General features: G+C 39.4%; 3 protein-coding genes, 1 long non-coding RNA gene and 1 pseudogene across 18 annotated transcripts; 1 reads left to right on the forward strand and 4 right to left on the reverse strand.

Annotated features, from left to right (window-relative positions):
- Positions 1-28,918: 28,918 nt before the first annotated feature.
- Positions 28,919-29,741, reverse strand: LOC506251 (60S ribosomal protein L8 pseudogene; annotated as a pseudogene).
- A 21,041-nt stretch (positions 29,742-50,782) lies between these two features.
- LOC112449037 (uncharacterized) lies at positions 50,783-51,999 on the reverse strand. The gene is made up of 2 exons (XR_003037493.2): positions 51,557-51,999; positions 50,783-50,850 (listed from the first exon to the last, which is right to left on the reverse strand). It is a non-coding gene; the product is annotated as an uncharacterized lncRNA (long non-coding RNA).
- A 64-nt stretch (positions 52,000-52,063) lies between these two features.
- Positions 52,064-172,432, forward strand: RB1 (RB transcriptional corepressor 1). 3 transcript variants are annotated; one of them, NM_001076907.1, is given in 27 exon segments: positions 52,064-52,376; positions 55,131-55,257; positions 77,532-77,647; positions 79,984-80,103; positions 89,121-89,159; positions 90,165-90,232; positions 92,475-92,585; positions 94,963-95,105; positions 97,568-97,645; positions 100,097-100,206; positions 101,170-101,247; positions 103,610-103,697; positions 109,521-109,637; positions 111,069-111,125; positions 111,209-111,240; positions 111,327-111,403; positions 112,383-112,579; positions 154,273-154,391; positions 157,532-157,677; positions 159,141-159,286; positions 159,915-160,019; positions 160,487-160,600; positions 160,698-160,861; positions 163,128-163,158; positions 165,762-165,904; positions 166,422-166,471; positions 169,897-172,432. In NM_001076907.1, coding segments are annotated over 27 exon segments (2,787 nt in total). In that variant the 5' UTR covers positions 52,064-52,239; the 3' UTR covers positions 169,971-172,432.
- LPAR6 (lysophosphatidic acid receptor 6) lies at positions 137,538-139,389 on the reverse strand. The gene has a single exon (NM_001101284.1). It carries the CDS (start codon positions 138,858-138,860, stop codon positions 137,835-137,837), a length of 1,026 nt encoding a protein of 341 aa, NP_001094754.1. The 5' UTR covers positions 138,861-139,389; the 3' UTR covers positions 137,538-137,834.
- A 2,741-nt stretch (positions 172,433-175,173) lies between the features above and the next one.
- On the reverse strand, positions 175,174-217,690 carry RCBTB2 (RCC1 and BTB domain containing protein 2). Of its 13 annotated transcripts, none has more exons than XM_059892027.1 (15): positions 217,579-217,690; positions 205,099-205,176; positions 203,944-204,026; positions 203,583-203,633; positions 197,474-197,629; positions 197,095-197,245; positions 195,900-196,066; positions 195,204-195,362; positions 194,968-195,075; positions 193,830-193,972; positions 188,416-188,606; positions 187,779-187,905; positions 186,015-186,154; positions 181,750-181,880; positions 175,174-176,432 (listed from the first exon to the last, which is right to left on the reverse strand). In XM_059892027.1, exons 4-15 carry the CDS (start codon positions 203,631-203,633, stop codon positions 176,292-176,294), a joined length of 1,665 nt encoding a protein of 554 aa, XP_059748010.1. In that variant the 5' UTR covers positions 203,944-204,026; positions 205,099-205,176; positions 217,579-217,690; the 3' UTR covers positions 175,174-176,291. The 13 variants fall into 13 exon arrangements, with proteins under 13 accessions (XP_059748010.1, XP_005213677.1, XP_005213674.3 ...); XM_005213620.5 differs by lacking the exon at positions 203,944-204,026 and adding an exon at positions 205,833-205,925; XM_005213617.5 differs by lacking the exon at positions 203,944-204,026 and adding an exon at positions 205,833-205,925 and having other exon boundaries at positions 217,222-217,632.
- Positions 217,691-288,358: the final 70,668 nt, after the last annotated feature.

Below are 288,358 nucleotides of genomic sequence, written 5' to 3' on the forward strand. Positions count from 1 at the left end.
TGTTTTTAGAAGCCCAACCCAGAAACCCCATCCTTTCCCCAGTCACCAAGTCCTTCACCTCCCAGCATCTTCATGGTTTTTGCAGAGATGGCTTAATATCCACTTCACCCCCGCAATCTATTCTTCATACTGCAGCCACAACAATCTCTTCAAGACGCAAATTTGATGTGTGTGTATGTGTGTTTTAATAATAATACACGTGGCTTTAAAACATGTTCAAGGCTTTCCCTAGCTCTTAGAATAAAGGACAGATTCCTTACTGCTGCATAATACAGTGCTATCCCACCTCTGCAACCTCGTCTTCATCAAACTCCCCTTTTGCTCTTTGGAGTCTCTCACACTGGCTTCCTTACAGTGTAAATGCTGTTTTTCCTCCCTTGAAAATTATTCCTATTCATTCTTCACCATGCCCTGTAGTTGACTTCTAGTCAATCTGGAGAATCTAGTTCCCTTTCTCAAAAGAGACCTGAAACGTTAGGAAAAGTTTCACGACTTCATAGTATCACGTATTTCTCCTTTATGGTACTATGATTGAAAGTTTGTTTTGTTATTCTTGCTTATTTCCCCCACTGGACTCGTCAGTATCTTAACAGGCCGCTGGCATATAGTTGGAGCTCTTAATTACTTACTCAGTGAATCAGTCATTCCTCCCTGTTCCACCTTCATTCCCTTGTCTTGCCCACCATCACCTTTACTACGTAATAACGTTGCCCACCCAGTTGTCTAGCTGTCACTTCCAAAATCTAAGTTGGCTTTCTCCAATCTATCCATTCTGGATCTGAATGAGTTGGGTTAAACGTAAGTCTGATCGTGTCTTTTTTTTTTTGTTAAATTTTATGATGGTGTTTTGCTACACTTAGGAGAAAGGTCGAAATCTTCCAAGCCCTAACATTCTGCACTCACTAGATTTGTCTGCACCACTTTTCTGTGTTCATGCTAACCTGTTCTGGCTTTTGTATAATCTGGTGCCCCTGCCTAAAACAATTTTCTCTCTCCCTAAACCCCTCCTGATCCCCACAAACAAAACATTTAATTTCTATTCATCCTTTATATCTCAATTTTAAAATTTCCTCAGGAAAAGTCACTATAACTCTTTAATTCTAATATTAATAACTTCTGTATTTATCATCTATTTCCCTGAAACCTTCTAGTAGACTATCAGCAAAGCTTACCACTGTGTCCTCTCTGCTTGGCAGGTAATAGGTCTTAACACTGAATGAAGGAATAAAGTAACTTCCTGATCAGTTGTATCTAGAAAACAAAAAGTTTTAACATCAATTTTATTATAACCAAAGTATTTGGGGCAGATAATCTTCATTCGAATGGACAGTTCAATTAATATTTATTGAATGAATGAGCAACATTTTGTGGGTTCAACTAATTCAGCTGCTGAGGATTTTACTTGCTGTTTCATCCTGGTAGGCTCATCATGTAAAGACATAACCTTGTTCTAAGTAAAATGCTCTGTGATAACCGTATTCAAGTTTTTGTATGACAGACGTGGATAACTGATATTATATGTCCCCCAAATGTTTCCCCTAAACCAAGCTTATATCTTTTTCTGTGTCATGTGATTCCACTGAATTTGGGATCAGACGCTCTTCCACATTCAAAAGGATACCAACTTTGTTTTAAGCCCCAGTGTTTACTGAAAGGGGTGATGCTAAGTTTAAAAACAGAGCAGGACTATTTGGTTGTCTTAAGGCTATGGATGCTACTTGTACTTCCTGAGTGGAGCCAAGGATGCTAAATGTGTTAAAAGCTGGGAGTCCTGAACAAAGTACTGTGTGTGTGTGCGTGCTCAGTCATGTCCGACTCTGTGACGCCACGGACTGTCGCCCGCCAGACTCCTCTGTCTGTGGGATTCCCCAGGCAAGAATACTAGAGTGGGTTGCCATTTCCTCCTCTAGTCGGTCTTCCCAATTTAGGGACTGAACCTGGATCTCTTACTGTCTCCTGCATTGGCAGGCAGATTCTTTACCAGCTGAGCCACCATGAAAGCCCTAACAAAGTACTTCCTGCCTAATTTTGTCAATTACAGCGCTGCTGGGAAGCACAGGAAGGAGTTGCAGAAGAGGTACCTAAATGCCAGAGATGAAGTTATCGATTAAGTCCCAACTAAGCAGACCCAGGCATGGTTTTCTATGTGGGTGTGAATATGGCAGCTTCTTAGAACTTTTTTTCTTTTAAGGCTTTTTTTTTTTTTTTTTTAATGGACCATTTTTAAAGCCTTTATTGTATTTGTTACAATACTGTTTCCATGTTTTGGTTCTTTGGCTGAGAGGCATGTGGGATCTAAGCTCCTCTGACCAGGGATCCAGCCTGTACCCCTGCATTGAAAGTCAAAGTCTTAACCACTGGACCACGAGGGACGTCCCAGAAAGGTTCTTAAATAATTAACCAAATACAAGTTCAGTAGCTGAACTCCACATATATGGTTTTAACCAACTCCAGAGAACATTCCACTTTAGTTAACCCCTAATTATCTGATATCCAACTCCTGTCACAAACCCAGCTGAGGCATGCAGAAAAGTGAGCTTATGAAATCTGAGAATCCTTTATTTCTCAAGAATGAGTCCCTAGATTCTATCCTTGCAGCTAGGTGGCAGTCTAGAAAGCTACCTTGAATGCCTCCTTCAGGTTTCCCATAGAAATTCCTTCATAGTGAAAGTTGCTCAGTGTCCGACTTTTTGCAACCCTATGCACTGTAGTCTGCCAGGCTCTCTTTGCCCGTGGAATCCTCCAGGCAAGAATACTGGAGTGGGTAGCCGTTCCCTTCTCTGGGGGATCTTCCTGACCCAAAAATCGAACCCGTGTCACCCGCATTGCAGGCAGATTCTTTACCACTGAGCCACCAGGGAGGCTCTCCTTCATGGACCCATAACTTAATATTCTCTTCCTTCTGTTGAGGACTCACAGAAATAAAAATGAGCCTGGAATGTTTCTTCAACTTTTATGAAGGTTTTATTGCAAAAAAATTGTAATATATTTTTATCTAAATAGTCTTTTTTGTTTTTTGACTGCACTTTGGCATGCTGGATCTCAGTTCCCGGAGTAGGAATGGAGCTCATACCCTCTGCATTGAAAGTGCTGAGTCTTAACCACTGGACTGCCAGGGAATGCCCCTGGATATTCTTTAAAATGTAGTGATAGGAAAATTTTTTTATTTTATACATGCTGATACTAGATAATAGAGCTAAATAATGCTTCCCTTTTGCTTTGATTGCTGGAAAACTCAGAGCTCCCAGTTTGTGCTCAGTTAGATTAATTGCTTTCTGCCCAGGTTTTTCAGTAGTATATAACCCTTTCAGTAGTTGGCTTATGTCCTGTTGTGTATTCTAGATAGAATTTACATTTAATAAAATGTACATGTATTCAATACAGTGAATTATGACAATTTTCTATGTCTGGGTTAACAATCATCAGAACAACTTCATTACCCCAGAGAGTTTCCTCGTACTCCTTTCCAATCAATTTTTCCTCCATCTGATGCAACTACTTGCTGAATTCTATGACCCTAGATTAGTTTTTGGTTGTTCTTGAAATTTACTTGAGTCATAGAACTTGTAATCGTTTAGTCTGGCTTTTTTCACTCGATATTTTTGACATCCACGTTGTTGCATGAATCAGTGTTTCTTTTTAGTTGCTGAGTAGTTTCTTTTTAATTGCTAGGGGCTTCCCAGGCTGTGCAGTGGTAAAGAATTCACCTGCCAAAGCAGGAGACACGGGTTCAATCCCTGGCTTGGGAAGATCCCCTGGAGGAGGAAGTGGCAACCCACTTCAGTGTTCTTGCCTGGAGAATTCTATGGACAGAGGAGCCTGGCAGGCTACAATCCATGAGGTTGCCAAAGAGTTGGACATGACTTAGCAACTGAACAACAATTCTACTTTTTAATAAATACTATAATTTATCATTTTTCCTGCATATGGAGTTATTTCCAATGCTTGGCTATTACGGATAAAGTTGGAACGAGCATTCATGCATAGTTCTTTGCGGATAGCTCATGTTTTAAAATCTTTGTTTAATGTTTTCATTGTGAAAGTATCTTTATTGTAAACCTCACATCTGGATGGGGAGGGGGAGTGAAAATATAGCAGTCCCAGTATTAGATTTATATCATAAACACTAAAAACAACTTATAAATTTTAGTTTCCGATTGTTTTGAAACTGAAGGCCAAGGCAAGTACATAACTTATCCCTTCAAATAAACATCTGCCATTTGGGAAACTTCTCATTTAAATCCCCCCTAAGCTAAAGGTTGGATAGCATCACCGATTCATGAACTTGGCCCATAGTGAGGGATGGGGAGGCCAGGTGTGCTGCAGTCCATGGGGTTACAAAGAGTCAGACATGATGTAGCAACTAAACAGCACCAAAGCTATAGTTGCTATCTTTTCACATCCTCATTTTATGTGTCCAGTAGGCATACCAGATTCAGCATATTCAAAGGAAAATTTTATCCGCCCCACCCACCTCTGCAAAAAAAAATAATAATCTAGCCCTTCCATATTCTCATGTCAACTCTTTTCTCAATTGCTCAAGCTAAAAATGTGTCTTCATCCTTGATACCTCTCTTTTTCAGAAACCTCACACCTAATCAAGGAGCAAATCTGGCGTGCTCTATCCTCAAAATACAGACTGTCAGGAAGCCAGCCCCTTCTCCCTCTCCCTACTGCTAACATGCTGGTCAGAGCCACCGTCAGCTCTTGCTTGGATCAGTGAAGCAGCCTCCTAAGCAGTCTTGCTGCTTCTGTCTTTGGTCCCTAGAGCCTTTGTCCCTGCCAAACAGGGCAGCTAGAGTGGTCCTTCCCCAGTCTCGCTTAACGTCAGTCACCGCAATCATTTTCATTCAGAATAAAAGTCAAAGTTCTCACCTGTTCTGCAAGGCCAGAAGTAATCCCCTGACCTCCCCTTCACTGGCTCTCTCTCCCCTTTCTCGCTCCTCTCGTCACGAGGCTGCCTCGCCTTTCTTTAAACTACCTGGAGCAATCCTGCCTCAGAACTTTAACACTTGCTATTTCTGGGCCAGGAATTCCACTCCTCCTACCTCCAGCCCCTACATACAGCCCAAGGCTCACTGCCTTACTTTATCCATGTCTTTCCTCAGCGTCACTTCATTGGATAGGTCTGGTCTGAGCACCTTTTCTAAAGTGAATCCCACCTCCACCCTCAACACCAGCAATGTCAATTTGTACTGTGTTCTTAGCCCAACCCAGGCCAGACCACGAAGACTGCTTCCAGTTAAAGGAAGGGCAAAAATGATGACGAGAACTTGACTCAACGCTCTTAAAACAGCCAATAAGTAATGTAAAGAAGAAAGCAGTAAGAAAGTGACTGGGGGGACTTCCCTGGAGCTCCCAGTGCAGGGAGACTGGGTCAGGGAACTAAATCCCTCATGCCACGGCTAAGACCTGGAGCAGCCAAATATAAATATTAAAAAGGAAAATTTATTTTTTAAAAAGTGGTTAGGAACACTCTCTACAGCCTCCCCTGTTTTCTCATGGAAGCTCCTCTGGGATTCTGTGGTCCACTCAGGCCACCTGGAGTGTTGACTCGGGTCGAGGAGCACAGAACTGCGGGCTTTGCCTTCCCCGCCTCCCCTCACCCCCCGGCATCCAGCAGCTGGAAACCACCTGTCTTATCATGCTGCTGCACAGTGAGACCAATCATCAGGGCCTTGTGCGTGGGTGACTTTGTGGCTTTGATAATCTCCTTTTATCTCTGCCTGCACTCCACAGGGTCTAAGAGTTTTCTGGTCTGTCCTCTTAGAAGCCATGAGTTACCATAATGCCTTACTTTTTCCATGATTCTTATTATCACCCGACCTATTATATCTTTATTTTTGTGCATATTTGTTGCTTGTTTCCCCAAGTGAAATGTTACATTCCCTGACAACAGAGACTCGACTCTTTTTGTTCATGCTATATCCCCTCCCCAGTACCTAGAATGGCAGCTGGCACATCGTAAATAATAAAGATTTACTGAATGAATTTTGTTCAGTGCATTTAACATTGTTCTATGTAGTCTCCCCCCAAATTTGGTATCATTGTAAAGACTTTAGCAGCTATTATTGTCAAACCAAACCTCTCTTTTGGCTTTTTTCTTCCCTTTGAGTTTCAGAGTGTCATTTAGGGGTTGGAATGGGCTTCCTTGGTGGTTCAGACGATAAAGAATCTGTCTGCAATGCAGGATACCCAGGTTTGATTCCTGGGTCCTGGAGAAGGGCATGGCAACCCACTCCAGTATTCTTGCCTGGGGAATCCCTTGGACTGAGGAGCCTGGCGGGCTACAGTCCATGGGGTCGCAAGGAGTCGGACATGACTGACCGACTAACACTTTCTTTTCATGACCATGGGAATGCAAGCCACGTACACCTCAGACTTGGCACTGGTTTTGTTGCCATGTTAGGACAGTGAGCTGGATACTGTGTCTTCAGCAGCCAGAGTATAAGAAAATTTATTTTCTTATTTAATGTCTAAAGTTCAAATTGCCTCTAATCTAGGGATCCCTTGAATGTGATAAGGCTGAATCACATTGGACAATAAAAGGCTGAAGTTCAGTCCAATTGACAAGTGAAAGGCCTCTTGGAAGCAACATTCTGAGAAAGGTCCTGCTTATTCAACGCTGAATATTCTGGGGTCTGAATGAGTGTGAGTGGTATGGAGACTCAAAACAGAAACCGTAACTGCTCATCGATTCAGTCCAACATATAATTTTATCAAGGGTCTAGTATAACAGAGACTCCCTTCAAATATGTAATCCTACTTGTGATCTATTTTTTTAAGTCAACAGTGCCTCTATAGTAAACTATTTTTGCTAGATGACCCAGAAAATCCAAATCCCTGGTGGAAAATAAGTACATTCGTGAGCACTCTTGTGTGCAGATTACAGCACTAAGCTCTGACCTAAAGGAGTCTGCAATTTCTGTCTGCCTGGAGGTACTGGTTGAAAGGAGCATGATAAGCTTCCCTCTCTTTCCTTATAAGTCTCATTGTTTCCAGCAGAAGAAAAGATGTTGACTAATAAACTGTTTTATAGATCATCTCTTTTTGTATTTCAGAAACAGCTAAAATTTGTTTTGCAGATTTTGATAGGATTTATGAGAGTGATTGGAGAAGGAAATGGCAACCCACTCCAGTGTTCTTGCCTGGAGAATCCCAGGGACAGGGGAGCCTGGTGGGCTGCCGTCTATGGGGTCGCACAGAGTCGGACACGACTGAAGCGACTTAGCAGCAGCAGCAGCATGAGAGTGATATAATATCACTTCGATGGTGTATCAGCTCAGTTTGGAGCCAAGGGTGGATCTCGTGGCTGGGAGGGTAGTGAATCTTGTATACCTGACTCATCTTCCCCAGATACTCGGAGACCATGGTCAGGAAGATGGTTACTATGGCTTTTGTAAGAAAAGGGCATTCCACACCAAATTCTGGTCAGAAATAATAAATATGGAAAACAGAGTAATCGGCTTTTTAAGAAGCCGTGTACATATAAAAACTGAAAGTGCAAAGTCAAATATTTATGTGGTTTCTGTGAAGGACTTTGCTAAATTAAACAAGTCTGGAATAGATTAACTCTAGGCAGAGGGGTCTGGCCAAGGATTAAGAGTGCTGGCTCTATTTGGTCACAGAGCCACACAAACAAGGCATTGCAGGTGGGGAGAACTTAAACCAGAGCAGAAAAATCACAGGGTGAAAGAGTTCAGACCAGAAAAAAACCCTAAACAAAACATACAATTAAACAAAAACCCATGAGGAAAACACAAGCTAATTGGTAGAAACTTGTTTCAAAGTTGATGACTGTCAATGCAGTTCACTTAGAAAGATGAGCTTGAGACCAGATATGACTTGTTGACCAGTTATTTCACAAAGAATCAATCTTTAGAAAATGGAAGCTCCTTTTCTCTGTAAGTCATACCTTTACCCAGAAGTCACAGGCTTCCTGGAATGACTTTAAAAATCTAAGATCTCTTGGAAATGACTTTGAAACTCAGTTTTCAATATTATTGACCCAGCCAGCCCTTCTTAGACATACGGATTGTATGGCCACATGCTATGTGACTGGACCAGAAGACCAAGCCGAGAGAACAGCAAGGAAAGAGCAGGAACAGAAGAGACATTTTGCTTTTGACCACTACTTTTTTGTCTTTTAAATATCACATACATCTTTGACTTTTTTGGCTGTGCTTGGTCTTAGTTGCAGCACGCAGGATCTTTAATTTTCATTGAGGCATGCGGGATCTTCAGTTGTAGCATGTGGGATCTAGCGCCGTGACCAGGGATTGAACCCGGACCCCCTACATTGGGAATTTGGAGTCTCAGCCACTGGACCACCAGGGAAGTCTTCATCTTTGACTTTTAATTATGAAAAATTTCCAGTACAGATACAAAGATAGAAACAAAAGTATAATAAATTCTCATGAGCTCATCACTGAGCTTTCAGTTCAGTTCAGTTCAGTTGCTCAGTCGTGTCCGACTCTTTGCGACCCCATGAATCGCAGCACGCCAGGCCTCCCTGTCCAGCATCAACTCCCGGAGTTCACCCAAACTCACGTCCATCAAGTCGGTGATGCCATCCAGCCATCTCATCCTCTATTGTCCCCTTCTCCTCCTGCCCCCAATCCCTCCCAGCATCAAAGTCTTTTCCAATGAGTCAACTCTTCGCATAAGGTGGCCAAAGTATTGGTTTAAGCCTCAGCATCAGTCCTCCCAATGAACACCCAGGACTGATCTTTAGGATGGACTGGTTGGATCTCCTTGCAGTTCAAGGGACTTGAAAGAGTCTTCTCCAGCACCACCTGTTAGCAATATTTTCTTTATCATTTCATCTATCCCTCCCTTGTTTTACTTTTATTTCTGTTGGAGTATTTTAGTAAATCTCAAACAAGTATCATTTTACCCATCAATACTATCTTTTTTCTTTTTTTAGCAAAAATCAACATCCTCAACAAAATTAATGTTATTTTTTAATCAACTAATGTATATTTAAATCTGTGGCTTTTGATAGTTGGTTTGTTTGAACTGGGATTTAAGCAAGGTCCATACTTTGCATTTAATTGGTATATCCTTTTTAAAACTTTTTAATTGGAGGATAATTGCTTTATAATGTTGTGCTGGTTTCTGCTGTGCAATAACTGTTATATCCTTTACATCTCTTTTAATATATGATTTCATCTTCCCTTCTCCACTCTCCTAACATTCATTGATTGAAAAGTTGGGTCAAGTGTCCTGTAGTATTTCTTAAATTTTGGACTTCTCTGATTGCATGTCCATGAAATCATTTAAAATTCTCCTGTATCTCTTGTATTTTTTGTAAACTGAGTTAGATTTGGATGAGGAATTAAATTCAGGTTACTTATTTTGGCAAGAGCATTTCATTGGCTGTGCTGTAATCTTCCTATAACATCATGTCAATAGGAAGTGATGATCAGCTTGACTGATGGGTTCAGGTAGATTTTTAATTAAAATCTTGTTTTATTTAAAATTCTTTATTTTAAATAAAACTCTTTTAAAATTCTTAATTATGATATAATACATTCCCTGTGGAACAATTAGAAAATACAGATGGCAATAAATATGAAAATAAAAAGTAAGTGCATTCCCACAATCTAAAGAAGACTACCATTTACATTTGGCATATGTCTTTCTAAGTTTTTTCTGTTTGATCAGTCTTGAAAGTTTTTCCCTTCTTTCCCTATTAGTCTTATGCTGCCTTTTAAAATATCATCCAATAAATTCTTCAGTTAACAAATATTTTGGGATACCTATTATTATTATTGTGAATGATATTAGAAAGAAGAAAGGAAGGCAGGAAGAGTGTAGTCTGAGCACCTGCTATGTAGCAGTGCTTTTACATTATTTTTTTATTGAAGGATAACTGCTTTACAGAATTTTGTTGTTTTCTGTCAAACCCCAGCATGAATCAGCTGCAGGTATACATATATCCCCTCCCTTTTGAACCTCCCTCCCGTCTCCTGCCCCATCCCACCCCTCTAGATTGATACAGAGCCCCTGTTTGAGTTTCCTGAGCCATACAGCAAATTCCCGTTGGCTATCTATTTTACATACGGTAATATAAGTTTCCATGTTATTCTTTCCATACATCTCACCATCTCCTCCCCTCTCCCCATGTCCGTAAGTCTATTCTCTATGCCTGTTTCTCCACTGCTGCCCTGTAAATAAATTCTTCAGTACCATTTTTCTAGATTCCATATATATGCATTAGAATATGATATTTATCCTTCTCTTTCTGATTCACTTCACTCTGTGTAATAGGTTCTAGGTTCATCCACCTCATCAGAACTGACTCAAATGTGTTCCTTTTTATGACTGAGTAATATTCCATTGTGTATATGTACCACAGCTTCTTTCAGAGAAGGAAATGGCAACCCACTCCAGTACTCTTGCCTGGAAAATCCCATGGACAGAGGAGCCTGGTAGGCTACAGTCCGTGGGGTCGCAAAGAGTTGGACATGACTGAGCAACTTCAATTCACTAACTTCACTCACTTCATACTTTCTCACTGGAGAAGGAAATGGCAGCCCACTCCAGTATTCTTGCCTGGAGAATCCTATGGACAGAGGAACCTGGTAGGCCATGGTCCATGGGGTCACAGAGAGTCGGACACGACTAGAGTGACTAAGCAAGCACCACAGCTTCTTTATCCATTCATCTGTTGATGAGCATATAAGTTGCTTCCATATTCTAGCTATTGTAAATAGTGCTGCAATGAACAATGGGATACATGTGTCTTTTTCAATTTTGGTTTCCTCAGGGTATATGCCTAGGAGTAGGGCTGCTGGGTCATATGGTGGTTTTATTCCTAGTTTTTTTAAGGAATCTCCATACCATCTTCCATAGTGGCTGTATCAATTTACATTCCCATCAACAGTGCAAGAGTGTTCCCTTTTCTCCACACCCTCTCCAGCATTTATAGTTTGTAGACTTTTTGATGCTGGCCATTCTGACTGGAGTGAGGTGATATCTCATTGCAGTTTTGATGGGCATTTCTCTAATAATGAGCAATGTTGAGAATCTTTTCATGTGTTTGTTAGTCATCTGTAAGTCTTCTTTGGAGAAATGTCTGTTTAGGTCTTTTCCCCACTTTTCGATTGGGTTGTTTGTTTTTCTGACATTGAGTTGTATGAGCTGCTTGTATATTTTGGAAATTAATCCTTTGTCAGGTGTTTCATTTGCTATTATTTTCTCCCATTCTGAGGGTTGCCTTTTCACCTTACTTATGGTTTCCTTTGCTATGCAAAAGCTTTTAAGTTGAATCAGGTCCCACTTGTTTACTTTTGTGTTCATTTCCATTATTCTAGGAGGTGGGTCATAGAGGATCTTGCTTTGATTTATGTTATTGAGTGTTCTGCCTATGTTTTCCTCTAAGAGTTTTATAGTTTCTGGTCTTTAATCATTTTGAATTTATCTTTGTGTATGGTGTTAGGAAGTGTTCTAATTTCATTCTTTTACACGTAGCTGTCCAGTTTTCCCAGCACCTTTTATTGAAGAGGCTGTCTTTGCCCCATTGTGTATTCTTGCCTCCTTTGTCAAATATAAGGTACCCATAGGTGCATGGGTTTATTTATGGGCTTTCTATCTTGTTCCATTGGTCTATATTTCTGTTTTTGTCCTGGTACCATACTGTCCTGATGACTGTAGCTTTGTAGTATAATCTGAAGTCAGGAAGGTTGATTCCTCCAGCTCCATTCTTCTTCCTCAAGACTGCTTTGTCTATCCAGGGTCTTCTGTGTTTCCATATGAATTGTGAAATTTTTTGTTCTAGTTCTGTGAAAAATGCCATTGGTAATTTGATAGGGATCACATTGAATCTGTAGGTTACATTTGGTAGTATAGTCATTTTCACAATATTGATTCTTCCTACCCAGGAACATGGAATATCCCTCCATCTGTTTATGTCATCTTTGATTTCTTTCATTAGTGTCTTATAATTTTCTGTGTACAGTTCTTTTGTCTCCTTAGGTAAGTTTATTCCGAGATATTTGATTCTTTTTGTTGCAATGAGAATGGGTGAATGGGATTGATTCCTTAATTTTTCTGATTTTTTATTGTTAGTATATAGAAGTGCAAGTGATTTCTGTGTATTGATTTTGTATCCTACAACTTCGCTGAATTCACTGATTAGCTCTAGTAATTTTCTGATACTATCTTTAGGGTTTTCTACGTACGGTATTGTATGGTATCATGTCATCTGCAAACAGTGAGAGCTTTACTTCTTTTTCGATCTGGATTCCTTTTATTTCCTTTTCTTTTCTGATTGCTGTAGCTAGGACTTCCAGAACTATGTTGAATAATAGTGGTGAAGGTGGGCACCCTTGTCTTGTTCCTGATGTTAGAGGGAATGCTTTCATTATTCTCAAACCATTGAGAATAATGTTTGCTGTAGGCTTATTATATATGGTCTTTACTATGTTCAGGTAGGTTCCTTCTATGCCCATTTTTTGAAGAGTTTTAATCATAAATGGGTGCTGAATTTTGTCAAAGGCTTTTTCTGCATCTATGGAGATGATCATATGGTTTTTATTTTTCAATTTGTTGATATGGTGTATCACATTGATTTATTTGCATATACTGAACAATCCTTGCATTACTGGAATAAACCCAACTTGATCATGGTGTATGAGCTTTTTGATGTGTTACTGAATTCTGTTTGCTAAAATTTTGTTGAAGATTTTTGTGTCTATGTTCATCAGTGATACTGGGCTGTAGTTTTCTTTTTTGTGTGTTGTCTTTGGTTTTGGTATCAGGGTGATGGTGGCTTCATAGAATGAGTTTAGAAGTGTTCCTTCCTCTGCAATTTTTTTGAAAGAGTTTTAGAAGGATAGGCATTAGCTCTTCTCTAAATGTTTGATAGAATTCTCCCGTGAAGTCGTCTGGTCCTGGGCTTTTGTTTTTGGGAGATTTTTGATCATAGCTTCAATTTCAGTGCTTGTAACTGGGTTGTTCATAATTTCTGTTTCTTCCTGGTTCAGTCTTGGAAGATTGAACTTTTCTAAGAATCTGTCCAATTCTTCCAGGTTATCCATTTTATTGCCATATGGTTGTTCATAATAGTCTCTAATAATCCTTTATATTTCTGCATTGTCTGTTGTAACCTCTCCTTTTTCATTTCTAATTTTGCTGATTTCATTCTTCTCTCTTTTTTTCCTGATGAGTCTGGCCAAAGGTTTGTCAATTTTGTTTATCTTCTCAAAGAACCACTTTTTTAGTATTATTAATCTTTACTATTGTTTCTTTCATTTCTTTTTCATTTAATTCTGCTCAGATCTTTATGATTTCCTTCCTTCTATCAGTTTTGGGTTGTTTTTTTTTTTTCTTTTTCCAGTTGTTTTAGGTATAAAGTTGGGTTGTCTATTCGATGTTTTTCTTAGGACTGCTTTGTCTATTTAGGTATAAAGTTGGGTTGTCTATTCGATGTCCTCTTAGGACTGCTTTGGTTGCAGCCCATAGATTTTTTTCTTTTTTTTTGAGTTGTCGTGTTCTCAATGTCACTTGTTTCTAGAAATTTTTTTATTTCCCTTTTGATTTCTTCAGTAACCTGTTGGTTATTTAGAAACGTGTTGTTTAATCTCCATGTGTTTGTGATTCTTAAAGATTTTTTCTTGTAATTGATATCTAGTCTCATAGTGTTGTGGTTGGAGAAGATGCTTGATACGATTTCAATTTTCTTAAATTTACTGAGGTTTGATCTATGACCCAAGATACGGTCTATCCTGGAGAATGTTTCATGTGCATTTGAGAATAAGATGTATTCTTCTGCATTTGGATGGAATGCCCTGAAGAAAACAATGAGATCCATCTCATCTAATGTATCATTTAAGACTTGTGTTTTCTTATTAATTTTCTGTTTTGATGATCTGTCCATTGGTGTGAGTGGGGTGTTAAAGTCTCCTACTGTTATTGTGTTACTCTCAATTTTTCCTTTTATGTGTAAGTGTTTGTTTTATGTATTGAGGTGCTCCTGAGTTGGGTGCATAGATATTTACAATTGTCATGTCTTCTTCTTGGATTGATCCCTTGATCATTATGTAGGGTCCTTCCTTATCTCTTGTAATCTTCTTTATTTTAAGGTCTATTTTGTCTGATCTGAGGGTTGCTACTCCAGCTTTCTTTTGCTTCCTATTTTCATGGAATATGTTTTTCCATCCTCTCACTTTCAGTCTATATGTGTCTTGAGGTCTGAAGTGGGTTTCTTGTAGACAGCATATATATGGGTCTTGTTTTTGTACCCATTCAGCCAGTCTGTGTCTTTTGGTTGGAGCATTTAATCCACTTACATTTAAAGTAATTATTGATATATCTGTTCCTATTGCCATTTTCTTAATTGTTTGGGGTTGATTATATAGATCTTTTTTCTTCTGTTGTATTTCTTGACTATATAAGTCCTTTTAACATTTGTTGTAAAGCTGGTTTGTGGTACTGAATTCTCTTAACTTTTGCTTGTCTGAAAAGCTTTTAATTTCTCCATCAATTTTGAATGAGATCCTTGCTGGGTACTGTAACCTTGGTTGTAGATTTTTCCCATGCAGTACTTTAAATATATCCTGCCATTCTCTCTGGCCAGCAGAGTTTCTGCTGAAAGATCAGCTGTTAAGCACATGGGGTTTCCCTCGTATGCTACTTGCTGCTTCTCCCTTGCTGCTTTTAATTTTCTTTCTTTGTGTTTAGTCTTCGTTAGTTTGATTAGTATGTGTCTTGGTATGTTTCTCCTTGGGTTTATCCTGTATGGGAGTCTTTGCACCTCTTGGACTTGATCAACTATTTCCTTTTTCATGTTGGGGAGATTTTCAACTATAATCTCTTCAAAAATTTTCAGATATGCTTTCTTTCTCTCCTCTTGTTCTGACCCCAGTAATTCGAATGTTGGTGCATCTGATTTTGTCCCAGTGGTCTCTGAGACTATCTTCAGTTCTTTTCATTCTTTTTACTTTATTCTGCTCTTCAGAAGTTATTTACACCATTTTATCTTCCAGCTCACTGATTCATTCTTCTGCTTCAGATATTCTGCTATTGATTCCTTCTAGAGTATTTTTAATTTCAGTAATTGTGTTGTCTCTGTATGTTTATTCTTTAATTCTTATAGGTCTTTGTTAATTGATTTTTCATTTTCTGCATTTTGTTTTCAAGGTTTTTGATCATCTTTAGTATCATTATTCTGAATTCTTTTTCAGGTAGTTTCCCTATTTCCTCTTCATTTATTTGGACTTCTCTGTTTCTAGTTTGTTCCTTCATTTGTGTAGTATTTCTCTGCCTTTATTTTTTTTTTAACTTATGTTTGAGGTTTCTTTTTCCCAGGCTTCAAGGTTGAATTCTTTCTTCCTTTTGACTTTTGCCCTCCTAAGGTTGGTCCAGTGGTTTCTGTAAGCTTCGTATAGGGTGAGATTTGTGCTGAGTTTTTCTTTGTTTGTTTTTTCTCTGATGGACAAGACTGAGTGAGGTGGTAATCCTGTATGCTGGTGATTTGGTTTGTATTTTTGTTTTGTTTGTTGTTTAGATGAGGTGTCCTGCATGGGGTGCTACTGGTGGTTGGGTGATGCCAGGTGTTGTATTACAGTGGTTTCCTTTGTGTGAGTTCTCACTATTCGATACTCCCTAGGGTTAGTTCTGGAGAAGGCAATGGCACCCCACTCCAGTACTCTTGCCTGGAAAATCCCATGGATGGAGGATCCTGGTGGGCTACAGTCCATGGGGTCGCACAGAGTCGGACACGACTGAAGCGACTTAGCAGCAGCAGCAGCAGCAGATTGGTCATAACTTTCCTTCCAAGGAGCAAGCGTCTTTTAATTTCATGGCTGCAATCACCATCTGCATTGATAGTGGAGCCCAGAAAAATAAAGTCAGCCACTGTGTCCACTGTTTCCCCATCTCTTTGCCATGAAGTGATGGGACCAGATGCCATGATCTTCGTTTTCTGAATGTTGAGCTTTAAGCCAACTTTTTCACTCTCCTCTTTCACTTTCATCAAGAGGTTCTTTAGTTCTTCTTCACTTTCTGCCATAAGGGTGGTGTCATGGGCATATCTGAGGTTATTGATATTTCTCCCGGCAATCTTGATTCCAGCTTGTGCTTCTTCCAGCCCAGCGTTTCTCATGATGTACTCTGCATAGAAGTTAAATAAGCAGGGTGACAATATACAGCCTTGATGCACTCCTTTTCCTATTTGGAACCAGTCTGTTGTTCCATGTCCAGTTCTAACTGTTGCTTCCTGACCTGCATATAGGTTTCTCAAGAGGCAGGTCAGGTGGTCTGGTATTCCCATCTCTTTCAGAATTTTCCACAGTTTTTAGTGATCCACACAGTCAAAGGCTTTGGCATAGTCAATAAAGCAGAAATAGATGTTTTTCTGGAACTCTCTTGCTTTTTCGATGATCCAGCGGATGTTAGCAATTTGATCTCTGGTTCCTCTGCCTTTTCTAAAACCAGCTTGAACATCTGGAAGTTCACAGTTCACATATTTCTGAAGCCTGGCTTGGCATTAAGTGAGATTAAAACAAATATCCAAAAACGAGAAGCCAAAGATGAACCTAAGACAAATGGCATTTACAAAATCAGGCAAGTTTAAAATAATGGAAAATACACTACATATACATATGTAATGTATATACATATACACCCATGAGCAAAGTAAAAACAGTGCAACAAAAATAAAGTACAGTAGATTGATTCAGCCAACAAAATAAATAAAAAATTATATTTACCAGTTATGAACAAAACTAAAGCACAAAGTGGAAAACAAAACTAAAGCAAGGTGCCAAGTGGAGAATAAAGCAATGAAAACAAAACTAACAAATATGTTGAGAGGAAAGAAAAGAAAGAATAGATATGCAAAGTTAAACAGAGGTAGATGAAGAAGATTTACATACATTAAAGGTTAACTGCAAGGGGAAAATAACAATAGGAAAGGCAAACAAAGGAATAAATGTAGAAAAAGTATACTAGGTTTAAAAATTTTTTAAATTTAAATATCAAAAAGAGGAAAAAAAAAGATGGAAGAAGAAAGAAAAAAGGAAAGAAAAGGAAAACTCCACAGAACTGCGAAAGCCCAATGTAGAGGCAGAGGTTTATAGCAACAATAAAAAGTGTGACTGAATATACACATATACATATACACCCATAAGCAAAATCAAAACAGTCCAACAAAAATAAAGTACTATAGATTGACCCGGCAAACAAAGGAAACCAAAAATTATATCTACTAGAACAAAACTAACTAAGCACAAACTGGAAAACGAAACGAAAGCAAGGTGCCAAGTGGGGAATAAAGCAATGAAAATAAAACTGACTAATACGTTGAGAGGAAAGGAAAGAAAGAAAGCATAGATATGCAAAGTTACATAGAGGTAGATAAAGAAGATTTATATATATTAGATTAACTGCAAGGGGAAAAGAACAGTAGGAAAAACAAACAAAGGGATAAATGTAGAAAAAATAATAATAGGTTTAAAAAATTAAAACTAAAAGAAAGAAAAAAAAACCTCCACAGAGCTGCAAAAGCTCAACGTAGAGGCAGAGGTTTATAACAACAATAAAAACGGTGACTGAAATAAAAAAGCTCAAAAGCTTAATTAGATTTCATAGTTCCAATAAAATCAACAACTACAACAGAGGGGGTAAAAAAAGAAAAAAAAGGAAAAAAAATCCAAAAGAATCTACAGAACAAGTCAAAACATAAGAATAATAAGTGTTTTTCTGGAGTCACTGCTGTCAGAATCTCCCTCACCAGGAGTCACAGTCCACCTCCCTTCCCTATGATGACCGCCAACACTGCGCCCATCTCTGGACCTTCTGTGGGGGCAGCTCAGATTCTCATCTGTTCCTACTCCTATGTGTTCTTGCCTCCAATGTCCACAGCTATCAGAACTAGTGCATTTTCTTTTGTGGGAGCTTTCAATGACATTTTATATATTCTATAGACACAGAGTCTGCCTAGTTGATCATGTGGATTTAATCTGCAGCTTGTACAGCTGGTGGGAAGGTTTTGGGTCTTCTTCCTTAGCCACACTGCTCCTGGGTTTCAATTGTGGTTTTATTTCCACCTCTGGATATGGGCTGTCCACTGGGGTTTGCCCCTGTGAGGGCCAGGTGTGGAGGTGGTGCAGCTGCTTAGGTCGCAGGGGTTCTGGCAGCACCAGATACTCACGGGAGTTGGTGGCCAGGGCAGCAGAAGAAGGGTGCTCTAGAAGGGTATGGCAACCCGTATTGGCCAATACGCTTCAGTATTCTTGCCTGGAGAACCCCTCCCTGACAGAGAAGCCCGGCAGGCCACAGTCTACAGGGTTGCAAAGAGTCAGACACTACCGAAGTGACCCTGTGCGCATAGATCCAAGACTGTTTTTGCCTGTGGCAGCTCTGCCCCAGTGAGAATTGAGCATGAAGGTGGGGCATCTGCTTGACTTGCGTGGACCCTGGTGGCGCCAAGTGTGCAGGGACATGGACTGCCTCCGCCGCAGGAGTTATGGCCCTATCAGAGTCTTTTTTCAAGCCTCTTGTAGTTGGCAATCAGAAGGCTTCTTTCCTCAGTCTTTTTCTGTGCTCCACCTGTTCAGGTACTTAGAGGGCTCCCTTGCCTGGGGTCCTTCTCTATTGTTCAGCAAGTCAGGCACACAGAGGGCACCCCCTGGCTGGGGTCCTACTCTGTAGTTCAGTGCATCAGGCGTTTGATGGGCCAGCCTTTCTTGTTCAGCTGCTGATACTGGCTGTGGGGAGAGAGAGGCTATGGTGATGGCTCCACCCCTTACGCGTGACTCAGCAGTATCGCTTTGCTTCCATGGCTGCACAGCTTTCCTCCACAGGCATTTCCCACCACAGTCTCCTCCCTCACTTCCTTTTGATACGTCTCTCCACAGTCAACAGCAGCCCTCGCCCTGGGATGGCTCCACAATCCCCAAACTCTGCGTCCCTGTCCGGGGTAGGTATGGCTGTGGCAAGGACTGCCTGATTCTCATTCTATTTAGGCTGCCACAGATCAGCTGTTTCACTCAGCCTTAAATGTTTCTCCTCTGACTCAAGTAATTGCCCCAATGTGGGAATCTGACCCCTGCTTCAGTTCTCTGACCCACTGAGAGCAGGTCAAGTCCTATTAACACTCCTATTTCTCCCCCGAGTTCCTTCGTGCTACCGAGTTTTGCGTGGTTCAATATATTCTTTTCCTCTGATCAGGTACTCCTGTCCGCTCTCAGCTGGTGTTCTCTACATTATTTTTTACTTATTGTCACAATGACCTTGTGAAGAGAGGTGTTAATGTTATACTCCCATTTAACTAAAGAGGAGATTGACACTCAGGCTTCCTGTAGTCTTTAACTCTGAGCCCAGACTCTTTAAGTCTTCTGATTCAAATCCAAAGTCCAAACATTCATTTCCTTCCTCAATTTTGTGATACTGATATCAAACAGGGCCATTCTATCTAGTCAGTTAAATATACACTTGATGGGCACAATAAAATATAATCATTGCTTAACATGTTTGAGAGATTTTATCTGATCTTTAGTAAGACAAACCCATTTAGGCATACAGAAACAAAGTGCAGAAAGTTTTCCATTTCTCAGAGATTAGAAAAAAGTTTTACATGTTTTCTGTGTTCTTCATCTTTATTATTTCTCTCTTTTCTTGAGCTTCCCTGGTGGCTCAGATGGTAAAGAGTCTGCCTGCAATGCTGGATATCTGGGTTTGATCCCTGAGTTGGGAAGATCTTTTGGAGAAGGAAATGGCAACCAACTCCAGTATTCTTGCCTGAAGAATGCCATGGACAGAAGAGCCTGGCAAGCCCCAGTCCATGGGGTCGCAAAGAGTTGGACACGACTGAGTGAGTAACACTCATCTTTTCTCATGATAGTCTTTAACTTAAAGTAGGTGAAAAGAATGGAAAAGTGGATAAAAATCTGTGATGGGGGAGACTGGGTTTGGGGTCATCTATAAATCTTGTCATATATAATATATAACCTGTTGCATGGTTTAATTCAAAGCACAGAATTTTAGAACTGGATGGTATTTTAAAGCTGATCTTCTGGAACATTCTTAATATATAACAAAGAGGCTAAAGCTGCAATGGGTTCAGTGACTTTCCTCGGGTCACTCTGTTACAGGGAAGAACTGACTCCTTGTTGAATCTGTTTCTTTTACTTTAACCTTTGCTTCTCCTTGCTTTTGTTTACTAAAAGGACATCGTTAATACATGAAGGCCTGCCTCAGGGAACCCTGCTTCTCTATCTGAATGTTAAACCAAAATGCCTTTGTTCAGGACCCTGTCCACTTCTAGGTGGCTACAGGAAGGACAAAATTAACACATCCCCTCCCCAAGACTAGCCATTTCAGGAGATATTTGTAAGATTAATGCCCCTTTCTACTTTACCTCACCTCTCCCCCTCTCTGTTCTAGGAAGGATGCTGGCATCCAGACCCTGATAAGATGGTTATTTTGAGACCATTAGTCTACCATCTTCTCAGTCAGCTAGCTTTCTGAATAAACTCATATTCCGTGCCTCAGCACCTTGTCTCTTGGATGTTACTGGCCTGTGTGGGGCAAGTAGAGCAAGCTTGGACTTGGCAAACAGTCTCAACTGCTTTGATATCAAGTCATGATTTGAACTCAGATCTTTGGCAGTGATCAAGACCATACCCAAGAAAAAGAAATGCAAAAAGGCAAAATGGTCGATCACCATTATGTGAGTTTAACCCATTTTGAAAATTTTTCTCTCTATGAACTGAAGGAAATGCTTGAACAATCTTTTCCTTACACTTGGGGTGGGCACTGGTTTTACCGGATTCTGAAGTGTCCTACAGTTGCAAAAACATGTGCCAAGAATGGCTTCCTACTATTGTGTAAGCTGAGGACCAGGATACAAAGAAGGACTTCAGACAGGGAGATAAAACATATTTAAATAAGGCTATGATTATATTTTTTTTTCTAGTTTCTTTAATCCTCTGCAGGAAAAGTTTAAATAAATGTGCCTTTTACAGCCATTTTAATTCCCAAATAAAAGTAGAAGAATATAAGTTTGTTTGTAATATTATGTATCATATTCTAGAAATACTGAAATATAGAAAAATATAAAAATGTAAAACTCATTAGGGAAAACTGAAGCAAAAATATTTTATTATGCTATACTTTAAAATGCAAATATGAAAGTTAAAAATAAATGGCAGGAAATAACTAATTGTTCACTCAATAACAAGCTCTTGGGACAATGGTTTGAAGCAGCTAGATGATGTGTTTCATATCCAGTTTCCTACCATTTTGTATAAACATCACCTCTCTGTTTCCTTCATGGATAAATTTAACCTGAAAATCAGTCTTGGCGTCTCCAGCGCTGTCCTGTGTGTAGGGCAATGATCAGTCCACAGGTTTTTGACACTGTGGCTCACATGGTACCGTCAGCTGACAGACGTGCGTTACTTCCCCATTTTCTAATGATATTTCTAGACTGTGAACAGGGACTGGTGGTGCCATGTGGTATATAGCTATTTATTCTGGCTTCTAAGAAATTGGAATGTGGGGAACTATTTAGTTCCACAGCATTTGACAGAAGGGAACAGATTTGCTAGACGAGATTGAAAACAAGCCTGTCATTGTAAGGCTGAGAATAAATTGGCATAAATGTAGTATCCTTCCTATATGTATATCCAGTAGTAAAGAATAATATCAACTACCACCAACATTCAACTCAAAGAAGTATTTTAAAAAAAATACATAATGGGGGAGAAGGAACACTGATGTACCTATCAACTAACTTCAACAATTATTGACTCTTAGCTGATCTATTTTGTCCCCAGCTATTCCCTTGCCTTCACTGTATTAAAGCATATTCCAGACATCAAATTATTTTATCCATAAATATGTTAGCACCTATTTCTACAAGACAGGAACTCTTTTTTTAAAAAGCAACCATAATACTATATCTCATCTAAAAATTGGATAATAAAAATTCATTAAATATACAGTTACTATTGAAATTTTTTTCTTTTTTTGGCTGCACAGCTTGTGAGATCTTTTTCATTACTTTTTTCCCCATTATATTTGTGAGATCTTAGTTCCCCAACCAGGGATGGAACCTGGGACCCCAGCAGTGAAAGAGCTGAGTGCTAACCATTGGACCACCAGGGAATCCCTCCTCCTTTGTTTTAAGTTCATATGTATGGAACAGAATCCAAGTAAGATCCATACATTGCAGTTGGCTGTTTCTTAAATATTTTTTAAATTAAAATTAAAAAATTTTAATTGTGGTAAAATACACAAAACATAAAATTTACCATCTTAACCATTTTTAAATGTGCAGTTCTGTAGTATTAGTGTATTCATCTTGTTATACCACCATCATCACCATCCATCTCCAGAACTCTTTTCATCTTGCATAACTGAAACTCTATGTTCATTACACCAGCACTCCCCACTCCCTATTCCCTTGGTTGGCAACCACCATTCTACTTTCTGTCTCTATGAATTCAACTACTCTAGGTATCTCAAATAAGTGCAATCATACAACATTTGTCTTTTTGTGGCTGGCTTATTGCACTTAATATAATGGTCACAAGGTTCATCCATGTTGTGGTATGTATCAGAATTTTATTCCTTTTCAAGGCTCAATACCATTCTATTGTATGCATATACCACATTTCATCTATCTGTTCATCTGTTGATGAACACTAGGGTTGCTTCCACCTCTTTGCTATTGTGAATAATGCTTCCATGAACACGGGTGGGCAAATATCCTCCAGACCTTGCTTTAAATTCTTTTGGATATATACCCAGAAAAGGAATTATTGGATCTTATGGTAATTCTACTTTTTTTTCTTTTCAGGGACCACCATACCATTTTCCTTAGGGGCCGCACCACTTTACATTCCAGCAATGACGCACAAGGGTTCCAAGTTCTCTACATCTTTGCCAACTCTTGTTATCTTCTGATTTTCTTTCTTTTTTTTTTTTTTAGACTGTAGCCATCCTAATAGGCATGAAGTGGTAACCCATTGTGGTTTTGATCAGTACTTCCATAATAACTAATTGTAAGCATCCTTTCACTTGCTTTTTGGCCTTTTGTACATCTTCTTTGAAGAAATATCTATTCAAGTCCTTTGCCCATTTTTAAAATAGTTTGTTTTTTGTGGTTAAGTTGTAGGAGTTCTTTATATATTCTAAATATTAATCCCTTTTCAGATACATGATTTGCAAATATTTTCCTCCATTGCATACGTTAAATTTTCAATTTAATTGTGTCTTTTGATGGCTTCCCTGGTGGCTCAGCTGGTAAAGAATCCACCTGCAATGCAGGAGACCTGAGTTCAATCCCTGGGTTGGGAAGATCCCTTGGAGAAGGGAAAGGCTACCCACTCCAGGATTCTGGCCTGGAGAATTCCATGGACTGTATAGTCCATGGGTTCGCAAAGAGTCGGACACGACTGAGTGACTTTCACTTTGATGTTGTAGAAGTTTAAAATGTTGATGTATTCCAATTTACTTTCACTTTTGTTGTCTGTGCTTTTGGTATCATATCCAACAAACCATTGCCAAATTCAAGGTCATGAAGCTTTCCCCCTATGTTTTCCTTTAAGAGTTTTTATAGTTTTAGCTCTTACATTTAGGTCTTTCACCCACTTTTAGTTAATCTTTGTATTTGGTGTAAAGTAAGAGTCTTAAAACTCTTTTAATCCATAGATCCTTCACTTTCTTCTTTTGCTATCCTCTGCCTATCGCTTTCATTTCCCCTCCTGCAATTTATTTGTTGAAGAAACTGAGTTGTTTGTCCCACAGGCTGGGTTTTGTTACTAGAACCCTTGTAGTTTCGTTTAACAAGTTTCCCTGTTTCTCTTCACTGCATTTCCCTTAAGTCGGTAGCTCACTCTAAAGATGTGATTTGATTCTGGTTTCTTTCTCTTTTTTTAGCAAGAATACTTCACAGATGATATAAACACATCAGGAGACACATATTATCTGGTGTCCTTTCTGATGTGATGGTAGTCACCACTGAACAATAATTACCAGGATCTATTCATTCATAAAGGGCTTCCCTGATAGCTCAGTTGGTAAAGAATCCCCCTGAGTCAGGAAGATCTCCTGGAGAAGGGAAAGGCTAACCACTCCAGTATTCTGGCCTGGAGAATTCCATGGACTGTAGAGTTCATGGGCTGGCAAAGAGTCAGACACGACTGAGCGACTTTCACTTCCACTCATTCATAAAGGTTACCAAAAAAGTGATATTTTAACTCTCTCACTCCCTTTTCTTATTTATTGGAAAAATTCTGTTTAGAGAAACTTATCATCATCAACTAATTAACTATCTTAGACTTCATAAATAGGATAAATATTTGATTCTTTCCCTTAATTTAACAATTTTCAAAATGAGTTACTTCCTTAGTAACCTCCAATAGTGAAAAATATGTTTTCTTTTTTGTTTTACTATAAGCACATCATGAAAATGAAAGTGAAAATGTTAGTCGCTCAATTATGTCCAACTCTTTGCGACCCCATGGACTGTAGCCCGCCAGGCTCCTCTGTCCATGGAATTCTCCAGGCAAGAATACTGGAGTGGGTTGCCATTTCTTCCTCCAGGGAATCTTCCCAACCCAGGGACTGAATCTGGGTCTCCTGCATTGCAGATGGATTCTTTACCTTCTGAGCCACCAGGGAAGTCCAAGGACACCATGAATTCAATGGGAAAAAAATGGTTGATGTATCTCAATTCATTTTAGTTATTAATTTTATTTGTGCTCAAGTTGTCACATATTTTCAGTGGGAGACTTCTCAATTTGGCTCTTGATTCCTTTTGAAATAGTCATATTAATCTTTGATAGCTTTCTTGCTTTCTGGAACGATAAGCTATTCCAGGCTTCTTTTATTAATATTTTCTTCTCCAGATCAAGAATTGGCCAGTTTCTAAGGATCTCTAATTCGTTTTACTGAGAAATTTGGAGATGAAAATCTAGGGTACAAAACATGCTCATTGCTACTGAATTGGGTATTATTTCTAGCTTGTGGGGTCTTAGTCTCTCAAACAGAGATCAAACCCATGCCCCCTGCAATAGAAGCGCAGAGTCTTAAACACTGGACCACCAGGGAGATCCTTCAAAGTATTTTCTAGTTTTTCTTGTGATTTCCTCTTTTACTGGTAATATAGGAGTACACTGTTAATTTTCACATAATTTTTAGTATCCCAAATTTCTTTCTATATTGATATCTATTTTCATTCCACTGTGGTTAGAAAACATACTTTGTGAGATTTCAATCATTTTAATTTTATTGAGTTTGTATTAAGGCCTAGCAGATATCTGTTCTGGAGAATGTTCTATGTGTACTTAAGAAGAATGTATTTTCTGTTTTTGTTGGGTAGAGTTGATCTATAGATGTGTTAGGACTAGTTGGTTTACAAAGTCCATGAAGTCTTCTATTTTCATGCTGACCTTCAATCTAGTTGTTTTATCCATATAGAAAGGGGATATTGAATTCTCCCACTATTATTTTTGAATTGACTATTTCTCCCTTAAATTCTGCCGGGCTTTGCTTCATGCATTTTGGGGCTTTGTTGTTAGAAGTATACATGTTTAAAATTATTACATCTTCCTAATATATTAACACTTTAATCATCATAAAACTCTTTATCAATAGCAAATAATTTTAAAGTGTCTTTTGTCTGATATTAATATAGCTGCTCCAGCTTTCTTATGCTTATTTACATATCTTTTTTAATACTTTTACTTTCAACTTCTTTGTATCTTGAATCAGAAGTACTTTGTAAATAGTATATAGTTGAATCTTGATTCATGGCCACATCTGCTCAGAGTGAATTTCTTTATACTGAACTGGAGAGGGGTGAAGAGGGGAGTGGGTTGTGACTCAAGTCCCATACACTCTGACTGTTCTTACTGAGGTTTAGTAGATTTTCTTGAGTAAACATTTCATTTGCTGTATGACTTTAGGACAATTTACAGAGATTTTTAATGTTTTTTTTTTAAATATATATATAATTTTTTACCATTGAGGATTGTTTCACTAGAGAGCAGGTCTGTAGAACTCCTCACCCTGACATTCAGATCATCTCCTTATTTAAGTTCTGATTGTAAAAGATTTCAAACATATGAAAAGGAAAGAAAACACTATAATAAACCTTCATAAATTAAATATTCATTTTAAACAATTATGAAACAAGCGATCATGTCTTATCTTTTTCTCCTTCTTCCTATAGATTATTTTGAAGCAAATCTTTAGTATCATATAATTCTTCTATAAACACTGCTTTTTGAAGTTAGTTAGTCTCTTCTCCCACTCTCTCCCTCTCTCTTCTCTCTCTAACACACACACACACCCTTCCCTCTCTCCCTGCTCTGCAGTCCCACCTCTGTCACATATCAAATATCCATACATGTTTGGATTATTTCTGGGATCTCTATTCTGTTTCATTTGTCCTTTTATTCATTCCTGTGCCAATACCACACTGTTATAGTTATTTTAACTTTGTAATCTTTAACACCTAGCAGATGGTGATTGCAGCCATGAAATTAAAAGACGCTTACTCCTTGGAAGGAAAGTTATGACCAACCTAGATAGCATATTCAAAAGCAGAGACATTACTTTGCCAACAAAGGTCTGTCTTGTCAAGGCTATGTTTTTTTCCAGTGGTCATGTATGGATGTGAGAGTTGGACTGTGAAGAAAGCTCAGCACCGAAGAATTGATGCTTTTGAACTGTGGTGTTGGAGAAGACTGTTGAGAGTCCCTTGAACTGCAAAGAGATCCAACCAGTCCATCCTAAAGGAGATCAGTCCTGGGTGTTCATTGGAAGGACTGATGCTGAAGCTGAAACTCCAATACCTTGGCCACCTCATGCGAAGAGTTGACTCATTGGAAAAGACCCTGATGCTGGGAGGGATTGGGGGCAGGAGGAGAAGGGGACGACAAAGGATGAGATGGATGGATCTCATCCAAGTCGGGATCACCGACTTGATGGACATGAGTCGGGGTAAACTCTGGGAGTTGGTGATGGACAGGGAGGCCTGGTGTGCTGCGATTCATGGGGTCGCAAAGAGTCGGACACAACTGAGCGACTGAACTGAACTGAACTGAACACCTAGTAAATCAAGTCTTTCCACAGTTGCCTTCTTCAAAAATATCTGAACATGTCTTGTCCCTTTTCATTTCCATATAAATTTTATAAACAGCTTGTCATATTGCTTTGAAGATTTAGGAAAAATTTGGCTAACTTTTATCAAATTCAAAAACAATAGCATGTATGCTATTATTTTAATACTACTAAGATTATTTTAAATAACAGATGCGTAATCTAAAAATTAAACACATAAATATAGACTTAATAAATGTCCACTACTATATACAGTACATATATATGCTATTTGTTAGACAGTCATTGAAATCAGAATGCACATAGCTGCAAGTCAATCTATGGTCTTTGTGGAAGGGAAAATTGAAAGGTGCTTTATCTCCCTCTAGCCTCTAATTAAAAATCTGCAGGCTAGACATTTGCCAAAAAAAGCAACTAGAATCTTAAAATTTAGCATTGACTTATGGGATAGCTTAGGGCTCCCCAGGTGGCACTAGTGGTAAAGAACCTGCGTGCCAATGCAGAAGACGTAAGATCCACGGGTTCGATCAGGGCATGGCAACCCACTCCAGTACCCTTGCCTGGAGAATCCCATGGACAGAGGAGCCTAGCAGCTATAGTCCGTAGGGTGGCAAAGTCCCACATGACTGAAGCAACTTAGCATGTATGCATGCATGGGATAGCTGAATGAAGGGCCATATAAATACATAAATATAGAAGCTGATTCGGGAGAAGGCAATGGCACCCCACTCCAGTACTCTTGCCTGGAAAATCCCATGGACAGAGGAGCCTGGTGGGCTGCGGTCCATGGGGTCGCTAGGAGTCGGACACGACTGAGCGACTTCACTTTCACTTTTTGCTTTCATGCATTGGAGAAGGAAATGGCAACCCACTCCAGTGTTCTTGCCTGGAGAGTCCCAGGGACAGTGGAGCCGGGTGGGCTGCTGTCTCTGGGGTCTCACAGAGTCGGACACGACTGAAGTGACTTAGCAGAAGCTGATTCAAATGTGGCATGCATGAAGGAGTACAAAAGAACCTTGAAGGAGCCCAGAGAAGGATAGTGGAAATAAGAGTTCATTGCCTTATCTATTCCATCCCCTTTTCTTCGTTTTAAATCTGATTGAGTCCCCAGTAACAAGTGAGATGTTCAGTTCAGTTCAGTGGCTCAGTTGTGTCTGACTCTTTGTGACCCCGTGGACTGCAGCACACCAGGCCTCCCTGCCCATCACCAACTCCCGGAGTTTATCCAAACTCATGTCCATTGAGTTGGTTATGCCATTCAGCCTTCTCATCCTCTGTTGTCCTCTTCTCCTCCTGTCCTCAATCTTTACCAGCATCAAGGTCTTTTCAAATGAGTCAGCTCTTCATATCAGGTGGCCAATGTATTGGAGTTTCGGCTTCAACATCAGTCCTTCCAATGAATATTCAGGACTGATTTCCTTAAGATGGACTCCTTGGATCTCCTTGCAGTCCAAGGGACTCTCAAGAGTCTTCTACAACACCACAGTTCAAAAGCATCAGTTCCTCACCACTCAGCTTTATTTATAGTCCAACTGTCAAATCCATACATGACTACTGGAAAAGGCATAGCTTTGACTAGACAAATCTTTATCGGCAAAATAATGTCTCTGCTTTTTAATATGTGGCCTAGGTTGGTCATAGCTTTTCTTCCAAGGAGCAAGTGTCTTTTAATTTCATGGCTGCAGTCACCATCTGCAGTGATTTTGGAGCCCAGAAAAATAAAGTCTCTCACTGTTTCCATTGTTTCCCCATCTATTTGCCATGAAGTGATGGGACTAGATGCCATGATCTTAGTTTTCTGAATGTTGAGTTTTGTGTGTGTGTGTGTGTGTGTGTGTGTGAAAAGAAACCAGCTTTATTGAGCCACAGCCCTAGTTCTCCTTCTCCTGCACAGTCTTGGTTCCCCGGAGACGGCCAGTCCGGAGGGCAGCAATGAGACCCACTTTCCGGCCAGCAGGGGCATCTCTGCGGATAGTAGAGGGTTTGCCGATGTGCTGGTGGTTGCCACCTCCGAAGGGATGCTCGACAGGGTTCATGGCCACACCCCGCACCAGTGGCCAGCAGTTCCTCTTTGCCTTATACTTGTGGTAGGCATGGCCAGCCTTCAGAATGGGCTTGTCAATGCAGCCACCTCCAGCCACCACACCGACCACAGCTCTGTTGGCAGAGGAGATGACCTTTTTGGAGCCCGAAGGCAGCTTCACTCGCGTCTTCTTTGTCTCAGGGCTGTGGGAGATGACTGTGGCATAGTTTCCGGAGGCTCTTGCCAGCTTGCCTCGGTCACCAGGCTTCTCCTCCAGACAACACACGATGGTGCCCTCAGGCATGGTGCCCACCGGGAGCACGTTGCCGATGTTGAGCTGGGCCTTCTTGCCACAGTACCCAGACTGGCCGGTGTGGATGCCCTCAGCAGCGATGAACAGCTCTGTCCGCTTCTTAAAACGGTACGGATCCCGGAAAACCACTTTGGCAAGGGGTGCTCCGCGGCCCGGGTCGTGGATGACGTCCTTCACGATGCCCTTGATATATCCGTGTCGCTCGGCGAAATCCACGGCGCGTAGGCGCGCAGCGCCTTTTCTGTGCTTCACATGTGCGCGGAACACGGAGCTGGCGCCCTTCCTCTGCCCATGGATCACACGGCCCATGGCGGCGGTCTGCTGCAGAGCGCGGCCCAAAGAGCTGAATGTTGAGTTTTAAGCCAACTTCTTCACTCTCGTCTTTCACTTTCATCAAGAGGCTCCTTAGTTGTTCTTCACTTTCTGCCATAAGGGTGGTGTCATCTGCATATCTGAGGTTATTGATATTTATCCTGGCAATCTTGATTCCAGCTTGTGCTTCCTCCAGCCCAGCGTTTCTCATGATGTACTCTGCATAGAACTTAAATAAGCAGGGTGACAATATACAGCCTTGATGTACTCCTTTCCTGATTTTGGAACCTGTCTGTTGTTCCATGTCCAGTTCTAACTGTTGCTTCCTGACCTGCATACAGATTTCTCTGGAGGCTGGTCAGGTGGTCTGGTATTCCCATCTCTTGAAGAATTTTCCACAGTCTGTTGTGATCCAAACAGTCAAAGGCTTTAGCATAGTCAATAAAGCAGCAGCAGATGTTTTTCTGGAACTCTGTTGCTGCTTCGATGATCCAACAGATGGCAATTTGATCTCTGGTTCCTCTGCCTTTTCTAAAACCAGCTTGAACATCTGGAAGTTTACGGTTCACATATTGTTGAAGCCTGGCTTGGAGAATTTTGAGCATTACTTTACTAGCGTGTGAGATGCGTGCAATTGTGCAATAATTTGAGCATTCTTTGACATTGCCTTTCTTTGGGATTTGAATGAAAACTGACCTTTTCCAGTCCTGTGACCACTGCTGAGTTTTCCAAATTTGCTGGCATATTGAGTGCAGTACTTTCACTGCATCATCTTTTAGGATTTGAAATAGCTGAACTGGAATTCCATCACCTCCACTAACTTTTTTCCTAGTGATGCTTCCTAAGGCCCACTTGACTTCCCATTCCAGCTTTCATTCCAATCCCAAAGAAAGGCAATGCCAAAAAATGTTCAACACACACACACAGAAGTCACTCAGTCGTGTCCAACTCTTTGCGACCCCATGGATTGTAGCCCACCAGGCTCCTCGGTCCATGGGATTTTCCAGGCATGAATACTGGAGTGGGTTGCCGTTTCCTTCTCCAAAAAAATGTTCAAACTACCGCACAATTGCACTCATCTTACACGCTAGCAAAGTAATGCTAGTGTGTGGGATATTAGAAAGGTTTTGATCTCTTGTCTAGATTTTGAGTTTTGTCTAAATACCCACTAAATGGATGTGTTCTATTTTTTAAATTTTTACTCATTTATTACTTATTTGGCTGGGTCAGGTCTTAGTTGCATCATGCGGGATTTTTTGCTGCAGGATCTTCTGGACTCCTTAGGTGTGGAGTGTAGGCTCCAGAGCTCAGGTTCAACAGTTAGGCTTAGTTACTGCACGGCATGTAGGATCTTATTTCTCCAAGCAGGGATGAAACTGTGTCCTCTACATTGCAAGGGGGAGTCTTAATCACTGGACCACCAGGGAGGCCCTGATGTGTTTTATTTTTCAAAATGCCTACTGTTAAAGCGCTTAATTCAGTTGAACTTGGAATGACTATGGAAAATTGGAATAGCTCTGTGTTGATTATTGACCTTTGCCCAGAGCATTCTGCAGTACTTATCTCCTCTGCTTCTTGGACAATAGACTGAACTTGCTACTTGCCTCTGTCTGTGATAGTTGCCTTCCATGCTGCCAGCTCCTGCTTCTTCCTAGGCTTACGCTGCCAACTCCTAGGTTTCTTCCCACTAAAATAATGGAGAAACTAATCACATATCTAGCCACCGTACAGGCTGGAAAAATTCCATGTTGGCACAAAGAAGAGACTTGTCCGCAGGCCCCACAGTTCTGATGCAAGACTTCTTGGCTGTTCTGCCATCAGCCAAACCTTATGTAGAGTCTTGAGCAGTTTGCCACTCCCAGATTCCTTTATTTAGCTGACAGGTGGCCCTGCATCCTACAGCTGCGGTCAAAGTCTCACAATCAGCCTTTTGTTGGAGTGAAATGAAGACTGTTGGTTTCCTATGAAATAACTAGAGTTCCCGATAGAGCCCTTTACATAGGGTTTTCAGGAGTTTAGTGATCCACCAGAGCTGGTAAACATTCCATGCTTCTATTCACCACAGTTCTATAACTTTCATCTCCCGGACACAAAAAGAGATTACCACAGACTTTACTATGTGAGTAGTTTCAAGATTAATTCATGATAGCTGATCCACGTTGTTGTACAGCAGAAACTAAAACAACACTGTAAAACAATTCTTCTCCAATTAAAATAATACTAAAAAAGAAAGGCAAAGGAGTGATTCATGAATCTCACCCACAGCAGTGGCAGCAACTTCCCTAATTGAACCCGGCAATAAAACCAGCTGCAGTGAAAGCCTGACATCAGTTCAAGTTTCCTTTATCCAGATCTCAAGTACTCAAGCCTGACATCCCTACCCCTCCGTCTCTGAGGATTCTTTCCCCTAAATCTGACACCCAAGAGTGAGTGAATGCAGCCCTCATCCACAGGAGGCTCAGTCTGTCTCTATCAAATGGCCCTAGCTCCAAAGGCAGAGCTCCCTGTCTCTCTTACCTCGACCCATTCTGTCTTTGGCACTGTGCTTCCTGCAATCCATTTGCAGAACTCTTGCCCCACACAGATCATCAGAGGTCTGGGTGCACTAGGGGCACTTCACTGTCTTGAAAGACTTGTGGACAAGGACTGACCTGGGGATGGAAGGATCTTCTGAAAGGCTTCTCCTCTTTCATTCAGGCCTTGAGCTTGGAGGCCCAGACAAAAGAACAGTAGGATGCTCTTATCACATCAGGCACTAATGCAATGACTTCCTAAATGACCTCCTCCTGTCTGTTATTTTCCTCTTTTCAAGTCTCCACCCAGCAGTCAGGAAATTTGACTGTGTCCTTCCTTTATTTAAAATCCCTTCCTGTCTCCCACACTGTGGCCTGCAAAGGCCCTGTACACCCGTGCCAACCTCTCCAATTCTATCCCACGCCACCTTCCTCCTGTGCTGTGCTCCAATTTTCTTTTAGTTCTTCATATGCCATGCTCCCTTCTGCCTTGAGGGCTTTCCACATGCCATTCTCTTTGATTCTTTAATTTATTGATTCCCACTCATCTTTCAGAGCTCAGTTCAAATGTGACTTTCTCAGGGAAGCTGCCCTTCAGTCCCCCAATGAATTCCCTCATTTTACCTTTTACCCTACATCCCATTCCTTCCTAGTCTGTAATTATAAATCTGAGTAATTTTTAATGTCTTCCTCCCAATCAGCTGGTAAGATTCATGAAGGCAGAATCTCGGCCTATAAAGGCTCCCCCTCTGAGTATCCACATGGTAGGGGCTTGGTAAATATTTACTGGATGAATAAATTAACAAAAAAAATGTGGGAAAGTTACTCTTGAAGGCCTCACCAGCTGGTGAATACACAGTTCTATCACATTTGTGATGAATCTTTTCTTGCATATGACATGCAGATAGTAGACAGCTGCAGGAGTGGGTGCCTGGCTTCTCCTCTAGTTCTTTCTCTTAAGTCTCTCTCTTTTCCCCTCTGGCCCACTCAAAATACCAAAGCAAGCGTGGACACACACACACACACATGTATTCATACACACAGCTTACAGATGGCAAAGGTAGGTTTAGAACTTTGGCTTCTTGAAATATACAAAAATACTTTTCCCTCCTTATTTCTTTATTTAGTGAGATCTGTTAACTAGCCCCTTCTGTTAAAAAATGTCAATCAAAAAATAACGTAGCCCTTCTTTAAGAGTTGTAAATTTCTCAAAAGTCTAATTCCTAGAGATTCTAATAAAAACTCAGACAACTTGGAACAATCTTCTAAAGGCATGTTTTTCACTCATACCCTTCTCTTGCTATTTAACTTTCACTTATGGATTTTGCTTTATTAAAAGATCATAGGCTGCTTGAGGAGAGAGTTTATAGGTTTTCTTCTTTATATTCTTCCCATACCTGTGCATAAAGAGGGACTTAACAAATTTTTTCTCAATTGCTTTCAGAAAGAGAAGTTAAATTGAAAAGGGAAAGAAAATGAACTAATCCTTAGGAGAAGTTATTACAAAATTGTACATTCTAAAATTATATTTCTTGACATGACAAAGGAAAATGAAGGCTGTAACAAGAAGGTAAACCTGTACTCTAGCTAGTAGAAATAAAAGCCATGCTAACTGTGACTAAATAGAGTAATAAAGTAAATAAAAGTTACTATTCAGAATGGAAAGATGACAGATTCAGGAAGCACCTTTTTAATGGAAAATTTATTTTCGAAAGCTTCTCTGGATTAAAAAGTCCGTGAGGGAGTACTTCCTGGTAGTTAGGACTCTGCGCATCCACTGCAAGGAGTACAAGTCCACCCCTGGGCCGTGAAGTAAGATCCCAGGTGCTGCTCAGGGCAGCTAAAATAAAATAATACAATTTTTAAAAAAATTAACATTAATTTTAAAAAAGTCCCTATGACTTAACCTTCTATTATGGCCAATTTTAACTCATTCTTAAAAGAACCTTGTTTGGCTGCATTGGGTCTTAGTTGTGGCTCATGGGCTGTGCTCTGCCACACGTGGGACCTCCTTCCACATGTAGAATCTTTCAGTGGTGAATGTGGGATCTGGTTCCCTGCCCAGGTTTTGAACCCAGGCCTCTCACACTGGGAGTGCAGCGTCTTAGCCGCTGAACCACCAGGGAAGTCCCAACTCATTTCCCCAGTTAATACTTTTGTACTTGTCTCATGGAATCTTCATAAACCCTGAGAGGACTCAGGGCATAAGCAATTAAGTAGAAGAAGATAATGAATCAGAGAAAAGCTTCAGTTAATGAATCAGAGAAAATTAAAGATCGTTTGGGTTGAGAGGAAAGGGAAAGTCCAGATGGCAAATAGAACAAGAGAAGAACTTGCTCTATGGGTCACTGAAGACAGACTGATCCTGTTCCCAGTGGGGAGGAGCAGAATGACAGAAACATCGGGTAAGTTTATGGGATCCAAGAGGAGAGGCAATCTACATGTGTTCTTAGAAAGAGGCCCAAGGAGACCCAAGATTTCAGAGGCTGAAGGGCTGTGTGACAAGTCTAAAGTGTGGGACAGCTTATAGAGTCCCATCTGATGCAGTGTGGTAGATGGCTGGTTCTGTGGCCTGAGAGTGCCACAGGAGTGGATGGGGTTTCAGGGAGCACCCCAGTTTCCGTGACTCAGCCTGGCACTGAAATGAGTTTTTTTGCACCCTAGAGTCTGTATAGAAGTTAAAAGAATAATTGTCAAACCTGCAGGGGCCTTTTTAATGGGCTCATGGGGATGATGCAGTGATCGCCTTATATGTCCAGTAAACAAAGATGAAACCAGATGATGGATGGCTAAATGGAAGCCAAGCCAAAGATGTCACAACACCCAATGCTTTGACACTCCACATGCACCCCAGAAATTAGATATATGTCTTGGATGTATGTTGACTAAATTTAAATTTTTGCCACTTAGAGGGTGGGGACTCTAAGTAGAAAATAGTTCAGAGGAAAATAAAGTTATTATTTCTAACACAGCTGGGTTTGGGAGCTAAAAGTGAAACCATTACTTTTATTAATAGTATCCCCTAACCTAGTTTTGCAGTTGAGAAGCAGATCTGAGTGAGATGTGGGTCTCTACTGAACTAGCAGGAGAATAAAAGATGTTTGGGGGAAGAAAAAAGGAAATAGGAAAGAAGGGTTGAGAAATCCTCTTTCTAACTGGAAGAGAGAGTCAAGAGGAAAAAGAAAGAAAATAGATGAAAATCCAACATCTCTTTTGTTTTCATTATGATATTCATACTGACTCCATGGGATTTCCTGTTTTTCTAGCATATTCAGGAAGGACACTTTATAGACCACTGAAACTGGAATTTTATCTGAGGTGAGAAAACAAGAATGTTAGACATGAAATCACAATCCAGGTTGAATTTCTGGCTTTGCCATAAATAGATGTGTGACCCTGGACAATCTCTTAACCTCTTCAAATTCAGTTTCAAATCAACTGTAAGTGTTAGTCACTCAGTCTTGTCTGACTCTTTGCAACCCCATGCACTGTAGCCCATTAGGCTCCTCTGTCCATGGCATTCTCCAGGCAAGAATACTATAGTGGGTTGCCATTTCCTTCCCCAGAGGATCTTCCCAACCCAGGGATCAAACCCAGGTCACCTATATCGCAGGCAGTTTTTTGAGCCATCAGGGGAGCCCTCAAATCAACTGTAAAAAGGGTTTAATAAAACACATAGCATTGAATTATTGAGAGAAGTGAATCACTATACATGAAAGAGCTTTGTGGGGCTTCCCTAGTGGTCCAGTGGCTAGGACTCTGCACTACCAAAGCAGGGGGCCCAGGTTCGATCCCTCCAAGGGGAACTAGATCCCACATGCTGCAACCAAGAGTTCAGATGATGCAACTGAAGATCCTGCCTGAAGCAGCTAAGACCTGGGAAAGCAAATAAACAAACAAACACAAATAAAACATTTTTAAAAGAGCTTTGTAAGTGGTAAAAACTGGACCCCATGGGGTATGATTTTGCAGGGGAGGTGACAATGGGGAAAGAAGTGTACAGGTGTAGACGACACATGGGGGTGAACACTGCTATTTTGGAGTCTCTGAACAGATAGTTCAACATGAAGAAATCAGGTTTACTGGAAAAACATGGTCCAGAAGAGGAGAAAAAAGGAGAGGAGTTATATGGGCATCAGAGGCAAACCCAGGTATCCTGACTTGAAGTTCAGTAATTACATCAAACTCTTTACTTAGGAGTACCTGTCAGAGTCTCTTGCCCATTCATTTTAGAGATCTACTGACAGTTAATATATGGTACATTGTCCTATCTTATAGTTTTGAAATAGGACAATCACTTCTCAAGCTTTCAGTGTAAGAAATTTAATAGGAATTGGGGCTTTAGAAACCAAGAGTTAATCTTTTCAACCACTGGAAATCCTTCTTAGTTACAGTCTTTAGCATGAAAGCCCCTGCTATTAGCTCAACTAGTTGTTCTTCCTTTGAGACATCTCTGGAAGCTCAGCACTTATATGTGAAAACTTTTGTTCTTACTCTGAAAGCTGAACATGAGGTTGGATGACATGCCGTAAGTTTAGAAACAGATGCGGTCTTCCTAATTTGGTGCAGTGTTGGAATCCTCTAGTTGCGACATGAGATGAAAATTCCATTCCCCAGATTTCTTTCAAAGTAGCATTTGGTGGGACTGTTTCATTGTGCTACCTAGGGTAGGGAGGACAGCTCAAAAACACATGCTCAGTTGCATATGATGGTTGCTAGACTGTCTTTTAGGGAAGGTAGGCCTTATCAACTAGAGACCCCTAGGTTTCACTGGAAATTGTGATGGGTTTAGGATTGTGAATTTGAGAATAGAAGCCAAGCAGAGGTAAGAAAGAGGAAACATATTTGAAGTGGGAGGGAGAAAGAAATCTTGGATAAAACACTAGAGCCATCAAAAGGATAGGGCAGGACTGGGGAAAGAGTATGCGAGAGAGATCCATTGAAGTGGGGAGCCAAGTGTGGATTTTGGAGAACAGATATATTAAAGGAAATTCCCACCAATGTTTTATTTTGAAAAAGACCAAACTTTTAGAAAAGTTACAAAAATAGTACAATGTAGTATATCCACTGCATTTACATGTATAGAGACAAAGAGTACATTTTATAAATGTATGTATTCACAAATTTTGTATATAGTTAGATAAAAAGTAGATACAGAGTGAAATATATATATATATATATATATGTATATACTTTTCTGAAACATTTGAAAGTTGTAGGTAGACAGCATGAAACTTCACCACGAAATACTTCTGTATGTGTCTCCTAAGAATGAAACCATTCTCCTATATGACCACAGTATAATTTTTCCACTCGGGAATTTAAACTTGATACAATAAAATATCTAATATTCAGTACACACAAACACTTTCCCCATTATCCCAAAAACATCCTTCTAAATCTCCAATATAAAGGGGATTTAAAAACTGTTTGCTGTGTTCAACATAAGTGCCTTCTCCATTTTCCCTATGAAATCACCAAAAACAACCACATTTCTTGTTAATAATTTTATGCCAGTAATTTATTTGGGGGAACATGCAGATGTTGCATATCCAGATTGGCAGGGGATAAAAACAGAAATCACAGCGGGTGCTAGAGAAGAGGCTGGTTGACGCTGACTACAACCGAAGCAACAATTTGGAGGAAAGGAAATGTAACAGACTCAAAACCACTGTTCTATTCCTGGGGTGCTACCCCATTCCTCTGATCCCATGTCTTCTAATCTTCTGTATGTGATCAGTCTCTTACAGTGCTTGTTTCCCAGATCCTATCATGATACAAAACTTCATTCTCATGGCTTTTTTCTTTTTAATAGATTTTAATTTTTAGTGCAATTTTACATTTATAGAAAAATTGAGAAACTAGTACAGAGAGATCCCATATAGCCTTTCACCCCTACACACAGTTTCTCTAATTATTAACATCTTATACTAGTACATTTTTTACAATCAATGAACCAATATTGACAGATTACTGTTAATGAAGTCCGTACTTTATTTAGACTTCTTTGGTTTTTAACCTAACGTCCTTTTTCTATTCTAAGATCCCATCTGGGATATGAAATTACATTTAGTTGTTATTTCTCCTTAAGCTCCTTAGATGATGCCAGATTCTCAGACTTCTCTTGTTTTTGATATCCGTGACAGGTTTTTGCTTCTAGGTCTTTTGATAACTTAATCTCTGTATATAGCTTGGCAGAGCACCACAATAAATATTATATTGAATTAAGTATTACCTTTGATACTGGGTGAAAGTCAGATCCTGTCTGAAGTAACCACATGATAAAGTTATTTCAGGAGACTTGTTTGTGCATAGATCATATTATGAGTACTCATTGATTATATCAGAGAAGGCAATGGCAAACCATTCCAGTACTCTTGCCTAGAAAATCCCATGGATGGAGGAGCCTGGTAGGCTGCAGTCCATGGGGCCGCTGTGAGTCGGACACGACTGAGTGACTTCACTTTCACTTTTCACTTTCACGCATTGTGGAAGGAAATGGCAACCCACTCCAGTGTTCTTGCCTGGAGAATTCCAGGGACAGAGGAGCCTAGTGGGCTACAGTCCATGGGGTCACAAAAAGTTGGACATGACTGAGTGACTAACACTTGAAAAAGAAAAAAAAGTATACTCTGTTTTTTTTCCTTTATTGCACTTACCAAGGAGAAGGCAATGGCAACTCACTCCAGTACTCTTACTCTTACCTGGAGAATCCCATGGATGGAAGAGTGTGGTAGGCAGCAGTCCATGGGGTCACGAAGAGTTGGACACGACTGAGCGACTTCACTTTCACTTTTCGCTTTCACAATTTTCACAAATACATTGTGTGTATCAATACACACAATTTCTTTATCTACATTTGTATGGATGGAAATTTGTTTTTCCTGAATTTTGGCTATTATGAATGAAGTTATGAATATTTGTATATGGGTCTTTTTTGAGGACTTATGATGTTTCTCTTGATTGTAGAATATGTGTGTTTTATGGTGGGTTTCTGTTTAATGTTGTAAGAAAATACCAATCCATCTCCCAAAGTGGTTGTGCCATTTTATAGTCTGTATTAGTTATCTATTAATTGCTTAACAATATTACCATGAACATAACAGCTTAAAGCAAAACACATTTATTATCTCCCAGTTTCTGTGGGTCAGGAATTACAGCTTAGCTGATCGTTTGCAAGGAAAGATGCAATCAAGGTGTTGAACAAGACTAGTTTCTCATATGGTGGCTCAACTGGAAAAGGACCTGCTTCCAGACTCATGTGGTTGTCAGTAGAATTCATGTCCTTTTGGTTGCAGGATCGAGGACTTCATTTTCTTCCTGGCTCTTAGCTGCAGGTTGCCCTCAGTTTCCAGAGGCTGCGTGCAGTTCCTTATGTGGGGTTCCTTAAATGGTCAGCTGCTTCCTCAAGGCCAACTAAGGAGCAAGAGACCTCAGCAAGATGAGTGCTACAATCTTATACTACGTAATCAAGTAATCAAATACATTTAACCACGTCTATCCCATCTCCTCGGAGAAGGCAACGGCACCCCACTCCAGTACTCTTGCCTGGAAAATCCCATGGACGGAGGAGCCTGGTAGGCTGCAGTCCATGGGGTTGCTAAGAGTCAGACACGACAGAGCGACTTCACTTTCACTTTTCACTTTCACGCATTGGAGAAGGAAATGGCAACCCACTCCAGTGTTCTTGCCTGGAGAATCCCAGGGATGGGGGAGCCTGGTGGGCTGCCCTCTATGGGGTCACACAGAGTCGGACACGACTGAAGTGACTTAGCATAGCATAGCATAGCATATCCCATCTCCTTTGCCACATTCTATTGCCATATTCCATTACAAGTTCCACTCACCCTCAAGAGGAGGGGGGGAACACAGGGCAGGGATACTAAGGGGAAGGGATCACAGAGGGCCACCTTAGGAGTGTGTGGACTGCATTCTCCCACCATAAATGAATGAGAGTTTCGGTTGCTTCCTATCTTTGTCAGCATTTGGTGTTGCCTTCTTTTAAATTCGAGGCATTTTAGTTGTTGGAGAGTATGGTTTTGAGTTTCCCTATGGCAACCCACTCCAGTACTCTTGCCTGGAAAATCCCATGGACGGAGGAGCCTGGTAGGCTGCAGTCCATGGGGTCGCTAAGAGTCGGACACGACTGAGAGACTTCACTTTCACTTATCACTTTCATGAATTGGAGAAGGAAATGGCAACCCACTCCAGTGTTCTTGCCTGGAGAATCCCAGGGAGGGGGGAGCCTGGTGGGCTGCCGTCTCTGGGGTCACACAGAGTTGGACGTGACTGAAGCGACTTAGCAGCAGCGGCAATGTCTAATACACTGAACATTTCTCCATGTGCTTATTGAACACTCATATATCTTCCTTTGGCAAATGTCTTTTCAAGTATTTTAAAAGTTTTTAAACATTTAAAAAGTTGGGTTGTTTGTCTTTTTATTGTTGAGTTGGAAGAGTTCTTTATACATTCTGTTCACAAAGATTCTCACAAATAGTACTGAAATCACTGAGCCTTTATATGGAAAAAATGAGCCATCACTCCTACATCACACTATATAAAAATTAAGCTAATTGATATTTAGACTATTATACCCATCAACTACAGAATACACATCTTTTAAAAGACACATAGAAGATTTCCCAAGACAGACCATAGGTTAGGCCATAATACGAGTCTGAATAAATCTCAAATGACTGAAATCAAACAGTATGTTTTTTGGGCTTAGCAGATTCAAATTAGAGATCAATACAAAAAAATCTAGAAAATGCTCAATTATTTTTGTGTACTTGTTTTTATCAATTCCTGTGAAATAAGTGCTATGATCACTAACCACAACTAAGGATTTGTCTATTTCTCCCTTCAGTTCAGTTCAGTTCAGTTCAGTCGTTCAGTCGTGTCCAACTATTTGCGACCCCATGAATCACAGCACGCCAGGCCTCCCTGTCCATCACCAACTCCCGGAGTTTACTCAGACTCATGTCCATCAAGTCGGTGATGCCATCCAGCCATCTCATCTTCTGTCGTCCCCTTCTCCTCCTGCCCCCAATCCCTCCCAGCATCAGGGTCTTTTCCTTAAGTTCTGTCAATTCTTACATCATGAATTTGAAGTTATATTTGACATATGCATATTTAAAAGTATTATATCTTCTTGAATGATTCTTTTATCAATATGAAATATCCTTTTCGTCTCTGGTAAAACTCCTTGTTCTGAAGCCTACTTCCTTTTTTTCCTAATATTTGTTTTTATTTGGCTACACCAAGTCTTAGTTGTGGCACGCAGGATCTTTACTTGCAGTGTGCGAACTCTTAGCTGCAGTGTGTGGGACCTAGTTCCCTGACCAGGGATTGAACCGGGGCCCCCTGCATTAGTAGTGCAGAGTCGTAGCCCCTGGACCATCAGGAAGTCCCAGTCTACTTTTTTTTATATTAAAATAGAAGCTCTAACTTATGATTAATATCTTCATGGCATATTTATGTCCATCACTTTAACCTAGTCGTGTCTTCGTATTTAAAGTAAATCTCTTATATTACTTCCCTTCTGGCTCAGCTGGTAAAGAATCCACCTGCAATGTGGGACACCTGAGTTCGATCCCTGGGTTGGGAAGATCCCCTGGAGACGGGAAAGGCTACCCACTCCAGTATTCTGGCCTGGAGAATTCCATGGACTGTATAGTCCATGGGATTGCAAAGAGTCAGAGACGACTGAGCAACTTTCACTTTCACTTCCTTGTATTAATAAAAAGCATATTGTCATGTCTTGCTTTTGTATCCTGCTTTCTAATTGAAGTGTATTTCTTTTTCAGTTATGTCTTTTTTTCATTTTTTAGAGATTGATTGCTCTGTGATTATAATATGTACTGTGATGAACTAATATTATACAACTTTACATATAATGTAAGAATCTCACAATAATGATTGTATAGATTTGTAAATTAAAATTATAGTTTTTTTGTATCATAGAACACCATACATAGAATTGCACAAGTCTAAACTTATTGTATAAAAATAAAGTGAATGAAGAGAGATAACCTGTGTCTACACATTATTGTTCATCCTACATGTATTAATATATGCACTTTATCGCTTCTTCTATGAACTGGACATTGTGTGAGTGTTTGTGCTCAGTTGCTAAGTCATGTCTGACTTTTGCAATCCCATAGACTGTAGTCTGCCAGGCTCCTCTGTGGGATTTCCCAGGCAAGAATACTGGAGTGGGTTGCCATTTTCTTTTTCAGGGATCAAACCTTTGTTTCCTGCACTGGCAGGTGGATCCTTCATCACTGGGCCACCAGGGAAGCCTGAACTTGACATCACTGTATATTAAACACAACTGGTAATAACTGCTCAGTCTTATGAGAGCATCTTTAAAAAGACAACATAAATGACCCTGATCTCAGAACAAACTTCTGGGAAAAAGAAGACAAAGAATTTATGTTAGGGATTTCCCTGGCAATCCAGTGGTTAACACTCCATACTTCCAAGGCAGGGCACACAGGTTTGCTCACTGGTCAGGGAACTAAGAACCCACATGCCTCTTGGTGTGGTCAAAAGATAAAAAAGAAAAAAGATCTGTTAAATCCCCTTGTTTTTTCCTTTGTTTGATACATAAAATAAATAAGAGATAAAATTTTTCTCCTCAGACATTAAATCTCCCACATTTCTGGGTTATGCATGTCTAGGTGTTGTCTGGTCCCTCAACATCTCATTCCTCATTGCCAACTGAAAAACTCTGGGACCAGAACTTGCTGGGCTGTCCAAAGGTTAAGACCCCACTCTTCCAATGCAGGGTCATGGGTTCCATCCCTGCTCAGGGAACTAAGATCAGGGAGTACAGATGTCATAGATGAGGGGTCAGGGACTATAGATGTCATAGACGAGGCAACTCCCATTTGGCTGAGGACAATCCCCAGTCAACACTCACATTAGCTGGGGGATGAGTGCCAGTAGAAAAAGGAGATTTAAGCAAAGCACCAACAGCATCCATCCACCTCACCCCATGGACTGTAGCCCACCAGGCTCCTCTGTCCTTAGAATTCTCTAGGCAAGGATACTGGAGTGGGTAGCCATTCCCTTCTCCAGAAGATCATCCCAACCCAGGGATCAAACCTGGGTCTCTTGGATTGCAGGCAGATTCTTTACCATCTGAGCCACCAGGGAAGCCCCATTCATCCACCACAAGGGGCTAATTCTATCTCCATTCTTTCTTTCTTATACCCTTATATTTTAGTTGTTGGGGGCCACAGCATCATATATGATCAGTCGGTTTGGTGCTTATACTGTATTTTGCAAGGAGGTTCCTGCAGTCTGGAATGTGCTAAGTCTGGAGTGTTCTGTTAATGCAATAAGATCTATCTAATATAGACGTGTCCCACAGTAAAACCAGAGGGGCCCCTGGTCATGTGTTCATTGTTTCTCTTTTGTCATAAAATGGATTATTTGATCTGAGCCATTATTATGAGAGAAATCATGTCAATATATTGTTGTTCTTCAGTTGCTAAGTTGTGTCTGACCCTGTGACCCCATGAAGTGCAGCATGCCAGGCTCCTCTGACCTCCAGTGTTCCCTGGACTTTGCTTAAATTCCTGTCCACTGGGTCAGTGATACCCGACCATCTCATCCTCTGTCGTCCCTTTCTCCTCCCACCTTCAATCTTTCCCAGCATCAGGGTCTTTTCCAATGAGTCAGTTCTTCACATTAGGTGGCCAAAGAATGGGAATTTCAGCTTCACCATCAGTTCTTCCAATGAATATTCAGGGTTGATTTCCTTTAGGATCAACTGGTCAGTATATTAGGCTTCCATAAATTGAGTTGTGGTGCTGGCAGAGGCACTGAGGGCCAGGAAGGCAAGCTCATAACCACATTAGTCACCGGTTCTGATAAAGATGAATCACTATCTCCTCCTTCTCAGTATAATCAATCTGCCATCAAGTGGCAGACAGTCTTCTCAAAGAGTAATGCCTCATCAAAGGCTCAGTTTTGGTCTCCGAAAATAGCAAGTTGGGAGTTCAGCAATGGCACCAACTAGTAATCTAGCTAGAACAGAATTGGTGAAGAGACCATAGTTTTGGACCCATGCCAAGACTTTCATCCCTGCCACCATGACCTTTCTATCACAGGCTCTTTGTGCTAGCTGATACCACAATTATCTTGTTCACCTGGTGCCTGAGGACCTCTGCTGTGGTAGATGCTCTTTGGTGAAAATGAACATGAGACACAAAGATAGAAATGCTTTATTCTCAGTCCCTTAGATCCATCCACATTCTGTTTTCCAATGACTTAACCACAGAATGTGGTGTTGAGTCAAAACCCCATTGATCCACATTCTAACTGGAGTTTAGCCTGGTGCCAAGTCTTTTAGCTTGGATTCTCTAGAAAATAGAGCCTTAGGGTCATTTGAAAGAAAAAGGAGTGAAGACGGGAGTGGGCAGGAGAGGAGGGGAAACTAATACTGGGTTGCCAAAAAGTTTGTTTGGAAGATCATATGGAAAAACCCAAACAAACTTTTTGGTCAACCCAGTATAATAGTGTAGTACTAAACTGGCTACCCAACTGACTGCTCAGTGTTGTGGACACATGCTAGTCATGGGGATATGCTACTTAGCGGAACAGACATAGATCTACCCTCATGGACAGACCTGGCTTTTGGGGCATGTAGACCATGCAGTTCTGTAACACTCCACGTTAGAAGGGCCTTGAACTTGATTTAAAGCTCTGTTGTCACCATCTTGGAAGTCTCAATAATTTTCGAACAATAGGCTCTACATTTTCATTTGACACCGAGCTCCATGAATTATGTTATCTGATCCTGTTAATATAAATTACAGTTTAGTAGGGGGATTGATCACGTTTTCTCTCCTGAAGAATGTGAATTGGTAGCATGGAGAGAAGGTTCTTGTGGCAGGAGAACAGAACAAAGAGATGAAGAATAGCAGCGTTCACAGTGCCTGCTGCTGGATAGATGACAAAATACATGGATGCAGCAGCAGGGAATCTTTCTTTGGTCTTCTGCTCTTTTTCCCTCTAAACTAATCATCAGTTCAGTTCAGTTCAATTGCTCAGTCGTGTCCAACTCTTTGTGACCCCATGAACCGCAGCACGCCAGGCCTCCCTGTCCATCACCAACTCCCGGAGTTCACCCAAACTCATGTCCATCAAGTTGGTGATGCCATCCAGCCATCTCATCCTCTGTCGTCCCCTTCTCCTCCGGCCCCCAACCTCCCCAGCATCAGGGTCTTTTCCAATGAGTCAACTCTTCGCATGAGGTGGCCAAAGTATTGGAGTTTCAGCTTCAGCATTAGTCCTTCCAATGAACACCCAGGACTGATCTCCTTTAGGACGGACTAGTTGAATCTCCTTGCAGTCCAAGGGACATTCAACAGTCTTCTCCAACACCAAAGTTCAAAAGCATCAATTCTTTGGTGCTCAGCTTTCTTTATAGTCCAACTCTCACATCCATACATGACCACTGGAAAAACTATAGCCTTGACTAGACAGACCTTTGTTGGCAAAGTAATGTCTCTGCTTTTTAATATGCTGTCTAGGTTGGTCATAACTTTCCTTCCAAGGAGTAAGTGTCTTTTAATTTCATGGCTGCAATCACCATCTGCAGTGATTTTGGAGCCCAGAAAAATAAAGTCTGACACTGTGTCCACTGTTTCCCCATCTCTTTGCCATGAAGTGATGGGACCAGATGCCATGATCTTAGTTTTCTGAATGTTGAGCTTTAAGCCAACTTTTTCACTCTCCTCTTTCACTTTCATCAAGAGGTTCTTTAGTTCCTCTTCACTTTCTCCCCTAAGGGTGGTGTCATCTGCATATCTGAGGTTATTGATATTTCTCCCAGCAATCTTGATTCCAGCTTGTGCTTCTTCCAGCCCAGCGTTTCTCATGATGTACTCTGCATATAAGTTAAATAAGCAGGGTGACAATATACAGCCTTGATATACTCCTTTTCCTATTTGGAACCAGTCTGTTGTTCCATGCCCAGTTCTAACTGTTGCTTCCTGACCTGCATACAGGTTTCTCAAGAGGTAGGTCGGGTTATCTGGTATGCTATCTCTTTCAGAATTTCCCACAGTTTATTGTGATCCACACAGTCAAAGGCTTTGGCATAGTCAATAAAGCAGAAATAGATGTTTTTCTGGAACTTCTTGCTTTTTCCATGATCCAGTGGATGTTGGCAATTTGATCTCTGGTTCCTCTGCCTTTTCTAAAACTAGCTTGAACATCAGGAAGTTCACAGTTCACGCATTGCTGAAGCCTGCTTTGGAGAATTTTGAGCATTACTTTACTAGAGTGTGAGATGAGTGCAATTGTGCGGTAGTTTGAGCATTCTTTGGCATTGCCTTTTTAAACCCTGAATAATTCAGGTAAACTGAGTAGGTTTCTATTCCTTGAAATCAGAAAGAATCTAAGCACACACATGTGGGAGGTGACTTAAATCATGGGAATGAAATAGAGCAAGAATAGAAGAGAGATGAAGATCTTCTAGGCCAGTGCTATCTCACAGCACCCATAAAGGAATGAACTTTCTAATTTTAATTTTTTGTGAAACATAAATTTTTGGAAAGTAAAATATGGAAAAGCACTAGAAAAACGAAATGAAACAAAAATGGCACACCAAACACAAGCTCACTCACACTTTCAAGTATTTCAGACATAAAACTGCATTTCGAAAAACAGAATTAAAACAAAAAATAACATAAGATAAAAGGAAAAAACTATAACAACTGCACTTTGTTCACTGAAAGTGTACAGATAGGTGATCAATATAGAGAATAGCTAATACACCCTTAATTTTCCATCACTCCACGGTCTAAACAAAAGGTTGGCAGTGAAGTGACAATTTCCTATATTAAATACTATAACAATATTTAATATTTTACATCTGTTAACATTTAAAGTTTTTAACATGATAATTGGATGTGTTTCTTCCTTGTTAAGTCCTCTAATGTAGCTTGGTTGTTGACAATGCCACTAGCATAATGTATATTTAAATTGTTTCTTTGTTGTTTTTGTTGTTATTTTCCGTTGTTTTTATTTTTATTTTTTGGCCACACTGTGGGGCAGTTGGGATCTTAGTTCCCTGATCAGGGATCAAACTCACACCCACTGCAGTAGAAGTGAGGAGTCTTAACTGCTGGACCACCACAGAAGTCCCTAAACTGTTTCTGTGTTGTATTTAAGAATACTAATAGCAGAGCAATCAGTCTCTTAAAGGTATGTTTAAGGAAATGGAAGAAAAGACTTTACTTTTTTTTTTTTTTCGCCACAAGGCTTGCGGGACATTAGTTCCCCAAGGAGGGATAGAAACTGGGCCCAGGAAGCAACAGTGCTGGGTCCTAACCACTGAGATTTTAAAGGAAATTCAGTAAGCTCAGATATTCATTCTTAACTTTTACTCCAAATGAAGCAAATGATGCTTTATTTTAAAAATTCATTTTCAATTCTTCATCAGTAGCCTGCTCCAAAGATTTATCCTATTACGTTAATAGTTACATTTAAATTATCTTTCAATGAAAGAAAGGAATTCTGGATTCATGAATTCCCTATGTGCGTCTATTTTCATAGAAAATAAAAATCCAAAATGTTTTCTCAAATTCATAGTTTTTTTATGTTTTATGTATAAATGCCACTGAAATTTGATGGCCTTGCTTCATCAGTCAGTTCATAGTTTCAGTACTTGGCTATGAGATATGGCTGTGAACTCAGTAGATGGGGAATTTCACTTCTAAGCAAAGTTAATACAAACACTCAGATATTTAATTCTTTGGAATTACTTCTCTGGTTATTATTCAGTTTACTACTATCATTACTAACCCACTACTGACGTGTCTTTTCTTGACAAGACAGAAAAGGCTTATTTCACCATCTGTAATTTAGGGTTAAAAATAAATGACACAAATTTTACTTCCCAACTTTAGCTGTGAATTTCAAAAACAGGCTTGATTAAAAATGAAAATGGCTGTAAAAATAAAATGACTGTAAAAATAACTAGTTGTAAACGGAAAAATTTACATTTCCACATATTTTTATTCACTTTTGGCTTACAGTTGAGAAACTAACCTTAAAAATTTCACTCTTTCACTAATGTGGTCCTATAGCACGTGACAAGGACACAGACCTACAATTCGTGCTACACACCTACTATTTGTCACACAAGTTGGAGAAATCTGAACCACTCTATACTCTGTTTAACCAGAGGTGTCCAACGATCACATGCTTGGATACTGCTGAAATGTTAAACTCCTATAAACGCTGTGAAACATTTACTCTTTTTTTTCATGTTTATAGAATGCTAATTATATTTTTGTGACCCTCATGGACTGTAGTCCACCAGACTCCTCTTTTCATGGAATTTTCCAGGCAAGAGTACTAGAGTGGGTAGCCTTTCCCTTCTCCAGGGGATCGTCCCAACCCAGGGATCGAACCCAGGTCTCCTGCTTTGCAGGTGGATTCTTTACTGTCTTAGCCAGCAGGGAAGCCTGAAACATTTACTCTTAACTTCTGTCCTTATTTCCTTGTATACTAAACAGAAGTAGTTTGCAGACTGGCACTGGTCCAAGAACCACACTTTAAGCAGCACTGGTAGAAGAACTAGTAGAGGCGTTTATGAAGTAACAGAAGAGAGGAGGGGAACAAGGAGACCACGAATTTGTGGAAGACTATGGAAGCTTTAAGAGGAAGTAGTTCACTGTGTTAACTGCAATAAAGGTCAAGTAGGTTGAGACCAAAAGGAAGCCATGAGTTGACAATTAGGACACTGGTGACCTTTGAGAGAGTGGTTTCAGTGGAGCGCTGGAGGCAACACTAGCAGGCTGAGGAGTTGCAAGAGAAGCGCACACGGGGACTACCCTTTCAAGAAGCTAGATGGGAAAGAAATGGAGACAGTGTGGCAGTTTACAAGGAGGTCGAGGGGCTTTGCTGATGGGCCAATGTGGTTAAGAATCTGCCTTCCAACGCGGGGGACAAGGGTTTGATCCCTGGTCCTGGAACTAAGATCCCGCATGCCACGGGGCAGCTGGCCTGTTGCTGCAACTACTAAGCCCTCCAACTCTAGAGCTGGTGCTCCGCAACCAGAGAAGGCTCACGCACCACAATGAAGAGGCTGTGCACCAGGACAAAGAACCAGCACAGCGAAAAAAAAAAAAAAAGTCAAAGGTAGACTTAGACTACGGAAGGCTTAAAAAAAAAAAAAAAGGTCTGATATCACTGAAGGGGCCTCAAACTGAAGAGAGTTCTGTCTCCAGGTAGAAAATCTAAGACAGAATTTTTTTTTTTTTTTTGGTTTTACAGTAATCTTAAAACTACTATGAAGGTGCAGAAAGATCGGGGGAAACTTCCTTGGAGAATCTGTAGACTTTCTAACACTTCTTTGGCAATGCAACAGAAAGCTGTGGGAGGAATACAGGGATTTTTAATTGACTCAGTTTCTCCTGAGTTTTGTATAAGGACTTTATTTTGGCTACATCAAACAGTGTACATGACCTTAGTTCCCCAACCAAGGCTCAAGCCCGTGCCCCCTGCTTTGGAAGCGCAGAGTCTTATCCACTGGATTTAATGCTCAGAAACTTAACCACTGGGAATTCCCAGGACTTTAAATGTATCCATGGTAAGATACACATCGTTTTGTAAAGTGAGAAATCTCTGAGCTATCATAATTACAGTAAACTCAGGTATTGACAAAATAGGTTTAATAAAGCAAGTCATATCTATATATGAAGAGAGTTTACTTCAGTCCCCAGACTTTCCTCTACTTTGACTCCATCCCGAGTTTTAGCAAAGAAGCATTTACCGTGTGCCCAACACCATGTTAGGTACTAAGGCTACATTAATGACTAGTCTCTATATGGAAGGAGTTCACTGGAGCAAAATTATTGGTTTTGATGCTTTTTGGTGGAAACAACTGAAAAGCCCAGCTCCATCAAGGTCAGCTCCAGGGCCAGTCAAATCAGAGGCTCAGTCACGTCACCAAAGACCCAGATTTTCTGATATTACTACTGAGCTATCTTTAGTATTTCTGCCTCATCCTCAGGTCAGCTTGTCTTAAGTCACTATGGCTGCAGCAATTGCAAGTGACACATTCTCAAAATAGTTAAGGGGTAGAACTATGTCATCTGTATCTCATTTTAGAGGCTCCCAGCTGACTGTCTTTGATCTTGCAAAAACCAAAACTGCATCTTACAAAAACCAAAACTGTACGCTGTGTTCCTTACTACCCTACTTGAATCCTGGGAAAAATGAGTGGAATTACCGCTGTGATGGTATTTGGCCTCTGAAGTTGGGTCTGGGCATGGACCCTAACTCCTGATAAACTTTTGAGTCCACAAGAGAGAGTTTCTGAACTTAGGCAGAACTTGTTGTTGAGTAGGCCAATAACTGCTAACCCCTTTTCACATTCTGGCATACACCATAATATACACAGAAAATGATAATCCATTGTATGGCCCACAGGGATAAACCCAAGAGCTACCACTTGCCTGAAGGCGTTGGCTGCCTCAGCCCTGCTGAGCTGTTCCAAGGATGAGGGAATTCACATCAGAGCACAGCTGTATTTTATTCATAGCACCTCAGTTTCGAAGCTCCGAGCTGGCAACCCATAGCATCTGCCAGTGAGACAAAAGCAGGTACTCAAACTAGGCAATCTATTAGCACAAGTAAATACCAAGAGACAGGAAACAGTTTCTAAGTCAGTGTTTGACCACAGTAATTCCTGCAAACTCTTTTCTGATGTCTTTGTGCCTTGCACATGCTATTTCTCTCCTCTTGGTGTTTTCTTTAACACAACGTAATGGATAAGTAGAGTCAAATATATCTGGGTTCAAAACCTCTACACCCATCGGCTCTGTGTGTGTGTGTGTGTGTAAGTCACTCAGTCGTATCTGATTCTTAGAGACCCCATGGTCTGTAGCCTGTCAGCTCCTCTGTCCATGGAATTCTCCAAGCCAGAATACTGGAGTACTGGGCAAATGAATTAACTCTTTTGAGTCTGTTTTCCCTATCTAAAGTGTAATACGACTACAACTCATTTTAAAGGGCTGTTTCTGAGGATTCGGTAAGATAATGAGGTAAAATGGCCAGAACAATCCCTTGCGCACATAGTAAGTCCTCCTTAGAGGTGAGGTCCGTCTGGCAAACTTCTATTCAAATGCCCCTGTTCCTGTGAAGATGTCCTTTAGACGTTTCGATGGTGCTTCCTGGTTTTACGCTACTATTAAAACCGCGCAGCACCTTGTCATCAGTTCTTTGCCCGCAGCCCCCACCCCTCTTCCCTCAAAGAACTCTCAAAAGGCCAGGTTCGTCGTCCCATACTTGGTCTCCGCTAGTAGTGGGCAATATCCAGCTCCTCATAGGTGTCCCAGAGGGTATTTGTTTTTGTTTTGGCTGACTTCGCTTAACGGATTGAGCGGGAGGAGCGCGGGCGAGCGGGAGGGTGCCGCCCACGGAGGAGAGGGGCGTGCCCGCCCCGGGTGCGCTCGCCCGATACTCCCCGGCGGGGGCCTCGGCTGCAGTCCCGGATCCACCCGGCTATAGCGAGGGAGCCCGCGCGTACCCACCGGGCCGGGCAGCGCCCTTACTCGGCCACCCACGCCCGCAGGGGCGAGTTTCGAGAAGAGGCAGGCTGAGGCGGCGGCAGCGGCTGCTGCCTCCGGGCGGCCGCCTGGGTTGCCGGCCCGGGACTCCCCGCCCGCCCGGCCCGCGCCTCGCCTCGCCTTGCCTCGCCTAGCCCAGCACCCCGGTGCCCTCCCGACGCCGGCGGGCCCGGGAGCCTCGCGGACGTGACGCCGCGGGCGGAAGTGACGTTTTCCCGCGGTTGGCCGCGGCGCTCGGTTGCCGGGCGAGGGAGGGCCGGCCCGGTTTTTTTCTCAGGGGAACGTTCAAATTATTTTTGTAACGGGAGTCGGCCGAGGACGGGGCGTGCCCGAGGTGCGCGCGTCCTCTCCCTTCCCCGGCCCTCCTCCAGCGCCCGCCGGCGCCTGCCCAGCGAGCGCGTCATGCCGCCCAAAACCCCCCGGAGAGCAGCAGCAGCCGCCGCCGCCGCCGCCGCGGAACCCCCGCCGCCGCCCCTGCCGCCGCCCCCTGAGGAGGACCCCGAGCAGGACAGCGGCTCCGAGGACCTGCCTCTGGCCAGGTGAGCGGGCCGAGCCACCGGCGGCGGGCGGCGAACGGGGAGGGCGCCCCGAGGCTGCGTCGGCGGGCGCCGCGGCGTCTAGGCGGGGGCGCGTCCCCGCGGGGCGCCGGTCCGGGCGGGAGGACGGTCCCCCCTCCACCACCCCTCGCGGCGGAGCGCCCGGAGGGAGCTGACAGGGGTCTGGGTGCGGGCGCCGCCAGGGGAGGGCGGCCGGGAGGGGGTCTCGGCTCCAGCTTGACAGGTGTCGGGCGGGTGGGGCTCGGGTCGCTGAGCGAAGTGACAGGTGCCGCCTTTGCTCCGCGAGACGGCCCTGCGCATCCGGCGGGTGATTTCAAGACCCCATCACACGCAAAAGAGAAAAAAAAAGAAAAGAACTAACTGGTGTCTGCTGGACAGGTTTTTCTCCCCGTTGAGATTTGTGGTCCTCCAGTGGTCTTTTGACTTTCTCTTTTGGTCTCTAACGATGCAACAGTTGGAAGTTTTTTTTTTTTTCCACCCCCTCTGGGCGCGCAGCTGTATCTGAAGCCCAGTCCTGGGAGAGACAGCCAGAAAAGCCTTGGATGCGGCGGCAGAGATGCCCGCGGACGTGAAGGGTAGGGTCCTGAGTGTCAGTTATCCCCCAGGAAGCTCGGCTGAGGCGCCTTGTGGCGTTCTCTTAGAAGGGGGTTTTCGGTCTTGAGGATTCACGGCCATCGGTAGTGACTGGTGGAACGTAACTCTTTAGAAAGAACTCGTGCCTGGGCAAAAATATTGTGAGACGTTTAGCCCAAGAGCTTAAAAGTTCCTAAACTTTTCTCTTGTTTTCCAGAACTCTTGTTGCGTATTTTCATTGGCTTCAGCGTGCTTCGTTATTTCTTCCATTTTGCCTTTCGGCTTTGAGCCAGCAAGGATCCTGGTGTCCTTGTTGTTGTTTTTTGTTTGTTTGTTTGTTTGTTTCGTTTGTTGTAGTACAAAACGAGTGTTTTTGTGCTCACGTGGAATTATTTTTCTTCTCGTAAGTGGATTCTAAATTTAAGCAAGTCTACGATAATGCAGTGGAACTTGACAAGGGAGATAATGTATTGCAACATCTTATTTTTCTTGATTGTGATGCTTTATGGTTAGAACCAAAAATTGAACGAGTATAATTATCCATTATTATTGTCAGAGTTGGCCCTGCTTTGAGACTGCACATCAATTACAGTGAAATGGGACTCCTTTCTGTCTCCTTCCCACAGTTCTAGCCCATCAGCAGGTCCTATTTCTTTCACCTCCCCCTGCACTAAGAGAATTCGGGACAAATTGTTAAAGATTGGGAAAAGCTTTTGGAAATGGCTTGTGAAGGGCTATTAGAAATTCATATATGACTGTCTTATCAATTAAAAATCATTCTCACTAGTGGGGGAAAAAAAAAAGAAAGCCCAGCGATGTTCTAGGAGAAGACATTAGTTTCTGATTAAACTCTGATATGTCCAGTATTTTCCAGTTTCCCTTTGGTAAGAGCAGTGAAGTCTACTGCAAAGAACCCTGTTATCCACAGAGCATGGAAGCATTCTTGAATATTGTAGAGTAACCAGAAATGCTGAAGTTCTGACCATCACCTGGGAAAAGAAAGTCTTTTTTCCTTCTATTTTCAAACACTTAATTTTATATACTTTTAAATGACGAAACTATCACAAATTCTTTAAGTCAGAACCACGCAAGATAGTCTGTTCTTGATTATTCTTACCCATAAAATGTGTCCTTATGGGCTATCAAACTACGGGTTAACTACTTAACAGAGATAGAACCACTGCCTGGCAGTCTGAAGCCAAGAATTTTACCTGGGGTGGGTTCAGGGCCCAGTCCAACTGCATTTCCAGTGATGGAGCCCATGTCAACTTTGAGAATTGAAAGTTTACTTAAGGGAAACAGCACACCATCTTCATTCTTGAGATAACCAAAAGTTAATTATGTTTCAGAGAAGGGTTGGCAGTCTGGAATAGTGCTCAAGGGCCAGGATTATAGAGTTAGATTATTGGGTTTCTATCAGGGTTTCTGACATACTGTCTGTGATTTCAAGTGAGTGCTTTAACTTCTCTGATTTGGTATTTATCTGTAAAACAGGGTAAGAGGACTTATCTAATAGGCCGATGTGGGGATTCAATCTACCTTCATCTAAGGTACTTTGTGTGGGATCATAATAAATACTAAAAAATTATAAGCTATTCCTTGTACTACTACTGTTATTATTAGAGGTCAAGTAGACATTAACTGATTGAAAAAGAATTAGCCAAGAAGAATTTTTTGACTGCCTGTCTTGGTTAAGGAAAATCAGGAAGAAAAGGCTGAATTTAATCCTCATCTAAGAACTACTAGTAAGTAGATTAAATAAACCACTGTGAAGGGTAAACTGAATTTTAGCAAAAGTTAGTGATATTAAATTGGTTTTGTAATATTATCTATTGCTTTCCTCTTGCTGTTAACCAACCCAACTTTCCCAAACAGTTTTAGCTCTTGTACTTACTTTAAGCTACTTTGCTGCTCTGAAGTATGTGATTCACCAGACCAGCAAACATTTTTCACTGTGTGGTATTACCATTCTGGAAAGACTGAAAAAGATGAATATATGTTTAAATTCTAAGTGTAATTTTTTTCAAAGATAAATAAGATTCTAAAGTATTTAGTGATGCTGTCTTTCAGGATAGTGCTATTCTGTGCAAACTATTGAAACAAATATTTATCTGATTAATTTGATTGAAATATGTGCCTATTATATATTTTTTCATTTGGTAGGCTTGAGTTTGAAGAAACTGAAGAACCTGATTTTACTGCATTATGTCAGAAATTAAAGCTACCAGATCATGTCAGAGAAAGAGCTTGGTTAACTTGGGAAAAAGTTTCATCTGTGGATGGAGTATTGGTAAGGAATGTCAAAATTTTTTGAAAACATTTTCTTAATTTCAGAAATAATTTTTAATCACCATAGAAAATTTGGAAAGTGGAAAATTTATAAAGCAAAGCTACTAATAATCCTATTACCCAGAGGTAGTTTATTTCTGATAACATTAAAAATTTTTAAAAACCCATCTCTCCATGTAAGCCCCTTACCAAAGTATTTTAAAACAAATCTTAGGTTTTATATTTTATTCATAAATAGTTCACTATGCTATAAAGACTTTTTAAAAAACAAAAAATGACTCATAAAATAATTTTAATATCATAATGCATAATCAGTATTGAAATTTCCTGATTGCCTTATAATTATTTATTTAGAATTCAGAATCTTTGATAATATTTTGATATTCCATTTTTTCTTGAATACATACACATATATATTCAACATCTATGTATATAATAATATCACTAGCAAATAATTATTGACACTTTATATGTACTAGAGAATATTGTAAGCACTTTGCAAGTAACTCATCTGACAAGCCTTTAAGATGTGAAGCATAAAATCCTTATTTTACATGTAAAATGTAAAATCTTCATTTTATAAATGAAGATACTGAAGCTGAGTGAGATTGAGTAACTTAACTAAGGATCTTGACTAATAAGATCTAAAATACAGATTTGGGATCATACATATAGTTATATATGTAATTACATGTAGTTTTTGTAAAATTAAAAAATTTTTTTTTCTTAACATGAGCATTTTATGTTGTTAAATATTTTTTGATATATTTGATAATGTCATTTCCAGTGGTGTTATAATATTTTATCCATTAGATGTATTCTGATTTGTTAGCTTTCTGTTATTTGACATTTCCCCCCCAACTTTTTGGAGCTGTATACACAATGTGATAAACATCCTTATTCATAAGAGTGATACCTGGCACAAATTAAGTCTTCAATTATTTGTTAAATGGATTAATGAACAAATCTCTGATTATTAGGATAAATTCTTACAATTTGAATTACTGAGTCAGAAGCTATGAGCATTTATAAAACTATTGGTAATTTTTGCTAAATTGCACTCTAATCACTTTTAATGAGTTTACGTTTTCATTCAGCATTGTATTAGAGTACACTGCTGACTTGGTTTTTTACTCATCCAATCAACGCAGCAAAATATGTTTATATACATCCCATAAAAATACTATTTATAACTGTTAAAAAAAATCTCTAGTGTTTTAGTCTGTTTGGACTATTAAAATAAATATCTTAGACTGGATAGCTTGTAAACAATAGAAATTTATTTCTCACTGTTCTGGAGCTGGGAAGTCCAAGATCATGGTGCAGGCAGATTCTGGGTCTAGTAAAGGCACACTTCTTTATTCACAGGGAATTCACAGATAGTGCCTTGTCACTGGCCTCAGTTGGCAGAACCGGTGGGAGCTTTTGCTGGCCTCTTTCAGAAGGGCACTGATTCCATTCATGAGGGCCCTTCCCTACTGACCTAATCACTCCTGAAGGCTCTACCTCCTGATATCATCTTGTTGGGCATCAGGTTTTCAGCATCTGAATTTGAGGGGAACACAAGCATTCGGTCTGTCAGTTCAGTCGCTCAGTCGTGTCCGACTCTTTGTGACCCCATAAATTGCAGCACGCGAGACCTCCCTGTCCATCACCAACTCCCGGAGTTCACTCAGACTCATGTCCATCGAGTCAGTGATGCCATCCAGCCATCTCCATCCTCTATCGTCCCCTTCTCCTCCTGCCCCAATCCCTCCCAGCATCAGGGTCTTTTCCAGTGAGTCAACTCTTCGCATGAGGTGGCCAAAGTATTGGAGTTTCAGCTTCAGTATCTGGTAATAAAAAAAAAAGAGAAAACAAACCTCACAATTTCCAAAGATTTGAACATATTCTAGAACTGCATACTAAAAAGGCATTCTTGAAGTATCTTGGATGAATGACTTTGGTATTATCATCCCAAAGCACCTAATATGTATTTCCACTGATTTGGGTACATCATGTACAAAGCCATTTCTTTGCGTGTGCTGTTAAAGAGAGTCATCACTCCTTCACTTCTCTATCTTCCATAAATACTAAGCTTTTACTTTTCAGAAAGTTGAAAAGGGGTAGTTGATTATAGACAGTATTGGTATAGTATTGGTAAGTGCAGATAGTTGCCAAATAAGTGAGTTGTGTTCCAGCTTTCTTGAAAGTGAAAGTCACTCAGTTATATGGAACTCTGATCCGTGGAATTCTCCAGGCCAGAATACTGGAGTGGGTAGTGTTTCCCTTCTCCAGGGGATCTTCCGAACCCAGGTCTCCCACATCACAGGTGGATTGTTAACCAGCTGAGCCACAAGGGAAGCACTGGAGTGGGTAGCCTATCCCTTCTCCAGCAGATCTTCCTGACCCAGGAATCCAGATCTCTTAGTAAGTATAATAATGTAGTTAGATTTGCAGGCTAGTTCACAGGAAACTTTTTTAAAAAGACTGAATTCTAGCAGTAATAGTTTTGGGCTTCGGACCTTCATATATACATATATAAATAAACAAATGTTACTGCTTTTTATCCTACCCTTTTCTTTCTCCTGGCTTTGTCCCTATCTTCCATGGGAACTGGCATAGTTTAAAACTCATCTCCTGATGATGCTCTTGATGGGGACTAAGAGATGAGAAGTCATTCCTGGTTGTGTGCTGAGGAAAATAAGAAAGGAACTTCATGTTACAGTTGGAATTTGGGGCATCTTTTCGTTGGGTATGACAGGATGATGTTGTATTTTTCTGTTACAGTTCACTAGACTCTTCCAAGAAATGTTATTTTCAGTGATAGTTAAGTTTTTGAGAGTTGGCCTGATAATTTAATCTTCATTTATGTGGTAATTTCTAAGGGAGAATGTGACACAGTGAATGCTGAGAAGCCAGAGAGTGACAAAATGAACCTGTTTCTGATGCAGCCATTCTAGTTGTACTTGGCTATCTTCTTTGAAACAAGAAGAATGTGGTAACTCAGGGTAATTTTTGGCAACTGAAAATAGATAATGTTTATTGAAACAAAGGATGGGTTAAGAGCAAGAATTTGTCATGAGACTGGACTAACTCAAGTTTCAAATCTGCCATTTACTGCCTCTGTGATCTTGAAAAGGTACCTAAAATCTCCAAGTCTCAATTATCTTATTTGTAAATGGAACTAACAATAATTTCTGGGTCTTGGAGTTATTTGGTAGATTAAATTCATGCATATAAAGCATTTATTAGTGTAAATGAGTGCTTATATTTGGTCATGACTAATGAGCTACTGCAGAAAATCTTATATTAATATTTTTTAAAAGAATTTAAGGATCAGTTAAAATGGTTTAAGTTTTAAATGGATGTATAGTGATTCTGATGTGGCACTTTCATTAAAATTTACATTTTTAGGTTCTTGAGAGTAAAAAAAAGTTGTTTATACGTGCAGGAAAGCATATATTAATCCTTTTAAAGGAAAGGTTTGTGGTATTTTGTCTAGAAATTTCTCCTTTTTGTATAAATGTTTAGTAAGTGTGTAATATGTGGTTGCTGTCATATGATTAAATTGTGTTCATGCTGCTTAACAGCATATGAATAAAATAAGAAATTGGTCAGATGTCCTTCACATACTGTGACTTATGGTAAATCAGTTGTTGGAATATTGGTTCTCTTTCTGCATCTTGAATGACAGTGTGGCAGAGAAGAAATAAACCTTGGACCTCAGGGCAAAAAACTCTGATTGTAGTTGTAATGTAGCTATATGATTTTAGGCAAATTGGTTAATCCCAGTCTCAGTTTGCTCATCTGAAAAGCAGAAATGACATCTGAATATCATCCTTTTAGGCTTTTGCATAGGGGTGTGTGTGTGTATTTGTATGTTTGTATGTTTATTTGTGTGTGTATATATTCAAGGGCTTTGAAATATATTACCCTTGATAGAAGCATTTTAGAGGTAATTACATTTAGAAAGATAATTGAAGAGAATAGTTTGGAATTAGAGTAAAACTAGGCATTCTATTTAAGCTGTGCTGCAAAAATATGAAGAGGTTTCTTAATAACCTTAGCAGAATATATATTTTAAAATTATGTATAATGAAAATTTTCTTTACCTGTAATTTTTTAGTCCTTATACACCCTATCTACTTGAAGATGGTGCTTATATTCTGATTGCTTGTGGGTTTTGCTGAGCAAAATACATTTAAGAACATGTTTGTGTGTGTGTCGTCAGCCGCGTCTGACTCTCTGCGACCCTGTGGACTGTGAACTGCTAAAGAACATGGACGTGAGTGTTACATTTGTATTACAGATGTAGGATATCTGCAGGTTCTTTTATTTCTGATTCTACTTCTAAGATTAATTTCTAAAGACATTTTATTTTGCAGAGTTTCAGATATTTATATAAGTAGGTTAAAGAAAATAGTATGAACTCTCACGTAACTCTTAACCAGCTTCAGTAGTAAAAGTCATGGCCAAACTCTGTTTCTCCCTGACTCCAGATTATTTTAAAGTAAATCCAAGATATGATATTTCATCTATACATATTTCAGTATGTATGGGGGGGAAAAAAAAGAACTCTTTAAAAAAATGACCACAAGAAATTTCCTGGTGTTCCTCTGATCAGGATTCCACACTTCCACTGCAGGGGTCATGGACTGAATCCCTGATTTGGAAACTAAGATCCTACAAGCTGCACCAGAAGACAATCCCCTCCAAACACAGAAGCACCACAGTTCATCATATCTGATAAAATTAATGAAAATTCCTTAATATCAAATATCCATTGTTTGAATTATCTTGTTTCAGAAATTCTTTTCAGTAAGTTCAGGATTTAAATAAGGCCTACACAGTGTGATTGGTTGATTTGTGTCTTAAATCTCTTTCAGTCTGTAGATTTTGCCTTTTCCTTCCCTCCCCCTTTTCCTTTCTTTTCTTATTCTTTTTTTTCAATGTATTTGTTGAAGAAACTGGAGTTTTTATCCTGTGAGATTTTTTACTGTGTGTATTTTACAGATTGTACCTCCTTCATTGTTTAACATATTTCCTAATTCTCTGTGTTTTCTAGAAATGATTCTAGAGGCCTGATCAGATCCTGGTTTGATATTTTTCAGAAGAAATGCTTCAGAGATGTTGTTGTGTATGCCTATTGGTAGACACATAATGTCTTGTTCTCTCTCTTTTAATGTAAGCTATTATTGATGACCATTGACTGGAGCCATTAGAGGAACTAATCTTTCCCTTTTCAATTATTAGTTGTAATTCTTCTGTAAATAGAAACTTTCCTCCATCAACTGCGTTTATTCTGAAGTATAGATCATTCAGGAAAGATAGGATAAGTACTTTATTCTTTGTGTTTATTGACTAGTTTTCAAACTGATGAGTTGGTCTTATAACATTCCCCAAAAGTGACCAATGATTATAATCATCTTTTCAAGTATTAATATTATCTTATAATACCAATAGACCAGTTTGACTATACATAGACATTTAATAAGATCTTTACTCAAAAATAACATTCAGGTGATCCTTGAATAGTGCTGGGGTTAGGGGCAGCAAACCTCCACACAGTCGACAATCTGTATTACTTATGGTTGACCCTCTGTATACACAGTTTCTTCATATACATGGTTCCTCCATTTCTGTAGTTTCACATCTGAGAGTTTAGCCAATCTCAGCTCATGTAGTACTATAATATTTACTATTGGAAAAAAAATGCCTATAGTGTAGTACTATAGTCTTGCAAAAGAGCTGACTCACTGGAAAAGACCTTGATGCTGAAAAGGATAGAAGGCAAGGGGGGCCGGGCGGCAGCACAGGATGAGACGGTTAGATAGCATCACCAACTCAATGGACATGAATATGAGCAAATTCTAGGAGATAGTGAAGGACAAGGAAGCCTGGCGTGCTGCAGTCTGTGGGGTCGCAAAGAGTTGGACACAACTTAGCGACTAGAAAACAACAGTAGCCTTTACTATTGAAAAAGTATATAACACACAGTTTGCAGCCATATTCTTCAAGAGTCAGCTGTATTTTGTAATTTCAAGAATGAAATGGAAATCAGATCATGTAGTATTTAACCTTAGGGATTGTCTTTTTTTTCCAAGCATCATTCCCTGGAGACACATTGATGTTAAATGTCATTATATTTGTTTGCTAAGGGTGCCATAAAAAATACCACAGACTGAGTGGGTTAGACAACAGAAATGTGTTTTCTCACAGTTCTGGAGGCTGGAAGTCCGAGATAAATTATGGGCAAGTTTGGTTTCTTCTGCGGCCTCCCTCCTTGGTTTGCAGATGGCTGCCTTCTCCTTGTCTTCTGGAATGGTTTTCCTGTGCACAAATCCCTGGTGCCCTTTGGGTGTCCAGACTTCCTGTTCATGTAAGGATGCTAATCAGATTCAATTAGGTTTACATTTCTGTCCTCATTTTAACTTATGTACCACTTGAGACCCTATCTCCAAACACAGTTATGTTCTCAGATACTTAGGGCTCCAGCTTCAACATAGGAATTTTGTGGAGGGAACACAATCCAGCTCATTGAAAATAGTTTGTTTCTTTGTTATTTTTTGGTAGTATTCCATGGTATGGCTGGACCACAGTTTTGTTTAACCATTCACTTATTGAAAGGTGGCTGTGTTGTTTGCAGGTTTTAGCTGCTATGAATGAAGCTTCTATATCTATATCATTTGTTATAGATTTTTATTGTGGACATCAGTTTTCCACTCTTTAAACACCAAGGAGTGTTGTTGTTGGATCCTATTGCAGAGATCCTATGGTAAGAGTATGTTCATTTTTGTAGGAAACCTCCAAAATGTGTCCAGAGTGGTGGTACCATTCAAGAAAGCACTGCTGCTTTGATATTTTTGCGAGCATTTGGTGTTGTCACTGTCTTGCATTTTGGCCATTCTAATAGGTGTGATATCTCACGGTTTTAATTTGTAATTCTCTTAACGGCATATGATGCTGAACATCTTTTCATATGCTTATTTGCCATCTGTACATCTTCTTTGGAGAGGTGTTGACACCTTGTGCCAATTTTTTAATCTGTTGTTTATTTACTCATTGTTGAGTTTTAGGAGGAGTTTGTGTGTTTTAGAAAACAGTCCTCTTTAGATATTCCTTTTGCCAGTATTTTCTCCCATTCTCTGGCTTAACTTCTCATTCTCTTGACAGTGTCTTTCGGCGAGCAGAAATAATTTTAATAAAGTCCAGGTTATAAATTCTTTCTTTTATGAATCATGCCTTTGGTATTGTATCATTATCATTTCCATCACACTTCCTGATTTCAAACTATTACACAGCTGTAGTCATCAGAATAGAATGGGATTTAGCATTCAGACAGACACATAGATCAAGAGAAAAAGAGCCCAGAAATAAACCCCTACACATATATGGTCAGTTAATTTATGATAGAAGAAGCCAAGAATATTCAATGGTGATAAGACCATCTCTTCAGTAAAGGGTTCTGGGAAAACTAGACCAGTGTCTCACACTATAGATAAAAATAAACTCATTGGATTAAGAGACTTGCGCATAAGAAACCATAAACTCCTAGAAGAAAACATAGGTGCAAGCTCCTTGACCACCGTCTTGGTGATGATTTTTTGAATTTGACAGTGATGATTTTTTGAATTTGACACCAAAAGCAGAGCGAACAAAAGCAAAAATAAGTAGAACTACATCAAAATAAAAAGCTTCTGATAGGAAAGGAAACATTGACAAAATGAAAAGGCAACCTACCAATTGGGAGAAAATATTTGCAAATCTTGTATCTAATAAGGAGTTAATATCCAAAATACTTAAAGAACAAATAATCCAGTTTAAAAAAAAAATGGGCTGAGGGACTGAATAGGTATTTTTCCATGGAAGACACACAGATGGCTAACAAGTACATGGTGCTTAACCTCTCAAATCACCAGGGAAATGCACATCAAAACCACAGTAAAATACCACTCCCATCTGTTAGAATGGTTGTTATCAAAAAGACAAGAAGTAACAAGCGTTGGTGACAATATAGAGAAAAGGGAACCGTACATTGTTCCTAAGAATGTATATTGGTGCATCCACTGTGAAAAACCGTACCTGGGGAGGAGAGATCAAGATGGAGTAGACCTTCACTCACCAACACATCAAAACCACAACTACATATAGAGTGGTGCTTGGTAAAATTGATTTGGGAACTAGCCAGATGGCTCTTTCACAACCAAGGCTGTAAAGGAAGAACTACACAAAGGCTGGCAGAAAGGGAGGAGAAGCAGTCTGGTCTGGTTGGGACCTGCACCCGCTAGTGGAGGGTACGGAAGGGGAGGGAGATGGCACAGGCTTGGGGATTTTCCCTGGGGGGGTGAGGGATTTGAGCCACGTATTAGGCAACCTAGCCCACGGGTCCAACCCTGGGAATACGACCCCTTTAGCTGGTTTGGAAACCACTGGGGCTTACCGGAGGGCTCTAAGAAACCAAGACTGGGCCCTTGAAGGACATGCACAGACTTGCCTCCTCCCGGTCACAGCACAGAGTCAGCAGATGGAAAACTTCCTTGGGCTCTGGCCGGCTTACCAGGACCATCCCAGTGTATCCCGCAGCCTGCTCAGGGCTCCTGCTCCAGCGCCTCTTGCCCTGGCGCTGCACCTACTGAGGCGCGGGCTGCTCCTGAGAGTGCGCACACTTGGAGGGCTGCGAGCCTGCTTGCACACTGCTCCTGACTCTGACCAGTGTGGAGGCAGACATTGCCAGCCTGGGTGTCAGAGTGTACACCCTGGAGGAAGCAAAGCCGCATCCCAGGCGGAGAATGTTGTCACTTGGTAGGCCGACCTTGCACACACTTGAGGGGGAGTAAAACTAGCTCTAGGGTGGGGCCTGCCATCGCAGGCTTGTGTGTCTCTGCGCACATCTGGAACGGAGTGAAACCGGGTCAGTGAGCGCGGGCGCCAGCTCAAGTCCTGACCCGGCCTCTAACCAAGGCATGCACGCCCGGGGTTGGGGAGGGAGAGAAACCAGCACAGAAGTTGAGCCCCGTGTCCTCAGCACTGGACGCGCCCCATATCTAGACAGGGACTCCTGTCAGAAACCCACTTTCCTCCTAGCAGAAACCCACTTGCCTCAGTACTCTGGTTCCAGCCGCTGGAGCCCCGCCCCCACCCCTTATAGGGTGGAGACCGCCCTTGAGCAGAGAAGCCCCAGTTCGGACTGCAGCTGCTCCAACTTCAACCCATCAGAATGATGGCTGCCCGCACAGCCCGGGGGACGAGAGCCTGCGCTCGCTCGCTTCTGATCCAGCAGCTCGCAGATCAGAGCCACTGGGCACATGCAGACTTTATTGGGACACCGCTCCGCCCTCTAACCCCCCGCCCCCCCCCCCCCCCCCCGCCCCATGAGGCCATGCCACCAAGACTGGGATAGGTAACTGTTTCACCTAATTTCATGGTGACGGAAAAGGCTGAACAAAGTGAGAAGACTGAGAACTATATTTCAAATGAAAGGGCAAGAAGAAACCCCTGAAAAAAAATCTCTGATGAAACGGAGGTAAATACCTTATAAAGAATCCAATAGTAATAAGAATGCTAACTGAACTGGGAAAAAGAATAGATGAACACAGAATTTTAACAAGGGATTAGAAAACACATTACAAAAGAACCAGTCAGAGCTAGAAAACAGGATAACTGAAATGAAAAACACTAGAGAGAAGAGCAGGTTAGGTGATACAGAAGAATGCATGAGGTATCTGATAGAATAATGGAAATCACCTGGTCCCAACAGCAAAAAGAAAAAAAATTTTTATTGAGAATTGTTTAAGGGACTTTGGGTGCAACATTAGGTGTACTGAAAATCACATTAATAGGGGTTCCAGAAGGAGAAGAGAGGGAGAAAGAGGTAGAAAATTTGTCTCATGAAATTATGGCTGAAAACTTCCCAAACATAGACAGGAAACAGACATCCAGGTGCAGGAAACACAGTCACAGACAGTATGAACCCAGGGCATATCCTCAGTAAAATGGTGAAAGTTAAAGAGAATTCAAAAGGCAGCAAGGAAAAAAGAGGCACATGCGTTTCTATTATAATAATGTGTCTTCTCCTTCACTCTCTTTTTAAAAGTTAATCTGACTGTAGGCTTTTTAAATTTTATTGATCTTTTTAAAGTATCAGCTTTTGATTTCCTTGGTTTTTCTGTTGATTTTCTATTTTCAGTGATTCTTTTGTATTTAGCTGACCTTTTGTATTGAAATGTTTAAATTCCTTTCTTGTTTCCTTTTGTGTATATTCTTTGTTTTCTTTGTCATTACCATGGGGATTACATTTAGCATCTTAAAGTTTTATACTCTAATTTGAATTTTTTCAAGCTTAACTTCAATAATATAGAGAATTATACTTCATTAGCCCTGTCCAAACTCCTTTCAGTTATTGATGTCACAAAAGTATGCCTTTTTATATCCAGAGTCCAAAAACATAAACTAATGATTTTGTAATGCATCAGTCTCTTAAATTATATAGAAACAAAACGTGGAGTTATACACTATTATTGTAATAGTAATATCTTTTCTATCTTTTCTTCGTCAGTTTTTCAGCACTCAACTTTCTTTATAGTTCAACTCTCACATCCGTACATGACCACTGGAAAAACCATAGCCTTGACTAGATGGACCTTTGTTGAAAAAGTAATGTCTTTGCTTTTTAATATGCTATCTAGGTTGGTCTTTTAATTTCATGGCTGCAATCACCATCTGCAGTGATTTTGGAGCCCCCAAAAATAGAGTCAGCCACTGTTTCCACTGTTTCCCCATCTATTTCCCATGAAGTGATGGGACCAGATGCCATGATCTTAGTTTCCTGAATGTTGAACTTTAAGCCAACTTTTTCACTCTCCTCTTTCACTTTCATCAAAAGGCTATTTAGTTCTTCTTCACTTTCTGCCATAGGGTGGTATCATCTGCATATCTGAGGTTATTGATATTTCTCCCGGCAATCTTGATTCCAGCTTGTGCTTCTTCCAGCCCAGCGTTTCTCATGATGTAATCTGCATAAAAGTTAAATAAGCAGGGTGGCAATATACAGCCTTGACGTACTCCTTTTCCTATTTGGAACCAGTCTGTTGTTCCATGTCCAGTTCTAACTGTTGCTTCCTGACCTGCATACAGGTTTCTCAAGAGACAGGTCAGGTGGTGTGGTATTCCCATCTCTTTCAGAATTTTCCACAGTTTATTGTGATCCACACAAAGTCCAAGGCTTTGGCATAGTCAATAAAGCAGAAATAGATGTTTTTCTGGAACTCTCTTGCTTTTTCCATGATCCAGCAGATGTTGGCAATTTGATCTCTGGTTCTTCTGCCTTTTCTAAAACCACCTTGAACATCTGGAAGTTCACGGTTCGCGTATTGCTGAAGCCTGGCTTGAAGAATTTTGAGCATTACTTTACTAGCGTGTGAGATGAGTGCAATTGTGCATTGGTTTGAGCATTCTTTGGCATTGCCTTTCTTTGGAATTGAGATGGATGCCCTTTATTTCTTTTTCTTAGCTGATTGCCCTGGCTAGAACCTCCAATACATTGTTACCTTTTTCCTGATCTTAGTGGGAGAACATTCAGTCTTACTGTTACCTATGATGTAGGCTTTCTGGAGATGCCTTTTGTCAGGTTGAGGAACTTCCCTTTTATTCCAGTTGTGTTGAGTATTTTGTCAAATGGTTTGGGATTTTGTCAAATGATTTTTTTCTGCATCTATTGAGACAACTGTATGTTTTTTCTCCTTATTATAACGTATTATATTCTTCTGAGATTTTAAACCAACATTGTGTTTCTAGGATAAGTTTCACTTGTTTATGGTGCGTAATTATTCTTATATATATATATATTTAAATTTGGTTTCCTTGTATTTTGTTCAGCATTTTTATGCATTTTTTCATAAGAGATTTTGGTCTCTATTTTCTTTCCTTGCAGTGTTTTTGTCTGATTTTAGTGTCAGGGTAGTACTGACTGCTGAAGGAGATGGGAAATGTTTCCTTCGATCTTCAGCTTTTATGGAGCATTTTGGTTAATTGATGGGCTTCCCTGGTGGCTCAGATGGTAAAGTGTCTGTCTGCAGTGCAGGAGACCAGGGTTTGATCCCTGGATTGGGAAGATCCCCTGGAGAAGGAAATGGCAACCCACTCCAGTACTCTTGCCTGGAAAATCCCATGGACGGAGGAGCCTGATAGGCTACAGTCCATGGGGTCACAAAGAGTAGGACATGACTGAGTGACTTCACTTTCACTTGGTGGTGCTGCTGCTGCTAAGTCGCTTCAGTCGTGTCTGACTCTGTGCGACCCCGTAGACGGCAGCCCACCAGGCTCCCCCGTCCCTGGGATTCTCCAGGCGAGAACACTGGAGTGGGTTGCCATTGCCTTCTCCAATGCATGAAAGTGAAAAGTGAAAGTGAAGTCGTTCAGTCGTGTCCGACTCTTCGTGACCCCACGGACTGCAGCCCTCCAGGCTCCTCCATCCATGGGATTTTCCAGGCAAGAGTACTGGAGTGGGGTGCCATTGCCTTCTCTGTTCACTTGGTGAATTGATACTAATTCTGCTTTAAATGTTTGGTAGAATTCATCAATGAAACCAACTGAGCCTCGACTTTCTCGGTGTAGAGATTTTTTAAAATTACTAGTCTAGTCTCTTAACTTTGTTACAGGTCTTTTCAAATTGTCAGTTTCTTTTTGTGATGGTTTGGTCTTCTCTCTCTTTTTAGAAGTTTGTCCATTTAATCTAAATCATCTGATTTGTCAGCATGCAGTGGCTCATAACATTCCTGTTATGATTCGTTTTAAAATTTCTATAAGATTGGTCTTAATATCCTCATGTCATTTCTAATTTTAACTAATTTGAATCATTTTTCTTGATCAATCTAACTAAAAGTTTCTCTTATCTTTTTTTCAAAAAACCAATTTTTGGTTTTATTGATTTTTCTCTACTTTTATACTCTCTAAATTTAATCAAACCATTTATTCCCTCTTCACCATTTAGTGTCTTAAACTTAATATATATGTCAGATAGCATTATTAAAGTTCTACATGAGCTTTCATCATGAACTACTCAGATATATCTAACATGTAATTATTTATAATTGTTATAATAATATATAATTTGACTGCTATTTTTACTGCAGCATATTTTCTTTTTTCTGAGGACCCATGGAAGGAATTTTACTCTCATCTCTGAATGAAGACTAGCGAGGCTTCTTCTGAGAACCAATTTTATTTTATTTTGTGGTCATTATGACTCTTGTAACTGTTTATGGATTTGAATGCCAACTTTCAAGACATAGCATGTAGTTTTTCTCACTAACATCTTTCTTGTCATTTTTTCCCACTTTTCTATATTTCCCTTTCAGTATTTCAAAGAAATATATATTTACATATGAACATGCATATATAAATGTATATTTATATATAAACACACATATATATTCGAAACTCAAATATACTTGTTTTTAAAATTTTTTATAGTATTAAAGTGAGAAGTGAATATCCGTTGCTCTCTTTGTATTCCCACCTCTATAGAAATAACCACTGATAAATTTTTGTTCATTCTGCCCCTCCAACCCTTCCTCATTTCCCCCTTCACACACACACACACACACACACACACACGATTTTTTTTTCCCCACTGAGGTTTTATTATTTATTTACACTTTTTAACCAATTTAAGTAATTATTGATGCTTTTGGAATAGGCAATAGATTCAGATGGTTTAAGATTCAAAAGAAATAAAAATGTAAGCAATGAAAACCTCTGTCATTCTTTCCCCTAAGTTACCCACTTCTCCATAGGCAGCTAATAAAAGTTTCTAGTTTTTGTGTTTTTCTGTACCTTGCTTTTTTCATGTAGTGAAGAGTACCTCTCCTTCTGTGTTTAGCTTAATCTTTTTAGTGGATGTATTTTCCATTGTATGGACGTGTAATTTATTTATATATTCCCCTATTAACATTTAGTTTATTTTTGAACATTTGATACTACAAACTGTTGCAGTGAATAGCTTTATATATACATTTGGTGCACAAAAAAGAGTACTTTTGTAATGTTGATTCCTAGAAGTGAAACCACTGGGTCAGAAGACATTCACACTTACAAAATTTAATAGATTATGTCTTTGCTCATAGGATAAAATCTTTGCTGATATCTCACTTTTCCAATAAGGCCTAGCACTGTTTAATACTGTACCTGTACTCTGCCCTACTTCTCCCTCAGATTTTCTCTTCACCTTTTCCTGCTTTTTTGTTTAATTGAAGTTCACAGTGTTGTGTTGGTTTCTGGTGTACAGCAAAGTGATTCAGTTATGTGTGTGTATATTCTTTTTCAAATTCTTTTCCATTATGGGTTATAACAAGATACTGAATATCTTGTTTCTCCCAAGCTCTTTCCCTTTTGGTAACCCATAAGTTTGTTTTCTCTGTCTGTGAGTCTTTTTCTGTTTTGTCTGTGAGTTCATTTGTATTGTTTTTTAGATTCCACACATAAGTGATATTATATGATATTTGTCTTTGACTTAACTTTGTATGATTAGGTCCGTCCATGTTGCTGCAAATGGCATTAATGATTTCCTTCTTTTATATGACTGAGTGACATTTAGTTGATTATATATACCACATCTTCTTTATTCATTCACCTCTCTTTATTCTTCATGTTAGAAGTAGATACCAGAAGAATGGTAGGTACCAGAAGAACATATCACATACTGTATAGCACCTTTTCCCCATCGGATTGAAATGACTGTGGAGAGTTACAGGCTTCCAGGTTTGCTAGGGTATCTTAAACCTCAATTTAATAGGACTGTTTGTTTTTCTGTACTTTAAACATCTTTATGCCCTATATAATTTAGATAAAACAGGTGTTGTTTTGAAAGAAATGATTATAAATACACTCTCAGTGAATCAATTTTTTTCCTTATGTACATTATAATTTTAGAGGCCTGACATTCATAATTACTGATGTTCAGATTGGTAGTTATTTCTATTACATGTTCAGCTATAAACAAGTAGTCAAGTTTATATGAGACCTAGATATTTAGGAGAGTTTTGAAGTGAGTTATTTTGTCAAAAATGCCTGTTCCTTTTCTGTTTTACGTCCTTTCAGTACGTGCCTTGATTTTTCTCATTCTGCAAACCGTTTTTAAAATAAGTTGAATCAAATTTATATTGCAGTCAGAAACCACCAAACTTTCCCCCACCTTGGATCTCTTTTAGAAAGTGTACCAAACTTTGTTTATTAAATAATAATTTTTCCTAATTTTATTCAAGCCTGACAGCCATTGTTTTTTATCAGTATAAAGGTAAATTGTGTTACCTTGCTGCATTGATTTCTAGCAAAAGTGAAACACTTGCTACTTTAGTTACTGAGGCATTATTGAAAGTAAACATATGGGTTCGCTTAAGTTTTTAAAAATTTAAGCAAATTTGCCAAGGATTATCATTTTATGATTTGAACCCTAGAGACTCCCAGACCACAGGACTTCAGTGATCAATGATCTCTTTCATTTTCCCTTCCAACTGAGATTCTTTTATTCTAATGCCAACTCATTTATTCAGTAGTTGTGTTTTCTTTTTTTCAAATGATATTGGTGGAATGAATGGACATGCTAACTTTGAAAAATACCATTTATACACATAATTAAATCTGAGTTGTAGTAATTGACTCTTTGTTTCTAAGATGGGTAGACACTAGTTAATTAATTAATTAGTAGTTGTTTTAATATGGTGGCTGTTTTCACTGCTCTATGGCTCTGTCTTCTTGGGGATCATTTTTTGGGCCTTTGATGCAATAAAGCAGAGAGCTTGACTAGGAACTAAATTCCAGGTCAGTTATGTTATTACAAGTTTAGGAAGTGAAGACTGTAATTCATTTCTTTGTGTGAATTAATCCTGCTGATCCTCAGTAGCTGATCAATGTGTATGTGATCAGGAGATAAAGAAATTGTGGTAGCACCAATATTCTCACCTTAAAACTTTTTACTCATGATTCAGTTGCTGCTTAGTTCTCTGAGCCTACTAGGGGGAAAAACAAGAAAGTCAAAAAAGTCATTCTATCCTATACTAGGGTATGACTATTGATGCTGCTTTTAAAAAATATATACATTTAATGTCAAGTTAGTGCTGGCCATTGTACTAGGTTCTTGCGGGTTCAGCAGTGTACTTAGTGTGATTATGCCTTCAAAATGCTTACAAAATAGTTGAGATAGGGACAATTGAACAATCTAGTAAACTGAATTGAGTTTAGTTAGGTGCTTAAATAGTCCTAACCACTGAATTCTGTAGAAGTTCTTAGCTCCAAGTACTCATCTCTTGGGCAGAAGACTAGATGAATCTGAATTTGCCAAGAACATATTTTTCTGGGAGTAGAGTCAACTCTCCCCACAAAGGCATTGTGTAACTGGATGGCTAATTCAGTTGGTGTTTACCTCTGCATGTTGAATCAAAAATATGATCGAGCACAAGTAAAGTTAGCTTTTGTATTCTTCTTGGCTGTGCTACTCTTGCCTTCTGGTTCTTATGAGCACATCAAGAATTTCTTTAGCGCTCAACTGCTGTCAGCTAATATTATGCAAGCGAGAGGGAGGATTTTCTGGCATATTAGCATGTTGTTTCTTTTGTTCTTACATATAACCTTGGTAAGGAAATCCCCGAGGGGAAGATATAAAGGAAGCTCTTAGCCCCTCTACTTCTATAATACATTTAACTTGTAACTTTATTGCTAATCACTCATTACAGTCTCATGAATCTGGTGTAAGGATGTATCCTTTTGACCCTGAGATAAAGAGCATGTTTACTATGGCTTATTTCCATCATTTTCATGGTTGATATCTTAAAAAGTAAAGATAAGAGAGAGTAGTGTTTTTAACTTTTAAAATTTCAGGTTAAATTCATGCTAGTTATGTTAACCTACTTTTCAGTAAGATAACCTACTTTTCAGATGTTTCTAAGATGATTTATGTTACCACTTGGGGGAGCTCTTTTATAAGTTAGTGCATTGTAAAAGAGCAAGTGTTGGATTGGCCAAAAACTTTGTTCAGTATTTTCCATAAAATATCATGGAGAAAAAAACTCAACAAACTTTTTGGTTAAGTCATATCACTAACTCAGGGTTACCAGTTGGGTGATTTAAGTAAACTAAACTAAATGATAGCTTAAATGAGTAGTCTCTTAAGTGTTGATTATAGATTATGATTTAAACTGTAGTATATGTAATTAAAGTTTGACTATTTTAAAAAAGATTTTTCTCAAGAATATTCATAATTTTTCCTCTCACCTGTTTTATATAAATTTAGTACTTCTTAATTGACTTATTTTCCCCTCTATTTTATAATTGTAGGTAATTTAGAAAATATATCTAGGATTAATGAAAACCATTTGTAATCCTACCACCTAGAGATAATAGTTAACATTTTGATATATTTTTGCATATCCTTTCTTTTAAATTTTTTCAACAAATTGGAGTCAAAATATACACAGAATTTTGTATTCTGATGTTTTTTTCTCGTAACATGTCTGGTTTTTTTCCCCATGTCCTTATAATCTTTGAAATGTTTTCTAAGAGTTTTATGTAGCTCTTGATACAGCTCTATCATAATTTATTTAACTATTCTATTTAAAGATGTTTGAATGTTTCCCATTATTTTTGCTGTTGTAATTCTTTGAACATTTATCATACTAAATCTTACTCAGTAATTATTTTCATTGGATAAATCCATAGAGATAAAACTGAACTCTTAAGGTTCTTGATGCAAATTAGCAAAATGTCCTTCAATTAACACTCTTCTGAGGTTCTTATATTCCAAATATGTTTATTGGAAATTACTGTCTTTTTCTTTTGTAAAATGCTTTTTCTTATCCTTTCCTCATTTTTTTCTTCTTTCATTTATTTTTTTGTGATTCTTTTGGCTGAGTAAAACTTTCTTTTCCTCTGTTTTAATGGTTTCAAAGGTGCTATTCTGAGCCCGTTACATAATTCTCATCTAAATTTTTGAGGAAACAAATCAGTTACAAATTTTTGGGTTGTAATTGCCGTTGGAAAATAGGGCCTAGATCTTGAGACAGCAGTGAGGGTTGGAAAGCAGGATGAGTCATGTGAAACAGCTGTGTCGAGGAGTTGGGGCTGCTGTAGAAGTGGATGAAGCTGCAGACGGCAGAAGGAAAAAGAAGGTGGTGGGGAAAAGTCTTTGGAATTAGGAAACTCTGAAAAAGTTGACAGAGATAAAAACGAGAATGAGGATGTTGACTGTGTTTGAAAAGCTGAGGAGAAAAGTTTCATTACAGTGGTGTCAGATGTCGTATAGAGGTCTTTGTAGATGAAACCAAAGAAAAGTCTGTTCAGTTTAGAGAGAGCTCTTTCGACACTTAGACAATAGCCTCAGTAGAATAGCGCTTACATAGTAGAAGTATGTGTTCAGTGGGTGCAGTAGATGTGTACTGGGAGAGTGTATCTGGTGAGTGTGCGTGTGAATAGTAAGAGGTTTGTATGTCTGGTTTGAACAGTGGCTTGATAAAGTCCAGGGATAGAAGGATAGCTTTTTTTTTTTTTTTTAAGTGATGTAAGTTTGTTTGTGGGGCTTCCCTGGTAGCTCGGCTGGTAAAGAATCTGACTGCAATGCAGGAGACCTCGGTTCAATTCCTGGGTCGGAAAGATCCCCTGGGGAAGGGATAGGCTACCCACTCCAGTATTCTTGGGTTTCCCTGGTGGCTCAGATGGTAAAGAATCTGCCTGCAATGCAGGAGCGACCTGGGTTGGGAAGATCCCCTGCCTGGAGGAGGGCATGGCAGCCCACTCCAGTATTCTTGCCTGGAGAATTCCCATGGACAGAGGACCCTGGTGGGCTACAGTCCATGGGATCCCAAAAAGTCAGACACAACTGAGTGACTTAGCACACCACAGCACAAGCTGGTTTGTAGCTAAACAGAAGCATGTGTTTAGAAAGACCTGTAAGATAAATTATGTAAGACAGAGGGAGGAATTAATCAAATAGGTCTTGAAGGAGGTGATACAAAGTGGGAAGAAGTGAGGGAGTAGATTTACTGATTTAAGAGTGGAGGAGGATGTTCATTTGTCAAAGTCAGAAGAGAAGAAGGACCTGAAGCTAGATGCAGAGACATTGGGAGTATATGGTAATTAGAAATTATTTGATGTGGAGAAACATGTTGAGGCCTTTGGAATTGTGATTCTCTAACCTTCTCAACAAAATAAAAATGAAGAGTACAGAACAGTAAAATAGTTAAGAGTACAGGACTCTTAGTGGGGTGGTGAGATTAAGGATTTCAATAGTGAAAATGTTAGGAAATCAATGTAGAAATGTAGTAAGGAAATACTCTTAAATAAAGGGAAGAAGACTAATTTGAGTGTTAGGAAACTTGGGTTTTATAGGCCTGTGGCATTGATAGGCTGTGTTGGGCAACTCTCCACGCTCTAATCTTCAGTTTCTTAATCTGCACAATGAGAACTGAATCAAATGTCGTTTTACGGATTTAAAAGTCTTGAATCAAACTGAACTAAAAAAAGAACAAAACGTAATCAAGTCATTGTAGTATTGGTGGAAAGAAAGACAAGTAGGTCAGTGGAACAGAACAGAGAATCAGAAAATAGAATTCACACATACGTGTCAGTGTTTGCACACAGAGGGTAAGGTAGTTCAATGGAGAAAGGAGTTCCTCTCAACAAATGATACTGGAGCAATTCGACATCCATATGCAAAAAATGAACTTTAGTCCCTTTGTTGCACAATCATAAAAATTAATTCAAATGAAGCATAGATATAAACTTCCAGAAGATGACCAAGGAGAAAACCTTTGTGACCTTGGATTAAACAAAGATTTCATGGATAGTACCAGCAAGGGCATGATCTATAAAACAAGGTAATAAATTGAGCTCCATCAAAATTAAAAACTTATGCCCTTTGAAATACACTATTTAAGAAAGTGAAAAGCTACAGATCAGTTGAAGATTTTTGCAAAACACGTACCTGTTAAGGAGTTTGAATCCAACATGTTTAAGTAACTCTTAACAACTTTATAAGACAAACAACTGAAGAGAAAATTGGCAAAAGAAGAGATCCAGATGCTAAGTGAGATTTGAAAAAGTACTCAGTGTTGTTAGTCCTTGGGAAAATGTACCACTACACACCTACTGGGATGACTGGAAAACAGACGAACAGAAACTAAGTGCTGGTGAGGATGTGAAGAAACGTGAACTCTCATTTGTAGCTGGCGGGGGTGCAAAGCCTTACAGCCATGTTGGAAAACAGTTTACCAGTTTCTTACAAACTTAAACTTACATTTAATACAGAACTTAGCATTCCCCAATGAGGTATTCACCCGAGAGAAATGAAAATATGCATCCACTTAAAGATCTGTAGTTGAATATTTAAGGCTAAGGTTAATAGCCTTATTCATAGCAGTGTATTCAGCTATTGGAATCGATAAACAAAGTGTGGTATATTCATACAGTGGAGTGCTACTCAACAAATAAAAGGGATAAATACTAATAGGTACAACAATATGGATGAGTTCTCAGAAGCATTATGCTAAGTGAAAGAAGCCAGACAAAAAAGGCTACAGCCTATATAATTCCATTTGTATGACATTCTAGAGAAGGAACTGAAATCAGATCAGTGATTGCCAGGGACTAGAAGTCAATAAAAATGATTTCTTACACACAAAACTCCAGTATTCCTCAGCATTCCCAGGGATGAATATTTTTGGTGTGGAGAAGATTGGGTTGTGGACAGTTTTTGAGACAGATATGATATAGAGGAATGAGTGCTAGATTCACTGATAATAGTGCTGCTGCTGTTTATTATTGAATGAGTATAATGCCTGGCACTGTGCTGATTACTTAAGAGCATCCTCACTGTTAAATTTTAAAGTGACCCAGATAGGATACTATTATATTTCTATTTTAGTAAAAACTGAGGTTTAATTAGATTTAATCAGTTGCTTACAGTTATACAACTAGAGTATGTGTTCAAAGTCTTGAATGTTTGACACAAAAATTCATGTTTTTAACTTAAATAGAAGTGTAACTCCCAGGGAGACAGGGAATTTTTTTGTTTATTCTGTTTTCATCACTGAATCCCCAAAATGACAAAACTGTGTTAGTTGCATAATAAATATTTCTTTAAAAATTATTCAATTCAGTTCAGTCACTCAGTCGTGTCCCACTCTTTGCAACCCCGTGAACCACAGCATGCCAGGCCTCTCTGTCCATCACCAACTCCTGGAGTTTACCCAAATTCATGTCCATTGAGTCAGTGATCTAAATTATTAGATATGTCCAATTTTAGAAGATACTAAAAAACGAATTGGAAGAGATAAAACTGTATGAAGATAAACATATGATTTTTAAAATTAAGGAAAAGTTTAGAGTTGGATAGTGATCAGCTTTGTATTATCCCTAAAATTTGATAATCTAGAATAATTCTTTTTCCTAAAACTTTTATATAATTGAGATTTCAAAACAATGTAAAATTGTATCACATATTTTTCAGCCCCATTGTACTCTACAATTAAGAGTAAGCAAGTAGTTCCAACTCTTTGATAGAACATTAGATAATTTGTTTTTTTTGTTTTTAATTTAATATAATCTAATTTTACCTATAAAACACATATTTAAATAAAGATATATTTTTAGGGGAAAAAGTATTCTAATGATAATGAAAAAATATTCTAATAATAATGATAGCTGTCATTCATTGAGTACTAATTAAATGACAGGCATTGTGGTAAGGGCTTTATATAAAGTCTCATTTAATTCTTACAAAGTGAGGTAAGTATTATTATTTCCATTTTACAAGGAAGGCAGTTAGAGCACTGAGAGATATAAATTTCATAAGGTTAAAAAAATACTTGAATCAATAGATTGGTAAAAGAACAAGTGAATTAGAGCAAAAGGAGGATAATCAAGTGAGAAAATGGGCTTGTTTTTTTAAAAACAATTTATTTTATGAAGTAAAATCTTTAACCTTGGCTTGGATGATGTTGTGTTATTGAGAACTGAAAATGTTTACCTCAGAGAACTGACTGGCTTCTAGGTTTTTTATAGAAAGTTGTAGTTTAACTTTTTGACTTATCTGGTAATTTTTTTTTGCTTTACAATATAAAATTTAGTTACTAATTTTGTAACTAGTTTGTACTAGCCTAGAATTAAATACTCTCATAAAGACTTGGGAACAAATTTATTTTGTTATGCTCAATAAGAAAAAAGTTGCCTAGTATAGTTTTAACACAGTTTTTGTGTGTAAATGACTTAACGAATTACTTGAACCTTTTTGTTTTGTTTTGTTTGCAGGAAGGTTATGTTCAAAAGAAAAAGGAACTGTGGGGAATCTGTATTTTTATCGCAGCAGTTGACTTAGATGAGATGCCGTTCACTTTCACTGAGCTACAGAAAAACATTGAAACCAGGTAAAATTTCTTGCATTAATATAGGCCTCTGCCATTTAAAAAAAAAAAAAAACTATTCCTGAACTATCATTTTAATAGACTTCAGGGAATTGGTGGGAAATGCCAAAATTAACTAAAACATGGAGAACTTGGGTCAACTAGTGAACTCTCCTACTCTGTTGGGGCCCTTAATGTCTTTATGCTGCACTTTCTTTAAAATGTAGCAGTCTGTGTCCTGGGAAAATCTTCATTGTATCTCTCACTGTGTTAACTTTCTTAATTGTAGCTGTTGATAAAGTGGACAAAATAGGCAGATTTATTAAATAGGCTTTATTATATAGTAAAACCTTTGTAAAAGTAGTATGAGCCCATCTTCAAGGAATTTAGTTGATTTATTAAAGTTTAAAACTTTTAATATAATAGATATTGTAATTATATATGTTTTGAGACTGTGTGTTCAGTTAAGTATCTATTATCATACTTGCCCCTATAATTACTTAATGTCTGTATTGAGTTTATAAGCCTAATGAGAGTTTACTAATTGTTTCCAACAACTCAAGAGAAGCCTTCTGATCATTTCTTCTAGTCATTTCTTTTGCAGTATATTTACAATATCTAACAGCAAATAATTTACCAAAAAGATAGTAGTATGTTTCTTCTTAGATAAAGCCATCTAGAGTTAAACATAATTGGTGTTTTGTGTAAATGAGATAAAATTGTTTCACATTTTAGTAACTTTCTTACTACCTCTAAATAAAATGTGGAAACAAAGACCTTCTAAAGGCAATGGCACCCCACTCCAGTACTCTTGCCTGGAAAATCCCATGGATGGAGGAGCCTGGTGAGCTGCAGTCCATGGGGTCGCTAAGAGTCGGACACGACTGAGCAACTTCACTTTCACTTTTCACTTTCATGCATTGGAGAAGGAAATGGCAGCCCACTCCAGTGTTCTTGCCTGGAGAATCCCAGGGACGGGGGAGCCTGGTGGGCTGCCGTCTATGGGGTCACACAGAGTCGGACGCGACTGAAGTGACTTAGCATAGCATAGCATGTTCATATTTAACTGATTAAATTAGAAGTTGTTTACCTCTCAGAGATTTCAAAGTTTAACTTTATTAAATAAAATCACTAAACCAAAATAGGTTTTATATAGCTGAAAACAATATGAATATAGAGGTAAATTTTTATATCAGCAAATGTTTTAGTTACCTCAGAGGATTGGAAAGAGAATCAATATTTGGGTTAAGATAGACTGGGTATATTTTACAAGATATATGACTTGAAATAGATTGCTTATCCTTATTAAGTCTCGGGTTCCTTTCCTTTCCTGTGAAATAAAAATTATTAGTGTTAGTCACTAATGGGGTCTACTCTTTGCGACCCCATGGACTGTAGCCTGCCAAGCTCCTCTGTCCATGGGATTTCCCAGGCAAGAACACTGGAGTGGATTGCCATTCCCTTCTCCAGGGAATCTTCCCCATCCAGGAGTCAAACCCAGGTCTCCTGCATTGTAGGCCAATTCTTTACCATCTGAGTTTCCAGCTATTTCCTTTTTCCTTCCCCTAAAACCACTGGTGGGGTAAAGAGAGAAGGTGTGTGCATCTGTGGTGAGGGAGAGCCATGGCTCCCTGAGAAGGCTGTTAGAGCCAAAATGGGATGAGGAGGTCATCTCCCAAGGGTGTGGGGGGCTTCTTGACACGGGCTGCTTGGTGTGCAAGGGCAGACGAAGCAGGTGTGTGGACAGCTGGTATAGGGAGTCACAGCACATGTGAGGTAAGAGCTGTCTGGGATGAGCGGTCAGATCCCTACTTGGAGGGGTGAGGGCAGTTCAGGGTGGGGGAGTCAGTCTGAGCAGGAGAGGAGGGTGCCAACATGGAGGAGTGGGTAGCTTGGTCGTTACAGGGGGATTGATTAAATGAGTAAATTAGAGATAAGTGGATCCCAGATTTCTCACTGTCAAAGAAGAGTTATAAATATGTAAAGGAAAACATGGGAATGAAACAGGTAGTTTTTGTGTTAGATAAATGGATGTGAACTTAGGATTTTTAAAACATATAGCTAGATATAGAACTAAATATTTGTATATGTCTGTAATAACCCTTATTTTTTCTGTGTTCTTGTTGATAAATAGATGTAGGCTTAGGTGTATAGATACAGGGATATAGGTTGAGATTAGTTGATATTTTTTCCCTTTAAATTCTAGTAAAATGCAAAAACTAATTCCTTCCAAAGGGTATAATAGTGATTTGGTACAGAGCTAACAGGCCTTTTGAATTGAAATGTCCATGCTTTGAAAATGAAAAAAAAATGAATTTCTAAAATTGTGGATTCACTTTTTTCTATGCTTTCTTTTGCAGTGTCTATAAATTCTTTGATTTACTAAAAGAAATCGATACCAGTACCAAAGTTGATAATGCTATGTCAAGACTGTTGAAGAAGTATAATGTGTTGTGTGCACTCTACAGCAAATTAGAAAGGTAAAGTAAAAATTTTATTAGGATTGCACCCTGCATTTTCATGTCACTGTTCATATTAGATTCCATCTGGGAACTGTTACATACTTAGTAAAGTTGTTAAGTATTGCACCTTAGATTTGTCCCATTAATAGTCTTGACTTTCTTATTTGTCCAGTCATATACATTCTGAATGTTTCTTCCAAAATTATTTGTTTTATTCATGTTTTACTTGTTTTAATGAACTTCGTTCCCACTTTAGCCTTCTCTGCCAGAAGACTTGTAGTTCTGAATGGAAGAGTCATCTAAATTTAAGATTCTTCCTAGTGGTGACCTTACTCCAGAGAGAATGAAGAGACGGAGCCAAAGCAAAGACAACACCCAGTTGTGGATGTGACTGGTGATGGAAGCAAGGTCCTATGCTGTAAAGAGAAATATTGCACAGGAACCTGGAATGTTAGCTGCATGAATCAGTGCAAACTGGAAGTGATCAAACACGAGATGGCAAGAATGAATGTCAACATTTTAGGAATCAGCAAACTAAAATGGACTGGAATGGGTGAATTTAACTCAGATGATCATTATATCTACTCCTGTGGGCCAAGAATCCCTTAGAAGAAATGGAGTAGCCATTGTAGTCAACCAAAGAGTCCGAAATGCAGTACTTGGATGCAATTTCAAAAATGACAGAATGATCTCTGTTTGTTTCCAAGGTAAACCATTCAATATTATGGTAATCCAAGTCTATGCCCTGACCAGTAATGCTGAAGAAGCTGAAGTTGAAAGGTTCTATGGAGACCTATGAGACCTTCTAGAACTAACACCCCAAAAAAATGTCCTTTTCATTATAGGGGACTGGAATGCAAAAGTAGAAAGTCAAGAAACACCTGGAGTAACAGGCAAATTTGGCCTTGGAGTACAGAATGAAGCAGGGCAAAGGCTAATAGAGTTCTGCCAAGAGAATGAACTGGTCATAGCAAACACCCTCTTCCAACAACACAAGAGAAGACTCTACACATGGACATCACCAGATGGTCAACACTGAAATCAGATTGATTATATTCTTTGCAGCCAAAGATGGAGAAGCTCTATACAGTCAGCAAAAACAAGACCGCGAGCTGACTGTGGCTCAGATCATGAACTCCTTATTGCCAAATTCAGACTTAAATTGAAGAAAGTAGGGAAGACCATTGGACCATTCAGGTATGACCTAAATCAAATCCCTTATGATTATACAGTGGAAGTGAGAAATAGATTTAAGGGACTAGATCTGATAGAGTGTCTGATGAACTATGGACAGAGGTTCGTGACATTGTATAGGAGACAGGGAGCAAGACCATCCCCAAGAAAAAGAAATACAAGAAAGCAAAATGGCTGTCTGGGGAGGCCTTACAAATAGCTGTGAAAAGAAGAGAAGTGAAAAGCAAAGGAGAAAAGGAAAGATATACCCATTTGAATGCAGAGTTCCAAAGAATAGCAAGGAGAGATAAGAAAGCCTTCCTCAGTGATTAGTGCAAAGAAATAGTGGAAAACAATAGAATGGGAAAGACTAGAGATCTCTTCAAGAAAATTAAAGATACCAAGGGAACATTTCATGCAAAGATGGGCACAATAAAGGACAGAAATGGTATGGACCAAACAAAAGCAGAAGATATTAAGAGGTGGCAAGAATACACAGAAGAACTGTACAAAAAAGATCTTCATGACCCAGATAATCATGATGGTGTAATCACTCACCTAGAGCCAGACATCCTGGAATGTGAAGTCAAGTGGGCCTTAGGAAGCATCACTACAAACAAAGCTAGTGGAGGTGATGGAATTCTAGTTGAGCTATTTCAAATCCTAAAAGATGATGCTGTGAAAGTGCTGCACTTAGTATGCCAGCAGATTTGGAAAACTCAGCAGTGGCCACAGGACTGGAAAAGGTCAGTTTTCGTTCCAATCCCAAAGAAAGGCAATGCCAAAGAATGCTCAAACTACCGCACAATTGCACTCATCTCACACGCTAGTAAAGTAATGCTCAAAATTCTCCAAGCCAGGCTTCAACAATACGTGAACCGTGAACTTTGAGATGTTCAAGCTAGATCTAGAAAAGGCAGAGGAACCAGAGATCAAATTGCCAACATCCACTGGATCATGGAAAAAGCAAGAGAGTTCCAGAAAAACATCTATTTCTGCTTCATTGACTATGCCAAAGCCTTTGACTATGTGGATCACAACAAACTGTGGAAAATTCCGCAAGAGATGGGAATACCAGACCACCTGACCTGCCTCTTGAGAAACCTATATGCAGGTCAGGAAGCAACAGTTAGAACTGGACATGGAACAACAGACTGGTTCCAAATAGGAAAAGGAGTACGTCAAGGCTGTATATTATCACCCTGCTTATTTAACTTATATGCAGAGTACATCATGAGAAACGCTGGGCTAGATGAAGCACAAGCTGGAATCAAGCTTGCTGGGAGAAATGTCAGTAACCTCGGTTATGCAGATGACACCACCCCTATGGCAGAAAGCGAAGAAGAGCTAAAGATCCTCTTGATGAAGGTGAAAGAGGAGAGTGAAGAAGTTGGCTTAAAGCTCAGCATTCAGAAAACTAAGATCATGGCATCTGGTCCCATCACTTCATGGCAAATAGATGGAGAAACAGTGGAAATAGTGGCAGTCTTTATTTTTGGTGGCTCTAAAATCACTGCAGATGGTGACTGCAGCCATGAAATTAAAAGACGCTTTCTCCTTGGAAGGAAAGTTATGACCAACCTAGACAGCATATTCAAAAGCAGAGACATTACTTTGCCAACAAAGGTCCATCTAGTCAAGGCCCTGGTTTTTCCAGTAGTCAGAGAGTATGTGAGAGTTGGACTATAAACAAAGCTGAGCACCTAAGAATTGATGCTTTTGACCTGTGGTGTTGGAGAAGACTCTTGAGAGTCCCTTGGACTGCAAGGAGATCCAACCAGTCCATCCTAAAGGAGATCAGTCGTGAATATTCATTGGAAGGACTGATGTTGAAGCTGAAACTCCAGTACTTTGGCCATCTGATGTGAAGAGCTGACTTATTTGAAAAGACCCTGATGTAGGGAAAGATTGAAGGCGAGAGGAGAAAGGGATGACAGAGGATCAGATGGTTGGATGGCATCACCGACTCAATGGACATGAGTTTGAGTAAACTCCATGAGTTGGTGATGGACAGGGAGGCCTGGCGTGCTGCAGTCCGTGGGGTCACAAAGAGTCGGACACGACTGAGCAACTGAATTGAACTGAACTGAGTGGTGACCTTACTACCAAGTTGTGACTTGTATATTAATGGTGATTTAGAGGAAGTAGTTTTTTTGGTCAATATCCTTTAAGAAACTTTAGGCTATCAGCTGTTTTAGTGCATATACATTAAGAAACTACACAGGCATTAATGAAATGACTATTGGTAACCACTATGTGTTAGATGCTCGTAATATGAAATCATATGATACTGTGATCATCAAGAAGTTTATAGTAAATAAGTAAATTATGTATTTCAATAAAATTACATGCAGTAATTGTTTGATGTCCTATTGTAGAGGGTTGTTTGTAAGAAGCAGAAATTATGTAGTGGGTAACAATACTGTGTATTTTTAAAGTAATAAGAATAATTATGGGGTGAAAAAACTGTAGAAGAAGGCAATGTCTGAGTAGAGTTTAAAGGATAATTAGAAACTTACCAAGCAAAATATGTGGAGACTGGGACTGAGCATCCTAGGCAGAGTGATCAGCATGTGTACAGAGCCAAAGCAGTACCATAAAGTACTTTGGATATTGCTAATGGCTAAAAGGTAGGAGGGGATGAGACTGATAGTGAGCTTGAACTTTGCCCAGCAGGCGATGGAGTCATTGATTTTAAGCTAGCAAGTGACAGAGTCTAATTTGGCCTGTAAAAAATCACTCAGGCCTTTGTTAAAGGGATTTGGAATTTTTATTGACTAGTTTATGAGATAATTTAATGTTTATTGGTCTTGAAGTGAATCAGGATTTTTTTTTTTTTTCTATCTTACGTGTACCTTCTTCTGAAGAACTGTTGGGAAAATTAGCTGTGATACCAAAAGTGAAAGTCACTCAGTTGTGTCTGACTCATGGACACATAGACAAATAAACAGACCTGCCAAAGCCTGTTTATTTCTGGGTTCAGTATATGTATGTGTATGGCAGTGTGCTGTAGTGATTAGGATAACTTTTAAAAAGCTAAACAGATCTAGATATGATTATTAATTTTGTCATTTACCGACTTTGTAAGCTAGAGAAAGATACTTAACATCTTTAAACCTCAATTTCAATCTGTAAGATAGAGCTAATAATGCTCTCCTCGCAGAGTAATTGTAACAATTAAGTAAGACAGTATTACTTGTTACCTCACCTCCTAGCACATACTAAATGCTTAATAAACAGTAGCTTTTAAAGCTATTACTAACTACATTAGTGCTGTTACCTAGAAATATAAAAATGCAAGCCATATATTTTAAATAGTAGCTGCATGACAAGTATAAACAAGTGAAATTAATTTTAGCATTTTATTTAACTCATATATCCCAAAACATCAAATTTTGATATGTATCATTCATCCATAACTTGTGTACAGGTGTTTATGGCTGTGTTATTTGTATTAGCCAAAAAATGGAAACATCCCAAATATCCATCAGCTGATGAAAGGATAAACAAAATGTGAACTATCCATATTAGAGGGCTTCCCTGGCAGCTCAGATGGTAAAGAATCTGCCTGCAATGCAGGAGACCTGGGTTTGATCCTTGGGCTGGGAAGATCTCCTGGAGAAGGAAATGGCAGTTCACTCCAGTACTCTTGCTTGGAGGAGCCTGGCAGGCTACAGTCCTTGGCATTGCAAAGAGTCAGACACGACTGAGCAACTGACACACATATCCATATGGTAGAATACTGTTCAGCCATAAAAGGGAATAAAGTATTGATATATACTACAGTGTGGATGAACCTTGAAATCATTGAGCTAAGTGAAAGATACCAGATACAAAAGGCCACATACTTTTATTATATGTTATGTCCAGAACAGGCATATCCATGACATGGAAGGTACTATTTCAGTGAGGTCTTTTCTCCCAGTGTGCTACCTCTGATTTGCTCCTCAGTGTAGCCTTGGACAGGTGCACAGTCACTGAGCTGACAGTGGATTTTTTCCCTTTAACCATCTTTCCCCCTGTTGTTAAGCTAACTGCCTCTGTTAATATCACACTTAATTGTTACCTCTCATTTATTGCTGATTACTTTCTTGTTTTTCACAACGCTCTGAGTCACAAATTGCTTCACAGTTTAATCCAATTAAATTTGGCTCCCTTTGCAGGAGTAGTCTTTGATGTCAGGAGAGTTATTCCTAGCTGTTTCTTTCCCTGGTTGTCCTCTCAATGATCTAGGATTTAGCTTTTTGCTCTCATAAGATCTGTTGGTTTTCTCTTTTTTCTGCCTTTACCAAAATCTGCGTTGCCTTCAACTGTGCTGTTATTCTTGAACATCCCCACAGCATTCTGGGTGAAGTTAATTCCCCTAGGGAGAGCTCAAGGCTCTGTGTTCTTGAGACCTGCTTCTCCCCTAGCTGCCACTTCTGTGCTGGTGGTTGGGAGAGCAAGATGACAGTGGTCTCGTCTCTTGCAGGGCTACCTCTGCTTTAAGAGTAGGGCACTGAGGAGAGACACAGTCTTAGCTCTAGTCTTCCCAGATCGCCTCTCTTGTCTGGAATCTCTGTCCCATGAGCCAGCTGAGACAAGACAAATCAGTATTTTGACGTGCTGTGTGCCTGGAATAAAACTTCACCCTATGAGTGGGTGCAAAGTGGAGGACAGGAGCCCCATGCTGCTCAGCTCCTCTTGCCTGGGCTAGACCTTCTGCAACATAGACCTGTGGGAGATGAGAAACACTGATAGCCTGCTCTCCCCAGAGAGAGTTCCAGGCTGAGAGCTGGAGAGAGAGGAGCCCTGTGTCTTGGCTACACCTGTCAGGCATAGAGCTTCCTTATGCTGAACTGGAGAGAAGGAAGAAACGAGTTTTGCATTGAATTCCTCGGACTCATTGTTCTCATCAAGATTTTCTTGAGGATATGTTCCCTTTTTTGTTGTATGCCCTTAGAAAAATTTCCAGAGACTTTAAATGGTTTTTCAGAAATAGTTTTTACCAATTATAACTTTTATTTTAGGGAACAGGTCTGTAAAGATCCTTACTCTACCCACCATTCCAGAAGTCACTGCCCTAAATAAGTAGGTTTCAGTTAAGTAGTACTTTTCAGTTGTGTTATTTCAGCAAGACTTTATTAAATAAGCTTTTATGACCTGGTGTGAGATTGTAACCAGATCAAGTTTCAATTACTGAATGTATACCAAGTTACAAATGCACACATGGAGTCCAGTCATTTTGTAACTAGATATTACAGGAATGTATGAAAGGGCATAAATTGGAAACATCTACTTTAACTTGGTTTTATAATGCTGTACTTAAAAAATGTACCCTTCTTAAAATAGAATGAATAAAGCATTATAAAATTTTTTTTTCTTTTTTTTTTGTGCTTTTTTTTTTATTTTTAAACTTTACATAATTGTATTAGTTTTGCCAAATATCAAAATGAATCCGCCACAGGTATACATGTGTTCCCCATCCTGAACCCTCCTCCCTCCTCCCTCCCCATACCATCCCTCTGGGTCGTCCCAGTGCACTAGCCCCAAGCATCCAGTATCGTGCATCGAACCTGGACTGGCATCTCGTTTCATACATGATATTTTACATGTTTCAATGCCATTCTCTCAAATCTTCCCACCTTCTCCCTCTCCCATAGAGTCCATAAGACTGTTCTATACATCAGTGTCTCTTTTGCTGTCTCGTACACCGGGTTATTGTTACCATCTTTCTAAATTCCATATATATGCGTTAGTATACTGTATTTATGTTTTTCCTTCTGGCTTACTTCACTCTGTATAATAGGCTCCAGTTTCATCCACCTCATTAGGACTGATTCAAATGTATTCTTTTTAATGGCTGAGTAATACTCCATTGTGTATATGTACCACAGCTTTCTTATCCATTCATCTGCTGATGGACATCTAGGTTGCTTCCATGTCCTGGCTATTATAAACAGTGCTACGATGAACATTGGGGTACACGTGTCTCTTTCCCTTCTGGTTTCCTCAGTGTGTATGCCCAGCAGTGGGATTGCTGGGTCATAAGGCAGTTCTATTTCCAGTTTTTTAAGGAATCTCCACACTGTTCTCCATAGTGGCTGTACTAGTTTGCATTCCCACCAACAGTGTAAGAGGGTTCCCTTTTCTCCACACTCTCTCCAGCGTTTATTATTTGTAGACTTTTGGATCGCAGCCATTCTGACTGGTGTGAAATGGTACCTCATAGTGGTTTTGATTTGCATTTCTCTGATAATGAGTGATGTTGAGCATCTTTTCATGTGTTTGTTAGCCATCTGTATGTCTTCTTTGGAGAAATGTCTATTTAGTTCTTTGGCCCATTTTTTGATTGGGTCATTTATTTTTCTGGAGTTGAGCTGTAGGAGTTGCTTGTATATTTTTGAGATTAGTTGTTTGTCAGTTGCTTCATTTGCTATTATTTTCTCCCATTCTGAAGGCTGTCTTTTCACCTTGCTAATAGTTTCCTTTGATGTGCAGAAGCTTTTAAGGTTAATTAGGTCCCATTTGTTTGTTTTTGCTTTCATTTCCAATATTCTGGGAGGTGGGTCATAGAGGATCCTGCTGTGATGTATGTCGGAGAGTGTTTTGCCTATGTTCTCCTCTAGGAGTTTTATAGTTTCTGGTCTTACATTTAGATCTTTAATCCATTTTGAGTTTATTTTTGTGTATGGTGTTAGAAAGTGGTCTAGTTTCATTCTTTTACACGTGGTTGACCAGATTTCCCAGCACCACTTGTTAAAGAGATTGTCTTTAATCCATTGTATATTCTTGCCTCCTTTGTCAAAGATAAGGTGTCCATATGTGCATGGATTTATCTCTGGGCTTTCTATTTTATTCCATTGATCAGTATTTCTGTCTTTGTGCCAGTACCATACTGTCTTGATAACTGTGGCTTTGTAGTAGAGCCTGAAGTCAGGTAGGTTGATTCCTCCAGTTCCATTCTTCTTTCTCAAGATCGCTTTGGCTATTCGAGGTTTTTTGTATTTCCATACAAATTGTGAAATTATTTGTTGTAGCTCTGTGAAGAATACTGTTGGTAGCTTGATAGGGATTGCGTTGAATCTATAAATTGCTTTGGGTAGTATACTCATTTTCACTATATTGATTCTTCCAATCCATGAACATGGTATATTTCTCCATCTATTAGTGTCCTCTTTGATTTCTTTCACCAGTGTTTTATAGTTTTCTATATATAGGTCTTTAGTTTCTTTAGGTAGATATATTCCTAAGTATTTTATTCTTTCCGTTGCAATGGTGAATGGAATTGTTTCCTTAATTTCTCTTTCTGTTTTCTCATTATTAGTGTATAGGAATGCAAGGGATTTCTGTGTGTTGATTTTATATCCTGCAACTTTACTATAGTCATTGATTAGTTCTAGTAATTTTCTGGTGGAATCTTTAGGGTTTTCTATGTAGAGGATCATGTCATCTGCAAATAGTGAGAGTTTTACTTCTTCTTTTCCAATTTGGATTCCTTTTATTTCTTTTTCTGCTCTGATTGCTGTGGCCAAAACTTCCAAAACTATGTTGAATAGTAATGGTGAAAGTGGGCACCCTTGTCTTGTTCCTGACTTTAGAGGAAATGCTTTCAATTTTTCACCATTGAGGATAATGTTTGCTGTGGGTTTGTCATATATAGCTTTTATTATGTTGAGGTATGTTCCTTCTATTCCTGCTTTCTGGAGAGTTTTTATCATAAATGGAATTGAAAAATAAAAACCATATGATTATCTCAATAGATGCAGAGAAAGCCTTTGACAAAATTCAGCATTATAAAATTGACTTCTAAATTATGAAAAAAATTTAAAAGTAACTTTCAAAAAAGCCATGATGTTAACATAATTATTTCTTCCTTTCAGGACATGTGAGCTTATATATTTGACACAACCCAGCAGTTCGTAAGTACCTCAGAGCATGTTATTTTTCACTTTTTGGGTTTTTTAATATATGAAATAATCCCAAACACATTGATAATTTCAGGGTTGGTTTGATTGCTTATTTCACACTACTTCATAAATTAAGGTCATAGATTTAAGCCCTGTGCAGATTATTTATCTTTTCACAAAGAAAGTGGTATGAAATACTGGCCTTTTACTATAAGGGAGAACTAATTGGAAACTAAAGGGAGAAGTTGATTCAGAGCAGTTTTTTTTACCAACTCTGAGAAAAATGCTAATTCGTTGACAGAATCTTTATTGAGAGTGTATTACAGACATTTTATTAACTAAGACTTAAAGCATAATTTTTCTGTAAGAATAAATATGAATGTCTATATTTAAATTTCCAAATAGTCTTTTTAAATGTATGATACATGTTCCAGCAGTATACCATTGTAAGAGCTCTACAGTTTGTTTTTTCAGAAAAAACTGAAAAAAACATAATGAGTAATATATGAGATTTTCTGCCCCAGTGAAATAATGATACTGAAACAATTGATACAAAGAAAAATTGTATATTTATTAATTAACTCTATTAATCTAATTCCACTTGTTAACTCCACCAAGTGAACGATTTAAAGTTTATGAGGGCATAGTGTTAAACTGGTAAACTAGAGTCACCCAGACCTCTATATTTTCTGCTTACATAAAATTGATTTTAATTAGAAAACAGCAGAAAAGAATTAATTGGAAACCAAGTATGTCATATTATACCACTTCCTGTGCATATTTTTAGATTACAATAGAAGGTATTCAGTATTTTCTTTAGAAAAGGTATACTACTCTGTGGGAAAATGTAAGTAACTTGGTAAAAACACAAACTAAATTGAGACAAAATTGAATTCATGTGTAAATTGTGCATTTAAAATGGGCTGTATTCTATTATGCAGTCAACTGTAGTCTGTAATTGTAAAACATGGAGAAAAAGGTATACTTAGAAAACTAATTTTTTTTTCTGTTTACTAGGATATCTACTGAAATAAATTCTATGTTGGTGCTAAAAGTTTCTTGGATCACATTTTTATTAGCTAAAGGTAAAGTCATTGTTACATGATAATGTTTCAAATGTAATAATTGATCCTTCTTTTGAGTAAGCTCAAAATTTTAATTCAGTTCAATGTTGCTCCTCCTTACCTCTAATTCTTGTGATTTTTTTAACTTTTAGCAAATTCATAATTCTGGTACTGGAAGCAACCTTGAAAATGTCTCATTTCACTTCTTTTTCTACTATTTTTTCATTCTTTCCTACTTTCCTATTTTTAAGAATAATGTTACTGTTTTTATAAAAATGATGTGTACTCATGATAAAGAATTCAATAATACAGTGAAATACAAAGAAAAATAGAAAATTTACTGAGAACCCACCTAAAATAATAATCAAAATTATGCATATGCACAAAATACATCTGAAATGACATTCTGATTAAAATAGATGGGTGAATGAGTGCATTCACAAAGAGATATAAATTTCTAAAAATAAGATCATATTGTTGTGCTATTTAAAATGTAAAAATTAATTTTACTCAAATTTTATAGAAGAAAATAAACAGAAATGGAAGGAATTGCTTAAATTTATCTGAATGTTTTATCACTTAAGCAATATTATTTTCTCAAATATTTCTCAAGCATTATGAAAACATTTAAGAGGTTAGAGTCTACTTTATATACCTTTGTGTTATAAGTTAAAGTGATATATATTAGTCTGCTCTGAAGAAAAAGAATCCTCTCCATGTCACCTTCCTGTTTCCTCCTTTCTCCTTTGCTTATTTTTTTATCATCATTACATTATACAAGAGTATATTTATATTCTGTTCTGTAATTATAGTTATCACACTTGTTTTATCTCATTTATGTGTTTAAATCAATTCTAAGCTTTTTGTCACTCCTATATCATAGCTTCTCCATTTCTGAGTTCTTTATTTTGATCTATCCTCAGCTGTCTAGATTTTACCATGGAGTTTTTCAAACAAGCTTTTTGGTACCATGTTTTCTATGTTTGGCCTGTTTATGAATCATGTCCTGAAGATTCTGCTCTTCATTTCAGGGAAATCTTAGCATGCTACATTTTAAGATATTATTCTGTTACATTTTGAGAACATCGACTGTCTTAGCTTAGATTGATTTTGTCCTCCCTATTTATTGTCTTCTCTAATGTTATTTTAACCTTTGGTCTTTTTCTTATGTACTATTTTTATTTCAAACTTTTCTTCTGTTTTGAGCTAAACTATGTTTGTAATTGTTACTTGGTCTTGAGTTTTTCCTTACCTTGTCTAGCTCCTTGTTTTATGTAATTCGTGTTCTTTTGAGTTCTCAGTGCAAGGACTCAGGACATTTTCTTCTGATAGATTGATTATCTTCAAGATGCGGTTCTCTACCCAGTTTTCCCCCTTCTTATATCGTGATTCTATTTTTTAATTTTCTTTTTTATTTTCTCTCTTATGTTTGCGTAACTACTGTGCTTCCCACCCTCTTTCCATCCACCTTGTTGCTAGGACTTTGTTTGGGCCTCTCTGACCTGATGTTCTGTTTTCTTTGATGTAGTGTGAATGCATTTCCCTTAACTCACTTTGCACTTCATCTGTGACTTGTTGTGTTCCCCAAAGAGCTATTGTATGAAAACAGTCTTTTTAAAAAAATTATACTTACTTTTATTCAGAGGATGAGGGAGAAAGTCAGGACCTCATCTGGAATGATATGAGTCATTGTTCTGAGACTTTGGTTAGAATGACCTGTAAAACAGGCACTTGTCCTGTTTGCATAAAAGGAGTGTGTTAGGATTCAGATTGTCCCCTAATTCAGCATGTTATACTGGAGTCTTTATGCTTGTCAGAGTTGCTGTAGCTGTTTACTTCCTCCGTTTTTCCCTCTCTCATCAGTGATACCTATTCCTTCTAAGTAAAAAGAGGGGAAAGATAAGGATGCTCTGAGTCATTATCTCTCAAATTTGGTGTTGTTATTAGCACTTAACCAGTACATATTTTTCTTTTCATTTTGTTAGGTATTGGAAGAGAGATTCTCTGATCTGACCTCACTCTACTATCTTTAGCTAGAGGTCCTTGATATTTTTTACTGCCATATTTTCTATGGCATTTCTTAACATCTTCTAAGTGTATTATAAACAAATTTTTGCACCATACCTAGGGATATAGAAAATGATTTTTAATATGCTCCTAGTGATTGTTGAATCATGAATATATGAATACACTCATGTCCACAATTTTTCCTGACTTAATATCTCAATCTCTACCTTAAAATGTGGACCATTTTTGTTTTCAGGACAAGTATTACAAATGGAAGATGATCTGGTGATCTCATTTCAATTAATGCTGTGTGTCCTTGACTATTTTATCAAACTCTCACCTCCTGCATTGCTCAAAGACCCATACAGTGAGTATTTTAATTTATACCCCTCCTACTTCATCATTCAAAGTTGTTTATTGACTTCTAGATCCAAAACAGTTCTAGAGCCAAAGGAATAATAAAAAAGAAGTCAGACATAGCCTCTGCTCTTAAGTAGCATAAGATATGGAAGAAGAGATTAGACAAGTAAGCAAGTTTTTAGAGTATATGGTTGAAAGTGGTCTGGGCCAAAATACAGAAAATACTATGGGAGTTTAGGAGATGAGAAAGTTTTCCCAGCTGAGAAAGACCAAGGAAGACCATTTCGAAGTGGTGGCATTTGAGTTGAGTGTTGAAGTGGTAGTTAGGGTTTGAGGGTTGTGGTAAGTTCGGGGAGGGCATGCCCAGTAAAGAAAAAATCAATAGGCAAGGAATAGATATGAACTAAACTGTATGGAAAAGGGTGGCCCATCCTACAGGAACAGATTAACTACATTTTTTTTATTGGATGCTATAATGATTATGTGACTGATTTTTGTTTTTTGGCTGTAATTGGTCCACTTCAGAGGGTAATGAGATGGAAAGTGTAGTTAAATAATAACTATTACTGAAATAATTAGATAGCATTAAGCAAAGATAAGTATACTCCTCTTAGAATGAAATTGCTTCTTTTGGTGGCATATAGAGTAGGATTTAAAAAAACACTTCTTATACTACAGAAAAATGTGAACTTAACTTAGGCTTAACTGATTCCTTGCTCCTAAAATGATAAAAGTATTAATAATACTAGAAATAATAGAGGACAGATCAAAACATGTAAGTCTCAAAGTATTGTCGGAGTAATTGAAAAGCTGAAGCCTAACTAATCTACATGAGCAATAACTTCATGGAAAAATGAAGTCTGGAGCAGAATTTTGAAAATGTGTTGAACATGATTTGACAGAAAAGGCAGGTCATTTAGCAGAAACCACATGCTACATGAAAAAAATACAAAATAATATATTCAAAAACTACCCGAATCTTTAAAAATTTCCTTTATATGCCTTTTCCTCACTTTTAAAATATGTTATAACTGTAATAAGTTGATGAAGAATGTAACTTTAGGTTGACAGCTTTTGTGCTTTTGGATAATTCAGTTAATGTTCAGTTAATTCTCCAAGTGCCATGTTAAAGGAGAAACCAGGATAAGGTATCGAATTAACGTCTATGGTAAACTTTTAATTAGCTTTTTATTAAGAATTTCCGTGAACATAATTAAATCATATAATAAGCCCCCATGTATTTATCACCTGCCCTCAGTGTATAACTTGTGATCAACTCATAGTCCTATCTACTGCCCAGTTCTACCGGCAATATTATTTTGAAGCACATTTTTGCATACCATTTCATCCTTATAAATTTCAATATATAGCCCTGAAAGATAAAGTCTTTTTGAAAAGCATAATGACAATACCATTCTCACACCTAAAAACCAGTTTTAATAGTGATTCCTTAATTCCACCAAATATCTAGTAGGTGCCCATGTTTTCAATTGTTTTATAAAAGTAATTAAAAATGTTTGTAGGTTGACTAAATCAGAATCTAAATAACATCTATACTTTGTGATTGATTGATACGACCTTAAGACTTAAAATATTCCTCCTCCATCTATCTTTCTCTTTTTTGTCTTGTAATTTATTTATTAAATAATCAGGTGGTCTTTCCTGTTGACTTTTCCATGGTTTAATTTTTACTGATTGCATCCTATGGTGTAGTCTAACATGTTCCTCTGTCCTCTCAGTTTCTTGCTGGGCCTAGAGGCAGTTAATATTTTTTATACTTAGTCATCTGTAATCTCTTTAATAGCTCAATCCACATTCAGTTTGAATTGAAAATGCTCAAAATAATCCAGGGGATTTTTTTTCTAAAATCACAATTTAGTATCACATTATTGTATTTGTATGCTTATTTTTTTTAAATCATCATCATTTATATGGTATTTGCTAAAATTTTTAAAACTTATTTTTATACTTTACCTCGAAAGTGAATCCATAAATAATGCTTAACATTCTTAAGACTCTTTTAAGATAGGAAACATTTCCGCCCCGCCCCCCCCCCACCAACTGAGTAGAATACACTTAAAATTAGTTTATAAGTTGGCTATTTCCCTTGCCTTTTTCATATTTATCCATGGAGTTTTAGGTTTCTTTTTGGACCAGCTGGGGGCAGAAGAGAATAGGGATGGCAAAAACTATTACCAGTGTATAATTTACAATAGATATTCAGTAAATAGATGAAGCTGTTAGCTTTTTCATGAAGCCTAATAAGTAAAAGTAGCAGAATGTTACCAAGATTATTTCCAACCTTCCAAGTTATAATTAGAATACTTCATTATTTTATACAGTGGAATGTGCAATTGTTCTTATCTAATTTACCATTTTTACAGAAACAGCTGTAATACCTATTAATGGTTCACCTCGAACACCAAGGCGAGGTCAGAACAGGAGTGCACGGATAGCAAAACAACTAGAAAATGATACAAGAATTATTGAAGTTCTCTGTAAAGAACATGAATGTAATATAGATGAGGTAATTTAACTTCATGATTTCTTTAAAATAGTTACGGTAGATTTAGATGTAAGTTCTTCCTAACAATATATAATTCTTTCATGATGAGCTTGCTTTTTTGTAATTAGTGCCAACTCTTTTGCAGTAGCAAAATATTTAGAAAAAGTTTAATTTTCATATTCAGCTACTTTGATTTTAAAGAGAATAATAGCTCCCTCATTCTGGAATCACTGAAATGTACATGATTAAGGCAGTAGTTTTCAAATATATTTGTTCTTTAATTCTTCTGTGGTTATTGATACTCCTAATGTTTTAGAGTAAGCTACTAAGAAAACCCTATTGTTTTGATTTTAGTGATAAGTGATACCAAGATTAAATTTCTGTTTGTTGTTTAGTCGCTAAGTTGTATCCAACTCTTTGCGACCCTGTGGACTGTAGCCCACTAGGCTCCTCTGTCCATGGGATTCTCCAGGCAACAATACTGGAGTGGGTTGCCATTCCCTTCTCCAGGGGATCTTCCCAACTTAGGGATCAAACCTGCGTCTCCTGCACTGGCAGGCAGATTCTTTATTGCTAGCCACCAGGGAAGCCCAAATTTCTGTTCAGTCTTGTATAATTACTCTAAGTATCACACCAGATGCTAATGACTGGAAGAACACCCAGGAATTACTTATCTTGTTAATAAAATCTGGAATGTTAGAACTGGAAGGAGTCTTAGAATTAATGTACTCGGCCTCCTTTTACTAATGAGCAGACAAGCTTCTAGAGACTGATGGCTGATTACTAACAAAGTCTGTGCTTTGGAACATCTGCTACCAGTGCTGCTTTCACTGTGCCATGCTCTTTCTCTCATAGATTGTTACATTGTCCACAATTCACTGTATGAAATGTTGCATCTTTGAAATTTCTCTGTCAACTCTGGGAAAGAATGGGGGTATGATATCAAAATCTAGTTTAATAAGTATTGGAGTGATTTATCAAGTCTGAATTTTGGCACTATGAGTTTTGTTAATTTCATCAAATATATAGATATAGACATGTAGATGTATCAACTTTACCCATATAATATACTCTTTTACTTTTCTAGAATGACATTTTATCTTCACTAATAAGGTGACAAATGTAGTTGAAATTTTTTAACTCCAGTCTGCTGTTTAGTCCTTCAAGATAAAGAATATAAATAAAGACAGCTTTCTAATTCCTGGTGGTTAAATCTCTGGATTTCAAAATTACTTATATAATTGCTTGCCAAAAATCAGGAATAAATCATGTTTTTCCTTTTTATTTTAAATAATTCTTTCATAATTTATGATGTAACAGTGACTTATAAAGTGTAGGTGATCAATAGCTTTAGTAATTTATATTAATTTGATACTTATTAAAATATGTAATAATTTGATACTAATTATATTAATTAATTTGATACTTTATATATTAAAATATGTAATATTATTTGCATATAGCATTTATGATTATATAACTATTGGTTAGTTATATTTATGGCCATATCATTATTGGTTAGTCATACTAATTGGTTAAATAGAACTACCCATCTTATAATTATTCCAGTTAAGTGGGAATTAATTGGAAAACAATACTATTAATAAGTATTATAGAAGCTTAATTCTTATAGCTTATTTGTGAAGTAGAAGATAGGAACGTATTAATAGGCATATATTAAATTATTTCTACAAATGTAGACTCCAAAGTTGGAAAAGGAAGTTACATGAAGAAAAGTAAGTTGCTTACAATTCTGTGATAGTTTGTCAGTATAGAATAGTCAGAGATACAATTCCAAGTTTTCCAAATATGGTCTTTATTATCCTTGTTAAATGTAGGGGGAGTTTTTGTATGAAACTGTGTAAATCCCAAACAAAGCATTTTCATTCAGTTTTGAAGAGAATTGTTAGGTATATGTATGTGAAGTTATTTTCTTATAAAAGCAGGTCCTTTTCCTAAATTTGTGCTAAAATAATTGACTCAATATACATTAAGTTTGATATGTGTATGAAATGGCCCAAAAATACTCTTTGGGGAGAAATCAGAGGCAGTGTAGAGAAGTTAAAGAGCCTTGGCTTTGATGCTGGGCAGATTGGGTTTCAATTCCATCTCTGTCGCTTACTAGCTATGTAACTTTGGTCAAGTTGCTTAATTTTTTTGAGCCTCTGATCTTTTCACCACTTGTTAAATATGGGATTTTGAAGTTGGTTTCAATGGATTTTCTTCTTGTAAATCTCATTTCATTAACAACTCCCCCCTGCACCTCCATTTGAGGACCTGAAATCTGCCTCACATAAATTAAAAAGTGAATAATTGTATTAATTATAAATAAACATCACACTGAGTTGAATGTAACTTATTGATCAAAATGTTAGTTCACTCATTCTAGTATTAATAGTGACAGTCAAAAAACCAGTCAAAAGCAGTTAAAAAACCAGTTTTTTAAAATTTCAATGGTCATGTTGTAACTTTATCTTTTTCAGGTGAAAAATGTTTATTTCAAAAATTTTATACCTTTTATGAATTCTCTTGGAATTGTAGCTTCTAATGGACTTCCAGAGGTAATCTGAAAGAAAACGTAATAAAAAGTTAATATGTTTTGGGACTTTGGGGAGGGAAGAAGAGTTGTCTAAATTTCATAAGGTTACTTTACTATATATTAAATATTTTTCACTCAAGGAAAGAATCTAAGTAGAATTATGGTGACTCAATTTTATATAGTAACAAAAAAACCCTTTGTAATATATGCTCAAACGTATATATATAAACAGCATTTTAACATTTGCACTAGACATTGATTTGTACTGAAAGTTTTCAAAAATCAAAATACAGGCTTTTGAACTTCTAAATGCCTTAAATATTTAAACTAAATTTCTGCAATCTAATTTATTCTGATTTGCTTTATTATGCTTCTTTAAACATAGAAGCCTTGATTAATGCCATCAACATATTGGCATTACTGAATTTTGGAACATCCTTTTGAGTATGTTTTTCTTGGCTGTACCATGCGGCTTGCAGGATCTTAGTTTCCCAACCAGGGATCAGATCTGGGCCCCAGTGGTGAAAGCACCAAGTCTTAACTACTGGACTGCCAGGGAATTTCCTCTTTTGGCTACTTAATTGGAAATAGCTTTGGTTGAAATGACTGTGATTATATTGTAGACATGTTTTAACTTAGTGGTTTGCCATCCATTTCTTTTCCCATTTTGCCTCAAATGTCTTGCTCTTCAGTGAGAACAGAACAGCTGAGAACTTTATGTGGTAACTTGTGGAGAAAAGGATGCCTAAATGATGAAGAGCAAGTTCTCAATGGTGAAGCAGTGTTTTAGACACACCTAGCATCAGTCACCAAGACCAAAAGGCATGAAATCAGAGAGCTAGATTGCTGATTCTGTGACCTGAGTTGGTAGCTAGTCCTTGAGTTAATTCAGCAGTTACTCAGTGAGTGCTTAACCTGTGCCAGGCATCGTGCTACATGTCGTCACTGTAGAGGTTTAACTCACAGTCATCGTCCTTATGATGCTAGTGAATGAGAGAGACATACAGGGAACTTTACTAATAGGAGTCTACAAGAGTTTAATAGATGTGTACACAGGGTGTGGTGACATCTCAGAGGAGGGCTACCTAATTCAAATTGGGCCAGGTAGATTTTGCACAAAATTCTTTGGAGGTGATGTGATTTCTGAGTGGAGTAAGATTTATGAGAAGTAGCATTTCCAGGAGTTGGGAATTATAGATTCCAGGGCACAATGATATGTGATAGTATCGTCTGTTCAATGAACTCCAACTACTCCTTAAAGTTGGGATACGGAGCTGCTGCTGCTGCTAAGTCGCTTCAGTCATGTCCGACTCTGTGCGACCTCATAGACGGCAGCCCACCAGGCTCCCCCGTCCCTGGGATTCTGGCCTGGGTTACAGAGCAGGGACTGGTAAGACATGGTACTAAAGAAGCAAGAAGGGGCTGGATGGTGTATTACTGAGTCCTGTTACTAACTTATATATCAAAAAATACAGTATTTACAACTCTAAAGAATCTTAGGCATTTGTAATTTTTTTCCCTTTGAAAGGATTACAAGGTTAGAAAATTCAAGGTAAACTGTACATTATGTAGCACTAATGGCTACTAGTCAATAACCTGTTGATATTTAGTACCTCGCTGAGACAGGGCAGGAACAATGATTAAACAAATAGAAATGCCTGCTTTGCCTAAAAAGCTTATGCAGGCAAGCACAAAGTTTACATTTAAATGAATTTCTTCCTACTACTCCTTTTAGAATGCAGTTTTAGCACTCTCAGATTAAAAAGTCACAGGAGAAGGCATGTTAAATAATTGTCTATCAGGCACTGGTTTTTATATTATGATTGGAAAATTATGAACCCAGGGCGGATAAAAGAATTATTGATTCTAGCATTTGGAAAAGTGTCTGAGATTGGAAATAAATTGTGCAAGTATGTTAAATAGAAAAAAAAAGTATGTTAATTAGGCTAATTAATTGAGATTATATGCCCAAGATATGTTACTAATGAAAGTGTGAGTAAACCAAAGGATTTAGAAAAGATAGGCAAGATTTGTTAGTGTTTGAAAAATTATTTTATATTGATAAGTGGAGTAGAAGATTAAAAGTGAAAGATGTATAGAATGGAGGATCTTGGCAATTAAGTGGTTACCGCACAGAGTTGGACACGACTGAAGCGACTTAGCAGCAACAGCAGCAGCATATCTATTTTTATCTACATTTCCATCTCAGTATTGTTTTGTAGCGTTGGTGATTCTTGTCTAGATAAAGTATGGGATATTTCCATAAAACAAGATTTAAAATTAGAGTTGAAAAAAGTGTGCAATTTTTGCACTAAAGTACTTCACTTTTAGTTATATGCCTTTGTTTCTATTGCATGTGAAGTCTATGTAATGTAGAACTAGGTGATATTATAGGTACAAAAATTGTTTAAATATGTATGCTGGGATATAATGGCATGAAAAGGATAATTATCAATATTTTTTGGTTTTTGAGGTGGAAAATCTCTCTAAACAATATGAAGAAATTTACCTTAAAAACAAAGATCTAGATGCAAGATTATTTCTGGATCATGATAAAACTCTTCAGGCTGATCCTACAGACAGGTATTTCACATGATATATTAGTATTTGTTGATATGCTGGTTCATTTTTTTAAAAACTTAATAATACCAAAGTATATTCTCTTGAATTGTTGTATAGAATCGTAAAATAGGAATGGTTAAGATAACTGCAGACAAACCTGTAAGATATTATGGGTTCCATTCTACATCATTGCAATAAAGCAAATACCAAAATAAAGCAAAGCACACAAATATTTTTAGTTTCCCAGTGCGTGTAAGAGTTACACTTACATTGTACTATGGTCTGTTAAATGTGCGATAGCATTATGTCCCAAAAAATGATTGTACATACCTTAATTTAAGAACACCGTATTGCTAAAAATGGTAACTATCATCTGACAATGCAGGATTACAAGCTTTCAGTGTTTTAAAAAACCAATTCTGTGAATCACAGTAAAGCGAAGTGCGGTAAAATGAGATATGCTTGTACAAAAATTTTGAATGATTGTATGATTATGTTGTTAAGCATGAAATCATTTAATATTAGCTAAAATATATATATGTATATATAATTTGGAAATTAAACACAGGTAAAATACTTCTAATTTTATTTAAGCCAAAGTAAATTTTGGAAGGCATAATGATTGAAAAACTTGAGCTTTGGTGTTTTTTAATACTGAACAACTTGACTAGTAATATCATCAACATCTAACGTTCTGGAGAAAACAAGCATCTAACTTTCACTTTCAGAAAAATTCTTAATGATTGCACGCCTGTTTGTCCATAAACCTAGTGGAAAGAAACCTAACTTTAAAAAGATGATGAAAAAAAGAGATTTTATTTGTGTAAGCAGCTTTTGGATCATCTATTTCCTTTAACTTCTGTTATTTACTTAACCATTTTGTATGATGTCATGAGGCAACAGAAAGTATTATACTGCTTTTTTGACTCATAAAGCCCAAGTTGTAAATTTTCAGTCTGAATTACTTTGTTTATCACTATTTAGTTTTGAAATGCAAAGAACACCACGAAAAAGTAACCCTGATGAAGAGGTGAATATGATTCTTCCACAGACTCCAGTTAGGTATGACTTTTCTTACTTTTGATTTTCATTATAATTATTTAATCAGTGCTTTATAGTGCTTCAGGTTTAATCATTTGTGAGGGAAAGACATTAAAAATGGTTCTAGTCCTTCTGGGATATATACAGAGCAAATGATAACACTTTTCTCTTTTTTATTTACTAAAATGGAACACATTCTCATTCTAGGTTATACTCCTTAAGGGCAGACAGACCTATGTCTAATAATCATATTGTTGGCAATTAGTAGTACATCTGGCACACAAAGAGCACTCAATATATACCTGTTACATGTATATACAAATATATAATGCAGATGTCTTTCTCTCTGGAATTATTATTTTTCACAGCATCACGTTCTTCCCTTCATAGTGTGTATCACAATTTATAATTATGAATTCATCTGTGTATTTACTTGTTTCTGTCAATACCCATAATAACCTTTAAGTTTATACTGCGATGGAGCATGACTTTTTTGTTCACCATTAAATTAAATAATTAGGACCTAAGATAATACTTGATACATAGTTACCAATCATTAATTTTTTCAAATGACTACATACACGTATACAAATGCATTCTTGTTTGAATACAGTAATAGACTTAGACTTGGCACAGAAGGGACTTTATGAAGTGATGTTTAAACTGAATTTTGAAATGTGTAAGTTTGTGTCACAGAAGACCAACAGCATGTGCAGAGGAATGGACATATGAAACAGCCCAATGTGTCAGGGGAGCTGTAAGCAGCTTTGTACTGACGGACTAAATGGGAAGATGAAATGGCAGAAGAGGAGGTTGGGGACTAGTCATGAAGGGCCTTATTATTATTCCATGCTCAGAAGTTTGGACTTCAGCTTGTGCAGGATATAGTCTGTTGCTATACATGGATTAAGCAGGGGTAGGATAAAGTCAGACTTGGTTTTTGAAAATTTACGTGATAGTCACCTGTGAAGAGAGGGACTGAGGAGGGTGTGGTGAGAAATAGACCTATCAATCTGTCACAGTGGTTCTTAACCATGGATGCAAATTAGATACCCTGAGGAGCTTTTTTCCCCCCAAAGTACATATGCCTTGATCCTGCTGCCATAGACATAGTGAGTCGAAATCCCTGTCAAAATCCTGCATTGCAGTAATTCACTTGAGAGATGCTGAAGATCTAAACCAAAAGATAGGTAGTGGGAATGAAAGAGCAAGAAGAGATTTGATAAATAGTTGATGAATTCAAATTTAGAATATTATTCTTAAGGAATTTATGGGACATGAAGAAGATAATGTAATAAGTAGTAGGACATAAGGATCTTACATAATAGATTGGGGAATCATCAGGAAGAGTTAAAACCAGAAAAACAGATGAGGTTTTCTGAAGTGAGGGTTATAATGACACGGATGGATGACTAAGGACTGAATGCTAAGAGTGCTAGAATTTAAGGACTAGATAGAAGTTAGATTAGAAAGAATGAGGTGTGACTGGGGAGGCCAGAGAGTGGAGCCAAGGAAGCCAAGGCAGTTTCAGAAAAGAGCATGTTTAAGAGTGTGAGATGTCTCAAGAAAATCAAGTATCAGACCGAATAAGAAAGATCTTTTGGTTTTAGCAGTCGGTCATTTATGACTTTAGTCACTGTGGCTTAAGGAATTAGTACAACATGTCATAGAAGCGTTATATTTAAAAGTCGTGGAATTGTAGCTATCAGTTTCGAGAGGCTTGGCTGAGAACCAAACATGGATTATTAAATAATATTTAAGGAACCTTTTGGCCATAAACATTCTACAGCATTCTACAGTGCATACAGAGTAGCAATGTACTTCTACTCCAAAATTGGATTATTAATATTTACCATGTACCCCCCAATACACACAAAATTATAAGAGATTGACTTACATTTACGTTTTAGTAATGATGACTTCTAAAATCATGTATGCCTTCATCTTGAAGATCTCTGTAAAAGAGAGTCACTTGGTTCTTTACTTGAGTTATTAAATATCTTAGTCTTGATTTGACTAGTTTTAATATTTAATTGTAATAATGTTTTGCTTAAAATATTACTATTTTGATGCCCTTTTGTCCTTAAAACAATGTCATTACTTTTATCAATTGTTTTATTGATATATAGTTTTATTAGTAAATAAGCATATGTTTTTTAATTATAAACATATTATGAACATATCAGTTCTTAAAGATCTAACTAAAATGTTAATTCCTTATAAACAACAGTACACTAAGGGATTTGTAAAGTCTTATTTCAGAGAACTTAAAGATTAACAAGAGACAGTGAGATTGAAGATAAGCGTAACTTATGACATAGATACACTTCATTTGTTCTCTTTGTTACTTCATTTCTTAACATTTCTTCATATTTTTTTCTAGAACTGTTATGAATACTATCCAACAATTAATGATGATCTTAAATTCAGCAAGTGATCAACCATCGGAAAATCTGATTTCCTATTTTAATGTAAGCCGTATGTGAAACACTTTATTATGATATCTTGGCAAACAAATTTGAAATTAGAAGTTAAAATACTGTTTTTTTAAACACCCATTTCCCAATAAGTTGTCTATTATCTTATTTCTTGCTTTCCTTTTTAACTCTCCAAATTAGGTATTAGTAGTAGTATTGTTTTATTTGGACAGTGTTATTTTCAGATTTTCTCATGTGCACTGTTTGTCTTGCTCACCATTCTTTCTTGCAGCTTAGACCTCTCTTCCATTTTTATTTTCTTCTTTCTTCAGATACATCATTTTTTTTTTAATTGGAGGATAATTGCTTTACAATGTTATGTTGATTTCTGCCGATCAACAGTGTGAGTCAGTCATAACTATATGTGTATCACCTCCCTCTTGAGCTTCCATGCCCCCATACATCTTTTAATAATTCCTTTAGTGAGAGTTAGTTTGATATGAGTTTACAAGCTTTGTGTTTTATTTCTTGTCTTAAAATATCTTTATCTTAATTTTTGTGAGGCGGTTTACCTGGATCATCTATTTTAGGTTGACCTTTACTTTCCCTTAGTAGTTTGAAGGTATTTACTACTTCCTGACTCTCATTGTTGCTAGTAAGAAGTTTTCTGTCAATTCAAATGTTGTTTCTTTACAGTTAATCTGTCTTTTCCCTCTGGCTGCTGTTAAGATACTTTCTTTGAATGTGACATTAGATAGGATTTAATATTTGTCATATCTCTGCAGTCTTTTTTGTTTAGCCCATTTTCATTTATTTTTACTGTATGGCCCTGTGTGCATTACAGTATATACTCCTGATAGACCCTAAGTTTGATATCTGAAAGGCACCTGCTACCCTCCCTCCCCTTAAAAAAAGGGAGTGAGAAAGAAAGAGAATGAAAGCTAGTGTCTGTATTGCATGCTTGTTCCTTTCCTCCTTTAAAATTAGATGAGGCTTGGGGCTGACTGAAAGGCTCCTCTGTGGAAGCTGGATGAGGCTTGAAGACTTATTAAAGTTTGGCTTATCCAGTAACTGTGTGCTTTGTTTGGTTAACATTCTGTTTAATATCATAAGCTGCCTGTGGTTTTGTCGTTGTCTTCTTGCTTATATTCCCCCCCCAGGGATTAACAAAGTATTTTTCTGTCATCATATTCATAACTGTGTTGGCTCAGAACTGATTTTCTTTGTCCAATTTGCATAAAGTTGTTTTTATTTCTGGGTAATTTGTAGCACAAGAATAGTTCCCAAACATAGGTACTCAGTTACTTAGAACTTTTAGAAGGGATAATGATATAAGTAAAAAGAACGATAATCTCTGTTTCCTTAAATATTGTTTTTGGTATTTCCTCCAACATTTAAAGTATGTAGGACCTCTTTTTTATTTTAAACTATTTCTATTGAGCAGAAAATTCTGTCTCAGAGATATTTTCCAGAACTTAGTTTAAAGTTTAACATTAAATGGAGTGCAACAGTTGGAGTGCCAAGTTTTGCGTGTACTACAAATTGCCTGTCTCAGAGGGGGCATATCTTGAAAATCATTAAGTTTTTCTCTGAATTTGTTTCTTGGTTTCTTCATTTTAAAAATCAGTGCCATTTTTCCTTCCTTGTATAAGTAAAATATTAGAAGCTATAGACATTTTTTCTTACCAATTTTATTGAGATATGACTGACATATTGCTCTGTATAAGTTTACGCATACAGCATAGTGATTTGACTTGCATACATCATGAAATGATGACCTCAATAAGTTTAGTTAACATCCATCATCTCATTTGGATACAGAATAAAAGAAACTGAATAAAATTCTTTTCCTTGTAAAGAGAACTCTTTACAAGGATTTACTGTCTTAACAACTTTCATGTATAACATACAGCAGTGTTAATTATATTTATCATATTGTGTGTTACATCCCTTGTGCTTATTTATCTTATAACTGGAAGTTTGTACCTTTTGTCTGCCTTCATCCAGTTCCCCCTCCCACCATCCCCTGCCTCTAGTAGCTACAAATGTGATCTTTTTTCTATGAGTTTGTTTGTCTTTTGAAGTGTAATTGACCTACAAGACTTGGTTAGTTTCTGGCACATAGTATAGTGATTCAGTATTGCTGTACATCTCAAAATGATCACCACAGTAAATCTAGTTACTTTTTGTCTCCATACAAAGGTATTACATAATTATTGGCTGTATACCGCACACTGTACATTTCATACCCATAACTCATGTATTTTGTAACTCGAAGTTTGTGCCTCTTAATCTTCCTCACGTGTTTCTCTCTTTACCCACGCCCTCCCTTCTGTTTGTTCTCTATGTCTATGATTGTTTTTGTTTTGTTACATTTGTTCATTTGTTTTGTTTTTTAGATTTCATATATAAGTGAAATCATATAATATTTGCTTTCTTTGTCTGATCCACTTCATTTAGCGTAATATTCTCTACATCCATACTTGTTGTCACAAATGACAAGATTTCTTTTTTCTCTATGGCCAAATAATATCCCCTCATAGGGAATGGGTCATTCCTCATAGCTCAGTCGGTAAAGAATCTGCCTGCAATATAGGAGACCTGGGTTTGATTCCTGGGTCAGGAAGATCCCCTGCAGAAGGAAATGGCAACCCACTCTAGTATTCTTGCATGGAGAATCCCATGGACAGAAGAACCTGGCAGGCTACAGTCCATGGGGTTGCAAGAGTTGGACACAACTTAGGGACTAAACTACCACCAAATAATATTCCATTGTGTGTGTGTGTGTGTGTATATATATATATATACACACATATATATACACATACATACATACTTATATGTGCTGTCCTATTCTTAGTTGCTCAGTCATGTCTGACTCTTTGTGACCCCATGGATATAGCCCACCAGACTCCTCTGTCCAAGGGGATTCTCCAGCAGGCAGATTCTTTACAATCTGAGCCACCAGGGAAGTCCAAGAATACTGAAATGGGTAGCCTGTCCCTTCTCCAGGGGATCTTCCCCATCCATAAATTGAACCAGGGTCTCCTGTATTACAGGTGGGTTCTTTTACCAGCCGAACTACCAGGGAAGCCCATACACCTGTATCAGTTCAGTTCAGTTCAGTTCAGTTGCTCAATTGTGTCTGACACTTTGCAACCCCATGGACTGCAGCATGCCAGGCTTCATTGTCCATCACCAACTCCCAGAGCTTACTCAAACTCACGTCCATCAAGTCAGTGATGCCATCCAACCATCTCATCCTCTGTCACCCCCTTCTCCTGCCTTCAATCTTTCCCAGCATCAGGGTCTTTCCATTGAGTCAGTTCTTCACATCAGGTGGCCAAAGTATTGGAGTTCAGCTTCAGCATCAGCCCTTCCAATGAATATTCAGGACTGATTTCCTTTAGGATAGACTGCTTGGATCTCCTTGCAATCCACGGGACTCTCAAGAGTCTTCTCCAACAGCACAGTTTAAAAGCGTCAATTCTTTGGTGCTCAGCTTTCTTTATAGTCCAACTCTCACATCCATGCATGACTACTGGAAAAACCATATTTTTGACTAGATGGACCTTTGTTGGCGAAGTAATATCTCTGCCTTTTTTTTTTAATTTTATTTTATTTTTAAACTTTACATAATTGTATTAGTTTTGCCAAATATCAAAATGACTCCACCACAGGTATACATGTGTTCCCCATCCTGAACCCTCCTCCCTCCTCCCTCCCCATACCATCCCTCTGGGTCGTCCCAAGCTGTCTAGGTTGGTCATAACTTTTCTTCCAAGGAACAAGTGTCTTTTAATTTCATGGCTGTAGTCACCATCTGCAGTGATTTTGGAGCCCCCAAAAATAAAGTCTGCCACCGTTTCTTCTGTTTCCCCATCTATTTCCCATGAAGTGAGGGACCAGATGCCATGATCTTAGTTTTCTGAATGTTGTTTTAAGCCAACTTTTTCACTCTCCTCTTTCACTTTCATCAAGAGTCTCTTTCTTTGCTTTCTGTCATAAGGGTGGTGTCATCTGCATATCTGAGGTTATTGATATTTCTTCCGGCAATCTTGATTCCAGCTTGTGCTTCTTCCAGCCGAGTGTTTCTCATGATGTACTCTGCATATAAGTTAAATAACCAGGGTGACAATATACAGCCTTGATGGACTCCTTTCCCTATTTGGAATACCTGTATACCACATTTTTATCTATTCATCTATTGATGGGCACCTAGGTTGCTTTCATTCTTGGTTATTGTAAATAATGCTTCAGTGAACATAAGGGTGCATAATATTTTTTCAAATTAGTGTTTTCATTTTCTTCATATAAATACCCAGAAGTGAAGTTGCTGGATTTTATGGTATTTCTGTTTTTAATTTTTTGAAGAGTCTCCAAATCGTTTTCTATAGTGGTTGCACCAATTTAGATTCCCACCAGTAGTGTACAAGGGTTACCTTTTCTTTACATCCTCACCAACACTTAATTATTTGTTCTCTTTTCGATAATAACCATTAGACAGGTGTGAGGCGATATCTCATTATGGTTTTGATTTGCATTTCTCTGATGATTAGCCATTTCTCTTTGAGACCCCATGGACTGTAGCCCTCCAGGCTCCTGTGTCCATGATATTCTCCAGGTACAAATACTGGAGTGGGTTACCATGCCCTCCTCCAGGGAATGATTAGAGTTGTTAAGCATATTCTCTTGTGATTGTTGGCCATTTGTATGTCTTCTTTGGAAAGATGTGTATTCAGTTCTCTGCCTCTTTTTTAATCAGCTAGTTTTTTGTTTTGTTTGTTTGATATTGAGTTGTATGAGTTCTTTGTATGTTTGGCTATTAACCCTTTATCAGATATATCATTTGCAAATATCTTCTCTTATCCTGTAGGTGGCCTTTTCTTTTTGTTGATATTTCCTTTACTTTGCAGAAGCTTTTTGCTTTGAAATAGTTCCACTTGTTTATTTTGCTTTTGTTACCTTTTTTTTGGGGAGTCAATACCAAAATATCTCCAAGACTAATGACAGGGAGTTTGCCATCCATGTGTTCTTCCAAGAGTTTCATGGTTTCAGGTCTTATGTTCAAGTCTTTAATCCATTTTGTGTTAATTTTTGTGTGTAGAGTAAGATAGTGGAATTTCAGTTTTTTGAAACTGGTTTTCCAGTTTTAGCAGCACAGTTATTAAAGAAATTGTCCCATTCCTTACTTTATATTTTGTATTATTGAGTCTTTTGTGGTAATTAATTGATCATATGCATAGGTTTATTTTGGAGCTCTATTCTGTTCCACTGATCTATGTTTTTATGCCAAAGCAAACTGTTTTGATTACTCTAGCTTTGCAGTATAGTTTGATGCCTCCAGCTTTGTTCTTCTTTCTCAAGATTGCTTTGACTGTTTGGGGCCTTCTGTGGTTCTACATACAGCTGCTCTACTCTGTTAAATACCTTGAAATTTTGACAGGAATTTTTTGAATCTGTAGATTGCTTTGAGTAGTGTTAATATTTTAACAATATTAATTTCCTTGAGCATGCAGTACTTTCATTTGTGTCTTTTATGATGAGCTGTTTTTCTTTGGTATCAGTTGTAAAATCTATGAGGCTGTTTTTTGATGGCTAAGGGAAGGGCTAACAAATCTTTCCTAACTTGCCAGCAGAAAATTTAGATAATAGGGGTTTTTTAGTTGTAGTCTAGTAGTTTCTGGTCCCTATCATCCCAGAATGGAATGCTTAATATTTCTCATATTTTCAGTAGTTGTATTTACTTATTTATTGTGAAGTGTTTTCACAATATAAAAATTGAAAGTAATAAGTCATGCTGTTATAGAACAGAAGGTGTTAATTCTCTGGTTAGACAGTATCCTCTATCTTAATTTCTATTTTTCCATCTTAAAGAATTGTACAGTGAATCCAAAGGACAGTATCCTGAAAAGAGTGAAGGATATTGGGGACGTCTTTAAAGAGAAATTTGCTAAAGCTGTGGGACAAGGATGTATGGAAATTGGATCACAGGTAACTTCAACTCATTTTGATGAGTACCACTGTATAGTAAATAATTTCAAATGCAATATCTGTCCAAGTTGTGTAAATGCTATCTAATAGTATAAAATTTTGGCAGCTACCAAATCCTAGTCGGCTGTGTATGATGCTATTTGGAAAAAACTTGATGGGCTAGCTCTCCTTACTCTATACAGAAACCAAAAGGAAACATGCAGAAAATTTTGGAAAACTTATGTAAATTTTAGAAAGTACAAGTAAAAAAAAATCAAAATCTTGTTGATATTAAGTTTTTGGTGTATATTCTTTAACTTTTGCACGTATGGAATATTATGTATGCACATACTTATATGAATGGAATATTATACATGCCATTTATTAGTGGTATTATTGAATGATGTTACTTTTACTATTGCTGTTATTATTTCAGAAAATCTAAAACTAATATTTGGCAAGAGAATGGGCTCTGGATCCAAGCCCTGGTTTCATATCTGGCTCTTTCATATATGAGCTGTCAGGTTTCTATATTTGCTTTACTTTGTGGCATTACTGAGGTAATATATAAAATATATTTGAAAACTGTAATCTACTATACACATTTGCTTTAGTGTAGTGAGGTTATATTTTGATACCATCTGTATTTTAAACAATTATATTTAAAAGTTCTTTTGGTCATAATTTGGAATGAAGGATTAAGGTGTATATTTGTGTGTATTTAAAATTGGACTGTTTTTTAAACTAATGGAAACTAGTTATTTGATTAAAACTTTTTGCTGATAAGATCCTTTAGATCGGATTTTTGCCTTTGCCAGCTTTATGGAAAGGTACTATTCTCTTAATCCTGGAGAGCTATCTTAAATACATGTCACAGGAGTGTTATATTCATGTGTAAAATGGTTAGAACAGTACCAGGTTCCCCATTGGCTCAGATGGTAAAGAATCAGTGTGCAATACAATGGACCCAGGTTCAGTCCCTGGCTTGGGAAGATCCCCTGGAGAAGTGAATGGCTACCTGCTCCAGTATTCTGGCCTGGAGAATCCCCTGGACAGAGGAACCTGGTGGGCTACAGTCCATGGGGTGGTAAAGAGTTGGACACGACTGAGCAACTAACACTAACATATAATATATTCTTAGTACATATATATCTGTTATGATGTAGACTGAAGTAGGAATGTAGGAAAACCATATACTGGACCCCTCCTCTTAAAAACTTATCGGGAATGTGAAAACCATCATTTTATATGGGGTCGCAGAGAGTCGGACTCAACTGAGTGACCAACGCTTTCAGTTTCCTCAGTTTTAGACAAGCTAGCTTTTGTGCTCTCTTGGTAGCCATATTTCTGAGAAGGGTCAGAGATGTGTCTCAGGGCAAAACTTTTTAAAAATTAGTAATTGTTATGTTTTCTAAAATAGTGGGATCTGATTTTTTGTTTGTTTGTTTGTAGCGATACAAACTTGGAGTCCGATTGTATTACCGAGTAATGGAATCCATGCTTAAATCAGTAAGTTTAAAAGAATATAATAGAAAAAAAAATTCATTGCTAATGCAAAGAAGGCTTCAGTTAATTTTTTAAATCTGTTTTAGGAAGAAGAACGATTATCCATTCAAAATTTTAGGTAAATTTTTGTTTTAGTAAAACAATTTCTTTTTTTTTTTTTTTATAAAAGTAAATGTTACAAAAATCATTCTTTTTTTCCTTTAGCAAACTCCTGAATGACAACATCTTTCATATGTCTTTGTTGGCATGCGCTCTTGAGGTTGTAATGGCTACCTATAGCAGTAAGTTAAATTTTAGTAAATAAACATTCTAGTTCAATTTAAAGTTTAAAAAAACTTATCTGAGGTGTTATGTGGGTTTTTTTAGGGGGGTCGGAGATGGAGAAGTTAAGGAGAAGAAATGCATATTTTAGATCATTATATACGAAAGAATGTAATTGGTCACCTTAGAACGGCTTGTGAACTTGGATTGTTTCAAATCATCTTGGAAATACTTTCACAAGGTCTCTATTTTGGTCTATACTGAATCCAGGAAATGTACCTATTAACCCCCTTTAAAGACTTAGGAGATTGTAAAATCCCTGAGAAGTACCATTGAGCAGCTTCCACTGATAAGGAAGCACTGCCACATATATATATTCAGTGGTTATGAGACCAAAGGTTGGAACTGAAATCTGCCAGATAAATGGAACAGAGGCACCAATAGGGGTTTTTTAAAATACGATTTTCAACATGTATCATTACTTTGCAAATAATCTTGCGACTGTCAAAAAAGTTTTGTTTGTAAAAAACAAAAGAAAAAAAATTGTCTAAGGATAAAAATATATTACATAACTAATATAACCAAGAAATACACAATTGAAACAGATTTTTCTAACCAAATTATCAAAATCTAAACAATCACTTCCCCTCTTAATCAATGATTAATGAGACAGTTAAAATGGATATGCCAGTGCATTACTGGTTGGATGTTAAACCTGTCCCTGATACAAGTGTAGAATATTTAAACCTTTGAAAATTTGGTATAAGCTATGAGCCTTCTGTCTAAAAGAGACATACATGCATATGCCCTCAGACTTGGGAAGCCTATTTCCTAGGAGTCTGTGGACCCCAGAATAAAAAATTCTGTTTTAAGTAAATTTTTTTTGTTTAGCCTTTCTACTGTGTTTTAATTTTTTGTTTAATAAAACCTTTGAACTGAAAAATAATGTAATTCAAGACTTTCTGTTTCATTCCTAAGTTATTTTTCTTTCATTTTTAGGAAGTATGTCTCAGAGCCTGGATACTGGAACAGATCTATCCTTCCCATGGATTCTGAATGTATTTAACTTAAAAGCTTTTGATTTTTACAAAGTGATTGAAAGTTTCATCAAAGCAGAAGCCAACCTGACCAGAGAAATGATTAAACATTTAGAACGATGTGAACATCGAATCATGGAGTCCCTTGCCTGGCTCTCAGTAAGTAACTAGTTAAAGATATTCATATGCATATGGATAACAGTTATCTGTTAGTGAGATATATTTGTTAAAATTTACCTCGAGCAAATATGCGATTTAATGAATAATATGATTTCCAAGTAGAGCCCAAGAATCAAGTGGAATATTATCAATAGAATGGTGTCTTTGAGCTCTCCAGACTATCTCATATAGGAATTTATTATGAATTGCTTTTCTTTTTTTTGAATTGCTTTTCTTAAAGCTTGGCACTTCAAAACAAAGCAGAATTCTGTAAAGTATTTGGGAACTTTATTTAAAGTAGGAGTGTCATGTTTGAAAATTTAAGTGTCTGGTCTTAAATTTCAACAGAATAATTAAAAAAAAAATTGACAGGCTATTGAGATGATTTAAAAGAACAGATTTTTATTTCAATTTAATTTGCTTTTTTTTTGGTCCCATCGTTAAAGATAATCTAAAATCTACACTGGTGTAGTTATTGCTTATAGCATTGTATGGACAAAAAGAATATTCTAGGTAGTCTGTTTATAGCATATAAGCTATTGATAAAGCTTTATTTAAATAAAGGTTATATCTCCTATATAGTAATAATAAAACATTTATATGAAGTTCTTCTGTTATGCTCTTTAAATCTTCATAGTTGGGCAATACTTTGTTAATCATCAGGTTTGTAGATTGATATACGGTTGGTTTCTTTTGAAACTGTTGCATGCTAAGCTTACATCTTTTCATTTATTTCAGCATATAGAAATGACAGTGAAAAAATTAAGGCCTTAGTTATATTAGAATCTTAATCTTCATGTAAATGTAGTTTTAAATTTTTTTATATTTTAAAAATGTAATGGCTAAGAGATAACTTGTTTCTTCGTGCTTTTCTTGTATTGCTGTATAGACAGAGTGGATAGAAAAGGAGAGAAGTAGGGGAAGTTGATAGACATTGTATTGCTATGATTGAATTGGCTAAGTCTTTTATACAAAAGCTTCTGCTTTGTTAAAAAAAAAAAAAAGGAGTACTTAGGAGAAAACTCTCAGAATCTGGGGGTTCAATGAAAGTAGCAAAAATAAATACATAGATCAATAAACAAAATAAATAGAGTACTTTTCAGAGGATGCCATGCCCGCTTTTCCTAGAAATTGAAATCAAGACATGACTGTATCATCTGAAAGTGACTATTCTTATTTCTTTTAGAGGACTTTATTTCTATCGATACACATCTGCTATATGCCAAGCATTGAGGTAGATATTGTGAGGATATATAAAAGACATGAGCTCTGAAAATTATGGAGGAAGTAGTAGAAATTTACTGTTGAAAATTGCTTGTGTTCAAGCCTGTTTAGTTCAGTTACTGGTATTCTAGGATTCTAAACAATATTCTTTTATTTTTGAGAATTTTTGGAGGAAAAGTAACATGTACAAAGTCTGGTCAAGGGTACAGTTTTTTAATAATAGAGTAGTGTGGACTTCATAAGCCTCTGAATTTAAATTCTAACTTTGCTATTTCTAGGGGATGAGATTATAGGCTACTTTTGGTTGAATTTTCAAAAAATCAATACAGACTGCTGTTTTAATCATAAACAGAACAGAGTGGTGGTGGGTAACTATGAACATAAGTCATGCCACACAACATAATATGTGAGTCTTTCCTGTGAGAATAATTTAACATTTTAGAGAGTAGGCATACTATAGATAAATTTGAGCTTTCACAGACTGTAGGATTTTTTTCTTTATTGAAGTATAACGTATATACAGAAAAGCATATATCACAAGTTGTAGTACAAAGGATTTTTTACAAATAGAATGTACCCACGTTACTAAATATATAGATCAAGAATCAGAGCAATTGAGCACACCTATGATACCAAAATCCAGATCAAGAATCAGAGCAAACCTGCTTGGTTTTTTGATTCTGTATTACAGTCAGAATCTCTCCTTGAACTGAAGATATTTATGAGAACATACTCACAGGGAAACATCAAGTGAGATACTACTTACTTTATTCATTGGTAATTTAATGAAAGAAAGAACATATTGTATTTTTTTTTTTTTTTTTTTACTTTACAATATTGTATTGGTTTTGCCATACATCAACATGAATCCACCATGGGTGTACATGTGTTCCCAATCCTGAACTCCCCTCCCCCTCCCACCTCCCTCCCTGTACCATCCCTCTGGGTCATCCCAGTGGACCAGCCCCAAGCTTCCTGTATCCTACATCAAACATGGACTGGCAATTCGTTTCTTATATGATATTATACATGTTTTAATGCCATTCTCCCAAATCCTCCCCCGACTCCCTCTCCCACAGAGTCCAAAAGACCGTTCTGTACATCTGTGTCTCTTTTGCTGTCTCGCTTACAGGGTTATCGTTACCATCTTTCTAAATTCCATATATACGCGTTAGTATACTGTATTGGTGTTTTTCTTTCTGGCTTACTTCACTCTGTATAATCGGCTCCAGTTTCATCCACCTCATTAGGACTGATTCAAATGTATTCTTTTTAATGGCTGAGTAATACTCCATTGTGTATATGTACCACAGCTTTCTTATCCATTCATCTGCTGATGGACATCTAGGTTGCTTCCATGTCCTGGCTATTATAAACAGTGCTGTGATGAACACTGGGGTACACGTGTCTCTTTCAATTCCGGTTTCCTCGGTGTGTATGCCCAGCAGTGGGATTGCTGGGTCATATGGCAGTTCTGTTTCCAGTTTTTTAAGGAATCTCCACACTGTTCTCCATAGTGGCTGTACTAGTTTGCATTCCCACCGACAGTGTAAGAGGGTTCCCTTTTCTCCACATCCTCTCCAGCATTTATTGCTTGTAGACTTTTGGATCGCAGCCATTCTGACTGGTGTGAAATGGTACCCCATTGTGGTTTTGATTTGCATTTCTGTGATAATGAGTGATGTTGAGCATCTTTTATGTGTTTATTAGTCATCTGTATGTCTTCTTTGGAGAAATGTCTATTTAGTTCTTTGGCCCATTTTTTGATTGGGTCATTTATTTTTCTGGAATTGAGCTGCAGGAGTTGTATTTTGAATGGGGAAAGGGTTGAGTACCTTTACTGCACAGTCTTGAGAAATACTAAATCAAGAACAGAATAACTTTAAGAAGGCATAAGCACACTTCTGTTTTTTTTTAATCCCAGAGAGATTAACAGGTGATATATGAATATAAAATGCTAAACAATCTATTGAAAAACCTAGTGAAATCTTGTCCTCTGGAAATCTGGAAGATTAGTTGTGGTTTAAAATGAACCATGCCTAAGGATTGGACCAAAAGACTTACAGACGTTTAGGCCTCTTAAATCTGTTAAGCAGTTTATCATGCCAGTAGATGATGAGGTGAGATTTGGATATTTTACTTTCAATATATTCAGACTGTGTTGGATTTTTTTTCAGTAAAATCTTTGTCAACCAAAATAGACCAGGTAGTTTATTCTCTAAATGGTCTTTTTTGTGGACTTCTGTGGATTTTTCCTCTTGATCTACCCACTTCTGTGGCTACCTTAATACTGTTTCTCTCACAGCCACCAGAGAAATTTTTTTATAAATGCAGAACAACTCTCATGATGCTAATTCCTCAGATGAAGAATCTTTTGTAGGGGACCTGTGCCTCTGGTAATATGGAGGGAGACCATACCATATGACTCCTCACAAAAAAATACAACTATAAAACCTGTACACACTCAGTTGTGCCTGACTCTTTGAGACCCCATGGACTGTAGCCTACCAGGCTCCTCTGTCCATTAGATTTTCCAGACAAAAATACTGGAGTGGGTTGCCATTTTCTTCTTCAGGGGATCTTCCTGACCCAGGGTTCAAACCCACAGCTTCTGTGTCTCCTGATTTGCAGGCCGATTCTCTTCCACTGAGCTACCAAAGGAATTACCTGAAGTCACTGACCTTTTAGAGCAAACAGCCTAGTTAAGAAATGGAGTAGGGGTGCTGTGGGCCTGGGTAGGAAGCTTTTAGCCTGGGGCTGGGAGGTATAGGGGGAAACAAAATGGCTGCCTGAGGAGGCCTTACAAATAGCTGTGAAAGAAGAGAGGCAAAGCAAAGGAGAAAAGGAAAGATTTATCCATTTGAATGCAGAGTTCCAAAGAATAGCAAGGAGAGATAAGAAAGCCTTCCGCAGCGATCAGTGCAAAGAAATAGAGGAAAACAACAGAATGGGAAAGACTAGAGATCTCTTCAAGAAAATTAGAGATACCAAGGGAACATTTCATGCAAAGATGGGCTCAATAAAGGACAGAAATGGTAGGGACCTAATAGAAGCAGAAGTTATTAAGAAGAGGTGGCAAGAATACACAGAAGAACTGTACAAAAAAGATCTTCACGACCCAGATAATCACAAAGATGTGATCACTCACACTTAGCTAGAGCCGGACATCCTGGAATGTGAAACCAGGTGGGCCTTAGGAAACATCACTATGAACAAAGCTAGTGGAAGTGATGGAATTCCAGTTAAGCTATTTCAAATCCTAAAAGATGATGCTGTGAAAGTGCTGCACGCAATATGTCAGCAAATTTGGAAAACTCAGCAGTGGCCATAGGACTAGAAAAGGTCAGTTTTCATTCCAATCCCAGAGAAAGGCAATGCCAAAGAATGCTCAAACTACCGCACAATTGCACTCACCTCACATGCTGGTAAAGTAATGCTCAAAATTCTCCAAGCCAGGCTTCAGCAATAAGTGACCTGTGAACTTCCAGATGTTCAAGCTGGTTTTAGAAAAGGCAGAGGAACCAGAGATCAAATTGCCAACATCTGCTGGATCATTGAAAAAGCAAGAGAGTTCCAGAAAAACATCTATTTCTGCTTCATTGACTATGCCAAAGCCTTTGACTGTGTGGATCACAACAAACTGTGGAAAATTCTGAAAGAGATGGGAATACCAGACCACCTGACCTGCCTCTTGAGAAACCTGTAAGCAGGTCAGGAAGCAACAGTTAGAACTGGACATGGAACAACAGACTGGTTCCAAATAGGAAAAGGAGTACATCAAGGCTGTATATTGTCACCCTGCTTATTTAACTGATATGCAGAGTACATCATGAAAAATGCTAAGCTGGAGGAAGCACAAGCTGGAATCAAGATTGCCAGGAGGAATATCAATAACCTCAGATATGCAGATGATACCACTCTTATGGCAGAAAGTGAAGAAGAACTAAATAGCCTCTTGATGAAAGTGAAAGACGAGAGTGAAAAAGTTGCCTTAAAGCTCAACATTCAGAAAACTAAGATCATGGCATCCGGTCCCATCACTTCATGGCAAATAGATGGGGAAACAGTGGCTGACTTTATTTTTCTTGGCTCCAAAATCACTGCGGATGGTGATTGCAGCCATGAAATTAAAAGACGCTTACTCCTTGGAAGAAAAGTTAAGACCAACCTAGCCAGCATATTAAAAAGCAGAGACATTACTTTGCCAACAAAAGTCTGTCTAGTCAAGGCTATGGTTTTTCCAGGGGTCATGTATGGATGTGAGAGTCGGACTATAAAGAAAGCTGAGCACTGAAGAATTGATGCTTTTGAACTGTGGTGTTGGAGAAGACTCTTGAGAGTCCCTTGGATTGCAAGGAGATCCAACCAGTCCATTCTAAAGGAGATCAGTCCTGGGTGTTCATTTGAGGGACTGATGCTGAAGCTCCAATACTTTGGCCACCTGATGCGAAGAGCTGACTCATTTGAAAAGACCTTGATGCTGGGAAAGATTGAGGGCAGGAGGAGACGATAGAGGATAAGATGGTTGGATGGCAGCACCGACACAATGGACATAGGTTTGGGTGAACTCCGGGAGTTGGTGATGGACAGGGAGGCCTGGCATGCTGTGGTTCATGGGGTCACAAAGAGTCGGAAAGGACTGAGTGACTGAACTGAACTTAACTGAGTGCCAGTGGGAAAATCTCAGGCTTTTTGACTAGGGAAACCGGAAAATTGAAACAACCATGGACTGTTGGCTGCCAGGCTCCCCTGTCCATGGAATTCTCCCCGCAAAGTTACTGGTGTGGGTTGCCATTCCTTTCTCTGGGGGATCTTCCTGACCCAGACATTGAACCCAGCTCTCCTGAATTGCAGGCAGATTCTTTACTGACTGAGCAACCAGGAAGCCTGTCTCAAAGTGGCTTTAGTGAAAGGCAAAAGATGTGACTTGAAACAGAAGCTGCTGGTGAATAAACAGTTTACAGCTCAAGTTCAGTAAAAATAATCACCTGCTTTAAGACAAAGAAACAAAATATACTCATTTGAGAGAAATAGCAGAATCCAGAATCTTTACAACTTAAACATTTACAGTGTTCAGGATACAGTTCTATAATTACTCAGCATACAAAGAGGGTCAAAGGAATCAAATGTATGTTTTTAGTGTGGGAATTTTAAGTAATTTGATACCTGCAAGGCTCTCTTTTAGAAGCTTTGTCTCTTCCTTTTTTCTTATCAGCAGTTTAAAGTGTGGTCTGTGATCCCCTGGTGATCCCGGAAAACATTTTAGGGGATCTGGAATGTGAAAGCTATTCTCATATTACTGTTAAGATGTTATATCTTTTTTTCACTCTGTTGACATTTATGCCAATGACATTAATTGCAAAACTTTTGGAACCTTTGCACCGGATTAGAGCAGTAGCATCAAAGTGTTTGTGGGTTTTTTTTTTTTTTTCCAGCTTTTTATTTTGTGTTTGGGTATAGCTGATTAACCATGTTGTGGTAGTTTCTGGAGAACAGCGAAGGGGTTCTGGTGATCAGCCACATATATACTTGTATCCATTCTGCCCCAAAGTCCCCTCCCCTCCAGGCTTGTGGTCACTGTATTCTTCACCACCACAAACTCTCAGTTAAAAAGAACAAAGCAAAACATGCCTGTTGTCATTTAAAAACATCAATGATGAGCCAGTTAAAAGTATTTGTTTTATATAATCTCTGTTCTCAAGTACAGTGTGGTTGAAAGCAACTAACAATAAATGTTGCCAATGATAAGTTTTGAGTTCTCAAGGGAAAATTAGAATTTTGATAATCTTGTATTCACTGTAAGCAGAATAGCTTCCCAATACATCAAAGACTTTTCTGTAGTAGTAGTACATGTGATTGTTTAACATTACATAAAGAGATTCATCAGCACTGTAAGATCTATGTAATTCAGTGAACTGTTATTTCCAAATGACCAGTGCATCATGCTATAAAATCATTCATGAGTAAGAAGTTTCTTCAGAGTTTAAGGTCTTTGATAGATAGATCAATGGTTTTTAAGGTCTCAGAATGTGGTTTAATTCATGAATTAAAATTCATGAAACTTAAAAATTCAATGAAAATTAAAATTCATGAATATTGCTTCCAATTTCACATTGCAATTAACCTTTAAGAAACTACTGCTTGTTGAGTTTTAGGGTAGTGTCAAAAAAGAGTATCCCTTATTATCTGAAAAGTCTATTAAAATACTCCTTCTTTTTTCAACTACATATTGTGTGAGGCCAGATATTCTTATACTTCAAACAGACAACACATTTCAGTGAAGCAAATACAGAAGCAGCTATGAGAATTCAGGTCTCTTCTATAGGCTAGGTATTAAAGGGATTTGCAGGATTGTAACCTCTGCCACTGTTGTAATTTTTTGTTTATTTAGGGAAGTAGAGTTAGGCTTCATGAAAATGTTAGCTCTGTTAACACATAGAAAGCTTCAGTTCACTTCAGGTCAGTCGCTCAGGCGCGTCTGACTCTGCAGCACTGGACTGCAGCACTCCAGGCCTCCCTGTCCATCACCAATTCCTAGAGCTTACTCAAACTCATGTCCATAGCAAGCTTATTTTGGTTATTTCAGATAAATTGCATTCTTAAATTTTTTCAGTTTTAATTACACTTGAGTTCAGTTCCGTCGCTCAGTTGTGTCCGACTCTTTGTGACCCCATGAATCGCAGCACGCCGGGCCTCCCTGTCCATCACCGACTCCCGGAGTTCACCCAAACTCATGTCCATCGAGTTGGTGACGTATCAGCCATCTCATCCTCTGTCACTCCCTTCTCCTCCTACCCTCAAATCCCTCCCAGCATCAGGGTCTTTTCCAATGAGTCAACTCTTCGCATGAGGTGGCCAAAGTACTGGAGTTTCAGCTTCAGCATCAGTCCTTCCAATGAACATCCAGGACTGATCTCCTTTAGGATGGACTAGTTGGATCTCCTTGCAGTCCAAGGGACTCTCAAGAGTCTTCTCCAACACCACAGTTCAAAAGCATCAATTCTTCGGTGCTCAGCTTTCTTTATAGTCCAACTCTCACATCCATACATGACCACTGGAAAAACCATAGCCTTGACTAGACGAACCTTTGTTGGCAAAATAATGTCTCTGCTTTTTAATATGCTGGCTAGGTTGGTCATAACTTTTCTTCCAAGGAGTAAGTGTCTTTTAATTTCATGGCTGCAGTCACTATCTGCAGTGATTTTAGAGCCCCCAAAATAAAGTCTGACACTGTTTCCACTGTTTCCCCATCTATTTCCCATGAGGTGATGGGACCAGATCCCATCATCTTAGTTTTCTTAATTAACTTTAAATTAAGATTTAATTATTAGCACAGTAATATTGCATGTGTACTGAGTCATTTCAGTGGTGTCCAACATTTTGTGACTCTATGGACTGTAATCCGCCAGGCTCTTCTGTCCCAGGGGTTCTCAAATATTGATAGACACACTCACATGAACAAAAACTTTTGGGTCCTCAATAATTTAAGAATGTTACAAGATGCTGAGTCCAAAATATTTTGAGAATACTTTCCTTATATTCTCTTCTCGATTCTGACTTCTGTTTACTATTACTCACACATCCATGTTTGTCTCTGCCTGTCTCTGAGTCTTTGTTTACTTCATAGGCTCCACCCGAAATGCTTTCCCCTTTTTATTTACCACATTTTCAGGTCTACTTCCACTTTGCCTTTTGAGACCATCCTAAGTCTATAGTCATTCTTTTCTCCTTTGCAGTCTTACAGTGTTGATCAGTACTACTTCCTGGTCATTTATAAACTTCGTATCTTATTACATGTGTGTGTTTCATTTTAAATGAGTTAATGTATGGGAAAAGCACTTGGAACAGCATCTCTGGCTTTGTATTATAAAATATGGCAGTTAATTACAGGAGTGAGAATGAAGGACAGAGAAAGGGTCAACTTATGACATTAAGTTAGTGTCATTCATTAAAGATAGCTGGAATTGAATGAGATTTCCTTAGGAGGTGAAATTTGATTATGTTGAGTTTGAATTGCCTGTAGATCATCAAGTAAAGGTGTCAAGAGGCAGTTGGGTATGTTTGGAGTTTAGGAAAGAAATTCTAGGCCAGGAACAGAAACCTGAGAGCTGCTGGCACATATATAATAACAGACATTACCACCTTTTATTGACAATTTATCTTGTGTCGCCCACACTATGGTGAGTACTTATCATCTCATTTGACTTTTATAATAATCCATAAGGTATTATTATTCTAAATGAGGGAAATAATGCTCAGAGAAGTTTAATAACTTGCCCTAAACCATATAAGCTAAATAGCGGAGCTTAGGGCTCGAACACAGGTCTCTCTGGCTCCAAAACTATAAATCCCTGTGTTTTACCAAATGACTAAAGTTTAGGAAATAGAATAAGGTCACTTAACAGGAGAGTGTAGTACAAAAAGAGAACGTAATTTAGGACAGAATCCTAAGGAGCACCAACAGTTAAGGGATAGACAGAAAGCAGAAGCCTACAAAAGAGATCAAATCCAGGAATCCTCCTGTCACTAAGGAGAAATATCAGAAGTGGTGTCATAAAGAGAGAATGAAAAGGTCTGAGTGCTTGCTATTTCCAATACTGTGGGAGAAGTCAGTAGCAACTGAAGAGTGGCTATTAGTTTTGGCAACAAGGAAGCCACTGGTAAAGGTAGCAAGGACTGTCAGAAGAAGTGATGTGGGAGCAGGAGTAGATCTCAGTGGAATTTGGCTGAGGTATGAGTGAGAGATAACGTGGAGACAGTGGTTATAAATAGTTTCTACCTGTTTTAACTGTAAAGGAAAGTAAAGGTATAGCTGGAGGTATGTGAGGCAGCGGGATAATTATTTTTCAGGATGGGAAAGGAAGGATTAAATGTTGATAGAAACAAGTTATCTATTGCTGAATGGCACATTAGTGGCTTAAAACAATTATTTTATTTTGCTTATGATTCTGTGGGTCAGGAATCTGGGAAGAGCTAGACTGGACAGTTCCTCCCAGACCATGCGGAGTCAGCTGGTGTCTGGGGCAAGATTCACTACTAAAATGTTTCTTAGAAGTCTAGTACCTTGCTTCTGCCTGGTATGTGCTGACCTCTCCCTCCCTTTCTTTTTTTTCCCCTCCTCATCTTATCCTCCTGAGTTCTCATATGAGAAATGGTGCATCTCATAGCATTTGACTGAAGTGACTTAGCAGCAGCAGCTTAGCATTTTTGGTTTTAAAGTAGTTGCCCTTCTTACAGAGCAGCTCTTTATCTCTAGTTTTAAGCAATTTGATTAAGATGTGCCTTAATTCAGTTTTTTTCCTGTTTCTCTTGCTTGGTGTTCTACTTTGAAATGTGGGCTTATAGATTTCATCAAATCTGGGGCTGTTATTTTCTCAAAATGTTTTTGTTGACTCCTCTCACCCCTTCTGCAGGGATTCTGGTCACACATATATCAGGTCACTTAAAATTGTTCCATTGCTCCCTGATGCTCTGGTTGTTGTCCCAAATGTTTTGTTTCTGTTTCACTTGAAATTGTTTCTGTTACACCTATATCTTCATTAATTTTTTTCTTCTGAAATGTCTTATTTGCTATTAATTCCATCTATTCTGCTTTTAATCTTAGGTATTAGATTTTTCATCTCTAGACTCTGATTTGAATCCTTTTCTAAATCGTTCATATGTCTTTTCAGCATGTCTGTGCTTTCCTTTACATTTAACATCTGGAATATAGTTATAATAATAATTTTAAAGTCCCTGTCCACTAATTCTTACATCTATGTCTTTTTAGTACTGTCTATTGACTGATACTTCTCTTTTGAATGGTCTTTTTTTTTTTGGCTGCTTGGTAACTTTTTATTGGATGTCAGGCCTTGTGAATTTTACCTTAGTGGTCCTGGATATTTTCATATTCCTTTCACTATTCTTGTGTCTTGGGACACAGTGTAGTTATTTGGGAGTGTGTGATCCTTTAAAGGCTTTTCTTGTTTCTAGACAAAGCCAGTCTTTAATCTTATGACTAATTTTCCCCCCCACTCTTGAGGCAGTCCCCTTCTAGATGCTCTACCTGATGTCTCATACATTACAAGGTTTTTCCAGACTGGCTGGTGGAAATCAGAACTCTCCTTGGCCCTGGTACAGCTCCTGGAGTGGTTCTGCTTCTTCCCGTGCTTCTTTTCCTGGCCTCCGGTAGTTTGCATGCGTTGATCAGGACTGGGGTAAAGACCGAGAGTAACTCTCTGCAGACTCCTGGAGCACTCTCTTTGCAACTCTCTCTTTTCTGTGTAAGTCTCTCCTCTGCTACTCTGTCCTGCTAATTTTCCTAATTTCTCTGTCTTGAATTCTCAATTCTGTTTCTTCAAGCAGGGAGACCACTGAGTTCTATTTCCGTTTCTCCTCCCTGACTTGTAACCTGGGAACTCTCTCCAGGCAAAGGTGGAGCTTAAGCATTTGCTTCCCCCCACCCCAGGAATTACTGTCTTATACTGCTTGTCCTATTACTAGCCTGTACTCAGTGTCTGAAAACTATTATTTATGTTGTTTGATTTTGTAGTTAAGACAGATCTGGTCTCTGTTCCTTTATCACAGCCAAAAGAGTTATGTATAGTATTTAGTGATTGATAAAGATTTTTGAATATGTATACTTAAAGAATATTTAGGGTTTCATTTCTATTTTCCTGTATTAAATGCATCATATCTTCTGAATAATAGTATTTCAGAGGATACTTATTGTACGGAGAATGTAGAAGTATTAGTAATTAATTGTTGTATTAAATTTTAATAAGTCATAAGAAAGCTGAGCCTCCTCTAAATGTTGTCAAATATAGCTGACTCATTAAATTGGATTCTGTTTTTTTTTTTTTTTTGTAGTCACTACACATCAGCAAGTTTCTTCATTCAGTTTCAAAAATATTGGACCAGAGCACTTTTATATAAGAAAAGATCAAAAATGTTTCCTTTTTTATTATTTTTCCAAAATTTAAATGAAGGTCTCTTTTATACATCAGTGCAGTTGCAATGAATAGCTTTTATTTTTAGAGTCCTGATTTAATGACACACTTGTAAACAAATTTTTAAGCTTCTTTGGTATTCTTTTGAAATGTCAAACTTGACAGGAAATGAACACAAAAGGGAGAAAAGCCTGTGGCTCTGAAAAAGCCAAAAAGGATATCTGTTGTGTATTTGGATGGTAGATCATTAACCTCTGGTGCACTTTGCACAATGGTTTTAGTATTTACCATTAGACGTTAGTTTTTTTCAACAGTTATATTTTACGAAGAGCAATGTCTCAGGAAGGCAAATGAATTGTAAGATAATGATTAAGCTGTATTTAACACTTAAAAAAATAAGGATGGTGAGGTAATATGATGTCATATACTATATTTATATAGCAACCATGCTACTATAATGAAAAATGCTTTATGTTGGGTTTTTTAAAAGCTCCTCATGAGTTTTTTTAAGTAAGCATATATTTATCTTTTTTCCAGTAAAACATTTTAGTTTTTAAAAATCTGATTCTTTCTGAAAACATCGCTGTGGTTTTATAATGTTTCTCATTCTGACCCAGCATACTCCTAATTTCTTGCCCTTAATTCCCTTGTTTAAGTAGGCGCTTTCAAGTGATTTAGAATATTTGACTTTACCTTTCAAAGCTAAAATTATTTTGTTCTACATACACCTTTGCTTCCCAATATTTGTATTTTTACATTTTACTTTTCAAGTCATCGAGGCTTGAATACTGAACATTTTTTTCTTATTTTTCTCTGTAGTTTTATAGTCTTAATATAAAATGTTGTTCAGTCGCCAAGTCGTGTGCAACTCTTTGCGACTCCATGGACTGCAGCACGTCAGGCTTTCCTGTCCCTCACCGTCTCTTGGAGTTTGCCCAAGTTCATGTCCATTGAATCAGTGATACCATCCAACCATCTCATTCTCTGTTGCCCTCTTCTCCTTCTGCCATCAGTTTTTCCCAGCATCAGGGTCTTTTCCAGTGAGTCAACTGTTTACATCAGGTGGCCCAAGTATTGGAGCTTTAACTTCAGCATCTTTCCTTCCACAAGATTATTCACGGTTGATTTCCTTTAGAATTGACTGGTTTGATCTTGCTTTCCAAAGGACTCTCAAGAGTCTTCTCTAAGAAGTTCTCTAACCACAGTTCAAAAGCATCAGTTAAAGTTGATCAGTAATTATAAATACAAAAACCAAAAAAAAACCACAAAAAACCCACATGTCGTATTTATTTAGTATGTTAAATATCTATTTTCATTTATGTTTTCCTAGATCATATCATTACCTTCTTACCTTGACCATGCTATTATAGACTCCTGCCTGGTCTCCCAGCTTTGGTACTACCCTGCATTCTATAGTTTGGTGCTGAGTGAATATTCTTAAATGCTTTTTCATGCAATATTCCTGTTCAGAAACCCACAGTAGCTCCCCATTGCCATTAGATAAATGCAGCCTCTTTACTCTGGTTGTGATAATTGGACCCTGCTCTGCTGCTGCTGCTGCTAAGTCGTGTCAGTCATGTCCAACTCTGCCACCCCATAGACGGCAGCCCACCAGGCTCCCCTGTCCCTGGGATTCTCCAGGCAAGAACACTGGAGTGGGTTGCCATTTCCTTCTCCAATGCATGAAAGTGAAAAGTCAAAGTGAAGTCACTCAGTCGTGTCCGACTCTTAGCGACCCCATGGACTGCAGCCTACTAGGCTCCTCTGTCCGTGGGATTTTCCAGGCCAGAGTACTGGAGTGGGTCGCCAGTGCCTGCTCTGGACCCTGCTCTAGCCTTCTGCTATTCTTCAAGCACTCCCTATGTTTATTGTTGTTTTGGTTTGTTTTTCTTATTTTTTTTTATTGGAGTATCCTTCCTTTGCAACATGGTGAAACACTGTGTTCAGAGAATTCTTTGGTCTCTGGAGCAAACCACTTTGACATAGTGAGAGTGAGTATGGCCTAATGTGGGAATCAGAAGACCTGACATTTAGAGCCCACCTCTTCCACGTGTAAGTTAATGTCTTTGTCTTAGATTCTTGCTTTGTAAATTGAGACAGACCAAAAAGATTTTAGTATTTCTAGCTCAAATATTTTATGATTCTACAAAACTATGTAAATGTTGAGAATTAGTTGCCACTGCTGAAGCTGTGCCACTACTTTAGATTGCTTCACAATGTGTAAAATGTTGAAGAAACATTTTTCAAAAAAGGATAACAGAGAGGTCTCATTTCCCTGCTCTCCTTTACCTCAGTTTTTCCCAATTCTCTTTGGATCGTATCTGATATTTGTATATCAGTTATTTGAAAGGAATTATACTTTCCCCAGCGAGGTGTCTAATGACATGGGAAATAGCCCCTACCCTTAAAGAGGCTTGGAACCTATAGGAAAGTAAATCATTGTGATATACTGTGAAATAAGATAAGCCATGAGGGTCAAAGGAGGGAGTGATCAATTGTAAGTGGCTGGGAAAAAACTTAAACTGGGTGTGGAAATGTGGAAAGATATTTGGGGGAAAATTATGAACCACATTGGCAATGGTACATGAGTCCTGATTTAAGACTAGTAAATTAGTCTCAAAAGTCTGTTTTTAATCCTTTAAAAGTGAAGAGCTAGCTCTCTTGGTAAATGAGATATTGTACAAAAGATATTGTACAAAAGATATTATACAAGATAATTTTGTTGTTGTTCAATCGCTAAGTCGTGTCTGACTCTTTGCAACCCCATGGATTGCAGCACACCAAGCTTCTCTGTCCTTCACTATCTCCTGGAGTTTGCATAGATTCATGTCCATTGAGTCAGTGATGCCATCCAGCCATCTCATCCTCTGTTGCTCCCTTCTCCTTGTGCCCTCAATCTTTCCCAGCATCAGGGTCTTTTCCAGTGAGTCAGTTCTTCCAATCAGGTGGCCGAAGTAGAGTTCAACTTTAGCATTAGTCCTTCCAATGAATATTCAGGGTTCAATTTTTTTTATGCACTACTTTAAAATATATGTGTGTATATGTGTGCATGTGTGTAAACACACAGGTTTTTTGAGGGAAATAATTTTGAAAGAGAATATATATGCTTTCTTGTCTTCTTTGGCAGAGTATATTTAAAGTAATTTTACTTTTTGAGCTAGGGACATCATTATAGACATTACTGTATTATTCATGGGTGAGAGTGCCATTTGCTTCTGGAAAATTTTGTGCTCTTTACCCAGTGTTTTAATTTTTTTTTTTCCTGCCTTCCCCCTCCCTTTCCTTGTGAATTATTCTGTATTTCTCACAATTTCAGATTCTGTCAATCCGTAATGCCTGTTTTCTCTAACTTGCTCTCCTGAGCTAATTAAATCAGTATGTTCTATTGTAAATGCCCTTTGTGCTTTTGAGTTTTTGGCACAGTTGATATTGATAAAGTTCTTTTCTTCCTTCCAGGCGGAGGATTATTTTCTTAGGAGTATTTTTCAAACTTTACTATGCATGGAGGCCTTATTAAAATAAATTTTCTTATCACGTGGTTCTAGGGCAGGACTTGAGATTCAGCATTTCTTACAGGCCCCCAGGTGGTTCTGATGTTGCTAGCCCGTGGACCACTCTTTAGAGTGGCCAAATCCTAGTTGACTTTACATGATTTTGACTTTAAAGTGAAGTGCTCTGTTGGTTCTTTACACTGAGTCCACAAAGTAGGTATAGGCGTGAGTCTAATTTCCCATATGAGGAGGAACCTAGGAATCTGTGTCCCAGCTAGCAGCTCATTAGCCATAGATGGAAGGCAGCTAATACTCCTTAACTAGTTGCAGTGTGCTGTGCACCAAAAGTGTTTGTCTAATTTAATTGTCATAATAATCCTGTGATGTTGTTAATACTGTTTTCGTTTTTCAAAAGTGGAAGCAGGCTCAGGAAGGTTAAGCAGTTTGTCTAGAGTCACCCACTTGGCATATGAACCCAGATTGGTTTGATTCCAAATTCCATGTTAGTCTAGTAAAGTTCTCCTTTCCTTGTACCACATTATTTCTGTTTATTCATTCACACTGTTTTTATTATCACTGTAGCATGTAGTCCAGCATGCTGCTGCTGCTGCTGCGTCGCTTCAGTCGTGTCCGACTCTGTGCGACCCCGTAGACAGCAGCCCACCAGGCTCCCCATCCCTGGGATTCTCCAGGCAAGAACACTGGAGTGGGTTGCCATTTCCTTCTCCAGTGCATGAAAGTGAAAAGTCAAAGTAAAGTCGCTCAGTCGTGTCCGACTCTTCATGACCCCATGGACTGCAGCCTACCAGGCTCAGAGCTCTGTCCATGGGATTTTCCAGGCAAGAGTACTAGAGTGGGGTGCCATTGCCTTCTCCGTAGTCCAGCATAGGAGACAGTATAAAATTTTATTCTAAATGAAAAAAATAGCATGTACGTTTTTTATCTCGAGTAACAAGGTGGACTGTTTTGCCCTGGAGCTAGTCGGTACTGGAAATGCAGCCCTTTGTGAGGCCCTCCTTTGTGTGGTGTGCTGTCGCTGTTGATCTACTAGATTCCCCAGGAAGAAAAGATTAGAAGACTTCACAAAAGGAGAAAACGAGATTCTAAAAGAAGTTACTAGTGCATCTGTATGTTCCATTTATGTAACTCTCTGAATGATATTTTAGTATAGTAATATAAGTATTTTTTAAATCTGTAGTTATATATATAGTTTAGGGTTGAGAAAATTAAATATTTGAATCAACTCTCAGGGAGATTGAAGGGAAGGGTGAGAGTGAGGTGAAATGGAAAACTAGATCTCTTTATAGATTGAAATGTTAAAACTGAGTTCTTTCTGAGTTTTAAACGAAAAATTTCAGGTATGCCTAACATCTTCTGTAAGAATGAAAAAATGTAAAGTCCAAGAATGAAAAATAAAGGAAGGCAATATCTTAGAAATAAAATTTTTGATAGAGACCTTGTGTTCTACTAGTGAAGTAGTCTAGAGAGAAGTTAAAAAAAAATACAAATATACAGAAAAAGCACAAAAATAAGGATAGTAACTTAGTTCATATGAACAATTATCCACTGAAATTCGAATAAATTATTGCTTTATAAAGCTCTAAGATATAAGTAAGCTCAATTTAATAAAATAACTCTTCTTTATAATTGAACCATTGAAGAAGCAGTGAGGCATTAAATGGTTTATTTATGTGGTTCTTCATATGTTAAAAAACAACAAACAGAAAACCCAAAGAAACTGAGATAGATAACTGTTATAAATTGTTCCACATCTTCTCCTGTATTGAATGTTTTTGTGAACCTGAGTTCTTGATCCAGATCTGTTTATGGTTTTAAACGTAAAATTTTTTCCATTTCTAGACGTTTGTTCAAGTGCCATCTTGTCTTGAGCCCGGGGCTTGACTCCTCAGTGTGTTCTTTTCTCTATGTACTTGTCTCTTTTTTTAATCTTTGGAACACCCTGACACACGTGAGAAATTGCTCGAGTTCACTGTGGAGGAAAAGTATTCGTGACTTGTCCATTCATGTCTCCCTTCCCCTCCCCCATTGTCCATATGACACATTCTCCTTGTTCATGAATTGGCACAAAGGACTAAAGAAATTCAAGAACAAAAAATCTCAAACTCAGAAATGTGCCTTAGGTAGCTCACAGAAACTTGCTTTAGGAAGCAGTGCTTGTAAGAAGCTCATCACTAGCTTCTTTGGAATCTGATCATCATGCAGACCTACATCAAAATGACCCTCACTTATGCATATTACATTGCAGTGTAGAAGTGACGATAGGTAACATTCAGCACTGTTAAAAGTACTGAAATGTGTTCACTCATTTACTTTGCACAAATGTATGAAGTAGATACTCTCATTATCACCACTTCATGGATGAAAAAGTGGAGGCACAGAGAGATTAAGAACGTTTCCCCTATCCACAAAACTAAGTTGATAGCAGAGCTAGAATTTTGATCAAACTGTCTTGGTCCCAGAGACGGTACTTTTAACCTTTGTGCTGCCTCGTGGTGTATATTAATTTACCACCAGGTATATGCACTGTTGTGATTAGTTTCTTTATTCATGTTTTATCTGTGTTTGTGTCACTGTGCTATAGCAGATCCTTCTGTCTGGATTTTGGCGTCACCATATCCCATTTAATCTTCCCAGAAGATAAACATTGCTGTTCCTGTTTTATAGACAAGAAAAAGCTGAGGTTCATTCAGAGATGCCATGTAACTTTCTTGGTGTGATTCTCAGCAAGTTATGTGCCTGTAGCTCAGACTGTATTTTCCTCATCTGTAAAATGGGCATGATAATACTTATCAGGGTTGCCATGAGGAATAAATGTACATTTATGAGAATGGTACCTTTTAGAAACATCACAATTAATCATTAGTTTTCTTTAGTTCATTTTCTCTACTATACAGTGATTTCCTAAGAACAGAGGACTGAGAACGCAGTTAAACAGTATTGGATCTGTTTGTCCTGGCTTACAAGTATGTAGAAATTTTCTCTTCTGACGTACCTCTGTCTCTCTCACTGCCTTCTCAGAATGCAATAAGTTCAGGGAAAAACAGGTGTAACTGAACTCCAGCATTGTTAAATATGGGCAGTGTTCTCTGTTATACTGCCGTTGGAATTTGTTGTGGTGCTTTAGTTGTGAATCATGTCACTAATTACCCTGAGGTCAGTGCTCATTAGTCAAGTACAAACAAGAGAAATGGCAATTGTAAAAGAATAGCATGGAGATATCCTCTGTACTAAACCTGTTGAAATGGAAGCACTTGTACTCTTGTTCAGAGAGTCTTCTATAAGGTCATGATGTTAGAAAATTACCTGAATATAGTCCAAGAATTTTCAGTCTCTAAACTAGTGTCATTCATATCCTAACTGTAATAGTGAGGAGGGACTTTGGAATCTGGATGTGCAAGGAACACAAAAATAGAGGTATCTTATGAGATCTCAGTTCTGTTTAATGGAGTTTCTGAATTCCTCCAGCAAAATCAGAAGCTGTTATTAATAGTTTAATAAAATTTTAGAACCACTCTAGGGCAATTGTTTTTAAATCGTGTAAGTTCAGTTACTTTTAATTAAAAATAGAACCAACTTTTTGACATCTATCTTTTCCAGATTTTTATGTCATGTTTTAAAAACTAAACTGTCACAACCTAGTCTGTTTTAAAATGCATTCAAGTGGCCTTTGCATATGTGGCTCTATTAATTTGCATATTGGTTCTTAATCTTTTCTGCTACTATCAGAAATAGACAAATATCAAAGGTGTTTTTGGTGTCTTCCTGTACATGCTAGATTTAGAACACAATAAGAAAACTTAAAATAGGAAACAGCTGTGTTTTGTGTCTCACTCTTTCAAAAAAAATTTTTTTATTGTTCTTGCTCAGCTTCAGCCTCCATTAAGTTACAACAGATAATTTCTCTTTAAGATTTTTATTATACTCTTTAAGAATTCTCAAAAACTAACATACTGCACTGTGTACATGTGCTGTAATTTATTCAACCAATTTTCTGCACTTGGACATCTAGGGAATTTTCAGTGTTTTCCAGTTTCAAATAATACTGCATCCTATACATATATGTATTTTTATATTATGAATATATTCATATTAATATGTGAATATAAATAATATATATTCATATATAATAATATATTCATATGAATATATGAATAAAATATATATTTATATTATTATATGAAAGTGTGTCTTCAAGGTAAATACCTAGAAATCAGAATGCTGGGTTAAAGGATAAGAGTGAGTGAGTGAGTGTGTGTGCGTGTGCGTGCATCAAATTCCCACCCATTAGCGTTACACCGTTTTGTTTCCCACCAGCAGTATATGAATGTTATCAATTTCTCCACAGGGCTGCTAACTTAATTTTTCCAAGTAACACACATTAAAATAGTCTTCCTACTCATCATCACCATCATTTCAAAAAGAAAGCATTTTAATAAGGGGGAAAGGACATAATCAAAATAGAGGATAAGAGAATCTCTTTAAAATTAAATGAAATAAATATAGCTCCTATTGTGATTGTTTTTTTCTTTTTCCTGAGTTTAAATGCATCTCTTCACTATAATCAGAGGGATGGGAGTTTTTTGAAATGCATACTCGTGTCTTTCCTTCTACTTGGAATCCTTCAGCGCGCCCCCCACCTCCTCAGAGCTTGCCATGGCTGTATCATGGCTTATGAGGGATCTCAGCCCTCCATCTCCAGACACGGTGGATTTGGTTTAATCCTTTCAACATACCAGGTTCTCTCCAAGGAGGCCTTTGCATCTGCTACTCCCTTTACCACCATTAAAGGAGTAGACAAGTCAAAAAAAAAAAAAAACTCTTACCTGACTCTACCTTAACTTGTTATGTGACCTTATGAAGTTACTTGGCCCTTTACTTCTTCCGTTTCTTCTACCTAAGATAAAGAAGTTGTATAAATGACCCCTGGACTCTTTCAGTTTTAAATTATGAATTTCCCACCAGTCATTTTGATAGGAACATAATGAAACTCAACACATTCACCCTATGACTAATAACTGTAACTTGGCCATAAAAGCACATATTTGTTTCTCATTCTATTTTATTTCCATAGGTTATTCCTATTTTTATTTAGGTAAAATTGGTATATAACATTATATAAATTTCATGTGTGCCCCACTGCAGTCTGACAGCTGTATACACTATGAAAAAAGAGATCATCACCAAAAACCATTGATCACCATACAATAGATGCCCTTTACCAATTCACCTACCCCTTAGCTCTTATGTTCTAGTAATCACTATCTGTTCTTGGTATCTACAAGTTTTTGTTTTTTAAATTCATTTGTTTTGTTTTTTTAGATTCTACACGAGTGAAATCATTTGCTATTTTTCATCTGACTTATTTCATTTAGCATAATGCCTCCTGGATCTATCCATGTTGTTGAAAATGGCAAGGGTTTTTTTTTTTTTTATGACTGAGTACCATTTATTCAAACAAATATATAACAGACTCTTTATTCATTCATCTGATGATGGGCTGTTAGGTGGTTTCCATATCTTGGCTATTAAAAATAATGATACAATGACCATAGGAATGTATATATCTTTTCTAGTTAGTGTTTTCATATTCTTCAGATAAATACTCAGAAGCGGAACAGCTAGATCATGTGGTAGTTCTATTCATAATTTTCTGAGGCATCTCATGCTGTTCTCCACAGTTGTACCAATTTACATTCCCACCAGCACTGTGGGAGGGTTCTCTTTTCTTCTCATACTCACCAACACTGTTAGTCCTTCTCTTCTTGAGAATAGTCCTTCTAACAGGTATGAAGTAATATCTCATTGTTGTTTTAATTAGAGATGTTGAATATATTTTCACATTCCTGCTGGCCATAAATATGTCAATTATTTTCAAAAAGTATTGGTTGAATCTATATAAAGCAAATTTTGAGTTTGAAAACCGTTAATTAAATTTGTTAATTATCTCTACTTCTGGGGTCCTGCATCTTGAATTCTGTTTTGGCCACTGCTTTTAGCACTGGTAATTTTGTTCCCCTTTAAGGAGTTACTGAAATAAATCTTTTTAAGAGATGGAAGAAGGAGAAAGACTTGTTAGAAAAGTTTGCCTGGAGTTAATTTCATATTCTTTTATTATCCTGGTTTATTGCCCTGTTTAAGTGATATTCTTTATACTTTTACAAAATTGACTGTCAAAAAAATTGGTAGCAGATGTCATGAAAAAAATGAGATAAAAGAAATTTAAGAACTAGTGATTTTAGGATAGTGTAATGTTGACCTCTGGAAAATGTTGCTATTTAAGAAATATTGTTGATCATTAAATATTCTGGTTGATTTAAATATGTTCTGTGTCTTTACATTTATCCATTCATTCTTTTAGATTTGGAGTTTATTTTTTAAAAGTCATAAGTGGATTATTTGGTTTTCAGGACAGCTCAAAAGAACTTTTTAAAAATAATTTCCCTTAGAATTTCCTTAAGATTCATCTACTAGTAGGCACTGTTTATAAAATGTTATATATAAAAGGGTCATATCTTCCCTCATTTGTGATATCTGGGGTTGGATGTGGCATGCAGGTATTAAAAAGTTCTTGAGTATTGAAAGTGAAAGTGAAGTCGCTCGGTCATATCTGACTCTTTGGGACCCCATGGACTGTAGCCTACCAGGCTCCCTCCTCCATGGGGTTCTCCAGGCAAGAGTACTGGAGTGGGGTGCCATTTCCTTCTCCAGGGGATCTTCCCAACCCAGGGATCGAACTCGGGTCTCATGAATTTCAGGCAGATGCTTTAACCTCTGAGCCACCAGGGAAGTCTTGAGTGTTGGGAGATAGTAAATAAAGATCAGTCCGCAGGGCAGAAGTTAATACAGTGACGAAAGACTGGGTACCTTGTTCATCAGAGGTCTAAAATTGCAGTTGCCTCAGATTCTTGCTAGCTGCATACCAGTTATAAGTTAAATGTTTCTCAGTTGGGTTTATGAAATTTGCTGATCTTCCATTTTCTATTCCTCAAGTGAGTCACTACTTCTTTCAATACCAATCCCATAATTGAGGTTTATACATCAGATTGACTCTCAGTATTTTGAATGCAGGATATGAAGATAAAACTCCTTGATAAAGTAGTGCCTTAAGTTCCTTTTAATTTTCTGTGGATATAATACATATATTTTCATACATTCTTTTGTTAAACAAGCTACTTGGTTGATTTGCTTAGAAAAGATCACTTCTAAGTTTGAAATCAATCCTTAGGATGTTGGAAAGTGGTTTTACACACTTCAAAACTTTTCATCTTACTTCTTTTACTTTAGTACGGAAAGGAAGATTAATCATCTACTCTTTTATAAAGATGTAAAAAACAGTGGGTAGTTTGGGGGGAGAGAGGGGCTAGTATGGTCATTCTAAGGAAACAAAAAGTAAATTCTGAGTTTTCTTAATACAGATTTTCTGGGTAAAAGGGAAAGAGATAACCCTCTGAATGTATAATTTACTTAAAAATGCAAAACCAACAGAGAAAAATAACTTTTGTACCCTCTTTGTCCTTGTAGTTAAGATTTACCTAGGATTTGAAGCTGTAATTGAGGAAAACTAATATTTGTCTGTTATGTATTCAAGGAGAATCTTATAAATTTTTTGATTCATCTTCCTGTTGACAAGCAGGCAACAAAAATTTCTCCAGTAGTAACAACTATCTGATGACTATTTTTGCTTATATTTTAAAATAATACGAATGCTTTTGAGGTCTTGCTCACAGATACTTAATCCAAGAAAACTGAGAAATCTCAGTTACAAACTCTGCACCTTTCTTCTGTATTATTAAATTGTTAGTTGCTTTCCAACTCAAAATTATATGTTTAGAGTGCTAAATATATTTGTTTTTTCTGAAGAATGGTATCAAATAAAGGTACTTCAGGGTCAGTTGAAGAAAACATCTTTATAACATATATACTTCTCTTGGCATATAAAGAGCTACGTTTAATTTCTTCACTAGTTTTCTTTTTTAAGGGTTTATTTTGTTGTAGGTTCATTTGAAGGAGACTATCACTCACTAACAAGAAAATCCTCCACTGTTATTTTTTTTGAAATGAATTTATTTAGCTTACTTCTATGATTTATTTGAAACATTGCAACTCAAACCCAGAAACAGCAAAATTCAAACTTAAACCTTAAAACAAAGAGTGTTTTGTTTACCCAAATTTGTATTCAGGACTTGAAAGATTGAAAATGTGAAAATCAGATAGATTGAATGCTAATAAATAATTTTTTTAGTTAACTTTGGAAAACTGCTTGAATTTGAGGAAAGAAAAGATATGTTGGAAAATGAAAGCGTTTCAGTGTAGATAGTGCTTCATATCTAAACTTTAGCTCAACGTGATACCTTATTTATGTTTAGTAAAATGAATGTAATTGTACTTAGTTATTTGACCCTCTAGTTTTGCTACTTTTTATGGAAGGACCTATATCCTTACTTCACAAGTTATTTTGACATACAATAACATCTTGTCTACTTGAAATAATATTCTTCAGCTATTCAATATTTGACTTAACAACCTTGCAATTTAAAGAAAGATGGATCAAGGCCTCCAAAGTTCAGAAAAATAATGATTGTAAACCTAGAATTCTATATGGAGAAAAGTTCTAATTGACTGTAAAGGGAAAATACAAATTTCTAGACGTTTAAAAATTTGTTTGGCTTAAATGATCAAAACATATGTACTGATCACTGTCTTAAGTGTCAAGTATTATATGTTATTTCTCTGATCTAAAATACTTAAAAAACAAGTTACTTATTGTGACATAAATATGCCTTTAAAATATACCTGTAGTAGTATTTTTTAAAATTTACTTAGCAAAATAACATTTTGTTGGTTTCCACATCACTTTTTGTGGCATATATCATTTTTTAAATTGAGTGCTGTTAAATGAAGAAAATGAATCAAAAGAGTAATTTTAAAGTGTACTATTCTATATATACAGTATCTGCTTTTTACAAATCGCACACCAAGACAAAATCCTAAATATTATCTGTAAGAGTTGGACATTCTCAAGTAGTGTCAGTGTGTCATTCTACAGAAGGTATTTTTACTGCGTTTTTGAAAAATACTCTAAAGACACTTATAGATTCTTTACATGACTCTTTCTCATTTATGTTATTATAGTTTAAGAAACATGATTAGTCGTTTCAATTAAGACTGAAATCAAAATTAGGTGTATATTGAATAAAGGTATTAAACACTTAAATGAAAATTTTAATATTTGTTAATTATTTAGTATAAAATCACTGTGATATTCAAAGACCATACAGATGGTTATCACATGACTTAAATCATGATTACTTTTATATTTTGAACAACTTTTCTAGAGATTTTTTTTTCTAATGAAGAGAAAGGTACAAATCAAAGTGGCTCAGAAAAATAAAACTGAGTGTATACAAGAACAGAATACATTTTAATGCTTAACACATCAAATACTTTTTTAATACTAAAAACTTTAAAATGTCCACATGTTTATTTTCTTTCTGAGGTGGAAAAATTGTTGTCCAGGAAAACACTTTTCACAGTTGAAGGACCTTGGAGGTTCTGTCCCAGTAAAGTCCTGGCGTTCTTATTTCAGACAGCTTATATTGTAGATTCATTATCAGGTATCTTATTTTTCAACGTCTGTAGGTTATGTTGAATAAAGTTCTCTGTGCCTTGAACTTCAGAGAATCTGGAGTCACTTCTCCTGGTAGACCAGTTTTTCATTTTTATTGAATTCTGAATCGTGTCCGACGTGAAATAGTAAATGATAGGGTCAAAGCAACAGTTTAAAACGGCAATGCAGAGAGTGATTGGGTACGTAGTCCTTACTGCTATTGCTGCTGAGCAGTTGACAAATGTCTGTGTTCTCATAAGAGAATATAAAATAAGGTTGATATTGTAAGGCACGAAGCAGAAACAGAATATAACCAAATGTACAAATATCATTCTTAAAACCTTAGTTTTATTTATTTTACTTCTACTTAATGTTACAGGTTTATTTAAAGTTCTCAGCACCATACTAGAACAAGTTACGTTTAAAATGAGAGGAATAAAAAACCCCACTATTTCTATGAAAATTACAATCCTTGAGAGAAAGGTTTTCCATGTAGCTGCTGGAAAATTTTCAAAGCAGGTTGCTGAAGTATTGCTGCCCGGAGATGGAACAAAAACTGCTGGTGCACTTCCTCCCATCACAGTTAACCACACAGCAATACAAACAATTTTTGCATTTCGTTTAGTTCTCAGCGTCTTCGACTTAAATGGGTACACGATGGCCAGAAACCGGTCAGCACTAATACAGGTTAAGAACAGAATGCTTCCATACATGTTGGTATAAAAGGACATCACTGAAATCTTACAGAGTAAATCCCCAAAGGGCCAGTTCCTTGTTGCAAAGTAAAATATCCTGAAGGGTAAAGTAAAAACGAAAAGCAAGTCTGACATTGCCAGGTTAATCATGTATGTTGTTGTTTCATTCCGCACTTTGAGAGTACAGATGAAAATATATATGGCGACACAGTTGGATATTAACCCAAGCACAAACACCATACTGAACATGCACCCATACAAGGTGTACTTAAAGGAGTCATTATATATGCAGTCAGAGCTGTTATTGCTTACCATTATAAAGGCACGTCCAGTTTACAGTGTTGAAGTCCTTTGGTCAGCAACAGTCTCCTTTGATACTCAGATTGTGACTACTTTGTAACCTCCAATGTATTTGCAAATCCTTTGGATCTTTGCAAGGTTTTACAAATATTTCTTTTTCTTCCAAAAGAAACATGAAGTTTGTTGCTATAAAGTTTCCACTTGATTCTTCAACAAGAAAAAATGTTCATTTTCGAGTTTCCAGAAAATCTGTGATCCCAGGGCTTCGTATTAAAAACACAATGAAGCCAATCCATTGGATTATAAAGTTTAAATAAAAACTGTGTTCTGACACAGAGTAAAACTCCTCATCCTGTAAACTTCTGTTTCCGTGGTCAAGATGAATATTCCAAAATGAAAGTTTCTTTATGCTGCAGAATGTTTAAGCTGAAGTTAGCAATCACATTTTGCTTTTCAGTGCAAAGTTTCTGAGACTTAAACATTCCCAGTTCAATCTCACTTACTTCTTACACCTTTTAAATGAAGTTTTCCTTTTCGGTATTCCTGCAGTGGATCCCAGATGGGGTAAGCAGAGGAGTCTTTCAAAGGTTCCGAAATAAATTCCTAAGCGTGTTTGCTCCTGCTGACTTGGAGGCCTTTTCCTCAGTTGCCAGCTGTGTTGCGAGACGGGCTTTCTCTGAAGAGAAAAAGAGAGGCTTGCTTGATTTGTAATGTGACATCACAGGAAGAAGAGGCTGGGCTTGAACAAAGAAAGGTTTCTGCCCAGTTTGTTTGCAGTTCCTTTAATCTGATACCCTATCTGCTGGGGATATACCTAGGAGGCTTGCAAAGGGCCTCTGACTGTTTAATTAAGCAGTCTGCCCTTTAACTCCTTTTTTGCAGAAATGCCTTCTGGAATGTTGGCTACCTCTCAAGGAGGTTTTTTAAAAAATTCTTTATTTCTTTTTGGTAGTAATCGAGAGAGAGGGAAAAAATCTGTATGTGATTGCTTCTGTGTTTGGGATTAGACTTTTTGGGGGCTGGGGGGAACTAAAATGTGTAGGTATATTTATAGATTGAAATTGTTGGTGGTAACTTAATATAACGTTAAAAAATCTGTTGGCTGTAAAAGAGAGAAATTTCATTTTTAGTCGTAAAAAGGATTTGAGTTGAGAGACCCAAATTTTGCCACCCTTGGCTTCTGTTTTCCATAATTGCTCCTCAAGATTTAATTTAATTGCCATGGTTGTGAATGGCTCCAATCCTAATCTCTTTACTTTTTCATAAACATTTTTCTCACATTCTTTCCTCTTTTCTAGAAACTTAAGTTAATATTTTATAGCACTTCCATTTTTTTTTAATAATCACTTTTACTAAAGAATAAATTCTAAAATGTTTCTGTTTGGTGTGTAGTATTAAGCTTATAGAACAAAATTGCATCTTTGTAAACAAAGATATTTTTTCCCTATATTGCTTGAAATAAATTTTGGAAAATAAAAGTTACACTACTTGGCTAAATTTTAGGTTCAGAATTTTATTTTAAGCACCTTCCCCCCGCCCCGCCACCAGCCCTCCCTCTACCCCATTTCTTATGACATTAACTATATATTGGACTATGGGTCAGATTTTGTTTTCGTTTAAAAGCTCTTGTGAGTGTTTTCTCGCTGTATATTTAAAGTGTACTCATTTTTAAAGCCCAAAGAAATCAGAAGAAAGTATATGTGGGAAAGGGGTAGTTGAATATAGATGTTACTTCCTCAAAGAGTGATGATATCACAATCTATGGACACATTTTCTTATTTTTTCTTATTTTATATTGCCGTTTTTACTAGATGTAGAAGGGCTGAAATTCTTCCTTTAGGGTATCAGTGAAGGAAATTTAAGAGCAATTTATTTTTCTTTGATGAATTACGTAGCTAATTTAAAACTGATTTTGCAGCATGTTTTATGCTGATTTTTAACCTTTTTAATTTGGACTGCACTCTCACCAAGATCAGCAACTTTTGTTGTTTGTTGATGAATATCCCCTGAATTATAGTCTGTTTTTGTTGTTTTGACTAGGAAATTTATAATCAAGTGACACACAAAAAAATAGGAATATTACTTGCACTCAATAAACTTAGAACTTTAGAAGGCTGAATTTCTTTGTATCACATTGGTATGGAAGAGAGGCAGTATGTGTTCATAAAAGAAGACAGGTGGAAACTTAGAGTGAACAGTAATAAGGAGAGTAGTTAATAAGTTTGTATTCTCATTGGGGAAAAATTTCTGTTACAGTTTCTCAGTAATCTACTTTCAAATTGACAATCTTTTTAGGTATATCGTTAAATAATGAAATATAATCAGTTATATGCCCTGATCTTGTTTGCTTTTCCTTTCATTTTGAATATGGCATTGTCCGATAAAATGAACTAATGAGACATTGGAATATTCTTCCACATACTGATGTTATTCACTTGACTTAATATTTAGTTAACTGTTCATTTGTAGTTTTTTCATGTTTCATTTGCTTAAAAATGGATAGATCACTATTCATTGAATTAAACTTTGTTATTATCAGTATATTAGTATAAGTTTGTATTTCCAAGTTTTACACAGTGCTTGGCCCTTAGTAGATACTCACATGTTTACTGAGGCATGAATTATACTGATAAACTGGTATTTATTGAGAATTGTTTCTACTGAGGAAGAGCAACAGCAGAATGACTGTTTGAATGGGAAGATCATTGAATGCTAGATGTTTCAAAATATTTAATTTGACTTCTAATTAAGGAATCAAAGTGAAATTAGACAACTTTAAAATTCCTTAGATTAATATATGAAAATTGTGAAATAACTACTTACAAAGGCAGTTAAATAAGTCTAAGTACTCGAGTATATTTAATAGGTGCTTTTGTTTTGACAGACTTAGGAGACCAAACAGTTTATTATGAGATCTGTATGCTTCTGAAGGGAGGCCTGGTGTGCTGCTGTCCGTGGGGTAGCAAAGAGCTGGACACAACTGGGCAACTGAACAGCAACAGACTTCTCAAAGTTAAATCTGGGAATCTCTTGGTTTCTTATATGGGTTTTTTAAGAGCTGATTTGAAATTTTATGAATCTCATTACCTTTCACTTTTCTCATCACTTTTCAAATTTTTATTTTATGAAGAAGTCAGGTCAGTAACTAGCTAGCCTTCAAAGTATATATATTATTTATCACTCTAGTAATGATATAGTTGTGTTTTAGTTGTATAACTATTTTTTTTTTTTGTTATCAGTTTGAGAGAGAATTCTGTTAACTTGTAAGGATTTGAGTAACTTTTGAGTTCTTGACTAAATTTCTGCCATAACTGTGGTTGTGAGAAGGCAAGAAATCTGACTTTTTAATGTTGTTGTTTAGTTGCTAAGTCATATCGGACTCTTTTGTGACCCTGTGGACTGTAACCCACCAGACTGTAACCATCCTCTGTCTATGGGATTTCCCAGGCTAGAATTCTGGAGTGGGTTGCCCCTTCCTTCTCTAGGGGGTCTTCTACTTTTTCATGCCTGATTCAAAATAGGCTTTCTTGAACACCGCTATAAACAAATAATGTGTAAAGTGGGCTCCTCAGCTATTCTTCCTTTCTGTTTTTTCATATTGGTTCATATTGGTTATTTCTAGCCTTAATGGTAATATCAGTTTTATCTTGTACCTTCTTTATTCTCACTGCTGTCTTCTTAAACTGACCCCGCTGCTCTTATCTATATGGTTGTTGTAGTGTCTTACTTGTCTTATTTCCAGTCCTACCAGTTTACCCTGCCAGATAGTCGTAGATCAAGTTATGAATGAATCAACTAATTATTTATTCATTTATACCTTTCATTTCATCCAAAAAGGACTTAAAGCAGGTTATAATTTTAAAACTGTCAAAACTGATAGAACTAAATATTTAAGATTTTATTTTATGTAAATTATGCCTACATTTTAAAAGTTTAAAAAGGGAGTTGGTGTGGCACAGTTAAAAGTTTTTAAATGTGAGAAATGTGAGAGAAATTATTCTGAATATTAGTCATATCCATTATTCTAAAAATTATTCCTCTTGAATGCAATAAATGTTTGCAAAAGCAAAAAATAAAAATCTTAAAACATAAATTTTTGAACACATTAGTAAAAGAATAAAAAATAATACACCATGGGAAAGAGAAGAATGGGAAGGGCAGAAAAATCTAGGTGAGGGGAAGCTGCTTCATTTGGCACAAGGGAGAAAAGGAAAATAAAGTAGATTGCATAGTTTTCATTTAGTGAAAGAAAACAGTCCCGGATGTCAAAGAAAGAAATTTGCTTTATCTCAGAAATACATTGTGAATCTTTACCCATGAACCACTTCAAATTATGATCTAATGGTAGAAGGTATGCCATTTCTTGTTGACTCTCAATTTGGGAAAACCGCCCAATGTCAAATTTTGGTTCTGGGAAAATGTATTATTTGTTGGAAGATTAAGATAGTCCAAATATATGCAAAAAATTGAATGAGAAAGTATGTGAAATAAATATATTCAAGTTTAAAAGAGAGTGTGAGACAGTTAAGTTTTTAAATGTAAGAAAAACATTCTAAATTTATTTTATTCATTTTGAATACAAGAAATGTTTGCCTTGATGAGAAGTTATTCTTCAGGGTCCTTTTCCATCTCAAATTTACACCTATGGAAAAAGCCAAAGTTTTCTCATTTTAGATTTTTCCATGATAGTTTCTATTTAGATTTAGAAGCAAAACCTCCTCACTTTGAAAAAAGAACATTTATAACGTATGTTGATAGAATATATTTGTTTTATATAAAAAATATTTTAGCCTAACAGGAACATTTGTTAAATTTGTGATAATTGATATCATTTGAAAATGATTCACCTTTCTGTTATTACTGCAGACACATAACACTTTATGTTACTCTTTACTGGAGCAAGAGTCATCTACGCAAGTTCAAACGGTGCAACCAGCTTATAGGGATGGGTGGGATTAGAAGAAAGATTTAAAAGCTAATGGATGGTGATTTATAACAAAGTAAAAGTGTATAAGAATGATGGTTGTAGCAGGTTCAAGCAAAGAGATGAAGTAAAGAGAAGCAAGAATGTGGTGTAAGACTTTACTTGGGTGAGCATGTTTATCACTGTTAACACTTGAGTTGTTCCCTTCCTCCTTTTTTCCTATCTTCCTGGTCCCCATTCCTTCATCTGCCCCTCTTAAAACTTTATCCCATTTTTCTGTGAGGCCTTTCAATCTCATCAATTCCTCTTCTCTACTTCCACGATACTTAAAGTGTCTCACTTTTAAACTATATTCATATAACTGAATTAGGTTAAAAAAAAACAAGGAAATACTTGTAATATAGAGTATAACAATAGCTTTTGTACAATATGGAGATGAGAGTCAATCAAGTCAGTTAAAGGGCATCCAGAGCAGATGATGTCTAGAGAAGGCTAGCCTTTAAAGTTGAATAAGTTTCAAATTTCAAGACTTGATGACTAGAGCCATGCCTGATAATAATGTCTTAGTGTAGTCCATGGGGTTGCAAGAAAATTGGATGTGACTTAGTGACTAAAACAACAAAAACAGCAGTAGTCTCACTAGAATAGTCATGTCTTTCTCAACCAAAAACACAGAAGATAATTTGAGTGATTGTCTCCTCAGTTCTCTGAAGAATGCCTCATAACTAGTTTCATTCTAAATTCCTAGAAGGGCAATGAGTATATACATTTCATTTCTTTCTTTCCTTTTTTTAACGAATGATGTATTTTTAAGATCTAATACTGTGAACATGATTGCAAATACATTTAAAAGCAGAAATACATTTGACTTTAAGCATTAATGTAGATGTTTTGCTTTTAACCTAGCCTAACCAAGCCAAAATTCAAAGGAAAAGATTTTTCTCTTTAACATATATTAAATGCAAAGGCATATGGAAGAATTAATCACTAAGATTCTAAGCCACTACTAATCCATTCCCAGAACAAAATTTTCATGGTCACTTCTTTTTATTGGTTTGCCAGTGTGTTCATTTTAATCAACTGATTTCACATTCTTGGGAATTTTGAGGACTTCCTGTCAATACCAGCTGTTACCAGTGCTGCCTCAGAAAGGTTACAAACAAAAGACCGGAAGGACTGACTACAAAAGGGCCCCCTTTAAAGCCAAACCTTTTGTTTTGTTGTTGTTTTCAGTTAAACAAGAACGAACTGTTTCAGGCTGATCAAAACAAGAGAAAGATTGCTGGATTGTTGTCCTGGTTATATGGATAGGGAACTAGGATAAGCACATTTAAATTATTTTTCCTGGTTATGCTATCTTTATCTCTGGTATGCTGTATTTATTTGTTTATTCAGGAACAGATATTTACTGAGTGCAAACTGTGTGCCAAGAACTCTTCTAGGTGTTGGGAGTATAGCAGCAAACGAAAGAGAATTCCTGGGCTTATATTTTACTGTGGGAATACAGGCAGTCAATAAGCAAACAGTTGTATGGTTAGACATATGGTAATAAGTTCTCTGGAAAAAAAACCCCTACGTTTATTAGGAAAAAGGAGGTTCTAGTAGAGAGTTATAGGAAGGGTAGGACATATGGTGATAAGTTGTCTGAAAAAAAAAAAAAACTACATTTATTAGGAAAAAGGAGGTTCTATGTAGAGAGTTTTAGGAAGGGCTCATTGATGAGGGGGCATTTGAAGGAACACTTGAAAGAAGTGAAGAATAAATCACATAGCTGTCTTAAAGAATTACCCTTTAACTATTAAACAATCTCTTTTTAAAATTTATTTTTAACTGGAAGATAACTGCTTTACAATGCTGTGTTGGAGGGAGAATTAAGAGAAACAATCTTATAAAAAGCTCTCCTCAGTCTCTATTTCCCAGCTTTATCTTCCATGACTTTACTCACCAAGTTCCTGTCCCCAAGATTTTCATGGCAATTGGAAATCTCTAGATAGTGTTTAAATTTGACGAAATTCTGTGTGTCTGCTTCTGATTTTTGTTTGGCATGGCACATCATAAACTGGGAGCTTTGTATTGTTTTGGTTGTGGCTACTTGAAAGTGTTCTTCAAGCTAAATGCTTCTAGGAGACTTAACTATCAAAAGAGCCCCAGGTCAGTAGTTCAGTTTCAAGTCAGATCTACCCTGACTTCTGTGTCCCTGTGCAGTTGTTATTTTATCTTTTTCTCTTCGTGCTTTGGCTAGTACCCTGTTACCTCAAGGGACTGAATTTTCTTCTGCTGAGTTCAGTTTTCCAATAAAGCAGTGACATTTGACAACCTGTATTAACTTGTTGATACAAATGCCAACTAAAAAATGTCTCTTGCTAGCAGTTTCTGCAAGAATTAAGTCCTTGGTCAGTGCAGTCACTGAAGTTTAGCACCCCCTGAAAGGAATTCAGGGCAGAATGTGCTCTGGGAAAACTGGCAGAAGAGGCCTTCTGATAGGCATTTTCAGGAGAAATTTTTTATGAACCTGGATTCTTGCATCTTTCCGTGCTTAGAAAAGCACTGACACCATTAACCTTCTACCCAGATGGATGCTTGGTTGCAAGATTCACCTTCACCGAATGCAGGTATATACCGACCTCCCCCGTGACCTCTTCCAGCCTACAGTCCTCAGTAAGATACTAAATAAGCTTGACTCAACTTTAACATCGTGCTTTTGTTTGTTGGTATGTTTTGAAGTAGGCACAACTAGGTTAGCTTTCTTGACTTCTGTTAATTATCCTACGTATGGTTGAATGAGCATCTGGGATCTTAAAGGTAGTTCTATCCCCCTTGTCTTTTTTTCCTTGATAACATAGTACCCTAAGTTTGAATCTACCTTCAGATTCTGGTTACCATGTCTGTCCTTCACAGTCAAGTCTTGGCCTTACTGTCATTTTCTGACATATGACCATTATCCATCCCTACTTGTACCTGGAATCATGACTTGTTTTCTCTGACTAAACTCTGCTACTTTCTAAACACATGTGATATCATTCTGTGAGGTTTAAGGTTTTTCTAGGAATACATTTTTTATTTATAATGTAGGAAAGATATTATTAAGGTTCTTAGCAATAATAAGAGAAACAAAAAAAGCTTAAAAGTGAACAGATGATATAACTCTACTATTCTAATCAGCTGTTTATAATTTTCCAGGTTAAAAAATGTTTTTTAATTGAGATACAGTTGCCCTATCACAGTGTATTAGTTTCAGGTGTATAACGTAATGATCCAATATTTGTATATATTGTGAAGTGGTCACCACAGTGAGTCACATCACCAAATGTAGTTAGAATTTTTTTCTTGTGATAAGAACTTTTAAGATTTACTCTTTTAGCAACTGTCAAATATTCACTGCAGTGTTATTAACTATACTCACCCTGCTGTATCTTCTATCATGACTATTTTATAACTAGAAGTTTTTACTTTTTGACCCCCTTCCCCCTTTTTGCCCACCCCCTGGCTCTGGCAGCCCTCAATCTGTTCTCTGTGTCTGTGAGCTCTTGATTTTAGTGCACATATAAGTGAGATTTTACTGTAGAGTCGACCCTTGTCTGCAAGGGATTGGCTCCAGCACTCCTGCAGATACCAAAATCTGTGGATGCTCAAGTCCCTTATATAAAATGGCATAGCCCAATCAACCGTCTATATCCACAGGTTCCACATCCCCTGATATGGAAGATATATTTGTCTTTGTCTGACTTATTTCACTTACCATAAAGCCCTCAACTAAGAGTTACCTGGCAGCCTGTCTGGGGATGACGTGCTGATTCACATAATCACCCTCACAGACAAGAAACTGAACAGTTCCATCTCACAAGGAACTATATTCATATTTCTCTAGCCTGACTATACCTGCCCTAACCCCTGGCCATTATTAATTTGTCCTTTATGTCTAAAATTTTTCTTATTTCAAAATGTTATATAAATGAAATCAAATAGGATTATCTTCTCAGCCAGAGTCTCTGGAGATTCATTTAAGATATTGTATATATCAATAGTTCATACTTTTTTATTGCTAATATTTCATAGTATGAATGTACTGCAGTTTCTTTAACTGTACACATATTAGAGAATATCTGGGCTGATTCTAGTTTTTGACTATTACAAGTAAGGCTGCCATAAACTTTTGTGTACAGATTTTATATAAACATATGAGTTTTCACTGTTTTGGATAAATACTCAAAGAGTGCAGTTGCAAAGTCATGTAATTATTGTGTTGTATGGACTCCCAGATATTTTCCAGAACAGTTATACCATTTTGAATTACCATCAACAATACATGGGTGATCCAGTTTCTTTGCATCCTTGCCATTTTTTGGTATTGTCTCAGTTTTCTTTTAGCCATTCTGATCATGTAAGGATAGCTCATTGACATTATAATTTACATTGCCCATCAGGATGATGGCTAATAGTGTTGAATATCTTTTTCTGTTTACTTGTGATCTGTGTTTTCTCTCTGGTGAAGTATCTCTTCAGGTCTTTGCCCATTTTCTAATTGAATTGTGGGTTGGTTTGTTTGTTTTTTACCACTGAGAGTTCTAGAATATATAAATATTCTAGATTCTAGTCTTTTGTTGGATATGTGGCTTATAAATAATTTCTCAAAGTTTCTGTAGACTCTTCCCTTCGTGTGGTCTTTCTCAAGGCAAAAATTTTAAATTTTGATGAAAGTGCTGTTTATCAGTTTTTTATTTTGTGGATCATGCTTTTGTTGTCAAGTCTTAAGAACCTAGATCCCCAAGGTTTTCCCCTATGTTTTAAAAGTTTTATAGCTTCACATTTAATATTTAGATGATCCATTTCCAGTTTATTTTTACAAATTTGAGATTTAGGTCAAAGTTCATTCTTTTTCCATTGATTTGCTTTTGCACATTTGTCAAAAGGCAATAAAGAACAAATGGGACAAATAGATGTAGAATTTAAACTAACCGCGTCAATGACTACATTAAGTGTAAATAGTCCAAACTCCAATTAAAAGGCAGAGATTCTCAGAATGGATAAAAAACAAGACCCAGCCCTTTGCTATGTACAAGAAACCAGTTTTAAATATGAAGGTGTAAATATGTTAAAATTGACATGAATCAAAAGGATAAGTGCAGAGATGGCTCTGAGGGTAATTCTAAGACTTGTTCTGTGGGTAATTAAGTGATTGATAACAGATAACCAAAGAGGATATGGAAGAAGTCTTAGCTGATTGGTGGTGAAGGTAATACGTTCATGTTAATATTTGAACATGTTGGCATTTGAGATACTTGCCACATATATGTGTGGACATCTGAGGTGTTTAGTTGGAAGCACTAGATCTGGAATTTGAAAGAGTAGTTTTAGTCAGAAATGTATTAATAGATTTAGGAGTAAGCAGAGATAGAACTAAACTCATGATCATGGCTCAGCCAGCATATATATTAGCAGAAGAATCCTGAAAAATATCAGTGTTAAAGAAGTAGTGAAGTTAAATGGGAAAGAACTGTCAGGTCAAGGCCTGCCCACAATTTTGTGTTTTATATTCTAATTTCCTTTTGCAAGGTAAAATGGTCTTATAATGATTTGGCTTAGGATAGTACAAAAACATTTCCTGTAATGTAGGGCCAATAATATTTCTTAAAATGCCCAGAAAACAATAGCAATTCCTGTCTTCCACTTCCCCTATTGTTAACTTTTCTACTAGCACTGGAGACCTTGTACTTACTTAGATAATCAGAATCTCTTTTAAGAATACCTTGACCTGATAGCCTTGAAGTCCTTTACTCTCTGGAGACGTTCACTCTTGCTTTAGATGTATGTTAATATGAAAGATCAGGTAGAATAGACTTACAACTTCTACTTTTTCTATCCATATTACTTATTAAGTGGGATTTATACTAATATTGCTGACAGGGAGAATCTGGTTTCCTTCACATGATTAAGTGGCAAAATGGAGTGAAATGTCCAGAGAGTGATTATGCTAAGAGTTAATTTAAGTAGGTTAGCAGTGACATAAAACAGCTTACCTGAAACCCAAGAGTAAACTTCTGAATCCTGAATGCAAGCAGTGCTATAGATACAAATACATAAATTTTCAAAAGTTAAATATTCCATTAAATATTTTCTTTAGATTAAAAAAGTCAGATTCTGTATTAGTTATCCATTGCTGTGTAAGAAATTATCCCACAGCTTAACAGTTTAATAAAAGAACTAATGATTTACTTCGCACATAATTTCTGAAAGTCAGGAATCTGGGAGTGGTTTATCTATGTAGTTTTGGCTCCAGTTCTTTCAGGAGAGTTGTTCAAGTTATCAACCAAGGCTGCCATCGGGTTTGGTCTTTCCTGGAGTTGGAGAATCCACCCCCAAGTTCACTCACATGGTTATTAGTAGCCCTCATTCCTTTATTTGTTGTTGGCCAGAGGCTTCATTTGTTTGCCACGTAGACTTCCCTATACGGTTGCTTGGTTCATGGCAGCTGCTTTCCCCTAGAGCACGAGGAGATCCGTGAGAGAGAACCTAAGATAGAAACTGCAGGTTTTTCATAAGCTAATCTCAGACCTGGCATGCCATCACTTCTGCTATATGCCATGGACCACACAGACTAACCCAGGTACAGTGTACAAGTGTACAAGGGTATAAATACCCAGTGGGAGGAATTAATGGGGTTATCTTGGAAGCCAGCTGCTACAGTTGATATTTAGTTATCAATTAGAAAGCAAATCCTATCATCCACTTTCATCTTTATGCTTTGCTGTATTTAATTAAACCCATGATAGGGTTTTGTCATATAACATTCTAGAAATATTTATTGAGTGTCCACTATATGCTTGGCACTGGGATTTTAAGAACTCTCTAAAAGTCCCACCTGGAGAAGAAGTTAGACTTGGGATACATTTTGAAGTTTGAGCCAATATAACTTCCATGGACTGGATTCCAGTGGAGAGTGAGAGAAAGAATAGGTGATTTCTTTTTGCTTTGGACAACTGTATATAAGTGATAATGATATGGGGGAAAGTGGATAGGAGTGGGAAGTTTTTGTGGTAGACGATGATTAAAGTTTATTTCAGATGAACATGTTGAGTAAGGCGGAAGAGGACAGAGGCTTCTGAAGTGACCCTATCAGTAGCTGACATCTGGAGGATTGCTTACTGTTACGTTCCTACTTCCTAATATAGCACCTGTTACAGAGCAGACGTATGGCAAACAGTGGGTGGATGGATGCATGATAACTAGGCATTATTGTCATTAGTATCTCCACTTTACAGTATAGAAAAGTGAATCATAACAAGGTCAAGCGACTCTCTCCAAGGTCAGGCAGCCAGTACATGGTCAAGACTTGAACACCTGTGGTGTGACTCCAGAGTCTGTGCTTCTGTGCATTGCGCCATACTTATTATTATTCTCATGGCATACTTCATTCTCTGTATACCTCTGTGTCAGTCGGGCTGGGAGAGATGGAGTAATAAAAGTGATACTTGGGTGAAACATGAAGACTGTTGGTGAGTAGAATGGCACTTCTTAGAAGAAGAATTCACTTTGGTATAATCCTATTGTGATAATTCAACCAGGTAAACCATCTATGGGTTTAAACCATATTGGAAGAGAAAGTAAAATGCCCATCAGCCACATACCTATGTCCTATTAAAGGCTCAAGTTTACCTGCATATCTCTGTGAGTCTCAAGGTCTTCTAAAAGGTCTTTGTTTGAGAAAAGAATGGGATAAGGCCACTCCTGCTGAATATATGTAGATTCATCCCATATGAAAAGATGTTCAGTTCATCAATGACTAGAAAATGTAGAACACTGACTATGGCATGCATGCATTAGCTGGTTTTCATTGTTAGCCTTGCTTTACTCAGCTGAAAGCCATTATTGAGATTGCACTTCAGAGTGCCCCTAATGAATATAAAGAATGACTTGACAATAGGAATTAGTACAATTAGAATAAATCAGTGTTGTTTACTTTTTGAAGATTTTGTTTAACTTAGTTTATTGCTGTTTTAGTCACACAGAGGTTTTCAGGCTTTATGTAGTCGGGTTGTTTTGTGTTTTTCTTTACGACTTCTGGGTTTTGGTCAAACCTAGAAAGGCCCTTCCTTATCAAGAAGTTATAAAGGAGAGGAAGGGATGCAAAGAGAACAAAAGGTAACTCTGTGAGGTAATGAATAGCTAACTAGCTTGATTGTGGTGATTATTTCACAATGTGTGTTTCTATGAAACCATCACATAGTACGCCTTAAATATATATGGTTGTTGTCAATTATACTTCAATAAAGGTGAAAAAAGATTAAAAAAAAGAAGTTATAAAGATATTCTTTTGTATTTCTAATACTTCAATTTTGTTTTTTAATGTAATGAATTTTTATAATTGTGAAAGTATAATAGCCTTTTTTTTCAAATTGTTAGCTAATTTTTCAAACACATTTTATTGAATAGACATCTTCATATTTTCACAAAATCTACATTCTACAGTGTTTTGTATTTTTATTTACAGATGCACCACTTTTCCTTTTTATATAAACCTATCATCTTGGCAATTTGTCTGCTTTCCTTTCTTTCTTAGTTCAAGCACTAAAAGAGTGAAATAAGTATGTCCCCAGGTTTTATGGTCTTGCAAGGTGTCACCTCCAAAAAGTTACAATTTTTGAATCAGTTATTTTAATGGCTCTTACTTCTGGTCTTACATTTTTATAAATGATTTTTAAATTATGCGTTTTAAACTTCTTGCTTGATATATGGAAATTTATTTTGTATTGGTTTTATAGCAGTACTGAGACCTTGCTAATCTCTTTCATTCTAATAATTTCTCTGTAGATCCTTTTGAGTTTTCTTTGTTGTATCCAACTCTTTCCTGACCCCATGGACTGTAGCCTGCCAGGTTCCTCTGTCCATGGGATTCTCCAGGCAAGAACACTAGAGTGGGTTGCCGTTTCCTCCTCCAGGGGATCTTCCTGGCCCGGGGATTGAACCCGCATCTCCTGCAGTGGCAGGCAGATTCTTTACCACTGAGCCATCTTATTGACATAAATCATTTGTGAATAATGGTATTTTTGTTCTTTTTTTCTTCCTGGTCTTTTGATCTTTAATTTCTTTTCTTTATCTTTTGAACTGACTGGAACCTCAAGTATAATACTGAATAGAAAGCCTGATAATGGGACATCCTTCTCTTACCTCCGATTTTTTAAGGGGAATGCTTTTAATGTTTCACCATTACACATGATGTTTGCTGTGGGTTTTTTGTTTATTTGTAGATGTCATTTATCAAATTAGGAGTGCCCTTCTGTTCCTGATTTATTAAAACTTTTCTTCTTTTTTAACATAATAAATGGGGTTTTAAATGAGAGCTTTTTCTGCATTGATTTTGACAATATTTTTCCCCTTAGATTTATTAGTAAGGTGAATTGCATTATAGATTTTCTAACATTGAACTAATCTTGCAACCTGGATAAACTCATCTTGGTAAATGACATACTCTGTTTTTAACACTGCTGATTTGGATTGCTAATTTTAGAATTTTTATATCTCTGTTTATGAGTGAGAATGGGCTATAATTTTTCTTTTTGTAATATCCTTGACAGTTTTTAGTATCAGTGTTGTACTAGCCTCAGAAATCAGAGAATGTTCTTACTTTTTCCATCCTCAGAAGAGTTGAAGTAAAAGTGGAATTATCTATTCCTTGAATGTTTGGTAGAATTTACTGGTAAAACCAGAGGTACTTGAATGTTTTCTTTATGGAAGTGAAGTGAAGTCGCTCAGTCGTGTCCGACGCTTTGCGACCCCATGGACTGTAGCCTACTGGGCTCCTCCATCTATGGGATTTTCCAGGCAAGGGTACCGGAGTGGGTTGCCGTTTCTTTGTGGGGAGATTTTTAATTACCGTTTCAAATTCTTTAATACTTTATAGGACTATTGAGGTTTATTTCTTATTGAGTTCTGTTAATTTTTATTTTTGTGGAATTTTCCACTTGGTTTACATTTTCCAGTTTATTGACATAAAATTATTTATAACTGTCCCCTATTATCTTTCTGATCTTTGTAATGGTGGCCCCATTTTTGTTCCTAATATTATTTATCTGTCTCTTCCTTTCTCAGTATGATTGGAGGTTTGTTTAATTTTATTAGTTCTTTCAAAGAAGCAGTTATTAGCTTTGTCTATCAGACCGTGTATTTTATCTTTGTTTTCAGTTTCATTAACTCCTGCTCATATCTCTATTATTTTCTTCCTTCTACTTTCTTTGGGTCTTTTCTGTATCTCTTTCTCTAACTTTTAATTTCTTTTCTAATATAAGCATTTTAAGTTATACATATTCCTAATTTATTTTGTGCATAGTACAAAAATTGGCAATCATTTTCAAAATGGAAACAAGAACCTTATTCTGACTTCAGAATTGCCGTTGTCAATTACGACTCTATTAATAATGCTCACCATGTCAAACATTATGATTTTGATACATATATAAGAAGGTCACGCTTACCAGTGTTATTTTAATGTCATCTTGTTTCATGTAGGATTCACCTTTATTTGATCTTATTAAACAAGCAAAGGACCGAGAAGGACCAGTTGATCACTTTGAACCTGCCTGTACTCTCAACCTTCCTCTCCAGAATAATCACACTGCAGCAGATATGTGAGTGAAATCTGTTGTCCATCCAGCTCACAAAAGGATTCTGAGCATAGTGTGATACAAGCTGTTATGCAAAAGCTGCAGGGAATAGAATTTTGCATAAGACGTTCCTGCTTTCAAGAATCAGGAATATAAGATACAAGACCCAAATAAAGGTCATATACAGCGGTACAGAGTGCTACTGAAATCACTCCAGTTTAGTGTCATGAGGACAGTTTTCATGCAGGGATGACAATTTAGATAGTCCTCAGATGTAGACCAGGATTTCAACATGGAAACCAGAGAGAAGGGAGAGGACGGAGGAGACAGAAAGAGCATGAACCTCAAAGTACAACAGCCGGGAGAGCAGGAAACATTTTTCAGAAGTGCAGCTCAGTGCCTTTGTAATGCAGCATAGGATGGGCTGGGAAGATCCCCTGCAGAAGGAACTGGCAGCCCACTCCAGTATTCGTGTCTGGGAAACCCCATGGACAGAGGAGTCTGGTGGCTACAGTCCATGGGGTCGCAAACAGTTGGACACAACTGAGCGACTAAAACCACCATGGGATGGGCATAGGGAGTATGCAGTGCAAACAGAAGACTAAAATGGTTGATGAGTGCCTGATGACATGCTAGAAGAAGAATGCAATCACTAACCTTTATTGAGGGCCCACTCAGTGCTGGAGAATTACCAAACAGCCCTGTAAGGCAATAGACACTGTAGCAGCCTTCATTATCTATGAAAAAGGAATTAGAGAAATAAGGTAACTTACCCAAAGCCAACAGAAATCAGATCCAAGCGGTCTGACCCCAAAGCCCACGCTCTGAAACATTCCAGCTACATTGCCTTTCACAGGAATGTGTGTAACGTTATGTTTCTGTTGTTATGTGTAAGAATTGACATTACAAAGCTCTGTGATGAGTGCAGGGGCTGTTTTCCAGAGGTGCCATTTCCATGCTAATTTGTATCCAGAGTATTTCTAGTGTGTGGAACCTCTGCCTTCATGTATAACTTAGCTTGCTAGGTCATACGTTAATATAAATATGTCAAGCCTTATCTTTTTCTTTAATTCAATAAGCAGTTGACTGTTGGGTGCCAGAAAGCGTTTTAGGCACTGGGAATACAAAGGCAAGTAAGATGGATAGGTCCTTCCCTTCACAGAGCTTACGTTCCGAAGAAAGGCAAGGACCAGTGAACAAGGAAACTAATATGTAAGGTGATCTTAGAGTGTAGTAAGTTCTGTAATGGAAAAACACAGAATGATGTGAAAGAGAGGAGCTGAGAAAGTGACAGAATGTTTAGGGAAGCTTTCTCTATTGAAATGATGTTTGACCTGAGACTTCAAGAACAAACAGATGCTGGCCTGCCAAAATCTGTATGGTATGCATTCCAGGCAGAGCAAACAGTGAGTGCAGTGTCCCTGGGTGATCACACTTACCTGGTCTGAGGAACAGAAAGAAATCCCAAAGCAAACAAGAAGAGAGCAATGCAAGATGAGGCTGGAAAGGCAGACTGCGGCTAGATCTTGTAGAGTCTCATCGGAGAGGAGACTCACAGAGAGGAGTTCAGATTTTAAAAAGCTGTGGGAAAACATTAAGGTTTTAAGCAGAGGGGCAGCTTGCTATAATTTGTATTTTTAAAGGGCCACTTTTTGGCTGCCATTTGAAGTACAGACGGGGTAGGAGGAGAGAAAAGAACAGGGCAAGGAAGAAAATAGAAAGACCCAGTTTGGAGACAATTTCAATAGCCTAAATGAGAGATGTAAATAAATGAGTTGGTCTAAGATATGTCAGTAGAGATACAAAGAAATGGAAAATATCTGGGGTATGTTTCTAGAGGGAGAACTTTCTTTTCCATTGAGTTTGAAGATTGGGAAAAGGAAAAAATTTAAAATATCTCCTAAGTTTTTGACTTAAAAAACTGGTTGTAATACGGAGCCATTTCTTGAGATTGGAAACATGGAGAAATGAAGAGCTCCACTTTGGCCTTCTTAAGTCTGAGATTCAGGAAGTGAAGTAAGTATTATCCTGATTAGGTTATAGTTATTACCTATTATCCAGCAGGTAATATTTTCACCTGGATTTCGAGGGAGACTAACTTCTACCCAAGTTAAGTCAGTCTACAGTATTGCTAGTGAATTGAAGGGAAATTCAAGGGTGATAGATTAGACCCTGGTACTTATAAAATCATGATACTGGTTCCCTTTTTCTAGTGTTCTAGTTAATATATTACATGTAGTAGAAACATCCATAGTAAGGTACAAATCCTACTTCCTGCTCAGAATTATTTCTCAGCTGTACTGAGTCACTAAGTCATGTCTGACTCTTTGCGACCCCATGGACTGTAGCCTGCCAGACTCCTCTGTCCATGGGGTTCTCCAGGCAAGAATACTGGAGTGGGTTGCCATGCCCTTCTCCAGGGTATCTTCCCAACCCAGGGGTAAAACCCAGGTCTCCCACACTGCAGGTGGATTTTTTTACTGTCTGATACTAAAACAGAAGGTAGACCTGGACTGTCCCCTGAAATAAAGGGCAACACAGAGCAGTGATAGGTCAGAAACTGAGAGTTCATATGTACTCATATCTCTGTCTCGATTTATGCCTTACATGTCTAGTATATGGGTGTAAACCTGCCTTGTTAATGTTACCTGAATATTAATTCATATAATTCTGTACTATATAATTTAGGAAGATGTATGTGTATGTAACTTCAGTCTTATGTAAATGAACCGTAGTTATCAGTGAAACATTTTTAAGAGAAGAATCAGAGAAATTGATATTTTAATATCAATGGCTTGTTCTTTTAAGCTGGAGTCATTTTTATTATCTCAATTTCACTTTAATTATTAAAATTGAACATATAAACATATATAGCTATTTTTTCAATAAGGCAGTGATTTCTAGGAAAGGCCGTTTATGAAAATAGGGTTAGAAATGATAACAACAAGCCTTTGATAACAAGCTTTTGATAACAAGCCTTAAGCTTTTCCTCTTAAGCTCTCTTTTCCAACTTGTATTTAAATAGGACTTTGGTGTAAAACAGTAGATTAAATAGACAAAATGTGTTTGGATGCATGTGTACAGCTGTGTGTGTTTGTGTATCTGTGAAAGAGAGAGATTCTGAGAAAACTTCACATGAAGACTTTTACTTTGAATATATCTAGGTATCTTTCTCCTGTAAGATCCCCAAAGAAAAAAGGGCCAACTCCACGTGTAAATTCTACTCCAAATTCAGAGGCACAAGCAACCTCAGCCTTCCAGACTCAGAAGCCATTGAAATCTACCTCCCTTTCACTCTTCTACAAAAAAGGTTAGTAGATGATTACTTTCATGAGCGTGGACTCTGGAACGAGGCTGATTGGATTCAAATCTTGGCTCTTCGGCTTACTAGGTATGACTTTGGGCAAGTCACTTTAAAAGCTCTATGCCTCAGTTTCCTCATCCATAAGATGGAAATAATAATAACCTACCTTATTTGGGTTTTGAGATAATTAAATGAATGAATACTCCCAATGCTCCCAAGAGTGTCTAGCACATAGTAAGCACTCAAAAAGTGTCAGATGTTGTTATTCTTGCTGCTTACTGTTACGCTTTCAAATTTATGCTTGGAAATATTTGCCCCTAACATTACTTCTTCTGTTGAGGTGTGTAAGTTGAGATTATACAATGGGCTGTGGCCTAATGCAGATGCCTTTCCTGGTGACCAGGTTGTACAGCATTTTCTGATTGTGTGTGTGACGGGGTGGGGAGGTCATTTGGGTGTCTGTGCATGTACACACAAGGGCACACCCACTTGAAACTCTTAGAAGAAAAGTAGAAGGCCAGATTCCTCTGTGATAAATCTTATTTCTGACTTGAATAAAGTGAATATACTGAGCTTTATAGGCATGTTATAAGTCCTTAAATTAGAGCAGTGGTTCCAAAGTGTGGTCCCCAACCAGCAGAATCCACCTCACTTGATAAGTTGCAGAAAGGAGAATTTTTGTTTGAGCCCCAGTGCTAGAACTACTCAGTCAGAGACTCTAGTAGGATGAGGAAAAAATCCTTGTTTTAACAAGTCCGCAGTGCAAGTCTGAGGTAAGCCAAAGTTGAAGACCAGTGGGATAAATTATTAACTAAAAAATTCTGATTACTTTATGCAAGTCTTTGACAGGTGCATTTAAACCAGATGGAGGAAAATTCAATTTTGTGGATTACTTTTCTCCAACCTGTGTGCCAGTAGCATTTTTAGATAAACTCGCTCAATATGTTTAATATCACAGTCATATTACCACTTAAGTAATCTACAAGTCTAGCATTTTTATAGAAAAATACACTATTTGTTTTTTGTTTTCAGGATTGAAAAAATTAAGGGAGTTTGGAAATTCTCTTATTTTTAAAAATAATTACTCTCTTGAATATTGATAGAATATTCAACATCTGTAATGCATGATTACCAGTGAAACTGAAACAAACTGTATTTGGGTTGTCTAATTTCACAATATCTTAGGATCTTTCTTCCTCTAATTTTCACCTCTGCCTCAACTTTATGCTATAATAATTCAGCAAAATAATTATTTTTGCTGAATAGTATTTTCAGCAAAGTATTGTTTTGCCTTCTATGTATGTAGGACAATCCTAAGACTAGAAATCATAAGGAAAATAGTGGGAGAAATGAAGTTAATGTTAAATGCTATTTAACAGCATTTCGTTATAACAGTATAATATTTTGAAAATATCTACCTGTGATACAAAATTAAGAGTAAATATGATTAATTCCCCTTATTTTTCCAGTGTATCGACTAGCATATCTTCGACTGAACACCCTGTGTGCACGCCTTCTGTCTGACCACCCAGAACTAGAGCATATCATCTGGACCCTTTTCCAGCACACACTGCAAAATGAGTATGAACTCATGAGAGACAGGCATTTGGACCAGGTAAGGAAATTACGCACTTCTCTTCTCCTGCTTACTTGTTAGCTATGTACTGATTTCTTAAGAAAAGTTTGGATTCAAATGAGAAGCTACATCAATTTAGTTAACATATATTTGCTTACTGGCTACCCTTTATATTTTTGCTGTATTTTTTACAAATGAGAACTTTAGAGTTTGAGAATATTTCAGTATTTACTTATTTAATGACATGAAAGTTCTTGTTGCAGAAACCACTGAAGAAACTTTATCATAGGCGTTTTCTGTGTTGTTGTAAACTAGAATTCATTTAGTGTGGAAAAAGCATGAGACATAAGAATAGTTGATCTAAAACAGTGCCAAATGAACTCAGGATAGGAAAAGATAATTCTGTAGGAGATTAAATTTCCTTTTTTTTTTTTAACTAAAAGATAGCAGTGTGTTTTAGAGCACAGTTCAGTTCAGTCGCTCAGTCGTATCTGACTCTTTGCGACCCCATGGACTGCAGCACGCCAGGCCTCCCTGTCCATCACCAACTCCCACAGTTCACTCAAACTCATCATATCCATTGAGTCAGTGATGCCATCCAACCATCTCGTTCTCTGAGCACAACCGTGTAACAAAACCCTGTTTTTGTATCACATTTATTTACTAGATTATGATGTGTTCTATGTATGGCATATGCAAAGTGAAGAATATAGACCTTAAATTCAAAATCATTGTCACAGCATACAAAGATCTTCCTCATGCTGTTCAGGAGGTAGGTAATTTTCCATGATAAGAATTTTCAAAATATATCCATAATATGGATAACTTTAGTCATTAATTGTACCATATGTTCTGACTGATTTGTATAAATTTACATATCTACTTTTTATTTTCATATTATTAATTATTTGTAGTTAAAATGTAATTGGGAGGCTAACAATTTAATATTCAAATTCATATTATAAAATAAATAGGGAACACTGTATTGTGCCAGTAAGCAGAACATTTGTAATAAACTTTTATATATATATATATAAAACACATACAGTATATATGTTTGACTTTTCACTTCCAGTAGAATAGCTATAACCCAAGCCTAAAATGGCTTCTTTAGATTGTTTTTTCCTATAAAATAATGTCTTTTTACTGTTAAAAAGTATCATGAACTATTAAAATAGAAACTCTAAAGAGATAAATTCCCAAATTCATTTAACAAGTATTTTTGCTCTTCTTCCTCAGACATTCAAACGTGTTTTGATTAGAGAAGAGGAGTATGATTCCATTATCGTATTCTATAATTCGGTCTTCATGCAGAGACTGAAAACAAATATTTTGCAGTACGCTTCCACCAGGGTATGTTGAAGGCGTCCTTTATTTGGGCAAATCTGCTTATAAAGCAGTGGATCTCACTAAAGTGTTAAGTAACCTCCTGCTTTTGTTTTTGCTGTAGCCCCCTACCTTGTCACCGATTCCTCACATTCCTCGAAGTCCTTACAAGTTTTCTAGTTCACCTTTACGGATTCCTGGGGGGAACATCTATATATCACCCCTAAATAATCCATATAAAATTTCAGAAGGTCTGCCGACACCAACAAAAATGACTCCAAGATCAAGGTTTGTGTTTTCTTTTTAGGAAAGCGGTAAAGAATGAGAGGGTTTGTTTTTTTTTAATCCAAGCATAAAACCATAAAGCTTTCTTCATTTACTACAAGCTAGTCCCTAATTTCCTAATTTATAGTAAGTGATATGATAAAAAATAAAAATCGGGGGTTTTGGGGGTGAGATCATCTGTTTACTTAGATGAGTTTGCAAATTTAGTCATCAACTTTCCTGGCTTCTTGGGTCTTTTGTAAACAATCTGAGTACTAATTTGATCCTAAGTTTCAGATCACTCTCGGAGTTTTTTAAGTAGCTACCCTGCTAAACAAAGTAGATTCGTTTTGTTAAGAATTTTTATTCTAGAATTTATTGAATGTCCTGTGAACTCTTTCTGTGCATCTGTTCATCTTGCTTATGAAAATGTAGATGACTGAATAAATGTAGATGATGGTAAATGAAGTCTTTAGAAGCCCATCCCTACTTCTGCCCGCGGCCTCCTTGTATTACCTTGGCAGGTCTCTGCTTCAGAAGGCTGCTGTGGCTCAGGTAAATGATGAGTGTGAAGCTGTTTTAAATTCTTAGATGAAAGGCTCTGTGCACCTACAAATCATTATGTTATCTTCTGCAGTCAACACTGGGTGCTCTCTGGCTTTGAGGTACTTCAGCTGACTTATTATGTGCTATCATGGGCTATTTGAAACGGACTTTATTTGAATAGTGGAGGCAGATTAATTAGTAAAGTTAATGTAGTCTCATCTCAGAAATTGTTAGCCCATATAGTTGCACTTAATGGGCAAGAAAAAGACAAGGAGAAGGGGATATAGTAATCCTATGAAAACATAAGTGTAGTGTGTTTACTTATATAAGCAATGCACACTCATAAAAATTTCAAACTGTACAGTAAAAGAAAAAGTAGAAAATAACTGGCAAATGATATCAATGCTCTCGTGTGCCCCTGTGTTATTTTCTATATATTTGGTGTTTTTATGGTTGAGTATCTATGTACTAATATCTACAATTTACATTCTAAGCTGCTGAGGTGCACACCATGTCTAATTTATACATTGCTACAGGAAAATGTATACGTAGGTAAATTTTTAATGATGATAATTAACCCATATTATGCTGATAATGATAGCTCCTTGCTGATCTTAGTTAATTCACTTCTGGGTTGGAATTGTTTAGCAAAAAAGTCACATTCTGAAAATCCTGATCAGCTATTAAGAGAGCATCTTAACACTCTCCGTATTCACCATATTTTGGTAAATCATATAGAACTATGGCTACTTATCAAAGAATTGGAGAACAATAAAATCCATATATCTATTGATTCCATGTGCATATGATCAAATCTTTGTCATATCAGGCTAATGTTGTTCTTCAGCTTTATTATCAAGTGCATAAATTATATGATTCAAACAGGGACAAACTAAAAGAGATTTCTGATTCGAGGATATGTGTTAAATGTTGCTTTAGTTGCTAAGTCATGTCTGACTGTTTTGTGACTCCGTGGACTGTAGCTCACCAGGCTCCTCTGTCCATGGGATTTCCCAGACAAGTATACTATAGTGGATTGCCCTTTCCTTCTCCAGAAGATCTTCCCAACCCAGGGATCGAACCCGCGTCTCCTGCACTGGCAGACGGATTCTTGGTCACTGAGACGCCTGGGAAGCCCACATGTTAAATAGCCTTTACCATATATCAGTGTAGGTCCTAAACAGAACTCAGGTTATCACTTATACAGTTTTACAAATACAACTTGAATTTTTTTTTAATTGTATTTTAATTTTTAAACTTTACACAATTGTATTAGTTTCACCAAACATCAAAATGAATCCATCACAGGCACACATGTGCTCCCCACCCTGAACCCTCCTCCCTCCTCCCTCCCCACACCATCCCTCTGGGTCGTACAACTTGAATTTTTAATGAGAAAATGTGAAATGAATTTGAATTGTTTCCTTACTCATTGATTTATGAAGAATTAAGTATGAGTAAACTTAAAATTTTCTTTTACCCTCTTTCCTTGTGAGCAATGGCAAAATATATTCTTGTAGACATGCAGTTCTTACTTTAAAAATCTAAGGAACGAGCTTATTGTGTAACTAGACTAGCACTACCAAAATTAGCCTTTAGTGAGTATAATTCGTCAGTGGTTCTAGGGGTAGAAGAAACCTTTGATTTGGTCTTCCTGTGAGTTCAGAATAACTTGTGTACGTTCATCTCTGCATAGCTGTATATGATTTGCATTACTAATTTGTATTTTATATTAACTTGACAGAATCTTAGTATCAATCGGTGAATCATTTGGGGTGAGTATTTTTTCTGTGAATTACTATAGCATGATACCATAATTAAAAAAGAATTTGAAATTTTCTGTAATTGAATTTATAAATGCTACTATTCAAGTACCTTATTCAAGCATGTTGCATAAAATTTAGAAGATATATATCAGATTTATTTTCAAATTGGGTCTAATTTTAAATCATATTCATAATTGGTGTATTTCAAAACTGCTTTCTAAACATCTTTGAGCTTATATGTGTGTATACATTAATGTATATACATACAAATATATATGTGCATTATACAGTCTCAAAGGAATGTTTTAGAAAACAGCTTTGAATTTCACTAATTGGGAGTATGATTTAAAATATTCCAAAATGTAGTCACCGCGCCCACTTGTCACCAGCCCGTGCCTACTGGTCTCTTTCTGTACATATATACACTTTTGCTTTTCCTTCTTCTCCAACTTCTAGGATATTCTTCCCTGGTAAATTGATTAGGAATTGGTTACATGCCCCAGTGTAAGTGACAGGCTATGTGGTGGTCTTTGTTGCAGTGGAATCCAGGGGGAAGTTAAGCTTGGAAATGGTTATTCTAGTCTGGGAGCCCACTACTTTAGCTGGCCTTTCCTTACGGTCACTAATTCACAGTCCATATTCAGTGAGCATACTGAATGTTTCACCCCACCACTCCCACCTATGTTTGTTATTTATTGCTGTGTAACAAACCACCCCCAGACTTAGGCACTTAAACCTTTTTTAATCTCATTCCTTGTGGGTCATTGAGCAGGCCTGGCTCAGCGGGTCCAGGGTCTGTCTGTATGAGGCTGCAGTCAGCATGTCAGCTGGATCTGCAGTTATCTCCAGGTTCACCTGGAGGACCACCTTTCTCACTTAGACTCACTCGTATGGTTGTTGGCTGATCCTTGATGGCTGTTGGCTCAAGCCAACATCAGTTCCTTGACACCCGGGTTTCTCCCTCGAGTGGCTTCTCACAACAGAGAGGAGGGGAGGGGAAGAGGGAGATAAGCAAAATTGAAGTCAGTCTTTTTGTCATATTGGAAGTGACTTGCCATCACTTTTGCTGCATTATTTTGTCAGAAGCAGGACAACACTATGTCCAGCCCCACATTCAAGGAGACAATTATTGAAGGCCATTCTAGCCTCTGCCTACACACTGCCCCTCCAATGAAATAACTAGAGAGAGATACATGTTGTATACTATGAGACCAAATATTAACATGTGTGTTACAAAATAGTAAATGAGATGACATTTAGCTAAACACAGGCTACAGCTGTCAGGCTTCACAAAGGCGATGTGGACCACATAAATAGGATTGGATCCAGATTAAGTATAGAGTGGAAAGAAAGAAAGTGAAGTCGCTCAGTTGTGTCTGACTTGGGATTTTCCAGGCAAGAGTACTGGAGTGGGTTGCCATTTCCTTCTCCAGGCGATCTTCGTGACCCAGGGATCAAACCCAGGTCTCCTGCATTGTAGGCAGATGCTTTACCATCTGAGCCACCAGGGAAGTCAAGTATAGAGTAGTGGTCTTCAAACTGTTTTGCTTGCCATAAACTCTGAAAGAGCTGAAAGAATGTTATACATACTTCCATATTTTAAAGCTGATAACTGGAAATCCATTTAATAGGTGTACAGAATTTCATTTCTATCATATTATACATGCTCTCTAAATATATTTTCCATCAAAATCTGGTTTTGCATTTAATTTTTAGAAACTTAGTTCATTTAATTTTTGGTAAATTAGCTAATGAAAATTAGCTTTGCATAATTAGCAAAGCTAATCCTCAGTGTCAAATCAGATTTAACTTCTATTGGAAAGTCTGATTTCATGCTAGAATCCAAATAAGCATGTTAATACACATCACTGAGATAATCACCTCAGTCTCGTTCTGAAATAGATAAGACACAGTTTTTCCATGTGTTTGTCCTTTGGATAAAATAAGGTATTGTGCCCTCTTCAGCATTTTTTACCAAAGTTTTCTTTACTGTGAAAGGATTCTTCCTCAGGAGATATATAAATCAAATTATCTCTAATAGTACTTGGAAGGACTCAAATACTTTGATTTTTTCAGATATTTAATATTTTATTTTAAACCTTTAAGAGTTAGGAGTATCAACAAATACTACATCAGTGATGATTTCAAATTTATAAGCTGTGTGACTTGTCAGCATGATATTCATAAAGTGAGTCCAAAATTATTCTTCACTAGACACCTCTTATTGAATTCTTGTAACATTTGCTCCGGTTATGCTGTGCTTAAAAAAAAAAAAAAGGTTCCAGAAAGCTCTTCCAGCTTTGCATGCTTCTGAGAAATAGCCCTGGTTTTGTGCTTGAGTAAGTTCTGAAAATGAGGAACCAGGACTTTTGAAGTAGTAGTCAGAGTTGTTGGGAAGACACAGGAGGGTGTGAGAAGAGCGGGTATTTATTGGGACAGAGTTAGGTGCGGTTAGTCTGATTTTAACATTTTTCGTATCTCCCGTTTGGTCCAAAAAAGCAGGAAGTTAAATGCAGATATTACCTTTGCCTGATTTTTGACCCACCTCAAACCTACAATTTGGGGTTGCTAACTACAAAATGATCTAAAATAAAGAATTCCATAATTTGTAGACTTCAGAGAAGTTCCAGAAAATAAATCAAATGGTATGTAACAGCGACCGCGTGCTCAAAAGAAGTGCTGAAGGAAGCAACCCTCCTAAACCACTGAAAAAACTGCGCTTTGACATCGAAGGATCCGATGAAGCAGATGGAAGGTAGGGACAGTGCTAGCACGTGTCTCAGGAGCTGAGCTGGTCGTCGGGAGAACCCAGAGTGGCCGCTCTGCTCCTGGCTTCTGCCAGTCTCTCTCATGCCAATAATATTTTGGAAATTATGAGGCTCGCTCAAAATAAAAGATGTGACTGCATCCCAAAGTTAAAAAAGCACCACGTAAATCTACTGAAATTCATTGAAAATATCAGATGTTTACAAATCTAATCAGGCTTTACAATGCCATGGATAGAATTTTGTTAGTTTTGATTAACATTAGATTTTAAAATGCTCACTCTTGAAAAACGCTACCCTACTTTATAAGAACCACGGATAAAATATCTAGGCTCATAAATTTATGACATTTGTATTTTAGATGTTTGATTTATAATCCTTTGACAATAAAAGCTATTTACTAAAGTAAGAGCATAAATAGTCATTGAAAATGCCACAGTTTTTGGAAATTTGAGTTTTTCATTTATACATATACATATGAAATATTTTGAATTTTTAAATCTGCAGTAAACATCTCCCAGGGGAATCCAAATTTCAACAGAAACTGGCAGAAATGAGTAAGTACTTATTTGAGTAAGTAAATAAATGAACAATTGTTTACATTGCAAAAAGCCTTTTCATTATAAGGATAAATTGATAGAATAGCAGACTTTTATGCATTTAAAATATAATTCAGTCAACAATATGTTATTTACAAGTATCTGTGGATTAAATGTATGATGCAAAGTTCAGGTCATCTTCATCCATCCGAACATCTACTGTGCAGCAGGAAGACCAAGAAGTGAAACCACATCTTCATTACGGATGGCTGTGGCTGGAAAATATTTTGGGATAGCAGAACTATAATGAGGAACTCTCTGAGTGCTGGATATAGGGAGAGTGTTAGAAACTTAGCATATATAAATACCATCACCCTTACTTAAAGAATAATCTTTTATTCTGCTATTACCGAATTTTCCTAATTTGCAAGTTTTAGAACTGGATTTCAAACAAAAGTTTTCCATTACTAGAAATCAGAATTTTGATAAAGAATACTAAATCATTTTCCAAGTTAGACTGATGTCAGTTTGGAATGTTAGTTCAGTTCAGTCACTCAGTCGTGTCTGACTCTTTGTGACCCCATGGACTGCAGCACATCAGGCTTCCCTGTCCAGCACCAACTCCCGAAGCTTGCTCAAACTCATGTCCATCAAGTCGGTGATGCCATCCAACCATCTCATCCTCTGTCGTCCCCTTCTCCTCCCACCTTCAATCTTTCCCAGCATCAGGGTCTTTCCCAGTGAATCAGTTCTTCACATCAGGTGGCCAAAGTATTGCAGTTTCAGCTTCAGCATCCATCCTTCCAGTGAATATTCAGGACTGATTTCCTTTAGGATGGACTGGTTGGACCTCCTTGCAGTCCAAGGGACTCTCAATAGTCTTCTCCAACACTACAGTTCAAAAGCATAAATTCTTTGGCACTCAGCTTTCTTTATGGTCCAACTCTCACATCCATACGTGACTACTGGAAAAACCATAGCTTTGACTAGACGAACCTTTGTTGGCAAAGTAATGTCTCTGCTTTTGAATATGCTATCTAGATTGGTCATCACTTTTCTTCCAAGGAGCAAGTGTCTTTTAATTTCATGGCTGCAGCCACCATCTGCAGTGATTTTGGAGCCCCAAAAAATAAAGTCTGTCACTGTTTCCATTGGAATGTTAAGGCAAATGGAATTCTCTCCTAAACTAATCAGAGATTGTGAAAGATTAACCCTAGTAGAGTCAGATGGACAGCACATTAAGAACAAGGTCAGGGGACTGCCCTGGTGGTCCCGTGATTGAGAAGGCACCTTCCAGTGCAGGGGGTGTGGAAGCTAAGACCCCACATGCCTCACAGCCAAAAAACCAAAATGTAAAACAGAAACAATAACAAAATCAATAAAGACTTTTAAAATTGGTCCACATTAAAAAAAAGTAAATAAAGGAAAAAGATCAGTGTGCATAAATTGTTTGTTGTTGTTTAGTTGCCAAGTCATGTCTGACTCTTTGAGCCTACTAGGCTCCTCTGTCCATGGAATTCTCCAGGCAGGAATCCTGGAGTGGGTTGCCATTTCCTCCTCCAGGGAATCTTCCCAACCAAGGGATCGAACCCGGGTCTCCTGCATTGGCAGATGGGTTCTTGACTACTGAGCCACCAGGGAAGCACAGACTGTTATTGGACTGTCTTAGAGAGGTAGGCACGTAATGTCACCAGGAAAAGGTGACATTTCCTGATAATCTGGTGCCAGATCCATTAACAGGAAATAGAAACAGGGCTTGGAAAGAAGACAAATATTCAAGAGATAATAAGAATTAAAACTGTCATCCTTAGGTCATAAGACGTTTCGATAAGAACAATACCAATTAAAATGTGACTTTTTAAAAAGAAGCTTTCTCTCAGTACATCTCTGTGTATACTAACATTGAGATACAAAGTTTTTAAAATTACTTTTGATTTTAAACCATTTTTCTATGTATATTATTTGAAGATACTATTGAAACTAAATGTAACAAAAGTTTAAGTTCTTTGCTTATAAATTAATCTTTTTGGATTTTACATCAATTAATATACTACTGTTTTTGTAGCTTTTCTTCCCCAGTGCATGAAAACAGACATGAAGCTTATAACCAAAATCAGGCCTTAAAAATATGTGGAAGCCTTTTGGAGCCCACAAATATGCATTTTAAAAGGAGTAGAAAGATGTAAAAATATGTGTATTTTCCTAGAGAGGAGCTCAGTTGCTGTAGTCAGTCCATTTCACACTGACACGCTTAGCAGTGACTGTGAATTCCCTCTGCCAGACTGAAGTCCAGGGCCTTCGTACAGCTAGACACTGGAGGAGAAGTGGCAGGAGTTTTAATCCATAAGGGTAAGGAATTCTCCAGGTCGCTCCTCAGCTTTCCTCAAAAACAGGCCATCACACAGTGCTGGACTGCTCAGAGTGGAAGGACCAGAAGAGGAGACTGAGTCACTCTTTCTGTTCTTTACCAAGTGTGAATGTTCTTTGTGCTTATTTATAAAGAACTCTTGCCCACCTCTAAAATCAAGTTAAGAATTTTGAAATAATTTAAAAGAAGCTTTCTGTTTTTGTCTATGTTGTAATTAATAATGTATTTTAAAATGTCCACGTCCAAATTAAATGAGCTGTAAGCTGGACTTCCCTGGTGTTCTGGCCGTTGAGAGTCTGCCTGCCAGTGCAGGGGACATAAGTGTGATCCCTGGTCTGAGAAGATCCCACATGGTGAGGAGCAAGGAAGCCCGTGCCCCGCAACTGCTGAGCCCGTGCTCTAGAGACCGCGCACCGCAACTAGCAGCCCAGGCACCTAGAGCCTGTACACGGGGGCCACCGCGGTGAGAAGCCTGCGCGCTGCAGCTAGAGTAGTCCCTGCTCACCGCAGCTGCAGAAAGCCCTCGCAGCAATAGACCCAGTGCAGCCAAATTAATTAAATTAAAAAAAATAAATCAGCTGCGAGCTGATGTGTTTGCAGTACTTGCGTGCATCTCCAAACACAAGGGAATTCTGAACTTCATGAAGAATAACACTCACTCCAGCAGATTCTGGACCAGCCCAGGATTCTGCTTTGCTTAGATGCCAGACTTAACCACATCACCTCTAGAGCAGTGGTCTACAAAGTTGGGCACACTTGAGTGTGTGTAAGATCACCTTGTGGAGATACATAAGACAATATTAGAATGCTTATTTATCTTTATCTCATTGATTTTTAATGCTTGGGGTATATGTTTTATAATTTATACACATATACATAAATACATACATACTTTAATGGTACATATTTTGGGAGAAAGCTGGCTGATAGGGGTATATGATTTTAAAAATTGGAAAGCACAGCTTGTGAGGTTCTGGGCTCCATCAGTTTGGTGTGAGCATAACAAATAGAGTAGCCCTTTGCCAACTTACCCCACACCATCAGTGCTGTTCACATTTCTTCATCCTTTTTTTAGCATCTACTCGAACACGAATGCAAAAGCAGAAAATGAATGAGAGCGTGGATACCTCAAACAGGGAAGAAAAGTGAGGACCCCACGACCTTGGTGGGCACCCTACACACGTCCGGCTTGTCTTTGTCTCCTACAGATCTGATTGTAGGGCTCTCCCAGGTTCTGTTTACAGCCACAGTTAGTGAAGAAGATAATACATATCTCTTTGTGGATAGCACAGTTGAGTATTTGTGCAGGGGATTCCTAAGCCACTGGCAACATTGTACTCACTAGAACATGCATTGTTTTTGTACAAGATTGAAAATCTTGTGTCTGTCGATCAAATCTTATGTCGATCCTGCCATTGAAAAAGCTGTACCAGATGTTTCTATTTCCAAAGTACCGTAAGGCCCCTATGTACAAACCTTCAAGATGTGAACTTTCAAAGATGTGAACAATTGAACCCAGCGAGGAACCAGAACTTGTGCCGTCAATATCAGGCATGAAGTTGCAGCTTGCCTTCCGTCTCCTGTTGCTGACGACCCTTCAGCTCTGCCGTCTCCCTCCTCCTGTCCCTTCGCCATCAGTAACTCTTCTTGCTGTTCACTCAGTGCCAGCCTGTGTGCCAGCTGTTGTACTGTACTACTGTAGTTTTCAAGGTACTGTACTGTAAGACTGAAAATGTTTTATTTTTATGTGTTTTTTTAATGTATTATTTGTGTGAAAAGTATTATAAGCCTACTATAGTACAGTACTATATAGCCAATGTGTTTGTTGGGTACCTAGGCTAACTTTGTTGGACTTATGAACAAATTGGACTTAAGAACGTGCTCTTGGAATGGAACTCGTTGATACGTAGGGGTCTTACTTAATAATTGTTCTGCTTTACAAATGGTGGCAGGATCCCCCAGGAGTGAGTCTCACAACCTGTGCCTATCCGAGTACTTTGTCTTCTCTTGTGGCACGTATGTGATGTTTGCTGTTATTTTTATTAATTTATATTTATTTTTTTAATTTAACATGAATACCCTTAGAAAATGCGTCTTGTCTTCCAAATGCAATTTGGCTGACTGCCCCCATTCACCCAAATGACCCTGAACTCTTGCGCTAAAACAGATGCTAGAAACTTAGGAGAAAATGATTTTTTTACACATTAGAGTTTAGTTTACTAATGGAAACTAAATGGGTGTACTGTGTGTTTGTTTTATAAATTTTAGTTTTAAAATGCAAACAGAAAACAAAAGTATAAACCTGAGATACTGTCATACTACTGATATAGGTTTCATACCTCAGGACTTGTAAGAGTTTATTGATCCTTTTCTTTATCCAACTCATGCTTTAAAAATAAAGAGTTATTAATAGTACTTTTGGTTTTTATACCATTCAGATCACTGAATTCATTAAGTACCTGTCTAGTACTTGGAAAATAAAGTGTTCAACTAGAGCTTTGCTGTCGAGGATCCGGATCCAGTACATCCCAAGGACACTTTCTGATGTTTCTGGGTCCCAAAGAATCAAGATACAAAGTAAATTTACTCTACAAACAGACTGTTAACTATAGGAGCTTTTTTTTTTTTAGTTTTTTTTCTTAGAGTTTCCTAATTGCATCTCACCAGCGATTGTCCTCTCCTTTGGGAAGAGGGCTTTTTTTTCCGGAATGGTACATGTCTCCCACCTAATTGCATCTCACCAGTGATTGTCCTCTCCTGGGAAGAGGGCTTTTTTTCCGGAATGGTACATGTCTCCCACCTAATTGCATCTCACCAGAGATTGTCCTCTCCTGGGAAGAGGGCTTTTTTTCCGGAATGGTCCATGTCTCCCATGTATCTTTGGAACTAGCAGTTGTCTTCGTTTTAACTTCAGCATGGTCTTACACTGGCACCTTCAAAGCCACATTATTTCTAGGCCACAGTGCGGGTGATGAAAGGTCTTTGGGTTAGGCATTAATGTTTCTCTCTCTGATTTTGTGCAGAAGCTTCAAATTAAAATAGCTACAGTAGAAAAAGAGGCGCTTTCCCCCTCCCCCTGACACCTAAAGGTGTAATTTAAACTATCTTGTGTGATTAACTTATTTAGAGATGGTATAATTTAAAATAGGTGGTATTTAAGGTAGCATCTACTAGCTTTTAGAAAATTACTTTGTTTAAACTGAGAGTTCTTTTTAAAAAGAAATCTGGTCTTATTTGTTAGAAAGCAAAATTTTATTTTGTGCTCAATTAAGTTGCAATTTTATTTTTTGACAGTTATCTTGGTAACACAGGCACTAGAAAGCTTTATCTCACTTCCTCATTCATTTTTGCATGAATATCATACAAATCAGTTAGCTTTTAGGTCAAGGGCTTACCACATTACTGGGTCTTTTGCTAATAACTTCATGTTAGAATTGGTGTCAGAATTTAAGGAACTTCAGAGATCGTGTATTGAGATTTCTTACATAAGACTTCAGATACTGCTTTATTGCTTTTTGTATTGGTTAAAACTGTACATTTGAAATTGCTACATTACTATTTTCTACAATTAACAATAGTCTGTCTATTTTTCAATAAATTAGTTAAGAGTCTCAGTGGTCCAGTGTGGTCTTTGTATTAAGTGCAGTAACAGTCTCTTCTGTATCTAAATTCTCTCCTAGTAGCTCGTCCATTCTTAGCATTTGATGGGCTTTGTATGCTGATGAATCCCAAATTTATTTCTCCAGCCCTGACCTCTTCATAGAAGTCAGAGTTCTCACCGCCAAAAGAACTCAATTCCTACCCCACCCAGCTTCTCAAAATGTAAACCAAAATCAAACAAACAAGAACACCTTGTTTCTACCCTGGTTTTTCCCCATTTTACTAAACACATACTTGCTCAAGATAAAAACTTGTCTTCTGATAGCTCATGTCTGGACCACTCTTAGAGACTTCTAACTGGTCTCTGCCTCCCTCCTCACCTTTCTACTCCTTAAAGAGTGAAAGTGATCCTTTTAAAGTGAGAAAATACTAGCAAATGAAGCAACTGACAAAAACTCATGTCAAAAAATATACAAGCAACTCCTGCAGCTCAATTCCAGAAAAATAAATGACCCAATCAAAAAATGGGCCAAAGAACTAAACAGACATTTCTCTAAAGAAGACATACAGATGGCTAACAAACACATGAAAAGATGCTCAACATCACTCATTATCACAGAAATGCAAATTAAACCACAATGACATACCATTTCATGCCAGTCAGAATGGCTGCGATCCAAAAGTCTCCAAGCAATAAATGCTGGAGAGGGTGTGGAGAAAAGGGAACCCTCTTACACTGTTGGTGGGAATGCAAACTAGTACAGCCACTATGGAGAACAGTGTGGAGATTCCTTAAAAAACTGGAAATAGAACTGCCTTATGACCCAGCAATCCCACTGCTGGGCATACACACCGAGGAAACCAGAAGGGAAAGAGACACGTGTACCCCAATGTTCATCGCAGCACTGTTTATAATAGCTAGGACATGGAAGCAACCTAGATGTCCACCAGCAGATGAATGGATAAGAAAGCTGTGGTACATATACACAATGGAGTATTACTCTGCCATTAAAAACAATACATTTGAATCAGTTCTAATGAGGTGGATGAAACTGGAGCCGATTTATACAGAGTGAAGTAAGCCAGAAAGAAAAACACCAATACAGTATACTAACGCATATATATGGAATTTAGAAAGATGGTAACGATAACCCTGTATGCGAGACAGCAAAAGAGACACAGATGTATAGAACAGTCTTTTTGACTCTGGGAGAGGGCGAGGGTGGGATGATTTGGGAGAATGGCATTGAAACCTGTATAATATCATGTGTGAAATGAATTGCCAGTCCAGGTTTGATGCAGGATACAGGATGCTTGGGGCTGGTGCACTGGGATGACCCAGAGGGGTGGTACGGGGAGGGAGGTGGGAGGGGGTTCAGGATGGGGAACACATGTACACCCGTGGCGGATTCATGTTGATGTATGGCAAAACCAATACAATATTGTAATTAGCCTCCAGTTAAAATAAATTTAAATTAAAAAAATAAAGTGTAAATGGACTGGCTGCGCTCCTCTCCTAGGGGCACTCACAATGGGGGTCACTGCCTCCTCCTCATGCCCACTCTGCTTGCCCACACTGGCCTTTTTGTCTTGTGATGCCAAGCCCGTCCCTGCCGTGGGCTTTCACATTTGCTCTTCCTTCTGTCCATGAGTGATCTTCCCCCACAATTTTGTTTAGCTTGTTTCTTATCTTTCAGGGCTCTCAGCTCAGAGGTTTTCCTTGACATCCAAGCTAAAAATCCTTCCTCTGTACTGTGCCACTCTCCTTTGAAAGTGTAACAGCATCACCACCATCAGGAATGACCTTACTCAGCTTGCCTATTGCTTGTTTACCCATCCTGGGATCAACCTGACTGGTCTTACCCGCTACTGTAGTTCTAGCATCCAGAAGTCCACATGTGGGGGGCGGAGGGTGGTGGCACAGAAGGTATGTTTTCCAAGTATATGGAAACAAATCATAGTCTCTCCCTCTCTGGAGGAAATCTAGCTAGAACTCCATCCACCCCTTCTTACTAACATGTACTCTGGCAGAGTGGTGACCCACTATGGAGCCTCATGAAGGGTAATCTATTTTTCATCCCTAAATAAACTTACCTTTTTTTCTCTCTGGGTGGTCCCATGTTTCCATGAAATGAGTTCATAAAAGAAAAAGGCCCTGAGGAACTTAGAAGACTGTCCAAAAAGGGCAAGGAAGAGGAAGAGAAGGTTCGGGAAGACATTGTAAAACATAAAGGCTTTTGGTCAGTGACAGCAAGCATAGCAGGGTAAGGAGAAGTCGGAAGTGAGTGAAGCCTGTGGACATCTGACTGTGAGAACTGAAGCTGACTGGTAACACCCAAGCCTCGATGTTTCTTTGCTGGAGAGAACAGTAAACCTACCAGAACATTCAGACACATGGGGTGAGGCTGTTTTAAAATAACCCATACTGTATAGTTCCAAAAATGGGATTCTGCCTTAATTAGAGACACCCGGACTCCTTGGCCTCTACCAGACCAGGTCTGCGAAAACATAAATAAAAACAAATAAGGATTCGAGTGACCTCACCAGTAAAGACCATTCACTCGTAGGTAAGTGGATGAATAGTAATTAACCTGTTTAGAAGTCATCTATGTTTTAGGGTAGGCTTTGCTATGATGCCTTATCTGAGTGACTCCTTTAAAAAATTAGCTTATGTGAAACAATCTTGTGTGTATCTAAGAGACATAAGGCTGGTAGAATCTTGCTGCTTCTGATGAATTAAAAAACGCACGCATTTGTTCTGTTACCTACAAATGAGCACTTTATTATCAAACAGTTCAGCATCAGAACAAGGTTTCTAACTCCAAAAGAGGTTTCTTCACATGGTATCATGTTGTGAAATACACGTTAGGAGCCTGACACTGCAGCCTACATCCTGTTTCAGTTTCTCATTCGCAGTTGGGTAACTTGGTCTAAAAAGTATAAATTTACCTTGTTCTTGCTAGTGCTGCCCATGAAATGTAAGTATTAGTTCCTTTTTGGCTGCTACTTTTATAATCACACTGTGCCAAGTTAAAAGACCTGTTTTGTGGTGACATAAAAGTCAACTACAAGAGAAAACCATTTTTACTTACAGAGGCAAATCTCTTAACACAAAAGTAAAAGGACATTATGCAATTACGTAAGGCAAATGAGCCCAGGAATCACACTCACTCAAAGATAGTATTTCATACTCAATAATTTCATATGAGAAATTAAGGACTCAGAGTAAAACACAGAATTACAATTAGCCCTTGGGTCTTCAACAATTTAATTGCCAAGGCCTTTTGTGAATTCTAATTAACGCTCTAAATTAGCCACTATTCCTCAGAAAAATGTACCATAAAAATAGGAACCTCAGTTGTTTTAAATCTGTTTTGCCTGAGTTATTCCTTCATCCAGTGTCCCATAAATAAAACGCTGTTCGGGCATGATTAAACTTGATAATAAGCTGAGTGCCTACTATACGCAAGGCAGCGCGCTGGATGCTGAAAGTGCCAGTGCCAGCGTTCCTGGTCACGCTTGTCCGTGTGGCACCAGCCTGTTGAATATGGAAATTTGGCCAGAATAGCATACACTTAGAGCCCTGTACCAAAAGTCTCCAACTTAAGTGACTCGTAAGAGGAAATGGTAAATATAGTAAGACATTTCAATTTTTTCCCCTTGAGCTTAGTCCCATCTGAACAGAGCACTTAATGCCTTCTCTTGTAGACTGGATTTCAGAAGGTGGGGAAGACTCACCACCATCCCCTTGTTTTGACAGAACATTTTCAGCCCAAATGTAGCTCATCATCAACACTATTAAGGAGAAGTTATTCTCTGGCTGTTGCACGGAGAGTGGAAACACTAGAAATTCTTTCCTGCAGGTGAGGGTCAGTTTTTAAAGGCTCCAACTCTGCTTGCTTTGCTGATAAAGTTCTTCAAGAGATCATGGTCCATTTCTGCGAAGCCCGAAGTCTGTGTTACTACAGTCAAATGGTTTATGCAAAACCGGAAGCAGAATTCTTCCAAGTCCTAGGGACGACAACAGAAACGTTTTAGCAAATTCGCATATCCTGACGCAATGCAACACAGCACAAAAATTCCTAAAACACACAGGTGAGGAAAGAGGATTTGATGGCCAACAGAGAAATGCTGGGACAGCAGTACCTAAAGAACAGCTATAAAACTCTACAGCTGGTAAGAGTCTATGCTTGGAAAAATGTAAGTAACAGGAAAGCATTCAAATTCATCCACAGTAACCAATGCAAAAAATGAGACTTTTTCTTCCCAGAGATAGGCACCAGTGTGCACTGTTCATTCCTCTTTCACTATTTATTCAGAGTACAACACTCTTTTTTGTTTGTGTAATATTTCTTTATTGTGTGAATGCATAGAGTAAATTGATTAAGAGATTTTATGTTGAGCCCAACACTCCTCTTTTATATTCTTCTGGGGCTTAAATAGTTCTACCTGTAAAGAATTTGTGAGGAAAGCGTATGCCATGAAAGAGTCATCTGGGGAACTGCTGCTCTGAAGTCATGAACAGACCACTGCTCTTTCTCCTTCACAAGAAGACAAGGCTGGGATGGTTAGGTGTCATCGGATCACACAGAGCTTCAGTGGTCTGAAGTGGGAAAGTGCTTGGAAGAAATCACAACTTTCTGCTGAGAGAAACTCCACAGATTGGTGATTTCTGGCTTACTGTAATGTACGCTAGGCCAAAAAAAAAAACACAAAATAGTCCCATAGTGATTCCCTTGATTAGATCTGCAAACTTGAGACTCAGAAATCAGGTGGCTGGACACACTTCCGGCCCCAGAGAACTGAGAGCGAAAGGCAGGCCAGCCTGGAGACGCTGATGGCCTCGGGCCCAGGCTGCACGGCCCGCCACGTCTCCTTCACATCTGTGCTCCGCTCTGCTTGGTGAGACCTCCCTTCCTTCCTTCAGATTTAAACCTTCAGATTTCATCTCAGTCTGGCCTCCTCCCACTGCCCTTCCCTAACTTACTTTTTTATATCACTATCACCACCTAACAACGCATATTATATTAGTTTATCTATTGCCTCACCACCAGAAAGTGCCATGAGAGCAGAGACTTTGGTCTGTTTTGTTCACTTCTTGGACCCTCAAGTGCCTAGAACGGTGTCAGACATTTAATGGGCACTCAGTGGATATCTGCTGAGCCAGTGCATAAACACTGCTGATTTTAAAATATGGAGACAATAGAGAATTGTGGTAGAACGTGTGCTTTTGAAATTGGTCCAATCTGGATTGCATTTCACCTTTAAAATTATTATTAATAGCTTACTAAGAATTTAATCTCTCAGATTCAAGCTCCCTCACTTGTAAATTAGAATAATAATAATACCTATATTCTTAATGGGTTCTTTTGAGAATTAAGCACGATATGAACTGTGCTTCGAACAATCCCTGGCTTGTATTAATGTATTAAGTATAGTCAAGCATGAGGAATAATTTGCTGAAAATGTCCATTTCTTTTTTTGTCCATTTCTTGCTTACTAGAGTCAGCAAGTAAGAATACTAGTCACATCAAATGCACTGTTCTTTATAAAAACTTTTATGTGACATATGCACTGAGTCAATTTTATTTGTGGTCTGTCGTACTAATTTAGGGCACAACAGTTAGTCAGTCTACCTCTAAAGGCAAAGTTGGACGTTCATTAAACAAACATTTAGCGAGCACCTACTATGTGTCGGGCACTATCCTACGCACTAGGGGTCTGGCAGAACAAAGTCCTTGCCATTCCTCAAGGAGCTTGCTTTCTAGAAAACAAAGGGCTGGATGGTAAGCATTCAAATAATTCACATAAATAGGAAACGTGAAGAAGTCTTGCAAATTAAGCCTAGTTCAGAGGGAAGCAGTATGTGCCTGCCATCTCATGATTTGACGCAGTCCAGAAGAGTCCAGTATTATCGCCGTGACTGTAACAAACTCTTGAAACCAAGCACATAGCTACTATTTGGCCATGAAGCATTCTGCATGTTGTAAGTGCCCAGTGTATTATTACCTTGATGAAAGACAAATATTTACTATGCTTTTAAATGTCCATGCTTCAAGGCAGGGAAGTTTTTGGTTTTTTTTTTTTAATGTTAAGTGAAAAAAATCTAGTATTTAGAGATATACACATAACCTAGGGGAAAAATCAGAAGGAGCTGTATGAAATGTTTGTGTCCTCTGGTTGATGAGGCATTTCCTTCCTCATACTTTTTGTATTTTCTGAATTTTCTTTAATAAGCATATTATTACTTATATAAGCAGAAAAGAAGTTATAAGCTTTTTTCTGCTCACTGCTAAAATGTCCCTGTTCTTTGACAAAGGAAAGGATATCCTTAAGGAAATCGACTCCAAGGAGTCTGGCCTGTTTCCTCAAGATTTAACTCTAAGACAAGTTTTATTTATTATCAAAACAATACATGGTCACTATAGAAAATTCAGGAAAAACTAGCAAATATAACAAAATGAAAATCATCTACAATCCCACCAATTCAAAGATAACCACTGACTATATTTTTCAGTCTTTTATTCTATGTAGATAATAAATTTTGGTCTTTTTCAATTTAGCTATTTATACTTAAAATTTTAAAATATTTTTATTCAACAAATATACTTATTAAAAAACAGGACCATAGTTTTTCAGTCAGTGATATATCTTGAATGGTATTAACATTGTTGTTGTTCAGTTCAGTTCAGTCCCTCAGTCGTGTCTGACTCTGCGACCCCAAGGACTGCAGCACGCCAGGCCTCCCTGTCCATTACCAACTCCCGGAGTTCACTCAGACTCATGTCCATTGAGTCGGTAATGCCATCCAACTGTCTCATCCTCTGTTGTCCCCTACTCCTCCTGCCTTCAATCTTTCCCAGCATCAGGGTCTTTTCAAATGAGTCAGCTCTTTGCATCAGGTGGCTAAAGTATTGGAGTTTCAGCTTCAACAGCAGTCCTTCCAATGAACACCCAGGACTGATCTCCTTTAGGATGGACTGGTTGAATCTCCCTGCAGTCCAAGGGACTCAAGAGTCTTCTCCAACACCACAGTTCAAAAGCATCAATTCTTTGGCGCTCAGCTTTCTTTATAGTCCAACTCTCACATCTGTACACGACTACTGGGAAAATCATAGCCTTGACTAGACAGATCTTTGTTGGCAAAGTAATATCTCTGCTTTTCAATATGCTATCTAGGTTGGTCATAACTTTTCTTCCAAGGAGTAAGCGTCTTTTAATTTCATGGCTGCAATCACCATCTGCAGTGATTTTGGAGCCCCCCAAAATAAAGTCTGCCACTGTTTCCACTGTTTCTCCATCTATTTGCCATGAAGTGATGGGACCAGATGCCATGATCTCAGTTTTATGAATGTTGAGCTTTAAGCCAACTTTTTCACTCTCCTCTTCACTTTCATCAAGAGGCTCTTTAGTTCTTCACTTTCTGCCATAAGGGTAGTGTCATCTGCATATCTGAGGTTGTTGTTCAGTTGCTAAGTTGTGTCCAACTCTTTGTGACCCCAAAGACTATACCATTTTTTAAACAATTTTCTCCTACCTTTATGCTGTGTTTATGGTGTTGGAGAAGGCTCTTTTGGACTGCAAGGAGATCAATCCTAAAGGAAATCAGTCCTGAATATTCATTGGAAGGACTGATGCTGAAGCTGAAGCTCCAACCCTTTGGCCACCTGATGCGAAGACTTGACTTATTGGAAAAGACCCTGATGCTGGGAAAGATTGAAGGCAGGAGGAGAAGGGGATGACAGAGGATGAGATGGTTGGATGGCAACCCCGACTTGATGGACATGAGTTTGAGTAACTCTGGGAGTTGGTGATGAACAGGGAGGCCTGGCATGCTGCAGTCCATGGGGTTGCAAAGAGTCAGAAACAACTGAGCAACTGAACTGAGAACTGATATATTTATGCTGAATTTTTTAAATTTTTTAAAATTATAAACAACACTGCAGGAAATGTCTTTGAAGCTAAATCTTTGAATCCATGATTACTTAAGATAACTTTCTACAAGTGAATTCCTTAAAGAATTAAATTTTTAAAGCTTTTATTACATATTATACCAAACCGTCCCAACTGATTACACTAATTTGCATTGTCCTCAGCAATTTAGGAGAATACCCATTATCCTGAGCCTGTACTATTTCTAAAAATAGATTTCCCTATTGACAACTGAAAAATTATACTTTATTTTCATTCTTAGTTTTCATTTGTTCATAAATCCATTTGGTCCATTTTTTTCCATCAAACTGCTCATATTATCATTTAAAGAATTATACATTAACTATGGCAGAAAGTGAAGAGGAACTAAAAAGCCTCTTGATGAAAGTGAAAGAGGAGAGTGAAAAAGTTGGCTTAAAGTTCAACATTCAAAAACTAAGATCATGGCATCTGGTCCCATCACTTCTTGGGAAATAGATGGGGAAACAGTGGAAATAGTGTCAGACTTTACTTTTTTGGGCTCCAAAATCACTGCAGATGGTGATTGCAGCCATGAAATTAAAAGATGCTTACTTCTTGGAAGGAAAGTTATGACCAACCTAGATAGCATATTCAAAAGCAGAGATATTACTTTGCCAACAAAGGTCCATCTAGTCAAGGCTATGTTTTTTCCAGTGGTCATGTATGGGTGTGAGAGTTGGACCGTGAAGAAAACAGCACCGAAGAATTGATGCTTTTGAACTGTGGTGTTGGAGAAGACTCTTGCGAGGCCCTTGGACTACAAGGAGATCCAATCCGTCCATCCTAAAGGAGATCAGTCCTGGGTGTTCATTGGAAGGACTGATGTTGAAGCTGAAACTCCAATAGTTTGGCCACCTGATGCAAAGAGTTGAGTCACTGGAAAAGACCCTGATGCTGGGAGGGACTGGGGGCAGGAGGAGAAGGGGACGAGAGAGGATGAGATGGCTGGATGACATCACCAACTTGATGCACATGATCTGGGTGAACTCCAGGAGTTGGTGATGGACAGGGAGGCCTGGGGTGCTGCGATTCATGGGGTCGCAGAGTCGGACATGACTGAGTGACTGAACTGAACTGATGGTAAACTTGCTTCACTGTTAAAGATATTTTTTCCAGTGTCATTTACTTTCTATTTGTGTGTGTGTGTGTGTGTGTGTGTAAACATTTTAATTTTTTGAGATCAGATCTATCAATCCTTTCCTTCATGGTTTCTGCCCTTGAGGTCCATCCTAACTTTATATAAAAATTCCCTTATATATTTTTTCTTTTAGTACTTTATTTAAATTAGATCTTTAAGCAGACTTTCAGTGCAAGGCGTGAAGTAGATAGCTGTTTCTTCCAGAAGGTGAGCTTGTTGAAAGGATGCTTTTCTTACCTGAGCTTCATACTTCACAGCAGCCGACAGCAGCGCGATGGCATTCTCCTCGCAGATTCCTTGCTTGATAGTTTGTTGGCAGAGTTTTTTCAAACGATTTTCTCTATAAAATGTAGCCAAATCAAGCAATCCTGGTAGAAAGAGATGTTTATTAGGGGAGTGATCTCAAGTATCCTGATTTAAACTCACTCAACCATCAGAGATTATTTTAAATACTGTGTTGGCCAGAACTTTCTGTTCAGATTTGTCTGTAACATTGTATGGAAAACCCCAAACGAACTTTTTGGCCAACCCAATATAATCCTCAGCGAAGGGGTGTGGGAATTGAAGCTTAGGCTGACTTACACACTCTGAGTGTGTGGCTCAATCTAAGAACACAGCTGCACTGAGCAAATGCAACACACAAATGAGTAGCTGTGGGGAAAGAAGCAGCAGGTGAAAACGGCTTGGGTCTTCTCCTCTGGTCATCCCTCCCCCTGAAGCATCAGCACCTTCTCCAGCAGCATTCACACGTGCTGTGAGAGCACCCAGCTTCTTCAAACACTTGCTCAGGTTTTCTTTTCCTTCAGAAGTTACTCTTCAGTCTTGTGGCTGGACCATTTTTCCTGACTTCTGAGTACTCGATTGCCCCAGAGTTCAATATTCAGACTCTTATTTTACCTATTTCCCTAAATGATCTCCAGCCTCACAGTTTTAATACTATCTGGTAAAAACCTGATGATTCTTGTTATATTATCTGTCATCTACTTTCAAATAATACAACATAGAATGATTTAGATGTTTAACTGCTGGAGAAGGAAATGGCAACCCACTCCAGTATTCTTGCCTGAAATCCCATGGACAGAGGAGCCTGGAGGACCACAGTCCACAGGGTCGCCAAGAGTTGTACACAACTGAGTGACTGAACATGCACACAAGGGATACTATGAAAAGCACTCTAATCAAGAATGGTCAGTCAGGGGATTTCCCTGGTGATCCAGTGCCTAAGGCTCCAAGCTTCGACTGCAGGGGGCAAGGGTCCAATTCCAAGTCAGGGAACTAAGATCCAACATGCTGCGCAATGCAGCCAAAAAAAAAAAAGAATGGTCAGTCAGTTAGTATTTGAAAGACCCTTGTCAAATGGCTTCAATTATGGTTATTTAAGTCTCCATTTGAGGATTTGTTAATTAGCATAAAGTATGTCACTGGTGAAGTGAGCAGCACTCGAGTTATGTCACTCAGCTAGAGATACTGTGAGAGTCCCCTCCACCCCTGCATGAATGGGACCCACGCCATGGGCTCAGCATCCTACACCCTGAGAAGAATGGAACACTTGCTAGGTCCAATTCAGTCCTGGTTGCCACCTGATCAAAAGCCAGCTGAATCCTGACTCGACTGTTGTCATGCTTACTTCAAGATAACCTTTTCATGGAAGGTACTGCATAGAGGGCCCAAAGGACACAGAGCCAGGATTTCTTCAACCGTACAGTAAGTTTTACACAATGTGGTATATTTTAGTTGGAAACTTGCTTTCATTGTAACATGACAAATATTATCATAGAAGAAAGGCCTATGGCCCACTGGGGAAAACAAACTGAAATCTTTTGAAATCTTGAGAGCTGCGAATGACCTGATTGTTTCTAGTCAGTTCTCAACAACTCTCAGATTCACATCGACAGCTCCCCACACCCCAGGCACCAGACTCACATATGTGTGTGCTCACAGGTACTGGCTGGATCTGCCGCTCAGGAGGGCCCAGCTCTGCACCTGCTCCAGGCAGCCCCTCTCCACAGTGGCCAGTGAGCCACGTGCCCGCTCCTAGACCACACTTCGTGCACCCGGGACTCTGGCAAAGTGTGAAAGTGCTAGCCGCTCAGTCATGTCCGACTCTGCGCTCCTGTGGACTACAGCCCGCCAGGCTCCTCTGTCCATGGAATTCTTCAGGCAAGAACACTAGAGTGAGTAGCCATTTCCTGCTCCAGTGGATCTTCCTGACCCAGGGATCAAACCCGGGTCTCCTGCATTGCAAGTGGATTCTTTACCATCTGAGCCCCCAGGGACCCTGGGACTCCCTGCCTAATCAGCCCTGAGGCCACACACGCAAGTGTTTCCTCCCCTTGACCCTGTCACCAAGGTACAGAACCCCAGTCCCAAGGGGTGGCCAGGGCGGGATGGACGGAGCGTGGAGATGCAGGCTGGGTGCCCGCACACCTCTTATGGTGCAGGAGGTAGCTGGTGGTGGGTAAACAAAGACGGCAGATCCCAAGCTGGAGGCCAGGGGCCTGACTTCCTGTGCAGTGGTGTCCTAGCATAGAACTCCAAGAGACCTACCACTCTAAATTCCAGATGAAATGCCACCCTGGCCTCTCAGTTCTTAATGAAGATGTATTTTTCAAGGTATGAGGATTTAACACATTTTATCTGATGCTTTTAGCTTGACACATAACTTAAAATTTTTAGATATGTGGTATGTAGGCCTCCTTTAGACTCTTGCCCAGGGGCCTATAGAAAACCTGCCACACAGATGTCTAAAAGGCAGCTCAAACTCCTTTGATTTTTCAAACTCCAGAGCAAAACCTGGTGCTCTCCACACTCAGGCCAAATACCCCATCCTTCTCTTTCCCTCACACCCCACAACCACCGCCAACAGATTCCGTCAGCTCGCTATGTAAGATGTGTCCAGACTCTGATCTCTTTCAGCACCTCCACGCTAGACCACCTTAACCCAGGGCACCACCACCTGACATCTCAACCATTACAGTTCCTCATCTTTTCACTCCTGGAGTCAAAGCTGCGGGTGCCTCCTCCCTCCATAAAATACACAAACCCATCCTCCTTTTCTCCCCAAATCCTAGACTATGTGGCCGAGCCATGGCCATCTAGAAGTGACCACTCCCTGCAACTTCCTATGCAGCTAATTAAGGCCTTGGTCATCTCTGGTCCCTGGTTTAAAAGAAGTGGGACTTCCTCTACAGACACCAGGGTCTGCCCTGGCACCTCGCCTCTGTCCCTTCCTCTGTCCCACTGTCTGCAGTGCAGATGTGGCCGTGGCCATGAATCCAGGGGCCACACGTAAGGATGCCTTGCACTGTGTCCCTGGGTGACAGACAGAGAAACCACCTCGTTTAAGCCACTTCCTTTTTCCATTTTACTATTAAAGCAAAAACTAAATACACAACCCCCATTGTCAAAATTTTCCAAGGCTGTCTATCACATCAAGACTAAAACTCGAGCCCTTCACCGTGACCTCCAAGGCCGCATCTGGTCTTGGCCAGACCCAGCTGCCCGGCCTCAGTTACCGCCACTGCCCATCTCTCACTCTCTCCCCCTCCTCCTCTTCCAGGCGCTCTCCGTGCTCCTGTCTCAGACCGTCACACCATCTCTCGTTTAGCATGCTCTTCGCCTGGGTGTCTGCTTGCTTTCCCCCTGCTCTCTGCTCAGCACACTTCCTCACGGAGGCTTTCCCTGACCTGACTGACCACTTTGATTTCTTGTTACTGGCTGGCCTCCGCCCCTGAGCACCAGCTCCACGGGGCAGGGTTTGGTCTGTCTCCCTCACAGGTGCCAAGGGGAGCGTGGCACACCGTGGGCCCTGGCCCTCCAGCACTGTGGGGGAAAGGAAGGAAAACTAGAAAACTTCAGAAATCAGACTTCTGTTCACCCAAGGAAAATTAAATGCTGATCTGGTAAAAAGTGTTACTGGCTTTACACATGTAAAATGAATACCGAATTTAAAAATTTGAGGGTTAAACTCTTTGGTTCCTTACAGAAGCAATTCTTTAATTCTTCTGTCCCACTGGCCAACGATACTGACAGCTGTAAGCTGAAAGTGAGTATGTGTCTCACCCTGTGCCCAAATGGATGCCCTGTGTTGCTTTCTTAACGTCAGTAGCCCTGAAGTGCCGTGAGGCGCTGGACCACGGCAATCCATCCCAAAGAGACAGTCAGTTACGGAGGCCAGCAGGGCTTGTTACATGCATCTTACCATTTTTATAATGTAAATATCTTGAAGGCAGCAGGTTGTGGAAACTAAAAAGTTGTGTACGGTGTCTAGCAATTCAGGAGGAATGGCACCCACCCCACAGTGTCGACAGGTTGATAATTCACCCACCTCTCATTTTATCCATCAAGTCAACCTTTGTATGAGGTGGGAAGAAGGAAAGAGAGCTTGGGTTTAGCACACAAAAACAGAACTACTTTTGTGACTACCCTCATAGAGACTTCCTTTCAGGCTCTACACAAACCACCTTTTTGCCAAACTCTTGGTCAAGTCTGGTGGGAATTACCTACTGCCTCCTCGGGGGACAGGCTGATGCTGTCTGTGTACAGGTACTCCAGGAAGGCTCGGTAAACAGGATACGAAAATTCACTCATTTCTACAATATCATCCTCATTGTCTTCCAATGAAGAGCGAAAATGCTCACACCTGAAGGAAGAAAGATGTCAGGTCCTGGCTTCTGGGCAAGAGCCGATAACCTTCCCGAGGAGCACGTGCTCGTAGTGGTTAAGAGGAAACAACTACCATGCAGAGAGGAAAAACGCACACCACATGCCTTCATGTCCTGGCCTGGGCCCCTCACTTCCTCTGCTGGCCAGAAGTCTGCAAACAGTGGTTTATTGGAGGAGGCTGCAAATGCTAGCCTGCTGTGGGGCGGCCGCCTCGGTGGCCACAGATGGGTCCCTCCCACACCATGTCCACGGAGCAGCATTTATAGAAATCAGGTGGCTTTATTTTTAAAAATTCTGAGTAATTTTGTTTCTTCTCCTCCTGTTATGGGTTGAATTGAATCCCCAAATTGACAGACTGAAGTCCTAACCTCAGAATATAACCGTATTTGGAGAAGGGATCAAATTAAAAGGAGGTCATTAGGGTGGGCCCTAAACTGACATGACTGGTGTCCTTATAAAAAGGGGGGTTTTGACACAGGGAGAAAGCCACGTGAAGACTGGAGTTATGCTGCCATAAGGCAAGGAGGGCAAAAGAACTGGCAGCAAACCACCAGAAGGTGGGACGGAGGAGGGAACAACCCAATTCATTCAACAAGATCTTGAATTTCTAGCCTCCAAAACCATAAGAGAATAAATTTCTGTTACTGAAACCAATCAGTCTACAGAACTTTGTTACAATAGCCCTAACAAACCACAACCTCCTCATTTTTATGAAGGTTTACGGACAACAGGAGAAGTGAGCAAACACTGCACAGCCTGGCCTCACTAAGAAGCGAACTTGAGACTGAAATACTATACTGTGTGTGATTCACTGCAGGAGGATCTGGATATCTGTTACATAACAACAAAATGAATTTCAAAATCATTAGGCTAGAACAAAGAAGACAGTCAGAGAAGAATACGTACTGTATCATTACATTTACATCAACTTCTAGAAAATGCTAACTAATCTATACTGACAGAAAGAAGACCAGGGCTTGCCCCAGGGCCAGGGCCTGAGGGATCTTTGAGGGGGGCGATGCCAACGTTCTGTATCCTGGTGTGGAATGGTAGTTTCCAGAGAATATACACATGTCAAAACGCCTCAGGCTGCACATTTTAAATGGATGCTCAAAAACTACCTATTAATAAAAGTGAATTTTTAAAAGTCTGCCTGTTAGTTTTACCCCAAACCTTGCTGCTCTTGTCTTTTTTCGAGGTCTAAACCTGTGGTATCCCACAGCTGACTAAGGAGAGTGACTCTCATGGGCTGCACTCAGCTCCTGGGCAGGGAGGTTCACTTAGGGCAAGCAGCCCCAACAAGGCTCAATAGATGTTCACCGCTGGCTGGATGGCTGCTCTCCGGTGCCAAGGTGGACAAGCTGTCTACAGAGTCTCTGAGGAAGCCAACTGTGCATGCCCTGCACCACACCCCACCCACTGCATACCACGGCTTCTGTGATTTCTTGTTTCACATATAATGTGTTTTCCCTGCTGTACTGTCTGCTCATAAGGGCGAAAAGAGCCTCACATTTTTTCAGAATCACTGAAGTGCCTGACATAGGTCTTTGCAACTAGAAAATAACAAACATATTTATTTCAATTCTCAAATGATGCCTTACCTGATTTTGAGAAGGACTTTATGCACATAAATGTACTTTCCATCCACCAGAAATTTCAGGTCTGCAGTGTTGGGGTTGTCAAATTCCCTCTTCAGGGACTCGGCCACTGTGAGGTGGTCGTCAGGTTCTAAGGGAATGACACCAGTGTTTTCCAATGAAAATGCAGGCCAAATATAGCATCACTTTGCTCACACTCATGAAAATACCAATTTCCCAAAATAACTGACCAACTAAGCAGTGTGCTTTTTTCCCTAAATACAGATTTCCCGCTGCTGCAATCGTTTTAAGAACCTCAGACACATCTGCTTGTAAATCTGGCAAAATAACTAAAGCCCCAACCACCTCACTAAATAAACATGTTGAAAGCTTGAGTAAATATACCCGCTAAAAATAAAAGCCACGGTTTCCCAGTCACATCAAAAAGCCATCCGAAGTTCTTTGAATTTTAGTATGAGATTTCTGATACTTTTAAGGAAAATGAATTGGTCTGGTGAGTTCTCTTTCATAGGAGCCTGTGAGAGGGAAGTGAATTGCCTGATACCACACTTAACAAAAGTCCACACTATTGAAAAACAACAGCACCAGAGTTTTCTTCCTAGCTCTCAGGCCATCACCTGACAGACAGCAGTCAGCTCACCCACAGACAGGAGGCGCCACGTGACGGCAGGCGTGGCGAAGCAGGCGAACACGTCATCGGTGGAGGAGAAGTGTGTGAGGTGCGGCAGGGTCACCGACTGGCCACGGCACTGGCCCCACATGTACACGTGGCCGCCCTGTGTCTTGGCAGCCGATGTGTGCGCTGAGTGGCAGGCTGCAATCTCTATAATTCTAGTTCACAAACACACACCAAGTAAACAGGAGAAGAAACAAGTCGATTTTTCCTTCCCTTAGCATTAACTGATTAAAAAAAAACAAACTCTTCATTAAGCCTAAACTTGTAAATTTTTAGGGACCAAACCATTATCTACATTTAAGCAATGTCTCATTTAAGCACTTATACATCATGAAGGTCTTCTTGTTACCACTTCTAGCCAGTAGGCCAATAAAAATATGCACCTATTTTGAAACTGAAGTACAAGCCAAGGGAACAGAGACTAAAAGACCAAAAAAAAAAAAAAAGGTAATTTAATTTTTTCTTAAAACATTGCTTACGAAAGCAAATCAAAAAGATGAGGGGCATCTCCACCCAGGGTCAATAAACATTTTTATCAAAACTTCACCAATTTTAGGGTTCCATGGAGCATGCTATGGGGCACCCCAACTCACTCTGCACGCAGTAAGTGCAGTAGTTCTGACTCACTGAATGGTATCATCTAGAACCCCAGAGAGCAGTTTTCTGGGACCAAACATTATGTTAGACCTGACGTCAGTAAGTTCATGGCTGACAGGCAGATAGTTCTCAGCACACTTCCTAATGGAAACCACTGTTTTGTTGACTTCAAACTAATTGTCTTCTCTAAGACCAAGCCACCACACAGACTTAAAATAGTATTTTACCCCAAGTGAGGTGGCATCTTGATTCTGCCTCGGGCAATGGTACCAGCATTCCCAGAACTTTAGGGTCATCTCTGACTTCTCCTCCCTCCTCACTTAGCACTTTCTTCAGAACATCCAGTTGGCAAAATGACAACAAATTCTTTCTTTGTAATATCTCCCACTTGTCAGAGCCTCATCAAGCACACCCTATACCCAGACCGGTCTCCCTGTCTTAGACTTTCTCTCTCTTCTGACCTAAATCGCACAGTGCTGTCAAGTTCATGATTCTCTTGAAAACCCATTCTCATGACTCCTTTCAAACCTGTCACTGACTTCCCACAAGACAAAAATCCAGACACGTGTCCTTAAGGCCTCCTATAATTTGCCTACCATCTATGGCCAGCTTTTTGTCACATCATCTTTGCCCACATACCCTCTGTTTGAACAAACAGAAAGTACTCACTGCCTCTCAACGTCACTAGGCACAAAGTCCTCGGTCAGCAATGTTCTTTGGTGGACCTCTCTTTTCCGTGATAACGAACGTTCCATGAAAAATGTAACTGACTGGAACACAATCGTGAACTTGTGTGCTAACTACCCAACACCAGAAAACCAAAATAACTTCACTCTTACATTCACTTTGGAAATGCTTACCATGACCCTCCAAAAATGGGGAGCAGCCTCTGCCATTCATTCGAGGAGGCAGGATGCTGCTTCCACAGTCAGGGGTTAAAGATACAGAGAGGCTGGGAAGGCTGGCCCTCCCTGAGCATGGCTAGGGCGTTTACCTGGAGCACCCAGTGCCACTAGGGAAGTCGGGGGTGGGGCTTGGGCTTGGCTGACAGCACCAGCTGCTGCAGCAACGAGAAGGGAGAAAGTTTAAGGGAACCTTCAGGTCTGGGCTTGGGACTCCAGCACCTGCCAAAGTGCCCTGCCTTTGTCTGAGGTCATCTGTCCTTCGTCTGATTCATACCAAGAAGCAAACACGGAAGTTCAAATTGTCCAGTCATACATGCAGTGGACGATAAACTGAGCTAAGGTTTACTGTCAGGAGGTCTGGCATTGCTGTTGTTTAGTCGCTAAGTCGTGTCTGACACTTTTGTGACCCCACAGACTAGCGTGCCACGCTCCTCTGTCCATGGGATTTTCTAGGCAAGAATACTGGAGTAGGTTGCCATTTCCTTCTCCAGGGGAATCTTCCTGACCTAGGGATAAAACCCATGTCTCCTGCATTGGCAGGTGAATTCTTTACTGCTGAGCCACCAGGGAAGCCCAGGAGGTCTGGAGTACTGCATACTTTATTTTGTAGCCAGCCATTTTTACTGGAAAAAAAATTACTATATGTTGAAAATAAATGGATTTGGTGTCACCTCAATAAAACTAGATCCACCACAATGGCATGGCTTAATTGCTAAGAGGTACTAGAACTGAAACAGCAGAGAGTGAGAGAATGCAAAACAGAAAACAGCCAAGAGCGAAAATAAGGTAATTTGTGAAGAAGAAGAATAACAGAGAAGAAATCATGACCATTACAAGATCCAGAGCAGTGCTTCTCAATTCTGGTCCTGTGAGGCCAACACACTACTAATTATTAACACCTCAAGAAGCTACAAATTAACAAAAATTCAAGGCAAAGTGAGTTTTAAAATCAATTTAACCCAAAATATGTTTTTTATGGAACTTTAAATGCTGGTAAATCAAAGTATTGAAAATTCAGAAAGACTGGGAATGACTAAGTTAAAGAGAATCATTTTAACTATTAAAATCACTTCTCTATGAACATAAAATGTTAGCATTCTTCATCACAAATAGGCTTCTGTGAAAACAAATTTTTTTAATCCGGTTTTTCTTGGGTTGTTATTTGAGCAAATAAACCACGTGGCCAGATTTTCACTTTCCGCTTCTGGGAACACGCAACCAAGACCTGATGATCCATCCCGGCCCAAGTTCAACCCTGTTCTTTCTAATTAGCTCAGCCTCCCCACAATGAGCCCCAAGAGTCAGGAGTTCCTGAAAGGTAAGTCATAATGTTCCTGCAAAGCTTCAGTCACTGAAAAGGGCGGGGAGGTGCAGAACAAGTCCTAGCAAACCTAGAGGTTCCTCCCTTGCAATATTCGTGTGACAGAGAGCCCACAAGCTCAAAATCACCGCACGAAATTCAAGCACAGGAAACTGAGAAAAGCAGGAACATCTCATTCAACACACTCATCCTTGATATTCTAGCCAAAATCATGTTTAGGTGGACAACATCAAGCATGGACGTGTTTAGCAATTTCTACTTTTACCTATATAATTTAAAAAAACAAATGTTTTTAAGTTGTGAAGATTTTTTAAAAAGAAAGGAACAGGTAACTCTCCAGTGCCAGGTATCTGGACACTCACGTAACTCCCATGCCTGCGTCTCCTCTCTCTGGCTTTCTCCCACTGAGTCGCCCTATATTCTGTCCGTCCCAGAGTGACTACAGTGAGAAGACCCGACACTCGCTCTGAGCCCATCAGGACCAGTGGCATGAGGTGGGGCAAATCGCAGGTGGGCACATGGCAGCCGATTCCATGAGTCCAAGGACAGAGGAGTGCAACTTTATATGAAGCGAGGAAGCATGAGGAAAATGGTAAAGCGCCATGCAGATATAGCTTGTTTTTCTATCCATGCTAACTCTGGCCCTGTCACACTTCTGTGCTGTGTTGTTTAAATACTAAATGTCCCAAGTGACTGGATTTGCTGCCTGAGGCACTTTTGTGATTATTCAAAGCCTCAAGACTGTCTCTTCTCCTTTTACTGAGTGGCTCTGAACTACCTCTAGGAGAAGTAAGAGTGACACTGCTGCTTGCATCTGCTGTGCCTGTCAGCACAGGACCTTCAGTATCTGCCCTCCTCCCCACTTCTTTTTTGTGCTTTTTTTTCCTGCTTGAATGGTTCACTGCAGCAACTGGAAACCAGCACCTGGTCCTGGGCAGGCATGGGGCAGGGGGAGATCCCGATCACCTCCTGTGGACCCCCTCACTGGTGTGATGCCAGGTATACTTCCGAGCTCAGCAGCAGACCCCCGCCAGTGGCCCTCTAAGGGCCCTCAGCCATCAGGCTGCAGGAGGCCAATGCAGATGCAGGACAGGGGTGCCTGCTGTGATCCCGGGGTGCCCGCACACATGGCCCTCGCCCCGTCTGCCTCCAGTCTCTGTCTCCCTGTGGTGTTTAGTCACTAAGTCTAGTGTGACTCTTTTTGCAACCCTTACCCACCAGGCTCCTCGTCCAGGGGATTGCCCAAGCAAGAATACTGGAGTGGCTTGCCATTTCCTTCTCCATCCTCCCCAGTTCTTAAGGAGTCTAGGGTCTTATGATAAGATCAGCAGGGGGCGGGGAGGGGGCAGGGAGGACAATACTCAAATGAAAATCAAGAGACTGAAAATGACTGGTTCTTCATTTTCACTGTTAAATATTCCAACAGAAATACAGAAAAGAACTGCATACAAATGCAAAATAACTTGTCCATATATTTAAAAATCAGATATTGTAGAAATTTATATGTACACTAAAAATGAAAATAGCAATATTGATTTCTACAATGATTTCAACCCTGGTTTAATAGAAAAGATGAAATGTTCGTGTTCCATGCTTCTGTGTCAAGAAATGAAGAGTGAAAAGGCAGTGATAAGGCCATGGTTGAGAAGTTCAAGAGACCTTCAAAAATAGTAGGATAATTTGGGGAAAAAACTCTGGGGTTATGCTAATCACTCATCACGACTTTGCAGTTTGATTCCTGGGTTGGTAGATCCTCTGTAAAAGGGATAGGCCACCCACTCCAGTATTCTTGGGCTTCCCGGGTGGCTCAGGTGGTAAAGAATCCACCTGCAATGCAGGAAACCTGGGTTTGATTCCTGGGTTGGAAAGATCCCCTGGAGCAGGGAACAGCTACCCACACTAGTTTTCTGGCCCAGAGAATTCCATGGACAGACAGGCCTGGCAGGCTACAGTCCCAGGGGGTTGCAAAGAGTCAGACACGACTGAGCAACTTTCACTTCAGTAACACAACCATGCACACAAGTGCACAAAACGAAGTTTTCATTTTAGAACCATTTCGCTCTTCCCCATAGTGAGAGCCTAGGAGCTGAGGTCATGAGAAACAGCCCTATCCTTTTCAACTGGCAAATCTGATAAGCAGCTGGGTGAATGGCATTATACTCCCATCGGAGGTACTTTCATCTTCCTAAATCTCAGAAGACAGACCTCAAATGTTATCAATTCCTTAGGAACGTGAAACAGAGAACAATGGGAATGGGGGGAAAGGAAATTTCTGAGTGAGAAGAATAATGCCAAAGAGCTGTTGGAGGTCTAGTCATTGTAGTTTGTATAGAGTAACTATTACAGGTATAGATGAAACATGGGTGACGAAAATAGAATATTTAACGTACACTCAACCTTCCCCCAAATTCTAAAGCTAATTTTAAAAAGGAAGGGATGGTCTTGTTCAGGAATATTTTAATACTAGCAATAAATTGCCCGTAATTCTGAATCATGCCTCAGTTTTATTTAATCACTGAAGAACACTGAATTCATTTTGAAAATATGCATATTACCTGTCCTTTTCCACGACGACAGGGGTAGGGTAGGACTGGTTACTTTTATTGCCAGTACCCAACTGGCCGTAAGAATTTGCGCCCCAAGCATACACTTGACCTTCATCTGTTAATACTAACGTGTGTGCATAGCCACAGGCAACCTGGAAAGAGAAAAACCAAACCCACTCAAGCCGCAAACAGAGAGAAACACGCTTTCCACAAGACAGGTTAAGAATCAAAAATGAAAAAGGGGAGACGGCAGACAGAGAGGCAGGCACTAAAGTTAGCCAACGCCCCTCCAGATGTAGCTTAGGTCCCACGTGTGGTGAAAACTGCACTGAGATCAACATGAGTCCTGCAGTGACCAGAGTCCAGTTCAGCCACCTTTACTGTGGCATTCATCATGCTCACAGAGATCAAGGCGTGTGAAAGGAATAAGAAATAGACTCTTCTCTTTTTCAAGAATTACTTTCTTTTTATTATGAAAGTAAAACATAAATTCAATGTGAAAAAGATACAGAAAAATATAATTATGAAAGTCATCTCAAGGTCAAGATTGTTTATTTATAAAAATATATAGAAATATGCATTGAAAGCTTTTTTAAAAATGATCATACTGTATAAGTAGTCCTGTATCTTTTTACTCAACAGTGCATATAGCACTATTAAAATCCCTTGTAAGCATCATTTCTGTTAATAGAGATTTATATCACTTATTTAACCATTAACTTACTGTCTGATTGGATAAATTATGCAACATCTATTATTTACCATTGTTTTCTTTTTCTTTCATTTTTTTTTGTTTTGTCTGCTCTAAGAACTATACCTTCTCTAAGTCACTTTCTCTTTGGTGCCTTAGGATATATGCCCTACGAGCAGAATTACAGATCAAAGGGGGTGAATATTTTTAAGGGTCTTGATACATACTGCCAAAGTTTCCTTGGAAAAGACAATAAAAGTTTACATTCCAAGAGCTACGTGTGAGAGTGCGTTGGAGATAAAATTTTTCTGATAAATATTACAACTAAATTCAGGAAAAGAACTTTAACTTCTACTTCAACTTTTCATCTGCTAAGAGGACTGATTTTTTTAGTACACCGGCATGTCTGCCACCGTAGGTTTAAAAACAGGCACACATAAACCCAAGGGGACGTACCCGCTGGACACGAATGCCTTGGAGAGCTGCTACCCTGCAGGGGGTGGGCTGGTTGCCACTGCTGCCGAGTCCCAACTGCCCATTTCCATTGTAGCCCCAGACAAAGACCTGAGAGAAAACGAGAGACGCGATGCCCACAAAAGCCGAAAAACAGTCACGGCCTCTGTCGTGAGGTCAGCAGGACACTGAGAAGGCAGACGGGCTTTTTGAAGCGACCTGTGAAATGCCTTTCTTACCTCCCCGGTGTTCACCACTGCCATGGAGCACATCTGCCCACAGGCTATGTTCACAACCACTTTACTCTGTAAGCAGCCGGTGACTCTTCGTGGGATCGGCTGATTGGCTGTTGATCCAGACCCTACCTGCCCGGAGTTATTATAACCCCACGCAAATACCTATTTGAAAGAAGAGATCAGTAAATGAAACACGCTAATATACAGAGTGTCTCAGTGGTACTTCTGGCCTCATCTTTGCCCTCCAAGTGCGTGATATCCATAAATTCTCAGAACATAGACAGGGAAGTTTCACAGGATGCATTCTCATAAAATATATTACTTTATAAAATTAGGTTATTGGCATTATCTACACAAACAGCAATAATCAAATGTCATATAATCCTTATAAAAGATCTCTTTTGCCTCAGCCATAATTTCTAGTATTTGGGGAATTTTTCTTTTTAATAACCCCCTTGAGTATAGCAACAGAGAAGTAACAATACATCCTTCAACATTGTGCAGCTACACAAATCCTTACCACATACAGGTACACGTCATGATATAAACACCATGACTATGAACTGCTAACAAGAGTAAGATGAATGTGAGGTTGGTGGTTATTTTAATTAAATGATCATAGTTCCATGCCTGCTACAGGAATCTATATAATCTTACTGAAACCTTATGATCAGTGAGATTTAGGCTGACTATTCTCACCTCTCCATCAGATGTTAGCACCAAAGAATGGTAAGACCCACAGGCCACTTCAATGACTTGCTTGTTTGACAGATTAGTAGAGATATGATAGGGAACTAGACCAGCATTAGTTGTCCCGTTGCCCAGCTGACTGTAAGCATTATGACCCCAGGTAAAGACTTCTCCTTCTGAAAATAAAAAGAAACATAACCGACTTTCAAAACAACTACTCATTATATGAAAGTATATGTATTACACACTCCCACAGATGGAAACTAAAAATTCACATGTGAAAGTTAATCAACTTCCCTATTCCACACAACTCATTTTGTAAAAGAAAACATTTGGAAAGTTAAACTACATTCTGCCTCAAAGCAACAAGATGAAATTTAAATGGATGCAATTAAAATAACTGGAAGATAGGTTTTTGATAAATAACAGAGAAAAGGCTACTAAGAGAGGAAAAAAAAAAAAAACCCAGATTGAAATTCAAGACTGTAAGATTCTCTGAATCTTAACTTCCTTATTTATAAATGGTTACCCAGTTAATTTTTTAAATCTTTATTATATTACTTATTGTGCAGTACAATACATATTCAGGGCTTTGGGGGTAATCCTAAGATTGTATCTCTTGATCTGGGCGGCAGAACATGGACGCATACTTTGTAATTATTTATAAAACTGTGTATATATATTTTATGAACTTTTTTGAATAAGGTATGTTTTAATGATAACGTCTTATCAGTCTGAATGCATGAAAAAGCCATGAGAATATTTAAGTCCTTATACTACTGACACCAACTAGAGCCATCAGTCATTATTTAACATCGGAATCACAGAATGTTAAGAGATAGAGGGGATCTTAGAATCTGGCTTTAATCTCTTTGTTTGTAGATCAAGAATCTCAAGTTCAAAATGTCCAAAGTGAGGTTCAGCATTCTAATGCAAAATAATTACACTCCTAAAGTAGGCTTACAGCACTGTCATTCTGATAACCAAAGTGCCAATAACTGCTAGATTCCATCGGCTACCTTTTCTTACTCTGATATCCAGATATGTTCATATTTCATACAGTCCAAAGCATAGACGAGTTCACAGGGCAGAGGCAGAAAGCCTTGCCCATTCAAAGAGTGTGTTCTCAGTGTAAGGGGTGGTCCCAGGCTTGCTCCTCAACAAATGAAGCAACGGCTAAAATTCTACCCTGTTCCTAGGTTACCTGTTGTTGCAAGGACAATGTGTGGCCCACTCCCATAGCTGAGGCAGGCGATTTTTTTGCCACTTAAAGAATCCAGTCTCCGAGGTTCAATGGTGCTCTGGACATCACCTAATCCCAAACAACCACAGCAGTTTGTGCCAAGCACAAAAATCTGTGGGGAAAAACCACCGTTAGCGCAAACAGTTCTACTTCCGACAAACCTGTAATTACATTCAAAACAGGCATAGTCCCCTTACAGGAAAACTGCTTCATTATTTAATAAATAAGGATCTACTCTGTGCATTTTTTTAAATCTTAATGCCTTAGTTCCCCCAAGATCTTCAATTTAGCAAACCCATTACTAAAAATATAATAGCTGAATATTTTTCTTCAACATTACCTCATCATTTACCGTAGTATACAGAAGCTCATTGCTGGCACTGCCAAAGACACAGGCCTGACGAACTAACTGCAGTTCTGCCTCAGAACAAAGGGAGAAAATTGGCCACTTTCCCACATCTAACATCTTCAAAGATGACAGAGTAGCCTGGACTGGCTGAAAAAGAATTTTTTTTAATTATTAAAAAAATGATTCATAGAGAACACATTTTCTCTGCCCCCTTCTGTGTAAGAGTGCGCACTGGTGTGAGGAGAAACAAACCCTGTCTATTTTGGGGAATTGCTTTTACAGGTTCGACCACTTCGGACTGTTCTCACCACAACCAAGAGCCAGAGTCCCAGGATAGAATCAGATCTCACCTATTAATTTTCCTCAAAGACACTGGAGCCATCCAACGCTGAACTCCGGGGAGCTGAACGCCTGGCAAGCACTTTCTGTGGCAGTTATGTCTTTAAAGTAGCTTTGGAAAACAGGCTGGGGGTAAAAGCAGGAAAGAAGAGGGAATACTGCTGTTTCATCGGCTACCTGAGTCTTAGCAAAAGCAGCCCTTGGGAAAGGACAATGCCAAAGGTGACACCAAGGAAAACGTCCACAAGTTTCAGTTCACGGGTCAGTTCTGACCATTCAGCTGGAGCAGTTGGTGGGTTCCCTCAAGCCCCTACTCAGATCTGGGGGCTGGTAGGAAGAAACACCCAGAAAGTATGTGCATACACTTGCTATGACTGCTGTAACAAAGAACCATGAACTGAGGGGCTTAAACAACAGAACTTTATTTTCTCACAGTTCTGGAGGCTAAATTCAAAGTCAAGGTATCAGCTGGCTTAGTTCCTTCTAAGGGTTGTGAGGGGAAGATCTATCAGGCCTCTCCCCCAGGCCTGCAGAGGGCTGAATCTTCCAATATCTTTCACATCATCTTCCCCAAGTCTTTCTCTCTCTGTGTCTAAATTTCCCTCCTTTTATAAAGACACCAGTCATACTGGGTTGGGTCACCCTCATGACCTCCTCTTAACTAAATGATTTACATATGCAGTGACCCCATTTCCAAATAAGGTCACCTTCCAGAATAATGAGGTGTCTTAGTTCCTTTGGGCTGCTAAACCAAAATATCATAGAATGAGTGGCTTATAAACAACAAAAATTTGTATTTTACTGTTCTGGAGACTGGGAAGTCCAAGATCAAGGCACCGGCATGACTGTGTTCTGATGAAAGTGCCCTTCCTAGTTCAGAGCCCGTGTATTCTATGTCCCCATGTGGTGGAAGGGACTGGGGGTCTCTCTGGAGCCCCTTTTATAAAGCACTGATTCCATTCATGAGGTTTCGCCCCTCATGACTTAAGCAACTTCTAAAGGCCCCACCTTCTAATATTAAAACCATTACCTTTGAGGGTTAGGATTTTAGCATATGAATTTGGGGGGGATAAAATCAAACCCAGCACAGCACCCATTAAGGTTACAAGCAGCCACACTCCCATAAGAGCATTCAATGTGGACATGATGAAGCTTCCTTAAAGAGAGCTTTTACATATTTGCTATGTGGTAAGTCATTTCAGTCATGTCCAACACTGTGTGAGCCCATGGACTGTGGTCCTCCAGGCTCCTTTGTCCATGGGATTCTCCAGGCAAGAATACTGGAGTGGGTTGTCACGTCCTTCTCTACTTGTTATACTGGAAATATATACACTTACACACTTTTCAACTTCCAAAAATGCTTAAGATTACAGTAAAATTACATAATGGCCAACAGGGCTATCAAATGGCATTTCCCTCAATAATCACCATGTCCTGTGCTGTGCTTAGTCGCTCAATCACGTCTGACTCTTTGCGACCCTATGGACTATAGCCCACCAGGCTTCTCTGTCCATGGGGATTCTCCAGGCAAGAATACTGGAGTGGGTTGCCAGGCCCTCCTCCAAGAGATTTTCCTAACCCAGGGATCAAACCCAGTCTCCCTCATTGCAGGCAGATTCTTTACTGTCTGAGTCACCAGGGAGGCCCAAGAATACTGGAGTGGGTAGCCTATCCCTTCTCCAGGGGAACTTCCTGATCCAGGAATCGAACGAGGGTCTCCTGCATTGCAGGAGGATTCTTTACCAGCTGAGCCACCCAGGAAGCCCCAATAATCACCATACTCTACCTTTAAAGGAATAAAGAATTTTCTAAGGCCTGTCTTTTCCATCAGATATTAAGTCCATCTTACCAGATATATCTTCTAGTAGAGAGAAGATCAGACTAGCTAAAGGAGTCAGGGGAAATTAACTTATTTATTATAAGGACTTGGCTCACAAGATTATGGAGGTGCAGAAGTCCTACATCTGCATTTGCAAACTGAAGACCGAGGAAAGCTGATGACATAATTCAATCTAAGTCCAAAAGCCTGAGAACCAGAGGAGACCATGATGTAAACCCCAGCCCGAGGGCAGAGGATGAAATGAGATCTCCCAGATAAATCAGTGAGGCAGGGAAAAAAGGATGAATTCTTCCTTCCTCTGCCTTCTGTTCCATTCAGGTTCTCAACACACTGGAGGAAACTCGCCTACACTGAGAAGGGCAACCCATTTACTAAGTCTGCCAATTCAAGTGCTATTCTCATCTGGAAACACCCTCACAGACACACCCAGAGATGATGTTTAACCTGGGCACGAGGGGCCCACTCAAAGTTGACACATACAGTGAGCTGTGTGAAGACACACAGTGAAGGCCATGTGAAGACAGAGGCAGAGACCAGAGTGGGACAGCTACAATCCTGGAACACCAAGGAGTGCCAGGAGCCAGCAGAAGGGGGAGGAGGCGGGAGGACTTCTTCCCTTGAGACTTCAGAGAGCGTGGTCCTGCCGACACCATGATTTCAGACTTCAAGCCCCCAGAACTGTCAGAGAATAGATTTCTTCTGTTTTAAACCACCTGAATTGTGGTGCTTTGTCAGGGCGGAAACTAATGTGAAGAAACCAACACAAAGGGGAAGCAGTTTGTCAATGCCAGCAGCATCACTCTCACGAGCGGCAGAGCCTCCCCTAGTGCCAAATCTGGCCACTGCTCCCCATTATGCCACTCAAACTGCAAGATCCTGTCCGGACAGTAATGTCTCCTATTATCTTTGGGGGCCCTGTGGCGCTAATGACAGAACCTTGTTATGTCAGCTTTGAATCTAAGCTTCTAAATTACCCACCTCATTATACTAGGACAGAATCTTATTTACTATGAGCCTCCTCTTAACTTCCTCCATTTTAATGTTTTTTCCTTTTTAAGTCTTTAATTTTCAGAAAGAACAATGTTTGGGATATGGCATGAAATATTTCATGGAGACATGCTAATGTGCTAGTTAAAGGGGTTCTTACATATTCTTGATACTCCTCATCTTCACAAGTGAAGGACACACACAGCGCTGTCCTCATTTTACCTGGGAGGAGCCTGAGGGTCAGAGGGACTAAGAAATCTTCCATATCACTAGCTTCTGAGCGGATGGACCAGATTTCTTTCCACACATCATGTGTGGCTGAGTAAAAAGTTCACATACAAAGTGACACTCCTGGCAGACCCAGTGTTTGCTCACACTTGTAGGGTCTGGGCTGCTGTGCTCAGGAAGTCTTTAGTGAACAAGGCAATGCCCACCACAGGTTGTCTTTCCAAGAATAGGACAGACAGTGACATAGAACAAGAACATAAGTAGTATACAGTGATTGACTGCTACCTCATTTTTTCCTTTCAAGCAGATTTTTGGATTTTGATTGCTACAAAATCAAGTGGTTTCTTAGATGCCTAGACAGCATATTAAAAAGCAGAGACATTACTTTGCCAACAAAGGTCCATCTAGTCAAGGCTATGGTTTTTCCAGTAGTCATGTATGGATGTGAGAGTTGGACTATAAAGAAAGCCGAGCACTGAAGAATTGATGCCTTTGAACTGTAGTGTTGGAGAAGACTCTTGAGAGTCCCTTGGACTGTAAGGAGATACAACCAATCCATCCTAAAGGATCAGTCCTGGGTGTTCATTGGAAGGACTGATGTTGAAGCTGAAACTCCAATACTTTGGCCACCTGATGCGAAGAGCTGACTCATTTGAAAAGACCCTGATGCTGCGAAAGATTGAGGACAGGAGGAGAAGGGGACGACAGAGGATGAGATGGTTGGATGGCATCACCGACTCAATGGACATGGGTTTGGGTAGACTCCGGGAGTTGGTAATGGAAAGGGAGGCCTGGCGTGCTGTGGTTCATGGGGTCGCAAAGAGCTGGACACGACTGAGCGACTGAACTGAACTGAACTAGAAGCCTAGAATCTGGCTGTCAATCCAGCCAGCTCCTTAACACTTACCTACAAATCATTAGTTCTGAGCTTTCCTCCTGGCCCACTTCTACAAAATCTATGGTACCCAACCCATAACTCTACTGACCAGTGGGATTCCGGTGTGTGGATCTGTGACATCACCTGCAGTGGTACATTTGGTAAAGAAGGCTACTGGGTGAGAGAACACTGGGTCTGATGGTATCGATGAACATTTACCAAGTATCAGATACCAAGACAAAAATACGTAGTTATTGCCTTCATGGAGCTCACAACTTAATAGACAACAAATAATTACAATATAACCTAAATACAACACAAGTGTGAATATTGCTTTTTAAATCTCTGCCAGAAGGCTGGTTGCTGGAGGTGAGTCATCAAAATTCATTTTTTTCTAATTCTATGGGGAAACTTTTTCATAGAAAACTGATGATTTCATTTATAAAATGCACTTTTTAAATATTCTTTTCTGAAGTAAATGTTTAACATCACTCTCAAGGAATTGAGCATTTTTGTTCTTTGAAGAAAAATACATTCTTCTGTCTGGCATAATCATGAGCATATATAGTTACATCAGATCAGATCAGATCAGTCGCTCAGTCGTGTCCGACTCTTTGTGACCCCATGAATCGCAGCACGCCAGGCCTCCCTGTCCATCACCAACTCCCGGAGTTCACTCAGACTCATGTCCATCAAGTCAGTGATGCCATCCAGCCATCTCATCCTCTGTCGTCCCCTTCTCCTCCTGCCCCCAATCCCTCCCAGCATCAGGGTCTTTTCCAATGAGTCAACTCTTCGCATGAGGTGGCCAAAGTACTGGAGTTTCAGCTTTAGCATCATTCCTTCCAAAGAAATCCCAGGGCTGATCTCCTTGCAGTCCAAGGGACTCTCAAGAGTCTTCTCCAACACCACACTTTAAAAGCATCAATTCTTCGGCGCTCAGCCTTCTTCACAGTCCAACTCTCACATCCATACATGACCACAGGAAAAACCATAGCCTTGACTAGACGAACCTTTGTTGGAAAAGTAATGTCTCTGCTTTTGAATATGCTATCTAGGTTGGTCATAACTTTCCTTCCAAGGAGTAAGCGTCTTTTAACTTCATGGCTGCAGTCACCATCTGTAGTGATTTTGGAGCCCAGAAAAATAAAAGTCTGACACTGTTTCCACTGTTTCCCCATCTATTTCCCATGAAGTGGTGGGACCAGATGCCATGATCTTCGTTTTCTGAATATTGAGCTTTAAGCCAACTTTTTCACTCTCCACTTTCACTTTCATCAAGAGGCTTTTGAGTTCCTCTTCACTTTCTGCCATAAGGGTGGTGTCATCTGCATATCTGAGGTTATTGATATTTCTCCCGGCAATCTTGATTCCAGTTTGTGTTTCTTCCAGTCCATACCCTGTGTGTGTATATATATACATACACACACATACTTCAGGCTGCAGCCCATAGGGTCACACAGAGTCGGACACAACTAAAGTGACCTAGCACCTATGCACGCATACACTGTATATAGTAAGAGTGTACGTAAGGATACACACACTTTAGGAGCCTCAATCACACCATGGCCAACCTGCATGACAGCAGGCATCTCTGCAGAAGGCACCCAACCACCTCTGGATCCAACTGTTAAGTTAGGGATTGGCTGAGCAGAAGCCAAGAGTGGGCAATTTAAAAAATCTGTAGGGGAAAAATACACTATGAGGGCATGAAAGCTTGACATTTACATCATTAAGATCCTGTCCCTGGAATCTGCATCCTGGCCTGGACCCTCCTTTTCCCACACAACTCACCAACACAGGTGAGAATTAACCCTAGGCCAGCTCACCTTCACTACTTTGCTCACATCCAGGTCACCTCTCTCATCTTTCACGGGCATCTGTTTGGAAAGGCAAAGTGGTGAGATTTTAATATTAGCTCAAGGAGAACATAATTAAGGAAATACATCTCCATAAAGTTAGATACCAAAATGCATTTTATTATTCCTTTGAGTGTGTGCTCTCCGTATTAACTCTGCTCCTGCATGCATACAAAGAACAAGCGAATTATGATACTTAACTATGGACAATTATTAAGTTGCCACAATGCAATTTTACAATACAGCATATAAAAACAGAATTAAGATTACATAGCAGGCATGCATAGTCAAAAAAAAAAAAAACCTTCAAAAACAACAGCAGATACCTCACCCTTTAAGGATTTCCTGGCAGCATAACACCATGTAATAAAGTAATTTCGTTGCTAATGCTGTGAGCCTGTTATTTCACCAAATCTGTTCCCAGAAAACAACAAAGAAATCTTCTATGAATATTCTGTAAGACTTTCAGGTTCTACAGACTGCTTTTCAAGCTACTCTCCTACAGAAGCTCATAAACGAGCACTTCAACTCAGCGCACAGCAGGACCACAGCTCGGGCTGCTGTCTGTGGTCCACAGTGCTGTCTTGTACACTGTGCCGGCTGTTATAATGATTTACGTCTTTTACAGCATTTTGACTATATTTTCTAAAAAGTGGAAAACAGAAAAATGAAAGTTAACGGTGGCAGTTAACATTAAGCTGTTAACACTGAAAAGATGTTTCATAAATTTAATAAAATCAACACAAGATGGAGATGGATGTGCCTGCTGAAAGATGTGAAACTTTCAACGTCAGTTGGGACACTGACCAGAGTTAAGCTGGTTGACTGTAATGTTTGGATGTGACAGAAATGAAATAAAGAATATCTGCAATGAATTAAGGATGTGTCATCCAAGATTAACTATTTTGAATTTATTATTATTTTTTTAATCTCTGGCAGTGGAGCAAACATTGTTCAACCCAGACCCTTCTGTAGGACAGCATTATCTGTGGAGGGTTTCCCTGGTGATTCAGCAGTAAAGAATTTACCAGCCAATGCAGGAGATGCGAGTTCCATCCCTGTGTCAGAAAGATCCCCTAAGGAAGGACATGGCAACCCACTCCAGGAGAACTTGCCTGGAGAATCCCATGGACAGAGGAGCCTGGTGGGCTACAGTCCATGGGGTTATAAACAGTTGGACTCAACTGAGAGACTAAACAGCATTATCTGTGGAAGTAGGGGTGGCCTCCTCCTCATCCAGCTCAAACGTCACCACCTCTGGGAACCCCTCCCTCTAACTCTCGGACAATCCCCACATTCCCTGCTGGCCCCCAGGCATTCTGCACATCCACAACAGTGAGCTGCCAGCATCTTAGCCACTACACTGTGAGCCCCACAAAGAAAGACACTATCTCACTGATCTTCCTATTGAATGACCAACAGATGTTTGACAAAGTTTCTTTTACATGACAGAAAATACATGCTCCACGGGCATGATTTTTCTAACCTTGCCACTTTTTCCATAGAGAGCATAGAGAAGGAAAAGTTCATCTTCCACATAGTCCTCCATGGTTCTGTGTAGTCCCTGAGGAAAAAGTATGTAGTAAAATCAGGATACCATGTGTCGAGTGAAACTGGATAGGTTAAAATTACTTTACTTTTAATTAATGCTTCCCTGATAGTTCAGTTAGTAAAGAATCCGCCTGCAATGCAGGAGACCCCGGTTCGATTCCTGGGTCAGGAAGATCTGCTGGAGAAGGGATAGGCTACCCACTCCAGTATTCTTGGGCTTCCCCTGTGGCTCAGCTGGTAAAGAATCCGCCTGCAACGTGGGAGACCTGGGTTCAATCCCTAGGTTGGGAAGATCCCCTGGAGAAGGGAAAGGCTACCCACTCCAGTATTCTGGCCTGCAGAGTTTCATCGACTATAAAGCCATGGGGTCGCAGAGTCAAACACGATGGAGTGACTTTCACTTTTCACTTTTCTAGTTAACAGAGAAAAGAAGCTAAGTTTCAAATATAGTGAAGGGAATTAAGTTTGGGGCATGGGCGTTAACAGCTATAAAACATAAAAATGTTTTAACTGTTGTTCTCTGATGAGAATCCTTCAGCAGAGGTATGTAAAACAATCCCAGGATAAACGTATATTCCCTAGTAGAAGATAAACATCTACCAGGGAATGAGTAGAAAATTTTCATTTCAGAGTTTACTTCCTAGAGATAAGAAAAAATAAATTTTGGACCTTGGTCAAACTTCCTCTGGGACTGGAAAGTTCCAAATCTCTGTGAAGAGCAGACTTATCAATTCTCAGCTTCACTGAAGAATATATGATTTGCTAAGTGGGGGAAAAAAAATGAATGAATGAAAAGGACAAAAGGATGAATGAACAAATGTGACTGTGTTACCTTAGACCTTAACAAAAAATCTGATAAAACAGCCGCCAAGCATGTAGCCATTGCACTGAATGTTTTTGCCTTAATTAACTGTCTCCACAATTACTACCTTTTACCACATACAAGTAACAGCAGAAGCAGCCCTGTCACAAAATATGCAGGATGTCTTGGATCTGGTTAAACTGTTACACAATTATCACTAAAAATAAATAGGAATAAATATTCCCCCTCCCCCTAAAAGCAATTTAATATAATCATGTCAAACAATGTTGACACTCTGATTCACTAGGTTGGCTTCTATTTACTCAGATAAAACCCAGAATTCAAGTGCTAACATCGGAACATCTTTCTTGAAGTTTGTTACCTACAAGCAGTTAGAGCCTAGCAATAGATAAAAGCAATCATCAAAATAAGAGTAACTCTTAAAAGTGTACTTATCGATGTTTTATATTCACTTGAGGTTACTGGTAAAATTATGTTTTCTTCAGCTGTAAAAAGGTCTCTTAGCATATACAGAATAATAAATGATACCTTCAGAATAACAGTTACTCAAACTATGGCAATAATACAAATCATTACTTCTCATGTTTGGAAAAAATACACTTGTTGAGAAAAGGATCACTTAGACTTTCCTCACTTATAAATTTATAAAATTTGATCTGGCTGCCAATATGGAAAAAATCATTTCATGTGGCAGTTATTCCTATATCATCTATCTTCTCTATTAATCTGCAAGCTCCTTCCGAGAGGGGACCATGAGCCCACACACTGTAACTAGAGAGTAGCCCCTGCTCTCTGCAACTAGAGAAAAGACTGCGCAGCAACGGAGATCCAGCACAGCCGAAGATAAATAGGTAAGTTATAACAAAATAGAAAAAAAGGGAGGGGATCATGACCCAGTCACTGCTATTACCACCACAAGACACGGCTCAGAGGAAAACATAAGATATTTGTTGAAAGCATCTTTTGAATACACCCTTTTGTTGACTGCAGACAGTCTATACTGGAGTTTCTTATCTTTTTGCCTCATCCTAACTGGAAAGATCTTTTCCATAGCTGCCCCCAGTTTATTGGAATAAAAGACAAAAAGATAGGTGAGGGAAGAGAAGACAAAGGAGAAGAGCAGAGGAAGGGAATTCAAAGGCAAAAAAAAGAAACAAGAGAAAGAAACCAGATCTAATTAGAGAACTGACTGCCTCTTGCTGGACTTCAGGACACCTTTGTTCCTAGTAGAAGGAAATCCTGCTAATATGCTGAGATCACGCCACAGTAATCCTGGGGTTTGTTTTGTTTCCCCACCACATCCCTCCACCACTGTAGATAACTAATTTCACTGGTTTCTGGTTTGCTTCTGTTTCTTTTTGCAAAATAAGTATATATATTTATGTGTTTTTATTTCCCAATTCCTCCTTATACAAAAAATAGCATACTTCACATACTCTTTTGCGATCTATTTTTTTCACCTAACAATGTATCCTGGAAAGTACTCTGTATCAGCTAATAGAAAATTTTAAATACCAGCATATCCTGGGTGCTCAAGGAAACAAAAAAATAGCTCTTCTCAGTGTCTTTGATTAATTGCAACTATCTTAACTCTTTAAAAATTGGAATGGTGTAAAACAGGCCATTCCATTTACTTGACTAATCAGGTTAAGACATAATTACATGTATGGCAGATGAAAATTACCATACTCAAAGAAATCACATTCAGTAAGATTCAATTAACACTAAATATAATATTAACTTCATTTTTGTCAGAATGCCTTTGAAGATTTAAAAATGGTTCACAATTAATTACTATTATGCAGTACTATGAAAAAAAAGTCAAGATCTGTAGCACTGTGGAAAATGGGTTTTGTTTTTCTTTTTTCTGGTCTTGTTGCATATTACAGCATCTTAGTTCTCTAATCAGGGATTGGACGCACACCCAAGGCAGTGTGTGGAGTCGCAACCACTGGACCACCAGGGAATTCCCTGGTTGGTTTTTTAACATTATTCCGATGTGATATAAATATAATAGAGAAAACTAGCTTCCCCAGTTTACACTACTTGAAGAATATAGTTTGTGGAATATATGTGCAGATTATAATCATCTCATCTTGTTATCTATTTGATTTCACCTAGCTATTATTAATAACAATGTTATAGTAATATATCAACATATACATCTTAAAATTCATTAATACACATATAAAATACCACATCAATGATGGGATAAATATGAATTCTAAATAACAGGAACAATAATAATAGTTAAAATAAATAGTTACCCAAACTATTGCCAAACACTAAGTGCCTTATCTCATTTAATCTTTATAATAGCCAAAAGAAACAGATATCATCATTGCCTCTGTTTAACAGACATATTTCAATACTTTGACCAACAGTCACCAGCCAGGCAGGGTTGGAGCCAGGATTCATTTCAATGCCCTTGATCTTGGGACTTTCCCCTGTACTGCAGGGATATTTTAAGTTTTCTTGTGTACATTACAGATGGTTTCATTTTGTACTGACTGGTTGGGAATATTCCCTCCAAAAATGTTTGTATCTGATTGTTTTAAATTTCTGGAGCCCAGTATTCAGTCATCTTTAATCCCCTTCCTTCTAGATTTTTGTGAAGTTGTATTCTAGAGTAAGGTTAATGTGACTGAAAACAGAAATACATAAATAAATTCTATTACAGAAAAATAGAAAAGAAAAGGAACATACCATCTTGCATAGAACATACCACTGGCTTCAAAAAGCCAGTATTTATCTGAGAAAAATATAGTTTAAAAATTGTATCAGTTAAATTTACTATTAGAAAGTCAGCAATTGAGGTGCTCAATTATAAAAAGAATTAATATTATAAAATATAACTTTCAGATATTATAAGTTTGGGGACAAGGCCTCAACAATATGGACACTGAAACTTACCAAAAGACACTTAAGGTTTAATCTACAGTATTTCAACACAGAAAGTGCAAGGGAAACCATCTGGAAAAGGAAAAAAGCAAACTTTTCAAATTTTGGAAGAAGGTATAGAAAATATCTTTACGATCTTAGGGCAGGGAAGGATTTCTTAACTGAGACACAAAAGCATAAACCACGAAGAAAAGACTGGTAAATTTTACCACACTAACGCTTAAAACTTTGGCATTATAAAAGACAAAATGAACAAAAGGAAAAACATGCCACAGAGTTGTAAAACATATTTTCAACATATATAACTGATAGCTGGCAAATAATTTGTATCCATAATATATAAAGAATACCCAAAAGCAGAAAAAGAAAGACAAACAATCCAATTTAGAAATGGGGAAAGGACAGAGGCAAGGCACAGAAGAAGAAATTAACAAACATATCCACAGAATGTATCATGGAAATGTAATCACAATGAGATAGAACTCACCAATCAGATCTGCAAAATTAAAGGGGATAATACACAGTGTTAGTGAGGATAAAGATCAAAAGGCACATTTTACTCATATTACTGGAAGGAATGTAAACTGGTACAATTACTTTTAGAGCAACTTAACAATATTTAGCGGAGAAGGCAATGGCACCCCACTCCAGTACTCTTGCCTGGAGAATCCATGGACGGAGGAGCCCGGTGGGCTGCAGTCCATGGGGTCGCTAAGAGTCCAACACGACTTTCACTTTTTACTTTCATGCATTGGAGAAGGAAATGGCAACCCACTCCAGTGTTCTTGCCTGGAGAATCCCAGGGACAGGGAAGCCTGGTGGGCTGCCATCTATGGGGTTGCACAGAGTCGGACACGACTGAAGCGACAGCAGCAGCAACAATATTTAGACCAGAACAGTATCTTTCAAGCTTTTTTGATACATATCTGTACCTGAAACAAAAGTTTCACAAAATAATTCTTACCCTTGCTACATGAGATACTAAGGGATATCCTCTTTCCTATTTTTTTCTATTTTACATTATTCTATTCTACCCGGGAGATAGTGAAGGGCTCCAGGAGATAGTAAAGGACAGGGAAGTCTGGCATGCTACAGTTCACAGGGTCACAAAGAGTCGGATATAGCTCAGCGACTGGACAACAGTTCTACTCCTACCCTAATTTATCCTTTTCTATTTAATTTTACAATGTTGGTTTCAGCCCACTAAGATAACTTCAAGATCATTAACAAGTCACGTCCTGGAAAACATTAGGCTAGATGAAATTCTAGAGCATATACAAAATTGTTTGCAATAGGAAAACATTAGAAATAGTGCATAGAACTGATCAACAGGCTCCATCAACAAAATTTACAAATTGTACATACTGCACAACAATTAAATTATCTAGAATCAACACAGATTAGTCTCCAAAACAATTCTGATCAAAAATCACTGTCATAGAATAATGCATATGATACACTATTTGATAAAGTTTTAAACATGCAGAAAACAATACTATTTTAATGTGTAATGGATATTGACATACCCATGGCTGGACTTTGATGGAAATGTTTTCATAACAAAGTTCAGACCAGAGGTAATGCCAAAGGCAAAATTTGCCACGTAATTCTATCAATGAATTAGTGTAATTTGGTTTTTCCAATTGACAAGAAAATCTTCAAGATTTTAAGCTTAAGTTAATCATCGGAGTATGAAGGAAGGATACAGTTACCCAACAGTAAGGAAAACAAAATTGCAGAATCAGAATAAACCACTCTAATACTGTCTTTACCATGAACATAGGAATTCAATGAAGGCTTGATACTGACAATTCATAAACCACAATTTCTTTCATCATAAGATAAAATTCTACCAACAGCACAGGAAGATATTAACTCAATAACATAGAAAAAGGAGAGTATCTTAAAACGCCAGGGAAGAAGGATCTGAAATAGGAAAAAAGTGCATTACAACGTGATTTTACTTCTGCTCTCACTCTGCTTGCAAATTTCCCCCGTTTCTGAACAGGAGGGAGCCCCAGGGCAGAGGCTGGCATTTGCACCGGGAAACTCTTCTTCACAGTGACAGTGTCATGGCAAAAGATCATCCCATATGATACCCACAATATATGCTGCTTTACTGTTTTCTCCTTATGTGTATTTTGGGATACATAACTTGGCTCATGTATTTACTGAATTACTCAAATTAAAAAGTGCCTTGTGCTTTGAAAAATAGTTTCTTATGCATTTCCTCATTTTGTTGAAATGTAATGAAAGAACAATGTTATTACGGAATTTTAACATACTGATATTTTGCCTTGCAATATAAAAAGAAATAGAAGAATAAGTACCTTTTCCAGCCAGAAGCTCCTGCTACTGACATCTGCCTTCAGAGGTTCCAAACAAGACACTCAAGAGCCAACGTTCCAAGTTTTTTAAGAGTAATTTTCGTTTTTTCCGCCACACCACATGGTATGTGGGGTCTTAGCTCCCTGACCAGGAATCAAACTTGTGGCCCCTGCAGTGGAAGCACAGAGTCCTAACCGCTAGACCACCAGCAAATTCCCATAAGAGTAACTTCCAAAACCAAATATATATCAACTTAGGTAATCTTTTGCATGACATTTCCTACTTTGGCTGTTTCTCTTAAACTTGTATAGTTCAATAATTTATTTCTAAACTATCCCTGTTTGGGACAGATAACTCCTTTCTGTACATACTGTATTTTGAGAGTTTTATCTGTACTTTTAATAATAACACAGTTAAAGATCAGTGGACAGGACGACAGTCTTTCAGTAACTGAACACAATAAACATACTCATTCCTAATCCTCTTGAAGAACAGATCAAATAATTCATTTTTCTGTACAAAGCATATAATAAGCAATCTCTACATGTTATTACTGGTAATCAGTATTATTCAGTGTTTGTTAATATGGCAATGTGTCATATTACTTGATAATACCTCTGACCTAATTAATTAAACTGATAAATGGACATTCATTTGCCTAATTCATTCAACAGATACTGATTTAGTGCCTGCAGGAGGCACTAAATTGAAAGCAAATATGTAAAAAAATAAAAATAACATGGAGCAAAAGGATATCCAGCTCATAGCTGCCTGTGTCAATATTACCCCAACCCAGTAGTAAGCATGGGCCTTAAGCACTAATAAACTAGACACATTATCTATCAGAGAATGCATTTTCCATGGGAATTGTTATTGTGCAGTTAATTAGAAGCTCCTAAATGCCGGTACCTGTTCTCTAGAAGTGATCCCAGAAGAAAAATGAAAAATAAGAAAATTATTTTTTTGCAGAGAAAGCCTCAAAGCTCAGTTGGTAAAGAATCCGCCGGCAATGCAGGAGACCCTGGTTCGATTCCTGGGTCAGGAAGATCCCCTGGAGAAGGGAAAGGCTACCCACTCCAGTATTCTGGCCTGGAGAATTCCATGGAGAAGTCCATGGGGGTCACAAAGAGTCGGACACGACTGAGAATAAGCCCAGTGTCATACATTTTCAAAATTCAACTTCACAGTATGAAATCAACTCTAAAGCTATGCTGGAGAAACTTAATATATAAAAAAGTTTTCTTGCAATACAACGCTCAACGCTTTTTCAACAAATCTGCCTATCTGGGCAACACAGCTGATGATGCTTTTATAATCAAAGAAATAGGGCATGAAGGAAAACCAATGTCTTTTAGGACACCAGCATACAGCTTACAGAATCAGTGTGTTAATGAGCTCCAGACCAAGTAAATGTCAATGGAGTAATGATGGTGCCCACCTGCATGCTTACCTGAGCCCTTAAATGGTATGTCTTCTGAAAGTTAGAAGTAATATAAAAATGTATAAATGTAATATAAGATAATTAAACATGATCCCAATTATCCCTTGCCAAAAAGAATGGTAGGCATAACTTACCTCCACTTGAATGAGGTGTCATAAACCAATGACAGTAAGATCCCTCCTATAAAACTGCCAACTAAAGTGGGTCAATTATAGACAGGATGGACAAGACTGAAAAACTAAAGGCCCAACTAAAACCAAAGCACAACTTCAAAGGGAATGGTATTGCCACATGTTTAAGATAAACAGCAAAATGACTTATGAAACACAGAAACACAGTTGCCATTTTAATGATTTCACTGTAAACAGTTTCCAAATTTCACAAAGACTGATGAAGCAGATCTTCAATCCAAAGCAAAGTTGCATTTAGTTGGAAGAGATTACCGAGCTCATCAGCATTGATCTTTTCAGAGAAGCACAGCAAAAGTGCCACTTTCAAATATGAAAAATCATCAACATTAACTATACAAATATTTTTAGATTGCAGCTCAAGATGGTAAAGAATCTGCCCACAATGCAGGAGACCTGGGTTTGATCTCTGGGTCAGGAAGACCTCCTGGAGAAGGGAATGACTACCATTCCAGTATTCTTGCTTGGAGAATACCATGGAAAGAGGAACCAGAGTCGGACACAACTGAGCAACTAACACTTTTACTTTCACACACTAGCTAAAATGAACAGGTACTTGAGACATTTGTAAATCCATTTGAAATTTAGATCCTTATAGATCTAATATAATTTTTTTAAGCCCTTTAACATGCCTATTAAAAAGCATCCTGTTAAAGATCTCTGCCCCACAATGTAACTTTAACATGGCCTTCAACAAGGCCAACAACCCTTAGCCTTGGCTCATTTCCATTTGCAATTCACACTGTTCAGTCAAATACACTCAGCATAATACAGAATATATTATAATGTGATCACAATTCATGATTTACTCACATACTATCATCCACTGGTACATGTCAGCTCAAAATGTCTTCCATGGGGACATATACATACTAGATATGAGTTCAGGTTAGATCAGCAAGGCTGAGATATATAAAAAGTACACTCCAATGTCAGATTAATGCTGAAAAAAACTATTATGTCTTAAATTCCCTGGAGACTTTCATGTTAAGATGAGCTCGCCACGTGAATCAGACAAATGTCCCTTCTGAATAATGAAAGCAAGGAGGATCCTACCAGCCTTCCATTGAAAGACACTATGAATATCCCTTTCAGAGAAGGAAATTGACCTGCTCCTTTTAAGTAAATATCCGCATTTAGGGCTGCCCTGGTGGCCCAGTGGTTAAGAATCCACTTGCCAATGCAGTGGACACAGGTTTGATCCCTGGTCCGGGAAGAGCCCACATGCCACGGGGCAACTCAGCCTGTGCGTCACAACTACTGAAGCCGGTGTGCCTAGCAAGAGAAACCACGGCCGTGAGAAGCCTGAGCACGGTAACAAAGAATAGCCCCTGCGCAACAGTGAAGACCTGTGCAGCCAAAAACAAACAAGCAAACGTATTAAAAAAAAAACAAAACCTCATTCAGCCCTCCATGTTCAGCTTTGAACAGGAGTCCCTGATGTCACACTGCAACCCTGATCATTCCATTTCATAATTCCACTCCCTTTCAAAGAGATTCTCAAATCTTTCCTGGTCAATTCTGATTTACAGGAAGTCAATTTCAGTAAACCTCAAAGGTAATAGCATCCTAGGGGCATTTTAATTTCACTTTAGCCATGTGATAAATCCAAAATTAAATATGACAAACTCCTAGAGTCATCAGCAAATCCCCTGGGTACTCTACATTTATAGTTCTAGATTAATAGCTTTTGATGTTTAAACACAGTGTCTGTAATCCACTTAAGTAAAGGACCCAAAGGGAAAAACACTTCACTTTCTAAAACTGTTCCTCTCTGTCAGCCTCTTTCTCTAAGCATCCTTTAATTATGTACTGCAATTTGGCCAGGCTTGTCTGGTTCATTGAGAAACCTCTAAGAGCAATAATTTAGTACCTTAAAGCATGACGTCATATCAGGTGACTCTTCAACACAGTTTCAAATAAAGAAAATCAATGACTACTCATACAAAACAACTTCACCTGGTCATCCATAGTCAGAGGGACATAAAGAAAACAACTGCAAAGTGCAGTAAAATGTGAAGAGAATACACATTTTTCCTCCACCCATCTGCAGTATTTGTTTGGTTCATCTTATCCATTCAAGAGCCCACTCTCTTCATCTGATGTGCTGCATTAAACTGTAAAACCATGAATATTGTGAAGTTTTTGGAAAAGATTTTTTTTCACCTATCACAAAGGACAGTTACATTAGCCACAATGGACATGCTGTGGGGTCCCATGAAATACAGAGTAGAGAATGGTGGGGAAAAAAAGTTTTCCCAGAAAGATAATTCAATTCTAAAAACCAGTTCTCCACCATGAATGTCACCTTCAGTCTATCCTTCAGACTTAGCATAACCACGCTGTTTAAAACTGCAACCCATATCTAAATTCTCACTTCCTTTTCTCTGCCCTCCTTTTTTTCATTTTTTTATAGCCCTTACAATTTTCTAGCACAATAAATAATTAAATCATTCTCTGCTAGAATTTAAGCTCCAGAGGAAAGAGATCTTTGTCTATTTTGTTCACTGACTTACTCTAAACACCTAAGACAATCTTATACAAACCAGTCACTCAGAAAATGTTTTTTGAATGAATGAATGAATTTACATTGCAGCTTCAGTATAAAATATTCTAGAGCTAAATACCAATTTCATGTGCACAGTTAACAAAATCTACTGGGACTTCCCTTCTGGTCCAGTGGCTAGGACTCCATGCTTTCAATGAAGGGGGTCCATGTTCCATCCTTGGTCAGGGAGCTACATCTCACACGCCTCCACTAAGAGATTACATTTTGCAACTAAAGATCTCACATGCAGCAACAAAGACAGACGATCCCAAGTGCCACAACCAAGACCCAGGGCAGACAAACTAATAAATAAATGTTAAAAAAAAAAAAAAAGACAGTGATAGGTGCTACAAAGCCAAATAGAGGATTAAAAAAAAAAGCCTAAGGGGATGGTGAGTGAGAGAAGTGCCTTTGTAGATGAGGTAGTCACCTTTGAAGTGATGGCAATTAATTGGGTGCCATGCAGATTTGGGTAGAACGGTTAAGTGAACTTTGAGTATGGAGAAAATGCTGAGGATGGAGGCAGATTTGGTAAGTCCAGAAACAACAGTAAGGCCTGTGCAGAATGAGTGGAGTGTGCAAGAATGTGGTATCATTACTTCTGCGTGCATGGGTGCTAAGTCCCTTCAGTCCTGTCAGACTCTGCGAACCTATGGACTGTAGCTAGCCAGGCTCCTCCTTCCATGGGATTCTCCAGGCAAGAATCCTGGAGTGGACTGCCATTTCCTTTTCCTTCCCCACCCAGAACCAGGGTCTCCTAGGTCTCCTGCACTGGCACATGGGTTCTTTACCACCAGCGCCACCTGGGAAGCCCCCTATTGCTTTTACCCACACTTAATACCGTGTATATCGCCTAACGCCCTGGAAAAGAGATTACATTTCACCTAGAGTACTCAGATTCTCTGATAGTAAATGCTTCTATTCCAGCCTCCAAATAGCTGTATCAGCACATCATATCAGATTACAAGGCACACAGCAATATTGTTAAAAATCATTCCAAGAACAGCCACAGGAGTCACGAAACTGACCTAAGTACCACTGCCCCGGAAGGTGCAAAGCCAAGTAGGAACGTAGTACTAGAAAGGTGTGAAGCTAGGAGGCTCAGTAAACATCAAACAGTGACTGTCACTTCCTAGTTAGGGGGAAAGATCTTCGTGGCAAAGCACTGTTTGAGAACTCTACTCCCTTTACTCAGCTCTGACAAAGATTAAGTCGCCAAGCGCAGTACCAGTCAGTTCTTCGACATGCGTTTTGTTACAGTCCTGGGCTCGAACTGTTCAGACATATTATGTAATTTCCCAAAGAACAAAAAGCAAAAAGTTCCCTTTGAACTCGCCTTCCAACTCAGGAAGTTCTTTCTCCACCTGGGCGGAGCACTTGGAAAGTTTTTAGCGTCTCAAAAAATCCCTGCTTCCAGGGCAAGTATCTTTCAGCTTAAAATAAAGACTGAAGGCTATTTCTCCCCACCCCCCCCCCACCCCCCCACAGCAGTTCCCAAACAGCTTGGCCTAGCTTTTAGTCAGACTTCCTGCACTATCCCTTGACCGAATGTTGAAGGCAAAGTGAGTTTAGCGCGCCGGTTCGGGCCCGGAAGCTGGGGGAAATAGAGATGTACAGGACGGGAACCCAAGATTGAGTGACGGAAACGAAAACCGCAGCTTCAAGGAGGTGCGGAGAGCGGCAAAGAAAGGCGAAGCCCCGAGGCAGTTGCCTCACCCGCGCTAGCCTAAAGAGAAAAGGCCTCCAGGCGGGTGACGAGCCCTGGCGAGACGCCACACGCGACCCTCGCGGGGCCGCGCCACTTCCGCTAGTGACTCACGCATGCGCACCTCACGCCGCCTCGGTCTGAGACCTGGGTCGGGGTACGATCCCAGGGCCGCGCGCCGTGCCACCGCCCGCGGCTGTGCGCACGCACGCCGACACCTGAGCCCCAGTACCGGGCAAGAGTGTCGACCCCGAGCCCCGCGCCCAGGCCTCGCCGGAGGACTTGCGCACGCGCAGACACGCCTAAGCAAGCGGCCCCGGGCGGGGCTCTCGCCCCAGGGGCTACTCTCACAGCTGCCGCGCCCCGAGGTCGGGCAGCGGGGGGCGGGGAGAGGTGGCTTCCCGCTGTGGGGATCTGCGAGGGGCCGGATTCGAGCCCGGCACCCCCTCCTGACTTCCTGCGCCATCCCCTCTGCCCTTACCTCAACGCAGGCCCGAACCACATCCGCTCGGCCTCCCGGGTCGCCGTTACTGCTCGGTTGGGGGACCGGCGCAACAACCAGCTGGCGCCTCCCCCAGAAGCAGCCGGGCCTCGGCGGGATGCGCCCGGATGCCCGATCGCGGAGGGAAGAGGGGGGAGCGGACCCGAGGGGAGGGGAGGGGAGGGGGCCGGGCGATGGCGCCTCGCCCCTCCTCCCCGCTGCCCCCCTGCCGCCCCCGCCCCCGCCCCCTTTCTCGCCTGTGAAAGGACCCCTAGTACTGGGCACCGGTTACCCCGCTGTGTGCACCTCTGCCCTTTTCTCAGGGATTCCCCTGTGGACACACCCCACCTTCTCCAGGCTTCTGGTCCCCAAAGTCTTGGGAATTCGGAGATGCCTGACCCGGAAGGATGAGGCGCACAAAAGATGCTGGGGCAACCTCTTGTAGAGTCCCTCTCCCCAAGCCAGTGCTGGCTTTTCGACTGGTGGTCCCTCCATTAGGGAGTTCAGATCACTTCTACACACGGTTTCCCTGCTTTCCCTTCACTGCTGTGGGGCTGAAGTCCTGTACCTTTCTAATCCAAAGGCCGAAATAATGGGTGATGGGAGCTGAGGCGGTGACGTAGGTAGGTTAAGGTTACGTTGGGTCCTTTGGAACAACTGTGCTCTCCGTTTATTGATCTGCAGTCATTTCTTGTATTACACTGCACTTCTCTTGGTCTTCGTAGATTTTCGTAAAATGCATCACAGCTTTATGTGTGTGCTGTTAGTCGCTCAGTCGTTTCCGACTCTGCAACCCCATGGAGTGCAGCCGGCCAGGTTCCTCTGTCCATGGGATTCTCCAGGCAAGAATACTGGGGTGGGTTGCCATTCCCTTCTCCAGGGGATCTTCCCCACCCAAGGACTGAACCCGGGTCTCCTGCACTGCAGCCAGGTTCACAGCTTTATAATGTGCAATAATTTCTTCCACCTTTCTACAGTGACTTTGGGCCTAAGTGGGTTTTGGTATTGATGAAATGCGCTGTAACTGATGTTGTTAAGCTGTTCCTATGAAGTAAACTGGTTTCTTTTACACTGTTTTTTTAACACAGATTTTGAGGTAGGAGATAGATGGGCTCCAGGTTGGAAATTTACAATCAGTCACACTTCTGCTTACAATTTTTGAGATAAGGGATAGATGGGCTCCAGTTGAGGAATTCACAGCCAACAAAAACAGGATACATAGCCAGTCTTTGTCTCTCACCTCAGGGGAATAATCATTGCGAGGACAAAGAAAGGAAAAAAAAAGCCCTGTCTGATAAGGGAGACACTGCACATGTGCAGAAAGGCTCCTTGTAGTCAAAAGTCAGAGGCTAATGAGTCTTCAAGGCTATAATGAGCCTTGCTCCTCCCAGAAGCCTTCATTTCAGAAATCCATCTTGGCTAGGCTGCGCATGGTCACCCCAGGGGAGGGTCCTGAGACAAAATAACCAGAGAGGGGCAGAGCAACGTGACTGGTCTGAGACCCGGAAAACTGCCTCTTTATGAAACTGCCCCTTTATGAAGGATTTAAACTTCCCAAAGGCGTGATTCTTTCTCTCAGCTCTCCATGTACCTTTCCACATGTATTTTTCTTTTCAATAAACTTTTTAATTTACTCTTTACCTTCTGCCTCCTCATCTGAATTAGTTCTTGACTAGGCAGGCAAGAATAGGGACTTTTAGCCCTAACTCCTGGCTCCTGTGGTCCGGTGGTTAGGGCTCCCGGTTTGGGAAACTCAGACCTTGCTTCCAGCCACCGCTCACTGCTGTTTGCTTGCAAGCTGTCACTTACTGCTGCACACATCTGAAATGTTTGACACAGGTTCGAAGTTCAAATGATTTACCAAAAGCAGCATAGCCTCATGGAGTAACTGAGATTTCAACTCAGAATGACCATGTCAGTCTTTTGTGTGGTTTGGCTTTTGTCATATCATTGAAGAAGCATCATTCTGGAACATCTAACCACTTTTATGGCAGGTGCTATAGTTGGCAGGCATTACGTCTATCATCAGATCATAGTCCTCTGAGCCCCACGGGGCTTGCATTTATTTGATTTTATGGGATATGAGCTGAACAGAAGTGACGACATTGCATAAGACAAAGTCCCCCCACCCCACCCCACCCCACCAAACAACTAGTTATCCTTTGGCTTGCTTTTTTTGGGTGCACTGCTCAGCTTGTGGTATTTTAGTTCCCTGACCAGAGGTTGAACCCAGGCCCTGGCAGTGAGAGCCCAACATCCTAACCACATTCCATGCCCTGGAATGCTGGGGAGTTCCCCCTTTTGGCCTTTTGATATAAACTAATAAAACTGTAAGTGAAAGTTCAGCTTGGAATTTTTATTTGAAAAGGATAATCAAAAGGAACTCCTTCAAGAGTGTTTATCTAAGGGGGAGGGTGGCCAGATGAGGTGGGGTTATCACTTAAACTTACCTTCCTTATACAATTACTTGTGATGTTTCTATCTCACTAGATTGTGAAACTCTTGAGGGCATAAGAAAGAAAGAAAATGAAGTTGATCAGTCGTGTCCAATTCTTTGCAACCCCATGGACTGTAGCCCACAAAGCTCCTCCATCCATGGAATTTTCCAGCAAGAGTACTGGAGTGGATTGCTATTTCCTTCTCCAGGGGATCTTCCTGACTTAGGGATCAAACCCAGGTTTCCTTCACTGCAGGGAAATGCTTCACCGTCTGAGCCACCAGAGAAGCACCCTTGAGGGGATAGATCTTGCCTTATTATGTATGTATCATAAAATGCTTAAGAATTGTTTGTGGAATCAAATTAACCTTGATTATGTGCCTTTTACTTCTCTGTAGCTCAAACGGTAAAGAATCTTCCCGCAAGGCAGGAGACCAGGGTTTGATCCCTGAGTTGGGAAAGTTCCTCTGGAGAAGGGAATGGCAATCCACTCCAGTATTCTTGCCTGGAGAATTCCATGGATGGAGAAGGCTGGCAGGCTACAGTTCATGGGGTCCCAAAGAGTCAGACACGACTGAGTGACTAACACAGTATGTGCCTTTGGGTCCTCAAATATGCTTTGCTACTACATGAAAAGACCTAAACATAAACGTGAATCCATAGTCTACTTTCATTTGGGATGGTTTGTGCTAGTTCTCCTGGACCTGATAGCCTGGTTAGACACACCTCTTAAGTGTTCAGTTCAGTTCAGTTGCTCAGTCGTGTCCAAGTCTTTGCGACCCCATGGACTTCAGCAAACCAGGCTTCCCTGTCCATCACCAACTTCTGGAGCTTACTCAGACTCATGTCCATCAAGTCGGTGATGTCATCCAACCATCTCATCCTCTGTCGTCCCCTTCTTCTCCTGCCTTCGATCTTTCCCAGCATCAGGGTCTTTTCCAATGAGTCAGTTCTTCCATCTGGTGGCCAAAGTATTAGAGTTTCAGCTTCAGCATCAGTCCTTCCAATGAATATTCAGGACTGATTTCCTTTACTATTGATTGGTTGGGTCTCCTTACAGTCCGAAGGACTCTCAAGAGCCTTCTCCAACACCACAGTTCAAAAGCATCAATTCTTCAGTGCTCAGCTTTGTTTATAGTCCAACTCTCACATTCATACATGACTACTGGAAAAACCATAGCCTTGGCTAAATGGACCTTTGTTGGCAAAGTTATGTCTTTGCTTTTTAGTATGGTGTCTAGGTTGGTCATAGCTTTTCTTCCAAGGAGCAATTGTCTTTTAATTTCATGGCTGCAGTCACCATCTGCAGTGATTTTGGAGCCCAAAAAACTAAAGTCTCTCACTGTTTATATTATTTCCCCATCTATTTGCCATGAAGTGTTGGGACTGGATGCCATGGTCTTAGTTTTCTGAATGTTGAGTTTTAAACCAACTTTTTCACTCTCCTCTTTCACTTTCATCAAGAGGCTATTTGGTTCTTCTTTGCTTTCTGCCATAAAGGTGGTATCATCTGCATATCTGAGGTTATTGATATTTCTCCTGGCAATCTTGATTCCAGCTTGTGTTTCATCTAGCCTGGTATTTCACATGATGTACTCTGCATATAAGTTAAATAAGCAGGGTGACAATATACAGCCTTGATGTACTCCTTTCCCAATTTGGAACCAGTCTGTTGTTCCATGTCCAGTTTTAACTGTTGCTTCTTAACCTGCATATAGATTTCTCAGGAGGCAGGTCAGATGGTCTGTTATTCCCATCTCTTGAAGAATTTTCCGCAGTTTGTAGTGATCCACAAAGTCAAAGGCTTTGGCATAGTCTTAAGTGTGATTGATACTAATCCGAAAAGGCTTTAAGTCACATTTTGTTTTTGTTTTTTTTTAATACCTGGTCAACCAGTTTTCTCCCTCCTGCTTTCCTTGTTGCATATTACCGTAACACTGAGTCTTCATTAAAAATCACTTATTTTTCTGTTCAGGAAAGGACTTTTCCTTTGATCACCACCAAAGCTAAAATTCATCATTAAACAAGTTTAGAGTTGATTCATGAAACAGGAATTCTTTGTTACTCAAACACTCGCCGTTTCCTGCCTCTTTATGCCTGTATCCATACTATATTTAAGGCATTTAAAGGGATTCAGGGACTTCCCAGGTGGCACTAATGGTAAAGACCCACCTGCTAGTGCGGTAGACTTGATTAGCAGTAGGTTCGAGATCCCTGGGTGGGAAAGATAGCCTGGAGGAGGGCTTGGCAACCCACTCCAGTATTCTTGCCGGGAGAATCCCCATGGACAGAGGAGCCTGGCGGGCTACAGTCCATAGGGTCGCAAAGAGTCGGACATGACTGAAGCAACTTAGCACACATGCAAGGGATTTGAGTCACTGTTTAGAAAGCAAAGTTATAAAATTAAAAAAAAACTTTCATACGGAATGTCATACAGAATTTACAAATCAACCTATATAACAATCCTTTCTCTGCAGAAATAATACTGCTGACAAATTAGTAACTAATTTTTAAAAGATAAGGTATTTTTAAAATAAGATACATATATCTTTAAAGTCCTGAAGATTTTAGTCCTGAGATTATTCCTAAATGATGAAAAAATAAAAGACAGTATATAGTAGAGACCGTCTGTGATTTCAGCACTGAAATATATTGCTAATGGGGAATTTGATGTTAAGATGAGATTACTGCAAGAATGATTAGAACAGAGGATGCAAGCAAGTGTTGATTATAGAATATATTCCTAGAATATAAAGTAGGAACTTTCCTGCAACAAATCTGACACATAGAGCAGTTGGATTGCGGAAAGAAATTGTTAGAATACCTCTATTTTTGTCTAAATTAAGAACTCAAACTTTTTTTTTTTCAACTTTACATAATTGTATTAGTTTCGCCAAGTATCAAAATGAATCCATCACAGGTATACATGTGCTCCCCATCCTGAACCCTCCTCCCTCCTCCCTCCCCATACCATCCCTCTAGGTCATCCCAGTGCACTAGCCCCAAGCATCCAGTATCGTGCATTGAACCTGGACTGGCGTCTTGTTTCATTCATGATATTTTACATGTTTCAATGCCATTCTCCCACATCTTCCCACCCGCTCCCTCTCCCACAGAGTCCATAAGACTGTTCTATACATCAGTGTCTCTTTTGCTGTCTCGTACACAGGGTTATTGTTATCGTCTTAAAAAATTCCATATATATGCGTTAGTATACTGTACTGGTGTTTTTCCTTCTGGCTTACTTCACTCTGTATAATAGGCTCCAGTTTCATCCACCTCATTAGAACTGATTCAAATGTATTCTTTTTAATGGCTGAGTAATACTCCATTGTGTATATGTACCACTGCTTTCTTATCCATTCATCTGCTGATGGACATCTAGGTTGCTTCCATGTCCTGGTTATTATAAACAGTGCTGCGATGAACACTGGGGTACACGTGTCTCTTTCCCTTCTGGTTTCCTCAGTGTGTATGCCCAGCAGTGGGATTGCTGGGTCATAAGGCAGTTCTATTTTCAGTTTTTTAAGGAACCTCCACACTGTTCTCCATAGTGGCTGTACTAGTTTGCATTCCCACCAACAGTGTAAGAGGGTTCCCTTTTCTCCACACCCTCTCCAACATTTATTATTTGTAGAGTTTTGGATCGCAGCCATTCTGACTGGTGTGAAATGGTACCTCATAGTGGTTTTGATTTGCATTTCTCTGATAATGAGTGATGTTGAGCATCTTTTCATGTGTTTGTTAGCCATCTGTATGTCTTCTTTGGAGAAATGTCTATTTAGTTCTTTGGCCCATTTTTTGATTGGGTCATTTATTTTTCTGGAGTTGACCTGTAGGAGTTGCTTGTATATTTTTGAGATTAGTTGTTTGTCAGTTGCTTCATTTGCTATTATTTTCTCCCATTCTGAAGGCTGTCTTTTCACCTTGCTGATAGTTTCCTTTGATGTGCAGAAGCTTTTAAGGTTAATTAGGTCCCATTTGTTTATTTTTGCTTTCATTTCCAATATTCTGGGAGGTGGGTCATAGAGGATCCTGCTGTGATGTATGTCAGAGAGTGTTTTGCCTATGTTCTCCTCTAGGAGTTTTATAGTTTCTGGTCTTATGTTTACATCTTTAATCCATTTTGAGTTTATTTTTGTGTATGGTGTTAGAAAGTGTTCTAGTTTCATTCTTTTACAAGTGGTTGACCAGTTTTCCCAGCACCACTTGTTAAAGAGATTGTCTTTAATCCATTGTATATTCTTGCCTCCTTTGTCAAAGATAAGGTGTCCATATGTGCGTGGATTTATCTCTGGGCTTTCTATTTTGTTCCATTGATCTATATTTCTGTCTTTGTGCCAGTACCATACTGTCTTGATAACTGTGGCTTTGTAGTAGAGCCTGAAGTCAGGTAGGTTGATTCCTCCAGTTCCATTCTTCTTTCTCAAGATCGCTTTGGCTATTCGAGGTTTTTTGTATTTCCATACAAATTGTGAAATTATTTGTTCTAGCTCTGTGAAGAATACCGTTGGTAGCTTGATAGGGATTGCATTGAATCTATAAATTACTTTGGGTAGTATACTCATTTTCACTATGTTGATTCTTCCAATCCATGAACATGGTATATTTCTCCATCTATTAGTGTCCTCTTTGATTTCCTTCACCAGTGTTTTATAGTTTTCTATATATAGGTCTTTAGTTTCTTTAGGTAGATATATTCCTAAGTATTTTATTCTTTCCGTTGCAATGGTGAATGGAATTGTTTCCTTAATTTCTCTTTCTGTTTTCTCATTATTAGTGTATAGGAATGCAAGGGATTTCTGTGTATTGATTTTATATCCTGCAACTTTACTATAGTCATTGATTAGTTCTAGTAATTTTCTGGTGGAGTCTTCAGGGTTTTCTATGTAGAGGATCATGTCATCTGCAAACAGTGAGAGTTTTACTTCTTCTTTTCCAATTTGGATTCCTTTTATTTCTTTTTCTGCTCTGATTGCTGTGGCCAAAACTTCCAAAACTATGTTGAATAGTAATGGTGAAAGTGGGCACCCTTGTCTTGTTCCTGACTTTAGAGGAAATGCTTTCAATTTTTCACCATTGAGGATAATGTTTGCTGTGGGTTTGTCATATATAGCTTTTATTATGTTGAGGTATGTTCCTTCTATTCCTGCTTTCTGGAGAGTTTTTATCATAAATGGGTGTTGAATTTTGTCAAAGGCTTTCTCTGCATCTATTGAGATAATCATATGGTTTTTATTTTTCAATTTGTTAATGTGGTGTATTACATTGATTGATTTGCAGATATTGAAGAATCCTTGCATCCCTGGGATAAAGCCCACTTGGTCACGGTGTATGATCTTTTTAATGTGTTGTTGGATTCTGATTGCTAGAATTTTGTTAAGGATTTTTGCATCTATGTTCATCAGTGATATTGGCCTGTAGTTTTCTTTTTTTGTGGGATCTTTGTCAGGTTTTGGTATTAGGGTGATGGTGGCCTCATAGAATGAGTTTGGAAGTTTACCTTCCTCTGCAATTTTCTGGAAGAGTTTGAGCAGGATAGGTGTTAGCTCTTCTCTAAATTTTTGGTAGAATTCAGCTGTGAAGCCGTCTGGACCTGGGCTTTTGTTTGCTGGAAGATTTTTGATTACAGTTTCAATTTCTGTGCTTGTGATGGGTCTGTTAAGATTTTCTATTTCTTCCTGGTCGAGTTTTGGAAAGTTGTACTTTTCTAAGAATTTGTCCATTTCTTCCACGTTGTGCATTTTATTGGCATATAATTGTTGATAGTAGTCTCTTATGATCCTTTGTATTTCTGTGTTGTCTGTTGTGATCTCTCCATTTTCATTTCTAATTTTATCGATTTGGTTTTTCTCCCTTTGTTTCTTGATGAGTCTGGCTAATGGTTTGTCAATTTTATTTATCCTTTCAAAGAACCAGCTTTTGGTTTTGTTGATTTTTGCTATGGTCTCTTTTGTTTCTTTTGCATTTATTTCTGCTCTAATTTTTAAGATTTCTTTCCTTCTACTAACCCTGGGGTTCTTCATTTCTTCCTTTTCTAGTTGCTTTAGGTGTAGAGTTAGGTTATTTATTTGACTTTTTTCTTGTTTCTTGAAGTGTGCCTGTATTGCTATGAACTTTCCCCTTAGGACTGCTTTTACCGTGTCCCACAGGTTTTGGGTTGTTGTGTTTTCATTTTTGTTCGTTTCTATGCAAATTTTGATTTCTTTTTTGATTTCTTCTGTGATTTGTTGGTTATTCAGCAGCGTGTTGTTCAGCCTCCATATGTTGGAGTTTTTAATCGTTTTTCTCCTGTAATTGAGATCTAATCTTACTGCATTGTGGTCAGAAAAGATGCTTGGAATGATTTCTATTTTTTTGAATTTACCAAGGCTAGCTTTATGGCCCAGGATGTGATCTATCCTGGAGAAGGTTCCATGTGCGCTTGAGAAAAAGGTGAAATTCATTGTTTTGGGATGAAATGTCCTATAGATATCAATTAGGTCTAACTGGTCTATTGTATCATTTAAAGTTTGTGTTTCCTTCTTAATTTTCTGTTTAGTTGATCTATCCATAGGTGTGAGTGGGGTATTAAAGTCTCCCACTATTATTGTGTTATTGTTAATTTCTCCTTTCATACTTGTTAGCATTTGTCTTACATACTGCGGTGCTCCCGTGTTGGGTGCATATATATTTATAATTGTTATATCTTCTTCTTGGATTGATCCTTTGATCATTATGTAGTGACCTTCTTTGTCTCTTTTCACAGCCTTTGTTTTTAAGTCTACTTTATCTGATATGAGTATTGCTACTCCTGCTTTCTTTTGGTCCCTATTTGCATGGAAAATCTTTTTCCAGCCCTTCACTTTCAGTCTGTATGTGTCCCCTGTTTTGAGGTGGGTCTCTTGTAGACAACATATGTAGGGGTCTTGTTTTTGTATCCATTCAGCCAGTCTTTGTCTTTTGGTTGGGGCATTCAACCCATTTACGTTTAAGGTAATTACTGATAAGTATGATCCCGTTGCCATTTACTTTATTGTTTTGGGTTCAAACTTATACACCGTTTTTGTGTTTTCTGTCTAGAGAATATCCTTTAGTATCTGTTGGAGAGCTGGTTTGGTGGTGCAGAATTCTCTCAGCTTTTGCTTGTCTGAAAAGCTTTTGATTTCTCCTTCATACTTGAATGAAATCCTTGCTGGGTACAATAATCTGGGCTGTAGGTTATTTTCTTTCCTCATTTTAAGTATGTCTTGCCATTCCCTCCTGGCTTGAAGAGTTTCTATTGAAAGATCAGCTGTTATCCTTATGGGAATTCCCTTGTGTGTTATTTGTTGTTTTTCCCTTGCTGCTTTTAATATTTGTTCTTTGTGTTTGATCTTTGTTAATTTGATTAATATGTGTCTTGGGGTGTTTCTCCTTGGGTTTATCCTGTTTGGGACTCTCTGGGTTTCTTGGACTTGGGTGATTATTTCCTTCCCCATTTTAGGGAAGTTTTCAACTATTATCTCCTCAAGTATTTTCTCATGGTCTTTCTTTTTGTCTTCTTCTTCTGGAACCCCTATGATTCGAATGTTGTAGCGTTTAATATTGTCCTGGAGGTCTCTGAGATTGTCCTCATTTCTTTTAATTCGTTTTTCTTTTATCCTCTCTGATTCATTTATTTCTACCATTCTATCTTCTAATTCACTAATCCTATCTTCTGCCTCTGTTATTCTACTATTTGTTGCCTCCAGAGTGTTTTTAATTTCATTTATTGCATTATTCATTATATATTGACTCTTTTTTATTTCTTCTAGGTCCTTGTTAAACCTTTCTTGCATCTTCTCAATCCTTGTCTCCAGGCTATTTATCTGTGATTCCATTTTAATTTCAAGATTTTGGATCAATTTCACTATCATAATTCGGAATTCTTTATCAGGTAGATTCCCTATCTCTTCCTCTTTTGTTTGGTTTGGTGGGCATTTATCCTGTTCCTTTATCTGCTGGGTATTCCTCTGTCTCTTCATCTTGTTTAAATTGCTGATTTTGGGGTGTCCTTTCTATATTCTGGCAGTTTGTGGACTTCTCTTTATTGTGGCTTTTCCTCGCTGTGTGTGGGTTTGTACAGGTGGCTTGTCAAGGTTTCCTGGTTAGGGAAGCTTGTGTCGGTGTTCTGGTGGGTGGAGCTGTATTTCTTCTCTCTGGAGTGCAATGAAATGTCCAGTAATGAGTTATGAGATGTCTATGGTTTTGGGGTGACTTTGGGCAGCTTGTATCTTGAAGCTCAGGGCTGTGCTCCTTTGTTGCTGGAGAATTTGCTTGGTGTGTCTTGCCCTGGAACTTGTTGGCCCTTGTGTGGTGCTTGGTTTCAGTGTCGGTATGGAGGTGTTTGATGAGCTCCTGTCAATTAATGTTCCTTGGAGTCAGGAGTTCCCTGGAGTCAGGGTTTGGACTTAAGCCTCCTGCTTCCAGTTATCGGTCTTATTTTTACAGTAGTTTCAAAACTTCTCCTTCTATACAGCACCGTTGATAAAACATCTACTTTAAAGACGAAAAGTTTCTCTACTGTGAGGGTCACTCAGAGAGGTTCACAGCGTTACACGGAGAAGAGAAGAGGGAGGAGGGAGTTAGAGGTGACCCAAATGAGATGAGGTGGAATCAATAGTGGAGAGAGTGGGGTAGCCAGTAGTCACTTCCTTATGTGCATTCCACAACTGGACCACTCAGAGATGTTCACGGAGTTATACAGAGAAGAGAAGAAGGAGGAAGGAGACAGAGGTGGCCAGAGGGATAAAAGGGGGGAATGAAAAGGAGGGAGACAGATCCAGCCAGTAATCAGTTCCCTAAGTGTTCTCCACCATCTGGAACACACATAAACTCACAGAGTTGGGTAGAGTAGAGAGGGGTTAGGGAGGAGACACAGGCGACCTGGTGGAGAAAAAGGAGAGTCCAAAGGGAGAGAGAGCAGTCAAGCCAGTAATCTCACTCCTTAGTGAAAAATGGGTCCTGAAGATTGGGTTCTTAAAAGTACAAAATTGGTAACAAATACATAAAAGCAAAAATTAAAAATCTAGAGTACAGTTTGGAATTTCAAAAATACGATGTTAAAGAAAAGAAGAAGGAAAAGAAAGAGAAAAAACGAACAAAGAAAAACAAACAAGGTCGCGAAAATTATAAAGAAAATACAGGTACAAAATTGATAACTAATACCAAAAAGCAAAAATTAAAAATCTAGAGTAGAGTTTGGAATTTCAAAAATACAATGTTAAAAAAAAGGAAGAAGAAACATAAAGAGAGAAAACAAACAAACAAAAACAATGTCACAAAAATTATAAAGAAAATATAGGTACAAATTTGATATCAAATACAAAAAAGCATAAATTAAAAATCTAGAGTAGAGTTTGGAATTTCAGATATACAATGTTATATGAAAGAAGAAGAGAATGAAACAGAAAAAAACACAAAAATTCACAGAAATTATATATAAAAAAAACTGTAGGTACAAAATTGATAAGATATACCAAAAAGCTAAAATTAAAAAACTAGAGTAGAGTTTGGAATTTCAAAAATACAATGTTAACGAAAAGAAGAAAAAAAAAAAAAACAAGGTCAAAAAATTATAAAATATATATATATATGAAGTTTGCTGAAGAAGAAAAAAATAGGGTCTTTTTTTTTTTTGCATAGTAATAGGTTATAAAAGTGAAAATTAAAGGAACAATAGAGGACTTAAAAAATTTTTTTTAATTAAAAAAAAAGAAAGAAAGAAAGAATGATCGTAAAAATAGTAAAAATATATCTAGGACTTTCTCTGGTTTTGTTGTATTGTGGGTTCAGTTCATTTTTGGCTAGTTCCTTGGTCCTACTTATATTTCTCAAGATCTATAGGCCCCTTCCTATGTAGTCCGTAGTAACCATGGGGTTTTAATCTATTGCCCGTAGCTTCCAAGGCGTTTCCCTCTGTTATAACTTCTTCTGTTTGCTGGTCTCTTCAGTGTCTGGCTTCCGCCCTGACACAAAGGGGACGGTGGGGGAAACTTTTTTTTTTTAGGCTCACTTGTTCAGTCGCACTCCTTTCGAAGAGTTGGGTTGCTTTTCTGGGTGCCTGATGTCCTCTGCCGGCATTCAGAAGTTGTTTTGTGGAATTTACTCGACGTTTAAATGCTCTTTTGATGAATTTGTGGGGGAGAAAGTGTTCTCCCCGTCCTACTCCTCCGCCATCTTGGCTCCTCCCCCCAGAACTCAAACTTTCCTAGTATTTAACATGGAGATTGACAATAGTGCGTATTTTTGGTGGTCATAGTACATGATCAAAAACGCGTAGAGGGCTTCCTTGGTGGCTGGGTGGTGAAGAATCTATCTTCCAATGCAGAAGACACAGCTTCAATCCCTGATCTGGGAAAATCCCACGTGCAGCAGAACAACTAAACCTATGTGCCACACTACTGAAGCCTGTGCACCCTAGACCCCATGTTCCACAACAAGATAAGCCACCACAAAGAGAAGCCTGCGCTCTGCAACTAGAGAGTAGCTCCTGCTTGTACAAGTAGAGAAAAGCCCAAAAGAAGACCCAACACAGCCAAAAGTGAATAAATAAAATTATTAAATATGTAGAGACCAACTTCCTTAGAGTACCATTAGCTCTGTAGGCAGGAATCTGATTTCACCACATGTTTTGAATCTGTGTAATATTTTAAATGGGCTTCCTAAGTGGCACAATGGTAAAGAATCTACCTGTCAATGCAGGAGACACAAGAGATGCACGTTCGATTCCTGGATCAGGAAGATCCCCTGGAGAAGGGAATGGCAAACCACTCCTATTCTTGGCTGGAGAATACCATGGACAGAGGAGCCTGGTGGGCTAGAGTCCATGGAGTCGCAAAGAGCTGGACATGACTGAGTAACTAACACTTTCACTTTCTCAGGACTTTAGGTTTTTTCCAGCAGTCTGGTTAGAAGAGTTGAACTCAGTGTGACAGTGGGGTGGGCTTAAAGAGAGAGGAAAAGATGAATTTGAGAAGATTTTGAGAAAATATTGGTTAACCTATTTCTCTATAATAATAGGTCAAAAGACTGCAGTATAGTGTAAACATGGCTTTTTTGTGCACTGGGAAACCATGGAATGCATATGACTCACTTTATTGCAATTTTTGCTTTATTGTGATGATCTGGGAGCCAACCTCCAAGGTATGCCTGGGTGGGTTGCATGTTTTTTGGTTTCTCATTGCATATAAGGGTTGTGTTTGTGCCATACTGTTGTCTATTAAGCATGCAATAGTATTATGTCTAAAAATGTACATACCTTAAATGTTGCTGCTGCTAAGTCGCTTCAGTTGTGTCCGACTCTGTGCGACCCCAGAGACGGCAGCCCACCAGGCTCCCCCGTCCCTGGGATTCTCCAGGCAAGAACACTGGAGTGGGTTGCCATTGCCTTCTCCAATGCATGAAAGTGAAAAGTGAAAGTGAAGTCGCTCAGTCGTGTCCGACTCCTAGCGAACCCATGGACTGCAGCCTACCAGGCTCCTCCGTCCATGGGATTTTCCAGGCAAGAGTACTGGAGTGGGTGAAAAAGGACAAAAACTCCTAAATCTCATCTGAGCCTCCAGTGAGTCATAATCTCTTCCTCGTGGAGGGTTTGAAATATTGTGAGAATTACCAAAATGTGACACAGAGGCACAGAATGAGCAAATGCTGCTGGGAAAAAAAAGTGGTGCCAAAAGAGTTGCTCAACACAGTTGCCACAAACTTTCAATTTATAAAAAAACAAAAACAAGGTATCTGCAAAAGCACCATAAAGGTGTAGTGCGATTTTAAAAACAGGACAAAGGAATAGGGTATGTTTTGATTGATGCTGAAAATATCTTTGATATAATTCAATCATGATATTCATTTTTGATAAAAAGAAATTTTACTAAAAGGCTACATGCACACACTGAAAACTAGCTTCATGTTTAATGGTGAAATCCTAACAGCATGTCCGTTAAATATAGTAATAAAACAATGGTTACAATTAGATAAGAAAGTAAAGTAAGGAACTGAAGACTGAAAAGGATACAGAGAAAAAAAAAATTTTTTTTTAAACTGTGTCTCACAGCTTGCAGGATCATAGTTCCCTTACCAAGGATTCAACCCAGACCCTGGAAGTGAAATCACCAAGTCTTAACCACTGGATGCCACGGAATTCCCAGGATACAGATAATTTATCATTATTTATTGATGATGAAGTTAGATTTTTTGGCTGAGGGATACTCACAGCCTCTTTTCCCTACCCTATTCAGTTCAGTTCAGTTCAGTTGCTCAGTCATGTCCGACTCATTGTGACCACATGGACTGTGGCATGGCAGGTCTCCCTGTCCATCACCAACTCCCCAAGCATTGGGGCAAATGCTTTAATGCTCTAGTACATGCTTTTCTTGACCAGGTGCTCTGGCTTGTGTTTACCCTGCATTGCAGAGGCAAGAGCCAAGATCATGGTTCCATGCTTGTTTTGTTTATGTCATGTAGGCACATACAGTGGGTTGCTATTTCCTTCTCCAGGGGTTCTTCCTGACCCAGGGATTGAACCCAGGTCTCCAGCATTGCAGGCAGACTCTTTACCATCTGAGCCACCAGGGAAGCCCATAGTGTGACAGTGTAGCCTAATCTGCTTGAGTTCAAGGCTCCTGGCGAAAGTCATCAGAGTGTAACAGGGCCCTGCTTTCTTTGTGTGTCTGTGCTCATATACTCTTCTTGGGGACCTTAAAGAAAAGCAGGTTCAGAATAGGATTTGAGTTTTTCTGGTTCTCCTTGTCAAACACCACCTTAATCATTCATACTTTTGGCTTAACTGAAATAGATCTTGAACAGCCAAGAATAGAAACTGAAAAACTTTTAGAAATAATAGTTTAGCAACATAGCCAGTTACAAAATCAATATACAAAAATCAATTAGAAAACTATAAAACTACTGAGACAAAGGAAGGCAAAATAGAGAAGAATATTGTATTGTTTTTAGAGAGGAAGATTCAATAATGTAAGGATGTCAATTTTCCTAAAATTAATTTGTAAGTCTAATGCTATCCTAATAAAAGTCTCAATATTTTCATTGAAATAATTTAAAAATCCATTTGAAAGTGTATTTCGGCAGAGCCCTTTTGAAAGCAGTTTGACTTTATGTATTAAATTTATTTTTGGCTGAATAAACCCACCTTTAGGAATCTGTTGGGAGAAGGCAATGGCACCCCACTCCAGTACTCTTGCCTGGAAAATCCCATGGACGGAGGAGCCTGGTGGGTTGCAGTCCATGCTAAGGGTCAGACACGACTGAGCGACTTCACTTTCACTTTTCACTTTATGCACTGGAAAAGGAAATGGCAACCCACTCCAGTGTTCTTGCCTGGAGAATCCCAGGGACGGGGGAGCCTGGTGGGCTGCCGTCTCTGGGGTCGCACAGAGTTGGACACGACTGAAGTGACTTAGTGTGTGTGTAGTGTGTGTGGGAACCTGTTAATGTGAAAAGATGTATGCAGATGGCTGTAAATCACAGTATTTGGGTAGGGGTGGGCAGTGGAATATGCAATCTTAATTCCCCCACCAGGGATCAAACCCCCACCCCCTTTAATGGAAGCACAGAATCTTAACCACTAGACCGCCGGGGAAGTCCATCACAGCATCTTTATAATTAGGAGAAAAGGAAAAACAGCCTAATTAGAAAAATTAGAGTAAAAGAATACTATTGGTGGCCTACCTAAAAGCCACCTTCCCTTCCTTCCTTCTTTTTTTTCTTTCTTTCCTCATTTCTTTCTTTCACTTTGTACTAGGAAAAATTTCAAACATGTACAAAAATGGAAAAAATGATTAATAAGCCCCCATGTATTCATCATTCAGCTTCATCAATTAGCAATCCACAGCCAAAATGGGTTTTATCAATATTTCTCTCCACCACCATATGATTTTGAAGCATCTTGTCGTTTCATCTGTAAATATTTCAATTTGAATATTAAATATTTCAATACATAAGTATGTAAAAGTTCTTAAACGATAAGAACTCTTTTGTAAAAAATTGTAACTGAAATATTATCATCCTTTCACAGATTTCTTGATCAGAAGACATCCTTTCAGAGTTCAAATTTTTAATTACCTCAAAAGTGCCTTATATACTTTTTTAACAGTTTGGGCGACTCAGGACTCAAAGTCTGCACACTGCAACTGGTTGATACGTCTTGTCTCTCTTAATTCACAGGTTCCCTCTTCAGTTCCTTTCATTTCCTTGAAATTTTTAAGTTATTTGTCCTCTGTTGTTGTTGCTGTTGTTCAGTCGCTGTTTGTGACCCCATGGACTGCAGCAGGTCAGGCTTCCCTGTCCCTCCTTGTCTCCCGGAGTTTGCTCAAATTCATGTCCACTGAGTCAGTGATGCTATCTAACCATCTCATCCTCTACTACCCTCTCTTCCTTTTGCCTTCTCCTTTTGTCCTCTAGATTTTCCAAATTCTGGATTTTCCTGAATGCACTCTTCACACTTCCCATAAATTGGTCACTGATAATCTAGAGCAGCAGTCCCCAACCTTTTTGGCACCAGGGACCAGTTTTGTGAAGGGCAGTTATTTCACAGATGGGTAGAGGGGATGGTTTCAGGATGATTCAAGCACATTAGCATTTATTGTGCACTTTATTTCTTTATTATTACATCAGCTCCACCTCAGATCATCAGGCATTAGATCTAGGAGGCTGGGGACCCCTGATCTAGAGTCTTGGTTAGATTCAGGTGTTTTTTTTTTTTTTTTTTCCCAGCCAGATGACTTCTTCTTAGATAATGTTGTGTCCTTCCATCAAGAGGTATGTGAGGTTAGTAACTGTTGATGCTCAGTGTATATATTCATACTATACTGAATTCAATCTACTGATTAGATTAGCATCTAGTGTTATAAATGGTGATAATCCTAACGCCATCATTTCTCTTCTATCTATTAGTTGGAACACTTATATAAAAGGAAACTACTTTCCTCAATGAGTTGGTTTCCGAGTGATATAGGAAGACCAGAAAGGCATTTAATTCTTTTTCTTAATTTGCTAGTTTGCAAAATAATGAGCTGTTTCACTCACAGTCTCCAAAGATGATCAAATGAGTTTGTCTGTTGGTATCATTGTGAATTCATGGATTTAAGCTTGCTTCATGTGTTTCATTGCTCATGTGTTTTCTTGCTCACAGAACCCTGTTTCATTTAGGTAGCAATGCAATTAGTCACAGAGAAGAAATCTTGGCTTCTGTGAGCACTTTTTATCAGTGCCTTCTCATTGGCAGTGTTTGGGGTGGGCAGGTGGCTAATCCTGGATGTAGACACTTATGAGAAAGTTCACATTAAAGAATGACCTCTCCACCCACTCAGCTGCCCCCTCTTCCCTTCAGGCTTTTCTCATATTGTCACCTGAGGACTTGATGTTTGAAGAGCTGCTGCTGAAGCTTGGAACATCCCAATGGATACATATGATATTCATGCACACTTATGAATACACACTGCAGTTATAGACTTATTGACAGGGAAAGATATCTATGTATGTTGCTGATACACCTATTATTATATATATGCACCAAGACCTACCTGGTCTCGGTTGTTGTTCATTCACTAAGTCGTGTCTGACTCTTTGTGACCCCATGGACTGGAAGGTTTGCTCTCCCAGAGCTCTGGGACTCTCCGCCGTGACCTGGGCTCTGATCACACTCTGCACAGGAAGGAGACTGGCTGGCAGCCCCAGGCTGACCCTTTTCTCCCACTGTCCTGAACTCCCCTGGATTCATGACCTTGACCTCTCGTCTTTGCACAGCTTCCTCCTCTCAGGGTCCTGGCCCCAGTCAGTCCTGACACAGACACTCAAGAATCTCTGTAGCACACCAGGATCCTCTGTCCTCCACTATCTCCTGGAGTTTGCTCAAATTCACATCCGTTGAGTCGATGATGCTATTTACCATCTCATCCTTTACTGCCCTCTTTTCCTTTTGCCTTGAATCTTTCCCAGCATCAAGGTCTTTTCCAATGAGTCAACTCTTCGCATCACGTGGCCAAAGTGTTGGAGCTTCAGCTTCAGCATCAGTCATTCCAATGAATATTCAAGATTGATTTCCTTCAGGACTGACTGGTTTGATCTTCTTTCAGTCCAAGGACTTCCCAGGTGGCTCAGTGGTAAAGAATCTGTCAATGCAGGAGACTCAGGAAACATGGGTTCGATCCCTGGGTCAGGAATATCCCCTGGAGGAGGAAATGGCAACCCACTCCAGTATTCTTGCCTAGAAAATTTCATGGACAGAGGAGCCTGGAGGGCTGCAGTACATGGGGTCAAATAGAGATGGACATGATTGAGTGACTAAACATTCACACACTTGGAATTATGTTCATTTAAATATTAAGATAAATATTAAGAGTGGTTATCTCTGAGTGGTGAGATGGTGAATTTCGAATTTATTTCTTATATATTTCTGTAAGGTTTGAGGTTTAGATTTTGATGTAAATAATAAACTTTTTTAAAAAGTGTGATTCTGAGCAACTCTCACTTATCTCATGTTATTTGTAATGATTTTGCTTCAAATAAACATATCTCAACAGAAAAATTCTTTTCATAAGACCCCATAACTGGCATCACATGATTTTTCTCCATGGCATAATAACTGGACAGGAAATGTTTTGATTCTGGAATAACATTTCCTGATAAACATTTGTTGGAGACTTTTAAGCATTTCCTGACCTTTTTTTTTGCTTTGTGTATCTTATCATTATAATTAACAGTACTCTGTAGCCCAGGGGGACACAGTTATCCTGCTGAAGAAAAAAAAAAAACTTTGAGAAAAACATGCGTTTTATTATAGAGACATTTCCCAGTCACCAAGAGAATAAAATTGGCACAATTTTCACTTAGTGGTAAAAATAATAAGTAGTCTTCTGTTAACCTACATGTAAGAAATTTATATTTGTTCAGTTCGGTTCAGTTCAGTCGCTCAGTCGTGTCCGACTCTTTGCAACCCCATGAATCACAGCACGCCAGGCCTCCCTGTCCATCACCAACTCCCGAAGTTCACCCAAACTCATGTGCATCGAGTCGGTGATGCCATCCAGCCATCTCATCCTCTGTCATCCCCTTTTCCTCCTGCCCCCAATCCCTCCCAGCATCAGAGTCTTTTCCAATGAGTCAACTCTTCACATGAGGTGGCCAAAGTACTGGAGTTTCAGCTTTAGCATCATTCCTTCCAAAGAACACCCAGGGCTGATCTCCTTCAGAATGGACTGGTTGGATCTCCTTGCAGTCCAAGGGACTCTCAAGAGTCTTCTCCAACACCACAGTTCAAAAGCATCAATTCTTCTGCACTCAGCTTTCTTCACAGTCCAACTCTCACATCCATACATGACCACTGGAAAAACCATAGCCATGACTAGACGGACCTTTGTTAGCAAAGTAATGTCTCTGCTTTTCAATATGCTATCTAGGTTGGTCATAGGTTTTCTTCCAAGGAGTAAGCATCTTTTAATTTCATGGCTGCAGTCACCATCTGCAGTGATTTTGGAGCCAAAAAAAAATAAAGTCTAACACTGTTTCCCCATCTATTTCCCATGAAGTGATGGGACCAGATGCCATGATCTTCGTTTTCTGAATGTTGAACTTTAAGCCAACTTTTTCACCCTCCTCTTTCACTTTCATCAAGAGGCTTTTTAGTTCCTCTTCACTTTCTGCCATAAGGGTGGTGTCATCTGCTTATCTGAAGTTATTGATATTTCTCCCAGCAATCTTGATTCCAGCTTGTGCTTCTTCCAGCCCAGCGTTTCTCATGATGTACTTTGCATATAAGTTAAATAAGCAGGGTGACAATATACAGCCTTGGCGTACTCCTTTCCCTATTTGGAACCAGTCTGTTGTTCCATGTCCAGTTCAAACTGTTGCTTCCTGACCCGCAAATAGGTTTCTCAAGAGGCAGGTCAGGTGGTCTGGTATTCCCATCTCTTTCACAATTTTCCACAGTTTATTGTGATCCACACAGTCAAAGGCTTTGGCATAGTCAATAAAGCAGAAATAGATGTTTTTCTGGAACTCTCTCGCTTTTTCCATGATCCAGTGGATGTTGGCAATTTGATCTCTGGTTCCTCTGCCTTTTCTAAAACCAGCTTGAACATCTGGAAGTTCATGGTTCACGTATTGCTGAAGCCTGGCTTGGAGAATTTTGAGCATTACCTTACTAGCATGTGAGATGAGTGCAATTGTGCGGTGTTTGAGCATTCTTTGGCACTACCTTTCTTTGGGATTGGAATGAAAACTGACCTTTTCCAGTCCTGTGGCCACTGCTGAGTTTTCCAAATTTGCTGGCATATTGAGTGCAGCACTTTCACAGCATCACCTTTTAGGATTTGAAATAGCTCAACTGGAATTCCATCACCTCTACTAACTTTGTTCATACTGATGCTTTCTAAGGCCCACTTGACTTCACATTCCAGGATGTCTGGCTCTAGGTGAGTGATCATACCATCGTGAGTATCTTGGCCATGAAGATCTTTTTTGTACAGTTCTTCTGTGTATTCTTGCCACCTCTTCTTAATATCTTCTGCTTCTGTTAGGTCCATACCATTTCTGTCCTTTATCGAGCCCATCTTTGCATGAAATATTCCCTTGGTATCTCTATTTTCTTGAAGAGATCGCTAGTCTTTCCCCTTCTGTTGTTTTCCTCTATTTCTTTGCATTGATCACTGAGGAAGGCTTTCTTATCTCTTCTTGCTATTCTTTGGGAACTCTGCATTCAGATGCTTATATCTTTCTTTTTCTCCTTTGCTTTTTGCTTCTCTTCTTTTCACAGCTATTTGTAAGGCCTCCCCAGACAGCCATTTTGCTTTTTTGCATTTCTTTTCCATGGGAATGGTCGTGATCCCTGTCTCCTGTACAATGTCACAGACCTCATTCCATAGTTCATCAGGCACTCTGTCTATCAGATCTAGTCCCTTAAATCTATTTCTCACTTCCACTGTATAATCATAAGGGATTTGATTTAGGTCGTACCTGAATGGTCTAGTGTATTTGTTAGGCACCTTTAATTCTCCCAAGAAATTACATATTCTTAAAGCCGAAAAGATGTTAAAATCTTTTTGGTTTTCAGAATATTCTTGGCCTCCAGAGTAAAATGGAAGAAGAGCCTTTTTTCCTTTAGTTAATTACCCTTTGTGTAATTAACTGATTACTGATTCCACCAGGCCTTCAACACAGGGAGCCAGGGCCGTGCTGACTATGACAGTGGACAAAGGAAATAGAATCCACATGTATCTATGACCCACGTGCTGTGTGCCCTGTGTTACTGTAGATGCTGCGGCAAATTCAGTGGACGAGCTAACCTTGCTCTCACAGACCTCATGAGCTAGTGCAGACACACCACGAAGGCATGCGGGGAGACTAGCTGGAGGTGAATCTAGAAAGGCAGTTCCTTGAGGTCACAGGTGAATTTTTAACAGAGATCAGATATGGTCTGGGGGATGGCATGAAGGGGCAGATAAATGTAGGGGGACGAATTGAGAAGCGCCCCTGGAGTCTAGAGTAGACAATGCAAGCATGAATTTGAGAGGTCATTTGGGGATGGAGAGGAGAAAAGAGGGATTAAGCAAACACTTACATTCTATGGTCTCTGGGGTCATTTCTCCCTTGTTCTCTCTCGACACCATGGAGCCTTTGGCAGAGCTGAATTTACTTCATCTGTGGGAAGGGTAACAGAGAGCAAGCATTTTTCTGTCCATCCTCAGGTCAGAGCTCTAAAGGAGGAGCAGCTTGCTCCTGGCAGGCAGCATGGAAGTGGTGAAACTCTGAGCCAGGTTATCTGCAGATATCTGCAATAGATCCACGTTATCACCAGATGATTGGCAGTAGAACTCACCTTCCCACAGACACAGGGCTGTGGCCCTGACCCCAGGACAAATACAGCAGGCCATCTATCCAAGGACCATATTACAGCCTTGGTGTCTTCTCCCTGTCCTGCCCTGAGTCTTCAGTGAGGTGACGTTGCTCATACCCTCCCCTGGGAGCATTGTGTTTTTTTTTTTTAATTTTTATTTTATTTTTAAACTTTACAATATTGTATTAGTTTTGCCAAATATCGAAATGAATCCGCCACAGGTATACCTGTGTTCTCCATCCTGAACCCTCCTCCCTCCTCCCTCCCCATACCCTTCCTCTGGGTAGTCCCAGTGCACCAGCCTCAAGCATCCAGTATCGTGCATCGAACCTGGACTGACGACTCATTTCATACATGATATTATACATGTTTCAATGCCATTCTCCCTGGGAGCATTCTTATAGCTTCGTGATGGGCCTGGTTGTCTGGGGTCTTCCTATACCACTGGCTCTTCACTCAACTTGCCTTTTAGGGGACAGGCTGTTCTGAAATCTGGTCAGAGGTTAGACAAGGCCTCCCTAAGGCTTTTCTGGGGTTCCCTGGTAACTCACCGGTAAAAAATCCGCCTGCCAATGCAGGAGACGCCAGCTGGATCCCTGGGTAGGAAAGATCGCCTGGAGAAGGAAATGGCAACCCACTCCAGTATTCTTGCCTGGGAAATCCCATGGACAGAGGAGTCTGGTGGCTACAGTCCATGGGGTCACAAAAGAGTCAGACAGGACTGAGCAACTAAAACAACAAACAAGGCTTCAACAGCAGGGACTCAAAACTGACATTTCCACAGCAGTCAGAGTCAGTGTGCCCCTGGAGAAAATATTGTAGCAAATTTGGAGGAAAGGCTTAGACTGTCTTCCTGCCAAGCCATTCAGGATTTAGGATCTCAGGTCTACTTTGGGTCAAGAATGCCATCCCCTCAGGTAAAAACACAAGGCATGGGTCAGTGGTGGGAGAGTTTAAGAGTCCCACCTAGAAGTCAGGTTGTGGAGACTGTATTATTTAGTACCAGTGTCTACTTAATCCCCTTCCCTTCTGAGATTTCTATCTAGTGTGCTAGTTCCTAGCTCAGGTTTGGGACCTCAGATCCAAGTCACTAGAGAAAACTTGGAAACCAATTCATGATCTCATTTTGCAGGGCCTGGTGTGATATTTCCAAGGCTTGGTAATATAGTCTGACCTGATGATCTCAAATATATCATAGTGAAATGAAGAACACAACGAAATTTCTAACTCTTTTTTTTTTTTTAGCTTTTTTAAAAATTGAAAATAGGTAATATTCCATTACATAAGTCTCAGGTGTACACCACTGTGATTATATTCTGTATCCATAACAGAGAGATCACTACCAAAGGTCTACTTTCCATCCATCACCATACAACTGACCCCCTTCACCCATTTTCTGACTCTTTTTGCACATTGAAATAAAATTACCCATGTAATGGGCTGTGATAAGGCCACCTTCAGGGTTCCTAAAATTAAAATTAGGAGAGGGGTTTGTAGGAAAATTCTGGCGCTGTTCCCTGGATCTGCTCAGCCTGGGTTATGGATGAATTTCTGAACTCTTGTCTCAACATCACCAAACCAAATGGCTATCCGTCCTTTCCCCAGTGGACTCCTGCAGTGCGGGAGATCCGGGTTTGATCCCTGGGTCTGGAAGATGCCCTGGAGAAGGGAATGGCAACCCACTCCAGTATTCTTGCCTGGGAAATCCCATGGACAGAGAAGCCTGGCAGGCTACAGTCCCCAGGGTTGCAAAGAGTCAGACACGACTGAGTGACTAACACACACAAAAGGAGAAATGAACAGTGAGGCTCTAGGCAAATTAGGAATCGGTTGTTAGTCAGTGGTTAACAACAGGGGTGCAAAAGAAGCAGGAGATACAGCAAGAAACTAGGAATTTGTGGTACCATGCTGCCTGCCTCTGGCTGTGACCCGTGATCTCGGAAACTCCCTTCTCACCTCAACCTACTTCTAACTCCGATCTCTTCCCTCTTCTCTCTAATTAGGATTTGACAGTAGCTCTTCTCTGGCTCAGCTCTGGGCTTCAGTATCCTTTTGGTCTCTCAACACTCATTTCTGACAGCAGTGCTGACTCTTGTGACTTCCATCTGTGACCAAGCTCTGTCACCTACTAAATTCATCAGAATGTCAGGCCCTGGTTTAACCAGTCTTCCTGGTTCCCTTGACCTCAAATCCTCCTTCCCTTTCCTTTCCACAGTGGAGCCACTCAAACTAGCTCGCAGCTCAGACATGCCTCCCACGTCTCCCTAAAAACTCAGAGAAATTGCTGCCCCAAATAGACAATCCTGAGAAAGCCCATAGCTTCCCTATTTTGGTTTCAGTACTTGGGACTTGAAGATGATTTTTCTGATGGGCTTCCATGGTGGTAGTAGTGGTAAAGAATCTGCCTGCCAATCCCTGGGTCAACACAGCTGAAGTGACATATGGTAGGGAACAAATAGTGAATTTTAGATATGAAGAAATAAAATTAATTCACATTTGTGGTATTGTTGCATTTTCTCTTTATCATTAAGAACTAGAGGACATATTTTTAAAATCTCATGTATGGATCACTAACCTCGTGAGCAAAGAAAAGAAGGGGAACAATAAAAGTGAATTTGTCAATCTTAATCTTTACTTAAAATAAGTTTAGGATTGATATGATATACATAGGAATGTCTAGAAACAAGTGGAGCATGTTGTAATAAAGATTTTCAGTTAATGGTGGTGGTTGGTGGTTTAGTCCCTAAGTTGTGTCCAACTCTGTGGTCTCATGGACTGAGCCCGCCAGTCTCCTTGGTCCATGGGATTTCCCAGGCAAGAATACTGGAGTGGGTTGCCATTTCCTTCTCTGTTTCAATTAATAACATCTATTTATTTTCTACCGCTGGAGAGTTTTCAGTCTTCTACATAGAATCATTTACTGTCTTCTCTTTGGATTAATATCCAGTAATGGATCACCTAGTAAATATGAAATAAACTGAAATAAAGTAAGGGACTAGAATAGTAAAGTGAACATTTGTAACTTGGGGCCACACAGAACCTGTTTTCTTGTCTAACAATGCTATGGTTTCCTTCAGGGGAACCACTACTTTCAGTGTGAGCATAAACTGTACAAATCTCAATGAACCCTTTCACCATCTTCAAAAATCTCTGAATTTTTGAAACACTTCTAGTTATTTTTATGCATAGATCCTCTATCTGAAAGATGATAATTTTTACCTGAATGTGCTTGTGATCATACCATAAATACTATAGCATGAATTTTTAACTTAGTATTTTGTTTTAGGGGTTTATCCATGGTGAATCAGATTGGTTTAGTTCACTCATTTTAGCTCCTGTATAATACTCAGTTTTATAAATTTATTAAGTTGAACAATATACAAATGGTTGAATAGCAGCAATTTCATGTGCTTCAACTAGATATCACAATTATCTATTTTCCAATTATGAATATTTAAATATTTTCAATACTGCATTATTACAAACAATGATGTGATAAAAATCCATTTATATACCTCCCTGAATACTGTGCAAAATTCTCTCATGGTTATGTACTGAAAATTAGGATTGCTGGATTTAGGGTATATGAAAAAAGTGAAGTGAAAGTGTTAGTTGTTCAGTCGTGTCTGTCTCTTTCTTTTTTGTAACCACATGGACTGTAGCCCTCCAGGCTCCTCTGTCCAAGGAATTCTCTAGGCAAGAATACTGGAGTGGGTTGCCATTTCCTTCTCCAGGGGATTTCCCAGACCTAGGGATCAAACCCAGGTCTCTTGCATAACAGGCAGACTCTTTACCATCTGAGCCACCAGGGAAGACCTTTATGGTATGTACAACTTTAATTTATCAGACAACACAAAATTATTTTTCAAAGTGTTGCGTCAGTTTCTCATCAGTTAGACACTATATGAAATGTCCTCATCTTGACCAGCACTTGGTATTCTGAGAATTCTTGCCAATCTGACAGACCTAAAAAGACATTTCCTTGTTCTAATATGCATTTCCTTCATTACTGATCAATTGGAACATCCTTTTGTATTTATGTTAATACATTTCTTTGAATTTATTCTTTTAGCATCCTCAATTATCCAATTGTTATTTGACTTTTCCTCTTGATTTTTAAAAATTCTTCATATAGTTTGACTGTTGAATTATTGTTAGACATGCATTTTAAGTATCTTCTCCAAATCTCTGACCTTTCAATACCATGTGTTACGTTTAAATTTAAATATTCGAATTCAATTTAAATGTATTTTTAAAATTTAAATATCTTGTTTTAAATTTGAAAATACTCAGATTTAATTATACTTCCTTTATGATTTGTGGTTTCTGAGTCTTGTATAGAAATACATTCTACCTTGTGGTAACAAAGATGTTCTCTTAATCTTCTGTAAGTTTTAGAGCTTTGCTTTGCGTATTAGAGTCTTTTAGTTCAGTTCAGTTCAGTTGCTCAGTCATGTCTGACTTTCTACGACCCCATGGACTGCAGCACACCAGGCCTCCCTGTCCATCACCAACTTCTAGAGCTTACTCAGACTCATGTCCATCAAGTCGGTGATGTCATCCAACCATCTCATCTTCTGTTTTCCCCCTTTTCTCCCACCTTCAATCTTTTCCAGCATCAGGGTCTTTTCCAAGGAGTCGGTTCTTCACATCAGGTGGCCAAAGTATTGGAGTTTCAGCTTCAGCGTCAGTCCTTGCAATGAATATTCAGGACATATCTCCTTTACAATTGGTTGGATCTCCTTGCAGAAGGACTAAGAGTCTTCTCCAACACCACAGTTCAAAAGCATCAATTCTTCGGTGCTCAGCTTTCTTTATAGTCCAACTTGCACATCCATACATGACTACTGGAAAAGCCATAGCTTTGACTAGATGGACCTTTGTTGGCAAAATAATGTCTCTGCTTTTTAGTATGCTGTCTAGGTTGGTCATAGCTTTTCTTCCAAGGAGCAATTGTCTTTTAATTTCATGGCTGAAGTCACCATCTGCAATGATTTTGGAGCCCCAAAAAATAAAGTCTCTCACTGTTTCCATTGTTTCCCCATCTATTTACCATGAAGTGATGGGACTGGATGCCATGATCTTAGTTTTCTGAATGTTGAGTTTTAAACCAACTCTTTCACTCTCCTCTTTCACTTTCATCAAGAAACTCTAGCTTTTCTTCTCTTTCTGCCATAAGGGTGGTGTTATCTGCTTCTCTGAGGTTATTGATATTTCTCCTGGCAATCTTGATTCTAGCTTGTGCTTCATCCAGCCCTGAACTTCACGTGATGTACTTTGCAAATAAGTTAAATAAGCAGGGTGATAATATACAGCCTTGACGTACTCCTTTCCTGATTTGGAACCAGTTTGTTACTCCATGTCCAGTTCTTTTTTTTTTTTTTTTTGCTTGAGAAAAAGGTGAAATTCATTGTTTTGGGATGAAATGTCCTATAGCTATCAATTAGGTCTAACTGGTCTATTGTATCGTTTAAAGTTTGTGTTTCCTTGTTAATTTTCTGTTTAGTTGATCTATCCATAGGTGTGAGTGGGGTATTAAAGTCTCCCACTTTTATTATGTTATTGTTAATTTCTCCTTTCATACTTATTAGCATTTGTCTTACATACTGCGGTGCTCCCATGTTGGGTGCATATATATTTATAATTGTTATATCTTCTTCTTGGATTGATCCTTTGATCATTATGTAGTGACCTTCTTTGTCTCTTTTCACAGCCTTTGTTTTAAAGTCTATTTTATCTGATATGAGTATTGCTACTCCTGCTTTCTTTTGGTCCCTATTTGCATGGAAAATCTTTTTCCAGCCCTTCACTTTCAGTCTGTATGTGTCCCCTATTTTGAAGTGGGTCTCTTGTAGACAACATATGTAGGGGTCTTGTTTTTGTATCCATTCAGCCAGTCTTTGTCTTTTGGTTGGGGCATTCAACCCATTTACGTTTAAGGTAATTACTGATAAGTATGATCCCGTTGCCATTTACTTTATTGTTTTGGGTTCGAACTTATACACCATTTTTGTGTTTTCTGTCTAGAGAATATCCTTTAGTATCTGTTGGAGAGCTGGTTTGGTGGTGCAGAATTCTCTCAGCTTTTGCTTGTCTGAAAAGCTTTTGATTTCTCCTTCATACTTGAATGAAATCCTTGCTGGGTACAATAATCTGGGCTGTAGGTTATTTTCTTTCCTCATTTTAAGTATGTCTTGCCATTCCCTCCTGGCTTGAAGAGTTTCTATTGAAAGATCAGCTGTTATCCTTATGGGAATTCCCTTGTGTGTTATTTGTTGTTTTTCCCTTGCTGCTTTTAATATTTGTTCTTTGTGTTTGATCTTTGTTAATTTGATTAATATGTGTCTTGGGGTGTTTCTCCTTGGGTTTATCCTGTTTGGGACTCTCTGGGTTTCTTGGACTTGGGTGATTATTTCCTTCCCCATTTTAGGGAAGTTTTCCACTATTATCTCCTCAAGTATTTTCTCATGGTCTTTCTTTTTGTCTTCTTCTTCTGGAACCCCTATGATTCGAATGTTGTAGCGTTTAATATTGTCCTGGAGGTCTCTGAGATTGTCCTCATTTCTTTTAATTCGTTTTTCTTTTATCCTCTCTGATTCATTTATTTCTACCATTCTATCTTCTAATTCACTAATCCTATCTTCTGCCTCTGTTATTCTACTATTTGTTGCCTCCAGAGTGTTTTTAATTTCATTTATTGCATTATTCATTATATATTGACTCTTTTTTATTTCTTCTAGGTCCTTGTTAAACCTTTCTTGCATCTTCTCAATCCTTGTCTCCAGGCTATTTATCTGTGATTCCATTTTAATTTCAAGATTTTGGATCAATTTCACTATCATAATTCGGAATTCTTTATCAGGTAGATTCCCTATCTCTTCCTCTTTTGTTTGGTTTGGTGGGCATTTATCCTGTTCCTTTATCTGCTGGGTATTCCTCTGTCTCTTCATCTTGTTTAAATTGCTGAGTTTGGGAGTCCTTTCTGTATTCTGGCAGTTTGTGGACTTCTCTTTATTGTGGCGTTTCCTCGCTGTGTGTGGGTTTGTACAGGTGGCTTGTCAAGGTTTCCTGGTTAGGGAAGCTTGTGTCGGTGTTCTGGTGGGTGGAGCTGTATTTCTTCTCTTTGTTCAGTCGCACTGTGGGGAGGGAGGGAGGGATGCTGCAAACAAATGACACTGGCGTGCGCTCGCAGTGCCTCAGCCACACTGGGTCTGCCCCGGCTCACGGCCCACACTGCTTGGGCTCTAGGTTGTTCCGCCGGGAACAATCCGAGGCTGGGCCTGGGTTGCATGCACCTCCCAGGTCCAAGCCGCTCAGGTTCAGGCACTCAGGTAGTCCTCAGAGGCGCAGACTCAGTTGGGCCTGCGTTTTGTGCTCTTCCCAGGTCCAAGCAGCTCAGGTGATGAGGTGTTTGGCGAGCGCCAATGCTGCGACTTATCGCCTCCCCGCCACTCGGTTATCTGGGTGTAAAACCGGCGCACCTTCTCAGGCAGATGTTGACCGTCCAGACCCCCAATAAGTTTTAGTTAGCAAAGAAGCCAGTTTTATAGATAATGTCTCTCTGGGGCTGCGATTGCCCCCTTCCGGCTCTGGCTGCCTGTCGCCGGAGGGGGAAGGTCTGCAGCCGGCTATCTCTGTTTAGTCCTTTGTTCCGTGAGCGGGCTGGCGGTGTCTTAGGTTAGGGCTGGCTTTTCGCATGGTAGATATCCCACAGTCTGGTTTGCTAGCCCAAATTATTTCGCTCAGATAGTGCTCAGGGTATTCAGGCCAGATTCTTACTCTCAGCGATGCAGCCCGCGCCGCGCCTCCCTGCCCAGCCCCTGCTTGCTAATGGCGGATGCAGGCGTCTGCGCTGTTTCTCCGCTGGGGGAGTTACCGTAGGGCTCACAATCTGCAAGTCATAATTGTTTATTTATTTTTTCTCCCTGTTATGTTACCCTCTGTGCTTCCAAAGCTCGGCACGGATTCGGCAGTGAGAAGGTTTCCTGGTGTTTGGAAACTTCTCTCTTTTTAAGACTCCCTTCCCGGGACGGAACTCCATCCCTCCCTCTTTTGTCTCTTTTATTGTCTTTAATATTTTTTCCTACCTCCTTTCGAAGAGTTGGGTTGCTTTTCTGGGTGCCTGATGTCCTCTGCCGGCATTCAGAAGTTGTTTTATGGAATTTACTCGACGTTTAAATGCTCTTTTGATGAATTTGTGGGGGAAAAAGTGTTTTCCCCATCCTACTCCTCCCCCATCTTGGCGCCTCCCCCCATGTCCAGTTCTAACTGTTGCTTCTTGACCTGCATACAGATTTCTCAGGAAGCAGGTCAGGTGGTCTGGTATTCCCATCTCTTGAAGAATTTTCCAGTTTGTTGTGATCCACACAGTCAAAGGCTTTGGTGTGTTTAATCTGTCTATAATTGAGCATGTGTACAAAATGAGATGAAGTTCTAAACGTTTCCCTCCCTACAGTAACATATTGTTCCTGCATCCTTTATTAATTAGTCATCTTGTCTACACTGAGTTGTAATGCTTCCTCTGTTAGCTATCAAATTTCCACACTTGCCAAGCTCTTTTTCTGGACATTTTTTTTTTTTCTGATTAATTGTCCTATTTTTTTGCCCCTTTGTCAATGGTACATTGTTTTCCTTTCTATGGTTTTATAATAAATGTTGATATTTGAAAAGGTGATATATTTTTACATATTTTTATCCTTTCTTCTACTTTTTCCTTCCAAATTTTTTTAGCTGTCCTGAAGAGCCTAGTCTTGTTGCTCAGATGGTAAAGAATCTGCCCACAATGCGGGAGACCTGGACTCGATCCCTGACGTTTAGGCTCAACTTGTCAAAGCCCAAGATAAAGCATTAAATCTGTAGATTAATTTGGGGGGAAAACTGACATCATTGTGGTGAGTCTTCCAAATCATGAGCATGGTCTATCTCCCTATTTATTTAGGTCTTTTATGTTTCTAGGTAATACATTATAAGGTTTTTCATATTTTTTTCATATATTTCATGTTAGTTGTATTCCTATTGCATTTTGTAAATGGACATTTTTTAAAAAAATTATAATCTGATTGGTCATTGCTAGTCTCCTGGAATGCCACTGACTTTCTAATACTGCTCTTGTAACACACCATCTTATTAGCTTGAAAAATTTGTAGATTCTCTTGGATGCACTGTTTGAACAATTAAGTTCTTTGGAACTAATTTTTTTCCCCTTCCATTTTATTTCTTTTTCTTTTTTTTAGCTCTGACTAAGACTTCTAGAACTGAGCTGAATGGAAATAGTAATGGTGATATCTTTGTGATTTTCCTGACTTTAAACTAAATGCTTCTAATGTTTCACTAAGTATGATAATTGTGGCAGATTTTTTATAATTACCCTTTATCACTTGAAGAAATTTTCTTTCTGTTCCTAATTTCTAAAGTATTCTTTTCAATTATTTAAACATCATAGATAAATGTCTAATCTTATTGAATTGGAGGAGAACATATATAGAGATTATCCCTTATTTTAAATTTTATTAAGATGGAAAATTATCTTAATAGGGTTTCATGTCTTAAACCATTCTTGTATTCCTGGACTAAACCCTCGTCAGTCATGATAATTTTTGATAAAAGCCAGGAAGACACTTTTATTGAAGAGGTCATCATCATTTGCCATTCAAGAAATCCACATTAAGACCATGATGAGATATCACTGTACACCCACAATAATGGCTAAAATTAAAAATACTGACAACACCAGGTGCTGGCAAGGATGCGGAGAAACTGGATCACTGATACATTGTTGGTGGGAATTACAAATGGTACAGCCACTTGGAAAACAATTTGATGTTTTCTTATAAGTCTAAATATGCAGTAACCATCTGATCTAACAATTGCACTCTTGGACAAACATAATGAACACCTGTTTATGAATGTACATAGCAGTGTTCTGTAATAGTTAAAAACTGGAAACAGCCCAAATGTCCTTCAACAGGTGAGTGGTTAAACAAACTATGGTTCATACGTACCATGACATACTACTTTGCAATCAAAAGAAATGAACTACTGATACAAGGAGTAACTTGGATATATCTCCAGGGAATTATGCTCAGTGAAAAGAGCCAATCTCAAAAGGTAATTCTGTATGATTCCTTTAGACAATAATTTTGAAATGACAACATTTTAGAAATAGGACATAGATTAGTGGTTGCCAGGGGTTATTAACAGGGTGAGAGGAAAGTTGGATGTTGCTAATAAAAAGCAACAGGATAGATCCTTGTGATGATGGAATGTTCTATATGTTGACTGTGGTGATAGATACATGAACCTATATGTAATGAAATTGTATAAGATTAAGTACACATTAAGTATACATGTTAAGCTAGGAAAATATGAATAGTGTCAGTGGATTGTATCAATGTCGATATCCTGGTTGCGATATTATACTACAGTTTTGCAAAGTGTTGAGGGAAACTGAATTGAAGATACTTTCTGTATTATTTGTTATAATTGTATGTGTATCTACAATTATTTAAATAAGAAATTCAATGAAAAATGGTTTGATAATCTAAATTTCTTTAGTTTTTCTACTAAAGTTCCGTTCTTTATTCTTCACCTGATTTATCTTGCACATAGTTGCAAGATAAGCAAATAATTATGCACAATAACAAGATAAACTTATTTTGTAAGTATTTTGATTACTTCTTAAAGATGAAAGAAAACAGGAAGATGGATACACATGCTCCCCACTAACGATAACTGAACATTCTTGGATGTAGTGTTTTTTTCAAGTGAGTCAGTAACATTAAGGATCATCTTCTTTAATTAAAAGAGTAGAGTTGCAAAGAAGACACGTATTTGGATGTGGTCAGGCAGCACTTATCTCTGATAATGAAGTACGTAAGCCCTTCTGTTCTTAGAATTCATAAACTGCACAGCCTTCCTTGTTCAGCTCTATCTGTTCCATCATCCTACCACTGCAGAATTGTTCTGTATGCTGCACTCATAAGAAATGATGATTACTATGATTAATATTAATAACCCCAACAACATTATACACTATAATGTCTCCAGTGATTACACTGAGAACTTTGATAGGAATTATTTTCCTGAGCTCATCCTAAACTTTCTTCTTGCTCAGTATTATCTTGTTATTTCTATTTATTTCTCCCCTAAAATACCCTCCCCATTACTCTCCTTGTAATTATAAGCTCACTAAAGTGAGGTCTTTTCATTTTGCTTTCCTCTCCACTGCCTGAAGCATTGTAGGCTCTCAGTAAATGTTTCACTTTTGACGTTGACATCTTCAAATGGAGACAGGTGGCTTCACAAGCTAGGACAGTCATTGCATCAACCAAGATTAATTAGATAATTTGCTTCAAGCTCATTATAATTTTGGCTGTCCTTCAAGCATCCTGAGTTTTAAAAGATTACTGCTGATAACCCGAGCTTTTTTATTCCTTTCAGATTTGAAAAATCTGACCCAAAATGTTCAGGAATTTTTTATGGTTCCATTGTTTACAGTGATACTTAATTTAAATATATATATATAAGGTTGACTTTAGTCAGTTAAACATTGATAAATATTAATATACTATTTTCAGATTTATTTTTTATTAAATAACACAGATCCATAGCAGATTAGCATATGAATTGATTAGTTTACAAATTCATAAGCAGAAGAATAATGTGCATAAAAAATTTACTAAGCAGCTATTGCCCTACTTATTGCTCTGATGTTTTAAAAAACCAAGAAATGGAAGATAAAATGAGCAAACTACAGGAAACACATCTAAATTACAATAATATGACAAGTTAAATAAATTAGATTCTATTGCCTGAAGAGACCGAGCTTTCTACAGTGCCTGTTAGAATAGTAAGCTCAATGAAGGTGTTTAGTGAGTGTTCATTGAAATGGAGTTAATGACCCACTGGATAGATGAATCTGCTGTTGAAAGCAAATCCATAATTATCCTGACACTGAAGATGATAAATCAGAAGCCAAATCCAATGCAAGAGGCATTTATATTGACCAGCGTGCCTTGTTTGCTGAATGTGACCTGTAAAGCAAGAAGAGTGATGTACTCTGACTTGAGATGTTTAGTGCCTTATCTAAAGGAAGCACCACTAACCTGAGAGAAAAACAAAGAGAAAACATACATGAGAGAGATTCAATAAGAGGCAGTGAGAACTAGGTGTGAACCTCGGAAGTGGTTACTCACAAGGAGTGTGGCTTCACATTTAGACTACCTGGAGAGGTTCCAAGTGTGGGTTTCCATTCTGCAATGTGGTCAACTGGTCTACCTTATGGTTACAAATTGGCGGACCCAAACTTGGTACAATTTCTCCAAATCAACTAAATAATTGATAACAAAAGTAAAACACAAATGAAGAGCTTCCTATATGCCCAAATTTTGACAAAGTATGGGAGAACACCAGAATAATTATTTTTGGCTGCACCATGTGGCTTACTGGATCATAATTCCCCAACCAGGGATGAACTGGGTCCCTACCAGTGAAAGCACCAAGTCTTAGCTATTGCACCACAAAGAAATTCCCCCAAATGATTTTTTAATGGTTCTGTCACGCGAGTGTATGTTCCTTGGTTCTTTGTCTCGGCACAACAAAGATTTGGAGCGACGGACATTAAAGCCCTCGGCGCATCACAGCTCTCAGGTCTTGGACAATCCGTGCTACAGCTCTTAGGCAAATCAGTGTTACAGCTCCATTTTATTTAGAAGATAGCAGGAGAGAGAGAGAGTGAGAGAGAGAGAGAGAGAGAAAGAAAAGAGCGCACGCAGGCGGGGGAGAGAGCCCGTGAGAAAACGCTTTGGCTCCTCCTTTTATATGTTTTTTCCTCCACCTGGGCCTGCCCTATGCAAATTGGGCTTAGCCAGGAGTGTTGTTTGTTCTGCCTGAAGTCTTCACTCTGGTCCTTGGACCTTCCTTTGACCTTCCTTGTCTTTTAGCCACCGCCATTTTGGACTCCTTTTCCCTATTCTACCTACCTAACAGTTCCTTTTACTTGGATAACAGGAGAAGCCTGATGATGGTAGTATTAATATAATAATTAATATATTAATATAACACAGGAGAAGACGGGTTAGGTTAATATACAGAGGGTGCAGAATGAGGGCTCCTGACCACAGTTCCTGGCCTTGCCAGTGACTTAGATATTAAGAAATATCATTTTCCATCCCTATCCAGAATCGTTGACCTCTTAACCATAATGATCTCCATGCCTTTAATTCTTCCCATAGATCTCATTTTCAATGACATCTCAAGATGGCTGAAACTAAGAGCAACTGGCAGAAAACGTTTAGTTTCCAGCTATACCTGACTGTCTCCTCTCTCGGCCAAGGGGCTTCCCAGGTGGCGCTAGTGGTAAAGAAGTGAAGTGAAGTGAAGTGAAAGTATCTCAGTCACGTCAGACTCTCTGCGACCCCACGGACTATACAGTCTGTGGAATTCTCCAGGCCAGAATACTGGAGTGGGTAACCTTTCCCTTCTCCAGGGGATCTTCCTCACCCAGGGATTGAACCCAGGTCTTGCGCATTGCAGGCGGATTCTTTATCAGCTGAGCCACAGTGGTCAAGAATCCTTCTACAAATGAAGAGAGGCGGTTTTGATCCCTGGGTCAGGAAGATCCTTTGGAGTAGGAAATGGCAACCCACTCCAGTAAACTTGCCTGGAAAATTCCACGGACAGAGAACCCTGGTGGGCTACAGTCCATGGGGCCACAAAGAGTTGGACATGACTGAACACACACACATCTGTTAACCAAAACAGTTTCTATCACTGCCTATTCTTCAAAGAAATTAGAAAATGTCGACTATGATTTCTTCTGAATCCCTTACTGAACTTGAAGGCACTTAAATATTCCCAGAAATCAGTGTTTAAGGTCTAGAGCCATATGCCCTTTGGTTACATTTTTCTAGAGACCTTTATGATATTCAGCAGTATGATTATAATATGGATGCAATTTAATTAACAAACATATTTCTTTCTTGTCTAAAAGTCCAAAAATAATACAAATCCATGATTTAATGGAAAAACACTGGGTCAAATTTGTTTTGTCCAGCAGCTAATCGCTAGCCTTCAATGAGGCATCAGAACTCCCTGGCCCCCAGCCTCCTCATCTATAAAATTAAATCAAATTAAATTAAAATGGACAGCCCCCCAAAGTCCCTTCCTGCTCTAACACTCCCCAATTCTATAGAGAACTGAGAGAGAGTAATCTTTTCCCTGATTATTTTGTAAGGTTTCCAATGATCAGTTCCTTCCTTTGTAGCCAAACCCAAATTGCTTGAATTGTTTAAGGGTAATTGTCATATTAAACATCGCTTGAACTACCAGGGATAGTGGCCAAAAGAATTTTAACATAAAGACATGTGTGCCTTCACCTAATTAAAAAAAACTTCCTCTGTGTTTCATCAACTATTAAGTCAACTGCACTCACACTGGCCTTGAGATGCTTTTAATAAACTGTGTGACTCACCAGGAAGACAAAAGTAATAGATTCTTAGTGTTGCTGGTAAAAGTGTCCAAGGGTGGACATGATACACGGTGCCAACCAGTATCTTGGAAAGAGATTTAAAATGGTTGTGACAAGAAAGGCAGAAAGTAGAAAGAGTGATAAATGAGTGCTATCCTATTTCTGGGCTAATTGGTGATAACAACTCACGAAAAAAATATTCATGCTATTCCAGCAAAGAAAAGTAATGATAATAAGAGGCCACGACAAATAAATAAGGATGTTTATGCTAGTTTAAGAAGATCATCTTTCTTCCTCTGTGTTTTACTTCCTTTTCGGGCTGCTGACCTAGTCTATTTTGATAGTGATAAGAGTCACTTTGAGAGGTTTTACAAATACTGACTCTGCACAAGTTTGCAGTTATCTGTAAGCTTGTCCCCATGCTCCTTACATAGACAAAAAATAAAAAAGAAAGAAAGAAAACAAATGGTGCTATGCAGAGTTTGCCTTGGAATTGAGTATTCAGGGAAGAAAAGGGGGAAATGTATGTGAGTGTGTGTAAATGTGAGTAAGGGTGTGTGAGTGTGTGCCCTAGATGAGGCACACCGGTGAGGAAGTTATTCTTCAGAGGACCATGTGATTTAGCCCAGGAGCAGCGTGAGGCTTGAATTTCTGCAGGTTTCAGGTGATATTCCATCTCTACATCTTCTGTAGACACCTTTACAACTGGGACCATGAAAGATGGGCTCATTCGATGGGGCCCATTTGACTTCACAGTAAATAAAAATGTCCCCTTCTCAGAGGCATTACAGGTGGGTTCTAGATTTCTGAATAGGTGCAAGCAGAGTGACAGCCTCATCAATGATATTCTGGCCTTTCATGCCCCAGGGTCTGTGACATATAGGTCCCTTACGTTTTATGAGACTTTTTTTTGCAGCAGTGGGGTAGGACATGATGAAGAGGGAAACTCTGTGTTTTTAATTCAGTTGCACTTGTTCTTTCCTGGAGAATCCCAGGGACAGGGGAGCCTGGTGGGCTGCCATCTATGGGGTCGCACAGAGTCAGACACGACTGAAGCAACGTAGCAGCAGCAGCAGCACTTGTTATTAAACTTCATTCAGTCTATTTACAATTTAGTATGAAACTTTCCCTGGTGACTCAGATCGTAAAGAATCTGCCTGCCATATGAGAGACCCAGGTTAGAGCCCTGGGTTGGGAAGATCCCCTGGAAAAGGGCACAGCAACCCACTCCAGTATTCTTGCCTGGAGAATCCCATGGACAGAGGAACCTGGTAGGCTACAGTCCATGGGGTTGCAAAGAGTCAGACATGACTGAGCGAGTAACACTTTCTCTTTTCCATGGAACCTAAGGTGATGTCTGAATCAAATGAATCAGTCTATTAAACAAATTGCAATATGTATTGAAACTTTATTGTACTCTATCTCCCAAGATATTGCCTACATGCATTTATAAACCCTACATATCAACACTTGCAGTTTTCAGTTCTTCCTATATATTCTGTAATACATACATATGTAAGTATATTGTGGGTTCTTTCCTTTTAGAAAATTCTATACAGTAAAGTCTGAAGTTGGAAAACAGATAAGTCTCAAAGTGATTTTTTGTGTTGTAAAAAAATTCTTTACTTTTCAGAATAGTTTCCCTGTGTTTCACCTATTCAGTCAATCTTCCCCACCCTAGATTGCTCTGTTTAGCCTCTCTATAGCTTTGCATTTTTCAGAATATTACATAATGTAATTATACAGTATTTATGCAGTATGTAGCCTTTTCAGACTGACTTCTTTCACTGACCAATACGCATTTAAGACTCATGAATGTCTTTGTGTGATCTTGTCTTTTTTTTTGAAATTTCTCAGCCAACCTGTGTCGCATGAGTCATCTTAGTTCCCTGACCAGGAATCAAACCTGTGCCCTATGCAATGAAAGTGTGGAGTCTTAACCACTGGACTGCCAGGGAAGTCCCTGAATGATATTTTTTATGAATACCTGCAAGTCTTTGCTTTTCTACTTTCTGGCATATCATAGGCTTATCTTGTAGTCCCTTCCCCAGCCCTGAAACTGTTCCTTTTCATTACAAATCCAGGGGAATGGCATTTAGAAACCAATATCCAGGCACATGGTGTGTTTATTGTTCCTGAAGTGTCATTGTTTCTAGGGCCCTTCAGTAGGGAAAATTATAATATATGTTTATTTAAGTCATGACTGAATCACACTGACTCCTCTCTTCCTAATCCAGAACCACCTGGTTCTTCCTTTGATGGAAAAGCATTCTACATTCATTCATTCAATTCAATACCATCTAGTCAGAGGTACTTCTTGTTTTGCATTCAAGTTTAGAACCATTTATTTCTTATTCTGCTCCCAGCCTGACTCAGTAAGAGGAAAGCTGATCTGAAAACTGATTAGCTTTTAGGGTGACCACTTTTCCCAAGCAGAATACAATTTCTTGCCTGGCTCTGAAGGTGTAATCTGTCATTTCTTTCAGTATCAATTTTAACCAAAAAAAAAAAAGTTTGAAAATACAAAGTACTTCACATGTCTCCAAGGTTCTGAGAACAGCCCAAATTGTACAGCTTTCTTCAAGGAAGGCAGAGGAGAGGGAACAGAAATGACAGGAACTGACATCTAGTGATCCTTTACAGCCTACATTTGTATTTCTTAGTATTTGGAGTCCTGAGACCAGGAGAATTTATTTCTGTTACCAAATAATTCAGATATGGTATCTTAATTACCCTTCTATTCTGTGGCAGGTCAAGGATGTGCTGTGCAGAATATTACCAGACTATGTGTCTTCATTAAACTTGATTTTCATGACAAAGCTGGCTTAATTTTCAAGTGTCATGGCCTAATTAAAGTGACTAACTATGACATAAATGCAAGTTTCCAGCTTCTTCCCTTTCTATGAAGTCAAAGAAGGAAACAATATAAAATGCAAACAAGCAAACGGAAGATTTCTTTGTTTCAGGTTCCAAATTCAACAGGCAACTAATGTGAGGAGGGTGAGGCAAGTTTTCCAACAGCCACAGGCAGGATCAAGAGCAACTTGCTCGTTTGCCAATTCCACCTCCGAAACAAACATGAAACAGGCCCTGAACCTTCTTACTCCTTGGATGCAAGGCTGAATACACAGTGCAGAGAGGGTTGTGCTTGGGCAAACCTCAACTTGCAGCTGGTTTTACCGCAGTGGTTTCAGCAAAGCGTTGTTTCACCCAGAGCTGGTTCCCTTCTCTGCAAAAAGAGAAGAAAAAGTCACCGCCTTGCTTACCTCATACAGGCGTCTGAGGCTCAAATTAAATGCGATAATGTCAAAGAGCTTTGTGAACTCAAAAGAGCTATAAATATAAGGTGTTATTAGAAGTGATTGGAAGGGAATGATGAGACAGCTTAATTTAAGTAATTTCAAATCCCCCGGGGTGGAGAAGAGCTGTGTGGGGGTTGTTGTTTAGTCCCTTAGTCGTGTCTGACTCTTTGTGACCCTGCGGACTTTAGCCCACCAGGCTCCTCTGTCCATGGGATTCTCCAGGCAAGAATACTGGAGTGCATTGCTGTGCCCTCCTCCAGGGGATCTGCCTAGATCAAACCCAGAGATCAAACCCGAGTCTCCTGTGTCTCCTGCGTTGGCAGGTGGATTCTTTATGACTGAGCCGCCTGGGAAGCCCTATGTAAGGGTTGTTGTTGCTCTATGGTAAGGCGGGGGAGGGAGCGTGGAGTATGGATGAGTAGGGGAGAGGGCAGCGCTGGCAAGGGGAGGAGGGTGATTTCTCCTCTCCCCCGGGAAGCAGGGCAGGTTGAATCCCTTTTAGAAGAAAGCAACAACTATCACCGCGGGTTTGAGCTGATTACTATGATGATAAACCAGGATTTAACTGACAGGAGACAGAAAGATGGTAAGAGGGGTGACATGTGCTCCAGAAATACCAGAAGTGGACCAAAAGACGGCGGAGGGTGGTGCCTAGAAATGGAAAGAATAGAGGAAGTCAAAACTAGTGAGGACAAAGGAGGGAGAGCTGCTCAAGGCACTCAGGGGAAGCCATGCAACTGAGCTGAGGTGAGAAGGCATTTCCAGGCTCAGGACCAGAGAACCTGGGGTGTCAGCGTTAGCAAACCCAGGGGCCAACCCAGGAGACTCAGCTGGAAAGGGGGTCCATATCCTAGATTAGTGGTTTGCACACACACAGAGCTTTACTTATTTACAAGTGTCCACTGAGTGCCAAGGGATTCCCAAGTGGTGCAGTGGTAAAGAATCTGCCTGCCAATGCAGGAGATGCAAGAGTCGTGGGTTTGATCCCTGGGTCAGGAAGATCTTCTGGAGTAGGAAATGGCAACCCACTCCAGGTTTCTTGCCTGCGAAATTCCATGGACAGAGGAGTCTGGTGGTCTACAGTCCAAGGGGTCGCAAAGAATCGGACAGTGAGCAACTGAGTACACTGAGTGCCAGGTCCTGGAAAGGGGACTCTGCTTTTAAACAAAACACTACACAGAACTCCACTGTGTGAAACAGAAAAAAAATTGAAGCTGCTTTTAAAAAAAAAAACCAATTATGATTGATTCTCTACAATACTTTGTTAAAGAGTTCAATGATTTGCACTCAGATGTTATATAGCTGAGAGGTAACCAAGTATAATACAAAGAATTGGTCCAAAGTCTTTGCACTGATGGCCATAGAGTCTCATGTGAAGCTGCTCTGTTGAAGTGAGGCTCGGAGAAGCCAGGGCCTCCCAGATTCCCTCTGAACCCTGTTGGCAGCTCCCATGTCACCTCTGCAGGTACATAGGTTTCTATTGACAAATGGAGATAAGCCCTCTCAACCTTGTTTTAGCTTTGGTGCCCAGCACCTGAAAGGTACTGGTGCATGCATCCTCAGTCATTAAGTCGTGTTCAACTCTGTGAGCTCATGGACTGTAGCCTGCCAAGTTCCTCTGTCCATGGGATTTTCCAGGCAAGAATACTGGAGTGAGTTGCCATTTCCTCTTCCAAGGGATCTTGCTGACACTGGGATCAAACCTGTGTCTCTTGTGTCTCCTGATTTGGCAGGTGGACTCCTTACCACTGAGCCACCAGGGAAGCCCCTGAGAGGTACTCAGTATTTCTCAAATGAATGGACATGATAGAGGATAGGTGGTCTGCAGGAGAAAACTCAGATAATGGGTTCAGGGAACTCTGTAACTGTCATGAAGCTGTAACTTATTATCCACATGTATACATGAAAGCTTCTCAAGCTTTAGACATGGGATGTGGCTGACTTGTCAGGGGGTGTGGGAGCCCCCTAGTTAGGGATGTGTGTCTAACCACAGGAGCCAAAGTTGTAGCAGATAAGACAAGCCAGAACCAGAAGACACATCTATGGAAACAGTCTTGGTTATTTTGTGACAGGAAGTGGGGTCTGGCTGCTCAACACTCAAAAGCCTTCCCAGGTTGGTGGGAAGGAAAGTTTGTTTATTTTGGCTGCTGGCAACCAAGGAGATGGAGAAGGAAATGGCAACCCACTCCAGTGTTCTTGCCTGGAGAATCCCAGCGACGGCGGAGCCTGGTGGACTGCTGTCTACGGGGTCGCACAGAGTCGGACACGACTGAAGCGACCTAGCAGCAGCAGCAGCAGCAGCCTTCCGTCCAAAGGCCAATTCCCTACCCTGACAATCAGGGGGCAAAAGCTTTTATAGGCTCAGGGAGGGGGCTACGTGCAGAAACAGTACCGTCAGCTCTGACAGTCATCTTCAAATTGGTCATCGGTGGTCTGACCAGTGTCATCTTGATTGTTTTAAGTACAGTTAGTCTTCAGTTCCATGGTTGGTTTGTTCCCATTTCCTTGAAGCCAGTTCTCAGAACTGCAGCAACTTATGTCATGGCTTGTAGTCTGGTCATCGTGTAGTGAACTTCTTTGACCTGGTGGGGGTTTCAGTAATATCTACAAGACAGCTCACAGGACATAGCTCAGAATCTTATCTATAGCCTTTGAGGAGGAACCAAAGGTCCTTGACTTTGCTTAATGACCAAACTATTATTATTATTTAGTCTTGTTGGACTGTTTTCCTTTGCTTCTGCATTTTCTCACTTCTCTGATTAAACTTATTCTTTGGCTAGAGTTTTTCCACAGACAAAGCCCGTAGGGTCCTACTCTGTTTCAACTTCATCATTAAAACACAGCCACTCCACTGCTCTGCTCCTATAAAACAGGATAAAAACACCTAATATTTATTGAGTGTTGACTACTTGCTGGGCACAGTGATAACTCCCTAATGCCATGTGGTAGCCAAAAAATTGCCCCCTAAAGATGTCTGTGTCCCAATCCCTGGAGTCTGTGATTATGTTACATTAGACAGCAAAGGAAGAATTAAGGCTGCAGATGGAATTAAAATTACTAATCAGTTGACAATGAGATGGGTTGATTGTTTTGGATTATCTGGTGGGTAATCACAGGAGTCCTTATAAGTGAAAGCAGGAGGCAAGAGGCAGTGTCAGAGAAGGAGATGTAATAGCAGAAGCAGTGGTTGGAATGATGTGATGTGAGGGCTTGACTGACTATTGCTGAGATTGAAGGTGGAGGGAGCCATGGCTCAAGGAGTATGGGCAACCTCTAGAAGCTGGAAGCACAAGAAAACAGATTCTCCTCTGAGCTTCCTTGCCCTGCTGACACCTTGGTTTCGGCCCAGTGACACCCATTTCAGGCTTCTGATCTCTAGAACTGTAATTTAAAAGTGTTTTTTCCTTGAGCCACTAACTTCGGGATAACTTACTATAGCAGCAACAGGAAAAAAATACAGATTTTTTTCATCTATCCCCCTCTCTACAATAGCCCCATCAGATAGGAACTTAATATTGCTATTTTGCAAATGAGTAAACTAAGGACTTCCCTGGTGGTTCAGTGTTAAATAATCTGCCTGCCAATGCAAGAGACACAGGAGATGTGGGTTCAGTCCCTGGGTTGGGAAGATCCCCTGGGGTAGGAAATGGCAACCCATTCCAGCCTTCTTGCCTGAGAAATCCAATGGACAGAGGAGCCTGTCCCATGGACTTGACTTAGCAACTGAGCACAGACTAAGGCTTGTGGGGGGTTGACTCATTTGACCCAGAGGTGAGTGGTTGGCCTGACTCTGGAGCTACCTGAGGATGGTTTTACTTCTTCATTTCACAAATGAGAAAACTGAGGCCCAGAGGTATGTCCTGACCTGCCCCAGGTCATATGTGAGTTGGTAACAAGGCTCAGCTGTACCCTTATGAAAATAGTGTAGACCAGCCCTTTACACACATGCCCACAAGTCACCAAGGGTCCTGTTAGGATGCAGACTCCATCCAGCAGGTCAGGGCTAGGTCCCAGGATGCTGCATTTCTGACCAGCCCCCAGGTGAGGCCAATATTGCTAGCCAGGGAATAGCAAAGTTGTGCCCCACTTTGGGGGTTCTGAGCAACCCAGAGCCATCAGGGAGTTTTGGGGCATCGAGTGGGATGAGGGGGCCCTAGGGAGGGAGACTTAGGAGCAGATGCCTCACCGTTCTGTAGCCAATGAGATTTAGGGACTCAGAGGGAAAGGTCAAAGACAGGGCTATCATTCATTGGGCTCCCCTTGAGAAAGATGTCTCCAAACATGATGATCATTTTTTAAAATAGTTTCTATGTTACTTTAAAATTTTTACTTATTTATTTCTTATTTTTGGCCATGCTGTGTAGCACAAAGGATCTTAGCTCTCCAACCAGGGATGGAACCCACATCCCCTACAGTGGAAGCATGGAGCCTTAATCACTGGACCACTAGGGAAGTCCCCGTGATGATTACTGTTGTCCTTTGGAAAATCCCAGAGCTGGTGCTCTTTGACAACCTGGAGGGACGGAATGGGGAGGGAGGTGGGTGGGGGGCTCAGGAGGGAGGGGACACAAGTATGCCTGTGGCTGATTCATGTTAATATGTGGCAAAAAAAATCACAATGTTGTCAAGTAATTATCCTCCAATTACATTAATTAGTTTCTTAAAAAGTCATTCAAGGTTTGCCAGCATGGATCTGGCATCATGATTGCTTCTACTCTTTTATGGGACAAGGCATACAGGTCTTCAAGGACCTCTTCCTGCCACGGAGACTGAAATAGCTACATGTGATTGTGTGGGAAAAAGCAACAGTCTCCATTGCCTGACATAAGTTTTATATATATATATCGGAGAAGGCAATGGCACCCCACTCCAGTACTCTTGCCTGGAAAATCCCATGCATGGAGGAGCCTGGTAGGCTGCAGTCCATGGAGTCGCTGAGGGTCAGACAAGACTGAGCGACTTCACTTTCACTTTTCACTTTCATGCATGGGAGAAGGAAATAGCAACCCACTCCAGTGTTCTTGCCTGGAGAATCCCAGGGACGGGGGAGCCTGGTGGGCTGCCATCTATGGGGTCGCACAGAGTCAGACACGACTGAAGTGACTCAGCAGCAGCAGCATATATATATACATATTTAGAAAACGAAGACAATCTGCTTATTCTTCCAGAAACATCTCTAAAGCTTTGGTGTAATCAAAGGACTCACGGTCCTGGCCCCCTCCTCTCTCAGCCCCCAAACCACTTGTCCAGTGAATCACAAAGTCAGGACAGGAAGGTAGTTCAGTGTGTAACCGCAGTTGTGCTTCTCTGAGTCTACATTTTGTGCTTCACTAAAAAATATGTATAAACATGCATACACAGCGGATCTGTGTGTGGGACCTAGTGGGAGTTTCCCCTAACCTCTTCACTGTGGTTGCAGAATTGCCAGTTGTCTGTGGCTACTAGTGCTACCCGAAGGCTAAGAATCTTCTGGTTTCGTTTTGAAACAACAACCAGGCACGCAAGCAAGAAATATCAGCTTTTGTTTCAGACACCAGAACTCAGAGAAGGAAGCCAGTGTTTGGTTGACAGTTTCCCAGGATATAGAGTGAAAATATGTCTCTATAATATTTACAATAGCTTCAAATTGAAAGGATTTTTTGAAAAAACTCATCCAACTCAGCATTATTAACCTTCAAAGCTCCCTAATCTGTGAGCTGAAAATGAAATTTTTAACTATTTCTATTAATAAAAGAAGTTTTCTACAACCTTTCTTAGTTCTAGGGCTTGCTTCTGAGGATAGTGGTAATTCTTCAGAGAAAAGAATAAAATCTATCAGTTAGTTGTCAGGATCAGTCCGCAAGCTCTGAGCAGCCCTGTAAAGGACAAGATAGGTTCTTTGCTTTGGTCAGGGTCCAGATGCTCAGAGCGTGACAGGCCTAGACACCAAGCCCTTCAGTGGGGAGGACACTGACCAGCCTGGGGACTTGATATTATGGGTGGTTTTCAGTGATCAGTGTGAGGTGGTGGGAAAACACAGCCTGGGAGTCAGACAACCTTTGTGTTATCTTGTTCAGACCCTGAACATTTTAATTTTACCCTGGGCTTGTGTCCTTCTCTGCAAAATACAACTAATAGCACCTCCTCTCAGGATTATTGTGAGATTAAAGGAGATAATACAAATGGCACAAATTAAACCTCTAAAAATGTTTGTTCCTCCAAGAGCATGTTCAGTCATTAATTTGTGCCTGACTTTTTGCAATCCCATGGACTGTAGCCCACCAGGCTCTTTCATCCATGGGATTTCCAACAAGAATACCGGAGTAGCTTACCATTTACCTTCTCCAGGGGATCTTCCTGATCCAGGGATTGAACCCATGTCTCCTGCACTGGCAGGCAGATTCTTCACCACTGAGCCACCAGGGAAGCCCCTTATTCCTCCAAGAGCCAGAAATAAACAGACTTTCAAGAATAATATCTGTTTGACTGTAGAATATATTACCTTCTGTCTGAAATCATCTTCTTCATTATATTTTCCTTGGTCTACCAGTAATATCCTTTTATATTTCTTTTGCACGTACAATTGATGACAAGAGAGACAGATCCAAAGTACAATTGATGGCAAGCTGTTATTGTCACAGTCCACAGAATGAACACATTCAGCCAAATACAGGAGAGATGCATTGTTTGCAGATGACATGATCCTCTACATAGAAAACCCTAAAGACTCCACCAGAAAATTACTAGAGCTAATCAATGAATATTGATTAGCAGGATTAGCAACATTGATTAGTTGCAGGATATAAAATTAACACACAGAAATCCCTTGCATTCCTATACACTAAACATGAGAAAACAGAAAAAGAAATTAGGGAAACAATTCCATTCACCATTGCAATGAAAGTAATAAAATACTTAGGAATAAATCTACCTAAAGAAACAAAAGACCTATATATAGAAAACTATAAAACACTGATGAAAGAAATCAAAGATGACACAAATAGATGGAGGAATATACCATGTTCGTGGATCAGAAGAATCAATATAGTGAAAATGAGTATACTACCCAAAGCAATCTATAGATTCAATGCAATCCCTGTCAAGCTACCAATGGTATTTTTCAGAGAACTAGAACAACTAATTTCATGATTTGTATGGAAATACAAAAAACCTCGAATAGCCAAAACAATCTTGAGGAAGAATGGAACTGGAGGAATCAACTTGCCTGACTTCAGACTATACTACAAAGCTACAGTCATCAAGACAGTATGGTACTGGCACAAAGACAGAAATATAGATCAATGGAACAAAATAGAAAGCCCAGAAATAAATCCACACACCTATAGACACCTTATCTTTGACAAAAGAGGCAAGAATATACAATGGAGAAAAGACAATCTCTTTAACAAGTAGTGCTGGGAAAACTGGTCAGCCACTTGTAAAAGAATGAAACTAGAACACTTTCTAACACCATACACAAAAATAAACTCAAAATGGATTAAAGAGCTAAATGTAAGACCAGAAACTATAACACCCTTAGAAGAAAACATAGGCAAAACACTCTCTGACATAAATCACAGCAGGATCCTCTATGACCCACCTCCCAGAGTAATGGAAATAAAAGCAAAAATAAACAAATGGGACCTAATTAAATTTAAAAGCTTTTGCACAATGAAGGAAACTATAAACAAGGTGAAAAGACAGCCTTCAGAATGGGAGAAAATAATAGCAAATGAAACAACTGACAAATAATTAATCTCAAAAATATACAAGCAGCTCCTGCAGCTCAATTCCAGAAAAATAAATGACCCAATCAAAAAATGGGCCAAAGAACTAATCAGAAATTTCTCCAAAGACATACAGATGGCTAACAAACACATGAAAAGATGCTCAACAATACTCATTATCAGAGAAATGCAAATCAAAACCACAAGGAGGAATAGTCTCATGCCGGTCAGAATGGCTGCTATCAAAAAGTCTACAAACAATAAATGCTGGAGAGAGTGTGGAGAAAAGGGAACCCTCTTACACTGTAGGTGGGAATGCAAACTAGTACAGCCACTATGGAGAACAGTGTGAAGATTCCTTAAAAAAAAATGGAAATAGAGCTGCCATATGACCCAGCAATCCCACTGCTGGGCGTACACACTGAGGAAACCAGAATTGAAAGAGACACGTGTACCCCAATGTTCATTGCAGCACTGTTTACAATAGTCAACACATGGAAGCAACCTAGATGTCCATCAGCAGATGAATGGATAAGAAAGCAGTGGTACATATACACAATGGAATATTACTCAGCTATTAAAAAGAATGCATTTGAATCAGTTCTAATGAGGTGGATGAAACTGGAGCCTATTACACAGAGTGAAGTAAGTCAGAAAGAAAAACACCAATATAGCATATTAACACATAAATATGGAATTTAGAAAGATGGTAACAACCTTATATACGAGATAGCAAAAGAGACACAGATGTAAAGAACAGACTTTTGGGCTCTGTGGGAGAAGGCAAGTGTGGGATGATTTGAGAAGATAGCATTGAAACATGTATATTATCATATGTGAAATAGACTGCCAGTCCAGGTTTGATGCATGAGACAGGGTGCTCAGGGCTGGTGCACTGGGATGACCCTGAGGGATGGGATGGGGAGGGAGGTGGGAGGTGGGGTTCAGGATGGGGAACACATGTACATCTGTGGCTGATTCATGTCAATGTATGGCAAAAATCACTACAATATTGTAAAGTAATTAGTTTCCAATTAAAATAAATATGGCAACCCACTCCAGTATTCTTGACTGGAAAATCCCATGGATGGTGGAACCTGGTAGGCTACAGTCCATGAGGTCGCAAAGAGTCAGACATGACTGAGCAACTTCACTCACCAAAATAAATTAATTAATTAAAAAAATATTATAAAATATTTTTTTAAAAAAATATGCTCTACCCCTTAAAGAGTAATTCAAGGGGCATGAACAATAAATATAGTTAAATATATTGTTTCAAAAAAAAAAAAACAAATACAGGAAAGATGGCTGTCTTCAGAAAAAATGGTAATAATCAATGAATTGATTATCCTAGTGATGTGAATCAAAGATCCAATGCCAGAAGAGACTTTCTCTGGTGTCTGCTAGTAATTGTTAGGGACCAGGTTTTCCTTTCTTTCCTGCCTTCCCTCAACACTCCCCACCCTGCCTCCTCCCCTGCCACCTGGCAGAGAAAGTGCTTCCAGGGTGACCTCCTTTGTCCTCTGCTCACATCCCTTAAGCCACACAGCCAGGGTCAGCTCAGGTGAGCCAGGCGTGAGCCCTACCTCTTCACCTGCCCCAAGTCTAAACCTCCCCATCCCTTGGCCTCAGGGCAGAAGCTGTGACATTTCATGTCAAGGCAGAAGGAATGGAGTGCTGGCCATTTTCCTGCCTAATTGCCAGTCAGAGGGAGTGAAGCTTCAACTACAGGGCATTTCCTTTGCACTGGGCCTTCTAAGGCTCTAGAAATAGAGCCTCATGGTCATATGGTTTTTTAAAAAAATAAAATTTGCAAGGCATATTTTAACCAGTCAGTAAAGACCTTGTTTCTTCTCTCATTTCCTTTCCATCATTCTTTCCCATCTGGTGCGGACATTGTGGCTTTCCCTGGGCTTTGTGGAGGAAGTTGAGCTGGAGATACATGTAGTTTGGGTTTAGTGATATATATTGTTGAATGTTGTGGTCTCTGCTGAGTATGTCTAAGGGCTACTTCTATTGTTCACTGGCTTGGAGTCGTGACAGTAAGATGCAGGGGACAGAGGCCATTTCATGACATGGAAAGTCCTGTGGCATTTGGCACTGGAAGCATGAGAACAGTGAAGGAGAAACAAGATTTGAAAGGTTGGAACTGAAAAACATCTTTCAGTTGGGAAGATGTGAAATGGGGAACATTCTTCCAATCTTCAGTAAATGCAAGATTCAGCTCTCAAACAAGTTTAGTCAAAATGCATGCTCTTTCTTGTCAGGAATATACTTGAAAATGCAGTGTAGAGAATTATGATACCCTGTGTGTGTGTGTGTTCATGCGCTGTGCGCACTAAGTCACTCAGTCATGTCTGACTTTTTGCAACCCTATGGACTGTAGCCCATCAGGCAACTCTGTCCATGGGGATTCTCCAGGCAGGAATACTGCAGTGGGTTGCTATGCCCTCCTCCATGGGATCTTCCAAACCGAGGTTTCCCGCATTGCAGGCAGATTCTTCACTGAGCCACCAGGAAAGCCCAAGAATACTGGAGTGGATAGCCTATCCCTTCTCCAGAAGATCTTCCCCACCCAGGAATTGAACCGGGGTTTCCTGCATTGCAGGTGGATTCTTTACCAGCTGAGCTACCAGGGAAGCCCATATATATATATATATATATATATTTTTTTTTTCCCTTTCCTGTATTGATGGAAATCGCATGCAACAACATTTATCAGAATTCCTGTGTTTGCAGGCAACAAGTGTGAAGTATACCACAAAAGTAAGGTGTCTGAAGTAGTTCATAAATAAAAAGAACAAAAAGACATTTCAATATTCAAGACGACAACGTTAAACGTGTACATGGCTTTACCAATAATGATTTAGATACCAGAGAAAACATTTTCTAAGCAACCAATTGTAAAAAAAAAAAAAAAAAAAAGATTTCTATCAACCTTGCTAGAGAGAAGACTGAATTATGTTTCTATCTCTCCATAAAAATATGATAAAATTTTGTTATAGGGATCAAAGATTATGCATCCAAAACAATATAGGAAAAAAATTATTTTAAGGGTGTGTCAAGAAGCTAATTAATAAATGTAACAGCACTTCTCTGGATTTTTAGCCTTTGGGTATTCAACAGCTTTAAACATTTTGAATTGTGATATATTGTCTCATTCTAAATAATAATGAGTAAATATTCCTTTGTAATTATTTTTCTTAGCAAGGATCTCCAAAGTCATATAAGGTTTAGGTCCCATAAAATGTGTATCTGTCTCTCTTGCTAAGGTATGATTGCAATATTTTCAAACCTGTGAAGGATTCAAAGTCAGAGAGGCAGAGAGCAAAGACCAAAAATGATGTTGCTGATGTACTAAAATGAGTCTACTACTCGACCCCAGACACAATCTGGATTCTGTGTCCCAAAAAAGGAATTTGGGATGGACAGATCACCTGTACACTACCTCTCCATCCTCATATAATCAGCAGACAGCCCAAAGGACCCTGCTTGAGTCCTTAAAAAAAAAAAAAAAAGTTTATTTTAGGTCCGTATAGTCAAAGCTATGGTTTTTCCAGTAGTCATGTATGGGTGTGAGAGTTGGACTGTAAAAAAGGCTGAGCACCAAAGAATTGATGCTTTTGAATTGTGGTGTTGGAGAAGGGACTCTTGAGAGTCCCTTGGATTGCAAGGAGATCCAACCAATCAATCACAAAGGAAGTCAGCCCTGAATATTCATTGGAAGGACTGATGCTGAAGCTGAAGCTCCAATACTTTGGCCACCTGATGCAAAGACCTGACTCACTGGAAAAAACCTGATGTTGGGAAAGAGTGAAGGCAGGAGGAGAAGGGGGACAACGGCATCACTGACTCAATGGACATGAGTTTGAGCAAGTTCCGGGAGATGGTGAAGGACAGGAAAGCCTGGTGTGCTAGAGTCCATAGAGTCGAAAAGAGTAACTGAATACAACTGAGTAACTGAGCTGAACTCAGAGTACAGACAATTAGCAATGTTGTCATAGTTTCTGGTAGATGACAAAGGGACTCAGCCATACATGTACATGTTTCCATTTCTCCCCCAAACTCGCCTCCCATCCAGGCTGCCGCACAATCTTCAGCAGAGTTCCCTGTGCTGTACAGTAGGTCCTGGTTGGTTATCCATTTTAAATATCTGCTTGAGTCCTTTTGGAGTTACTACTACAACTTTTCTTCCTCTTCTTTTTTTTTTTTTTTAACTGAATTTGTGTTTTGAAGATATAACACATGTCATAGCTTCAAAAGACAAAGAACATCATAATATTTCTTTCTAATGAGAGACAGCTTCCCCATCCAGAGGCCTCCTCTCTACAGGAAACTGATGGTGTTTTCAAAGTAATAACCTCCATATTTTAACCAAATGGGCTGTGTTGCTTTTTATCAATTTTTCAATCATAAGCATTACATGTTGACTTTTTACTATAGAATGAGAGAAGGCAATGGCACCCCACTCCAGTACTCTTGCCTGGAAAATCCCATGGACGGAGGAGCCTGGTGGGCTGCAGTCCATGGAGTGGCGAAGAGTCGGACACGACTGAGAGATTTCAGTTTCACTTTTCACTTTTCACTTTCATGCATTGGAGAAGGAAATGGCAACCCACTAAAGTGTTCTTGCCTGGAGAATCCCATGGACGGAGGAGCCTGGTGGGCTGCTGTCTATGGAGTCGCACAGAGTCAGACACGACTGAAGCGACTTAGCAGCAGTAGCAGCAGCAGAGAGACTTTAGTTCATTTCCACCTTCCCACTTTCACTCTCTACCTCCCTATATGGACATTTCTGAAATTGGGGTTAAATCAACATTTTGTATTTACATGACCATGAATATGTACATACTTAGAAAAAGATAGAGACCCCTCTGTCCTGGCTCGGATTGGGACTGGCTGCTCACTGGGTCTGCTCTCCAGTGTGACTCGACTTCTCTTCGTCAGCACCTGGGGAATTTCCTTTGTCCACAGTCTGTGTTGAAGCCTCTGTTTCCTAAAATCTGTGCCTTCCTCTTTCATGGTTTAATTCCTTCCTTTGGTGGAGTACATCCTTCTGGAACTTTCTGAATAGGAGGTACTCTTTGCCACTGCGTGGACTGTAGATCGTCAACCTCCTCTCTCATGGGATTATCCAAGCAAGAATACGGGAGTGAGTTGCCATTTCCTTCTCCAGGGGATCTTCTCCACCAGGGGATCAAACCCGCATCTCCTGCATGCAGGCGGATTCTTTACTGCTGAGCCACCAGGGAAGCTCCCGGGAAGGAGTTGGTGGAGGGAAATTTTGAAGCCCTTGCTGGTGTGAAAAAGACTTTATTTTATCTTCATATTCAATTAATATTTTAACAAGGCAGAGAATTCTGGGTTGGAGACTTCCCTCAAAATTTGGAAGATGTCGCTCCATTCTCATAGAGATTTTGGTGTTGTCGAGAAACCCAATGCCAAATCTTTCTTAGTCCTTTCTGTAAACTTTCAGGATCTTTTCCTTATTGTGGATTTTCTGAAGTGGCAGGTAACATGCTTTGTTGGCCCTCTGGTCCCTCATTTTTCTGTTTCAGAGGATACTTCAGTTCTGAGAAATGTATTATTTCCTTAATAAATTTGTCCTCTCCATTTTCTCTGCTTTTTCTTTCTGGAGTACCTAGCATTGTTTATATATTTTAATATATATTAAATATATTTTATACAGCATTGTTTTATACCTAGCTCTGGTATACCAGAATCAGTTCTAGGCTCTTGGGACATAACGATGAACCAAAGAGATAAAATCTCTCCAAATGCTGAACTTGCGTCCTTATAATGGTGGGCCAGATGTTGAATTTTCTGAATTAATCCTTCAATTTTCTCATCATTTGTACTTCCCCCTTTTTATAATTAAGACTCCCTGCCGCTTCTTTTTTTTTTTTTTTTGACCACACAACAAGGCACCCCTCACCAGGGATCGAATCTGTGTCCCCTGCAGTGGAAGCACAGAGCCCTAATCACCAGGGAATTCCCAAGACTTTACTTTTTAAAAAACTTTCATCATTTTATTTATTTATTTATATTTTTGGCTGTGCTGAGTCTTTGTTGCTGCATGAGCTTTTCTCTAGTTGTGGTGAGTGGGGGCTGCTCTCTAGATGTGGTGTGCAGGTTTCTTATTGTGGTCGGTGGCTTTTCTCTGTTATGGAGCACAGGCCCTAGGCACATGGGCTTCAGTAGCTGTGGCAGATTAGCTCAGTTGTTCAGTGGCGTGTGGATCTTCCTGCACCAGAGACTGAACCAGTGTCCCCTGCGTGCCAAGGCTGACTCCTAACTACTGGACCACCAGGGAAGTCTGACTTTACTTTTTAAAGCAATTTAGTTACTGAAAAATCAAGCAGATTGTGTAAAGGTTCCCATATGCACCCACCTTCCCTGTTCCTCTCTGTTTCACTTTCCTCCATAGTTAATAGTTCTCAGTAGTGTGAAACATTTATTATAATTGATGAACCAACATGCTAACCAGAGTCCATAGCTTTCATTTGAGTTCATTCTTTGTGTAGTACAGGCCTGTGAGTTTTGACAAATACGTGTCATATACCCACCATTATCATATCATACAGAATCAGTTCAGTTCAGTTCATTCGCTCAGTCGTGTCCGACTCTTTGCCACCCCATGAATCGCAGCACGCCAGGAATAGTTTGTCCTAAAAATCACCTGTGATCCATTTATATCCCTCTCTCCCTCCAACAAGCACTGATTTTTTTTTAAATTAGATCTTTAGTGTTGCCTTGTTCTACAGTGTTTTATAGTTGGAATCATACAGTATGTAGCCTTTTTAGATTGGCTTCTTTCACTTGCTGCTGCTGCTGCTGCTAAGTCGCTTCAGTCGTGTCCGACTCTGTGCGACCCCATAGACGGCAGCTCACCAGGCTCCCCCGTGCCTGGGATTCTCCAGGCAAGAACACTGGAGTGGGTTGCCATTTCCTTCTCCAATGCAGGAGAGTGAAAAGTGAAAGTGAAGTCGCTCAATCGTGTCCGACTCTCAGCAACCCCATGGACTGCAGCCTACCAGGCTCCTCCGTCCATGGGATTTTCCAGGCAAGAGTACTGGAGTGGGGTGCCATTGCCTTCTCCATTCTTTCACTTAGCATATGCATTTAAGGTTCTGCCTTATAAAGCTGTTTATGGCTCGATAATTCATTTCTTAACACTGAATAATATTCCATTATCTGGATATATCACAGTTTATTCATCTATTCATCTGTTTAAGGACATCTTGGTTGCTTCCAATTTTTGGCAATTATAAATAAACCTGCTATAAATATTTGTGTACAGGTCTTTGTGTAGAATATAAGTTTCCAACTCATTTGGGTAAACATGAACAGGATTGCTGAATCTTGTGGCAAGACTGTTTTCCCCACAGCTTTATTGAGAGAGAGCTGACATATGAACTGTGCTTAGCTTTTTAAGATACTGCCTAACTGTCTTTGAAAGTGGCTATACTACTTTGCCTTCCAACCAGCAACGAAAACAAATGGGGGGGGTCCTGTTGTTCTGCATCTTTTCCAGAATTTGCTGGTGTTGGTTTTTTTTTTTTTTTTTCTTTTTGATGCTAGCTATTCCTAATCAATGTACAGTGGTATCTCATAGTTATTTTAATTTGCAGTTCCCCAGTCACATATGATATGGGGCATCTTTTCATGTTTGCCATCTGGATATCTTCTTTGGTGAGGTGTCTGTTCACCTTTTACTTTTTAAAATTGGGTGGTTTGTTTTCTTATTGTTGGGTTTGAGCTCTTTGTATATTCTGAATACAAGTCCTTTTATCAGATACACATTTTGCAAACATTTTCTGCCAATCTGCGACTTGTCTTCTCATTCCCTTAACGACGTCTTTTGTGTAGTAGAAGATTTTTATTTTAATGAAGTTTTGACATTGGTTTGGATTGTGCCTTTGGTGTTCTATTTTAAAAGTTATGCCAAACCCAAGGTCACCTAGATTTTCTCCTGTGTTATCTTCTAGAAGTTTTATAGTTCTACATTTACATTTAGGTCTATGACTCACCTGGGGTTAATTTTTGCCAAAAGTGTAAAATTTATACTTAGATTCAGAGAAGGGAATGGCACCCCCACTCCAGTACTCTTGCCTGGAGAATCCCGTTGAAGGAGGAGCCTGGTAGGCTGCAGTCCATGGGGTCGCTAAGAGTCAGACACGACTGAGCAACTTCACTTTCACTTTTCACTTTCATGCATTGGAGAAGGAAATGGCAACCCACTCCAGTGTTCTTGCCTGGAGAATCCCAGGGACAGGGGAGCCTGGTGAGCTGCCGTCTATGGGGTTGCACAGAGTTGGACACGACTGAAGTGACTTAGCAGCAGCAGCAGGCTTAAATTAATTTGGGGTGTTATTTTTTTGCCTGTGGATCTCCAGTTATTCCAGCACCATTTGATTAAAAGGACCTCTTGTCTCTCCTACTTTCTGAGAGATTTTCTCATCAGCAACAGATATCTCCATCTTGGTTTAGAGTGTTTTTTTAAACAAAACAAAACAAAACAAAACCCTGTCTTGGCCATGGGAGGACTGGACCCGTGCCCTCAGTATCCTCCTTTCACCCCAGTGTGTGTTTCTGTCTGTACCACGTGGTCACTCAGTGGCATCCATTCTGCTGGGCTCCGCCTTTTCCCTGCTTTGTGGTTGATCATACTGGGTTGGCCAAAGAATCAAACATTTTGGCCAACCCAGTATTTGCAGGTCTTCTGTAGGTAAGAAAATTCCAACTTGTGGAAAAAAAACAGATTGTTTAAATTCAGTCCAGGAATAGGGACTGACTTCCTGATGCAGAAAAATGCTTCACAACACAGAAAAGAACACTCACAGAGTCACTGTCAGAGAAGGAAATGGCAACCCACTCCAGTATTCTTACCTAGAGACTCCTGTGGACAGAGGGGCCTGGTGTGCTGCCGTCTATGGGGTCACACAGAGTCAGACATGACTGAAGCGACTAAGCACAGATGCATGCATTAGAGAAGGAAATGGCAACCCACTCCAGTATTCTTGCCTGGAGAATCCCAGGCACAGAGGAGCCTGGTGGACTGCTGTCTACGGGGTGGCACAGAGTCAGACATGACTGAAGCAACTTAGCAGCAGCAGTAGCAGCAGCAGCAGCAGCAGCGTCACTGTACTTTAGGGGTTCCAAGTATAGACAGCTTGGGTTCAAAGACTGGCTCTGCCTCTGCCTGGCCTTGAAAGCTTGCGTAAGACAGTTAAACCCTTTCTGCCTCTGTTTCCTTATCTCTAAAGTAGGGGTAATAATAGAAATTGCTTCCTAGGGTGGTTTAAATGACTTATTTCATGCCAAGGGGGTAGAACAATGCCTAGCACACAGGAAGAGGCATAAACATATTTGCTACGGTCATTACTGCCTGACTAAGCATATGAGTCACCAAGAACTCAGAATCAAAACTTTAATCCCCTTGTGCAACTTGTCGCTGGAAACAAGGCAAGCTGGGGCTGGAATCACAGGGGTAGCTGACTCATTCCAGCTCTTCCAATCCCGACCAGCTTTCACATTTCAGGGCTCATTTAGAATGAGGAAGTACCAGCACGGATGATAAGTGAAAGGATTAACACTGCTTTAGCAAACTATTCTATTTTATTGGTGTCCCAGAAATATCAAGACCCCAATTAATCTAGTCCTGGGAACTGGGACTGTATATAAGTCCCTATTGGGTTATACCAACTCAGCACTGGCTCAGGAACACTAAATCTAGGTACCAAGGAAACTTCAGGTTCTTCTCTGATAACCCTATTTTCTTGGTGCTGCTCCTATCACTTCATCACGCATACTACCTCTGCTCCTAGCTCCCACTTCCAAAAGTAGGATGTTGTCCAAAGCCTTGTCAGTCTCCCTGGAAGGACTCTAGTTTTCACATCAGAGTTTGACCTTTTCAGAGACAGACAAGCTCTCTAGAACTTGGGATCCAGCCCATGGTACTAAGTTCAAAGGAAATAATTGTGCCTCTGCATGCGTGCCCAGTCGTGTCTGGCTCTTTGCAACCCTGTGTGGACTGTAGCTTATCAGCCTTCTCTGTCATGGGTTTATCCAAGCAAGAATACTGGAGTGGGTTGCCATGCCCTCCTCCAGGGGATCTCCCCGACCCAGGGATCAAATCCGCCTCTCCTGCATTGGCAGGCAGATTCTTTACCACTGAGCTACCTGGAAGAAAGGATATAATACTCTTTCTTATAATGTCATCAAGTAAATAGAAAAGGTCAATATATGTAGTTAGATGTCCTGTGAGGAAAAAAAAAATGAAATAATTTTTTGAAGAGTTCCGAGATGTTTTAAAAAGTTTCTCTAAGTGTTTTCCCTTCCCTTGTCTTCTGATCTATCTCTTACATCTGGATTCGGGGAGTGGTTGAAATGGTATAGTCTCGATTGCTGGGAGAAAGTCATTGTCAAGTTGGGGTGTGTGAAACACAGGTCTCTATGAAATGAGGACTAGCTCTCATTTCCTCAGTCCTTGACAGCAAGGTCAGAAAGAGGGGGAAAGTGGGTTAGTTCTTTTTAAAAGTGTAGAGGAGGAGATTGAAAGGTTAGAAAGGTCAAGTCTCCTGGAAACTTTGTGTGGGAATTCCATCACTTTATCTTCAGGACCCAAGGTAATAATGGTCATGATGATGATGATGATGTTCACATGAAAGCCTTTCATCTGTAGACAAAAAGCGCAATACAACCACTAATTAATTCTGAGGGCAAGGTAGGCAAACATCATTATCTCCAATTTACAGGTTAGGAATCCAGGCAAGAGGAAATTAAACCCTTTACCCAAGGCCAGAAATGAAGAGTGCCTGCCTCCTTGCTTCCCACTGGCTGCCCTAAAGGTGGCTTCAGAAGGCCTTTGGTTTATGCCGCAGAACAAGCTAGCTCCTTGTCGCGTCTGACTCTTCTCTTTACAGAGTTTGATGAGGACAGGATATCTGGTAGAATGATGTCTCTACCAGAGAATGATTTTGAGGGTGGCTACATCTCCTAACCATGGAAGTGTAAGTGTAGAAGGTGTACACGAAACACTGTAATCCGCTTGAAGGCGAGAACTGTCTAACTCATTTTTTTGTGTCACCTACAGTACCCAGCATAGAGTCCAGCCATAGATCTTCACCAATTCTGGTTACTTTTGGAGTGATTGGTTCTTTGGCAAGGAGAAATTTCCTTTTTATCTAGAGTCTATTGAGTTAGTTTAATTTTCTTATTCCAAGAACAATTTAGGGAGTGTGGCAGAGAAAGGATAGCCGACCATCAAGGATTCATGTTCCTTCCCATATAGAGTTGCTTGGAGGAAGAGAATGCCCAATTGGGAAATATATTTCCAAGAAATTTTGCATCTGTGTGACTAGCGTTGGCCAATGGAAAGTGCAAAGAAATGGTGTGTGCTTTCCAGGTTGAAGCAGTCAATTTTCTGATATGCTTCTGATCTTTCTACCTCATGGTGAAAAGGACTTGGGTTCCTGAGGAGGGGAATCACCACGTAATAGCTGCATTAGACTTAAGTCAAGTGAGAAGCCGTGTGTGTGTGTGCCCAGTTGCTCAGTCGTGTCTCACTCTGTAACCCTGTGGACTACAGCCTACCGGTCTCCTCTGTCTATGGGATTTCCAAGGCAAGAATACTGGGGTATGTTGCCATTTCCTTCTCCGGGGGATCTTCCCCACCCAGGGATCAAAGCCCTGCCTCTTGTGTCTCCTTGCCTTATCAGGTGGATTCTTTACCACTGAGCCACCAGTGAAGCCCAAGTCAGAGGTCATCCTCACTTACTGCTTTGAGATTTTGGAGCCATTTGTGATGTTAGTAGGCCTACTCTGACTAATACAGGGAACCTTTAAAATATATCCAATGTGATCAACAACAACTAAGAGATGAAGCAATTAGGGCAAAAAGAAAGCAAGGGTAGGAAAACAGGATGAACACAAGTGCAAAGAGCATACAGATAATACATGGCCTGTGGGACTGTGCAAGTTTTTGGAAGTAGGCAACGTATTTAGCTTTGAATTTCCCAACATCCAACGTAAAGAGAGAAATTCTGTAAGTTACCAGATTCATAATGCCCGGAAAAGAAAACAGGCTCACATTCAGGAGAAACACACATTTTTCTGGTTATTCAAACCATCTCTCTTAACAGGCCTGAAAAAGGGGATCAATGCTGTCAGCTGGATTGGGCCACATCCTTAGTAGCACCAGCTTCCCAGGTGGCATTAGTGATAAAGCACCTGCCTGCCAATGTAGGAGACATAAGAGACGTGGGTTTGATCCCTGAGTCGGGAAGATCGCCTCAAGAAGGAAATGGCAACCTACTCCAGTACTCATGCCTGGAGAATCTCATGGACAGAGGAGCCTAGTTTGCTACAGTCCATAAGACTGCAAAGAGTGGAACACGACTGAACCAACTTAGCACTTAGTGGTATCACAGAAACGGTCCTACAGCTGGCATAGTGTTCACTAATGCAAAAGGGGGCAGTCTATGAAAGGCTAGTTCAGAAATGGCCCTTTTAGGAGAGGCTAAGAAATACAGTGCACAAAGGTGGCTGTCTGATTGTCTGGCTTAATCCAACGTTCAAGAACCCAACGGGGTGGCTTCTTTGCTCTAGCACAGGCTCTGGGAGTATCACTAGAGAATCAGAACCATCTGGGACTTCCCTGGTAGTCCAGTGGTTAAGAATCCGACTTCCAATGCAGGGGACACTGGAAGTCCCTGCATTGGACAGGTTCGATTCCTAGTCCGGAAAGATCCCACATGTCTCAGGGCAACTGAGCCACAACTAGAGAACCCCACAGGCTGCAACAAAGACCTGGAACAGCCTACATAAATGCATAAATACCATCTGCTTCCGGATGAGCCACAAAATAGAAGCCCCACCACACCATCCTGCAAGAAAACAGCCTGACCCACTGCCTGGATGGTCTTGTCCTTTGATCAGATGTGCCAGGAGGCGGCCCAACACCTGCCTTACTGGCCATAAAGCAAGGAAGTTCTCCACCCTGACCCGTTTGCTTGAGCGGACGGTCCCAGTGTGGATTTTCATTCAGTTCCCACATCTCAGGGGTGGTGGTGGGAAGGAAGTCAAGGCTGCACCTACTGAGGTCACCCTAGGTTTCCTAAGGTCTGCAGGTCTGGATGACAAACATCTGGCCAGGAAGCTGGTCCCTGGAGTGAGGTTTCTCGGCCACGCCATCAGGAAAGAGGAAGGCTCCTTGGCGTCATTCTGGCTGGCATTCAAATCCTCAGGGCTTGTGGAGCAAGGAATGGCCTTCTAAAGGCTGCCCTGCCCAGGTCTTTAGAATGAACTGGATTACATCTCCGAGTGTCTCATCCTTCCTGAAGCCAGGTGCTTCACCCTGCCAGCAGGAATCACACGCCTCCCTCTGAAGGAGGTAACCAGTTGTTCTTGGGGAGTGATGTGCCGTGGGGAATGACTTGACTTTTCTCCCAGGAAGTGTGCTCTCCACTTGCCTAGTGGGACAAAGAGTAGACTCGTCAAAGATTTCAAAGCTGCTTTAACTCTTGTCCTCCCCTCCCCGTTTTCCTTCTCCCATTCCCTTCCTCCCTTTAAGACACAGTTGGAGGGACTTCCCTCGTGGTCCAGTGGCTAAGACTCTGTGCTCTCAATGCAGGGGGCCTGGGTTAGATCCCATGTGCCCCAACCAACACCCAGTGCAGCCAAATTAATTAATTAAAAAAAATTTTTTTAAGATACAGATGGAAACAATGTTAACTATAAACCATGGATATTGTATTTACCAGCAATAGTAAGTAAGTAAGTGTTAGTCACTCAGTTGTGTCCGGCTCTTTGCAACCCCATGGACTGTAGCCCACTAGGCTCCTCTGTCCGTGGAATTCTCCAGGCAAGAATATTGGAGTGGATTGCCATTTCCTTCCCCAGGGGATCTTCCCAACCCAGGGATCGAACCTGGGTCAGCTGCATTTCAGGCAGATTCTTTACCGTCTGAGCCACCGGGGAAGCTCTGGTAAGCACCAGTGATACTTACAAAGGCTGATACCAATCAGATGCAATAGCCTTCTATTCTTTCTGAAGACCTTCATGAAACCTTTCTTTTTCCCACTTTGAGTATGACCAGGAAGTTGGTGGAACAGAGTCAGCTAAGAACACTGGCTTCTGGCTCATCAGATCTAGATTTGATCCCACCTGATTTCATCAGCTGCCGGATCTTGGCAAACCCCTGGTTTCCTCATGTGATTGTCTAAGGTTTAAGGGAGGTGATGTTACAAAATGCCTAGCAGGAATAACTGGGGTCCTGCTTATTAGTATCCTTTCTCTTCAGGCTAGACAGATACAGATACATATTGTTGCTGTTTAGACACTCAGTCCTACGCAACTCTTTGCTACCCCATGGGGTATAGCCTGCCAGACTTCTCTGCCCATGGGATTTCCCAGGCAAGAATACTGGAGTGAATTGCCATTTCCTTCTCCAGGGGGTCATTCCAACCCAGGGATCAAACCTGGGTCTCCTGCATTGCAGGTGGACTCTTTAACATTGGGCCACGGGTGAAGCCCAGATAAAGCTATAGATATACACTATATATAATACATATAAATAACTGATAGATGGTTTTTAATGAATTCAATCATTTTATTATTGTTATTTTGTGTAGAAAGATCCTTCCCTATCTTCTTCTGAAAATGTCAGACATACAGTAATTTTCCTAAGTTAAATTGGATTTATTTTAAGAATTTGGGTGAATTTCAGACTCCCTCTGAGACTGTAAAGGAAGCCATGACTATTTGAAAAAAAAGTAAGAATCAAAACACTAAGCTAAAGCTCTCTGTCTGGTCATTGTATTCTTTAGAGACCTTTCTAAGACCTTTCATTCTTTGGGGTGGTGGGGAGGGGTGTGTGGGGCTGACGTCTTTCCTCTTCAACTAATTTTTCACAAGCTTCAAAGCCATTATCACACCCAAGGGTCACCAAACATCCTAGGATCTGAGTCACAGAGGAAGTGCCTGGAAGGGTGGACTCCTGGGTTCCTGGGGCAAGCGATGCTTCTTCCAAAAGTTAAAAAGTGTTAGTTGCTCAGTTGTGTCTGACTCTTTGTGACCCCATGGACTGTAGCCCTCTAGGTTCCTCTGTCCATGGAATTCTCCAGGCAAGAATACTGGAGTGGGCTGCCATGCCCTTCTCCAGGGGATCTTCCTGGCGCAGGGATCAAACCCAGGTGTCCTGCATTGCAGGTGGATTCTTTACCATCTGAACCACCAGGGAAGCCCCCACTTCTTCCTAGGGGTATGTGTTATCTTGGGTAGAGCCTGGCCTGATGCTGCTGAGGTTTAGAATGTGGTTTTTAACCTTGAATGTTCCCCCTTAAGAGTCAAAGATGCTGTCTTCCTGGCATCTCTGGGGTTAATCCCCTGGAATAGTCTTATTGAGGGTGAAGAAATGCAAGTAAGACTCTCAGGGAAAGGGACTATAATGTCTTTTGTTCCCTCCTTCCCCTTGCCCTCTTGACTTAGAGATCACTCCGGCAACAGCTCTATTTAAGGTGGGCTAGGGCTGAGTTTTCCAGTTAATGGTAAACTAGAAGCAATTTTCCAGTAGACTTCCAGTTCACCAATTTCCTGGGTCCCTTTCTTCAGTACCCAAATGACAATACTAGTTTCTGGGACCCTGAAGTCTATGCATAATAAACATGGCCTTTACCTTGGGTCTTAGTCTGTTCAAGCTGCTGTAACAAAAATACCTTAGACTGCATGACTTAAACAACAGAAATGTGTCTTTTACAGTTCTGAAGTCTGGCAAGTCCAAGATCAACCTGGCAGATTTGATGTCCAGCAATGGCTCACTTCCTATTCACAGATGGCAAAAACTTCTTGCTGTGTCCTCACATGGTAGAAGGGGTGAGGCAGCTCCCAGGGGTCTCTTTCGTAAGCCTCCTAATCTCCTTCCCGAAGACTCCACTCTCATAACCTTTCAAGAAAAATGCCATCTCTCAAAGGTCCTAATACCAACACCCTGAGGGTTAGAATTTCAACACAAGAAGTTTTGGAGAGCGTAAATATTTATTCTGTGTATTTGATGTTGCCATCTGGAAATAGGAAGCCAGTGGTTTAGTCTGCAATAAGCCAGAACCTGAATAAGCCAGCTTACCAGTAAATCTGGATCATCACCTTCTCAGGTGGCTTGGTGGTAAAGAATCTGCCTGCCAATGCAAGAGATTCAGGAGACACCAGTTCGATCCCTGGGTCAGGAAGACCCCCTGGAGAAGGGAATGGCAACCCACTCCAGTATTCTTGCCTGGGAAATTCTATGGATAGAGGAGCCTGGTGGGCTACAGTCCATGGGATTGCAAAGAGTTGGACACAACTGAGCAACTGAGCATACACACACATCTGGAAACAGGAAAACAGTGGTTTAGTCTGGAATAAGCCAAGACCTGAATAAGTCAGGTTAGCAGTTAACCAAGATCATAAGTAGTATGTATTAAATGAAAAAATAGGGCCCAGCCAAGGCCAGGATGTCATGCAGTCCTCACGCTTGTCTCCACCAACCACAGAATGTGTTTATATTAATTTGATCAACTCCTGGTCCTTGTTGTTCATTTCTGTCTGCCTCTCCTTCTTTGGAAGGGCCCACACTGGTATTTAACACAATGGTAAACTCAGGAAGAGCTGCAGGAAGTTTTGTATGCTCAGGAAAATGCCATGTGAACACGGACGTTTAATTAATAACTGTTTGCCTTTGGTGGTGGTGATGACAGATTCCTTCCTGGTAGGATATACAGTTCCTGATATAGCAAGCATTATAGTTTTGCAGTTAATTGTGTGCTTAAATACATGTATACCCAATATATCGTATACAGTATTGATATGATATTTATGCGTGTGTATATATACATGCAGGGGTTTCTAGGTGGCTCAGTGGTAAAGAAGCTGCCTGCCAATGTAAGAGCCACAGGAGCCGCAGGTTCAGTCCCTGGTCTGGGAAGATCCCCTGGAGGAGGAAATGGCAACCCACTCCAATATTCTTGCCTGGAGAATTTCATGGACAGAGGCGCCTGGCCGGCTACAGTCCATGGCATTGCAAAACGGACCTGACATGACTTCAGTGACTGAGCATGCACGCACAAATACACACATACATGTATATACACATATATACACACACAGACACAGGCACGCATACCTTGTGCCTTTGGTTTTGTGGTTTGATTGTTGTAGATTATATTTGAAACTTTCCGTGCCTTGAAAGCAGCAGATCCCTTGACCTGACATTCTGTTTTGGCAGTGCCAAGGTGCTGATGAGATGTCTGAAGGGCTGTGTGGAGTCTGAGGGCTCCTTTCACACCTGCCCAGCCATCTCAGCAACAGAACTCACCCTCTGGAAAAGCTACCTCCCACACCTGTCTCTGATGCTGGAATTCCTTCTACTCGGAGAAAAATCATCTATTTCAGTTCCATTTAATATTCAAATACCCTAGTGGAGGCAACCAACACTCACAAGTTAAAACTTGCCGGAAGGCAGTTTTTACATCTAGAATGAGAAGTGTGTAGCCACTTAGCTGGGAGTGGACGCATCACTGGAAAAAGGAATTGAGAAGAAATCAACACAACCCTGCAAAACAATTATGCTCCAATTAAAAATAAAAATTAAAAAAAGAGGAATTGAGAGTCTGAGAGTCAGAACTCATTATTTCACGCTTTTTCTTTCAACTTCATCTTGCTTCCCCGTCTCATCTTTGAAGAAGCTTCCAGTTCCTGATAGGCTAGTGTTCGATGTGAGCCATGGATTATCTGTCTACATGCTTTATCTGTGCTTTCAGTGTAAATTTTCGACCATCATTTATTCAAGACCTGGCAATAATTAACTCCCCATAAGGAAACCACATGATTTTCTTAGTGAAATGACATCAGAACACAATTTCCTGGAGACATCGAGAACTGTAAGCAGCTGTAATCACGTTTAGCCATTGCACGTCAGCCAGTGCCAAAGTCCTCTTTAATTACACACTGTGTCTGACCTCTCCAGGCACTGCTAGGCTCAAGCAATCTGAGTGAGGTGGGCTTTCAGGGGACGTGGGTGAGCCTTGCCTGGGAGTCATGTCGACACAAAATTATCCTGCGTGTTTAACCAAAAACTTCCCTGGAGTTGGAGGTAGCCTGACTGTCCAAGTATCAAACAGTTTTTTGAGCTGTGCTGTGCATATTCACTCAGTTGTGTCCAACTCTGCAACCCCATGGCCTGTAGCCTGCCAGGCTCTGCTGTCCATGGAGATTCTCCACGCAAGAATACTGGAGTGGGTTGCCATGCCCTCCTCCAGGGGATCTTCCCAACCCAAAGATTGAACCCAGGTCTCCTGCATTGCAGGTGGATTCTTTGCTATCTGAGCCACCAGGGAAGCCCAAGAATACTGGAGTGAGCAGCCCAACCCTTCTTCAGGAGATCTTCCCAACCTGGGAGTCAAACCAGGATCTCTTGCATTGTGGGCAGATTCTTTAGCAGCTGAACTACCAAGGAAGCACTTTTTTGAGCACCTATTTGCTATTGGAACTCAAGAAAAAAAAATTTTTTAAGCAAAAAAAAAAAAATAATAATAATAATACTGTTTCAGTCTTGAAAAAATGTGCTTGACACAGACGCCTTTCTGTTCTGAAAAGACAGCTACTCTCTCCTCAAGCCTTCAAATGCTAAAGTTCATTCTTATTTGAAGTAAAATTATCTGAAAGCAAATAAGCAGAGTTAGCTTCAGTTCAATTCAACTCAGCTGCTCAGTCGTGTCGACTCTTTGTAACCCCCATGTACTGGAGCACGCCAGGCTTCCCTATCCATCATCAACTCCCGGAGTTCACCCAAACCCATGTCCATTGAGTCGGTGATGTCATCCAACCATTTCATCCTCTGTCGTCCCCTTCTTGTCCTGCCTTCAATCTTTCCCAGCATCAGGGTCTTTTCAAATGAGTCAGCTCTTTGCCTCAGGTGGCCAAAGTATTTCAGCTTCAACATCAGTCCTTCCAATGAATACTCAGGACGGATCTCCTTCAGGATGAGTTAGCTTAGAGAGAACCATTAGGAAAAAATAGTTTTTCAGCTCTGTAACATTTTAGCAATACTGCCCTCTTCAGGATAAAACTAGAATTTCAGCTCAGCAGTTTATGTTAATGTATTTCCCAACACTGGTTAGTTTGAAGAGAACTTGAAGGTCTAGGGATCTTTATCTATAGAAATCACTAAAACTGAGATTTTTATCCATTTTATTTTACTTTACTATTTTATTTCATTTCACTCATTTTTATTATTTCAATTTTTTTTTTTTGCCACACTGCACGGCATGTGGGATCTTAGTCCTTTGGACAGGGTTGGACCCATGCCACCTGCAGTGGAAGTGTAGAGACTAACAGCTAGGGAAGTCCCTAGATGTCAACTTTAAAATGTGCAGGGGGCACATAACAGCTCACAACTATTTTATGGGACTTAGGAAGGAAGCTTGAGGATCCCTGTGTTAGTCCCTCAGTCATGTCCGACTCTTTTTGACCCCACGGAGTGTAGCCCGCCAGGGTCCTCTGTCCATGGAATTCCCAAGGCCAGAATACTGAAGTGGGTAGCCATTCCCTTCTCCAGGGGATCTTCCCCACCCAGGGATCCAACCCTGGTCTCTTGCTTTGTATGCAGAGTCTTTACCATCCGAGCCACCAGGGAAGATCCTGAAGATCCCTCAGTTCAGTTCAGTTGCTCGGTCATGTCTGACTCTTTGTGACCCCATGGACTGCAGCACGCCAGGCTCCCCTCCATCTTGGAGCAGCTCTGGGAGTTGGCGATGGATGGGGAGGCCTGGTGTGCTGCAGTCCATGGGGTCAACGACTGAGGGACTAACACAGGGATCCTCAAGCTTCCTTCCTACGTCCCCTAAAATAGTTGTGAGCAATTATGCGCCCCCTGCACATTATAAGGTTGACATCTAGGGACTTCCCTGTTGGTCCAGCCATTTAGCCTATACGTTTCCACTGCAGGGGGCATGGGTTCCAACCCTGGCCAGGAAACTAAGATCCCATGCAGGGTGGCAAAAATTTAAAATATATATATTTTGAAATAATAAAAATGAATGAAATGAAATAAAACAATAAAGTAAAATAAAATGGATAAAAAAAATGCCCCCTGAATCTCCTCATGGGCAAAGTCAGCCCCCACTGTCAAGCCAGTGGACAAATTAAAATTGCATTCTGACAAGGAAAAAAAAAAGTTGACTCAATCATTTTCCATTCAAGAAACTGTTTTGTGATGGCGACCATGGCACTCTTGTCTTGGATACCGAGGCAGGTGAGCGGCTGGGGCAGGGCAGGCTGGTGGCTGCTCTGCCCGGCTAGGATTTCCTTCCAGAAAGCTCCTTCTGCTTTTCTCTCATGGGACTTTCCTCTCTCGGATCTGAAGTTTCCTTTTGCTGGGTTATTTGGTGCATGCTTTCACACACTGGGACCATGTATGTGGTAAGACATGTGGGATGGTCGGCGGTGTCTTTCTTTTGTTAAGTGGGAGGAGGGTGACGAGGAGACGTAAACAAGAGTGAGGGCACAGGCTGAGCTCCCACAGCTACTTCTGGGGCAGTACAACAGAGATGTTGAGGATGTGGGAAATAGTTTCCGCGGCCTGGCCCAAGGGGTAACGTCCTTCAGTGTGCAGACAGTTGACCTAATTCCCCTGAGGAGCACAGTCACTGGAGAGCCACACTCTGACCACAGCCAGGCTCTAAGAAGTCGCTCGTATTCAAGGGCTCCTCTTCTCCCTCCACTCTTGCTCTGGCCTTTACAGGCAATGGCTTTCCTTCGGGGACACCTGGAGGGCAGGCTTGTGACGTGCCTCTGTCATTGTTTAAAAGCTGTTGCTGTTGTTCAGTTGCTCAGTCGTGTCTGACTCTTTGTGACCCCATGGACTGCAGCACACCAGGCTTCCCTGTCCATCACCATTTCTCAGAGCTTGCCCAAACTCATGTCCTTCAAGTCGGTGATGCCATCCAACCATCTCATCCTCTGTCATCCCCTTCTCCTCCTGCCTTCAATCTCTCCCAACATCAGGGTTTTTTCCAATGAGTCAGTTCTTCACATTGGTGGCCAAAGTGTTGGAGCTTCAGATGCAGCATCAGGTCTTCCAATGAATATTCAGGACTGATTTCCTTTAGGATGGACTGGTGGGATCTCCTTGCAGTCCAAAGGACTCTCAAGAGTCTTCTCCAACACCACAGTTCAAAATCATCAATTCTTTGGTGTTCAGCCTTCTTCACAAGCCAACTCTCATTATCCGCACGTGACTATGGCTTTTCATAGCTTTGACTAGATAGACCTTTGTTGGCAGACTAATGTCTTTGTTTAAAGATTATGTTTCTAGAAAGAAACTCTTTCTTCTCTGTCTCTCTTGAAAATTTGATGATAACTTTTGGTCTCTAGCTACTTAGCAAAAATTAATGCCACTGTCCAGCACCTCTCTGCACATATGTATGGGACAAGAGCCTAGGCTGGACATAGATGATGGAGCCAGAGGGCCTGGGTGAACGTGAGATTGTGAGGATAATCTACTCTCTGCCTCAGGGAACTTGAACACCAGACTAAGCCATTCCAGGCCCGGCACCACCTGACCCCAGCCTACCTTTCTAGGCTCAGCTACTTCTGTCCTCTGCATCCTACTGATAAGACCGAAATGTGCTTCCTCACACACCCTATACCGTCCCCTGTTAGAATCTAGCTTGCCTGGATCCTCGTCTTGTCATCAAAAGCCACTTTCAAGGCTAAAATACTGTTTTCTGATTATTCTCTGGTACAATCCTCTCTCCTTCCTCCTTTTTAAAAAAAAATTATTTATGTATTTTAATATTTATTTATTTTTTATCTTATTTGGCTGCACCACTCCAGTATTCTGGCCTGGAGAAGTCCATGGACAGAGGAGCCTGGCAGGTTATGGTCCATTGGTGTTGCAAAGAGTCAGACTTAACTGAGCAACTTTCTTTTTTTTTTTTTAAGGTCCTTGTTGGGACATACAAGATCTATTTCTCTGACCAGGGATTGAGCCTAGAGCCCCTGCACTGGGAGCACGAAGTCTTAGCCACTGGACCACCAGGGCAGTCCCTCTCCTTCCTCTTAATACTATGATATTCTGTGCTTTTTTAGAACATGCTTTGTATTTTGCCTTGTGCTATAATTAATTAACTACATGTCTCACGGTCCTTTGAGAAGAGAGAGACAAATTCATCTTTCTATTTCCCAGATGTCTAGCTCAATATCTGGTATTGAGCATGGGCTCTGAAAGTATTTCCGGTCCCAGGGCCATCCCACACCACTGCTATGTGAGTTTATAAAATACACCTTCCACGTAAATGCCCAATTCTGTTTTCTCAGATCCAAGCAAGCACTTCTTCTCATCACACATTTCAAGGATGACATAAGTTCTGAAATTTGGTAGTTTCTTCTGGAATTCCAGCCAAAGGCATCTGTGAGGTAAAGTAGTTGTGAGTGTGATCAGGGATTTTGTCAGGGATGATGATGACACCCTCTAAGTGACATTTGTGAGGCCCTGCCTGGTGCTTCTAGGTCAGTAGATCTGAGTTGAGCGATGGAAGGCTGTGCCTCAAGGAAAAACCAGGAAGCTCAGTCTGATTCATCTTCTTTTTTTCCTCTCCTGTAAGAGATACTTGGAAGAAAAGCAATGACAAACCTAGACAGCGTATTAAAAAGCAGAGACATTACTTTGCCTACAAAGGTCTGTATAGTCAAAGCTATTGTTTTTCTAGTAGTCATGTATGGATGTGAGAGTTGGACAACAAAAATGGCTGAGCACCAAAGAATTGATGCATTCAAACTGTGGTGCTGGAGAAGACTTTTGAGAATCCTTGGACTGCAAGAAGATCAAACCAGTCAATCCTAAAGGAAATCAAACCTGAATATTCATTGGAAGAACTGATGCTGAAGCTGAAGTTCCAACACTTTGGCCACCTGATGTGAAGAGCTGACTCATTTGAAAAGGCCTTGATGCTGGGAAAAGTTTAAGGCAGAAGGAGAAGGGGGCAA

The sequence above is a fragment of the Bos taurus genome, chromosome 12 (genome assembly GCF_002263795.3).
Source record: "Bos taurus isolate L1 Dominette 01449 registration number 42190680 breed Hereford chromosome 12, ARS-UCD2.0, whole genome shotgun sequence".
NCBI classification, from domain to species: domain Eukaryota; kingdom Metazoa; phylum Chordata; class Mammalia; order Artiodactyla; family Bovidae; genus Bos; species Bos taurus.

Bases quoted from the DNA above. Each gene is read 5' to 3' on its own strand.
- RCBTB2 (XM_005213617.5), bottom strand. From the start codon at position 217,563: ATGGCGCAGGAAGTCAGGAGGGGGTGCCGGGCTCGAATCCGGCCCCTC. The intron at 205,926-217,221 runs GTGCGCATGCGT...TCCCCCACTTAG, and splicing joins TCAGACCGAGGCGGCGTGAG to CAAATCATATATTCTTCAGT. The intron at 205,177-205,832 runs GTCCAAAATTTA...CTTTTTCCTCAG, and splicing joins CCAGAGGAAGTTTGACCAAG to GGACTACACAGAACCATGGA.
- LPAR6 (NM_001101284.1), bottom strand. From the start codon at position 138,860: ATGGTAAGCAATAACAGCTCTGACTGCATATATAATGACTCCTTTAAG.
- RB1 (XM_059892080.1), top strand. From the start codon at position 52,240: ATGCCGCCCAAAACCCCCCGGAGAGCAGCAGCAGCCGCCGCCGCCGCC. The intron at 103,698-109,520 runs GTAAGCCGTATG...TCCATCTTAAAG, and splicing joins ATCTGATTTCCTATTTTAAT to AATTGTACAGTGAATCCAAA. The intron at 160,020-160,486 runs GTAGGTAATTTT...CTTCTTCCTCAG, and splicing joins TTCCTCATGCTGTTCAGGAG to ACATTCAAACGTGTTTTGAT.